Source organism: Esox lucius, chromosome 8 (genome assembly GCF_011004845.1).
Source record: "Esox lucius isolate fEsoLuc1 chromosome 8, fEsoLuc1.pri, whole genome shotgun sequence".
NCBI lineage: Eukaryota > Metazoa > Chordata > Actinopteri > Esociformes > Esocidae > Esox > Esox lucius.
Window position 1 is genome coordinate 10,927,409 of NC_047576.1, and position 213,200 is coordinate 11,140,608.

Here is a 213,200-nt window from a genome sequence, read left to right on the forward strand (position 1 = left end):
GGAAGGAATATGTAAGAGAATGTGTGTGTTTAGCTGGTCTTTCATCTGACAGCTTTCATCCAATGCTGATGACACAGTCACCAGTTTAGATGCACCTGCATACATTTTATCCAAAATAGGCTGAAAGCCAATATTAATGTTATAGTCAAATGGCTAGGATCACAGGAACTATGGCCAGTTACTGGATACTAAATCAAACTATAAAAATTATAATAGTGACTAAGTCATGATCATACCTTCATATGGGCTTGGATCATAGGCTTCAACATCTTTGTATGACATTTGGACCCTGTCTATTTCATCATGAAGCTCTTTTATTATAATACTGTAGGATTCTACCAAATAAGGATGATTTAGACGTTTTAACATTTGATTAAAAATATAATGTGTCTATGTAACATTATATTATTATATTTAAGTCTATCCAAAGGAAAGTTCCAACAAAATGACAACGAAATGTCTCTTACCGCTGGGTTCATTTCCTTCATCACTACCAAGGACTCCAGATGCTGGACTTAGGCATCTACTAGTGCCTGCATTTGAAATGTTGTCTCCAAGACCCTGGAAAAGCAGTTTTATATATAACATTGTTTTATAGCTAATATACGGTAATAAACAATGTTTTGATAAGACTCGAGGACAACAAACCTTGCAAGGACAGTACCCCCCGTGTGGGGAAAGTGTGAGTGAAGTCTCCGTTATCCATAATGTCAAAAGATCCTAAAACACTTAAAATGTAAATTTTTAGACAAATTATAGATGCTTTAGATTACATATTTACTGAATACATTTTACCAACAGCATTGGTCGTTTGAATGCAAAAAAGGTACATTTGCATTATTTTCTAAATATCTGTTGCTCTCCAAGGAAACCGTACGTATGATTCGATCATCTCATTCGAAAAACAACGCTCGTGGACGAGTTGCTATCTGGCAATTGTGGCAAATTCCAGATGGTCTGGACCATCTTTTATTTGAGGTGTGCTGGTCAAAATAAAAAAGGAATTATATAATTTTTACATATGAGTGTTTTGCAAAGATGTAAGCAATTTTTCTGTTATAATAATCTATACTAAGCGTTTGGCTAACCAGTGCGCAACGGCCGATGATGTCATTGGCTGAGGTGAGGTGGCTCAAATTCACCTTCAGACTCAAACATGCGTGACAGAGAGAGGGTATGGAAGGCCTAAAGGTTCAAATTGTCACACTGAACTGGCATGTTGCTGTTATGTCATGTAAAATGTGTCATTTAAAATGTCTAGTATGCGTTTACAAGCGCTAAAACACGCATGGCAGTTATTCATATTTCTATTTCGTCTTTCTACATGCATAGCGTGCCGCAAAACAAAGGTTCTTAACGCCGGACTGCAATCGTGTTTCGAACGGCTGTAATTTTGTCAATAAACAGGCGTATTAAACGTCAACTTGTGATATTTCCTATAAAAAGTCAGTAAGTAGCCTACTGCATTTATGTGGAGTAATGTGGAGTTTTCCCATACCTATTACATAATAACAATGTGTAGAATCCCTGTATGCTGGATTCACATATTCAAAAAAGTTCTGAAGCTTCATGGCAGAGACAGAACAGCATACACTGTTTGGTAATCTCATGTTTAAATTCGGACACTATCTTTTGCCCTATTAGCTAGTGTGCTCACCCTTTAGATGCATGGTATCTGATTCAAGCCTTGAACAAACTAGCATTGCTACAACTGGAATACTACCACTGCATACTGTACGTGTAACTCATGTCCATGTGTTTTATCTGGGTATTTTTCCAGTCTTTTCTTTGCCAGGCTTGACAAAAAGAGAAACTGGGATTCGGGTCTTTCTAAGTAAATTTTTACTTTTGACATAATACTAGAGACCAGAGGTTTTCAAAGTGTGATGGCGCACCTTCACAAGGAGGCGCCAGAGATCTTCAGGGGACTTGTGAAGGAAATTGCAGGAGTAGTCATTTTGGCTACTTCTTTATAACAAGTTTGTATATAGATCAAGCGACACATTTCTCAAATAATTAATAATGAATCATATTAGCACCTACAAAATACTTAAAACATTTTGACAGAGAAAGCAGGTTATTATTTGAGAATTCTTTAAATCCTTTGAAAAATTCTATAGATTGACTGAAATGCATTGACAATAGATTTATGAAAGAATGAGAGAGATTAAAATCCCTTTGATTATTGCAACAAAAAAAAGTATATTGGGTAGTATCAAAAATGTGGATTATATGTATTTAATGTAATATCAATTTCTTATCCGAGAACGTTACTGACAGAAAGACAAATGTGGTATTCATTTGCATTTTTCTTTATTAATTTCCCCCAACCTTTTGGTTGACATAAATGAAGAGAAGAGCATACAGTGGATTTTTTTCTGAGTGCTTTGACAATTGAATTGGGTTTACAAGACATTTTAATGTCACTGTTCTAAGCTAGCACAAAGCTTTAATGAGATGGCACTTTCAAGCAACATTCAAGCAAATACCAATGAGACATGTCCATTTAAAATGACAATCAAAACAAATAGCCACAATATGGGCAGGTAAAAAAGTGGGCACAAAAAGTTTTGGATGCATCACATTTTTTTAAGAACATTAAGGACCTATGATGTTATCGAAGGGTCTCATAATTTGGACTTAAAAAAACGAACGTGTTTGCATGAGGAATATAAACAGATTCCTACTGTTCAGCTGTAGTGTGTTACAGCTGTACTTTGTTTCAAAAGGTTGTAAACCTGTTTGAAAACCTGTTTATTAATGCACTTCATTGGTGGACAAGCATAATAATCAGCCCAGTTGATCTGTAGACTCATGTGGTGATGGCAACCAATCATGGTAACATTTTCCTGAGTGTTATGAAAAATGTTCGTTGTCCTCCATTCATCTGTATTTCTTCAGATACTGTCATAAAATAAATTATTTTTAGTACTATGCCTTAAATTTTGCTATTGTCACCAGTTTTTTAATTTTTAATTTTGCACTAAGCAGGTCAAATATGCTTATTTTGAAATGTAACATCTGAGTTTTATTCTAGCTGGATTTTAATTTATTTAGCCAAGGAGCAAACCCTTGCGGATTAAAACATATTTCGAGGGTTTCCTGGCAAGTGGGTCGGCAGGATGTAGGCATATTCAGTGTGTACATACAGCAGAAGAACACTTAAAAACCATCACAATGGGCAACTTTTTCATCTATCACAACTCTAAACTCAACAAGCGATACCTTCTCCTACAGTTGTTGAGCCTTTTACAACTCATTCTAAGACCAAGGAGACTTGTTCCTGCTTTAGTCCTCGCCATAGGAACTGTGAAAGACCGTAGCAGCTGGGAATGAACACTGCATGTTTGTGATGTAGGGTTATTAGAGGGTAGCAGAGAAAGTAGGCAATATACCCAACACTGCTTTGTACACAAGAGCTTATAGGAAAAGGCCACACAAATGTCAACCACAGCCCACAGCACAATGAAGATTTTTTTTCACAGCTAACTTTGAACAGTAGCACAAGAGACAAATGGAAGGAATTCACTGCTTGCAAACATCAGATATATAGACATGGAAGTACAAAGACAAACAACTTCGGAAGCATGGGCAAATACACAATTTAATGGACATACAACTGCTTTATTTTGTATTCGTTCTGTTTTCAAGAGTCCAAACACACACACACTCACACCACCTATTTATCCTATTGGATAAATAGACGAACATACAGATATACATAAATACATATTTTTGATATGCATATTAATTTTTATATCATGCCATGTCTGTTACGGACTCTCCCCAAGTGAGGGCACACAGCGATTTGGAAACACTTACACAAATACAGCTAAACCGTCCCAAGAACCCCTACTGATTTGCATGTACAGTAAAACTGACAACTCTTCAGTTACGGATGTCATAGAAAGAAACAGCAGTGATTTATACACCATAAATTGAGCTGCATCTTGTCAACACTTTGAAGGATATGGTACAGTAAATCACATTTAGATCGTAATCATTTCTTGCCAGCAGCAAAAAATTTAAATTAAATAAAAATAATATTCTCCAATTGAAATGGAAAATATATTTCTTATCTTTATATATGTATTTATAATTCTATATACACATTCTCAGGAGCACAACTACATTATAAAAAAAATACTTAAAAGTAATAAATACAAGAGCACTAAAATGGAAAAAAAAATCTAATAATGTCTTAATATCTCGATAAGGCAATTAAAAGCAACTTTAAGACTACTGTACAAAATGTTGCTGCTATGGTCTCTTGATGACACAAACAACAGCAATTGATTACAACTGGCCACCTCACATTATGATAGAACAATCAGTATTTTACAAGTTTACAAGACATTAACAGCTTCCCTCACGTACAGACATAAAACCACTAACTTAAAAGCAGCCAAGGGTAAAACAAAGAAAGAGCCATCAAACTATTTAAAACTTAAACCTGAACTAATAAACATTAATCCAAATCCCAGATTAGTATGACAAAGATGCTACTTTCCTGTCCGATGATGGTTCTGTTATTAAAATAAGTATGAATTAATTCTGAAAACAACGTGAGAATGAGTTACAGTATTTGGCCTGAGAACGCCTTATCCATTAGCCTTGGTACCCTCCAGCAGAGCTAACATTCAGTGCATACGTTTGACTGTAACATGTTGCAATTTCATGCTATTACGGCAGCTCAATGAATCATTACGCTTAGAAAATGACTCGTTCGTGTTTCTCTAAAAGCTGGGCAGTCCTGGAAGACCTTAATGAGGTGGATTTTTGAAATGATTGACAACGTCTCAGCATTAGTGTTGCAATGATGTGGTTTAGAGGTTACATGAGAGCTGTATTCTGAGGAATGTATGGGGGATATGGCAACACTGTCATATACATGACAAAAATAAACTACACAAAATCATCTCCTGAAAACGCTAAAATCTATAGGTTATTTATTAGTTCCTCCAATGATTAATTAATCATCACTTTGATATCAATGATTGCTTTGAAAAATAAAGTGAAAATCATGGCTGGAGCTACACGTGAAGCACACAACAAATATATCCCCAATATTAAAATATGGATGGAAAAAAGTGCATGAAACAAAAAGTAAAAAAGAAATAAAATTTAAAAAGCACACAATAATACGCAACGTAAAATAACTTAATATCCAAGAAACAGATTGTGAGCAACGGACCGCATCAGTCATCCGGAATGTGTGGGGAGTAGCAGAGATGTCTCAACGACCCGGTTGCTAGGGCCATTCTGGACAGCCTAGCCATCGAACTTCCTGCTCTTCCTCCAGTATGGTCGTATTTGGTTTGGGTGGAGTGAAAAGAGGGGAATGAATCACTGCGATTGTAGGGCGTCGAGGGGGTTTCCTCCCAGTATACACGTTTCTTTTTGTATTTGAATCAATGGTTTAAAACCCTGGTCTCTACTGGACTCGTGCTACCTGCCCCTCAGACACCTGTGGATCAGTCGAAGGCTTCCTCTCTATGGAAACCTTTTCCACTCAGTCGAGAAGAGGAATATTTACTGTTGCTGGAAGGAGAGGTAGGAGGGAAAAAAACAACAGAGAGAGTGAAAAAAGAGAGAGAAAGGAGAGAGAATTCAGAGTGTTAATCATCGGTACAAATCCATAGCAAGAGTGCCATATAAAATATATAAATTCCCCCACGGCGCTCTCCAACCAGGGTATAACTTATCAAAGCAAATTTTTGAGGGAGGGGGGACCACTGCCGTGGGCTTTGGCCAGGGATTAGCCAGCCGGCTACAGTTCTAAGCTTCTATCACTACTGCAGCTTTGGATTGTTAAAATACCCTGGCCAAAAATAGCTCAAAAAGTTAAATAGGGTTTCCTAGAAGATTAGTAAAATGGCACTTAATGACATTTGCCATGAACTCATACATTCCTTTAAAGAATTGTGAAAGCTCATCTGTCTACATTCTACCTTGTAGAAACATGCAAACCTGTAAGTAATTACACCTGCTCAACTTTCCAAAGTCAACAGTAGTTTTAGAAACTCAAAGTAATAAATGTCAAAACAAATGTATAAAATTCTAGAACATTCATGATGAGAGGCCCTAAAAATAGCCAGCAATATAATCTTCAGTGACGTAACAAACCCATTTGTTATGTAAAAATCCATTATTTTGTCTCAGCGGTCACTGCTAACTGGTGCAGAGTGGTTCAAAGATTACATAAAGCAATAATATCATACAATACGGATTCACAAAGAAATCACACCATAATGACTTTCAGTGAAAAAGTCTCATATGTATATGTATGTATTTCTTTGCCGTTCAGATATCCAACTGCTGTTTACTGTTAATGTCAAAGCATAGGTCTGTGTGGGTCCGCTGTCTCACAAGAAAAAATACATCAGCCTCTGTGGGTTTGTCTGGTGTGGGTTTGGTATTTGATGAGGATGTCATGAGGCGAAGGAGCGCGGGCAAATCGCTAAACCACATGTAACCAGGCAAGAGGACAGATGATGCGGAGGAACGGCGCGTTAAGAAACAGCGGCATGCGGTAAAGGTGGGGGTTCATGGTAAAAGGCGGGGGACACCAAACGGTTGTAAGTGGCACGGCCAGAATCAGCTGACATGACAGGATGGGCTGGCCACGCGCACACTTTTTAAAAAATGTATTTCTCACTACTTACTGTCTCGCTCTCCTCCCCTTCCCTGTCCGGCAAGGTCTGAGACTCTGTGCCGTAGTGTAGAGGGGAATACACCCAGGTCCTGTCCTCGAGGGGCTGCCGATGCACAACCGAGCCAGCAGAGGGCGCCAGATAGAGAGACAGATTGGGGCCATTGGACGCACCACACAGAGAAGCATAGCCAGGCAAGAGAGATAGACAAGACAGAAAAGGAAAGGACGAGACAAGGCAGTAAAGGAAAATTAGAAATGCAAAAAAGGAAGAAATGCAGGGACAGAAAGTGTGTTTGGAATACAGATTAGCATAAATGTATAAATGTGAAAATGAAAGACAAGCAGTGAGATCCCACTGGAATAGAGCATTGGGGTAAGACAACGGACATTAAAAATGTCCTTTTAATTTAAGAACTTTATCGTGAGCCCTTTTAAAACCTCAAATGCTATTTCTATTTGATAAGCTTCTCATGAATCTAAAAAAGCTAAAGCAAAGTAGACAAGGAAAAACAAAGGATGGAACAAGGATCAGTTTGCATCAGCCAGAAAACTGAATGGGAGTGGGCGGTTGGCGACAGTCGGTGTTTGGAAAAGCGAGGGTGTCAGCGCTGCCAACAGCCACAAGGACATGTTCACCCCGAGCATTTTACCCCATTTCTTTCTCCATAAAGGAAAACGTGTTCTGTGTGTGGCTTATCATGTGCCGTGAGTGTTCAGGCCCGGTCAGAGCCTCCGTGCTGCTCGGGCTCTGAGGGCGGGCCCGCGGTGTGACACCTTACGGTACTGTCCCTTCAAAAGACAGCAGCAGCACCCACCACGGACTCCTGTCAGGAGTGAGGTAGACGCAGCGCTGAGGTTTGACGTCACACACGCTCTCTCGCACGTTGCACGACCCCACACACACACACACACACACACACACACACACACACACACACACTCTCGTTGAACCAAGGCACGCACACTGGCACTAAAACTCTAACACACACCCACTGAACAGACACCATCCACTGAACAGACACCATCCACTGAAGTAGTCTACTCAGGTGGAGGGAGGGAGGGAGATGGGGAGGGAGAGAGAGAGGGAGAGTGAGAGAGGGAGAGTGAGGGTGGGAGGGAGGGAGAGAGAGAGAGAGAGAGAGAGAGAGAGAGATGGGGAGAATGGAAAAAAGACTGAGCGTGAGGTGGAAGACAGGGAGGGGTACCAAACCAGAGAAACAGATGGCCTCAAATGAGATGCTGAGAGCCTCCTCCTGTAATTCAGTCACCTCCTTCCTCCCCCCTTCCCTTCCCATTTCTCTATTCAGTCAACTCTATCCTTTCACACCCCATCTCTACCCATTTCTCTCTTCAGTCACCTCCTCCCTCACCCCATCGCTACCACCTTCTCTCTTCAGTCACCTCCTCCCTCTTTTCACACCCAATCGCTACCACCTTCTCTCTTCAGTCACCTCCTCCCTCACCCCATCTCTACCCCTTTCTCTCCACAGGAGCGTCTCATCCAGCCAGCCGTGGTTGATTTCACTGGATGAGGTAAATAATTAACGATAACAAAGACATGGTGTGAATGCAGAACGAAAGGATATGACACTTTTTTTTGAATTCAAATGAAACACACGACACAGTGAAGTAAGACGATCTTGTAGAACAGAGCATGTTCTAAGCATCAAGCCTACCTTGACCAAAACAATGATCATCACATAAAAACAGTCCACAATGGATCTCTACTCATCCTCATGTACATCCTATCAAACCTTAATAGGGTGAATTGAGGAATCACTACAGGGATAGTGCCAAGACTCAAAACAGACTGGGAGACCAAGCTACAACGACACTTCTCCATATCTTAATCAAATGCTTCCACTGACTAAACAACTGACTAGTAAGCATCTAGCTGATAGCAAAGGACATGTCCCATTGACTTACAATGCACCTAGCTGATTGCAGAGGACATGTCCCATTGACTTACAATGCATCTAGCTGATAGCCAAGGACATGTCCCATTGATTTACAATGCATCTAGCCGATAGCCAAGGACATGTCCCATTGACTTACAATGCATCTAGCCGATAGCCAAGGACATGTCCCATTGACTTACAATGCATCTAGCCGATAGCCAAGGACATGTCCCATTGACTTACAATGCATCTAGCCGATAGCCAAGGACATGTCCCATTGACTTACAATGCATCTAGCCGATAGCCAAGGACATGTCCCATTGACTTACAATGCATCTAGCCGATAGCCAAGGACATGTCCCATTGACTTACAATGCATCTAGCCGATAGCCAAGGACATGTCCCATTGACTTACAATGCATCTAGCCGATAGCCAAGGACATGTCCCATTGACTTACAATGCAGCTGGAGACTTTTCCTCTGCAGGACATGACTGATTCCCCCATCTGCAAACTGACAGCCCATCACCACAGAGAAGGGGGTGGGAGAAAGGACAGGGTGGTGACACAGAGAGGAAGAAATGAAATGTTAACTGTAGTTAGAGGGAGATCGTCTGTTTATTGACGGTGTTATGGTGAAGGGGGCGACTGGTGGTCCTCCCTGAGCCTGGGTCTCACCTTACACACATTAATCAGAGAGAGAGAGAGACTGCATGAAGCATAGGGGAATATGAGGGACACAGACAGAGACAGGGAGGACACCACCTGTAAGAGTCAACACCAGAGCGAGAGAGAGAGCGAGAGAGAGCGGAGAGCGTAAACGACAGATTGAGAAAGTGAGAGACTGAAAGAGAGAGTAAAAGGAGTGAAGAAATTAGTGAGCTGCGAGAAAGAGAGACAGTCTCTGCTGATGATAAATGAATAATTCATGCTGTAGACACTTAACAGGGGCTTGTGTAGCACTTCTGCCATCTTCCCGATGCCAACTCTGACCAGAACCATCTCCTTAGCCTGTTGTTAAAAGCCGTCTGAGTAATGTCTGCCATGCCCTGCTCTGTCTCTCAGGACTGATCAAATATCCCACACGTTGTTCTTACCAGTCAAATCAATAATCTGTTAAATGCCTTTTACTCTGCATTCCAAATACACACGAGACGACACTTTCACCAAGCCAATAACAAAGCCATTCAGGAGCGTGAAATTAGAATCCTATTAATATTCTAATTTCAAAGTGAACCTGGTCTGGCCAGATCCATGTCATGGGCTCACCGGGCTGGTTAAATGGCCATCAGTGACAGACTCAGCGATCATACAGGGGTGTCTACAAGACACTACAGGGCTCCAGCAGGGAAGCAGAGGCAGAGCAGGTGAGACATTCATCCGGTGACTGAATGTTCACAGGCAGACAGGCAGGCAGACAGGCAGGCAGGCAGGCAGATTAACTCAGGGCCACAGACATACTGAAGTCACAAGTAATTCCACCTGGCTGTTACAAGTCATCTCTTCATGTTTAAGAGGACAAGGGCAATGCTCTCCAAACCGGTAGCCAACACCCTCGACCAGGTCGGAGAAAGATGGTTAAAACAACAGTGAACAACTCTACAGAAATGTCCCTAACTGCTGATGTCACCCCCATAAGTACAGTCCTGACTGCCTGGGTCCACTTACTGTTGAACAGCTGACTTAAGTGACTTCAAGAAGGACAAAGCAGCAGAAGGGAAGCTTGGGTAACTGACTGTATTAACCCACTTGGAACCCACTCCCTCCTCTCCATCTCCCCCACACCCCCAACCCCCACCCACCTCTCCTCCCACTCCCCTCCCCCTCCCCTTCCCCACCATCTCCTCTTCCCCTCCACCCCCTCATCTCCCCTCCCCTCCATCTCCCCTCCACTGCCTTTTTGTAGTCCAACTGTTAGCACTGTGATGGGCTTGAAAACATCCAACACAGTCTCACACGCACCCACTCTACAGTGACCTAACAGCAATAGCAGACACTGTGACATGTCGGGTGGCTTTGACGAGGCACACAAAGAAAAAACAATATTTGCTGAATCCAAGACAAGATGGAGCGATCCGTCTCCAGTCTGCCATAGGCTTTTGTCTACATCCTTGTTAACGCAGGACTTCCACAGACTGATGCAGGCTCTTACTATTCAGCAGACATGACTGTTTCTAGAGCGGTGCAGGTGTATGTTCAGTTCAGTGAAACTCCATACATTTACCACACTGTAACAGAGTGGCCTGTGCAAACCCTGGTGTCTGGTTCCTAAAAGGGCTGTGTTTGTGTGTCCATGTTTTCATTTTCCCGCCGCGTGCCCTAAGGAATATGACCCGGGTGTGTGCCCCGTGTTTCAAGCCAATGAAAGCACCGCTTACAAAATAGATGTCTGTGATTGGCACGTCATCCTCGTCGTCCTGGGAGGCCTGGCTGGTGCATCCGGACCCCGACACCGTGCTGCCCCGGCGGTCCTGTACGGCCTCCACCACCTCCACCGTCACGGGACTACCGGGGGCCCCCAGGGCCAGAGCGGCAGGGGCCTCAGCAGGGGCCTTGGAGCCCGGGACAGCAGCTCCAGGGACCACGGGACCAGAGGCTTCGGCAGGGCCCTCAGGGGTCGGCGGAGAGGAGGAGGGTGGGGCCGCGGTAGAAGCAGCAGCGTCGGCTAACTCCGGTACCTCACTGAAAGAAGGGTGGGGTCGGTCACACAGCTGATAATTCACAGACCCAGATGGGATGGATATACGGTACACACACGCATACGCACACGCACGCACTTCCCACTAGGCCCGTCTAATGAAGTAGAACCGGCCCAGACAGGCAGACCTGGGACAGACTGATTATACTGGAGGAAACAGGCTCTGAGGGGAGACTTCTGGTACCAGATGGTAAGCTGACACCATTCAGAACAATCACCATTAGTACCCAATTAAGCTCATCTCACATTGCTTACTCAGCAATCCCTAACCAACCCACCGTCTGTCTCACCCTAACCAACCCACCGTCTGTCTCACCCTAACCAACCCACCGTCTGTCTCACCCTAACCAACCCACCGTCTGTCTCACCCTAACCAACCCACCGTCTGTCTCACCCTAACCAACCCACCGTCTGTCTCACCCTAACCAACCCACCGTCTGTCTCACCCTAACCAACCCACCGTCTGTCTCACCCTAACCAACCCACCGTCTGTCTCACCCTAACCAACCCACCGTCTGTCTCACCCTAACCAACCCACCGTCTGTCTCACCCTAACCAACCCACCGTCTGTCTCACCCTAACCAACCCACCGTCTGTCTCACCCTAACCAACCCACCGTCTGTCTCACCCTAACCAACCCACCGTCTGTCTCACCCTAACCAACCCACCGTCTGTCTCACCCTAACCAACCCACCGTCTGTCTCACCTTAACCAACCCACCGTCTGTCTCACCCTAACCAACCCACCGTCTGTCTCACCCTAACCAACCCACCGTCTGTCTCACCCTAACCAACCCACCGTCTGTCTCACCCTAACCAACCCACCGTCTGTCTCACCCTAACCACCCCGTCTGTCTCACCCTAACCACCCCGTCTGTCTCCCTGTACCACCCTGTCTGTCTCCCTGTACCACCCCGTCTGTCTCACTGTACCACCCCGTCTGTCTCCCTGTACCACCCTGTCTGTCTCCCTGTACCACACCGTCTGTCTCACCGTACCACCCTGTCTGTCTCGCTGTACCACCCCGTCTGTCTCTCTCTACTCCACTCTCAATTTAATTAGATGGCTGCTCCAGAAAACCTCCTGTAGGAGACATAATCTGTCCATAACCAGGCCCCTAACAGCATATCAACAGCCACCCCACTTACCAAAAGAGAACTAGATTAAGGGATACAGTGGTGAAGTGATATCACTGCCATCCTATCAGCCTAACGAAGGTCCTAGGTGAATATCCTATCCTGAGTGACACATTCTTCAAGTTATTTTTAGTGAAAGGGGAAGTTGTTATTGAGGTCAAAGCATTGATAATAGGTCTGTAACCTGGCAACCTAATCAGAAATGATACATCTAGAACAGTGACTCAGACTGTCTCAGGAAGTTGGATGTAAGTTATAAATGAAGCCTGTTGAAATGGTAAGACATGTAGATGTACAGCTGTGGTTTAAGTGTTAAGTGTGTGTCTGCCCTCGGAAAAACAGTCTGGTCTATGTAGGGTGGGGTTAGGCCGGGGACCTGGTCTATGTAGGGTGGGGTTAGGCCGGGGACCTGGTCTATGTAGGGTGGGGTTAGGCCGGGGACCTGGTCTATGTAGGGTGGGGTTAGGCCGGGGACCTGGTCTATGTAGGGTGGGGTTAGGCTGGGTACCTGGTCTATGTAGGGTGGGGTTAGGCCGGGGACCTGGTCTATGTAGGGTGGGGTTAGGCCGGGGACCTGGTCTATGTAGGGTGGGGTTAGGCCGGGTACCTGGTCTCTGGTGAGGGCTGTGGAGCTGTGAGGGTGGGTTCGCTGTCATGTCTCTTCACCTCCACTTCCACCATGATTGTCTGCTGCTCCTCCTCACGTACCCGCAACTCCTCCTGGGTTCTACACACACACACACACACACACACACAATTTACATCCATGTGCGCGGACACACAGAAACAGCAAATACAACTCAGGAAATGGGTTAATACCCCAGAATACAGAGAACCAATGGTTGACCTGACACACCTCAGCCTACTCATAGGTCAGTGCCAGAATGACTAGCTCTGTAAGAACACAAACTACCATGTCCCATATACAAGGGAAGAAAGTGAGCATTCATAAGGACCATGTAGACAGTGTTCATACCTTCCATCATGGCTGACAGACTGGGCGTGTCTCCTGCAGAGAAACACACAGACAGCCACTCTAAGTCAACCTGCAGTAAACCAGGGTAGTCAACTTCCAGGCTCCATCGTCTGGAAAGTTTTGTACAACCCCGTATCTGTTAATATGCCCCATGTGAAACATTAAATACACTTTATATTATGTATGCGCCGAAGTAACATGAGCCCATGCAGTAGTTAAATGTGGCCTGAATTAGGTGGCTTAAACTGCTGGAGCACAATGAAAACATTTTTACAAGGTCTGAAAAGGACTCCACACCGCTCCGTAGGTGTGACGTTGCGTCCAGAGCCGTACCTTCTCTCAGAGCTGTTGTTCTGATACCTGTAACGTGGGTGTTCGGCTCCAGCGTCAGAGGGAGACCTTTCTGGAATGGACAAGGAGGTGGTGGAGGACAGAGTGGTGGCGATGGAGGCTGTGGTCGCCTCCTCGAACGACGGAGGGGTGCAGGGCAGGAGGTCTGGCCGGCCTGAGAAACGGGAGATTTAAAAAAAAGACCATGCATATAATGCACGTGTGGCATGGGGTCTGAGCGTGCGTCTGCATGTGTCGTGCATGGATATATAACGCTAGGCGTGTCCACTTGGCCCCACCCTCGTCCTCCAGCGTGGGGAAGCTGCGTGCTCCTCTCAGGTCGTAGATGTTGTTGTCTCTCTCGGAGGGCAGTTGGCTGGCTGACCAGGCGGCCCCAGGCCCAGCATACTTTGGCACCATCAGACCCATTCGGCCCTTCTTACTGGGAGAAGACTTCAAGGCTGACACACACACACACACACAGACACACACACAGAAATACCACAACTAAGAAAACACTTCCTTCTTCTTATTGCCGGCTGGAAGGGTGTTTGAGCAGTTAATGTATTCCATCTTTCCACCTTGGTCTGCAATGAAACACTTACACAAACGCAGTGTGTAAAGACACTATATGATGGAACTCATCGGTCTGTTCTCACAATGTTTTATCTCCCATTTGAAAAATTCATACATCAGACGATTTGCAGTTCAGGTGAAAAATGACAACCATCCAAAAGACATCAAGTTCAAAGTCAACAGCAACTCTCAACCGACATGTTCAGGTCTTTGTTCCCTCAGGATGCCTGAGGCGGGGGAAGCACTGTGTCTGTCAGTCTGACTGCTAGTTTAGTCTGGTTTAGTCAGGCTTACTCACAGGAGCTCTTCTTGAACACAGTGTTGCTCATGAACTTGAAGAACCTGTCTGCATAGAAGCCTGGCCGGTGGACTGATACAGTGTCCTGGAGAGAGAGGCAGACAGAGAGAGAGAGGCAGACAGAGAGAGAGAGGCAGACAGAGAGAGAGAGAGGCAGACAGAGAGAGAGAGGCAGACAGAGAGAGAGAGGCAGACAGAGAGAGAGAGGCAGACAGAGAGAGAGAGGCAGACAGAGAGAGAGAGGCAGACGGAGAGAGACAGAGAAGGGGGACAAAACAACAGACTGCCTGATAAAGAATGAGAGTGAGAGAACACCACCACATGTTTATATTCAGCACATCGCCCCATACTGAGAACATACCCTGTATGTCCTAGTTTATTCATCTTCTCTCTAGTGGCCAGCCAGACCCACTGGCAGGCCCCAAAATAACTGTAAGTGGATTTTGGCACTGACAGATAAAATGTCCAATAAAGTAGCTATGTGAACAGGTGGTCCCTGGTCAAGCTCAGGGTTGTTGTCTACAGTATGAGCACATTATGGCTGTTATGATTTATAACAAAACAAACGCAGAAGTAGCTGTTTTTAGTATTTCTGCTATTATATTTCTGGTAATTACACAGTAATACCGTAATAATAAAGTAATATCCCACCTCCATCGATCAACACTGCCTGGCTGGAGGTTGTCAGGGCACTGCGAAACTGCTGAAACTTTTGTTTTTTGATGAAAGCCACACAGGCATAATAGTCGGTCTCATTTAGTGTAAAGGTCACTAAAGGTAGGTTTTCTCCTGTTGTTTGACATTTGACATTGCTTCCTTCACAAGCTGGGCTGTTTTTCAATGTCTGAGTTTGTTTCAACTGCTTAGGATTAAGGAAACGACGCCGGGTTGGCCAGCACTACCAGGAGAAACACTGGAAGAAATGAAAAGCATGGCTGCATTGCCATGCCGACACATGGCCCGCATAAGCCGACTGTCGCTTGCACATCATCAACTGTGTCTTTGCCTGATTGCCATAACATATCACGGGCTTAACAGACACGTGAAACACCTATCCAGGCATTCTAAGACGTGTCATTCCTAAGCCACACATTGGCAGAGGATGCAGCATCACTCTGTTACTAGAGTGTTCCTCACAGACACAAGGGACAGCTGGAGTGGCCCCGTTACCACGGTAACTTTAGAGATCTCTAGAATACTAATCATGCTCATTATTCTTATTTTCTATTGTGTAGTTACGGCAAACCATATTGAATGGTTTAAAAAAAAAAAAGGAAGAGAAAGGAAAGCAAAAGAGCAAGGCAACAAGAATGGCCCAGAGCTTGTCTAACTCTCGACTTGTTGAAAGAATTGAATGTGTTAGCGATGAGAACAACCTGTACGACCCTTCATACCTCATTAGGCTGCTTTGACAACACAGAGACGGGGACCCTAACCTTAACCCTAACCCTTCGCCTACAGCAGGATGACGAACTCCACACCACGCTGGTTAGACCGCGCCGCGGCGTCCCGGCGGGAGGGAGAACCAGGAGAAAGGGAGGTGTCACAGTTCTAAATGAGGAGCAGCCTGAAAGACATGTCTGATGAGAAGCGCGAGGTGCTTGAAGTCAGGGCCAGAGGATCTGTTAGTGACAGTGAGGCTCTTACTGGGTCCTTGAGTACACATTTACCGGACAGATCCATTAAGGACATCACATAGACCAGAACAATCTCTATTCATGCAGGGGGACAGAAAACCAAATGTTCACGTCCATTTTTTTCCTGCTTTCCCCAAGCCCTAAACCCAAGTGCAATTTTTATAATGGTCGTAGGGTGAAAACAGCCTTTTTCCTTTTTTGCTCCACATCACACATACACCACACTACACAAACGCTACACTGGTCCACAACAACAGCCCAAACAGACTGTACATCTCTGACTTCATCAATAAATGTATGAGATATAGAAACGACAGTAAACGAGGTCAGAGTGTAGAGCAATCAGCCCTCAGACAGGGGAAGTCGGATCTGGACAGACTGTGGCTGGCTGTTCAATAATTAACACCAAACAGCTGGTCAACCTCCACCTGCACACCTGTTAGTCTGGCAGTCAATCAACAGGACCGGTGTTTTTCCTCAACACGTGATCTGAGCAGGAAAGAACTCTGGGACCTGCTGACGGGATTTTACTCAGAGCCTTAAATCTATCCTTAAGAAAGTGATTGGCCATGAACATGATGCAATGTTTCTCAGCCCAGTCACAAGCCTCGGCAATACCCCGTGACAGGTAAACTCAGTATTACATAAGCCTGATGGGAAACCCAAGAGGAACTGATTTAACAGATGATTGTGTATATGGAGATGGTAGAGGCTGGAGTAGGGGACTCATGGTTGTACCAATAGAGCCTGGACTGGGGTACAATGGAAAATATGAAGAATATAGGATTAATATGTAGCTGAAACTCACCCCGTCATGAACCAAAGCCTTCCACGTGTGCTCCAGTTTCTTTATTAGCCTGGAGCCGAAAAAGAGATGCACAAACGTTTGGTAATTAAAAATGCATTACGGTCATGGAGGCAAAGACAAACAGCCGTAGCCAGCCAAGCAACAGGCTGTTGTATGCAGAGGGAGACCAGCCGGATCCGATCTTTACCCTAAGAAGCATGGGAGTGGTCTTGGGCACCAAGGTTGTTTTAACCAGACATAAATCACGCTCATGTCATCCGGTAAGACGCAGCTTTGCTACAGTGTTCCCTTAATGGCCACGGCCCTGTATGTTCTATATGACAAATGACTGCCTCTATGACCAGGACACGAATACTACCTATAAGACTGCAGGATGTCGATGATGCCGATGTAGAGGAGTAGACGCTCTCCCTTCCCATTGACTGCTGGGATGCCTCCCATCCTGGGAGACAAACAGGAAGAGGTTCAGTGAGACACACAATGCTGACACTGACCAGGGGAGACACACAAGGCTGACACTGACCAGGGGAGACACACAAGGCTGACACTGACCAGGGGAGACACACAAGGCTGACACTGACCAGGGGAGACTAGGCGAGACACACAAGGCTGACACTGACCAGGGGAGACTAGGGGAGACACACAAGGCTGACACTGACCAGGGGAGACTAGGGGAGACACACAAGGCTGACACTGACCAGGGGAGACTAGGGGAGACACACAAGGCTGACACTGACCAGGGGAGACACACAAGGCTGACACTGACCAGGGGAGACACACAAGGCTGACACTGACCAGGGGAGACTAGGGGAGACACACAAGGCTGACACTGACCAGGGGAGACTAGGGGAGACACATAAGGCTGACACTGACCAGGGGAGACTAGGGGAGACACACAAGGCTGACACTGACCAGGGGAGACTAGGGGAGACACACAAGGCTGACACTGACCAGGGGAGACTAGGGGAGACACACAAGGCTGACACTGACCAGGGGAGACACACAAGGCTGACACTGACCAGGGGAGACACACAAGGCTGACACTGACCAGGGGAGACACACAAGGCTGACACTGACCAGGGGAGACTAGGCGAGACACACAAGGCTGACACTGACCAGGGGAGACTAGGGGAGACACACAAGGCTGACACTGACCAGGGGAGACTAGGGGAGACACACAAGGCTGACACTGACCAGGGGAGACTAGGGGAGACACACAAGGCTGACACTGACCAGGGGAGACACACAAGGCTGACACTGACCAGGGGAGACACACAAGGCTGACACTGACCAGGGGAGACTAGGGGAGACACACAAGGCTGACACTGACCAGGGGAGACTAGGGGAGACACATAAGGCTGACACTGACCAGGGGAGACTAGGGGAGACACACAAGGCTGACACTGACCAGGGGAGACTAGGGGAGACACACAAGGCTGACACTGACCAGGGGAGACTAGGGGAGACACACAAGGCTGACACTGACCAGGGGAGACTAGGGGAGACCCAACAGCCTGGCAGGTGTCAGTCACTCACGTGTCGTCCGTGTCGATGGACTCTCCGCGGGCGGCTCCTCCCTGGATGGACTCCATGGCGGTGGAGTACAGTGCCTTCTGGGCCACGGGCCTCTTCTCATCCTTCTCAGCTCCTTCCATCTGCTGCTCCCGCTCTGCCTGGTCAATGTTATGGACACCCAGCAGCAGGCTGTAGTCCATAATCTTGAAGCTCTCCAGCACCTGGAAATATACAGCATTGAGTCCTGGTTCTAGCACTGAGCCCCGGTTCTAGCACTGAGCCCCGGTTCTAGCACTGAGCCCCGGTTCCAGCAATGGATCTACTGTATTCTATTACAGTTGGGTCATTAGAATTGTAACCTGTACTGCAGTACCATAGACAGCCTCTGCTTCACAGGGAGCATAACCGCACAACCCAAGAAGTATATTTCAGAAGTGTATTCATAAAATGTCAGTTTATTATATTAACAATATCCGTACATTTCTGCCTTTTTGAACCATGTTTTAATGACAAACCAACTATATGACCCAGTGGAATTGAATTCCTGATTGTTTTCCTCACCAGACAGTCTCTCTGCAGGGTCTTGACCAGAGCACTATACATATCCTGATCCAGCATCAGGCCATCCTGAAGGTCCTGCATGAAGTCCAGGTCTTTAAAGGTTGGCTTGGCCTTCTGCCTCTCCTTCTTGGAGGCACAGCGTTTGTACGTCGAGCCTTTCAGGTCGAACTTGAGGTGCATGCGGACAGCACGCGGTAGCACGTTGTTCATGACCACCATGCGGATGTTCTTACCGCCAGACTGGATGCAGTACAGGCCAAAGAACTTGGGCAGCAGGGTGCGAGGGTTCTGGTTGAGGTTCTGGACAAAGGCAAAAAGACTGTGATGAAGTCGGAGGTACAACTCAAGTGTTACAATGTCGCCTGCAGTTGACCAAAGTTACACAAATTCTGTCATTTCTGTATTTAACAGATAATCTGGCAATGGCAATCTAAGATAATTCTTTTAAAGCTTTCAGTTTTCTGAGTTTGAGGGCTGCCATTCTATTTCTTATCACGTCACTCGTTCAACCAGGAAATCTATACCAGAATCCGTTCATGCTGGAAGGAACGCACTTTCTTGGCCTTCCACCTCAGTTGATCTCACACCAACGGCAACACAAAAGGAGTCGCTAGAGCGTGATGAGAGAAGGTAGGCAAATACACCACGTGTATTTGGCCCACAGTCACTTATTTGAAGACAAAAATATTAAAACAATTAATGTCCGCCATACAATATGTTCGTAATACAAAACCTGTGACTATGGTTCAGTATTATCGCAGTGTGCTAACAGTAGGCTCAGGAGAGTCAAAGTTCAGGACATGCGTCCATCAAACATGCTCACTGAGAAAGTCAACAGGGGCTAACACACACAATCAGCTTGCAGGCAAGCAAACCCCAACCGAAGGAGTCGCTAGAGCCTATGCTGGAGAGAGATGGTATGTTCAGAGACCTTTTCTATGACATAAGAGTGGAAATGATTATGCGCAGAGAGAAGGCAGGGGGTGGAAGGGATGAGGGCAATAAATCCTGGCCTCGCTAATGAGCTCCATGACTCACGGAGTGCTCAAGGACACTCAATGCAAACACACACCCACCCACAGAATTACTCATGCCTGTTCATACGCACCCAAGTACACACAGGCTCCAAGTCTTAGCTGACATAACACAATTTACAGACGAATGGCCATACTCCCCCGCGGCACACAGACACCCAGCCAGAAAGACGTGTGTGTACAGAATTCATCTGCACGCACGCATGCACACGCACACATACGCATGCACGCACGCACACACGTCAGTGTAAATACAAATAGATTGGAACAGATTGGGGTAAAAGAGGGAGAGGATTTGATTTTGGGACTTTTTTGGGAGACCGAGAGGATTTGATTTTGGGGCACCGACTTTTCTACGGCTTATTACAGGCTTCTAATATGTCTCAGATGTTGAACTGAAATGTGATTATAGGGATCCTTTATGTGTTAAGACAAAACCCTTTTTCATCTTAGAACTATTTCATATTTAAAGGCTTGAGGAAGTGCCCATTACAGTGCTTAGGGAGGAGGGTTGTTCTTGAATTATGCAGTTAGAATTCTAAGGCTGTGATTTTTAATTTGTGATTAAGGCCATGCTTCATCACCGAACCTCCCAGGTGACTCAGGACAGGTCAAGATGTCTTTGCCGAAGCACATACAGCGCTGTTGAAGTTATACCACAGCACTTTGCTAAAACGACTAAGTACTCAAAAAATTTAAACTAGACATTATTCAACATTGGCATTCAGTAAATGTATACTTTTAGCATAATGTTTTACATATTTGTCATCTTGATTAATAATCTGATACATTTTAAAGCTGATGAGGTCACACGGGGGGCCAGGAATTATGATAGAGATCAGTGATTACCTGAAGTCCCTAAAATGGTCTGACACTCCCTTTTAAATATGCAAGTGGTGAACCCAAATCAATTAGATTAAACAAGCAATTCAAATTCCAAAAACATTGATCGTAACCTCCTGAATCTCATGAAAGATAAAGCAGCCAGCTCATCTACCCAAAGGCAACCTCTACTGGCATGAAGAGACAGAAAGAAACTAGGCACTAAACCTGGCAGAGACACAAAGCCAAAGGGATGGAGGGGGGTGTCAACAGCAGGCTGCCGCCCGGACTTCAGGCTCTCAGGCCACAGCCAGTAACCTTCAGAAAACAGACACACTGGGGCACGAGAGAGTGGGAGTGAACCCGGTGGCATAATGTCAGAGGACATGGTGCTGACAACAACAGAGAGAAAGAGAGGGGGGTGGGGGATTGGGACAGGGATACACACGGAGTGGTCAGTTTATCAGGTACACACATCCAACACGGGCCCGGACCCACTCCGCCTCCAGAGCAGCCTGAAGTCTTCAGCATATGGATTCGACAAGGCGTCGGAAGCATTTTCCGCAGGGATGTAGGTCCATAATGAAGTACCGTGATACTGCCAAATGCCTGTTCCATCCCAAGCCTGAGATGTTCTATTGGGTCGAGGCACGTCAACTGCCCGGGCCACCCCAGGGACACGTCGTCATGTTACGGGAATAATTCTGACCAATACGTGCTTTGCAAAACGACGTATTATCCTGCTGGAGGTATCAATGTGAACACTGTGGCTATGAATGTTTGCAGCTGGTCAGCAAATATGTTCAGATACCACCACCCTTAAAGTTAACATAAGGATGAATGGGTATGTGATGCTTCAATTGTCCAGTGTTGGTGATCGTGTTTCTTGTTTGTAGCTGGTAGGAGGGGAACCTGCAATAGCCCACGTGACAAGGAAAGATATGTTGTCCGTTTCCAGCAGAGTATTTGAGTGAATTTGAGTCTGTTTCCCGTCATACCTGTCAGGATTTATAATACATAATTAATAACACTAACTCTCAACTCCACTGAAATACTATAGTTCTATGATGCCACCCGTCTGCTTGCACGATTCTTGCCATTCTCCTTCGACCCATTTCATCAACCGGCTGTTTTCACCCACAGGACTACCAGTGACAGGATGTTTTTTGGTTTGTTCTGTTGTGCATGGAAAAGCCCAGGAGGCCAGGCGTTTCAAAGATTCAGGAACTAGCAGGCCGGGCACTGCTGACCGTGGCCTGTTCATTGTCATTAATGTCACTCTATCTGTCCTAAAACTCAATCAAACAGTAACTGAAGCTTTTAAAGTCTGTCTGCCAACTTTATATAGCAAGCCACGGCCAGGTAATTTGATTATATCGTATCATTGTGTTGAGAAATTCACATTATTCATTTTTGTGCTAATGTGTGTACCCATACCATGCAAGTTTTTAATTAACCTCTATATCTTGTTCTTCATCTTTTCTATTTTTTTTAAAAGAGAGCCAATTGGTTTTAGCATGTTGATTTCAATGACCAAACCCGTTTCCTCATGGTTGTCGTTTGTTTGTCTGTATGGAATCATGAGGATTCAAATAAATACAGTAAATGAGGAAAACGTAATGAAGAAAAAGGTTATTAGGCGATGTTATTTGACAAATCTTTCAGATTTTAGGGTGGTTTCCAGATGTCTCGTTCGGTGGGTGCATGAAATTCTGCACCCCAAGTATGTGGTCACTAAAACCTGAGTTCATGTAAGGGAACCAAACTACAATAAAAGATCTAATCTAAGTACAATGCATTTAGCTACCGTGACAGCATCGTCTTGTGAGATCCTAGGCAATGCCATAATGACTGAGTAGGCCATTGCCAAGGATCTCACAATACAACACTTTATTGAAAGAGATTAAGAGCAAATGAGAGCGTGACAGAGAATTGAGCTTGGCACAAGGAAATAGTGAAGGATGGGGGAGTGTGGAAAACAAGTCAGGGGAAAAGAGGGGGGAGTCATGGGACTCTGTTCCATCACCATGGGACTAGTTGAGTATCTAGAGCATCAGCAATTGTGGGTTTACAGTCTCAAAATGACCAAAAACAAAGAACTTTCTTCTGAAGCTCCTCACCCAGAGCAATGAAGGCGATTCTAAGTGAGAACTGAAGATCTCGTACAACGCTGTGTACCGCTCCCTTCATAGAACAGCACAAACTGGCTCTAACCAGAATAGAAAGAGGAGTGGGAGACCCTGGTGCACATCTGGACAAGAGGACATATACATTAGGACGCATTAACATCACGTCAAATTTTTATATTTCGCTAGACACAATTAAGCATTGTGTTAAACTGACTAAGGTTTCTTATGAACTTTACCTCCACCACAAATAGCATCTATAAAATGTATAGCTTTTGCCACTGGTCGTTTTAGCAGCTTATTAGCCTGTAAAAGGCTTACTAGTATCTATTAACTTACTGCTTGGAATAGTCATAAGAACTGAAGAGACTGAAGGTCAACTATACACTGCCAAAGCTATTTCATTTCATTGCACAAAAAAATTTGTTTTTATTTCATTTGGGAATGAAATTGAAACAATAACAACCAACATAGGAGACGGTAACTGACTTTCGTCAAGTGAAAAGACGAGAGAACAGTGGAAACCCCTACTCTTTTACTGCCCAAATAGTTTTAATCTAGCCTATGTTACCCAAAAAAGCATGCACGGATGCGTACTTCGAAAATCCACCAGAAATAGTCGCAATATAACCGTAAAGTTTTATCTTAGGCTTACTATAACGTAGCTACTGAAGGTTGTATCCAGGAAACTTTTTGTTTATCCAGAAGAAATCCTAATGCCTAATTTATTTTGACTGTGATGAGATCGACTGTTTGCAGGTCTGCGTCTCTAACCACTACGCAATTTAACAAGAGATAGTCACTCACTCAGTCAGTAAGAGACATTTGCTCTTCTTAGCCGGCTCCGTTTATGCGGTCCAGCAAAAATTAAGATTGACAAAAATGGGAGAAATTAAGTGGGACATTTGTACAGGGTAAAAGGGACCTTGAAGAAGGAAGCCTATCACTGCGCTTGACTGGAGCCAATTTCCTCCTACAACAAGACAATTACCTAAAGCACAGCTCCAAACTATGAAAGAACAATTTAGGGAAGAAACATTCAGCTGGTATTCTGTATATAATGTGGCCAGCACAGTCATTGGATTTCAACTCCATTGAGCTGTAGTGGGAGCAGCTTAACCGTATCAAGCCAATTCAACTTGTAGGGGGTATTGCAGGAAGAATCGGGTGACATTTCTTCAGATAACTACAATGACAAAGATCTGCAAGCCTGTAATTACTGAAAATGGAAGATTCGTTGACAAAAACAGTGACAATACTTCCAATTCATTTTGCTATATTTCTTATTCTAACTAATTTCATGTATTTTTTCCAAGGAAAACAAGGTCATTTCTAAGTGACCCTAAACTTTTGAACGGCAGTGCACTTCTTGGTATAAAAATAGTAAAACAAGGGACATTTTATCTTTGTGGGTACAGTTTGCCACATTTAGCTCTCCTGTGGCTTGGGGGTTTAAGGTTTATGTTTAAGCTTAGGTTAAGGTGTTACTTACAAGGACTGTAAAATGTAGAGTATGTGTCTCTGTCTCAGTTAGTCTCAGTCCACTACGGTGTCAGGCCACAGTGAATGTAACGCATGGCTGCCAATCACACAGGGCTCATTAACTTACACAGCTAACACCTAATAGAATCTAGGAACTGCAAAGCTCTGGATATAAACTAGCGGAAAAGGTCAGTGTAAAGGTCACTTCCTGTTCTCACGTACTAATGCTCCTGGGCGTTTTCCCTCAAACGAGGGTGTGTTTCCCAGTGTTGCTGTCGGAAAAACTCACTAGTGACGACTTCACATTTTTTAGGCTTTGAGGTTACATTTAGGGTTAGAATTTGAGTTACGTATGGAAAATCGGATGTGTGTTGAGACTATGGGGTCAAATCTCACCATGCAGTTGTGTCTGTTGTAGTTGGGGTCAAATCTCACCATGTAGTTGTGTCTGTTGTACATGGGGTCAAATCTCACCATGTGGTTGTGTCTGTTGTACGTGGGGTCAAATCTTACCATGTAGCTGTGTCTGATGTACGTGGGGTCAAATCTCACCATGTAGCTGTGTCTGATGTACGTGGGGTCAAATCTCACCATGTAGCTGTGTCTGATGTACGTGTGGTCAAATCTCACCATGTAGCTGTGTCTGATGTACGTGGGGTCAAATCTCACCATGCAGTTGTGTCTGTTGTAGTTGGGGTCAAATCTCACCATGTTGCTGTGTCTGTTGTACATGGGGTCAAATCTCACCATGTGGTTGTGTCTGTTGTACGTGGGGTCAAATCTCACCATGTAGCTGTGTCTGATGTACGTGGGGTCAAATCTCACCATGTAGCTGTGTCTGATGTACGTGTGGTCAAATCTCACCATGTAGCTGTGTCTGATGTACGTGTGGTCAAATCTCACCATGTAGCTGTGTCTGATGTACGTGTGGTCAAATCTCACCATGTAGCTGTGTCTGATGTACGTGGGGTCAAATCTCACCATGTAGTTGTGTCTGTTGTACGTGGGGTCAAATCTCGACATGTAGTTGTGTCTGTTGTACGTGGGGTCAAATCTAACCATGTAGTTGTGTCTTTTGTACGTGGGGTCAAATCTCTACATGTTGCTGTGTCTGTTGTACGTGGGGTGAAATCTCGACATGTAGTTGTGTCTGTGGTACGTGGGGTGAAATCTCACCATGTAGTATCCTGGGAGCAGCTTCTGCAGGAACTCTGCTTCCTTGTGCATGACGGTCTTGATGATGAACTCATCGTCTTTGGTCAGATAGAACACAGAGCCGCTGGCCCCGGGGTTGGACAGCTCAATCAGGGGCTCGTTACACAGGGAGTACTGGACACAGACACACAGGTAAGAGCAAGGGACAATGTCAGTTCTCGGGTTAGATACTGTATTCACCTTCCTTATAAGTGCAGTGAATCACATCTGTTTCAATACAATCCTTCACCGTCAAAAGGATTCTACAGCCCTTTTCATCATCATCCACCAGTCTGTCTTCTCAGTCATTTCCTTTCCCAGATGAAAAAGCCTTCATATCCACAGTGATGTTAATGAGATGTGTTAATCCAATCAAGATCAAAGGGCAACAGATGAAAACAACACCCTGCTGAATCAGAGGAGACAGATCGACGTACATCCCAATCAGAAGACAGGGGAATGATGGACGGATGACAGGAAGGGAGGATGAGTGTGAGAGAACAGTTGAGGGAGAGAACGAGAGAGCAGACAGACAGAGAGAGAGAGGAAGGGAGAGACAATGACAGAGGGAATGAGAGAACAGAGAAAGAGAACGTGAGCGCAGAACCCTGAGTGCAGAGAGCAGTAGCACTGGCCAAAGGCAGCGTGATGATTCAGAGAGGCAGGAACACAGCACACACCCAGGGCCAGGCAGTCAACCACGCACGCAAGCACGCACACGCACACACCTAATGCATGCAGGATCCAAAATAACCCAGGTCCATATGTTTATACATGAGACGGTCTGCTCCTTCGGCGCTTTCTGTAACAAACTGCTCGGGTCGGCTTGATATCTCACATCCCATCTCTGCTGTGCGTGTGCTTAACCGACAGGCGGAACAGGACCACTGGTGGATATTCTGTACACTACATTGTCTATTTAACTTGGAAAACCCGTGAAAAACCAGCCTGTGTACACAGACCCGTACTGCTGGAGACTATTACCATGAGGTTAAACACAGTAATAACACAAAGCATGTCGCATTGTGTCTGTGGGTTGATGTCAGTAAAGAATGTGCGTGGCGTGGCAGCAGACTAAAAACACACACGGTTGCATAATCATGTCGTCTAGAAGACACACACACACACACACACACACACACATCCAGTCAGCCAACATATAGATACAATGTGACAAGGGCCATGAGGGGTAACACTCTCTCCCTCTCGCACCCACACACAAAACAGCATAATTATGTCACTTATTTATTAGGATCCCCAATCAACTGTTTCTCATGGAGACACGGTTCATGTGTTCTGATGAACACTCTGAGTCCATCAGAATAGAACTCATGTAACCACTTAAGTCATGTAGTGGGAGGACCACAGAATAGTCATTGCATGACTCAAACCCTACATCAAGTTTATGGGTATTCTCACAATATTCTCACAACAATCACACCTATCAAGATGTTTTTTTGGACAAAATTATTTTACCTGCTTAAAAAACCAGAATGGAAACATGTTTTATTGTTCAGGTGTAGTGATAGGGCAAATTAGACAAAATGAATCTCCAAACTCCACCATACACAGCCTCCTTCTATCCATCTCTAGCTCTTTGGCTCTTCTATCCATCTCTAGCTATATGATTCTTCTATCCATCTCTAGCTCTATGGCTCTTCTACCCATCTCTCCTTGGTACAATAGTGCTTTCCCAATATCTTACTCTCCCAAACTCGTGTCCCCCCGGTCCCGTCCCCATCCCAATCCCCCTGCCCGCCCCCCCGGTCTCTCTAGATTGTCAAAACTAGAGTTTCCAGTGCCTGGACGTCTGTTTGCCTGGTCGGGGTGACGCCACTCCCAGTCAGGATTCTGCAGAGCTGGCTGTAGCAGCACACTGGACTGAGCTGGAGAGCGGGAAGCAGGCTTTGGGAGTGTGGGCTGAGACCAGTAGACAGATGGAAGACTGGACAGCCAGCCTTTCTCTCTCTACAGAAAACGGACAGCAGCTTTTGTCCTGAGTCAATGCTACTTCGGTTGGATCCGTGGTGCCCCGGTCACCCTAAAACCGTTCCAAACCATTCCACAGCATTACCGCCTCCCTGTTTATCCTGTTCACTACATGGTGACGTCATTCCATATGTCTGTGGTCCAGGGTCGAAAAGGGTCGAGTCCCTGCCCCTTACCAGGTAGTCATCGGGCCTGATCCCGAAGAGCTCCCTGAAGTAGCGGAAGGCCACGGGGGCGTAGGTCTTGAAGCGGAAGTCTGGGAAATGGTGGGCCGGGGTCAGGTTGCTGCCTTCACTAGGAACAGGAGACGGGCAGAAAAGCTTTTAGATATGGAACAACCACGAATGCAAGACATTTTTGTGTGTGAATACTAAATCCGATCTAGGCATGTCTGGCATGTCTCGTTTCAATGAGGTCCCAAGTAAGTGTGCCCCTCCTGATGAGGTTAGTTAGTTACCTGGGGAAAAATATGCTTTCCACTACATAGAAGTCCTGCATTAGAACATCTCTCTCAGGCTTGGAGCTCAGGTTGCCCACGGTGTAGCCAATGCCCAGCTGGATGGCACCTTTCAGGGCAGAGGAGGTGGTCTGGGGGAGGACAGCGAGAAACACGGTAAAACCCAGAGCCTGGTGAACTCGCATGAACACAAACACGGTATAATATCCTGGCTGCGTTGTTTCCGCTCTCTGAGGAAGACTGTCCTCTACACTGAAGAGTGAAACCTAAATTAGATTGGTTGTGAGACATAATGGGACTGCTCTGCTGTGTCTGTTCACATTAGGATAAGTGGAACACACAGACAGAGAGATGCATCCATTACTACTCCCAGTGCCATGTGCCAGAAGAGTTTTCGTGCCAGGGGCTCGGATTGCTCCGGAGCGGTTTGGGCTGATTTGCGGTATTAAAAGGAAGACACTGTAGCTTTAGACATTTCCAAACGGAAATGTTCCTCTGCTCCACGTTCGTGGGGTGAGGCCCACCCAGCGTTTAAACTGGAGCATGGAGTTTGGGTTGTCAGGCAGGACAGTGTCCCCTACTGCCTACCTTCTTATAGGTGGTCTCTCCAGATGCGTCCACTCCCCTGTGGCCCATCCTCTTGCCTTGGCCCGGTAGGCCGGAGACACCGGGCAGCTGTTAGGCAGGAAGATGGAGCACGGTGCTTAGCAGATTACAGTGTAATGTGTACGGGGGGATCAACACAAACGCAGCTACTGGCAGTCTGCACCTGGTCTTTTCAATGGGGAATAACACAGAGGAAAGAATGAAAGGCACACCGAATAACAATGGAGACACAGCGACAGTCTCCTGTTTCTAGCATTGATTCCTTTCGTCTTCCCTTTTGAAAACAAACAGGTGCACACTTTTGCCACAGGTGCTTAAGCTTAATGAATCTGTCACTAAACTTTGAGTGGACTGAGTGTCCCTTTAAACCCCTCCATCGAACCCCTCCCACAGGACAAAGTCTCCCACCGCCAGCCCTGAGCATACTGTAGCATAGAGGGTAGAACACAGATCACACACCCTGTGGATTGAAGTGCAGGGGATCAAGTGGAGGGGTGGGGTGGGGGGGGGGGTGCTGTGTGTGGAGGAACACAAAGTACGAAGCAGGGATTGATGGGTAGGCTCACACTGACGCTGGGGGGGGGGGGGGTGTCAGGGACAAAGTCACATTTCACAGTCACACAGGCTGAATGCAGGTCAGCAATAGAACATTACCTCTGTGATGTGAGCCTTTCTAGCAGAACAGTCTGAAACACAGAAACAAACGGTTAGTCCTCTGAGGGGCTCCATTACCTAACAGCATTAGTTTCGGTGGAAACAAAGAGAAATCCCACAGGGTACACATTTCACTGTTAATAACAGAGTCAAATAACAGTTGGGGGCAGATAGTTGGAGGAGACAGCACCGGCTACAAATGATTACTCCAGTCCCATTCATCCTGTTTCTACCACCCACTATCATTCCAGCATTTCATTAAGCCACGCGACATGTAGAAAGAGAAACATCCACAACAGGAATCAGCAATTAGTGATGTTCTCCCCAGCCTGAAATAGATGTTTAATTGTAGCTAATTTATCCACTCAGGATAATGAAGAGAGGAGAGCACAGATATCACAATACAACATACTGCTTACTCATTCAGAGTCACAGGTGTTAATATCAGATGACTGACAGAAAGACAGCCTGACTGACTGACATTCAAGTGACAGGGCTCACATCAACAGTGTTATAATTAGGTAGGTCTGTCAAAAATGACAACATACAGTAAATGTTCAATTATAATGAGCTATAAGATTGGTTATGGCTAGCGGATAACGCAAAGAGAAGCTTGCATGCTCTCTGAATCTGTGTTTTCTCCCTCAAGCTGCAGTGCAAAAGTCTCCCTGCCTCCCATCCCCTGGATGTCATTGTGACAAGGCTATACAAAAGCTGTTCACCACCTCTTCCTGGTCCCCTCCACAGACTCTGCATCCCCTTCTCTCTCTCCCCTCCCTCCCTCTCTCCCCTCCCTCCCTCCCTCCCCCTCTCCCCTCCCTCCCTCCCTCCCTCCCTCCCCCTCTCTCTCCCCTCCCTCCCACCCTCCCTCCCTCCTCTCCCCATCCCTCCCTCCCTCCCCCTCTCTCTCCCCTCCCTCCCTCCCTCCCTCCCTCCCACCCTCTGAGGTACCAGCAAGCCAAAACCTGCTGATGCTATCCTTCTACAGGCAAGCAGAAACACAGATTAAAAAGGAAAAAGACATGACATTAAAGCCTGTTAAATCTGAAAATAGACAGTCATTATTGGCGAGATGGTCGTCCTTGTTACTCGGCGAGCGTCACTGCTTTTCCTCTGTTTCCATGTCCTATATTAACAGCCCCATGTGAACCCATGTGAACAATAGAGCTGCTTCCCCTTGTATCACACGGTCTGTGATTTGACCACCTAAACCTGTTCACACAGCCAAAAACAGACAGCGATGATGGGTGAACACTCCCAATGGCCCCCATAAAGGTCCATCTTGAAAAGCAGTATCCTGGTTTTGCCGCTCTTCAATAGCTGGTTTCTGTTTAATTGCCCTCCATCTGAGGTGGGATTTTTCAGCTTATCAGGGCTGATATGGAGCTGGAGAGGATCTCAATGGGACCTGTCCTTCACTCCACAGTCCTCCTAACCTGGAGGTAAAGGGTTAATTTGTGTGTGACTGGTTCACCTGGTCTCTTCACTGCATGGTGTAGGCTGCAGACAGTATTTCACAGATGCTAACATGCTTAATGATTGTTAGAAATTAGATTCTTTCTTGTTTCAAACTGAACCTTTATTTGACCAAATGTGCTAATGTGCTTTGCTTGGTCATTCACAGATACATGCTTAGGTCATAGCTTAATAACATCAAGAACACTATGCAACTATAGAATCTTGGTTCTTTGTTCAGGTCTACAGTAATTAGGCCACAAGGTCTGACTTAGCATTCAGAAGTCGCAGAAAATCTCTTATTAAACCCTTTTTAAACATATTTTCATAACAAAGAAAAGAAAAATTCGAATTGGAGAAAGTGCTTAATTAACAGTTTGTCTAGATTAAATGTGGCAGTTGACCCTCTTTTATTCTCATCCTCAAAAACAAAATCTCAGATGCAACAGCACTCCTCCCTGAGTTCTGCTGTTCACCAATTGAGGTCAACTGGCTTTCTATGAGTATAAATGGAATCAACACACACATGCTGCCTTAGACTACAAAAAAACAACAACACAGACAATGTCCTGTGGTGGATCAAAGAAGAGGAGAGGGGACAGCCAAACCTGATGTAACACTGTGACCTTGCCTCATTGTTTTCAACTCCAATGCCTCACCATATAAACCCAACTGTGCTATTTTTAGATGCTGCTATTACTGAAACAACTGGATTGAGTGCATTTTCATCATACGTTCTGAGTGCTGATTATCTACGTGTTATTCTGACCTAGTTCAGATCAATGAGATGGGTCCCAAGAGGCGCTTAAAGACTGTTGGCTGGGTCTCACAGGTTGCAGAGTCTAGATTGATTGGGTTGATTTTCTATAGAACAACAGACAATCCTGCTTTGTTTAATAGGTATTTAAAGGGCACCTGCCATTACTTTTTGGCTCTGGAATCAATTAATGGAGAGAGCTCTAAAAAGAACTAAACACAAATACAGATACTCATCAGAAACTGCATTCACTCAGAACATAACAGCATAGAACTGTAATACACACAAAAACATCCTTATCTCACAAGCTCACATTCTGTTTAGGTACACATACAGTGGGGAGAACAAGTATTTGACACACTGCCGATTTTGCAGGTTTTCCTACTTACAAAGCATGTAAAGGTCTGTAATTTTTATCATAGGTACACTTCAACTGTGAGAGACGGAATCTAAAAAAATCCAGAAAATCACATTTGCATTTTATTTCATGACATAATTATTTGATCACCTACCAACCAGTAAGAATTCCGGCTCTCAAAGACTCATTACCTGTATTAACAGCATCTGTTTGAACTCGTTACCTGTATAAAAGACACCTGTCCACACACTCAATCAAACAGACTCCAACCTCTCCACAATGGCCAAGACCAGAGAGCTGTGTTGGGCCATCAGGGATAAAATTGTAGACCTGCATAAGGCTGGAATGGGCTACAGGACAATAGGCAAGCAGCTTGGTGAGAAGGTTCAAGATGACGGCAATCTCCCTCGGTCTGGGGCTCCATGCAAGATCTCACCTCGTGGGGCATCAATGATCATGAAGAAAGTGAGGGCTCAGCCCAGAACTACACGGCAGTACCTGGTCAATGATCTGAAGAGAGCTGGGACCACAGTCTCAAAGAAAACCATTAGTAACACACTACGCCGTCATGGATTAAAATCCTGCAGCGCACGCAGGGTCCCTCTGCTCAAGCCAGCTCATTTCCAGGCCTGTCTGAAGTTTGGGAGACTGTGGTCTGATGAGACAAAAATAGAGCTTTTTGGTCTAAACTCCACTAGCCGTGTTTGGAGGAAGAAGAAGGATGAGTACAACCCCAAGAACACCATCCCAACCGTGAAGCATGGAGGTGGAAACATCATTCTTTGGGGATGCTTTTCTGCAAAGGGGACAGGACGACTGCACCGTATTGAGGGGAGGATGGATGGGGTCATGTATCGCGAGATCTTGGCCAACCACCTCCTTCCCTCAGTAAGCGCGTTGAAGATGGGTCGTGGCTGGGACTTCCAGCATGACAACGACCCGAAACACACAGCCAGGGCAACTAAGAAGTGGCTCCGTAAGAAGCATCTCAAGGTCCTGGAGTGGCCTAGCCAGTCTCCAGACCTGAACCCAATAGAACATCTTTGGAGGGAGCTGAAAGTCTGTATTGCCCAGCGACAGCCCCGAAACCTGAAGGATCTGGAGAAGGTCTGTATGGACCAAAATCCCTGCTGCAGTGTGTGCAAACCTGGTCAAGAACTACAGGAAATGTATGATCTCTGTAATTGCAAACAAAGGTTTCTGTACCACATATTAAGTTCTGCTTTTCTGATGTATCAAATACTTATGTCATGCAATAAAATGCTAATTAATTACTTAAAAATCATACAAAATGTGATTTTCTGGATTTTTGTTTTAGATTCTGTCAGTCACAGTTGAAGAGTACCTATGATAAATTACAGACTTCTACATGCTTTGTAAGTGGAAAAACCTGCAAAATCAGCAGTGTATCAAATACTTGTTCTCCCCACTGTATACAGAATGTGAACGTGCGAGATTAGGATGGTTCATAAGAGGCAACTTTAATATTTTCTTATTTTACATTTTATTTGCTATTAAAGCCTTCGAATGCTGCACATACAGGTGTGGTTTCACATGTATAACCGGCTACCAATTTGTTGCTTGAGGAAAAGCCAGAATTGTGGCCCACTTTGCACAGATCACCAATCCCCCTCTTCTCCCCTCCTCATTTGTTTTTGGCTCTGGGCCCAAGTCAGGATGGAAAGTTGAAGCAGTGAGGTAACTGACACTCAGCTCCAGTGTGACCAAGATGTCACATTTCACCCATGCCTCCCCAACTAAGAGTTCTGACCGCACGCTTAATTATGGAACCATCAACTTTACTAATGCTAAGCGGCTTAAAGGCTTGCACATTCCTGGCATCTACAGAAACTGGCAGAGTATTACCCTGTATGCCCACACACCAACAGAAGGCATACCAGACTGATTCCATTTCAAACTAGAGAAAAACAAAAAAAAAAAATGCTTTTCATGAGATTGAACCCACAGAATGGTGCTTTGGAGGACAGGATTGTTGCCATATTTGCCATATATATCTAAAAGAATGATGACAGAATAATGTATAAAACTATGCATATGAATAATGTATAAAACTATGCATACGCCCCAAACTACGTTTTTTTTTTTATTTCATGAGGAATCACTCAGATCACTGTTGCATTCAAATGTTTTTCTTGTAGTTATCATAACCACTTATCTCCAATCCTAACCACTTACTGTATAGAGAGGAAATATGAAGTGCATTGCTGACGGTGCGTCCAAACAGAGACTCCAGGCTGGGAGTTAATAAAAAGCATCAGGTAATTCAGCTGGCTGGAACGGCCTACTGGGTGGCCTGAGCTGCTTCTCAGTAGTCTGCCAGTATTCTTGTCAGTTGAGCCTTCAGAAAACACTAGCATATATTTTAATGGCCACCAAACATGCTATAAAGAAAAGGGGCAAATTCCTTTTAAATTCACTCAAATCGGGGTGTTGCCCACTCAGGGATAAAACCTCTAAAGCAGTGGTGTGAAACATGTCAGGGCTCTGGACTGGGACTATTTTTGCTCAGCCTGAGCGGTTTCCTGGGAAATCAGGGGAGCTCAGAATGTTTCACACAGCGTGACCAAAACCGTCCAATATCTCCTTTCAATCTTGCTGGCTAGCATTAAATCAACCAGGGCATCACCAAGACCCACCCACTCTGGGTGGGGTACACAAATAATTGCTTTGTATTTTTTAAATGAAGAGCAATAACCGTAATGGGGACCGCCCAAGCGGCAGTAGAAGCAGCAAAGTAGATTTATAATTGTTTTTCCCAGAGAAAGTATTTTATTTAGAAAGTGGCAACATAGGCTGGCAACTGTACAATATATTACAAATACAAAAATAAAACAGGATAACAAACCAAAGATAGACTTATCAAAATACATAGAGCTTTGTCCCAGAGTTGCCTCTCAAGCAATGGAAGGAGTTAACCCACAATGCAATTGACCAATTTGGTCCTTATTAAAGTCTGATTGTAACTTCTCCAGAAACACAGACACAGGAAATGCATTGATACTAATTGTACTTTTCATGATACCCAATTATAGATACAACCATGTCTCAACACAGCAACTCCCAAAGGGGCGCAGGAAACTAGAATATCTAGACAACATTTTTCATTAGAGAAGGCTTTTGGATTCTACTGATATGGCTAGCAGGAAGTTAGCGGAATCAGTGGGGCTAACTACTTTAGACCATATTGAAGGTGTCTGACCAGCCTCAGGGAGTCACTAGAACACAATGAAACCAAGAAGTCTCAACAGACGATGCCTCCACTCGCTTGGGCACCGCTGGGCCGATATGCACCACCCTCTGGGACCAAGTGGTACAAGGCACAAACACTTGCTTTACCACCCAGCTTTGATATTTATCGGTGAGGGCCTCCCCACTTCAATAACAGTACTTTCAGTCTGAAGCATGCAGTGATTAACAGAGAAATTACATTTATATCAGTCAGTAACCTAGTGCACAGACACTGACTAAAACTAATAATAGAATATTTATAGTAACTTTGTTTTTTACTGTGCATAAAGGGCAATGACTGCCTGCTCCATATGGATTCTCTAGCTTACAATGTTAGGACTGATCCACTGAAACTGGGAAGCAAAAGTGCTCTTTAATCCCATTTTATTTCAAAACCATTACACAAGCTGAAACCAGCCATTGAGATGGAAAGGATTAAACAGTATCTTTATTAATGCCTTGACCAGTCTGCTGACTGTTGGGTCCTCAATGACATATTGACAGTCGACTCCAACACACTGACCCGTGTGAAAAGCCATGGCCAGAAATGCAACCGTAAGATACACATGAGCAATTAGAACCATCTCTTAAATCATGCATCTTTGTAGAAGACCTGCAGATGAACAATCAAGTGCTTGACCCGTGTGAAATGCAGCAGAGAAAAAGCCAGTCAGACTCCCACTCAGCTTCTCTCCTTCCACAATGCCCCCTGATGTTAAGTGAAGCTTAACCCTGTCTGTCTGCGGTCACTTAATGCAGCTGCCCTCTGACTCAATGCCCAGTCTGTTAGGCCTCCAAGAAGGAAGGTACAGGCACGATAAAGAAGATGGACCCAGGGAAGCTGTGTCATTCACCCAGCCAGAAACCTGCTTGGCTGGGACCGAGAATGTGGCCTGACAGACATGCACAAAGACATCAACAGAGAGCGAACAGCTTGTTTAAACACCCAATTGGGACATTATGGTACGGTGGATTGAATAAATGCTCACTTGCCTAAAGTAGGACTTACAAAAATATAATTAAACTGCGCTACAAAGTGGGATTGAAATAGATTACATTTTGATTTCATGTGAATGATCTACTAAACATGTGTACATACATAACTCAAAGTCCTCATGAGTAGAGTAAACCATGGAAAATCTGTGAGGACATCCTTCAATTGGTCGATCCCCAGAAAAGTATTTTCTGGCCTTGGGGTTCAAGTTAGAGTTTGTTCTAAGGTAAGAGAAAATAGTATTTTGAATGGAAATACATTTTAGTCCCCAAAAAAGTCCTCACAAGTGTGTGTCAATCCCTTAAGGAGTGTTGTGCTTCTGGATGTCCACTGGGAGAAGCGCAGCAGTAGCCTCCAGTGTTCTGGTCCTTAAACTGTTAAAACTGCTCATAGCAGGAAGAGAGGAAGGGAATTACACACACACACACACACACACACTCACTCATGCAATTTCTATTTGTTTTTATCACTAACTAGGACCTCAGATTGTAACGGAGTAGTTCATTCCTCTCTGATCCCCAAAAATGGTCGAGAGACGTTGTGAGCAACATCAGGCCTTTTAGGGCAAACAGAAGGGAGCATGCCAGTATACCATCATATGTAGTTACTGGCTAGGTTCTGTCTCGTCCGGTTTAAACTAGTCTGAATAATCATGGTGCCGGTTGCTGACTGCAGCACATCTTCCTATGATGAGATGTATTATGTTGTTTAACTGGAGTCGGTCTTACACAGGAGCCATATGGGGTCAACAGTGGCACTGTTCAACCTTCCCAAACCTCTGGAACATCTGAGCTTATCTGTAAGAGGCAAACCGTATATGGCACAGTGCTAGAGAAACAAGGATTAAAGAGCTAAAACATGTCCTTATTCTGTCAGAGACTAACAGGTGAAATGTGCTGCGGGGTCCAATAGATGTTAGCATTGAAAAGGAATAGAACTCTGCCTATATGTAAAGTTCACTTCTGCCAAACAAGAAAGACTACCATCCAATAAATAATATAGGTGGCTTTCGATAAATCACAAACAGAAGAAAGTACGTTTATTATTGTGTTTGGACAACAACCTAAAGTTCACTGGTTTGAATCCTACAGCCATTACAATAGGCCATGGAAAGGATTAAATAGTATCTTTATTAATGAGCCAGACACTCAACACAAATGGCTTCTGTAGTCGCTCTGGATAAGATTAATAAATGTAAATGATTTCCAGCTCCACTGTATAATGAATGGATTTCCTCACTGTTCAATACTATAAAAGATTCAGAACGCCTCCAGCATTGGATCTTTACTTTGTGTCAATGAAGCCCTAACTTTCAAGACCGCATTCATCCACTACAGTAACATAGAATATTTATTATAGTAAATCATTAAGCTGGGCTAACCTGTGTGACTAAGCCAGAATTGCGATGTAAATTACTAGAGCAGGTTAACTTACTGTATTGCTCATCTCTGAGGCCAGTTAAGAATCATAGCTAGTAGCCAAGCCCAGCACATGGTTGACATTACTAGTCACTGAGAAGTTGTATGATAATGTCTGGATTCTGACCCATTAAGATGAGAGACTGTAATGGCATCAATAATCTAGTGTGCCACGAGGCCCTTAGCAGATGGATTGATGTGCCGTTTGCACAGATGGCTCGTCTCAAACATGATAACTTGTGTGAACAACCTCAATACCTCTCATGCTTTAGGAAATTCTTGTCCCATTATGCCTATGCATATTTAGAGGCAGGTAAAGCAGTCAACATGAAAAAATACATCCATATACCTTTGTGTATGGACTTCAAATAAACTGAAACAGAGAAAACCGAGTCAAAAAAAAATCCACTGTTATGTAGACTCCTAAAGACTAAAGAACTTTGAAGTCCTACCGTCTTTGAAGATAACATACAGAGGCATTAGAGTTTCAGACAGAGGAGTTCTTAAAAACTGAGTGGGGAAAAAGGGAAAATAATGCGTCGGGCCTGCTGTTTTGACTGAGGATTTAGGAGGAACGAGCGAGCTTCAAACAGCTCTGGACCCTCGCAGACTTCAGTGCCAGAATAGACAATTATAACAACTCAGCAGTGTCCATGGCACATTGCAATTAGAGTGAGCGGTAACCTTGGGTTTGGAAGCCCCCCCGTGTTTACACAACAGGGCGGCGCGACACTAAAGTCATCAGTGTAACAAAGCACAACCCTCACCTGCGGACTGGCACGGCACACGCTGAGTGGATGATGACGACGACGGGCAAAACTGTCCCTGAACATCATTTGAATGGAAAACTACATTTACATGAAAACCTACAAGCAAGAATAGTAAAACAAATCGTAACACCAGGACGATCATTTCCATCTGTTTAAATTACCCATATATCCAAGTATATCCAAGCAAGATCATGCAATTTGACTATCAAATTAAACATTACACAGCACCAGAGGTGTCGGTAGGATCACAATACATTCTGGGCTTAGCCCACCCACCCGCCCCGCCCGGGACAGAAAGTACAGGCTTTTGAATGTTCATGCAGAACATTTCGATGTACACACTAGCGTTCTACTAGGGGGGTCAATTTGAGATCCGGGGCTATTCATAAAAGATCAGGGGCTATAGCCCTGGACGCCCAGGCCTAACGACACCACTGCACAGCACGTTTGGTTACAGTAAAATGTTACAGATACATTTTTTTTTGGCAAAAGCAGATCAGTTCTACACAAAGTCATGATGGCATGATTATTAAACAAACACGTATTTAAAGAAAACAATAGTAAAACAATGGTTAAGAAACTAAAGCAGATAAGTGGTATCAAATAAAAATGTGAATGAATGAAATAGATACATTTTGCTAAGACAACAACAGCCGTTTTGATAAAAAGGTGTGTCTTGAGATACATCTTTTTGGAGGACCTCAGATTTTCTGTTTGTCTGGACTTTGATTGCATTCCATGTCCTGCATTCTGAATTCATGTTCTTGGGGGATACCAGACAACAGGCCCCCAAAATGAAAAATCTAAATATTTTTTTTATATCACACCTAGGTGTTTAGCCTGGTGTTAGGAATGTACATTTCCAAAATGCTAAGATGTAGTGCATTTAGTTTTGCCTGTCTCTGTCAGACATGTAGTCATCAGTGTAGCAGTAATCCATCTAGGTAAAGTGTCAATAGGGTTAAGATAAATGTGGCTATACAGAGACACCATCCCTTTCAATAATGCTGCCCAGAGGTAACAGGTAGAGTGCATGAGTTATGGTCCCCCAGAGCAACGAAATGTTCTGTCAGTGAGACGAGTTCACACCCAGTTCAAAACTAAATCTGTCGAGGAAGACAGGAGTATCTATAGTAGAGGCAGCAATCAAAACCGGTAGGTAAAGACAGAGAGCTTTTTAGGATCAGTGTTCATTCTATATCATAGCACTAACCGAAAAGATCCAGAAAGATGGTCTGGCCAACAAAACTGTATAAAAAAAAATAAATACTAAGCACACACAGTAGCCCTTGATGGAGGAAGATGGATGAGTGTTGGACTGTACAATGCTCACACCATTGTGCTTCCATCAGCAGCGGTCTTCAGAAGAGAAGCCAGAGGAAGAGATGAGGACAGACAGATTTCCTTGACTCACAAGTCAGGAAGGGAGAAATATAGTATGGAAGCAGGGGTGTAGGCCAGGGTCAGCAGTGCAAGTGGGGGGGGGGGGGGGGCAAGGCTCTTATACCGACTGAACTCAACACGCTGAACTCCGCAGACGTTTACAGAAAATAGTTTCTCGTAATACATGAAAGGCGCAGTAATCCCTGGGCTGCATTTCTTACCACTACACTCAAACAATGACATCCTTACACAGGACACTCACTTGGGTGAACCAATCACAGATATGACGCAGATCCGGCTAGCTTGTAACTGCACTGACAACGCAATGTATTTATTAGGCTCGCTTCCAATAAGCATAATACGCGTTTCAAATTGCTACACTACTTCAATAATACATACATGGACATTGTGATCCAGCTCGGTCTTCTTACTGTAGATAATTTATTACTCAACATCTGGTGACACGCTGGCCAGCGTAACGCCGTCGACATGCGCCTGCCACAGAAATCCGTCTGCAAATCATAATGTTTTTGTGATGTTACTGTAACTACAACCAGCAATGCACAGAAGCAGATGACAAAGGAGGAATCTGAAAGCATTGCGTCAGTTATGGCGGAGGGGTTGTTAAATGTCACAATGTTAGCTAGCAGCTATAATACATAGCTGACCGTTCCATCTACTGCCATACAATCGCTATATAAATTGTTCATGCCACATTGGGATATTGGCTGACTTGGTCCTGCTAGACTCCCTAGATGTTGTCAGACCGGGTCCTGAATACTTGACCCCCTAGTAGGGCTTTTGCAATTATTACATAATTGCCTGGTCGTGATTATTTGAGCCAGATCGCAATTCTTTTCAGGACAACTTTTATTTACATTATTTTATGACATGAATGTTTTAGGCGCAGATAATTTACTGAAAATGTATTATTTAATAGACCGATGTGTTTCAGTTGCTTGTTTGTCGCATGAACTCAGACAAAAGAAAAAAAAACACCCAAGTGCGTGTAAAATATTAAAATAAATAAGTCAACTTTTGTCATTTCCATCCATATATCCTAATTAGAAAAACCGCATTAAAATGCAAGATTATAAATATCTGTTGTCCCATTGCATATTAATGTTGAAAATGTTGTTTTTTTTAGCTGAATTAACTGAGCGTTGAAACATGTTTTTCTATGTGAGGTAGGATATTTCAAATAAAAGACACCTGTCCACACACTCAATCAAACAGACTCCAACCTTTCCACAATGGCCAAGACCAGAGAGCTGTAAGGACATCAAGGATAAAATTGTAGACCTGCACAAGGCTGGGATGGGCTACAGGACAATAGGCAAGCAGCTTGGTGAGAAGGCAACAACTGTTGACGCAATTATTAGAAAATGGAAGAAGTTCAAGATGACGATTAATCTCCCTCGGTCTGGGGCTCCATGCAAGATCTCACCTTGTGGGGCATCAATGATCATGAGGAAGGTGAGGGATCAACCCAGAACTACACGGCAGGACCTGGTCAATGACCTGAAGAGAGCTGGGACCACAGTCTCAAAGAAAATCATTAGTAACACACTATGCCGTCATGGATTAAAATCCTGCAGCGCATGCAAGGTCCCCCTGCTCAAGCCAGTGCATGTCCAGGCCCGTCTGAAGTTTGGGAGACTGTGGTCTGATGAGACAAAAATAGACCTTTTTGGTCTAAACTCCACTCGCCGTATTTGGAGGAAGAAGAAGGATGAGTACAACCCCAAGAACACCATCCCAACCGTGAAGCTTTTCTGCAAAGGGGACAGGACGACTGCACCGTATTGAGAGGAGGATGGATGGGGCCATGTATCGCGAGATCTTGGCCAACCACCTCCTTCCCTAAGTAAGAGCATTGAAGATGGGTCGTGGCTGGGTCTTCCAGCATGACAACGACCCGAATCACACAGCCAGGGCAACTAAGAAGTGGCCTAGCCAGTCTCCAGACCTGAACCCAATAGAAAATCTTTGAAGGGAGCTGAATGTCTGTATTGCCCAGCGACAGCCCCGAAACCTGAAGGATCTGGAGAAGGTCTGTATGGAGGAGTGGCCCAAAATCCCTGCTGCAGTGTGTGCAAACCTGGTCAAGAACTACAGGAAACGTATGATCTCTGTAATTGCAAACAAAGGTTTCTGTACCAAATAATAAGTTCTGCTTTTCTGATGTATCAAATACTTATGTCATGCAATAAAATGCAAATTAATTACTTAAAAATCATACAATGTGATTTTCTGGTTTTTGTTTTAGATTCCATGACCCACAATTGAAGAGTACCTATGATAAAAATTACAGACTTCTACATGCTTTGTAAGTGGGAAAACCTGCAAAATCGGCAGTGTATCAAATACTTGTTCTCCCCACTGTAGTTCCAAAGCCAAACACAACTGCACCGCCCTGGGCGCATTTAGGTTTTAAGATAAATGAATGAGGTCAGCACAATAATTTCAAGGAGGCAAATTGCTGGATTTGCCCCAGAGAGTTGCCACTCAAGAGCGCAAACACAAATCTGAAGAACCATCTCCGGATCATCACGTGAATTTTTGGGGCTACAATATTATTGGGTTTACATTATAATAGCGGCATACAATTTACCATATAAACAATTAAATAATTAATTGCAATAATATGCGACAATCAATCGTCAACTAAAATGTCATAATCTTGACAGCCCTACCCCCTAGATATTGTCAGACCGTGTCCTGCATCCTTGAACCCATAGATACGGTCAGACTGGGGTCGGCATGCTTCCCCCCTTAGATCTTTGCAGACATTTACAGGGTGTAGCACGCTTGCATTCTGAGCCTTTGGCTTGGGGGCCCAGTGGAAATTCTTGCAGTGCCCTTTGATGATGTTGATACATCAGTGTGCTTTAATACGTACTTTCAATGTAGGGAGGTGGGGGAGGAGGGTACCAAGTACAGGAGATAGGCATGAATTAGATTCTGTAGAACGATCATTGATCTAAAGACAAAAATGACAGTTGCTTGAGTGTGAAGGCCTGAAAGAAACTAAATGCAGTGCTATTCAATAAGCCACAGTGACACCGTGTCCTCACTACACATACGTACCTTGATGATCTCACATACAACTCAACAACATGGCGTGGAAATATGCAATGGATTCAATTTTCACAGATCATTTAGATCATATCTTCATTCAACAGTAACAATCTGATTATGTTTGTTACGTTTTCAGTAAGTGATGATGATACAACGAATTGCCTTGGCGTAGTGGTGGCATTGCTTTAGTATTTTATTATCTCATCTGATCCAATCTGGGTTGACAGAAAGACCATTTTGAGAGCAGGGCACAGCCGATAGAGGATTGCTGAATACTGAGCTATACAGTAGCACCAACATCCACTCTATTACAGCTTATCAGCTATAACAGCTGAATCGCTGAGTCGGAAGCTCTACACCAGAAGCACAACAAATGTACTGGGCATGTGGGTGATGAGGGAAAGACTACTTGCTAAATAAAGACTAGACTGTGAAGTCAAGACTGCACACACAAGAGAACAGGAACGCAGGAAGAATGTGTTCTCACATAACTTCTATGAACTGGAAAACATCTGCAGGGAAAACTATATCAGATTAAATATGTCCAACAACATTCATTTGGGAAGCTTTAGGGAAAATGTCACCACCGCATCATTCATTTGACAAAGATGGAATTCAATTAGGCCCATGTCCTAAAAAGTGCTAAAGTTATAAAGTGCAGAAATAAAAAGTGACAGTCTGTACTTTGCCACATATTCATCTTCTAATGGCATTTTCAAACACCTAGCGTACAGCAAAAATAGCTAATTGACTTTATTCACCTAATACTTAAGGAGGGCACTGTAGAACAACTACACTCACTTTGGCAATAAGGCATTTCATAGCACTGAAGAAGGACTCAGATATGTACCTCAGTATTCGTTTTGGAATTGAAAAGTAAAAAGAGCAATAGGCTACAAATCAACTGGAGGTGTTTGGAGTTTTGTTTTGATACTCTACTACTATAAAGATAGGTATGGAGAGTGACCGGGACAGGCAATGTTACAACCATCGTTTTTGGCCAAAACACACCTTGAAATGTTCTCTGCAAAGCTAAATTGAGCTAATTTATATATTTAAATTTGGGTCTACATTCAACAGGTAATAGTGCATTTCGATAAAAGTATGTAATTGAAATAACATGTTAGGGTGATGCTATGAACTGATGCTATGACTTCTGCTGACTTTTTAAAAACATTACAAATTAGAACAAATGTCTTATATAGCCTATTTTTATCAAAATCCATAACAGAGGGTTTAAAGGAGGATATTCCCATGGGGACCTTTTGGATGGCGCATATCATTTTTGAAAGATATCTAGGTCAGTGAGATTTGTTTCACACATAATTAGCTAGAAGGAGCCGGGAATTAATTTGGGTGGAAATGGGTTTTGCAAGCTAAACGACACTCTAGTATCTCAGGACTTGAATTTAAGTTAAATGTACTGAAAATAAATGCAGTCATGTTTTTTTTCATTTTGCGAAGCCTCCATTTTATATCAACTGCTCTACAAGTCATTTTGTCTAGCCACTGTTTTTTATGTATGCCATTGGGTGTCTTTCAGTGATGTTCTTATCAGCAGATACACACTGACAGATGTAGAAGTTGTCAACATCTTTCCATAATGTAGAACATTACAACTGGAGAATTGGTAAGATATGTACAATTTGTAAAGAAAACATGACTGAGCAGGCAAAACAAGTCTTTTTTTCCTTATGGGATTCACTGTAGGTCATAGCAGAATGGCACAATCATAAAACATAACAAGGCAACAAAGAAAAAAAATTAACTGTTCAAAAGTCTGTATACCCTTAGTTCTTAATAATGTGTATTGCCCCCTTTAGCATCAATGACAGCGTGCAAACTTTTGTCTATGAGGCCCTGAATTCTTGCAGTTGGTATAGCTGCCCATTCGTCTTGGCAAAATGCCTCCAGGTCATGCAAAGTCTTTGGTCATCTTGCATGTGCCGAATGTTTGAGATTTTTCTGCTGTAACCACTGGAGGGTAAACTTGGCCTTGTGCTTAGGGTCATTGTCGTGCTGGAAAGTCCAAGAGTGTCCCATGCGCAGCTTTTGTGCAGAAAAATGCAAATTGTTTGCCAGTATTTTCTGATAACATGCGGCATTCATCTTGCCATCCATTTTCACAAGATTCCCCGTGAGCTCACACTCCCCAAAAACATTAGTGAGCCACCACCATGCCTCACAGTGGGGATGGTATTCTGTTCACTGTAGACCTTGTTGACCCCTCTCCAAACATAGTGCTTATGGTTGTGAACATAAAACTCTATTTTGGTCTCGTCACTCCAAATTACAGTGTGCCAGAGGCTGTGAGGCGTGTCAAGGTGTTGTCAGGCATATTGTAATCAGGCTTTTTTCTGGCAACTCGACCATGCCACTCATTTTTCGTCATTATGTGCTCCTTGAAACAACCACACCAGGTTTTTCCAGAGCAGCCTGCATTTCTCCTGAGGTTACCTGTGGGTTTTTCTTTGTATCCCGAACAATTCCTCTGGCAGTTTTGGCTGAAATCTTTCTTGGTCTACCTGACCTTGACTTGGTATCAAGAGATCCCTGAATTTCCCACTTCCTAATAAGTGATTGAACAGTACTGACTGGCATTTGCAAGACTTTGGATATCTTTTTATATCCTTTTCCATCTTTATTAAAGTTCCATTACCTTGTTTCGGAGGTCTTTTGAGTTTTTGCAGCCCATGGCTCAGCATCTAGCCTTCTCAGTGCATCCACGTGAGAGTTAACAAACTCATTGACTATTTATACACAGACACTAATTGCAATTTTAAAAGCCACAGGTGTGGAAAATTCACCTTTAATTGCCATTTTCACCAGTGTGTGTAACCTTGTGTGTCTGTAACAAGGTCAAACTTTCAAGGGTATGTAAACTTTTGAACATAGCCATTTGACAACTATGTGATAATAACCATGTGATAATAAATGGCTTCATATAATCACTATCCTTAAATAAAAGACAGGTTTTCTTTTGCACAATTTCTTATCTCAATGCCAAAATTTTACAATTTCTGCCAGGGTATTCAAACTTATGAGCACAACAGTATTTTAACTGAATCAGCAAGTCTCCTGCCAATATCCTGGTGAAACACGTTCAAATAATTTATATCAGGAACAAGTTGGCAAATAAGTAAGTTAACACTATTGATTTGTGAATTCCTCATTGCTAAACAGTGCCAGATGCTGTGGAAATTAACTACTTCTTTTGGCTAGGTTTAGTCGCTACAGTAACTATTAAGATCTGTGGCAAGCAATCTTTTACTGTAATACACATGCTCTTGTTAGATATGGCTACTGTAGTAAAAACAGCAAATTTACTACAACGTTAGAGGAAGTTATTTGTCTGCCAAGCCTTGCTTGATCGATAGGAATCTGTCTGCTTGTGTACTGTATATTTTACAGACACAAATGTTTTATCTGTCTTTAAACAACTTATTCAGTATCTTTCTGTTATTCTGGATACTAAAGATTTAGTAGATAAAAACATGGCTCATATTCTTTGGTGTTGCTTGTTACATTCAACCAAAATATAGACATGGTAATCTTGATCTAAATGTTCCATGATCTAACAGGTGACTACAGGATGCTGGCCTTTTTTCCCAATCTTCCTCTGTCCAGTGTCTGTGATCCTAATCTTTTCTTTTTATTGGCCAGTCTGAGACATGGCTCTTTCTTTGCAACTCTGCCTAGAAGGCCAGCATCCTGGAGTTGCCTCTTCACTGTTGCCGTTTGAGACTGACAGGTTGAGACTGACTGGTTGAGACTGTAGGTATGAAGCTGCCAGTTGTGGACCTGTGAGGCGTCTGTTTCACAAACTATGCAATCACACATGCAGTAATATTTGACTCCTGATTCATCAATAATCATATTTGATGTGTAAAATGATGTTACTTGAAGTATATACTTTTACACATGCAGAGACCCAAATAGCGCTATGCCTCCCATACTGCTATGCTTTTGTTTTAAGTTCAAAAGCACAGTGGTTGTGCCCTCAACAAAAGTCAATTCTGAGTCCATTGCGGAGTGGTTATCATTAATTTTCTCTTTTAAATATTCCAGAACTTTAGATTATTTAGCCAGCTTATTGGGTCACTGTGTAGACTTGCTGCCGCTTGGAGACTGGGAAATGTTTCAGGTAATACGTGTGACATTGTTGCGCTCATATTGAGGCCAAAACAAAGGTTGATGGATTTTACCAGGCGAATAAGTGAACTTAGTCGAAATATCTTTGCAGCTCTACATTAGTGCTCACAGCATAGTTATGTAATTAACTATGTAAACATGCAGTAGCATGAATTTGATGTTAAAAAAGACATTATCATTGGATAAAGTAATTTCTGCCAATGTGTGCCTGTGTTATTGTTTGTTGCCATGATAGAACAGGGATGAACATATAAGTAATATCCAGAACATGTTACCTGTGACACTACAATGGGCTGCATTGGGGTACATGTATTCTCAGAATATGAATATGTACCATATTCTCAGAACGCCATGCTGTTAGGCACTCATATATGAACAAATTAAGACAAAGGAAGTCGATAGTTCTGGATTCTACCACAAAATTTATTGTGTTGAGGATATGGTGTATTTTTATAGAACAAATGTATCATTGCTAACATTAGTATTTATTACATTAAGAAGATGAGTTATGGTGAAATTCCCCGTCAACTTTCATAAAGATCAAAGTGCTTTATTATATTATGGTAAAAAGGAAAACAGGCTACTTTAGTATTATGTGGTTTATACTCAGCCAAGCCATTTATTCAAAATGAAAATCCTTGTTTTGACCTAAGAGTAACAAAAATAGACTTTCATTTTTTCAGTCTCTCAAACATCCCTATTGATAAAGTTTTTAATTCACTTCTTTCCTGTAAGATTTCCTTAATTTCTACATCAACACACTAAGAGGTAATACAGTCCCCCCCAAGGGGCACTATAGACACACACACATTTATAATTTGCCAGTCCTGTGAGACATCAAGATCTCTATACATGCATTCCTGTCCTATCAGTAGATTCAGCGGGCCCTAAAAAACAGAACTTTAATTTTCATCCATTGATGAGCAGCAGTACTCAGTACCCCTGCATGTCCCTCAGACTGATTCATGTGAGTACTGTCCTTAAAAATGGCCATGTTTCTCTTCAAAGTTCGCACTTTTTAAAAAAGGGAGATGATGAAATTATGCCGCCTTGATGCACAGTTAAGAGGAACGGGAAATATAACATGACCGACAAGCTGGCTCAGCAGAACAGACACACACACTTGTTTTTTTATAGCCTACATGTAGGGACCTGAAAACCAGAAAGCCATCATCCCCATTCCTAAAGCTTTACCATAACCTAAATAACAAAACCTTTATACATGTACCTTAACCTAACCCTAAAATGTACCAATAGTGCCTAAATCTTAACCAAATTCTAGCAGAATGACTAAATGTTTTACCCTTATTGCATTATTCCTAGTGGGGACCTACATTTCAGGGTTTACTGTTTTTGTGAGTCCCCATATGTACACAACAATCGGGATCACAGTCACCTACAGGGTCCTGTCACAGCCACATACATCATTGAGGAAAGCCACTGCAACGATTTGAGGCCGGTAGATTCATGAGAAATGCAAGCGGGTGCTTGCAAACATGCAAAGTACCAATATATCTCCAAGGTGTACTTGGGAGAATGTATAGAATTGTTTGAGACATTACACCTTGCGTGGCTGATACATTACTGTACGAAACTAAACATTGTCAGTTAGTTATATCCGTGTAAAACTCGATCCGTAGGGATGAGTCAATCAGACGACCCGAACGGGGAGCGGAAAGGAATACTTTTCCTGGTAAAAACTCCTTGGAGGTTGCTTAATTTGGCACTACAGCCAGTTACTGCTCACTTTTTGGGATAGTAACCAAAAGGTGTACAGACAAAATGCACACACAACTAAATACATGCGTGCGTATTGCTACAATAAATACTGTATGTCATATGTATTTGCTTTAATTGCCATGCTGATCTTTGCAGTAGTAATAGTCTGACAGCTGTTTCAAATCTCCCAATACTTATCGTCCGCACCAGTTTAATACATACTGAAGGTCTAGTTAGAAAATCGGACCTGTACTTTTTCGAATACATTCATATTAATTTCTATAACAAATAATGGACATACTGTTCACTCAAGGGCCGCAGCAAGGGCAGTGGCATTTAATGCTAGCTAGCTAATATCTTAGTTAGCTAGCATTCTCAAGCTGCCTTTCCAAACTACATGCGACCCAAGCGGTCCATCTCGGTTTAGCACAAGCTGATAAATGTTCAAACGGAAGAATTTGACCAGTCACTTATTTTCACCCTGTAAAATGTCTATCATTGCTGCTAGATGTCATCTCAGTCAATGACATGACAGGCAGTCAAACCTGTGAGTTAGCTGAGTCAGTGTCAGTGTGGCTAGCTTGCTGCTGTAGATTGCTTTTCATCCCTTACAGTACAGTACATGGCTAATGTTACCTGGTTGAAAGAAGATCAACCACAGCCACCGATGGAACTGCATCCATGTAACTTCTAGCTACAATGTCCGATATAGCAATAATCAATACAAATACATAGTTACCCATGTCGCTATCCCTTCCGTAGCTAATTCCAATGACTGTGTCCGCATCCTCGGATGCTGTGGCCCCGGATAACGAGCTCGGTTCCCTGGCCTCAGACAGCCCAACTGCTCCCTCGGCTGCTGCTTCCATTCAGACTGCCGAAGATAGGGCGAGCCCTCCGAACGAAAGACCGACAGCGATGGCGCAATTCGTACACAATGCAATTTTGTTATTGTACGTCCTAAAATGGAATCACACGATGAAATCCTAACAAACGTTTTTTGTTTGATATCCGTTATGTTCAAGGACCAGTCATCAGTGCGGTGGTTATAGTGCGTCGGTAGCACAGCTCCTCTCGCTTTGACTGCACTTGCTGCTGTCGTTGGCTTGATGCTGTACAATTTGTCTCCCTCCGACTGACTCTTGAGGAACTACTGCCTAGCTGTATGTCACGCACTCCCTTCAAGGCACTGTGCAAGGCAAAATGTAATATGACTGCATCGTCTACTTTGGTCGATTCCTGCCTATTTTAAATAGGCAGGAATTAAATAGAAAGACGAAAAAAACAATACTAGGTTTAATTCTCCCAAAAGGGTGGCCAGCTTTAGTGTAACTCTTCCTTGACACCTGTCCATGACCTTTCAAAATTTATGATTAAAAGAGAAATTATCTTTCTGCAGAGTTGTCATAAAATTTGGTGTATTACAGGCCGACTAGACAGTTCATGAAGGAAATCTATCAGGCCCTGATAGATATTGTATTTCTGTGGAAAGGCCTCTTTTAATCTTCAATATCTTTTACTATTCCTGTTGTGGATGGGCGTGTGAAGCGATTCTAATCTCTATCCCAGCCCACCAATATAGTAACCTATAGTTATACTGTAGTTCAAATACTGGGGACATAAAAAGTCTACACATTCCTGTTAAAAAGCCAGGTTTTTGTGATGTAAAAGAATAAGAAAAAGATAAATAATGTCAGAACATTTTTCACTTTTAATGTGACCTATAATGTGAACAATTCAATTGAAAAACAAACTGACATTTTTGAGGGGGAAAAATACATACTTTTTATATCCACTGTACATGATATCAGTCTGGCTAAAATGTGTACTTTCTATAGTTCTTATTGCTTGGAGATCTTAGGTTTGTGGGACGTTGCCATTGTACCATAGCTAACTGCTGTATCCAGGGATGGGTTAAACCTAAGAAACTTTGTTAGCTGTGGTTTATTGGCCATATGCCACACCCCTCGTGGCTTATTATAACTTTATATAAACTGGGCGGTTCCAATCCTGAATGCTGATTGCCTGAAAGCTGTGGTTTATGAGAGCATATGAGAACTGTATTACAATATACAGTTCTAATATCATTGGAGATTTATAGTAGCAATTATGCACCTAAGAAGTTTGTAGTATATTGCCAGTACACCACACCTGACTGCTTTGCTTCCAGGCACTCTGTGCATCATGCTTAAGAACAGACCTTAGCTCAGCTGTGGAATATTAGCTATGTATCACACTTCCTTGTGCCTATGTAACAGCAGTTTAAACACATTTCTTGTACCATTTGTGGTTATGTCCAGTAGAGGGCAGTGTAACAACATTCACACAGAGAATATTCCAAATTCAATTTCAGGCACTACCACTCACATGAAGGAATGATCTCAGGTGGTAAATCAAAAATGCTTCTCCTGTACAGTTGATAAGCAAGTTGAATTTCTTGTTGCATCACATGGAACAACCTTGTCCACATCAACTCAGTGCAAAGCATCAGCAGAACATAGCCGCGGGAACAGTGGTTTTATTACGGTTCTGCGTGTGTAGTACGTGTTAGGAATTCAAAACAAGAAACACAAAGGCAATTTAGTTTAATTACCAAATACTTCTGTTTATTGTTATAAACTCTGGGTCATGGTCAGCACAGTGTCAGGGTTACACTCCAGTGTTCTGGCAGAGTATAAGGGATCCTTCCCCAAGGGGTTGCACGCCGTTTTCATCAGGTCTGTCCTGCCCGTTAGGTTTTCGGACAGACCGTCACTGGTCTGGGGACTTGGACACCCCTTACACCCATTGGCTCGTCAGAGAGAACAAAAGGGGAGTATCATGAGTGTGCTGGTCAGTCTCTCAGTCATCAAAGAATTACAGGTACTTGGGAAGATCCTTCTCTATCACCTGAAATGAAGGAAAGTAAATGAATATTTTAATTAACTGCATTCAAGCCTTTAATTCATTTTCAGTTATCTTTCTCTTTTTAAATGGATTTAATATAAATGCATGTTATGTGTTATGCAACATCCATGACAGTGGTTTGCAGGTGTCAGTTTGTTTCTGTGTGATTTTGCATTCATTGTTTGAGAGGCAGCTATAAAGGAAAGCATGTCATACATTCACATTGTCTATGTGCTTCATATAAGACTACTGCTTATGTTGAGGCCAACACCCTTGTCATCTTGAACCATACAAAACCTTAACTTTCCTCTTGCCTCCATGTGACAAAGCAAGACTCTGTTCAACTGGACTAAGTCATTCCATCACTAACATCAATTTCATGGAGTTGTGAACACATTTAAAAAAAGGTTTCCAAGAAGCTTCTATGAGTAATGGGTAATTTCCCAAATTCAGAAGGCAGAGTGATATATAGGGTGTTTCCAGGCCCGGAGTGGGGCTACTGCTGGGTGCTGCTTTGTCATAAATGCGTCAGTGAGCCCATCATAGGTGCTGAAATTAGACATAACGTGTGAGAGAGAAAGTCACAGACTTACACTGGGATCATCCATTGGGCCATATCTCTTCACAACCTGGCCCTCTCTGTTGATCAGGAACTATTAAGGCAGGGAAAAGGGAGAGTTTAACCAAAACTAATTCTGTAACTTTTAATATCCGTCTGTAAATGTCCAATGAAATATCTGTTTGTATGACTGACCCCAGAAAGACCTAATAATAAAATGTGTTAAAAGAGCCTGGCACGGAGTAGGCAAAAACATTCAATTTGGCCACTGCAATGAACAACCATTGCTTTCACCAGAGAACTCCTTGGCACAAAAATCTGGGTACACTCAGCTGATACTTCTAGTCAACATTCTGCTGATGTGATTATAACTGACAGCTAACAAATACATACCTTAGTGAAATTCCACTTGATGGAACTGACAGGGAGAAAACAAGAATTAGATCAAATAATAAATAATTAACCCAGTGATAATTATCAAACTCTTTCACTACGTTGAAGACGTCAAAGCTATTTTGAAATACTTCACTCAGCATTAGTTGGCAGTTTGTAAATAAATGCTAAAATGTATCCTAAAGGCTTACAATGGGTCATATACAGCCATAGAATGAGTCAAACTGAGTTCTTAGGTCATCCCGTTAGCTAGGATGTCTCCCTGGAATTGGATCAACTGCAACTTACTTTCCAAAGAGGCCTTTGCCATTGGGCTGCTCCTTCAACCATTTCCACAGCGGGTGTGCATCATCTCCATTCACATTAATCTTACTGAACATTGGGAATGCAGCATTGTAGGACTTTGCAAAATCTTTGATCTGAGCTTCAGTGCCAGGTTCCTAAAAATAACAAATCATGAACTATTATAATATGTTAGTCAAAATGCTTTAGGTGTAGACTTGAGACCTATAATTTAAAATCAGATGGGAAAGAGATATAGCTACCTGTCTCCCGAACTGGTTTGAGGGGAAGGCTAGTATGTGTAAACCTTTCTCAGCGTACTTAGCGTGCATCTGTGCAAACTGAGAGTAGTTTACTGGGGTTTTACCTCATTTAGAGGCAACGTTGACGATGATGACAACATCACCCCTACACGCACACAAAATAAGATCGGAGGTCGTTGGAAGTGTTGAATGATTGTGGTTATAATTATGATCATTTTGTATTGGAGTGCTGGGTAAATTCTTCCACCCACTCACCTGTATTTCTCCAGGGACACAACATTCCCATCAATATCCTTGGCAGAGAAGTCATAAATAGATGTGGCCTTCTGCCAGTCCTCGGTTGGATGGGACTAGAAGTGAGAATAGAAAATTAGAGGGGGGAGAGTAAATGTATGCACTGTTTGCTGCCATCTCATGAATACCTGGCTGGTGTGCATGAAGACACACACCCTCACGCTCACTGTTAAGACACAAAATGTCAGCAAACATCCCCAGCGCCCCATGATATTCAACATTCAAATGAAATGTCTTCGCCCTCAGCAATTCTACACACATCCTAATCTATTTGGAAAAGAAAAGCAGTGATTGACATTGATTACAAAGATATTTTTACCTTCCAACAATATACATAATATGTTCTTTCTACATATGATTAATCAAAAAGGAACATTTCAAAGAGTTGGCTTCACATGTCATATACCAGTTATTTACAAGACATCATAACAAAAAGCAAATTTTGATTCACAATTTCTCAATGTTCTTACCAATATCTGCAGCAAGACAGAGAAAAGGACAGTGGACCCTAGTAAATGCATCACTGCCTTTCAGTAAGGTCCACTGAAAAAGGCAGAAAGCTAATGTGACGGTATCCCGTGACTTGACCGACTGTCTTCAGAGTCACATACCTAGTGACTTCTCTGTAATCACCCAATACTAAGAATAATTAACTAGAAAGATAAAGATTCTTCTCTGATAGGATGCTTTTATGTTGACAGGCAAAGGATGATTACAAATGACACAATCAGTGATACGTATTACATAACACTCTATTGGCGATCTCTTCCATAAAGTTACATAAAGTGTAAATTCCAAAGGACAAAGGTAAACACATTCTGGGGAACTGGCCTTGTTATACACAAAAGGTTATAATAAAAACAAAACGTCAACAAGTATTAACCATTCCAACAGTAGTAACTTTACTAGTTTTTAACATGTCAAATATAGATTTTCTTACTAGACATAAGCCAACGACTTCAAGTATTTCAACACGGAATTACACAACACAAGGGTTCTTACATAAATGTCTCAGTTGGGCAACCAGAAACAAATCCAAAGGGATTTCTTTTTTCAGAATTGTTTTTAATGCATTATATTTCAATATCTTTAGCATCATATGGCATAGCATAGAAGTAACAGATGTGCATGGAGAATTATGATTTCACTTTCTAAGCCAGAAGATCTGAAAGTACATATCTTTCAGGTGATGTTCTCAAATATTTTCAATTCAGATCTGTGGTTGAAGGCAATACCACATATAACATGCCTGAAAGTGGTTAGGCAACAGCATTTACTCAGAAGATATTAATTCTGATAAGGTGCAGCCAGAGACAAATACGAACGCATTAAACCAGTGGTTTTCATCCTCTTTGTCTCCAAAGCCTCTGCATTCAAGAATATATTTCACCCCACCACCCCCATTACATTAGAGATTAAATCTTCCCTGTTTCCTTTCAACAAACCTATTACAGACGCAGATATTTTTATTGTGTTAATAAAAACTAAAATGCTTGTTGCCAGTTCCTTCTGCCTAAATTGCTTGATTGTACTTATTTTAAGAAATGTCTTCTATAAAGAAAAACATAGATTTAAACATTAGACCATAATTACAAAAGCTGCTCAGTCATTGTGATGACAGCTGCTGGCTCCTGGAAATAATATGATTAATGTGTGGAGAGATTTCCCTCAGTCCCTCTAAACTTGCCATTATTGTACATTTATACATCCCACTTATAACATACATTGGTCTTAATTGTTTCACTTGCAAATTTCTTGCCCTCTTCTATTTGCACTTCTGGTTAGATGCTAACTGCATTCCGTTGTCCTATACTTGCTCAATGACAATAAAGTTGAATCTAATCTAAAACTCACACAAGGAGACTTGTGAGACAAGCCACAGAGAGGCCAACAATCACTTTAAAAGGAGTTATAGAGTTCAGTGACTGGGAGTGGAGAACTGGTGCCACCCAACCATATCAAGGGCTCTGCATAACACTGACCTGGCAAAAAATATGTTCCCCAAAAAGTACTATCTAATGTCATGTCTGAAGTTTGCCAGAAAGCATGACAGTGGACGCAGTTCAAGACATATCTTGCTGGACAAAACTCAAAGTGCTGTGCAAACCTAACTCTGCCCATGCCTTTAGATAAACCATCCCTATAGTGAATTATGGTGGTGGCAGCATGGCTGTGGGAAGATGTTTTGACCAGGGGGTGCTGATATAAGTTGAGCATGTGGTGGTACTGAACACATATTGATTGGATGGGCAAGGCATGCCCATCAGCCGTAATGACGCAAGTCAAACACATTCGAGATGCAATGGGCCACCAGCCAACAGATTACATGAATGAAACTAAAGTCCCCCAAACAACCCTGTTTCCCAGAGCTATGGTTGGAAGCATCAAGCTGTGGGAAGGCATCTCATCAGGAGGGACTGATCATCTTAAAATTGAAGTTAGAATGGATTGAGCTAAGAAAAAATGCAAGATGATCCGGTCTGCAAATAATTTTAGCCTGGGAGAAAATGTAGCTTTTTATCAGAATGATCACCAAAGCATCATCAGAGTGGCTCAAGAACAAAAAGTTGAATGTCCTAGTGGTTATTCAAAATCATTGAGAATCTTAGGCACTATTTAAAAATGGTGGTCCAGAAACAGTGTCCTAGCAAGCACAACAATCTGCGGCAAATCTGCCATGAAGAATGGGAAAAAATCATTCAGAAACTGTGCAAAGCTTGTAAATCCATACTTCAAAAGCTGTTATTTCAGCGAAAGCTGGCTCTACTAAATATCAATGCGTCAGGGTTGAATATTTGCACAAACAATACATTTCCATATGAATATTTTACAACATTGAACTAAGTTTAATTTCAGTGTTTTTGAATAAAGAGAACAAAATGTCAGTATACCACTTTCAGTGATATGAACGAATTGGTCAGGGATTTGAATACTTTTGCAAGACACTGTATTTGAAGTGTGGGATGTGGATATGGATTGAAAATGTGGATGAATTATTTGGTAAAATAGTTATTTTTATCATTATTTTTCCTTGTCATCTCAAGGCCTCCTGGCACCTCTTTGAGCCCTTCTTCTGAAAACTGCTGCATTAAACCTATTCAAACTTTACCACTCATTGAAGTCTCCAGGGAAAAAAACGATGTACATAACTAACAATTGAGTTTGATGTTAGGCAAGTCCGGACCTCTTATACCAGATACACTACCATCTGTTCCCCACAGATACTAAATAAATACATAAACTGAAAATCATCCAAATGATAGAAGTGTTCATATTTTTCCTGACATGTAGACACAATACGATCTACCAACCTATATCAAATTAATATTGCATCACGTACGGCAGGCTACAATAATTACATTCTGAAACACACAAACGCAGTTAATATTCTCCAAAACACATGCAAACCAAGTTATGCCTCTTGCTATTTACATTTTCAGTAGTAGGATCAACAAACACCAAAATGGCTGGTTAACGTCCGTTATCCAGTGTAAGGAACAGTTGCACCGAAATAGTTGTTTTACAAAATTAGTCTCATTTACTTCCAATTCTGTAAATAACGGATGTAATTGTTAAACAATTAATATTATTATGACTTGATAATATATTTACTCTACATAGGCCATTCGTTCTGTAAAGCATACCATCGTCGTTAAATACAGTACCATCGCAAGAAGTCCACAGCTTGCCAATGTCCCAAAAACTACCAAGACAGGATTTATTCGCCACATTTTGTAACAATATCGTACGTACATTGCAGGCCTATTGTAAGCTCCGCCTGCAAAGTAAATTTAGAAATGTGAGGGGATTCAAAAACAGAGTTTTTGAAAGGAGGAGATTGGAATATCCCACCTCAGCAATGAAGCAACGTAGGCACCCGCCAGTAGACGTTCGATCAATCGTACTCAGGTTGTCAAGCTGCGTCAAGCGGTTGCTAAGGTAATCGTAATGCAACGCCTTATATAACCCACGGTAAAGAAATAAGAGTAATTGAAAAAAAAAACTATTTTAGATCACTGGAAAAATGTGTGCTTCTTGTTCACGTAATTCGTGTTTTTGAGCACCACGTTGACAATTGACAACGTGAAATGGTCGTTAATACTAATGTTTCCTATCTCCTCAAAAGTATCTTTGGGCACGTTCCTTTGCCTGAGGGTTAGTAACGCATAAAAACTTACAGCTTTACAAATGTTTTTTTTATATATACGTGCCCAAAGATACTTTTGAGGAGATAGGAAACATTAGTATTAACGACTATTTCACGTTTTCAAATATTATTATTATATATAATATATATAATATTATTATATATATTTTTTAATTTTTTAATTTTTTATTGTGAATGACTGAATGATCTAAAAAATAATGCTGAATTTGTATATATTATTGAAGTTGATTTGCAGATCTCCTCAAACACGGCCATTGTGTCAGATGACCCCCATTGATGACGTTGCACTAAAAAATGTATTGATGCAATGCAAGGTCTGATCATGTATTTAGAGTTGCGCGTAGCCTACTCAAAATAACGTATGTAGTTTGGGCACCGGTGTGTACCAGCGGACTCAAGCGTGTCAACATTTTACATGTATAGGTTTTTCTCCATTGAGTGTCCTCTTTCAGTTATTCGTTTTTCAACATGTAATAAAATATATACCAATTATATTTGAAGAGGGTAAATAAGAATTAAATAAATGTCAAAATTAGTAAAACATTTTCTTGAGTATAGAAAAAAAGCGTGTGACGCAATCATTGTGCGCGCATATATTAAAGACGTAATAACAGCAACGTGAGTTAGCGTTACCGGGAACTTTTATCTAAGCAGAAATTAACTTACTATTTGTAATATATCGTATACTGCGCTGATTGTTAAATACATTAAACTGACCCAAACGCTATGGATGACGACGAGGAAACGTATAGGCTATGGAAAATACGAAAAACCATTATGCAGGTGGGTTATAATGTAATGTTCCTGAGATTAGCTGTTTAATAGCTAACGTTATCTACTGTAACCAGTTAACGTTAGCTTTATCAACTTTAATGATTAGCTATAATCTAGCACCTAGTAACAAGACTAATCTTGTGACGGTAACTACTTGTGATCATGGTGAAACCCAAGTCACATACGTAAGGGAAGAAATTGGATTTTCCTTTGCTAGCTGTAATTTAATAGTAGTATCTAATTAACCAGGTTAGTCAATTGATATTGAATAACCATTTGTTTAACCCATTCTCATTGCCGACCTGCGTATGAAAGGAGTGTTGTTGCCGTATGATAGTTATATACTTCATGTTTCAATTGATTCACTACGATGGACAGTCACTTTCCATCCAATTTCTCATTTACATTGTACCGTTTGTCAGTTGTGTCATGACCGAGGCTACCTGGTTACCCAAGATGAGTTGGACCAAACACTGGATGAGTTTAAAAGTCAGTTTGGGGACAAACCCAGTGAGGGTCGCCCGCGACGGACTGATCTAACCGTGCTGGTAGCACACAACGATGACCCCACCGACCAGATGTTTGTTTTCTTTCCTGGTATGGTATAGACCAACGTGGGCATAGTAAACGTTATTTTTTAACACTAGTATAAACATGACAGACTGATGCTGACATTTTAAAATAGTCAGCATCAATTTGCAATTAGTTGTGTAATGTTGTTGCGTTTTTTCTTTTTCACCTATGCAGAGGAACCAAAAGTTGGTATCAAGACCATTAAGATGTACTGCCAGCGGATGCAGGAAGAGAACATCACACGTGCCTGCATTGTAGTTCAGATGGGAATGACACCCTCAGCTAAGCAGGTGAGCTATTTTGAAGGATTATATCTTGCTTTTCCAAGCTTGTATTATGTTTTATATTTAATTAAACCCGGTTTACATTTTCTTGTTTGTTTATGTAAAATGTTAGTCTCTAGTTGATATGGCCCCCAAATACATCCTGGAACAATTTCTACAGCAAGAGCTTCTAATAAACATAACTGAGCATGAGGTAAGTTTTGCTGCAATTATCATTCATTACAAATTTTTTGCTCTGTATATAGTACAGTTTAGAGGTTATCAAAATGTCATCTAATGGTCATGTATTTCTTGTTGCAGCTAGTTCCTGAACACATTGTCATGACAAAGGAGGAACTGTCTGAATTGTTGTTACGATAGTATCCTTTCACAGCTTAAAACCAATACCTGGAAGGTGTGCAGAACAAATATTTTATGCACTGTATGAAAATGTATATTCACCCCAAATTGCATTTTGTGTAATTAAATCTTTCAGATAATTAACAGAAAATGAATCTAATACCCTATTAAGTGATAGATCTACTTGTTTTTGGAATTCCTTCAACTGTTTCTCAGTAAACTGAAGGAGAGCCAACTGCCTAGGATCCAACAAGGAGATCCTGTGGCCCGGTACTTTGGGTTAAAAAGGGGCCAGGTACAAGATCAATCTCATTGATGAAATGCCTAACAATTTTATGAAATAACTTTGTCATGATTAACCAGGCTCTCTTTGCTGTGACAGGTGGTAAAAATCATAAGACCCAGTGAGACTGCTGGACGATACATCACCTACAGGCTGGTCCAGTGAAGAATTACATTTGGGAATTGAGTTCATGGTGTCTCTATTGCAGTGTTCAAGCTGTTTCCTAACCGGCATCTCTATACTGTGGATTACAATACAATTTCAGATACTACTATTTTTGTTTGCTATGTTGCTAAACCTTCAGCAACTATTGAGCCAGTACAATGTTGACTTATTATTCCACATTCTAGGATTGTCTCGTTGGAAGAACCCTTTCTTCCCTTTTGTTTAGTTTTGTAATGTAAAACAATAAATCTTAACATTTGAAACTATTCATTTTTATTAAATTGTAAGATTTCACATCACTGTTAGAATAATATAAAGGGGTTAACAAACTCAACTGGTAAAGTGGTAAGTCTTTACTTCTGGTGAGGTTAACCTTTTTTGTATATGTGCATGAAATGTACCTAAATTATTACATCATTGAAGTCCAAATAAAATGAATAGGCTACATTTTCATTCCTTTGTTTCGCAAATAATCCAACACTACAGATCTTTGTTAAATTTAATTTGTTCAAGTGTATTATAAATAAGCAAATGTTTGATCCTATATTGTTCACAAGCAATGACATCAAGCATGTAACTCAATTGTATTTGCATGTTTTGGTAAAGGGAATTCAGAAATGACAGTTTATTGAAAGGAAATACCTAATTTTCATGTCTCCACACAGATGTTCAATTGTGTTCAAATCTGAGCTTTGACTGGTCCACTCGAGGACATTCAGACTTGTTACAAAGCCACTTGTGGTGTTTTGGGTCGTTGTTGTGCTAAAACGGCTTGGTTTTTACTCTGACATGCTTCAGGAGGTTGAGTTACAAGCTTGGTTTTGTAATTTCATGCAAAAAATGTGGGACTAAATACATTTAAATACTGTGTTCACATACTTTTTCCTATAAAGAAATGTAATTTGGGATCAATTTGCTCAGTATTGAAAGTGCATTAATAAGGTCACTATGAAGATCTGAATAGATTTTAATTTTGAAAGAAAATGCAGCAGTGTTTGCTCTCCAGCCAGTGAAAACTACAAATAGAAATAAGAAAATGGCGCCATAAGTTCTGAACTAATAGCCTGAGCAAAGTTTATCATACTGCATTGAATTATTAGTGTAAAATGTCCACATACCTTCTTTTTCCTAAAACGAGTCCCCATGGTACACTACCATCTGCAGTGTGGGCAAGTCAGATAGAGCTGAGCTTTAGAAACCAAATGGGAAGGTTGTGGTCAATATGTACACATGCAAATCAGTGTCCATTTCCTGTAAACTGTACATGCCTTTGTTTCATAGAGTTTCAGTGTTATTTGTCACTTATGTTCTCTTTTCAGCACTGAATAATCAGTTATCACTATTTCAATTGAATGACTAAAGAGCTACATGAAGTAACAGAACATATATAATAGCATTCTCTTTATTGCTTATTACACAGAAAAAAACTCAAACTGAATTCAGCTGATACAAAAAAATCCATCCAACATAAGCCAAGACTAACTTTTAATAAAACCAATACAATTTAAAGACACTTTTTTGTCAAATATAGTGCTGAAACAAAACCAGCAGCACTTTAAATACCTGGAATAATTCAAAATGCATTGAACACAATCACACAGGTGACAGACATCTCAGTACTATACACATGTAAGCTTTTAAAAAGAGACTGCCAAATAGGCATGATTTAGGCACTGATATTATAAATTGTTAATTCACAGCTCAGTATAGTTAAAGGTGTGACAATACAAATATTGAGATAATCTTTAGTACTGTGGGACAAAAACTAAACACGTTACATGTTTGACTTGTAACAGTTTGTATTATTCCCCTAGTAACACAACATACAGCAGATTTGGAAGTACCAAAGACTGAAGTCTGATTTCGGTTTTAAGAAACGTCAATACTGGTATCGTCACAGCCCTCTTTAACAATAATGAGTGACAGCAGAAGACAGCCATAACTAAGCATGTATAATAGATGTGCCATGTAGTATTTTCAATATGATAGTCTAATACCAAAATTAAAACCAGGATCTGGACTGTTACCCCCCCCAAAGAAAATTATTACACCACTATTGAAGTACCGGGATACTTAAAAACACCAGCACATAAAATGTGATGCAATTCCAATAAAGCCTTTCCGTGCAGTTGACTGAGCAGGCTGTGGTTAGAGGAACTCTGGATCCCAGTCCCTATCCCTGGGAAGCAGACTGAGCTTTGCCCCACACAGCCGTGCCGTGGGCAGCCCTGCCATGCCTACAGCATGGTTGTTGGACTGATTGACATTGAGCTCAGCCAATGAGATGCTCAGCTCCTGCACAGACCCCTCCAGTTCCGGGGGCTCGCTGTCTGGGGGCGCAGGGGGGCTGTGGTCAGTGGCATTTGGACCGGGACTCTCCCTGTCCGGGTCCTGGTCAGGATCAGGGTAAGTGTGAGGAAGAGACTGGCTGGAGAGGTCCAGACTGTTCCTGCAGCTCAGCTGGTCATCCTCCGTGCTGACCTCACTCTCCTGTTTGACCAGGCTGTGTGGCCTTTGTGCGGAGCCCCTCCCAGTCTCCTCCAACTCTGAGTCAGAGTCGACCATCTGTTCACAGGACCCCAGGGAGCCTGGAGAACTACCTGGATTGAGAACGGTTAGAAAGAAGTAACAAGATTGCCATACTGTCCAGCTATAATATTATAATGCCTTGTCTAAATGGCAGCAGCAGATCCACCACAGAAATGGGAACTACTGCCAGTAATATAGATATCCTAACAAAGAACTCGTATCCAAGCGACAGTAGAGCATTTGACAAGTTTGTGTGGCATGCTGCATTTCTCTGGTTCAGTTGTTTCATCTAGAACCAATAATTGTCAAATTAAGGAAACCTAGTTCTTTGGGGCACTGGGTCACGCAAAAAAAACGTAGTCCTGCATTTCCTACTACAAGCCCAAATCAACCTAGTCTTCAAATAAAATGTATTTTTTTACAACATGAGTTAGCTGAAAAGGGTATTTTAACCCAGTGAAGTGTGCCCTAGTCCATCTAAACATGTCTTACCACAGCCCTCCTCCATCTTGTCCAGGTCTGTTCTACCCTGCTCCTCATTGGCTTGCTGCACTTCCTGATCAGCCACCATGACACTGCAACCCTTATCAACATCAACGCTGACATTCTTCACCAGCAGAGAGAGACAGAGACACAAACATGAGTTAAAATGGGGAAGTTGAGTTTGAACTTGATAAAACCCCAGTATTAACGGAGCTACTTCAGGTGCATGAAGTGAAAGCGTTCACATACAGGCAGAGTGGACGAGGAGGACGGGCGACTGCTGGTGCTGGAGGATTTAGACTGGAAGATGGCTGTGTAGAAGACAATCAGGGTCTCTATGATGCGCGCCTGGTGGGGGTAATCCACAAGGGAAGACAGGGACACTGTGGCCCCCGTGGGGCGGGGCCGCATCAGAGAGGGGCCAAACACAATGCCAAGGTTACTGGGACTCATCTTATTGTCCTGCTCCAGCTCTGCAATCCTGAGGAGACAAAGATTACTGTTCAGGTTCATGATACGTGAAAACAGGTTCTCTCAGGGATTTCAGATTCCATAAACATACTGCTTAACGATAGTCATGGCAAAACGGAATGATTAAGCAATGTCCTAAGTTCACCTGCGCAGGTGGCGTGTAATGTAGCGCAGTGTGGCTACGTTAGCCTTGGGCAGTTCTTTGAGCAGCTCCCGGAGTCTATCTACCACAACCAGCACAGCTGGGTCTGTTTCTGGGCCCAGGTCCACCAACTCTGGTCCCTTCCCTGTCCCTGCCTCCTCTCCCTCCGCCTGCAGGCTCTCCTTGGCTAGCCCCATCAGGTTATTGTACAGGCGGAACGGCATGATAGGCTCCGGAAGCTGGGGAGACCAGAGACAGACAGACATTCTTATTGGTGTTGATAGCCACCCTATTCAGAAAGAAACGCGGAATCAAATATGGAGGCTGAAAGAGCCGAAAGGCATGTACCTGTCGGAGGTAGAGCTTGAGGACGTTACTGATGTCATGGGGGGAACACTGAGAGAGCTCCACTAGCTCCTTCCCGTTCTCAAAGGCCTGGCACAGCTTCTCCACCCGAGTCTTCACTCCATTCACTCTGTAGATGCCCTGTCGGGACAGAGAGACACACATGGGAAGAGGGGAAAACGAAAATGCATTTCAAACAACAGTCGCTCCACACCTTTTCCTTCTATCCTTGTTCCCTCACCTTCATCTTCAAGGCTCGTCTCTCAATCTCTGAGATGCACTTAGTGATGATGAAGGGGATGCCATCAGAGCTACTGCTGGACACCAGGGCGAACTCTCTACCGAAAAGTTGAAGTCTACCCTGCAGCTTCTTATGGCCACACTGGATGGCCAACGTCTCCAAACAGCGCTTGTGACAGGCCAGGAAACACTGGTGAAGAGGATAGGGGGGCATAGCTCAAATGATTACAGGCCAGTAGAAGTCCTGAGAGAAAACAAGAAGCATGCACCAGAGGCAGCCGATTGTCTATTGCCTTCACAGTGAAAGGTTGTTGCGGGCATCTCTCACCTCCTCACACTCTGCTCCCTGGAAGTAGACGTAGCTGTCACACTCCCGACACTTGGATGGGGTGCGGAGTTTACGCAGGCGATGAGTCTGGGCGGCTTTGGAGAGCCCAATGTTCCGGAAAGGCCCAGTTGGAACCGCAATCTCGGGCTCCATGCCATTTATGTCTGCACAGGGCGATGAATGGGTTTCATTGAGACAAGCATGGTTTCTGAACGACTCAACTGACTCACACGAGGGTTGGATATCAGGTCTCACTTGGGGTTTCAAAAGAGGCCACGTTCCCATCCTTCTCATCGGGGTCCTCGTTTGAAGACATGGTCCCAGTGGAAGAGGTGCGCACCATTTTACTGACATCAGCTTAAACAGAAGACACAGAAAATTAGCCGTCCCAGCCGAAACACTGCAGGAGACGGAGAGAGCAAGCGTGTCTTACCTGAACTGGTGGTTGGAGATTCCAGGCCGCCTTCCCCTTCGACACTGTCTGCATCACTCACTGTGGAACCCCATGATTTGTGGCCTTGTCCTGGAACAGGGGAGATAACAGTTACTGTTCAAACAAAGCTTCACAGAGTTGTCTTGCACTGTAAAAAAAAAAGCACTGCCTCTAGGTTTTTGATGCTTTCTGGGATAGAAAGAAGAGCAGAGGAGAGTGCATAAAATTCATGAAGTACGCACTCTTTCTGGCGTACTCAGCGCTGCGCTCCTCTCTAGTCGTGGTCTCTCCCGTGCTGGGCTGACCTTCAGAGGGGCTCTGCTGGTCAGCATTGAAACTGTCGTGGCGGGGTCGATTTGGCTGCCTGAACCCACAGATACATCAGTCAACAAACAAACAATGTAACCTTATCTCCAACTTATCACTCAGACTTTAGCTGGATCAGTGCACACCACCACCACCATCATCATCACCCCAACCACCACCACCATCATCATCACCCCAACCACCACCACTACCACTACCATCATCACCCCAACCAACACCACCACCACCACCACCACCATCACCCCAACCACCACCACCACCCCAACCACCACCACCACCACCACCATCACCCCAACCAACACCACCACCACTACCATCATCATCACCCCAACCACCACCACCACCACTACCATCATCACCCCAACCAACACCACCACCACCACCACCATCACCCCAACCAACACCACCACCACCCTTCGGTGATGCTTGTAGTCACTCACTGGTTGGAGGCAGCACTGGCGGAGTAAGGCTCAAACTGGTAGGTGATCTCTGGTTCCCCAGTGAGCTGTAGGTCTCTGACGTGGGCTGCGTACTGCTGTCCCGGGTCATACAGCTTACTGCTCTCACACAGAGTCTGGTAATGGACAGGCAGCGCCACCGTCTGCATGTGCATTATCTGGTAGTAGGAGATGGTGGCCTGGAATAAAGGGGAGGAACAGTCAGAGGGAGGTCCCAGGTGGAGGCAAATGCTTTCCAAGTGTCCCAGAGGTGTGTGTGTGTGTTACTTACCGAGCGCAGGGTCTGGTCACTCTGTTTGATGACCTCCTGAAGCAGGCGGAGCACGTTGACCTTGACATGTTCTAGCTCCTGCTGTTGGGTGGTGGCGTCTGCCACACACGTTCTGTAGGTAGCCTCCGCCTCCTCCGCCTGGACAAAGTGACGATGAGGCAAGGCCGCGCACACAATCACAAAGAAAATGGGGAAGGAAGAAAAGGGGTTAAAAAGCGGCTTAAAAAAACCCATCTCAGCTGAAATAAAATAAAAGGCAACCGGCTTTTACATTGACTTGCAGTCAGAGACAGGTCTGTTATTCCACTCCAGAGAAACCAGGAGCAACGAGCAGAAGAGAGAAAACAGGACATTAGACACAGGGCTCAGCACCTTGTTGCGAGCTTCTTCCTCCACTCGTAGTTTCTTGCCCAGAGACTTTGTGGTGGAGCCTCCTCCCTCCTCCTCAGCCGCTCTGCAAGCGGCAGCTTTGGCCTTGTCATGCTCCTCGCAGCGAGCCATGTAGGCCTGCTTGGCCTTCCGGAGGTTCGCCTCACACTCCATCTGGATGAGAAAGCACCGCAAGTTGGCCGTCAGTTGTCAAAGTCATGAAAAACACTCAGAGTGAACAGTGTTTGTCGTAGTGTTTGATACACTGTATTTTCAAGTCTTAGCTGTAAAACAAGTTACTGTAAACATCATGGAAAATTATCCAAGCAGGAAAAATACTGCGCAAATGCATAGGACTGGCGGGAACTGACCAGTTTCCTTTTGGCTCTGTACCACTGCTCCTTGACCTCCTTGCGTTTTTTCTCGTGCTCGTGCTTCCGCTGAATCAGGGGCTGCAGAAAGGTCTGGGTGTGCAGGGTGGAGGCGGCCTGCTGAACCCCGTTGCTCTGCTCCAGGTCTTGCTCCAGAGCCAGGGAGTAGATGGAGTAGAAGGGCATGTGGGGCTGAGGGGAGAGGCAGGCTGTTTTTATGCACATATGGTTGGGCAGCACCAAGGTCCTTTATGGGCAAATGTATACACATTGAATCAACAGGATTTTTTTTTTTTGGTGCCAAATACAGGTGATTGAGAAGGTCCATGTGACCAGGACTTACATGAGTGATGTTGTGCTTGCTGGACTGGTACAGTCTTTGTAAGCCCTTGGCAAACTCCACTTCTGTATTGGGAAGGATAAGGGAGTCAACTATTTTTCATTCAGGGTACAAAACTGGACCGATATTTTCACTGTTAAAGGAGACTGCTGAATCCGTGTTCTGACCCAGTGAGGTTCTTTTCTCCACATAGGTCATCAAGTCCTTCATGTATTTAGAGATGGTCTTGGCGTAGGCCAGGGCAGAGTCAACTCCCCCTTCACTACGCTGCAGCATGATGTCCACCTCCTCAGCCCGGCCAAAGTCCTGAGGGTCACTCCTCATCTGAGCTCCCTCCAGGCCCTGGCCGGACACTCCATACAGGTTCTCCATAGACTGAAGAAACACACACAGTTCAGACCACTCAGCCCATGGCCACTTGCTATGTACAAACTATTTCTGGCACAACACAAAATCATTGGGGAAGCGCAACTGCATGATGGACGTTCCAGTGAAAACAATAGCATCTGACATTTGCTAAATTTACTGTGGGCTCTACGGAGCCCACAGTCTATGGCTCTACGTGGGCGCCGGCCTGGTGAATTCAGTGTGTCAGCTGCATGGGTGAATGAGTTGGAAGGAGCCTGTGTTATCTGGAGTCTCAGAGGCAGCCTGTGTTGCCCTAACAGAGAAACGGGAGTGATAGCGAGCGAGGGAGAAATGAGAGCAGGCAGAGATAAAGACACACTTGTGTCACTGCCAGGAAGCTGGCCGCGCTGCCCCACAAACATCCGCTCTGACGGTGTCACACCTCCTGTCACACACACACACACACACACCAAGAAAGCCAAATGAACACCCGCCCCCTTACACACTCACCCTGCTCTTCTCTGTTGGCACCAGGGACAGCAGGGTGCTACTGTCAACCTCCCCCATCAGCAGCTCTGAAACACTGGTAAGGACGGACGGAGGCCGTTAGACACACCATGATCATCACCAACAACGAGCACCAACACAACGGACACATGATGGACCATAGAGGCTCTGCGAGGTTCACATAACGCCTGGTTCCATACGCCTCTGGTGACCACGAGGGAATCAACAAGGGCATAAAGAGTCACACATTGCCAGGTTCCATGCAAGGCCCTCTGTGCATTTGCACTGCCATTTCACTTCCTCTTTGTGTCTTCGTTGAGTCAGTAGGAACCCACGGTGGAAACAAACACCCTGTTGTAATGGGAATCCACTTAAACTTCAAAACAGGACTGTGTCCAACATTATGCGGTGTTGGGGACTGCATTTTCTTTCCTGGACATGTTGAGATGTGATTATATCACAATTACAGTGATCATACCCAAGAAAATATCTGGGGATAGAAGCACCTATTCTTTGTCTGTAGATTATCATCTGGAGACAGAGCACCAATGTTGGTTTCATGTTCTAGGTTACGGAAGAGAAGAAAACCACCACTACGCTTCCTGTTTTTTGCTGAGCCTCATGCAAATGTGTCACTATTTGTCTGAGCACCACTTCTCCATCTCACATACACTACCTCCCCAGCTCTACATTTATTACACCTAACCCCTTACCCGACCTCTGACCTGAGGACGCAGTGTTACTGCATTACAAGTGCTAAAAAAGACACTGATTTTGGAGAACAATTACTCATCTCTGGCTTGTTTCAGGGCCCACTGAAGAGGTCAACACAGTACACAGAAAAACATAGCATATACTCACTTGCTACTAAACGCAACAGCAATTGTCTCAATGGCCTTCTCAAAGTCCATTTTGTCTGTGTCATTACTCGTCTCATAGTGAAATCCTGCAAACATAATAATGAACGTGTTCATTCTGGCCCTCCTCTGCCATTGTTAAAACCCATTTTTGTGCTGAAAACATTGATTGTTCAACCCTATTAAGTAGTAACAGGGTCAAAAGATTGGGCCTGCCAGTAGCCTCACCTTTCACCTTCGATATGAGTTTCCCTGCAGCAGTGAGGGTCTCCACGGTGTTGAGGAGGGGGTAGGTGCCAATGACCTGTCGAAGAACCCTCAGGACCTCGCCCAGACACTCATGGGCCAGAGGGCGACGGTTCTCCTGCTTGTCTACAGACAGACAGACAGTGTCAGTGATTCAAGGCGATTCTATGTTGTTAACAAAACACTGGCACCAAAAGAAAGGCAAGCATACTACACAGCCCAGAAATCAATGCGCTTGTTATGCTAATTTATCGCTCTTTTTCAAGTTTTTTTTATTGTTGGTACAGCGTGCAAAGTGTACATTAGTTGGCAAAACAGCAGTATTTGTAATACTATTATGTAGTTTTGCATTTTACATTTGTAATTTAGCCCGGTGGGATGAACAAATAATCAGACAACACCTCACTCAGAGATATAGGAAAGAAATAATGTCCATCTCATCCAAAAAGTAAGGAATCCAGCCATAGACGAGAAATTATCCAGTCAAAATCTACTTAAAAACATTTGATTACAACAACCAACCAATCCTCCTGGAAAGCAGTGAAATACAGAAAACAGTACTGCAATAAAACATACACCTGACGGGACCCAACACCCACTGAAACATTCCACCTGGAATTCGGCAAAACCGTTAGACATCTAGCACAAAGCACAAAGGCTGGGCAGAACTAGGAAAACGTCCCCTTCTACCACCCAGAAGGGGAATAACGGGCATGTAAACAGAGCACCAGGCCTAACCCAATGAAGTGTTATACAAGCTCAGAGCATCTCATGTAAACAGAGCACCAGGCCTAACCCAATGAAGTGTTATACAAGCTCAGAGCATCTCATGTAAACAGAGCACCAGGCCTAACCCAATGAAGTGTTATACAAGCTCAGAGCATCTCATGTAAACAGAGCACCAGGCCTAACCCAATGAAGTGTTATACAAGCTCAGAGCATCTCATGTAAACAGAGCACCATGCCTAACCCAATGAAGTGTTATACAAGCTCAGAGCATCTCATGTAAACAGAGCACCAGGCCTAACCCAATGAAGTGTTATACAAGCTCAGAGCATCTCATGTAAACAGAGCACCAGGCCTAACCCAATGAAGTGTTATACAAGCTCAGAGCATCTCATGTAAACAGAGCACCAGGCCTAACCCAATGAAGTGTTATACAAGCTCAGAGCATCTCATGTAAACAGAGCACCAGGCCTAACCCAATGAAGTGTTATACAAGCTCAGAGCATCTCATGTAAACAGAGCACCAGGCCTAACCCAATGAAGTGTTATACAAGCTCAGAGCATCTCATGTAAACAGAGCACCAGGCCTAACCCAATGAAGTGTTATACAAGCTCAGAGCATCTCATGTAAACAGAGCACCAGGCCTAACCCAATGAAGTGTTATACAAGCTCAGAGCATCTCATGTAAACAGAGCACCAGGCCTAACCCAATGAAGTGTTATACAAGCTCAGAGCATCTCATGTAAACAGAGCACCAGGCCTAACCCAATGAAGTGTTATACAAGCTCAGAGCATCTCATGTAAACAGAGCACCAGGCCTAACCCAATGAAGTGTTATACAAGCTCAGAGCATCTCATGTAAACAGAGCACCAGGCCTAACCCAATGAAGTGTTATACAAGCTCAGAGCATCTCATGTAAACAGAGCACCAGGCCTAACCCAATGAAGTGTTATACAAGCTCAGAGCATCTCATGTAAACAGAGCACCAAGCCTGACCCAATGAAGTGTTATACAAGCTCAGAGCATCTCATGTAAACAGAGCACCATGCCTAACCCAATGAAGTGTTATACAAGCTCAGAGCATCTCTGCCCATCGGGACCCAATAACAGCAATGATAAATGACCCAGGCCCAGGAGAATTTCTCAATTTTGAGTGATGCCAAGAGGAAAGAGCTTCTGCTCCCTGGGGCAGATTGAATGCCTGCAAGTCCACACAGATGGTGTCAGGTGAGTGAGCATGCCCTCACATGTTAAACTTCCTGGTTGAACAGGCGCTGTGGGAAAAAAGCTAAATTGCTTTATACGGATGTCCAGGAGGAAGGCTTGTCATGATCCTCAACCCTCCCGAAATACAGGGTTTCAACTTGCTAAGTAGCCTAAAACACTGCAACACAGGACATCTTGGGTGTTGCGACAATGATTTTGAATGTTGACCATAGCGCGCTGGCAGTACCCCGGGCTCTGGTAGAGAATAGAGCAAATGGGCTCCGAACCACACTAGGTGGGTGGTGGGGATGTGAGGCAGGGTTGCCTTACTGCATTGTTACTGGTTAAGCGTGTGGCGTGATAAGCAAAACGCCTTGACAGCAACTCCCAGTGGGCTGAAGAGAGTCTACGACTTGGCATGGCTATTTTCACAATCTGGGAATCACAAAATTGGGAGGGGGGAAAATCCTTGATGTGTTGTGGGAGTTGTTGGGATGAGACAGGGCCGCAGATACAATCTGCAAAAAAAGAAAGTGGGGCGGAGAAATGGGAGGGGCTAAAACGTGACTATAAAAACCCACAAACACAAGAGGTATTCCATCTCATTTTCTCCATGCATCATCCTGTAAAACATTGACTTTTTAGCAATTTAGCAGATACATATCTAAAGGCTTCTAACAATGAGCAATCCCAGCGATGTTTGTTTGTGGGGGCTGTGTCTAAGGCATAGAAATCCAAATTCTAACATTATTTAACATGAAATTCAGCATTATTTGAATAAAAATAATTCCATCATAATGCCAGGCAGCCAATGAGTGTCCTGTCAAATTCACCAATCAAATTGCCAGGATTAGAGAATCCAAGCCAGTTCTAGTCACTGATTTCTAGGCTCTGAGGTATGTCACAGCCTGGGTTGACAGGGAGTGATTTATGACCAATAGTAACACAGAGGAACAGTTAGATCTGCTTTGATGTGAGCAGTGACACGTCTGCAGCTCACTTCCTCGTCTAGCTCTCACAAACAGACATTTTGACTGGTACAGCTTCAATTCTTCCCATTTCCCCTTTGGCCCAGTCTCCTTTTCCTATGTCCAGCATACTGTCTGTCCCACTGAATAGTGGCAGGGAACCGGGGGGCACAGCAGATGTGTTTTGCTGTGTCTGCGAAGCGATCATATTTAATCAGAACAAATCAAATCAACACGTTTTGAAGTAGATTAAAACACTGGCACTTAAATTCAACTAAAAGTAGGAACGTAAAAAAAAAAAAGAAGACAATGGGTCGAAACAGGGAGACCGTTACTAGGCTGGTCTGACAGTAGTACGGTTACGGGTCGGACTGATGCTGTGGACCACGTTAGGAGGAAGTCAAAATGAGCTCCCTCCGTCAAAGATCATCCATCATGGCTTCCTGTTTGGATTTCTACACCAGTCACAGGGGGGGCTGGTTTACAGTAAGATAAGGTGAATACACCCCAACACAAAAATCATTTGCTTTAACAGCCTAAAAATGGTTTGGAATAAACTGAACTGAACCCTTTGCTCCAATAAAAAAAAAAAAAAAAAAATCTTAAATTTTAGTTTGTTTACCAACTCTCATAATGAAGACCGCTACCATTCCTGCCTGTGCCCTCGGCTGCCATAATGAGCCAGATTTGAAGAAGATTCATCGATAATTTTCAGTTTCAGGCCCAACTGAATTTGTTGTTGTTGCAGCAGGAAAACCACTATGCAGGCCTTTTTATTTCAGCACAGACTAAAGAGTCAGTGTGTCAGAAACTGCAGCAAAAAGTCATCTGGTTTCCTGCTCGAGTGTGGTCGCTGCAGCTCCTCTGCGTGAGTGAACAAGAGACCGAAAGAGGGGGTTCTGGGTAGTTTGAGCAAAGCCAGCCCCGCCCTGCCCCTCTACCCACACAGCATGTGTTGAGCAGGAGAAGTGAGGAGTCAAAAGCCAATTTAGTAAGACTAGCGAAGACATGTACAGACAACATTAAGAAACACAACAGTAGACAGTCACGATGCAGCCTAAACCACACCCAATAACAAACGCATGATTGACATGCCAACATTGAAACATCTCGACCCGGGATCTCTAAAGCTAAGTTGTTCCCATCTCCAAGCGAGTCTGTCTAACAGCCAAATTAATATCATGTCTCCGGAGACATAGCTTGTTTGTCGGTTCCATGCACTCAAAATATAACCACCATCTATAGTGTTCTGAGCGCTGGACAAGCCCTGTGGGTGACCTGGCCTGACTGTCACCTACCCGCGTCTATATTTAACCGGACAAAGGAGAAATTCATGAACCTATTCACTCACCTTCTCCCAACACGACGTCCTTCAGTTTCTCCACAGCATCAGCGAAACGGGCCACGTCCCTCAGCAGAGAGGGAATGTCCTCCACCTCAATGGCTGTGCTCTCTGGGCTGTCCAGCTGGGTGGTCGGGGTGACAGCGCCCTTACCTTGGCCCTTAGTGAACACCCAGGAGTGGATGGGGAACCCAGCAGCGCTGGCATGACGGCTAAGGGCGGTGGGCCTCTTCATGGGGACGCCTGGGGACGGGCAGCCCACCCCCACCAGTTTGCTATGCTGGGCACTGGGGGTGCTGGGACAGGACACAGAGGAGTCCAGCTGGACACCGGTGGTAGTTAGGAGGGTGGAGGTGGAGGAAGAGAGTGGTGTGTTGGTAGCATCGTAACGAGGCTGCTCCTGGAGAATGGACAGCTAGGTGACAGAAGAGGGGTGACGGGACATGAGACATCTGGTGACATTGTTTTTGTACCTTCCTACCAAAACATTAGGACAATGTGACAGACCTTTTGACAAGTGGTTTGACACACTGTTGTTGGTAACAAGATACATGGAGACTTTCACAAGATCCTGTGTTGTGTAATACTTCCTGACTCTGCTTATTGCCACACCCTACAACAACTCTCTGAGAAGAGATACTCAGGCTCTTTCAGCAACATTGATCTGGTTTGATGAGACATGATGAACAAGCACTGAAATCAAGCCAGCAGGTGTCTCAACATGTCCTTGTACCTCTATAACACAATAACAAATCTTGTAATACAATGACTAAATAAGTCAGTTCACATCAAAGTGTTACAAATCCCAGACGCAGTGGTGTCACATATGGGCCTAAAACACACACCGTAAAACAGTATCAATGATAGATGCATTTTGTGGCTAGGCTACCAACAGCAATACACCTTACCAATGGGAGGTGCTCTTACAACAACTACAGCTAAAGCGTGATATTATTTCAGAAACTCCTTTTATGGTACTGTGTTTGTTTGAATGTAGCATGCTGTATGAAAAAAAGTTTTGCGCAGAAACATTTTCTTTAATTGACTGATAAGTATCACCTCAGTAAAAACAGGCACACTCATTCCTTCTCACAAGAATGATTTATAAAGCTTAAAAGGTGGATACATTATTAAATTGGATGCGTTTGACCTACCTGTTTAAGCCAGACGTTGGGTTTATTGGGTAGTACATCCAATTTGTTCCTGGCTTTATCTTCCCCTTTCTTAACTCTCTGACTGGTGGAGTAGGGGTTGTAACTATTCTTGCCACCACGTTTCAGCATGGCCCCTGTCCCTATTGCTTTGACATAATCTATCTTCAGTCACTTTGAAACTGAATGACTGATTGCACTAGAGTGACTGACCAGGCTGTAGCTGCTTCGTAACCCAAAAACATTTCCAATGACTGCTTCCAAAATGAGTCATCCAGCAACAAAACATAATATCAATAGGCAGACGTGTCAATAGCCTATACTTCAAAGCTTGCTATGACACGAATTCCCATAAACATTCAACAAAATATTCCAGAAGTGCACAGCTACTTTAAATCTAAAATCAAATAAACACATTTCTACTGTCCATAAGTTACCTTAAAATGTTCATCTTTAGCATTTAAAAAACCCCACTAAACCTGTCATTGTAGGTGACGTCGGGTCTAAACAAGCTTGACCTCTTGTACAGACCCCATGTCCCCTTGCTCCATGGCGGCAGACAGCAGCGGAGTAGGAAATCGGTCTGAGTGACGGGAGGAAATCAGAGATGTCTTGCTACTTACTGATGATGAGCTCTGTGGCCCAGGGCTTCCTGCTCGGCTCTTCTTCGAGATGGAAGGGGTTTTGATCAATTCCCGTTTCTTTCGGGCGAACATCTTCAATGTGCCTTTGCCGTCCATCCCGACTTCTTTGAGTTTCACATACAGCCCCCCCACCCACCCCCCGACTCTCCACTTTTTTGTTGTTCTACCAATTACGGGCGCTGCTCTTCCATCCGTTCCAACCTTCAGCCACGTTTGTTGCTGCCTCGCTCCTTTCCTCTCGTCACACATTGAGCGCGCAAGCTCACTGACAGCTCACCACAAACAGTCAGTGCGCCCAGCCGCATCCGCTCATGGTTTTTTTTTTTTCAAGGGAAGAAAAGTGCATGTGATGTAACGCTTACTATTTGATTGGGGCAATTTAATTTTGTAATCAACTGTCTATAATATATACAACGCATTTCTATAGTAAACAATTAAAATATAATATACTTGGCCTAAGAGGTTGAACAGCTGTACATGAACAACGACTGAAAATGTCTGTTGGATGGCGGTATACTTTTGGCGGAGACCCGTGAGGGAACGATTTCTCCCCACTCATCACACTTACATAGTAACACCTGTGCTCTTCATGTGGTCAGATAATTTAGAACGCCCAATGCACCTATGAGCTATCACCCCCATCAGTTTTAATGCGTAAAACTACAATTTTCTATAAGGAAACATTCCCCTACGGCGCAGATACACACCGTTCATAAAGCCTAAACACGAAAGCATGGGCAATATTATCTGATTAATGGTTAACTGTCCAGGTAAGTATGAATTAGAACACACCGATTTTCAGAAACGATCTGGAAGCAATTAGGGTTAAATGCCTTGCTCAGGACAGACTTTTTCACGTTGTTAGTTCAATTATTTGACTTTGCAATATTATAATGCGGATGGCTTCATCCCGAATGCTGATTGGCTGAAAGTAGTGGTACAAGTCAGCAATAAGGAAAGAGGGGCTCTGGTATTTGACCAATATACCATGGCTTAAACTTGGAATGATCTGCAAGAGGACCTTAGGTTGAATTTGTGCTTTATATTGGTTTTAAAATGTTTTATTTTTCATGTTTTTGTTTGTTGTAATACAGGCCACCACTGTAAATGAGACCTCGGTCTCCTGGTTTTCCCTGTATAAATAAAACAAAAAGCATCCTGTTCTTGCGCGGGATGCATTGCGGAGCACCGGAATGTAGTTGTGCTAGATTGGCAGCAAGGGGGTAGATTTAGGGTGGGAAGATGGGGACATGTCCCCACCAGTGTTTAGAGACCATTCAAATGTCCCCCACCAATAATTCCGATGGATCTGAATGTAATTTTTCCTTTATTTTTTACTGCTCCATAATAATGTCATCTCTAGACCAGAGTTTCTCCTGATTGGCAGGAGAGCGGTAACTGCCGACGCGCTGGCCACCAAGGCAGTAATTGCTGTGTGTTAACTAGAGAGCGAGTCAATACTCTAGACTCGAAGAGGTTTATTGTCTGACTTTTTGGTAAGCTATAGGCCCTTCCCTATACGTTACATTCGTCGTTAACATTGAGTGAATAATAAACTATAAAATCTATGTGGTTTGTTAAATTTTTTTATTATTGCCTCGACCCACTGCTAGCATGCTATCTGGCAGACATATCACTTGTGCTGGAAGAAGACAATTCCGTAGTTGATGGTCGACTATAGCTGTAAACTTGGTGACTGGATGACGTTTTTTTAATACACTGTCGAATCAACTTCAGCCAAAGCTAACTGCATACATTGTGTTTTAGATTAACAGAATGGCTGCATAAAAATATTTTGATAAGGACATTTTTCACAAAAAGCTAAAGCGTAATAGCCACTGCACCGTACAACTGTAGAATTGTCACAAACGCTCCTAAACCACACTGCAGTGTGCCATGTCCATACGGTTAAACAGGATCTCACTGATCTCAAAGGGCCCTGCCAACAATTTGTGCCAGCCAATGACAGACGTAGACAGGTGTTTGGGTCTTTCATATAGCAGGAAGTCGAAGGTTGCACTTTCCAGCAAGTGGAAGCAAATGTAACGTGCAGTCAAGTTAATGATAACAGGAATAATGTTCAGATAACAAAAGCACTTAATGTAAATCCTGAGAGGTCTTTTTGCTCTATATAAACTAGTTTACCCACTCCCACACTAATAGGTTAGCCTTTGCTTTGAGTTCATGCAGTGGTGACATTTTCTCAGTACATGGGCCCTTTACCCCTAGATTAACAGTACCAGTTTAGTTTATTCTGCATTTTAGACTGAATGTTCCCCTTCAGTAAAACTGCTTTGCATTAATAAAAAATAAATAAAAACAAGGACTCGATTTTAGCTTTTGTTGGTTTAAGGATTTAATGAAGAGGCTGTTAAATTGTTTCATTATTAAGAAACAGTTTGGAATATTTAAACAGAAAATGACATGGTGCAGATCTTGACAGGATGAAAAACAATGGGAAGGGCATTTTTTTGCCTGTAATCTTTAATGAACCAAAAAGGTTATCTTTACAAATTAATAATAGATGAAGCAGGAAAGAACATTGAGCCTTCATACATTTTACCCAAGGGTTTCGAATGACATTGACCTTAATGACCTTAATATCAAAGTTGTTGCTGTTGTTGGTAAAATCAACAGTTGCTAAAAAATAGCATTTATTAAAAAAGGCACACACATTTGTTGTACTGCAAGATGTGTAATAGGTATGAGCTCTGGTCTCCTAAAGCCAGTGCCAGAGGAACTCCCATGACTTAAGGCAGCCCTGAGAGTGGGTGTCCAACCTTGCTCTCCAAAGAAAATGTTAGTCCAAAAGAAGAAAAACAAGTGATGCTAGAAGTCCAAAGTTGAGAGCATTTCACTTCTATTTAGGAGGCAATGGGTTTGTTCAGTATTTTAGCCTGCAGTAGACGGCTTCTGACTGACTGATCTACATAAACCCTGCATCATAAATAACTACTAATTATTATTGGTGGATCAGTTTGTCAAAATTCACCCATGATACACGGCGATGTCTGCTCAACAGGGGTTGGAATCACATGCTCCAACATCCTTGTTTTGTAGTCCTGTGTGCAAACTAAAGTTCGGTAGCTGGACCCCACTCAATGTCCTCAGTCTCATCGTTGTCGTCAGAGCTATCACTGCCTCGGATTTGGGAGCGTCTCGTCTGAACAGCCTGGTGGTGAGCCAACCTATCAAGAGATATAAGGTGTAGACTTTACTCACTTTACCTGATTTCAGTTACCATCAGTTCCAACTCGCTATTTGGACAAGAACTGGTGTATTTCCTGACTTCACAGTGGCCAATAATGGTTTATATCAAAATTTTGATGCAACTAAAATAGTCACAGAAATAATTTACAGGAGTTAACTTACACAATAAACGATGGGGAAGCTTTCTTCTCTTCTGGTTCTGCCATACGGGTCTGAAAAATGTAGAGGTCATAGGTCACTGGAGAGTTGCAAAGTAACAGGGTATTTTAGCATTTTGAGGTAAACAAAAAGTGTACGGAGGAACTGTATTGTGATATGAAGCAATAAGTCCCTTCAGTACCTGTTGGAGTTTCTTCTCTATGACTGACAGTGTGACGGCTGGGGGACTCTCCGGCAGCAGCTTGGGGTTGGGGGCAATGAAGTTGGGGGGTGTGTCTGATGGGGAATTTGTAACAGCCCGATCAATGGCGTCAAAGTCTGAATCCGAAAAGCTATGAGTGGACGGGGTGTCGTCGTCCGCAACGACAACATGAGCGGTGCCGTCGGACGGAAGACGGACTGATCTGGGCACGGGCACAGACATCAGGGGCGGGACCTCTTTCAGAGGCTCAGGGGATGGGTCCGGGCTGTGGTACTCAGAAGCAGGCTCAGAGGACCTGGCTAGCGCGGTGGGCCTGGAAACCCGAGGTTGTTTGCCGGAGTCAAACTGCTCCTCTAGGTCCTCGTTGTCGGTGTAGATCTCTCCGTCTGTGAAGGCCTCTCCATCGGTGTCCTCCAGGTCGCTGGCACCGCTCAGGTAGTCTGAATGGTTTCGGTCCAATGCATCCAGCTCTTCCTCTCCTCCTCCCTCAAACTAAATCACACAAAGACATTTATTTACTCAGTTCTTAACGGGTAGTCAATTTGGAGGAAATTCCTGGGTTGAATGTGCAGGAATCTGCCTGTCTTACCGTGCCTTCTGAGACCCAGACAGGTTTCGCCTGTTGGTGTCTGATCTTGTCTTTCAGAGATTCATACCACACATTAGAGCTGGGCTGGAGGTCAATACGAGCTGAGAAAAATGGGAGAGATGGGTGTCAGGTGAGAGTCAAACTCTATAACCACTGAAACCCCTGAAGAACAAGAAAAACTAGGCAAGCCTAGTCCGGCCGAGCCACGAGTAAAAGTGATTGTGGTTACCAAGGAAGGTGTTTGATGAGCAGCTCTTTAAAGGGGCAATATCATCTGTTGTGAAAAGTGGCCACTACTCTGTTCCTGTGCTTATCAGAAACCTAATGTATGGAACACCATTTTATCTATCAAAAATGTACATTTAACACGTTAAATTAGAAACAGACTACTGTAGATGGCTGGCTAATAACTATGCAGTACCTTTAATGATTGTCAACTAGTTATTTTCGATTATGATTTGCCTTCAGGCAACAATATTCACTTGTTCTGTTAACACAGTTGAAGTTAAAACAGTCCACATCCCCCACCCACCCCAGTTCTCATCAATGGCACTGAGGTGGAACATCATCTCCGGGGACCTCTCCTGGACCCTCAACACCTCAACCCTGGTCAAAAAGGCACAGCAGCACCTGTACTTTTTGAGGAGGCTGAAGGAGGCCCTTCTGTCTTCCCAGATACTTATGATCTTCTACCGTTGCACAATTGAAGAGAATTCTGACGAACCGTGCCCCAGTGTGGTTTGCCGTGTGTTCCGTGTCCGACCGGAAGGCCCTACAATACATCAGAGACCCTTCACACCCATGCCACAAACTGTGCCCTCCTACCATCAGGCAGGCGGTACAGCTCTCTTCATTCCCACACCAGCAGGCTCAGGAACAGTTTCTTTCCATCTACTGTAACCCTGCTGAACTGTGGCCCATCAATAAACATACCCACCCACCCACCGCTTATTACTTCCTCTCAGGGACCTTGTTGCACTACTGGACACTGACACTGCCTTGCAAAGTTCTGAGTTGTTACATGCACGTGTCAACCTCAGGAACCTCATAGCCGCTATCCCTGCATTTCAGTTGCACATGCCACCTTGCACCATCAATTTGCCTGCACAGCACATTTAGAATTGTCATTGTACCTTTTTTTTGCGGTCCGAACTGACATTTGTAGTTGCATTTGCCTCATCGCACAACAATTCCTTTCTCACTTGTACATAGTACATATACTTAATAAATGTACATTTTCTGCCCTCTCCAATTGGCACTTCTGGTTAGATGCTAACTGCATTTTGTTGTACTGTACTCGTACTGTTCAGAACGCGTCTCTAACCACTACGCTATTTAACAACGGGTCGCCGGTTATTCACTCGCCCAGAGACGTTCACTCTTCCTGGCCTGGCTCCGCTTACACGGTCCGGCAACAACTGTGTGTGTCCCGATAACAAAGGCGCACATTTACCTGCGAACAGATGGCTGCAGTGCTTCCTCATCTTTAGGGCCTGTGCATAGAGGCGTCTGGAGCTCTTGTTGGAGTTGGGGCACAACTTCTGCCTCATGGCCTTGACATCCTTCCTGCTGTGTGGGTCCAAGAACAGCACCATGGGGTGGTACTGGATGTAGTTCAGACGTTCCACTGCAGTTGGAGTTATGTCCAGTAGAGGATGCTTGTTCTGGAACAGAGGAGTTAAGATGCATAGTAAGGCTGTGCTCTACAATTGTTTTCCTGTATTTAAACATGCAGTCAATGCATGTTTGACTCACCTTCTCTGCAATACTTCGTACGGTGTCCAGCTTGATGACTGTGGAAGCGCTGTCTGTTCCACTACTACTACGAGGAACCATCTCTGCCACCTCGTATTCATCAGGCATCTCTTTGACCAGCTTCTCCATAGCCACGTCGTTGAGAGGACCCAGGATGACAATCGGACGTTTGAAATTAGCTGAAGAAACACAGGAGTTAAAGATGTATATGTTGTTTCACAATAAAAGGTATAATAGCACACAAAGGCGTTTTCCCAATTATGTTGCATGAAATTCTCCGTGTATCATGGGTGAAATTCTCCCAACCTTCTCTGAGCAGAACCCTCTCATAGGCTGGGAATTTGCCCTGGATTGTAAGCTGCAGCAGGTCGTCACGAGTCCTGCGGACATTCTTCTTGGCCCCTCGGAGTCCCCGTAGTTTCCAGAACTCTGCTCTGGGCCCGGATACCTGGCGATCCCCACCTCCTCCACTGGCTCTTTGAGCCTGCTCGATGCTGGCCAGAGTCTCTGCCCTGAGGTGGAAAGTGGCGTTTTGGTTAAGTCATTTCTACCCCTAATACTGTGTCCGTGTATATGGACAGAAATGGCTGGACGTTGCTCATGTGCCATCATCTGAAACGAGGTGTTAATACCTAAAAATCTGACCAATCTTTAGAGGAATGAATAAAACTGATCAATGAACCAAGGTTTAACTGACTTGGACTGGTTGGGGATGGTGCCCTTATCCAGTTCATGCAGGTCGTTGCCCATGCGTACCGCCAGCCACTTTCCCAGCTTGCCCTTGTGCATGGTGTCCACCACCCTGAACACCTCGCCTCTGGTGAAGGACAAGCCGTGTTGCTCCTCTGCTTCGTTGTCAAAGTGGGTCCGGATATAAAATGAGTCTCCCAAGTTGGACTTCAGGATCTTCTTGTAAACTGAGAAAATTGAAGCAATGAATGTTGTGAGAGGTCGGTTACAACTGAAGACATACTGCAACGTGTAGACATTTCTGAGCCACTGCTTTGGTCTCTCAGGCAGAACTCACTGTCCATCTTGTTCTGAGTGAGGATCTCCACCTGCTCTCCAGTCTTGATGTTCATCAGAAACAAAGCAGCTTCTTCACGGATTAAATGACTAAAGTCCACCCCATTCACCTACAATGGACAGAAGCAGATTAGTAAGACATGCATTCAAAACACTGTAGATCAAACCACAGAGAATAAAATAATCAACTACATCAGGGATGTACCAGTCTAGTTCTTCTAGAGCAGAACATTTACAACATGAGATCACTGTTAGTGTTGGGCTAGAACAAAAGCCTGTTGTCTTTAATGAGTCTTACCTGCATGATCTGGTCCCCCTCCTTCATGCCCTGCAGCTGAGCAGGGCTGTTGGGCTGAACCCCACCCACAAAGATGCCTACGTCATTGCCTCCAACCAGTCTCAGGCCAACGCTCTTGTCCTTTACAAAAGATACTGTGTTCATATCAGAGCTGTACCTGAAACGAGAGTAAATGCATGTTAAATCAAGAAGAGATGCTACATAAACTTGTGTGTAGCTGATGTGTGGTTCAGGGTTGATCAAAGGCCTGTACACACAGCACTTCAGATAGAGGTTTGTGCGTTTTGTACAGCAGAATAACTTTGCAGTTTTCTAGTGACACAAATCCATGAGATGGTAGAACAAGGCAATAGGATCAGAGTCCAGAAACCTTCTACTGGGCCATATGTAGAAAATTCCAGTAAGTCTGGTAATAGTAAAAACACAGTGTCTTAATCAATGTGTATTGGAGTGGAATGAGCGTTATGGCTCCATAAACAGAAAAACATCCCACATTGACAGCAAAACAATTCTATCATCGTCAACAGAACCTGTTTCAAAAGAAAGCGCCACATAAGTTACAAGATGAACAACATTGTCAGTAAGCTAATACGCCTTTTGGGTCGGGTGTCTGGCTAAAGAACTACAGGTGTTGCACCTTACTGCGCAGCCAGAGTTTCTTGTTGCTAGTGTGATTAGAAAATTGCATTTACATATTATGCAAATGTGACTTAACTGACATTTTCAGCACAAAAATTGGTGTAGTCGAAATAGGCTCTTAGTTATCAGATAGAACAGAAAGTCAACTGATTCAGGACCTGGTAAGGTAACAGGTAAATACCCCTGGGCTATAGGATCCCTAATAAATAACTGGTATGGTGGTCTGCATTTTGAATGGGTTGTACGCTGTTACTATTATGAAGGTTGCTGTACGTGGATACTAGTCAAGCCACTTACCCCAGGCTAGGTGCGGGAATGGAGTCTGGGGGAAGGGAGTAAATGGGCTCCTCGGACTTGGCTGAAATGGAAAGAAGAGGTGAGAATCTGGACTGACTAAAACAATGCGGACATGCTACCTGACACTTCAGTCGAAGACTCAAGGGACTGGGTACGTACAGTAGACTGGGGGGTTGCTCTTCATGGAAATCCCAGAACGGACAGCGCCATTGGCTTTGCGTGGAAAACTAAAGGAAAGGAGACACTATTTACTTAAGTTCCCAGACTAATATCTCAAAACAAAGGATGAGCGAGGTCAAAATTGATGGATTTGTTGTGTGGGGAAAATGGGCATGATGTGATCCCATTAACATGGTTTTTACCTGTGGTTGCTGTCTACATCTGTACTCCCAGACCTCCTGGGAGGTGAAGGGTTTCGGCCCGACTCAGAGGAATCTGAACAAGACCAAGACAGAGGATGAGGGTACAGACAGGGCATAGGATTTCCAACCGTAAATGTCATCGGACCAGAGGGAGTCCATCTTTCATATTGGGGACACTGACCTGAGTGCGGTCTGGAAGGGGTTCTGTTTAGTCGAGGGAGCTCCTGACTCACTACTAGAGGAGGAGAGGACCTTAATTCAGGCAGCACTCTTTGAGGAGGGAGGGAAAAAGAAAGGGAAAGATGTAAATTACTATATTATTTTCATTGTAGTCTTTTAGCAGACGCTACTTAGATTAGTGAGAGCATACATTTACATACTTTTTTATACTGGTCCCCTGTGGGAAATCAAACCCACAACATAAAAGCATAAACACAAAGGTCTAGAAGTTCTCACAGGTATAGTAACCCACTGATGAAGTGGGAAAGTTAGGACATTTGATGGCCCTCTCAAATATAAAGGTGACATTTAGAATGAGGGTTAAGAAAAATGCTGAATGGGAAATACGTTTTTGTCCCCAGAAACCCCTCAGGTATATTAACCCAGAAGTATTTCGGGGTCAGCTGTACCGGTCTCTGTTTTTGGATCCTCGGGAGCTGGAAGCGTCACTCTCTACAGAGTCCCGTCGAGGGACTGATGCATAACTTGCCTCGGATTCTGACTCTGAGGGACCTGTGGACATGGACACACACTGTAATATTAAACAGATTTTACACCTTATTTAGTTGGTGCACATTTTTTTTTTTTTTTTAAACCATGTGACAAAGTGCAGCTTTATAGCAAATTACTTGCAATTCCAGACATTTAGCTATTGCTTAAAGACCTACACTTGCCCACCGGGGGCACCTCCTAGAGAGCCCCTAACCTAAAAACATATCCAGCCCTGCCCACACACCTTTAGGGGGTTTGCTCATGGTGACGCTGGCAGACTTCCACTTGGGGGACTCCACCTGGGGCCCCAAGTCTACCAAGGGAGTGGCTCTGGAATAGAAGAGAGGGAGGTTGGGAGTGAGGGAGGAGGAAGATAACAGAACTCAGTTACGTGTGGAGGGGGACCCGCGTTGAACATAGATCATGATGAGAGGATGAGAAGAGAGACTGATATTCACCTCATGGCCTCTGGGGGAGCTGTCTCACATTGCAAGACCCTACCGTCTGATCACAGGTCATTAGCATGTGGACAAGTGGGTAGTTACTTTAGCATTGTTGTTGCTTTAGATTGGATTCAAATGTCCTGTTTCTTGCCTGGATGCTAACCTGTCCACCTCAAAGTTTAAATGTGTTTAGATGTTGATTTGTAATCAGTTAAGAGGCCGTCTATATAGATTTGATCATGTTGCTGATTGTTTTTCAAAGACCACATTCAGCCACATACATGAGAGGGACATGCTCAGTGGAATTTACTTTTATTGCATTGGTAAACAAAACCTCACAGTTGGCACAATTACAACAGTAATTACTGGGATACATTATAATATGTAATTAATTACCAGTAGTGGAGTAGAATAATCATAAAAAACTAACAGTAAATATATAATAGCACAAAACAAAAATGGCTAGTGGAAGATGGAGGAAGGTGGCATGCATCGGCTGCCCAGTCCGGTGGCTCCTGCTGTGGCTTGGGGAGGTAGGATGGTAGGGGTGGGGTGGGACTCATCTGTACCTGTATCTGTTCCGAGAGTCCTGGCTGTGAGGGGTGCCCTGTCTTTGGGGAAGCCCGGCGCTGCTGTCTGACTCTGAGTCAGAGTCTGGGAAGAGATGGACAGAGGAATTATCACACTAGGTCACTGGTTCAGCCTCCTTACATGAAGTTACCATGAAATGTTCCAGAAAGTTCAGTTCCAGGACATCTGCGCTGGTCGTTGATGCTGTGTGTGTGTGTTTGGGGGGGGGGGGGTACTAACCTGGGGGTGGGATTCTGACCGGAGAGGCGACCGATCGGGGGGGGTCCGGACGAATGACGATGGGGGAGGATCGCAGCGTCCCAGAGTGGGGTAGGTCCGGGAGCACTTTGTATCTGGAGCGGTCCTCTGTGACCCGTGGACCATCTCTCCTGCCAAGCGGTGGGGAGGCACTTCGGTCCGAGTCGGACTCAGAAACCGCTACGGACGGACAGAACCGGCAGCGTGTTATCGTCAGCGCCATGATCCACACAGAGGTGTCATCGGACGATGACTTCGTCCTCTAGTTGTGTGTGTTTACCTTTGCGAGGTCTCAAGGTGGAGACGGTGGATGAGGGACGCGGGGCGGCCCAGTCCAGGGCTGATGGGGAGGCTTTGGGGTTGGGCAGGATCGACATCCCTGAAAGAGGTCTGCGTCGAGCAAGAAACAAGCCTTGATGAGACGCACAAACAAAATATTGTAACAGGCGTATCTGCTTTATGTTAAACCCTACCTGTATTTGTTGCTGTGGTCTGGGTTGTTCTTGTTAAAAGCAGGCGGTGAGGGACTACGGTCTGACTCGGACTCAGAGGGCGCTGGAGAAAAACCACACGGCTCAGGTCAAACAGGGTGGGCAAACCAGCTTTTATTATGAAGGAGACCGTTCTGGTCTGGACTCACCTCTGCGAGAAGGATAGGCTTTAGCAGGCCGTGACAGTGTCGACCTCACTGGGGACGAGTCCCGTGACTTGGAAACTAAGGGAGGAGGTTCAGCTCTCCTGCAATGGGGGAGAGAAAGCCTTGCTCAAAAGGACACCTGACACTCGTAGTGGATTAAATCGTTTTCTATCAATGAAACAAAAGTAGAACAGTAACCAGAGGAGTGAATAAAGTCAAAGTACTGTCCGAGTGTTTCGTCAGTAGTTGGCTGTGTTTACCAGGTGTGGAAAGTTCCTAAATTAACTCCTTTCCCTGGTCATTTAAGTGTTAATGAGGAACTTCACCAGGTGAAGGAACACAGCCAGGTGCTTCCACACCTCTGACAGTAAAGATGCATCATGTGCAGTTACCTGCGCGTGCGTCGTTCCCTGGTGGCAGAGCGGGACATTCGGTCTCTGTTAGTGGGTAAGTCTGTGTCCAGGTCGGAAATGTCTGAAAAGAACGTTGGAAAGACACAGGACTCACATGTTGGAGCCGTTTCTGACAGCACATTCACAACGTTCATCAACCACCCATCTCCCCCTGCCCCCCCCCCCCCCCCCATTTCTCTCTATAGTATAAGCCTTCCTCCCTCCCTGCTCATACCATCCAATTCGGAGCTGCTGTTGCTGTGGTGGTCCTCTTCACTGTCCTCCACTTCGGGGATGTTGACCAGGAACCTGCGGTCGTCTCTCAGCACCATCATAGTCAGCTTGCCCCGGGATTTCTCCACCAGGTGTTTGGTCTCTAAGAGGGACAGGTTCTCTGTGGTCATCCCATTGATCTAGGCAAGAAATGGAGACATCACACACTGACGTCAATGAAGCCAGACACCATATCATCAGCAGCATTGGCCACCCTGAATATTTGGCTTACAGTAAGGAATCATGTCTACAAAAAAGTAGAATCCGTGACAGCCTGCTTTTATTTCACCTTGAGAATGAGGTCTCCCTCTTGCAGGGTGCCCTCCTTGGAGGCTAGACCCGTGTCAGTCATGTGTTTGATGAAGATCTGGCTCCCCAACTTCAGGCCGTACTCTGAAGCGAGGAAAGGAATGTGAATGCAGGGCCTCCGTTGTATTGATTTCAGGTAACATTTCAGACGTGCCACCTGGGTTTGGGAACGCCTTTCGCTATGCCCCCGCTTTATCGAACATAACCCCGTTTCTGCTCACCGTCTGTGAGTTTCTTCTTCAGGAGGGTGGTTTTGATTGGCTTGTCCGGGAAGTCCTGGCGTGGCAGCCGTTTGTACCCAGAACTGAACGGGAGGGCGTTAGAGGTCCCGTTGCGGTCCAAGGTGTTGCTGCTGGCAGCGCGGTAGCGGTCAGCCTGGTCGCTGCCGTCAGAGTAACGCCGGGTCCTCTGTCGCGGTTCCTGGTCCAGCAGGTTGGACTGGGAGGAGGCCCGCGTCGGCCTGGTGGTGGCCGGGATCTGGATCTTACGAGGACGCTTCACTGTCTGAGGAGATAGAGAAGTCAGTAACACTGCAGGTCTGTGTTTATGTTTGTAATATCCTACTGTTGCAAGTTACAACAGACATGTCGGTCACACAACATGCGGATGTTCGTTCAAATAGTGTTTCTTTTATTTCTTTTAGTTTCTTTTTAGAAGACAAAACCAAGACACTTAAGTTACATGGATACAAAATAAAATAAAAAATAAATGCACAACAGGAGGGATCCTCTGCAATGTATGAAAGTATTCAATAAAAGGACGCCATTTCCATAAAAAACATCACTGGAGCCCCTGAGGGAACACTTCATTTACTCAAAACCTAAAATAAACAATGTCACATAGCCATTGTAAAATAGTAGGGGGACGACAGATTCCCAGTTCAGGAGAATACTGTGTCGAGTCAGTACGGAAGTAAAAGCCACAATGTCTGTTTGGCTGGGGTCTAATGAGTACAGGTCCTCCGGAACACCAAAAACAGCTATCCTGGGGCATGGTTGCAGGTTAACGTTTAGCATTTCCGACAGAATTTGGAAAATGGATTGCCAATAGTTCTTAAGGGGAAATACATAGTATTTCCCAGAGCGGGAAAACCAGAAGAGAGTCCGTTGTCTTGGTATGTCGTAATACACTTCCTTGCCCAGAGACAGAAAGCGGTGTCTTTTAGGGACGGGGGGGGGGCATGGTTCTCATTAATAGGGCCCATAAACGATGTAGACAAACATTTGAAATGACGCTGAAACTGATACCAGATCTGAAGTGTGGAAAGTACCAAAGGATTGCCAGCAAAGAACAGCAGAGCAAAGCAGGAAGAGATGTAAAAATGCAGGACCGTGCCTCAAGGTGGCACCATGGGTTATCTGGAGCATGCGACCAGAACGGCAACTCTAGGTACCTTACCGCCCCAGATAAATAAAGTAACAGCCTGATTAAAAAATGACTTTGGTAAAAACAATGGGATAGAATGAAAAAGGAATTTGTGCAAACATCTCATTTTAACTGCATTAATCCTCCCTATATGAGATGGTGGTAAACTACCCCATCTCAAAGTCAAACTTCATTTCCATAAGGGGAGAAAAGTTTGCAGAAAACAGGGCAGGTAGTGAATGTGTTACTTTCACTCTGAGCAGCAAATTTGGAAAGCCAAGTCAGTCAGACTAAGCTGCAGCGCTGCTGGATTGATTGGGAAACACTTGCTCTTCTGGAGATTCAGCTTGTAACCCGAAAAGGAGCCAGAGTCCTCCAGAATTGAGAGGATGGGAGGTAAGCAGGTTGCAGGGTTCCTGACATGGAGTAACAAATCATCAGCGTAATGACAACCCCTGTTCAACCCCAAAGAGGAAGATGCGCACAGAGCTATCGAAAGGGCAAATAAACCGGAGAGAGGGCAACCCTGTCTGGTCCCACAGTCAAGGGCAAAATGATCAGAACGGGTGTCATTAGTACAGACACCGGCCTGGGGAGGCCTGTACAAGAGACGGACCCATGGGCCAAATTTGTCCCCAAATCCAAACTTCTTAAAAACAGTAAAAAGGTATTCCCATTTAATTCTGCTGAATGCCTTCAACGCATCTAGACAGATTACCACAGGAAATTTTGAGAACTGTTTGGAATATATAATACTGAAAAAGTTGTGTCGATCCATAATAAAGCCAGTCTGTTCCTCTGATATGATTCCAGGTAGGACCTCCTCCAGACGCGTCGCCATCACTTTAGCCAACACCTTCACGTCAACATTGTGGAGGCTCAGGGGCCTAAATGAAGAGCAGGAAGTAGGATCTTTCCCCTTCTTAAGAAGAAGCGCAAGTAACGCCTGCGTAAGAGACTGTGGTGACTCACTGTACACAGACAATAGCAATGGTGCAGGGGTGTTTATTTTTGTTGATCGGATGTGAGTAAACAGAAAACTGAAGGGAGAGGTATCTACTGGGCCAGGGAAACTTCAGTAAAAGGTTATACAAAGAAAACAACCTGGGATTGGAGTTGCTCAGAAACTATTAAAATATGTCATGAAGAACTCATTTACAGAGGTTTCTGTCAGTACTCACTATGTTAGCAATCTTGCCACATGACTTGAGGTTCTGGATGGTGAAAGTAGAGTAGACATTCTCCATGGACACTCCGTTGACCATGACAATCTGATCTCTGACACTATTGTGGAGGGAGAGGTCGAACAACAAGCCAGTTAACAACTCCTCAGGATTAGCCCTGTTGTTTTGCGTGTACGTCAATAAATAAAAAAAACGTTTTCGCTTGTATGTAAACGGACAGCTTTTTTTTTTTTTATCAGTTATAAATGAATTACATAACAAATGTGGAGAGTGTGAAGGGGTCTGAATACTCTGAAGGCTAGACATCCATGTGTCCACCTGACAGTCTATGTAACCTTCAGTAAAAGCCTCAGTCATTTTGGGTACAAGTGATGGGTACAGGGCAGGTGACTTACAACAGTCTGCCCATAGCAGGTCCATTCCGAACCACATCTGAAACTATGACGGCCGTGTCCCCGGAGTCCGGGTTGGGCTTTTCTCTGCCCCCGGATATGGCAAAGCCAAACCCCATCTTGGAATCCTGCGACAGCGAGGGAGAGAGGGTGACAGAGAGACATGTCGAGTGTGTGAGAGAGAGCGAGACACGGGGGAAAAAGTGGAGTAGGGAGTTAGATGTTTGCGATAAGGCAGAGAGCGAGCGAACACATTCCTTCAGCACTGAAGAGTCATCTGACCTGAGCCAACAGTTACAGGGATCAGGGCGTGTCCTAGTTACTCTAAATTACTGCAGTTATGGCCGGTTTCAGTAGGCTATTTGTTTTAGCGTACCATGAGTGAATCAAATACCGGATGTACATTCCGTCGTGTTTCACGTTCAGACCAAAGTACAACAAATAGAGATACACTTACTTTGTTCAGTGTGATGGTATGCTGCTCCCATATCGTTAATTCCTCCATCTTTGGTTTCTGGGAAACAACAGAAAACCCATTACAACAACATTTCAAACCAGTAGCAGAGCACAGCCACTCTCCATATTGTCATCAATGGACCTGAATGAATGAACATGAGCAACCAAACAAAAGCCCTAAAGCATCACAAGCAGTGGTTTCCTGACCTCACATTGAGAGCTGCCACCGAAAGGCCAGTATTGTTGGTGAGACACCAGAAAGTCAGCAGTGGCGTGCTCTCACCTGTCCCATTCCATTCCTGTCTGACAGGTATGGGGGAGGGGCCACCAGCAGGGCAGCACAGAAGGACACTATAACGGCCATGCTGTGTCACATGACACCAGCTCATTGGTTAATGAGAGTGCAACGTTACAGAAGGCTCCGGGTAGAAACGCTGTACTTCATGGTTCTATAGTCATGCGTAATTCAGTACCGTCTGATTCTACAAAATGTATTTCTGTCTGCAATGCTGCGTGCCTCGACAACTTAAACACACCTCCGGATACACACGAAGGACAGTCGTTAACCAACGATGCTAACACCAGCTCATTACCGTACTTAACATTCGCCACATATCACCATCCCAAACCAAAACCCCCACAACATTCAGGTCATATATCAGTGTCCTACTCCTAAAATAGTACAATGTTTATGACAAAGTGGGTCATAAGGACAGGACGTGTACACAGTGACACACATTTACCATCCTGGCTCATGACAACAGGAGACAGGGTCCAGCCAGGCTACCGAAATGAAATGTAAACAAAAAGCAACTTTTACAACCAGTCCAGAAATTCTGTGTATGAAGAAACTGTCTGTCTGAATCAGTTCATTTAGTAACTACCACAAATACAAACATAGTAAATGTAAGCCCACAATCTTTGGTCATTAAAAAAAATAAATAATCATAATTATCAGCTGGGGTTCCATGATGTTAGGTTTTGTCACAGCGAGAACACCTGTTCTTCACAAAGGATCATTATTTCACAAAGTTCTGTCAAATCTCTTCAGCGGGGGTCGGGAATACTACCAGATGGAACTGCCATCGGACTACCTTTATCCTACACTCCCTGATTGAGTTGAGGGCATAATTCCAACAATTCCATACAATTCCAACAATTAGTTAAGTGATTTAGACAAATTGTAGGTATTTGTTGATTATTTCCCTTTAATTACACCAAAATGCACTGCATCTAATCCAGCAGGGACACAGCAAACTAAGAGGTCAGGAAAGGTCAAAGTGAAAGGTGGTCTTTTTTACAGCCTCAGAGTACAGCTGAATTATTGTGTTTGAATCCTAATTGCATACCAAGAGGAGTAACATTTTATGGCTTGAAGCCATTTTAAAACCTATCTGGGTTTTTAAAGATATGGCAACTAATGGCAAACACACTAAGCTTGAAAGTAGACCGAACCTTTTCAGATTTTTTTATTTTTTAAGTTAAGAAATTAGATTTGATTGTCATAATATTTAGTACTTTGTAATTTGGTTTGACAACATTGTGGGCCATATTACAATATAACAATTACTAATTTCATTTAACTATTAGGAGGTGGTTAGCGCTTTAACGCAACAAGTAATTGTTGAAATACATATTTCATGCAAAACAATGGATTAGTGCTTGATGATGGAATTACAGATACAGCTGCATAATTCACTTTACAGTCTTTGTATTCATTTTATGACTCCCATATGGCACATACTACACAAGTTCAATCTTGCAATCAGGAAATACTGCCAGAAATACTGATTTGGAATGACTGCATTGCAATGTCACTTTCTCTGTTTGTATTTCTTATCATTCAACTTGACTGGCATGAAGTAAAAGAACTTGCTTTATCAAAAGTACTCCGACCATGCCCAAAGAAAAAAAAGAAAATGCTAATTACATGACAACATTAAAAGGCACCACCATTTTCAAAGATCCTCATGTACATTTCTGGCTTTCATTAAAGCAGTTAGTCCTTTGTACTCACCACTTCTTCACTGAACCTCACTTCCATAACCCTGTGGGAGTTTGGCCTAGGAACACAAATCTGTGGCCTCCTGTCTTGTAATCCAAAACACCTCGCTCTCTACTCCATGTCATATCCCATGTAGACGGAGCAACAAGTTTGAAGATCGGTGTTTCCAATCTTTTATTTTCCGCCACCCCTTTCAAAATTACACTTAGCTGGCTGTACTTTTGGAAGGTGACTGGGGTAATCATTAATAGCTTATGGGCCCTGACCACTGAATCTCTGTAGGTGAAAAACACCTTGTAGAAACAAACCTGCCTGGATCAAGGGGAGGCTCCTCCCTCCTGCCTCTTAAACCAGACACAGACCTTTCTATTGCCCCTTGTTGCCATGGATTTAAGGCAGAGCCACATTAGCAACTTGAAACTCCATATAAAGCTCCATGTGGAATAGGTGAAACACCTAGAGAGGTCTAGATGGAAAACACAAAGTCAGATGCTACAGTGCATTACACACTTCCATCCTGTCTTTAGAGGCCTAGATAAAAACTATCACACTCATTTTAAGATGCAGAAAATCATACTTTTTAAACTAAATCAACATTGATTCACATCAACTGATTCAATTTCCACACCATATTTAGGAAATCAAACATTTCAGCAGGCCAGTCAATCCAGAAATCTGCAATTTCACAGCCAAAGATTTCACTAACACAGAAGGTTAGTTAAAAAGAGGAAACACAATGGGACCGTGAGCTGCCACTTACCACTGTCCCTGAATAGGTGACAAGTTTCAGCGCCTGTGTTAGATTCATACTGTAGCAAAACAGCTCGTCCAGTTTGGTTCCAACGACAACAAGCTGCTGACAGACTATCACTACTGGAAGGCTAAATCCGACACAATGGAGCTGGCTGTTCTACCCCACATCCCAGCAGGATACAGTCACTGATATCCCCTGTCCTCACACTGTCCAGGTAATGATGGAGACCAAATAACTAGTCTCTTCTCATTCCGATCAAATCATGTCCAGTTGGTGAAATAATCCTATGCACTCAGAGGATAAATATTCCAATTCTGACCAGAGAAGTCAGGCACTATTTTCCCATGGCTCCCCAGGTTATGTGGCTGGATTAGTCATTCCTGGTACTATGGTAACCAGAAGGAATGAGTACACTGAACTGTTAATAATTTATAGGGTATTTACTTCACCAAATGCCATGGCAAAAGTCTTTCTATATAGGTCACTGCCCCCTTTTTGCAGTTAGGGAGAATTGTAAGGTGATGGTGATTGAGTGTTAAGGATCTACCTAATGAAAATGTAGTGATTACAGGCCTCTGGATGGATTCTCTATTTTTTGGTTCTACCTGCCCTACACTACCTTCTTCTAATTTTCCTGTTTGCTCAAAGAGGGAGGAGTTAGAGATTAGTCATTTCAGTGGAAGACTTCAGAGAACCATGGTGGCCATGGAGGCTACATTCCGATCTGCATTGTACTGGTATTGTGATAATGGAGTGTTAAAGATGTAAAAAGAGAACAGCCTCGCTGTTATACCTCGCTTACTGCAATTACAGGCCTTAAACCCTTTTGAAAAAAGAATGCCCTTTTAGTTTTGTTTGACAGGAGAGATAATTATAGAAAGGTAGGCCGATATAAAAAAAGGGTACAGAAAATGGGAACAGAATCCCCTGGCTTGGGCGTCAAACTCCTTCACCTAAAACATTAATGGACCCAAGGGAAATAGAGATGAAAATACAGTCGAGGTTTCTCAGAGGGTTGTAACAAAAGCAAAAAAACTCAAGGCGTGCCCTGATGGAAGATATAAAATAAATAATAATCAACCGGAACAAACACAATAGGGTAACACCAGTGAACTGCTGGTGTAACTGTCCAGTTTCAACCCAAGGCCTATATGTCCAGTTAACTGTCCAGTTTCTCGATTGGCCATAACCTATTACAATGCAATAAAAAAACATTAATTCAGCTTTGTTTAAATGCAACCTTTCTGTGTTGGAATAGTTTGCGTGTATACCTGCCACGAAAATATGAATGTATGTAAATGACTAAAAAGAAAGATAAACTGTTTGAGATCAGATTCTTGAATTGTTTTTTTATTCTTCCATTGGCCTTTTATGAGAATGTCAATTTAAGTTAAGAGTTCATAAGCTATGGCACCTATTTACTAAATGATGCCTATATATCCACCATAATGTATAGCAGGAATTATTTAGAGAACATCATTATCTATTATGTTTTGCATTGTTGGACAGGATAGTGGTACAAGGTAGATAACAAGGTTTTTTTTTGTTGCTGAAAGGGCAGTAGGCCTGATTCAAAACCACACTGCAGCAGTACATGTGCACCAGAGCTTAAACGCTGGACAACCCAAGGCCAAACATTTTAACCTATTTTATAAGTTGAAATAAAATACTGACACTATGAATATACTCACTATGATCACAGTCAACAAAATAAATTACAAAAATAAGTCGAAACTCGATTGAATGTGTGGTTTGTTTAAGAACTGAGCAACACACTAACAAGATCCTTTAGATGAAAAGCAAGAGGATTCAATGTAATGTAAATGGTGGTTTGCAGAGCCACAACCCACACTGTAATTATGGTGAGCCAGGTCTCAGATGAACTGCTCTAAAGAGAGCTTACCACTACACTGTTTACAGAGTGTACATTGTACAACCCTACAAAACACGAACAACAAAAGGCTTAAAATCTTCATTTCCGCATTAACTCTTATTGTTTTATGTATTATCTTCCTATCATTGATACAAAAGAAAAAGAAATACTCTCTTCTGGGGAAACTGATATTTTAGCTATTAAACTGATATTTTTAACTATTATTTCCATTTTGTAAGTTTCCCACCAATGTCATATACCATACAAAATCAACCTGTCACAGATTTTTGTACAGTAGAACATGTTGAAGGGGCACTGTGTAAAATCTGGCAACTAATGTCTACAAGACGGAATTCAAACAATAACGTCTCATCCTCCTCTTCCCAGACCAAATGAGACCGGAATAGCATTAGCTTTAAGGGAATATCTCAGGCACTCAGAAAAATGTGGCTGATTTATTTCCTTCTAAACAGTCACTTTAACTGCAGATGTCTTCAGGTTATCACACATGTATTTATGCTAGTAGTAGAGCAGAAATCTTGCATATGGCCCCTCTACAGGGGATAGAGGCAGGGGGTGGGGGTACAAGTGATAGGGGTACAGTGACAGGTGCACACCAGTAGTAGCAGGTGGAGATCAAGCGCAGCGGCACAGCTGAGCTCTGTCAAGTGCCAGACAGACAAACAAGCTTATGCTAAAATCAATGTAGTCAATGGGACAGTCTTAAATTGCTGACATTGTCCTGCAATTCTTCAGAAGATGCGCCCATGTGGAAAAAGCAGAATGGCTAGACGGGGTCCTATCGGAAGGCTTTTCGCCATCTTCAGTTCTCCAGAATCCGTTGAAAGATTGGTGTGTAGCAATCGTGAATTTCTGACCTAAATGTGTAATGTTGCACATTACATCTGCGGAATCATAGTCCCCCCCCCTCCATTTTTAGTATATGTGCTGCTTAAGCGAGCACCGGCGGAGTCAGTTCATTATAGGAAATGCACCACAGACACGTCATAGTTTTTGTAAGACAGCGTGCCATGCGCTATCAAGAATATTCACTGCCACCTTCAGTCGTGTGTTTCAGGCCACACCTTGCATCATTGTTTTCTTTATTGGAGCTACAACCGGACTGTCAAATAGTTTTCGACTGACTTGTAAAATAAAATTCCATTAACACTGATCACAACTCAAGTCGAGATCAGACGATAATCGAAACCAGTATTGAAACTATTTAAATAAGCTGTTACACTATTCTGTTTACATATTTCTCTGAATTTAAAACAAAATGATGAACATGAACATGACTAGATTCAATAAGACCATTCCTGATAAGTCAGTTGCTAAAAAGGCAACATTAGATTCAGTTAATACTTGTCAATAAAACATCGACATTTTCCAAGCATGCATTAGAATAAAAAACAGCCAAGGAATGAGAAGACGCAGCACTTCGGGAATGCACTGTCGAAACTCTGGCGAAACTCCTCTACAGGCAGAAACCTGTGTGGCAGAACCAGTAGGGCGAGGAGAGGGGCATGCAACTGACAGCCTAACTTTCAAACACACAATACTCTCCTCGACCTCTAACCTAGAACCCAAAAACAAAATCCGGCCCCCAAATACTATTTTCATTAGACTCATCAGAGGCGTTACTAGGATCACAATACATTCGGGGCTTAGCCCACCCACCCAGGACAGAAAGTACAGCGTTTTGAATGTACATCCGGAAAATGTCGATGTACACATTAGCGGGCTACACGTTTACATTGTCATACTACGCGAGCGGATTTATAGACGAATAGATCAGGGAATATTTTTGTATAATATTTATTTTTTGGTCAATTTGAGATCCGGAGCTGTTCATAAAACATCCGGGTCTATAGCCACGGACGCCCAGGCCTAACGACGCCACTGAGACTCAGTACAAACAACAATTAATCAGATGGACACTGCAGCACTGTCCGCTTTTCACTATACTGCAGCGAGTCCTTCTAATCAGAGCAGTTGATCTATTTCGTCAAGGAAATGTCAGTTGTGTTGTTGTAGTCTGATTTAATTAACAACCAAAACAATCAACAATATCATTGGGATCCCAAAATGCCTTTACAGCTGGTAGTACAACTTTCTCAGCCGTGTCATATAAAAGCCAAACGAAACGAAAAACTTCGACATGTACAACGAAATATCAACCAACAGCACAAATGCACTAGGATACATTTGCTAGATGTTTTGTCTATTGTCACAATTTTCTGTGGTAAAACTAAGATAGTGTTCCATCCTGCATTCCCATGAACATGGAAACAGGAATAAAAAATAAACAAGAAAAATCTAATTTACCCAGTTTGTTGAAAAATAAGATTCTTTGGAAAGATGCGTTTTATTCCTACCTGTAAAACTTTCCAGCAATGCGTCCAACTCAAAATAACAGATCGTGATCTAGACACTTACAAGCGATTTGCATTCACCTGCTACTTAATGGTGGAAGTAGGCACCTAAACAGCATTCAGAGGTGTTCCCCTTTTTGCAGTGCATACAGGTGAGTTTCATACCGTCATCACGCAAGTTGCGTAACTTTCAGGAAGTAGAGCGCCTCCTATTAATTTGTATGATGCGCAAACAAGCGCAACTATGTTTCCGAAACGTAATTCGTGGTTTGTATCGCTTTACAGCTAGTGTAGGCCATAAAGCTGATGTAAGGGTCAGTATCAATGACTGTTTTGATGTAGACTTGGTCACCTTTGTTCCCTTTCACTCATAACCTCCAACTGTTTTCAAGCCAAGTAAAAATACAGTAGCGTAACTTGGGGAAAAACTATTTTCTGACTCGAATAGCAATGTTTGGTCAGATTTTTATATGAACATACTGACTATAGTCAGAGAAATACATGGAGAAAAAAACGATTTAGCAGAATGATTCTATTTTATTGCAACTTAATCAAATGCCAAAATATACCCACTATCGGGGCAAAATGCTCCTCCCTATGGGATGAAATGCCCCCTGGGTTTTATTACCCCGAATAAAGATTGATTCCATATTTAGGTGTCAGAATCCTTCTATCAATGTAAGCAATACCATTGAAAATAATTCAATCTTGATAGCAGTATTTCAGTTAACAAAACCAATTTTAACGGTGATACTGCACATTCCAATACCCAAAGACAAAAAGCTATGCATAACATTCATTACAATTTCAAATAACTTGACTATTTTTAAATGTTTTGTTGACTGTGCAAAAGTTAAAAACATTAAATCAATAACATTTTGAAATAAATTCAATATCAATGCCAATTAATAGGCCTATTAGATATGCTCAATAAAATAGCTAGTAAACTAAAAACAACATATTAGGCTATATCTTGAAACTTTTTGTATTACAGCAAATTTTTTAAATAAATGTAGTTATATTTTGCCAATATATTCTAATAATAATACATTATACTGGGACCCAAAGAGGCTTTACATCAGATACAAAACAAACAACATACGAGGAGAGCGAATGGACAGTACACAAATGTAAAGACAAGGACTCGTAGATAACACTGGACAAAAGTCAAGGGCAGGGGCTAGGGGTAGGTGCTAGGGAGAGGGGAGGGGCTAGGGGTAGGGAGAGGGGAGGGGCTAAGGGTAGGGAGAGGGGAAGGGCTAGGGGCTAGTGGTAGGGCTAGGGGCTAGGGAGAGGGGCTAGGGGGAGGTGCTAGGGGTAGGGAGAGACTAGGGGTAGGGAGAGGGGAGGGGCTAGTGGTAGGGCTAGGGGTAGGCTTGTTTGAACAGATGAGGCTTGAAGTGGTAGATGAAGATGGTAACTGATTCAGAGCCACGGATTGATTGTGGAAGAGAGTTCCAAAGCCTTGGAGCAGTCCTAGAGAAAGCCCGGTCTTCAAAGCGCCGTAGCTCAGACCGTGGGATGATGTGACCAGCTGTGGCAGAGCAGAGTGACCGAGAGGGTTGGTAACGGGCAATAAATCAGAGCGGTAGGGTGGAGCAAGCTGATGGAGGGCTTTATAGGTGATCAGAGGAATGTTATAATCAACGCGCTGAGGGATGGGAAGCCAGTGGAGTTCCCGGAGGGTAGGGGTGATGTGCTGCCAAGACTTGTGGGTGAGAAGTCTGGCTGCTGTGTTTTGGACCACATGTAGCTTATGGAGAGAAGAGTTGATGCCAGAAAGAAGAGTGTCACAGTAATCTAGGTAGGAGATGAATGCATGTATTAAGGTTTCAGCAGCGGTACGGGAGAGGGAGGCCTTTAGATAAGGCAATATTGCAGAGGTGAAAATAATTAGGATTTGACTGGATTTGTGTGTGTTGTTCATAGCTGAGGGAGGAGTCCATGACGCCTAGGTTTCACGCATGGGGAGGAGGACAGACAACTGTGTCGTCAACGGTGAGAGTGAAGGCGCCAGTTTTGGTGAGCGTGGATTTAGTGCCTATGAGTGCCTGAATGATGGCCATTGAGGGAGATGTAGTGGGTTTGTTTGGTGAGGTATGAGTGTAGCCAGAAGAGTGGTTCCATCAACACCCACAGAGCCTTGAGCCTGGTGAGGAGGATTACATGAACGTGTCAGACGCAGCACTCAGGTCAAGGAGGATACTCAGGTTCTCAGGGGTAAAATATCCCCCGGGGCATTTAGCCCAAAACATGATCACAAAAAAACAGGATTGCTATAAAAAACACAAGTAGATTACTAAGCCTTCCCATTGACATTTCAAAAATCATTTTAGAGGTCTAACTTCATCATAAAAAATAAGTTACATTTATTTTATTTAAAAATCATTTTTGTGGAATTAGTTGCTCAGTTTAGATTTTTCAACCGCATTTTCTAGATTAACAAGAATAGTGGCAACCAAGGAGGAGGGGGGGGTTGCTTGGCGTTTAACCCCAAGCCACCCTACTTTATCAATGAACATTGCTTTTGTGAAAACTGTGAATACGAATATTTACAAGGAATATTGACGTTAATCCAAATAGAATCTGCTCTAAACTCAGTCACAAACTATGACGAAGCCTTAGTTTGTCTATGTTTACCAACTGATGGCCTTCATCGCAGCATACCGAAGAGAGGTTCGCCACAATCTGTCCACTTAATATAGCCCCCAGACAAAATGACTTTTTGCACTATATAGTCAGATACCATTTTCGCAATCTTCAAGTTTTTATTTGTTGTTTGTTTACAAAGTTAAGATTGCAATATGATATATTCCTTCCTTTTGTTATGAGTAGAAAACCTTTTTAAAGAATTAGTCGAAAGGCACAATTTTTTACAATATATACATTTCGATCTAAATTATAAATATATAGAAAAACAAAAGCACAACCCAGAATAAAAGTGCAGAACACAGTTTTTACACAAAAAATAGCCTTTGTTTAAAAATACATACAATCAGTAGCATGTTTTTTGTTTCGTTTTTGTTAGCAATAAATTATTTGAATGTGATGCTTTTATATGCAAAAGGTGAAGAAACAAGGATGGGTGGCGAGGCTCTCCAACGCTGTTCCTGGAGCACTAACATCCTGTTGGCTTTCATGCCAGCCTTGATCTAGCATTCTTTATTCTAATAATTAGCTGGTTGATAAAATGAATCAGGATACTTCTAACCGGGATTGGGGCAAAAACCTGCAGGTGACGGACTCTCCAGAACCAGTGTTGGAAAAACCTTTGTTAACAGTATAGAAAAAATGCAATCCATCAAAAGGTCAGGAACACAACACGCTTGCAACTCTCAATCATAACAGACAACAACAGTAACTTGATTATGCCATTCTTAGTGCAAATTTAGAAAAAATGAAAAAGACCTATCTAAAAGACAATATAAACGGACGCCTTTAACAATTGCAGATCATTTTGTTTTCATTGTCAGTTTCCCCAGGATTATAATGCATATTACTCCTTTATGTGAGTGTTATATCAGGCAGTTCGTTGGCATCGGCATGGGACAAACTGTTCATTGTGAAAATGTTTGGATCTATTGGAATGTGCCTGATGAGGGAATACATGTTTAGAACTATATAAAACAGACTAGGGCTATTAGACGGGTATAATCTGTAATCTCACACGAGACCACGGGCCTGAGCAATTGGATGTATGGGGTTAGTTTGAATCTGTCAGTCTGGAACGATCTGCCCCAGTAATTGCACATAAGAGTATATATCCAGGTACTAATCTGCTCAAAATCTGTGTCAGCATAGAAAATGGATTAAACAAAAACAGTAAAAACTGTCCAGACAGATAAACAATAAATGTTCCTTAAAAGAAACAGTGTTTGATCTTTGCCCTAAGATGGCATAAACACTTTAAAATCACCAACAATTCACAACACTGACCCAAAAAACATACCCATCACATTAAGTCTCCAACATAAAAAATACAGCAAGAGTTGCAGCACAGAATGAAGAAATAAAATAGCACTCAAATGTGTATTGGTTAGTTTCACAACTGTTTTAAGGGAAAACTAATACATTTTTCTTTACTTCCCACCAATACATCTCTTCCTGAGATTGATATAATAGGTCAGATAAAGCCAGTAACTATAGGGTGGAATACTTTGGTATCTCTCTGCAAACTAAAGCCCTGGCAGAAGCTGTAAAAACTGGAACAATTCTACTGAAGTCACAAGCAGAACTGGATCAAAGAACTGAAAAGAAAGAAACCATCAACCCTGTACAGCAGTACAGAACAGTGCAATATTATTTGGTGGCAGGTTATAATATACTTATTTTTTGTTTTTATAGTAATCTTGAAAACTAGAAATGTCCCTGACTAAACTTTGAATAAAGTATGATCAGGATAACAACCTAAAACTAAATATCCCTTAAATATAAATAACAATTATCATAATTACAAGGATGACAAAAACATCAAGAGCACATTGCGTTTATCCCATTACAATGTTTATACAAAGTTCCTAAGTATTTCAGCTGTCTTAAACTACATACTACTAGTAGAACAGAAATAAAGAGGATCCAATTCTTACCATGCACAGGTACATCTATAACCTTCGGCTGTGGAGAGTAAACAGTACTTGGACTTTTAAAACCTTTGCTATTCAAAATGTCTTGTTTATTGCTTTTGATTGGTTTAACTTACCCAAGCATTTCATGAACCAATTACAGTGCATTCATTTCACAAAAACAGCCAGATCGTAACTCACAGGTTTTGAAATAGAACATACAATGTATATGCATAATATGGGCTAAAAGAAATATATCAGTATTGGTCATAAAGTTCAACAAAACATGACAACAAATGCACTCGAGACTTTCCTGAGAACATCAAATCAAACCAGGAGTCACATCGTTGGATGAATGGTAGACACATAAGTAGCTAATTTTGACACTATTTGAAACCCCTTTAAACTCTCATCCAACCCCCTGCTCTCTGTCGATCACACAGCCTGGGGAAAGCATGGTTCACACAGAACAGCACTATCTGCTTTTGGGCTGACGGGACAGCTGTAATATCCACACACACAGACGCACATACTGGCTTTCCCCGGCAGCCACCGCCGGCACAGACCCAACAGAGAGAGAAAGGGGGTGGGAAAGAAGTTAAATACAAATATAATAAATTAACATACCAATGCTTTGAGTATAAAATCTATACATTAGGCCTATATGGGTTTCCAAAGACTGCATTTAAGTAGTTTTCCAAAGGCACTGTTACAATGGCAGACTTTTCTTTATAACCACTTTCTTTTCCCAAGCAAGACACGTGAGGGAGTGATGGTAGAAATAGCAGGGAGAGGGAAACACAGGCGGGGAAAGGGGCTGAAACGGAAACATTCCACCCCTATGAACAGATCTGCTTGGTGGAGATTCTTCCAGTTGGATGTTTTTCAGTGGCGCCCTTGGTTTTAACAAACCAGGCTTTGCAAGATTGGCTAATTCCAGTCAATGCTATTGCGATGAAGCGAGTCACAGGACAACACAGAAGTTCCCACAGAACAGATGTGCAATGAAACGCAACAAAACCAGTAGGGAGAGCTGTGGTTCTAGAAAAACATTTCCACATTCAGCTTTTCTCAATAAACAGACAACTCCAACAGGGCTTGACCATTTTCAAAGCAACATTTTTGATATTATAGGAACATAATCAAACCATCTTGGAGTTGCGTATCTTCATTGATTCAAGCCTTGCTCTAGAAACGATGTGTTTGAACTCCTCTGCTATCGCGCTCACTCTCAACAAAGGGACCAGGGCCAGTTCCACCTGGGTTAGACGTTCACCATCTCCGAACGGGACCTAACATTTGGTCTGGCAAACGAGACCCAGGTCTGTGGCTCCAGAGCCTGGTGAGGGTTTAGGAGGAAAGAGCAGCACAGGCAGTGATGTGACTAGGCCCTGAGGGGAGGAGGGGTGCAATCACAGCAGCTAGAGGACAGCCAGTCAGCCATGGTTGTCAGGCAGAGTCTCATTCAGGGTGCCGGTAATGAATAACTGGCGGTCTGAGCTGTGGGTCGGAGCTTGTCCGCAGCATGTTATCCAGCACCTCGCGCACATTGATGCCGTGGCCATTGGCCAGAGGGAGGGGCTGCTGTTCTGAGGGCGCCAGTGCCGGGGAGAAGTGAGAGGAGGCGGAGGTAGAGGGGGAGGAGAGGAGGCCGGACGAGCCTTGGGCCACTGTGTTGGAGATCGAGGAGGAGGGGTTAGAAGGTGTCTGGCTGGACAGGGGGTAAGGCATTGGGTCTGGGTGCTCCAGCAGCTTCAGGATGTCATAGTAGTCCTGGTTGTTGTTTAGAGCCTGATTTGGCTGATGCAGGAGCGGCAGTTGCATTTGCGGTGATGACTGCAGCTGCTGATGCTTCATCAGCGGATGTAGAGGCTGCGGCATGTGCTGAAGGTGTGCCGTGTTCTGGGCGGTGAGTAACAGAGACTCCAGGTTAAAGTCCTCTGCAAAACCTCCCATAGGGCCCCCCGTCAGGCTGTCCAGACCCAGCCCTCCCTCCGTGCTGTCTGGGGAGGGAGAAGGGCTTACAGTCAGGTCCAGGACCTCCTCCCCGACCCGGGAGGGCTTGGTAGAGTTCGGGGCAAGCGGCAGGGGGAAGTGGTGGTGTGGGAAGTGATGCGGGAAGAGGCTGGCCATGCTGGGTAGCTGGGGTTTCAGCTGTAGTGGAAACTTGCCCTGGGCCAGGCTGTGGTTCAGGGTACTGAGACCCAGGCTTGGTGTTCGAGGCTGCGGCTGGCTGTACAGTTTGTTCTGAAGCTGCAGTTTGAACTGCCGGTCATCAGCGAGCCGCTGCTCCTGGGCGCGCAGCTCCTTCTCTTTGCGCCTCCTCTTTACTTCTTCATCCATTTTGAGCAGCTCCTCCCGTACACGGGCCACACAGTTCTCTGGGATCTTGATACCTAGTAAAGGAAGTCAGTTAAGTTAGCGTAACTTTACATAATATTTCTTTAATTTATAACATTTTATATAGATATATATATTTTTTTACAGGTTTTAAGGTTTGGGTTTTAGAGGTTTGAGGAAATGGGAAGGGATTCTGAAGTCTTTGCCTCCAGGTTGGTTCCACCAGTGGGGTTCCAAGACAGAGAAGAGCTTTGACGGGCTGAGGGGGAGTGGACTTCCTGTATGGGTGGGAAAACCAAGGGACCCCAGATGGCAGGAACCGAGAGCAGGGTGACATGGGAGAACTTAGAGAGGTTGAACACCTGGCGGACTGCAGCATTCTGGGTAAGATGGGGAGGTTTGGCGCCAAGGGCAAGACAACCAAAAGTCAGCTGCAAAACTGTGTGACAAAACTGTGTGGTGGGGGGCAATTATAGGAGAAACCCGGTGGCCACATGATGGAGCCAAATTCCAGAACCGAGCCCTGGGGAACACCGGGAGTAAGAACCAGGGCAGCAGACAGATCCTTCTTCACGTCTCTCTGTAGGAGCAGCCAGCCCGGAGAGGGCGGATCAGAAGAGATAAAAGACCCATCTTGGGCAGTGCAGAAAGGACAATGGTTACACAGAAACGAGTGCAATCAGAGATGAGTTCTGACAGAAGTGGATGGGGTAGAGGGGGCGGATTACTGGGTGACCGGACATCACTAGCTGCAGGATTCATTTGGCTCAGATGGATGCAGCCAGGGCTGTATATACTTTATCAGGTCACACAAATTAACATTTAGTCACATGTATGCCTAAATTAGGACCAAAGTATTCACACAACATAACGCTGCTGGCTACTACAACAGAAACAGACCCTCTGTCCATTCCGCCTCCCAGATCCTCAGTGTCATATTGGCGTTCGGTACTCACCAACTTGCTTGTTGCTGTTTTTGGTTTTCAGCCGTACGATCTGCAGGATACTGGAGCTGGTGATGTCAGCAACCACGTCGGCCACCCGCTTCCAGACGCGCAGCAGAGCGCCACACAGCATGTGGTACTGCCGCAGACGCATGCCCTGCAGACACTCCTGGCCCTCCTCAATCTTCTTACACTTCCCATTCCAGTTGGCATGGCAACACTTCCCGAAGGAGAAGTTAAACTGACTCTCCCAGCTGTCCTTGGCTTCGTCTGAGGATACCTATGATGGGTACAAAATCTTCTGTTAAATAACCCCGCGATCACTGCTTTTCATAACAGACCTTTTAACATAGATGACACGGGGGTGGGCAGTGTCACAATAGTTGGAGAACGCCTTCAGACACCAGGGTTATCACTGACAAGTAAATAACCAGACGCTGTCCTTGTGGAAAAAACATACTTCAGTAAACGTAGTTTGGTCCAGAAATATTTGGACACTGACACTATATTAATAGTTTTGGCTCTGTACGCCCCCACAATGGATTTGAATTGAAACAACCGAGATGCAAGTGCTGATTTTCAGCTTTAATTCAAGGGGTTGAATAAAAATATCATTACGTTTAGGAAATACTATTTTCATACATAGTGCCCTTATTTCAGGGGCTCAAATATAATTGGACAAATAAACACAATAATAAATAAAATTTTAATTTTCAATACTTTGCCAACAACCCTTTGCAAACCAGTAACTGCTTGAACGATCATCCACCACTTGTCTTCCATGGACGTCCAGGCCTTTTTGTGTTGTGGAGCTCACCAGTGCTTTCTGTTTTCTCAGAATGTACCAAACTGTTGCTTTGGCCACTCCTAATGTTCCTGCTCTCTCTGGTGTTTTTTATTTTCTTTGCAGCCTAAGGATGGCCTGTTTCACTTGCATTGAGAGCTCCTTTGGCATGTTGTGGGTTCACAGCAACAACTTCCAAATACAAATGCCACACCTACAACTCCAGACCTTTTACCTGCTTAATTTAAGAAATAATAGCCTACACCTGTCAATGAAACAGCTTTTGAGTCAATTGTCCAATTACTTATGGTCCCTTGAAATAGAGAAGGCTACATATTAAAGAGCTGTAAATCATCCTAAACCAATGCTCCAACTTGGATGTGAATACCCTCAAATTAAGGTTGAGAGAATATACATTAAGCCCATATTCTTTATTTAACTGTAACTTGAATATATTTTGGTAAACAGCCAAAACAACAAAACCTGTGTCAGTGTCCAACATATAACTACATTTTATAATTGTTATTAAATAATTATTAAATAATTATTTAACTACTATTAAGTGAATTGTTCTGTGCAGTAGCAGTCAATTGAATTCATGTTGGAATAGTTTATACTAAATTATTTTAAGCTTTTATCTGCACACCGTTAATTGGTCTGTTCTGAACATATTAAATATGACCTAAAATACATCACACTGAAGAAACATCAGTGGAAATGAGTTACAATCCTAGAGTCTTGTACTCCTTTAAAATGTTTATAGTGCAATTAAAGGAACAAAGTCATATACCACAATATATACTGCTACCAGTCAGCATTTCAAATTTACAGTGACATGATCTTTAGGCCATATCAACTAGCGCCAAGCAAGGACAATGTCCGGATCACTATTCTGTTTATTAAACTAGAGGGCAGCACACACCACAGAAAAACCACAACAGAAACATTTCATGCCAAAGGAAGACAACTCATGTCCCTGCTGTTCCTTCCACCAAACAGATTCCTGTCAGACTGAGTTCTACCTTGCGGTAGCGCTGCTGTAGGTTGTCCAGGCTTTCGGGGTGGGCCTGCTTGCCGATATTGGGCTTGTAGACGATGAGGTTCCTTCCTCGACCCTGTTCCGCCAGAAGCACACACGGGTGGTTTCCCCTCAACTAAGGAAAACAGATGGAAAGGAATTCAAAGGTCTGTAGAATACTTGTAACGCGGGCAGTACTGAACCACATCTGACTACTGAACTACATCTGTACGCTCATTTAAACCACAAATAATTTGAATCAAGAACAAAGCAGTGGAACTAGGACACTGGCCGTATTGAAGTGTTTGCTTCAAGGGACTTCTGGGGATTTAACAGTCATTTCATTGTTGAAGTAGGGTATGATTAAGACAACATCATGGAGCCAGAGGCTGTGTACTACGCCCTCTAGCCACAGCAATTAATACTAAAGAAAATCCTACTTCTGTTCCTGCTTCAGGTTCACAATGCGCACACTTTCATTCTATTCCCTTGATGTGAGATGAAAGAGACCCTTCAGAGAACAGAGCATAAAACAGGCAACGGGATCTATCTGAACTGTAATTCACCTCTGGGAAAGCGCTAGGTTACCTCGACCAGGACCCAGGGAGTATTACAGGCCTCACACTTTCAGCAGGGTCCCCAAAAACTGGATGTTCCGGTTTCCAGGGGAAATAGAAAAAGAACCTGGGACACAACCTCCTTCTGAACGTTAACGAAGTGACACAGTCTTGACTCCTTCGCATTTACTGGATTAGCTGAACACTTCAGGATAAAACCTCAAAGTTTCTTTTTATCCCCTGGCCAAGACTGGGGGAAAAAATAAAAGCTGCTCGTTTTTCACCAGCTGTGTCGGGTTCCAGACTTCCTGGGAGTGTATCAGCAAACATGCTGGGAACATTAGCCAAACTCACCTTGTGGGAGAGGTAGAAGCCCTCATCAAGACCTTTTAGGTTCTGGGCCTTTTCAAAGGCCTCCTTCCAGGGCATCCCTCTATCCACGCTGATCTGTTTGGGTCAGACAAAGGTTAAAAGGTCACGACGCAGCAGGCGCCCAGAGTGTGTATGATTTAACATTCAATACACATTAACTAGGAAAGCCCCCATGGGCACGTAGGCCAGCCAGGAGGTTGGTATGACTAAGTCCATGCCTTGCTAAACCGGTCATAGCTGCAGTGGATTTAAATGTCAACTCCAAATTTGCATGCAGCAATGGCAAGGCGGGGAGCAGGAGATGGCAGTAATTATAATGTTACTTAACACTTTAAATCACAGCCGCATATATGCAAGAGTCAGAACTGTATAACCAGGGGGTGAATTAGTCTGTTCCGTACAGGACAGAATATCACCTCTGGCTTTGTTGCTGGAAAAATTTTATCACAGGAAAAGGCTGGAAAGTAGTTTTTTTGTATTACTAGGTTTAGTCTTTTTTTAATTGGACATTTTGTTTCATACCATAGAACAGAATGAAACAGAGGATCTCTTTAGTGACAAAGATCAACATGCACATTGATTAGACAGGGGAAGTGAAATCTCTACAGTTGCATGTCATACTTATATTTGCACATGATTATATTGATATTTGCTTGATAACACTTGTCCACATTACATGCACCAAAGCTCTGGGACTTGTCAACTCATATTTCTCTGTCTTCTTTAAAAAGCTTGCTAAAACATTCAGCATTTTCCACGACTATTCAAAATGATTTTTCACATGCATTCTCGCGTCCCACGGCAGCATACATACACCGTAGTGAAAAAGATTTAAATCACAACAAAACTGCGGTATTGACTCTCAAAATACACAGGCTAAGAAGACTGTAGTACACATCGCACCGTAACCTACGCTATGTGCCATTATGTTCCCCAATTGGGGAGTACCTGGCAATTCCCAGACATACAATCTTTGTACATTTGGAATTTGGTGCCACTAACAGATATAATGTACCAGTGTCCCATGGGCAGGACGCCTACCTTGTAGAGAACAACCTGTCCATCCTGGGGGTTTCCTACAGTCATGAAGGTCTCCTGTTTCTCCTCATAGATCTCATCATTACCTGGGGCCAGATCTGACAAGATGGGACACACAGTTCTAGTCAAGAGATATCTATCATCTCCAGGTGTACATAGATTCAGTATTATGGAGTAGCCAGTGTTTTTCCTGGCTCCAAAATAGTCAAAAGTGGTAGCCCAACCCCCGCTACCCGGCACTCCATGTCATATACTTTATATAATATGTGGCCACACACTTGAGATGCTAATACACACTACATCGCTGGAGGTGTATTACATGTCTACACTACATGTCCTCCCTAATAGCAGAACACAAGTAATATATCTATTCTTAACACATTAACATGTTACATTATTTGATCTTAATTTACATATGTAGGTTTTAACCCTAATGTGTGTTTTGTTCCTCCGCCTGTCCAGGACTTGTAGACAATTTATTGGATTTAAGTACATCCAGTCTGTAGTTTCTGCCTGGCTGTTTTCCTGAGCCTCCAAACACTTTGGCTCCACAATGCATCTAGCATATAGAGAATGTCATTCCCTCTTCATTATGCGTTGGCCACCCGAAAACATTTTGCATTTGAGCATCAAAACTATATTTAATAGAAAATCAATTATAAAAATATTATAATATGAAAATCACTCAAGCTTTACAATTAACCACAGTCAGTATTCTTGCTGTCTATTTTGGTTGTTATTCTATGTTCTTGTTAATTTGACTTGCATAAACACATCAGAGCTGTTTATATTACAGCCTTGTCGCATTGTTTTTTCATCCCATCTTTGCCTTGACGCCACATCATTTATCTCCCTCTCTCGATTTTCAGCTGTACTTGGCTGTGGACACCGATCCAGTGTCTTGACGTTCATACATTTATATGTTAGTGACTTAAATATGTTGATTGTATATTATTTCACTGTATATTGCATATATAATGTTGTTGGGGACAGTAGCCTACATACCCTAATCTAATCGTCTTTTCACCAGTCATCTTTGTCTGTCTTGCGAACTCTAGGCCTAGTGATAAATATCTGATTCTACGAGACGTCATCTGAAACGTTAACCGTTAAGTGGATTGGATGTAGTTTATGGGTACATTTTTCCTGAAATATTTTTGACATGCTCGGGTGTAAAGGTAAACTAGGATCCACTTGTTTTCCCAAATTTTCACATCTCCGTGACGTCAGGACTGGTCAGGTCCAGTAGGAGGTGGTGAGAGATTTTTGAATGGTTTGCCGCCATTCATTTCTACATGCAGGAAAATCCCTGAGTAGCATTCAGATACTAAACTATGCAGCAGTTGATTTTGCATGGAGAGTTGCACATCTTTAAAACCTATGGGATCGCTATAGGATCAGTCGTGTTTTGTGTGTGAGTTTTGAAGTCCATACCAAGGATGCCCATGTCGTATTTGCCCTCCTTCTTGTCTTTCTCGATAAGGTAGTCGAAGTTGTCCGTGAAGTACTGGAAGAGAGAGTTCTGTTTGTGCACCTCCAGGCCGAGGATCCTGTTGAGGAACTTGGTGATGCTGCAGTCTTTCTCAGTACTGAGACCAAAGCGTGGCTCTTTGCAGAAGATGCCCACGTCCATCATGCCCTTCTTCATGTCTGAAACAGCCAATGACAGTTACTTTAACGCGGCTTGGGACAGGACGTGAACAGCAACAGGATACCCTACGCACGCGTCACGCGACCTACCTCTGAAGAACAGGGCGTCACCTCCGGGGTAGCCTTTGGGAGGGGGCACCTTGCTCTCGATGTGACCCAGGATGGCTTTGGTGATCTTGTCCAAAGCCTTCGTACCATACTGCAAAGAGACACGACAGGGTCAGGGGAAAGCACAGGTAATACCAGCAGAAACATGACGACAGACGTAAAGGTTCTAGTCAACACTCACCTTGTTTTCAAAGTTGTATTTGCTCAAGTCACGGGACTCCGTGGCTCTTCTGTCACCGTGCGTCAGTGCACCCTGGACACAGGAACACACAACATTTACCAACTCATAGAACACAAAACTGACATGACAACCAAAACAAAGATGGACAGATAGTGATTTAAAGGTCCACTTGAAGTCAGCCGGTGTTTTAGCTAGTGCCACTGCCCACATAAAGGAATGATCTGAGATAATGGGTCGGCCTCAGACAAACGGTTGTTTCCGACATATCAGACCACTTATCAGTCGGCAGCCAAAAACAAATGTATTCAGCGGACTGGAGAGAGCTGGAGCCCTGGGCATGATGTGACCTATTCGGAGACTAGATTACGGCACAGGGCTGGCAGAGGCACCACACACTTTCTGGAACTCCCCCCCCTCCCTCCACTCCCCGCCATCCAGAGAGACAAGGCAAACAAATGGATGGAGTGAAGATATTACAAAGGAATATGGAAAACAGCCTCGCTGCAGTCATTTAACTACCAGACATGTCTAACAATAACAAGGCCTCCCTGGGTTCAAAATGTTGTGTGAAAGGGCGTTCATGTGACCTCCAGCGACCTAGTGGTTTCTGGGTCATTGCGGCAGAGCAGCAGGGGACGGTACAGAAGTGTCCTAGCACCGTGACTGTGGGGAGATGTGTGTTTAAGTCATGAGCTCCGGTAAAACTCCACATGGAGCGACGGGTCCCTTAGAACAGATCCAGCTGTAGTAGATGTGGCGGCTGCAGCAGCTGTACGTACCAGGCTCTCCAGTCTCTTGGCCACGATAGAGGCGAAGCGTCTCTCCCCGGCCAGCTCAGAGATAAGGAAGATGTACTCCGGAGCAGTCACCTGGTTGGAACGATGGGTTCGACCTGCACAATCAAACACAGAGGGAGAAAGAGAGTCAGAATGGACAGAACCATGTGGAATTTGTAGCGCACAACACTCAAACATGTTTTTCATGTAAGCAGAAAATCCATATTTGCCATTAGCATTCTCTGATGTTTTTCTATGGAACATCCCTTCCCTGAAAATACTACACCACAGCTACACCCTTCTTTCCATTTCCACGTTCTGCCTCAGATCTTTACGCAGAACTTCCAGGGAACTTGACTGGGTGCATGTGACGTTGAGTGTAAGCCGTGTCTGTTAATCAGGTCCTCACATGCCAACCCACAAAGTCAATTCAGCTCCCCAAGGGAGCAAGGCTCACTAGAAGGAATAACCAAGGCAGTTAATTACTGCTAACAATTCGTTCAAGCCCACAATGTCTGTCTGCGTGTGTGTGTGTGAGTGTGCATGCATTGCTGTGTGTCTGTGTCCAAAATGATATCAGAACAGACCGCACTAGGGATTAACACTAATTATGTTCTTCTGATTTCGTCTTGCACCTTCCTCACTGCACCCCAGTGTTATTAGAGATTTTTTAACTGTCTTTCCTTCCCTCCAAATTTCGTGAGACCCAATGTGTGATTAGTGTCCTGGCTTGTCGCAGTAACTCCCACTGTGCTTGGGAGAGTCGATCAGGACGCTACCTCCTAAGCACATCCTGCCTGGCTTTTCTGCTTTCATTCACACCACTCTCTCAACCAGGACTTTTCCAATTCACACCACCCTATACCAAATCCTTGGGCATGGTCAGTATGCCGTGATCAGAATTCTAACTTCTGGGAAGGCCCAAGCTACACGGTGCCAGCGACCATTACCTCCAAAAGAACTTAGACAGAGACATTGATAGTATAAAGGTAACTAACTCTAGTTATTACAATATCTTGCATCAAATGATCAACTGGGCAAGACAATTTAAGGATACCCAAGAAATTACTTTATCAGGCTAGAGTACACGACCTTTGTAAAGGAACACATTTAACAATAGACAGAGTCACCTCCACAGAGAAGATGCCAACTATGACCCCTGGCCTTTAATCCCTGGCCCTCTCCAAACTCACCAAACTGCTGGATGGCTCGGTCTGCACTCCAGGGTAGCTCAAGGGTCATGTGGACCCTACGACACTGGTTTTTAACCCGCTTGTCAGCTTGCAGAGAGATGCCCGAGCTAGCCGCCTCAGAAATAATGGCCACCAACTGGGAAGGGAGAGATGGAGGAGAGACAGATTAGATAAATTGAGAGGGATAGAGGAGAGGTCGCTTATTATGACCTGATAAAGGTGGAGAGGTCGCTTATTATGACCTGATAAAGGTGGAGAGGTCGCTTATTATGACCTGATAAAGGTGGAGAGGTCGCTTCAAGCAAGCATTCAACTAGTGTTCAAGAGTCTGACCTTCTCTCCGCTCATGAAGCGGTCTTTTTCCTTGAGGTTGATGTGGTCGATAGTATGGCTCTGTTCGGCACGCGACTCGTAGCGCACGCTCCCGTCCAGCCGCCTCACCACACGACCCTTGCGGCCCGTCATCTAGGGCAGAGGTCGGAGGTTGTCAATATACAACTAAGTCCCTATAAGTATCTGGTATTCATCTCACCCTTTTACTGATGGAGGCCACACTTGAACCTTCCTTTTTTTCCTTCTAAGAAATGGGGTACCAACCTCTGAGACCTTCTCTGGACCACCAAACTTGTCAATGAGTTCATCGAGCGTGTTCAGCGGTAGTTCCTTCCCCAGATCGGCGATCTTGTTCAGGAGGCTCTGCTTCATCTCCTCTATCCTGGCTGTAGAGAGGCCAAAGAAGCCCAGACAGACAGGCACGTTAGCGGGTGTAACCTGAGTCCGATGCGGTCATAGAGCCTCCGGGGAGATGCCCCCTAAACGTCTGCCTGCCAAGAGACTCTTGTCTGAAGCTGTGTCCGTGTGAGAGGCTACAGCAGACCACACGCCACACCAACACACACCCTTTCCTACGGATCACTGCTGAAGTGGCACGAGGGCGTCTGCTACCGTCACTGTACCTGTGTGGCAGCTGGTGTGCTGGACGAAGATCACATCATCGCTGTTGTCCAGCAGGGAGTCAGGCGAGGAGTTGGAGTCAGTGTCCATGCCTTCCGTGTCCGTGCTGCTGTCGTCGCTGATGTTGATCACGCCCCCAGCTTCCACCATGGTGTGCTTTGGGAACTTGGACTGGCGACCCCTAGGCTTACCTAAAGAGCAAAAGCACAACAAAACATTACCATCTTCAGGCTGGGGCTCAGTGGAATGAACAGTACATGACAAGAACTGGACGGGAGACTATTTCCAATTATTTTTTTTAAATAACGTTTTGAATAATATCATTGTCTTGACCACACACAATACAAGAGAAATGCTAACTAAAACCAAAGAGAAGTGCTGAGGTAACAGCATTATAAGCTACGTACGTTTTCTCTTGTTTCCTGTCACTTTCTCTCTCCTCTGCTTCTCGGAGGGAAAGTGTTTCTGTACAAGAGCTTTGAACACACCCCTGAGGAAAAAAGACCAGACAGGACATATGGTTATCCTCTAACACTATGAAAGGATGATGGGATGCCAGGATAGTTGTAAAAGATTAAAAACATGTTAGTGACAAGCTCTGACTGGCCTCTTCATATACATTTCATGCCTCCCAGGGACAGATGAGACCGACAGTCAGACAGCGAGATGGACAGAGACAGACATTCCCGGCCTAACACCTGTGTATGCTCTCTGTAGAATTTGACTTCAGGAACATAGCTAGGATCATCTTTTCCTCCTTAAATCCATAAACAGGTAAACCTGATTAACTGAATCGGGATTTGTATCCAGGAGCAGATATATCTGAAGTTACAGGGATGCAAGGGGAAAAAACTAAGTAAACGATTCCAACTAACCCCTCAAGCTGCAACAGGAGAGTGACAAATGGAATTCTTTATAACCAGGAAAAGGTAATTTACCCAGCAACAAACCAATGATTCATGTGAAAAGCCACAGGCGCGTCAGGCAGGAAAGCCCCTGTTACAGTATATGGAAGATGTGGTGTTGTGTGCGAGGGTTGAGTCAAGGCTGAGCCAAAAATCGATTTCTTTAAATACTGTACTTATCCAAGGCTTCACAAAAGCCACACACACACACACACACACACACACACACACACACACACACACACACACACACACACACACACACACACACACACACACTCTCTTACTCTGCTGCAGACACAAATCTGTCCAAGTGTCCATCGTTCTCATCCAGGACCTCTCTGGTCCGAGCCTCTCCTGTGGACTGCAGACCAATCACGATGCACTAGTGACGAAACAAGACAAGAGGCTCACACTTTCAGGCCAGCGACGGGACACATCCATAACATGTTGTCTCTGTGGTGTTCATGTTGCATTGTTAGGTGCCTCATGTCATGGAAATGCATCTAATTCAACACAACAACCGTATCATGCTAACAATGCTTGACTTTGTACTCTCAACCACGTTGAAGAAAGCTTGCGTAAAAAAAAAACGAATTTGATTAACATAACTGCTGGTCTGTCTCACCTTGCCAGCTTCCAGCTCCTTCTTGGCCAGCTCCACCAGGCAGCGGACCTTGGCGGCGATGCAGAGGTATTTGAAAAAGCGCTGATGAGATGACCAGAACTGACCCCACAGGGACTTCCTGCTGACCAGACCCAGCTCGTCTGCCGCACGCATGAACACAGCTAGAGCCTCTGCCCACTGAGGACAACACATGCAGTTTATCTTAGCAGCGCTCACACAACAGGATATACTATCAAGATGCAGTCAGGTACTCACAGACCGCAAATTACACATTCTATTTCTATACCTCCCATTTTGGACAGCATGTGTAATGTGGTTTTTATATGCAAAATCTATAGTTAGGATCACCATCATGCCCACAAAAAAATGACAAACATCTGATATCTGAATAAAAACAAAAGACATAGCTAGGTAAAAGGAAATTAATCATGTTTAACTGATGTTTTTGTAGATTAACTGAATTACTCTTAATGCCCTTAAAATGAGCTTTTCAGCAGCATTTTATAAAAGTGATTTTTATAATCTGACCAAATTTAAATTACCTTTCAAATCTGGCCCCGGTTAGAAGTTACACAAATCACACTAAGCATGCAGTACAAAATCTACACACATCACACAAACACACACTCAACATCACCACAGACATGTGAATTCACTAGCAATCTCACACAGGAAATAAATAAAAAGGCAGTATACTCTCACCAGTTTGGCAGCTTTGTTGTAGACCAGTTTGAAGTCATCATCCAGGCCGATCTCCTCGATGCGGAAGGACACCCCTGAGAAGCTGAGCTGCCGGGCAATGTACATCCCACTGACTTTCATGTCCATGGCAACAATCTCCATGGCGCCCACACCCCTGTCAATCAAAACCCAATTCCCCAGACAGCCTGTCAGCGATGCTGTACTCCACACAGCCACAGTGGGATTTGAATAACGACCCAGGTGATACAATGAGGTGTGTGAAATGAGGCCGGACCTTTTCTCAATGGCGTGAAGGAAGTCATCGAAGGTCTTGAAGGGGGTGCCGTCGCCCCAGATCCCCAGGCGGCTCATATAGATCATGTTCTTTGGCTCAGATGCACCTGGAGGGAGGAGAACAAGTGAGAGGAGGAACACAGACAGACAGCAGAGTGGCGAGACAAACAGTTAAGGGAGCCGAGCAAGAAAGTCAAAGACAAAATGAAAGAAATACAGGTGGAGAGAAACATGTCGGAGATCAGTGAACAGGACAAACACTTGTACAGGGGGGAGAGAGAAGTAGAGGGTGAAAGCTCCAGCTGAAGGGTGAGACAGGCCCACCTGTGGCGCTGGCATACACCACCCTGGCCAGTGGCAGCTTGTTCTGCAGGTCCAGCACAGCCTTCCCCATCTTGGTGGACGTGGCATTTTTGGCCTTGTGGCACTCGTCAAACACAATCTAGGAACACGGTCAAGGGCATTCAGAAGCCACAGTGTGAACTGTCAACCAGGCCAGAGACTATGCCACAAATGACAGCTGAGGTCTAATTATATTTAACCAATAAACAAAGTATGCCACTTCCTATTTTATATTTTAGGGTTCGGAGTGAGTAACTCATAGTTAAAAGACGCTGTACTTTCCTTCATTCAAGGACGGCCAGCTACATAATAACTTTCAAAACTTCCCTCCAGGGACTGACTGGTCATTAAGTGCCATGGTAAAGTATATAGAGGATACAACTCCGTCAAAGCCGGGCTTGCACCAGTCCAGGATCTGCTTGAGTCTGGTGCGGTGCTGGCCCCCTGCCTGGCTCTCCCCGATCAATGCAGAGTAGGTCGCAAATAGTACTCCTTCTGAGGTAGCAGTGTCTCCATACTTTATCTACATGAAAAACACCAGCACAGCACACAGGTTATGAAATGTCAAAACATTAGCGCTATGTGAGGGCTACAAACTCTGGTTTCTCCTTTTCTCAAACACTCACCTTGTTTAAGGCATGCACAGGAATAGTAGGAGCATCTATGTCTTTGAGATCTCGCTCTGCATCATATTTCAGATCATTAGATACACTAAACCTGGGGGGGGGGGGTGGAAGAGGAGAATAAGTGCATCAGTACTGGTTTGATTCAGACATTGTAGATGATTGTAGATGCGACGACAGGCCTTCAATTAAAGCAAGATGGTAAGGCTGGGTCATTTACTGTGTGACGTGATAGAGGGATAAATGTAGTGTCTTACCATAATGCTTTCTTCCTTCCCTTTAGGTTGTTCTCCAGGATGATACCGGCCACGGTACGACCCTTCCCCACTCCGGCCCCATCTCCAATCAGGAAGCCTGCTCTCTGGTTGTTCTGCAGGATCACCTCATGTTGCTGGAAACCAACCAAGGGCACCGTGGTCACTGTACATACACTATCATGTTCCAACACTAACAAGTCACATTCAAATGGTTTTCCAAGAACAAACAGGAACTTCTTTCCGCCCAGAATAGATGAGTGAGGTCAGAGGTCAGAGCGGTGGAGAAATGATTTACCTGGCAGGCGTATATGATGGCCTCTAACTGCAGGGCAGAAAGCAGGCCTTGTTTAATGGTGGACTCAGGAATGGACAGATGATAAGTGATGTCTGGGGGAGGGACGCTGGACAGCGTGTTGGTCTCCACCACAATGTCTGGATGGTTGATCCCTATGGTGGCTGAGGAGGGAACAAACACTGTTTAAAATTGAACAGAGAAATATACAGGCAAAAGGAGTATTTCGTTGGTTATCGTATTTCACGTACGAGCTATCTGCAAGTACCAACATCATGCCGGAAAAGAAATGGCACTAGTGTAAAATTCTAATTGTCCTAAAGGAATCCAGTAAATCAGGACCCAGAAAAATAGGCCAGTCAGAACTACATGTTGTCTATTGATAGCAGGAAGCAGGGCAGCGTACATTTGGATGGTTTATAGTCAGCATAGGTGTCCACATGTCCCAGCTCCTCTGTCTCCTCCTCCTCCTCCTCAACCTCCTCTTCTGCTGGAGCCTGGTTTCTCTGAGCCTGTAGCAAGAGGATATGGGTAATGTAGTTCATGTCCTGTTTTAATGCATTGTCTCTTTCAGTAAATCTATGTGGATAGAACAGGACAAGTGAAAGCAAATGCACCTCTTTTCCTTTGAGATAGAGTGCAGATGTGGAAGATGAGATGTCAGTAAACTAAATGCAAACTAAGGTCAAATTAAAACTCCTAATTAACCTACAATTACTTGTCCTTAGGTTAAGTTAATTAATAAGGTTAATTTTAAGGTCAATGGGAGCCTGATTGAAAGTAAGCTCATAAGCAACCTGTAGTGTTTCTTCGAGGTGCTCAGAAGAGTGATGTCTCGCAAGCTTCAAGGGCCCGTTTTGATAGATATGTCCCCAAAACTGACTAAACTTGACTAAAAATATGTACACAATATTTCAAAATCAGTTTTTGGCACATATGTAAAACGAACTAGTCAGTTTTGGCTCCATCTTCACTCGTGTCTGTCAAAACGTGGCCCATATTCACTTGACTAATTTAGGTCTGATTAGAGTGGGAGGGTTGAGGCTACCTGGAATGGGACCAATGGTGGTGTGTTGATAATGGCAGAGATATCCTCCAGACTGCTCAAACCATGAAACCTGTTGGTACTCAGCTGAAAGGACAACAAACAAAAAGCAAACAGAAACCTCAAACCAAACGAAAAGACGACATTTACAGGCTTCAGCTGGTGACACGACAGAATTTTTGACAGTTACTGAGAGTATAAAACAAGTGTAAAACATATTGACAGATAAGATAACGGAAAAAATGACAAAAACAATAGGAAAAACAAACAACTGAAATGTTTCCATTTCTGAGTCATACTACTAGATCAGTACTCTCTGAAAAGCGATTTCTGGTGCTCTATAATTTCCACAGGGTGGAGCTTGCGGCCAGGATCAAATGAATCCAGACAAACACGGAATTCAATGAAACAAAAAACGAAACGAAACTAATATAGTTCTGTAATATTAATAAGGACCACCTCATTTTGCCTACTCTAGAACATGCACGCATTGTATTGTTCATTTTGTTGTCACTCGCACCTTAACATTAACAGCAGAGTTTGAGTTAATCATTTAGTTGCGGTATGTGCAGAGGGTGATATTCCACCAAAAAAAAAGCTAAAAAATGCCAGCGCACTGATGGCACATTAAAACGCTGCCAGTAACCAAGAGCTGGCTCCGCCAGGGATAGCTGCGTAGTGGTGCGCCGGTTGACTCATATCATGACCTCCAGTTTCCGTGGTATATCCACGGCACAGGCGGTTTTGGGGTCAGAAAATATTGGTTGGATAAAGGGCAGGTTTGGTTGTGGGTGCGTTTTAAGCAAACTGAATGTTACCGCAGCATTTTGCAATATTTGCAGGTTAACGAGGTCAGGTGGGGGCTTCAGAATTTCACTTCATCCATATGGTCTGGTGGTTTCAGACGGCTTATTTCTAATTACTGGCCTGCGTGGGTGGAAAAAAACAGCTGACCTGCACAAAACTACCGTCTAGGGGTTTTATACGCAGGTGTGATATAAAAAACAAAAACAAATTACAAAATAATAAAATGGATATCATGGAAATCAGAAAAAAAATGCTATAGCAATTAACCCAAAGGTAGAAATGATTTCATAGGGCCCTATAAATCCAACACAGATTTGGCTTTCGGGTGATTTCCAACATAGGAGGCTAGATGAGTGTGGAAAGCCTCCAGTGGTGTTTTAAGAATGATCATGCATGTGTTCAATAGCGTAGGGATGCTGGTGTAGCGGGGAGAAGTGTGTGGATCCAGATTGCAGTGGAATGTTTGGGGGCGCCTGTTTGGACGGAAAAATGGCCCGTTGCGGTGCGTGATGAAAAAGAAAACAATTTGGGACTTCAGCACAACCCTGGGAGTGAGACCTGAAAACCTAACAGTTTGGTTTGTTGTGCGTGTATTTTTATGATCCTCATTAGCTGTTGCCAAGCCAACAGCCACCCTGTCCAGTGTCAATACATAAAAACACAACATACAAAGTACATAATACAGATTTACTGTGTGTGTGTGTGTGTGTGTGTGTGCGTGCCCACACCTCCTGCTGGCTCTGTGCTGGTGTGTTTATGTCCCATAGTGTGGGCACGTGGGCCAGGTTGTCTGCAGGGACGAAGGCCTGGGCATCGGCATACTCTGACAGAGAGTCGGCCGGAGAGGAGAACAGGGAGTTGTTGGAGAGGTCATCAATGCAGGACAGGTCCTAGACACAGGAAGAACAACACGTTAAAATGACAAGCCTCCTTTCTGCACTCCATCACCTGATCCTCAGACATCCAACACACCCCTTACCGCAGAGCACAGAGCACAGCATGAACACACGGATGTCAGACTGGGTGTCGCAGGCACAAATGACTTCCAACACCACCCCTCCCTCCCTCCCTCCCTCCCTCCCTCCCTCCCTCCCTCCCTCCACTTGCCCAGTTCCTTGTCATGTTCAGTAACTAACCTCCCACCGGCACCCCCTGGGGCTTATAAACATGGACCCGGGGAGGGTTGTGGCAGAGAGACACTGTGTGCCATGTCTCGGAGACACTGTGTGCGCGTAGTATCGGCTCAGTGCGCTGGTCCATTCACGTGTGTATGTGGGTGTGTTTATGCACTGTTAGTGGATGAGTGAGTTAGCGGTTAGTGCGTGTATAGTGCCATGTGTCGGGCAGGTCGCTCAGCTTCCACACCCCCACACGGCTCTTCAGTGGAAACACCCAGAGGCCTATGAATCAAGTCAGCCCAGTTATTGCATAAGAAGTGCTGGATAGCTCCAACAGCACATGACCCAGAAGCCCAACACAGATCTACACACTGACTACCACGCATCCCTACAGCAGGACACGGTGGAGCACAGGCCCAAAGCTGAGGAGAATCCTCCCGTCGCGAAGACACGGACAGCAACAGGACTAGGTTTCACCGGCGAGGAGGAGGACTAAGAAGCAGGATATGATAGCAGCTGCAGGGGAAGTCCAAGGCAGCTAGAAGCTGGCCAACTGCCCCTTACCTGTGCCAGTGGGTCTTTGTGTGTTTACACAAACAGTGTGAGAGCAGGATGTGCTGTGTGCACGTGTGTGCCTAGGGGGTGCTAAAAAGCTCCACATGAGAGCTTTCAAAAAATAAAATGAAGGTGGCTTCAGTCAGATGATCAGTGTTTAGCGGAAGCTCTGTGATTACACTGCTGCTTGAGTCTGTGTGTTGTGTTAGCACTGCTAGGACAAGATCAGACCTGAGCTCTGAAGGTAGCCTCTTGAAGTTGTGTACCCTGTGGACAGCTAAGTGCAACGTGTGACAGAGGACAGGGGAAGAGAGGCTCAGACGATCCCTGGAAACTCCCTTCTCCCCCAGCGCTCCTTTCTCCTCACGCCACTAACATTCCAAGACATTTGGCTGTTCCGGCAAATGACTGACTAGTAAACAAGGAGGAAGAAAATGGAACCAGAGGCAGCTCAAGAGACCTACCACTCGCCCTCCCCCAACACTGCTCAGCAGTTCCTACAGTGGCAAAGAGCAAGAAATTTTTTATTTCAGCCGTGAACATCACTAAAAACTAGGCAACAACACATGACATCTGGAAAACAACCCCATCCTACCATATCATACCTTTTCTCAGGGACACGGCAATAACACTGCCACAGACAATAAGACCAGCTTGAAATGTAGACTCAGCTAAATGATGCAGATACAGAAACAGCACAGTAGGTCACTTTCAACAAGAGCAATGAACCTCAACGCCCAGCTCCGCCCCTGCCCTGGTCCCGTAGTGGTGTGAACCCATGGCATGCACAGATCACGTGTGACAGTATTACAGTATTAATATATGCAGTGTTGCTCGGGGGAACATCTTTTAGCAGGGCCTACATCTAAGTAACACACTCCACCTCACTACTACACTAATTGATTGGCCAACTCATACTGTCATGTTTTCATAATCCCTCTCCACACCGCTGCTGCCAACTTGTTCCGACAGGATGGAGGAGCTCCACATCCGAGGAAAGATGAGACCACAGCCTTTTCCCGCAAAGACAGGAGAATAGCTCAGATTGAGGAGAATAAACAGATACTACCCCCACACCAAAATACCAAACATCATGAAAGAGTAGGTTCCTCTCAAAGCACCAAACAATTAGACTCGCAATCGCCACTAATCTCCCGCACCAAGAGAACAAGAGAAGCCGTGCAGACTGGAATGTATTTTTCGAAATAAATGTGAGGCAAGCAAGCTTGACTGGTAAAGCACTATTTGTTCCTGCGGCAGTATGGCCACTGCTGTGCTAAGATTGTGTTCTGTGAGGCAGAGATAAGGCCCGAATTCCAACTGCACTGATGGTAATCTGGCCTTACACAGGCACAGTCTGCCTGCCTTCTAATCCTACTTCCCTCTTTGCTTCAGAAGGCAAAACATGGACAACGCAGAATGGAAGAGAGACAAAGAGATGTAGAGAGATGGGGAGAATGTTTTTAAACAGGAGACCTGGAGTGTGACTGTAATGGAAAGATAATTATAGCTGTTTTGGGGGGAGAACATATTCACATTTCTAAGTCTTCGTTAAATGTATTTTATTTGAGTTGTTTAGTAGACACTCTCAACCTTTAGTCTGAGCATTGACCTTAAGATTCCTATGTGGGTAAACCAATCCACCCAGTAACAGTAAGTACATCTTACTCAAAGAAGATATCAGTCAGGTAAATGCTATGGGGAAAAGGAGCAAGCTCATGAAATAATTTATAAAAAGTCTGTGTGTGTGTGTGGTGAGCGGAAGGTCATTTCCAAGTTTGTCTGTCAGTCTTCATGTCATCACATAAAGCCAGTCCTTGAAATGTTCCTGTTCAGTTTCTCCTGTTTTAGTGTTGAACCCAGCATTCCCGCCCCCCCCCCATTCCCACCATCCAGAACAAGAGGATAAAAAAAAAAAAAAAAAAGATTCATGCCCATATATAGGCCTCCTTCTCACAATCCTTCATTGAAATGAAAAAAAAACTTCAACCTCTGTGACTACTTACACAAACCTGCACACGCGCTTATTTGAGTCCTCTGATGAAAATGTTCATTCACACAGGATTCAAACAAAAGTCATGCAAACCCAATAATCGAGACAGCACCTTCTCCACCATGCAAGGCTGCCCATGGCCACTACATTGAGCATCTATATAAAGCTAATTGGAAAGATATGATTAGTTGTAGTGGCAGTTTCCACTTCTATGCAACAGGTTTGCCACACAATACAAACAATAACGAACAATGAAAGGTGAATAAAAAATAAAACGATTTATCTGACTCGTGTAGCTATAGGATTGGAATTCAGGCTGAAGAATGGCCATATAAAAAGACTAATCACATATTTAACTGCCTCTGTTGCCATGATACTAGAGACAACGTCACATAATTTCTTCCTCTCAAGTGCTCCTCACTTGAATCTGACTATACTATGTAACAATTTGATGGATGTCTTCACAAGAAGTCGCAGCATCAACTCAAACTAAAACTGAAAACCACCAAGCATGTGACCAAAAATATTGAAATGAAATTTTCTCTACTCCAATAGGCTGTAGAGAAGCCCTGTGTGACCACATGGATGGTGAAACAAATATTCCATGTAACAATGCAAAAAATCTATCTGAAATGTCCCTGGTTCTAAACCCCCTCCTGACGAGATTAAGGTTTTGCCGTTCTGTCCCTGAGCAAGACTGTTCTCCGTAACTTCCCCTCCTCCAGCCATAAACATTACACAATTTATTTTGTGCTATAAATATATATATATATTTTTTTTTATCAACTTACCTGCCTAAGCAACATTAAAACAAACAATTAAAAATGGCTGGAGGTGTGTCTACATCACCAAACTTTAGAGAGGTTCAGTTAACTTGACTCCATTAGGCCTATTTCTTCTAGGTCACAAAGCTCTAATAACAATGCACCACCCGAAGTATTTTAAAATCAATCAAAAAAAATTCTAGTTACTTGTCACTGCCTTTAAATGTAAATCTTTTTTTCTTTTTTTTAAAACTTTTGTTGTCTTACCCATATTACTAGCATAACCATAGATCAGAATCAGATTCATAGGGGAATGTATTTAGATCTTCCTGACAGCTGGTGTAATCAGCAGCATGTGGTGCCAAGCTAATTTTTCATTGACAAACATGCAAGCACTCATGTTAATAGATTTATTACATACAATTGTGCTCAAAGGTTGGCATACCCTTGGAGAATGTTATACATGTACCATTTGTAAAGGAAACATGAGTGAGCAGGCAAAACACCAGTCTTATTTCTTATGGGATTCACATTCAACTGTTGGTCATAACAGAATGTTTTGTTTTATGATTGTGCCAAAGAAAAAAAATGAACTGACCCCTGCTCAAAAGTCTGCATACACATAGTTCTTAATACTGTGTATTGCCCCCATTAGCATCAACGACATCTTGCAGTCTTTTGTAAAAGTTGTCTATGAGGCCCCAAATTCTTGCAGGTGGTATAGCTGCCCATTCATCTTGGCAAAATGCCTCCAGGTTATACAAAGCCTTTGGTCGTCTTGCATGAACCGAACGTTTGAGATCTCCCCAGAGCGGAGTCATTGTCATGCTGGAAAGTCTGAGAGTGTCCCATGCGCAGCTTTCGTGCAGAATAATGCAAATTGTCTACCAGTATTTTCTGATAACATGCTGCATTCATCTTGACATAAATTTTCACAAGATTCTCTGTGCCTTTCAAGCTCACATACCCCCAAAACATCAGTGAGCCACCACCATCCTTCACAGTGGGGATGGTATTCTGTTCACTATAGGCCTTGTTGACCCATCTCCAAACATACAGTAGCGCTTATGGAAAAGCTATATTTTGGTCTCATCACTCCAAATTACAGTGTGCCAGATGCTGTGAGGCGTGTCAAGGTGTTTTCGGGCATATTGTAACTGGGCTTTTTGTGGCATTGGCGCAGTAAAGGCTTCTTTCTGGCAACTCAACCATGAAGCTCATTTTGGTTCAAGTATCGTCTTAATGTGCTCCTTGAAACAAACACACCATGTTTTCCAGAGAAGCCTGCATTTCTCCTGAGGTTATCTGTAGGTTTTTCTTTGGGTCCCGAACAATTCTTCAGGCAGTTTTGGCTGAAATCTTTCATGGTCTACCAGACCTTGGCTTGGTAGCAACAGATCCCCGAATTTTCCACTTCTAAATAAGTGATTGACCAATACTGACTGGCATTTGCTTTGGATATCTTTTTATATCCTTTTCCATCTTTATAAAGTTCCATTACCTTGTTACGCAGGTCATTTGACAGTTCTTTTCTGCTCCCCATGGCTCAGTACATAGCCTGCTCAGTGCATCCACGTGAGAGCTAACAAAATCATTGACTATTTATACACAGACACTAATTGCAATTTAAAAAGCCACAGGTGTGGGAAATTCACCTTTAATTGCCATTTTCACCAGTTTTGCCACAATGCGCCACATTCCAGAATATATTTTAATAGTATAACATTAAAGATAACATACAAAAATCAACTGCATTGAATATACATTTTAATTCTGCAGAGCAGCCGAGTAACCATTCAATCTCAACCACATTCCTGGGGAAATACATTTACATCTTCTTGAAGCATACAGAGTTGTTTAAAAGTCAATAAACTACAGTGCTGTTTTAAATGAGTAAGCACATTTTTATAAAAACACAAAATATAGCCTTGACATGGCTGTGAACTCTCGCAGAGAGAGCTGCTCTTGACCACTGAGCTACACAACAGCTTGGGTTGGTCAGCAAACTTTCTATATTCAACTATGCAGGCACGTGTTAATGGACTTCTTAGGTCTGTGCATGTGCCAATCAATGTAATTTAGAAAATGTTCCCAACACTAAGACATCATTCACACACAAATATGTAGCGTAGTGGCAGAGAAATTGCCTCTGACGTGATGTGAACGAATCAACAGACACATTGTCTTGTGATGACATTGCTTTTAAGAAATCAATTAAAACTGTCCTTGATATTCACATGTGTTTACTGGCTTAACAAGGCTATGTTGTGCATATTTATCAAGCCAACACTCCTGGCCAGTGACATAAGATTACATCAATTTTCCTTGTCATGCAAAATAAGCAGTATAAATAACACACACAAAAAAGATCTCCCTAACAAAATTTCCAGGGGGAACATGGTCGTGGAGTCTACAAGAACACATCTTACACATGAAATAGCCCTATGCGACATGTGTGTACGTCACTAGACGCCAGCTAAGGTATTCAGGGAGGGGAGAAGCCTGTCAGAGCAGACAGAAAATAACCCTGACAGTGGAACTACACAGCAGGTCGGTTGTGAGGCCGACCCACGTTGGACTATGTTGAGCACCAGTAGAACGCATGCTAATCCCTCTGATCAGCTCTATGCCACGTCTGTCTTTACAGAACGCCTGTAAACCTGACCCGTAGTGTGTTTCCCCGGGCTCCGCACAAACTAAAGTCAGTTTGAGCATTTGTCGTCTAACAGGAAAGACGAGCCGTTTACTTGGTGGTATGGGTGAGCTCACCATAGGTCTATCTATCACTGAATCTAGTCGTTGGGCTCCTCCTCCCATCCCTCAGCCAGAGGGAATAAGAAGAGACATCCTGAAAGCCGAACCACCTCTTTCTTCCTCATCAAGGGAACCCCCCCAAACTTTATCAGGCCAGGAAGGAAAGTCACATTTCATCCAGGACGTCTCAAAAACCTCAGCTCAACTCATATTGTGGCATTTCTTTGTGGCTGTTGTTGCTCTACCCCAAATGTGCTGAATATAGCGTCTTTAGCAGAACAAGACACATGACAAATATGAAAATGTTCACCATTCTCTTTCCCTTTCCTTTCTCTTTCCCAAAATGTGTTCCTAACAGAAACAACCTTGAATGTGATTATGTTGCCCAACTGGATCCCGCTAATCCACGCTTGGTTTCGCCCACCTTTCCTTGGTTGGGTACTCAACTACTCTAGCCTCCGATCGAAAGAGAGATTCTGGACAACCCAGGTTTCATTGTAAACTGCTCCATGCAACATAGGTGTTTGAAACACTTCCCATTGTTTGGGTGGAAACAATTTACCCACCCAAATGTCAACCTTTTTCAGGGCGGGAAAGCATAGCTGACTTTAGATCATTGTCTTGGATATAGGTTAGCAAATTGACATTAAATTACCAGAGGGGCTTTGTCATAAATTCCTTAACATTACAGCATGGGACAAATGGCAGCAATTTTGATCAGAAAATATTTGTAATCTAAATCAATTGACACAATTCATACATTTTGTTCCCTACAATAGCTATGAATGCCATTATAAGATACAATATCAGTACAAACTGAAAAGGTTCAAAGCCTAGGACAATTTCCTGTTATCTGAAACAGGATCACTCACTGAAGTAGCATGCGGCTTTAAACTGTCAATACACCAACACATGAACGAAAAAATCGAATTTCTCTCGCCTCAGAGTAGCAACCACAAATGTCTTAAAATAAAAATAATAATATAACGGAACAGTCCCTCACATCAATAACATTGTCAACAAGCTTGACTTGCAAGCTACTTAAAAGGTACAGGATGGCTCATCTCAGCTGTATCAGCAAGACAATGTGAACAGCTCATTTTTGACGATGACCGGTAGCTAACGTTAGTAGAAGCAGCTAGTGTTACAAGTAGGTGGCTATATGCCCCAGCTGGTTAGCCTAGTTGGCTAGGATTACACATTGCCAATAAAAACTTGGGCCTTTACTTTCAGACAAATATGTTCAAATCAAGGAGAGCTAGTTACTTAATCCACTAACCACTGACTATAGGAGGGAAACAGAGGAACGTAGATGAAAACAGATAGGGTTAGATTAAATAAAAAAAATACCAGAGTCATCATGACTGCAACAGAGTTGGAAGACGTCATTTAGAATAATAATACCTAGAATGCATCCCCCTTATTTGGGACACAGGTATACTTTGCATACGCAGTGGAGCAAATTATTTTTAATTGCATTAACAAACGACAGACTGTGTGCTAATGGTAGTTCCCCTAAACAACAGTTTTGCCCCATCATTAGGTTCATGCTTATTCCACAATTCCTATTTGTCTATGGGTCAGGGAACGCTGCGCAGCAAGCAGGAGGAAACCCACCTGTATATAGTGTGTCATCTGGTCCTTGTATGAAACCATGTCCCCTGCTGTCACAATAGGGTAATGAATGAACTCTGGATTGTGTTCTCCCAGACAGTATGGCATTACATACATCCCTCACACACATTGCCTGTTTCCTGCTCCATCGTATACTGCCCAGCCCAGGGGCACACAGAGGCCTTCATGCCCTGCTCAGGCACAGGAAAGAAAGGAAGCTGGCCTTTCTAAATGTTTCTAAAATGTTCAATAATAAAATGACTAGTCAGAAAGGCTATAGGTTTATGATAAATAATAATGTAACGGTCTAGTAGCATGTCGGTTTGGGCTGCCAGAGAGATTTGAAGCATCTCTCAGGTGGAGTTCTTCATTGGAAGTGGAGGGGCAGTGGGACCCAAAATTCCCTATACTTTAAAGGAATAATCAAAACCATCAGCATTAGGTACCCAGTAGGTTAAAACTTACAAAAATCAAAACAGAAATGTAAAGTACAGAACCAATCGGAAAACAATGTACAGAGCTGATCTAACGTATAGAGCTGATCGGAAAACGTAATGTATAGAGGCGATACACCAGAGAATCACGCTGTCTACAAATTATATTTCAAGCCGAATGTTTTGTATCTTGAATTAAAAAGTTCCTTCCCCCCTCCAGCAAGAAGCTATCAGCTAACGGAGCCTGCTTCAATAAGAAATCTGAATGAGCCCAGGCAACGGTTCAGGAAATGACAACAAAGCCAGTCTTGCATCAGGGAAGGGGGTTAGACCCATAAGACGGGTGCTACACTGGCGATCTCTTGGCCTGTATCTATGGGGTTTGCCAGGACCGACAGCACACAATGAGGCATCGCTCTCTAATGCAACGCCGCCTTTTTTATCTTTTACTTCGTTTGATTCTGCACCAACGTGAAAGAGCTTAGCAGATGAAAGCAGAAGCAAATAAAACACTGGTAAAGGCTACTAGAAGTAGAATGAGACTGCTTTCTTCCACCTTATGGAAGATTAGTTCATAAAATGGATAAGACACACAGAGGAAGCAACTTCAGAGCATTGCGAAGCAACCATTGACTTCAAAAAAAGCGAGGCTGCGCCCTGAAGCTTACCGTAAACCAGCACAATGAGTCAGGAACCAGAAGAAATCAGTACATGGACTGTTTCCAGACAGACAAGCTACTTTAGGACACATTGTGAATGGAAATAGGAATAGACTGCCACTAACACACCTGCCTAAAAGGATAGGCCAATCAAAGCCAAGGGCCTATGTCACATAAATACTACTCATTTCCTTAAAATATCAAAACATATATTAACCCTAGACTGGCATTAACTAACAGAACTTGGTTTGCCCCCTCCTATTGTTAATTTTTCTGCTCACTCCTATATTAAGTAGCGGGACGGTCCCAACTGTCTATCTTTAGATAAACACACAAACTGGATGAAACAAATCCACAAACTGAGCCTATAATGTTGAAGATTACCCTGAAAATTGGCATTCCGAAGAAGAGTTGTGGTAATGGTTTATGATGTCAGATATCTCAACTCACAAGAATTACTTGGAAGACATCATTGCAACCAAAGATTGCATCATACACAACCACACATATTACATATTTATTGAATAATATCGACACTAAACAGGCCAAAACGAATGACAATATAAAACATAAGGCTAACTGAAATGTCAATCAACAAATCTTAAGTTATAAATATGTGCCGGTTTTAACTGGGAATGGAATTTCCTGAAGAATAATAGAGCCTTCTGAAATACAACGCTAGACACCAGCACTCCAAAACCATCAGACCATAAACATGGTTAACCTTCCAGTCTTTTGTGAGCCAGTGGGCCAGCTGAGGTCAGTCAATAGGCCAGGTTGCCCAGTTCCAACATAAACTCCCAGGACAAGAGGACACCACTTATAGTGATCCCAGTGCCAAAGAGTCTCCCTCCATTCTCCCTCTGTGTCACTTCCAGTAAGATGCATGTCTTGCCGTCACTCCGGGCCTAAAATAGTTCTGTGCTGACTCCCTGGCATTTGCCATGGTACAGACAGCCGCACACACAAGCCCCACCCCACCTCTGGAACAAAGTCAAATTATTATTGGGGGCATCATAGTCAACTTTAACAAGTAGAGTAAAAAAAAGAAAATATATATATATATATATATTTTCTTAAAACAACTCGTTGTCGGTGCACTACGAACATGAATGAACAAACTGTATGACAGAGAACACAGCATTGAGCACTGATTAAGATAAATATTACCGGAAAACAGGCATTGTGAGGAAACCACTGAATTGTCGATAATATCACTTAGCACTGCACTGGCTTGGAGCCATGTCATGTGATTAGACGGATGACCATGAAACACATCAATTACAGATTAATTCAAAACCTAAGCCTTTTAAACAATGCAAGTCTGTATCCTCTCCTAAACAGAATAGTGAGAGATAGAGATTTGCCTATCTATGAGAGAAAGAAAATAAGAGATTAAGAGTGCGTAGTTTAGACAATGCCACTGTTGACACCTCAACACAGCATTTACTTGGGTAAGCATTATTCTGATTCTCCAAAAGAACCGCTTGGTTTGGCTGATTTAGATTGTAGCGAGTCATTTAGTTGAAAATTGTGTAAGCGCTCTTGGATTTTAACATCAACAACATATTTAAATCAAAGGGCTCAAAAATGTAAGTGGTTCTTAAATCTGGCACAACTCGTCTTTCGTGGCTCTGTTTATTGCTGGTCATGCAATGCTATTAAATTCCAGGACTTACTGGAAGGCAGTGGTAACAATAATACTCAAAAATCATTTTACATAACTCTATATTGAATATTAAGCAGTTTCGTGACTAATAATATGAGACCTTTTTTTGCACCACAAATTTTTTTACATGAACGTGCAATGTGGTAGTAGCCCCATACGTTATGAAATGGCAACACATTAAGCAAATTCTACAGAGTAGGACAGACGTGGGAATAATGCAAGACAGGCAGAAAAAAGGAGAGGCCTGGTTGTAAGGAGACTTACCGATAAGGTGACAGAAGTAATCTTTTATAGTAACCCATTCAAAGAAGCAAACAAAGAATAAACAACCACTCTAAATAAAGTATTGGCGCCCCACATAACACAAACAACTATCCCATAAACTCTGCTTTAACTAACCTCTACACATCAGTCTGTTTAAACCAACAAATACATATAAAGCAAAAAAAAAAAAAAAAAGAGCCAGCTTGCAAACATATCTAAATTATTGTTCACCCCAGAAAGCAAGCACTTTGCGTTACACACTTCTAACGAAAAGAAGTAAAGGACAGCGGTACCTTGGGAAGTGGCCGTCCCAACTGTGAATAGAGTTTAGTCCAAAACGGCAGGATAGAAGACATGAGTCCAAAAGCTCTGGGGTGAAGAAAAATACACAGACACCCAGTTCACCTTTCCCTTAGAGAAACGGATCCTTCCATGAGCTGGAGCAGTGGAAAGAACTCAGAACGATAGGGTTTCTCAATAGAAAGCAGCCCAACCTGAGCCTTTAAGAGCACAGTGACACACATATGGACAATACACACCACAGGTAGAAACAAACTGCCTTACGAAACACATCCACTTCCTGCTAACGCTGGACTGACAGGTATTTACATAGAGGTTTAGTCATATTGATTGTGGTCTAGTTCCTCAATGCTCTAAGGTGCAGAATGGAGAGCAGAGGGGAGGGGAAGAGGGGAGGAGCTTTCAGGAAATGATGCTTTTGTTGGTAAGTGACTAGAGTTACTGGCAGTCAAGCCCATTTTACTGTACATGGTGTAACTCAACCGCATTAGTAGTGTAAAAAGTGCTGCTGGGTCCTCTTCTGTGGACCTTTTGTCACTGCTTATGGCAGTGTCTATTGGTATTGGATCAGTATTAATTCTAATTTTAGATTGACTGGCTGGTTTGTTTTCAGAACCTAACTTGTCTGTCTGACAGTCAAAATGAAAATTATCTGAACTATTAATGATTGAGTTTTACAGAGCTGAGATGCCAAACTAATTAAAGGGTTAATGGAATCAGTTTGGCGATGCAGTTTCAGTTTGGTAATACAATTTCCCACATTCTAGAATATTAATAAAGACAACAAAACTATAAAATAACACACAGACTCATGTAGCAACCAAAAAGATTAAAATGTTTCATATTGTAGATTCTTCAAATGAGCCAACCTTTGCATTGATGACAGCTTCACAAATACTTTGCATTCTCTCAACCAGGTTCACAAGGTAGTCACCTGGAATTCACTTAAATTAATGTGTGTGCATTGTAAAAAGTTAATGTGGAATTACTTTCCTTCTTAATGCATTTGCGCCAATTAGTTGTGTTGTGACAAGGAAGGATTGGTATACAGAAGACATCATTCTGTCTGTACTGTAGCAGTCTATATTACGGCAAGAACAGTTTAAATAAGTGACTACCTCATGAATCTGGTTGAATTCTGGGTGACTACCTCATGAACTGGTTGAGGGTACCCCAAGAGTGTGCAAAGCTGTCATAAAGGCAAAGGTTGGCTACTTTGAATAATATAAAATATAAATGCAATTGGATTTCACACTTCTTTAGTACTACTTGATTCTGTGTGTACATTGAGTTTCCACAATGTGGAACGGATATAGAATGAGTAGGTGTGTGCAAACATTTGACTTGTACTGTAGATGGACTTAACTCAAAGCTGCAGAAGCACCTATTACACTGACAGACATATAGCCACATGGTTCATACTACTGGAAAGGTTTTGATTTCTTGTCCTGTAACAGTTCTGTCCATAGAGACCAACCGCAAAGACACAAACAATGAGTATCTGACATATTTTCAAGTCGTCATAACTTACAGTATAGACCCAGATGTGGAAAAAAAAAAGGAAATGCTATTCACAGTGCATGCCACCTTAAAAATACTATTCATGACAGGGAACATCTAAACATATTTCATTATAACCAGCCTCTCTGCTTACAGGAAACAAGGCTGTTAACTTGAATGATAAAACAGATTAAGGGAAGAAGAAAGGTGGCCTTTTGCATCACTCAAAAATGTTTATGTAGAATTGTGATTCGAACCATGGTTTACTATGTGACAGACTGCGTCTTTATCCACTACGCTATTTAAACAGCAAGTCTGGGTGCATGTTTTACATGTGTACAGATGTGGTTTCTGTTTACTTCTTGCATTGTCAAACCAATTAGTCAAATGTCCATGGTTCTTGAAACACTACATTCAACCTGTTAAATTAGAGAGGGACTACTGTAGATGGCTAGCTAATAGCTATATAGTACCTATAATGTAAACAATGACTCCAATCACTCCAAGGTTGGTTCATTTCTTTAGAAAACAATGACAGTTGAATAGCTAACCACTACGTTATGGGAACAATGCTATGTACATCGAAATTGAGAGCAATATGTTTGCGGTCAGTACAGTTCGTCCATTGCAATATAACCATGAACAGTTTTACTTTAGGCTTACTATAATGTAGCGACTGAAGTTTGTTGCCATCAAAGTTTTATTCCAGCTATAGGCCTAGAGTACCTATAATGAAAACATTGACTCGACTCCATGGCTGGTTGGTTTCTTTAGAAAACAATGACAGTTGAATAACCAACCACTACGCTATGTAAATCAAGACCAATATCCTAGTCGGTGCGGTTTGTCCATCGCAAAATAACCGTCAACAGTTTTCCTGCAGGCTTACTGTAATGTAGCTACTGAAGCAAGACACCGAAACATTTAATAACCATGCTGATGTGTACGTGGGACAATTTCTTGGTGCCTCTCGCAAGCTTGAAAGAGAAGTCTTCGCTAGCAGTTGCAGTGTTAACTCAAACTAACCTTGAAAAACCATCAAGTATTTGAACAAAATGAATCCTGATTTTTAAGTAATCTACAAAAAAAAAAAACATTTCACATTTTTGAGCAGAAAAATGCATAAGTTGGCCATTTGGACATTGCACATGTCAATATCGCAATTTCAATAATAATTGAATTGATCGTGCAGCCATAGAGAAGGGTGCTTCAATTAATTCATTGTAATCGGCAGTGTAAATTGGCACTATTATGCAGTGGATATAAAGATTAAAATGGCCGATTTTTGTGATGTAAAAGACAAAGATAAATCATGTCAGAACTTTTTCCACTTTTAATGTGACCTATAATGTGAACAATTCAATTGAAAAACAAGCTGAAATCTTCAAGGGAGAAAATTACAAAAAAACTTACAATAACCTGGTTGCATAAGTGCACACCCTCTTATAACTGGTTAATTCTGAGCACAGCCACATCCCCAATCACATTCAAACTCATGTTAAAAAGAAGTCATTACACACCTGCCATCATTTAAAGTGACTCTGATTAATCACAAATAAAGTTCAGCTGTTCTAGTAGGATTTTCCTGACATTTTCTTAGTTGCATCTCAGAGCAAAAGCCATGGTCTGCAGAGAGCTTCCAAAACATCAGAAGGATCTAATTGTTAAAATATATCAGACAGGAGAAGGGTACAAAATAATTTCCAAAGCATTAGATATACCATGGAACACAGTGAAAACAAAATATGGCACAATGGAGACATTACCAAGAACTAGACGTCCCTCCTTAATCTTTGTTGTTAAGAACTAAATCCATACTTATGGGGGGGAAAAGCAACATCAAGTAGCTACAAGGATGTGACTGCAAAGTATTATTTGGGACTCAGGCCTTTCTGCACAGAAATATGAACTGGTAAATGTGTGTGGTTCATAAGGTTTAGTTGCTACTTCGGCAAGACATTTTGCATTAAAAATATGCTGTGACGTTCTGTACATTACAGTTGTAACATTAGCTAGCATAACTTAGCGCTAATTAGGTTTGTCAAATACATTTGGCGTCTATACCTCAAATTACTGTTTTGAGTACAGTAGTGACCGTGTTCCCCAGTTAAAGGGATTACCTGGATTGGTACTAAAAACATTGTTTTCAGAGACTAAATTACATTCCAAAAATGTTGGGATGCAGTCTAAAATGCGAAGAAAAAAATTATGCAATGACGTGCAAATAATTTAAACCCTATATTCAAGAGAAAATAGCACAAAGACAACATACCAAAAAAAATATGCCCACTATGTCAGCAATGTTTTTAAAAAGCTGGGACAGGGGCAACAAGACTGGAAAAGTTGTGTAATGCTAATAAAAAAAAAACCTGGTGGAACATCTAACAACAAATGAGGTCAATTGGCAACAGGTAAGTAACAGGACTGGGTATAAAAAGCTTTTCAGAAGTCAAGATGGGGTGGGGTTCACCACTCCGCAAGACTGCGCAGGCAAATAGTGCAACAATTTAAGAATAAACAGAAGAAACCAAAGCAAAAACCAACATTGGGTCGTTGCATCCAAATACGCAAGTTAAAAGTCCATCATGCAATGAAACCATATATAAACAAGATCCAGAAATGCTGCCGCTTTCACTGTGCCCGAGCTCATTTAAGATGGACTGAGGCGAAAGGCGAAACTGTCCTGTGGTCTGACAAATCAAGGGTTCTTGCACCACTTTTAAAGTCAAATTCAATGCTTTTAAGACCTATATAAAAAATATAATTAACTTTAATAAGGTAATTTATTGAGTCCTACTTTAGCACACATCTTTGTAATGGTGTATAATCCCTATACACATCGCATTGCCATCAGAAGATCAGACGAAGAACGTTATTTTTTAATTCTTTTTAATTGAAGTAAAAAGAATTTAAACAAGGTTGTTTACTGTCCTCATACACATGTTATTGTTGCCATTAATTTATTAGCTATTAAAATGTGACCCAACAATGATAACATCGGGATTAGGGGAAAAATTGTCTTGTCAATGACTAGTTCTCTGAAGTCTGCAATCTGGACCCGTGCAGTGTCATTGACGATTTATATCATCTGTTGAGTAAAAATAAATTATAAAAATATAAACATCACAGAAGTGACGTGCAAATAATTTCACATCTTTGTAATGGTGTATAATCCCTATACACATCGCATTGCCATCAGAAGATCAGACGAAGAACGTTATTTTTTAATAATGGTGAGTAAAATATCTTCATGTTCTTCCACAATGATTAAGTTGCTCCTTCACAGTATTGTCTTTATTAGGGGTGAATTGGAACATACAAAAACCTATAACGTACATTTCCACTTCAATGATCCGTTGTTTGCCGTCCATCATTCAACTTTTACCATAGCAAGGTTGGTGTGTCGGCTGACAAAAAACATCAGTCCAAAAAATAAGCTGACAAATGAAATGCCCGAAGCACAAAGAGCTGAAACAAACATGTCCTGCAAATCTGCAATTTTCCCCTACATAACAGGTCAATATGAGTTAGTTATGAGTTTTTAATTAAAACATCCAATCAACCCCCAAAAATCTATCAATCTTATTTCAATTCACAAGAAAGAATGAACGTGCATTTCAGCAGTCAAGAATTGAACCTCAGCGTTTTATGACTCTTAGACAGTCCCACTGGACGTGGCGCCAAGCGCAATTGACATTAATTTCAAAGGGGGCATTCTAAATGGTTTGACAGCTGAAGGCAATGCTGAACGCTCCATGGGTGTAGGCAGTGTCCAAAATGCTCACCTACCAAGGGGACTGGTAGATGAAGAAAAAAATAATAATAATTACCGGCCAAAATAATAAATTGCCTTTTTGTGTCACATAGAACAACTCACATCATCAGAGCCTCAGCATCATAATGTTGCCAGCCTCTTCAAACACTATCTCCAAACTTCCATTTCTCAAAAACTTTAGACCCTCCCTATTTAAAAAATATTTTTAAAAAAATTCTTGAAATTCTACAAATCCTCCAAGGATGTGTTTGTAATTTTAAAGCTAATTTCCTGAAATTCTAAAAAGAAATGTCCCATGAAGCTGAGAACAATGACACAGCAAAATATTGCATTCACATTCAGCATTTTAGATGCAGCAATAATCTATGTTCGGTGCAGTCAATTATTCTTTTACTAGAAAGTTAAAGCGTTATTGCATTGACTAGCTGTTTGTGGGGTTTTTGTGACAGTGTACAATTTAGAAGAAACCATGTCTGTTTATAACAGCAGATCTTTAAAATTCTTTTAAAAAAAAACTGCTTGATTGGTATGCCTAGAATGCATATATAAATGCCTGGATTCATTTTATTTGGGGAAATCTCATACCAGTTTATTACAATTATGTAAAGCAAGTCCCATGTTTAGAAAGAAGGCATTTCAGAAGGCATTGAAGTAAAAAGAATTTAAACAAGGTTGTTTACTGTCCTCATACACATGTTATTGTTGCCATTAATTTATTAGCTATTAAAATGTGACCCAACAATGATAACATCGGGATTAGGGGAAAAATTGTCTTGTCAATGACTAGTTCTCTGAAGTCTGCAATCTGGACCCGTGCAGTGTCATTGACGATTTATATCATCTGTTGAGTAAAAATAAATTATAAAAATATAAACATCACAGAAGTGATATCAGTTTATTTAAGAAAACAGGGGTGAAAACATCAGTATTGTCAGACATTTGGTATTCATAGACATCGGCCTTCTTAAACTCTCTATCGGACCCAAAAATCAAATTTCAGTTGGGCTCTAATGTAGAGCGTGGTTTATTTGTTGTTCCCTATTCACTCTAGACTGTGGCTTAGTGGTGAGACTCTGGTTAGTAAAAATGCTGCCCTACTATTCTTATTCCAGTAAGCAGGGCAGTATTTTCCTATTTTCCCTCAATTACATTACACAGCACAGCACAGTGTGAGTTGTCCCTGGAAGCCCGCTGTGATAGGGTTGAATAATTTCCAGAAATTCCTTTTAAAAAAACCAAATTTGACCATTTTGAAAAAAAGTGCTATTGAATTTAAAGAAAAACACACACAACATAATACAAGATCTAGCAGAGATTCAGCAACATGAACCAGGCTGCAATTAATTAATTGCTTACAAATCTAGCATCCCTGTGAATGGCATAAATGGCAGTATTTTGCATAAAATCTGACACTAATTTCATTATTTGATATTGTTTAGTATAAGTCTAACAACCTTTATTTATAAAACCCCATTCTGTTATTAGTGTTTCTTGTGCATGTCCCCAAGAAAATGTGAGATATGGCTTCAAGTAGGCCTGATCATCAAATGGAATTGTTGTTCTGAGAGAACATTTAAATGTTGCCACAGAGGGTGAAAGTCATAACCATGTGTAGGCAACAGTTAAGTGTAGTTGATCTAATGACAGCCTAGTTACAAAGTGTCAGATGTAGATTTTACTATTGAGGAAAAATCTAAACAGCTGGATAGTTGAAAAAATCTGGATTTATATAAGAAAGGCAATGAGAAATCTTTAGGCTACTAGAGCACATATGCTACACTAACAAATTAACCAGGATTAGGTATGAACAAATGATTCTATATGCATGGTAATGTTTCCAAAGTAGCCTAACTTGGTTCTATTTGTGGTTTTAATCATTGTAGTACAGAAACGTATTATTTTGTATGCCTCCAAGACAACATCCTACTAAAGATGCATAAATGCTTACATTTAATTTGCCCGAACGTAATCGCATCAACTTGCCCTGCCTTACGAATCTCCTCATTGGTACTTAAGACCAGCATATTTCCTGTTCTTCCTGTAAACAACGCAAACATGAGTGCTGATGATTTAGGAAGTTGAGAAATACACAAATATATGCTCCAGCCTCAAAAAACTACAAGGATCCAAAACATTTCTGGAGAGATACTGCAGATACTGGGAAAGCAACAGAATAACAACAGTATTTACAGCATGTATAGCCTACTATGGGATAAAAGGACGGCTGCCTCATATATTCAAACAGGTATTTTTGATAGCTGGCTTTTAGCTAAAAGCTCTATAGCTTTTTGTTTCAATGTAATAAATTCCAGACCTACTGCTGGTAACAATATTCATACTGTATAACACGCATTTATGTATGACTTACCCATGTAAATAATCCTGAATGAAGCAGAAATCAATCAGTTTTCAATGTGTAAGATGGTGCAAAAAGGCACAAAACCCATCGTCCTCTCCACAAAATATAATTATTGGTTTGATATTTAAAATGATTGCATCTGTTGGGGACAGGAGAAAAGGTGCTTGCATGCAATGGCGCACACAGTTGCTCGCACGCGTCCAGTGGGAAATGCATGTCAGTCTCTTTTTCATTGGCAAGTCAGTGCCACTCAATAGTCTGACTGGCATACTTCCTCCTCCTAGGTCAAAGGCCTACTTAGCGTTGCAAGGCCATAAATCCTCAAACAGCGTAGGAAATCAGAAAACATACACTACCATTAAAAAGTTTGGGTTCACTTACAAATGTCATTGTTTTCCTTGAAATCATACATTAAATTATGTTGAATAGGAAATACAGCAAAATGAATAGGAAATATAGGCATTATAATAAAGTTTGGAAATAATGATTTTTAATTGTCCTTCAAACTTAGCTTTCGTCAAAGATTCCTCTGCTTGCAGCAAGTACAGCCTTGAATATTGTTGGCATTCTAGTTGTCAATTTTTAGAGGTAATCTGAAGAGATTTCAGCCAATGCATCCCGAAGCAACTCCCGCAAGTTGGATTGACCTAATGGGCACTTCTTATATACCATATGGTCAAGCTGCTCACACAACAGCTCAAATTTGAGATCTGGTGATTATGCAGGCCACTCCATTATAGACTGCTTCTTCCCAAAATAGTTCTTGCATAGTTTGGAGCTATGCTTTGGGTCATTGTCCTTTTGTAGGAGGAAAATGGCTCTAATCAAATGCTGTCCACTGGGAATGGCGTTGCAAAATGGAGTGATAGGCTTCCTTCTTAAAGATCCCTTTTACCTTTTTACAAATCTTCACCAAAAATGGGCGTGTCAGTCCAAACTTAAAAACTGCGGAAATTTTGGCCTAAGAGTATTTCACAAAGCTACTAAATCTTTGAAAAGTTACGAGTAGTCAAGAAGACTCCTAAGTCACTAAGACCAAATCACACACAATCATAAAAGGGCTGCTGCCGGAAATTAATCAGGGCTACATTTTAGAAACATTAAATTATAGTGAGCTTTTAAAAAGGTATCACCTTAATCGTGAGGGTATTATGATCATAGTAGAGCTAGTCATTGATGCAGTCACCGACAAAAACAACCTAATAACACAGGATATCAAGGCTGTGATAACGCTACATGACTTGGCCACAGGGAAAATGCAGCTATGCAGCGCAGACGAACTACGTCTATCTCAGTCATCTGTCAGTAGAATATTACATCAAAAAATTAATGCGCTCACCAGACCCCATATCGTCCGACAAATGATTTGGTTACGATAGAGATACGATAGCTGTAGTGCCTGGAATTTGTCAGTTGAGATATTGAAAAGACATGTACTGTGAGTCACAGGGATTTAAACAGTTATAGAAGGAATATGAAGTATTTTACCTCACATAGCCATTTTTATAATACACTGGACATGTGGTTGGATAATCCATTCAGTTTGAAGTTCAGGAGATTGTCTTGACCAGGACCACACCCCTAAATGCATTGAAGTAACTGCCATGTGATTGGTTGATTAGATAATTGCATTCATGAGAAATTGAACAGGTGTTCCTAATAATCCGTTAGGTGAGTGTAATAGGACTAGTAATGATGAATGATGGGTTTTCTAAAGCGGTACGCATCTCCTGTCACAATATTCTGCTAAAATAAAGAAGTATGAATGAGGTAGAAATAATTAGTGGTTTTGTGAGGGAAAAAGCTCATTCTAAACTCTGAACAAAAAGAGGTGGCGTGGCAGTCTAAACCCCAGATGTACCAAAGGATTTTCACCTAACGAACGATAGGAAGGCACACAAAAACTACAGAACAGCATTGAAGCGGAGAAATTGTAATGGCTTTATTGACTCGATGTTATGAATAGAGCACAGTTCTTTCAAAACAGTTTGATTATTTTCTGATATGTTGCAACCTAGGCCAGAACTAAAAACTTCCAGGAAATGTGTTCTATCCAGTTGAAAGTAAAAGCAAAACCATGCTACGCCCACCTTTCGCAAGCCTGTGATTCGAACTTTTTTGAAAACTAACATTCAATAGAAATCTTGCCGCTGAGAGTCAGAGGCAACTTTTTTAATAGGTGAGTTTCCAGACCTCCAAGGAAGCCAGACAAGATTGGAGGTGTGGCCTCACAAGACTACATTTTAACAAACCTTCCTCAACAGATCTACTGAAGCCGCAGTAAGTTGTGTTCAGTAGTTCAGTCATTTACTCTTTTATATTTAAGTAAATTACTGCAACAGGACCCACATACGGCCGAACAAAACTGATCAGTGATACAGGTCCTGTTAAATGCTTCAAAGCTAATATGAAGTCCAGCCACAGTAAGAATTTGCCTTGTAAAAGCATGTTTGTTCCAAAAAGAAGCCTATGATTCACCACAAACATGACATACTAGAGGCTGCTCATTGGGCCAGTAAACGAAAGGTCGCGGAGTCTAATCCCCAAGCTGATAAGGTGAAAAGTCTCTGTTGTTCTGTCCATTAGCACAACATTTAAACCTAATTGCTAAAGGTTGTTGCTTAGGTAAAATAACAGGGGAAAACTATGCTTTGAAGGGCAATTTCTCAGTCATAATACAATGACGAATCCTCACCATTTGGACCCATGCCTGAGCAAGGCACTAGATTAGATTGATCTGTTGAAGGAATTAATTATTTACACTGGCGTTACAATGGCGTTACATCCCTTTTCAACACAAACACTTCACCAGGCCTACCACAGCACAGCCTGATCTGGGCTCTAGGGTATTGTTTGCCTTCAAGGGAGGTAAATTGTAATTGGTGCTTTGATTTTTCCAAAAACTGAGCAAAAGATCACAGTTGGATGCAGGGCTCAACATTAACATTTGTTGCCACTGACCTTCCAGAAGTTGTCATTTATCGGTGTTACAACATATAACCAAATACTTTTGTTAATTAACATGTTAAATCCATTATGAAATGCATTCTGGACACATATAATAAAAAATATATATAATTCTTTCATCACATTTCTAATTATGAAAATGAATAAACATTTCACTTTTAAACAAAAACCTAACTCATTCAACCCTAGGGAAAAAGGCGACCAGATGGTCCGTCTTAGTTACTAGGTATGTGGTTGTTTTAAGTCCTTCAATCACCCAATGGGCATCTGCATTTAAATTCCTTATCAGTACGACCAAGGGCCCTGAAAACGGATTGTCAGCCACCAGCTTGGCTGTCATGCAGACCAGGCGCTATTGGCAAGGCTGGTCAGGGACATTTTTGCAAATGTTGTCAGTGCCTTTGTAAAAAGACCCACATTTGTCCGCTCTAGTTGGATTAACAACAGAGTTCCATCGAAGTTGAAACAGGTAAATAATTTTTTGCCCTGACGCAAAAATGTTCCCTTTCGTATGAGCTCGTAGTTATCCTTTGCTGCCTTTTTCAGTTGAGTGACTCATGCAAGTTTTTAAATGTTCATTGAGAAACAATACCAGACAGCCACACGTCAAATCGCAGCTCAATTCTTGACTGGCCAACAGCGTGCGAAAGGAGCTGCAAGGTAGTTATTTTGCATGTGCCAGATTACAAAACAACTGGAGGATGTCCGGTTTATAATGCAATAATTTTATTCAATCGCAATTTATTTTGCAGTGGCCTGCTCGGGACAGTGACTTGCTAGATTCATTAGTCTGACTTGACTTTGTACTGGCCCAAGGCCATTGGGCCATTGTTATTGTCGAGCCCTGCGATATAATTGCAGCCAGAATATCCAGTCATTGTGTGTTATAGAAATGACTCAGCAAATGCCTCATGTAGCCTGACGATTTATCTGCCTTTGAACCATCAGATCGTCCTCTTCAAAATCACATTGCTAGGCATCTCAAGCTCTGCACTGTCTTGGTTTGCATCCTAACAGGCAGGACACAAGTATTTGATACACTGCCGATTTTGGAGGTTTTCCTACTTACAAAGCATGTAGAGGTCTGTAATTTTTATCATAGGTACACTTCAACTGTGCGAGATGGAATCTAAAACACAAATCCAGAAAATCATATTGTATGATTTTTAAATAATGAATTAGCATTTTATTGCATGACAAGGATTTTATCACCTATCAACCAGTAAGAGGAGGAATGGGAGTGTGGTCTGATGAGACAAAAATAGAGCTTTTTGGTCTAAACTCCACTCGCTGTGTTTGGAGAAAGAAAAAGGATGAGTACAACCCCAAGAACACCATCCCAACCGTGAAGCATGGAGGTGGAAACATCATTCTTTGGGGATGCTTTTCTGCAAAGGGGACAGGACGACTGCACCGTATGGGGCCATGTATCGCGAGATCTTGGCTAACAACATCCTTCCCTCCGTAAGAGCATTGAAGATGGGTCGTGGCTGGGTCTTCCAGCATGACAACAACCCGAAACACACAGCCAGGGCAACTAAGGAGTGGCTCCGTAAGAAGCATCTCAAGGTCCTGGAGTGGCCTAGCCAGTCTCCAGACCTGAACCTAAAAGAACCTGTTCAAGAACTACAGGAAACGTATGATCTCTGTAATTGCAAACAAAGGTTTCTGTACCAAATATTAAGTTCAGTTTTTCTGATGTATCAAATATTATGTCATGTTAATTATTTAAAAATCATACAATGTGATTTTCTGGATTTTTGTTTTAGATTCCGTCACTCACAGTTGAAGAGTACCTATGATAAACATTACAGACTTCTACATACTTTGTAAGTAGGAAAACCTGTAAAATCGGCAGTGTTTCAAATACTTGTTCTCCCCACTGTACTTTCTATTCATTTTTATACAGTCAACTTTACTGCTCTCTATACACTGCACGAAAAGAAAAAGCATTTGACCGGTCTCAAATGTAAAATGGTCAAGCGCCACAACAGGCAAAAAGGTCTTGCAACACAGCCTGACCACATTGCTCACGTTGAGTAACGAAGGTCCAAGGCAGTCCACAGACTGTCCCATTACAGCGACCCTCAGAGCCAATCAGTTTCTGACTGCGTACCAGAAGGGGCCTTGTCACCAGACATTTTAATGATGCAGCACTCAGGGTAGCTGCTGTCAGAGGAGCAACTATTTCCTACATTCATGAGCTCAATGGAAATATAACCCATTCTCCATAGCAACCAGGGTCAGGCTCTTTGTGTATAACTAGTGCAGCCTTCAGTGATGCACTTAATGACATCATTCATAGATTACTTACAGGTCAAATGATATTCCTGAGAGGACAACAGACTGAAGAAGGCCGTGTTTAGTTATCTCCAGCCTCCAGGGGAACATCCTGTGCACACAGCAATGCAGTGCATCACTCAACAATATAAGGATATCCTGATAGAGCTCAACGCTAGAGGAACAACATACTAGCACTATTGGATGCCATTGCTATCAAAGGCCAGAAATCTGACTTCTTTTCACTTCGGGGGCGACGTTAAAAAAATAAAAGATTTGGACTCAAAATACTAGACTGCATAACTTCGTCACTAAAACAAGCACACAGCTCTCTACCAGTCTATTGTAGCCTAATAGTTAAAAAAGGAAGATGCTTGTGCAATGAATTGTGGCAGTCAGGCAGGAGCACAAGAGGACAATTAGGTCCCCCCAATATCATGTTTAAAGCACTGAGTGGGCATTGAGGAAGGAGGCAGAGAGATGTTGATCCTGGTTGAGTGGTTAAGGATTAGTCATGACCCCGTGACTTACATTTTGTCTGCCTGCCTCACGCTGAGCACCCTTTTCTGGGGCCGGCAGGAACAGCTGAGAAAGCAAGACAAGCACACACACAGCTGTATTCAGACAGCGCCACTGCTTTACATGCCAGGGCGCTACTGGATCTGTTAAGAGGTGAGGACCTTCAAGTTTGATTTAAATAGCTACACACAGAGCTCAAAACAGTCTGATCGCACAGGAAGTCTTACTAGCAATTCGAACTACACCAGAAACCACACGCATTTCTCATTAAAAATACAAATTTGGGGATTGTTTAGCCAAAACAAGGGCCTGAAAATAGCAAAGTAAGTATCTGCCAATATATGCCCCATGTTATCAAAAGCTACTGCTTTCAAACTTAGTATTTCATAGCCACCTCAGGGAAGATATTAATTGTAGTTCCATATAATTCACATATAAACATACAGAATAACACACCCAGGCCAAAATGAGAGGTTTTTAAAAAAAAAAATAACGTTACTCACAAAAGTCCCAGGCTGCATTCTAAATAAATGTGTTGCAGGTTGCACTCAATATTATACTGTAAATTAAAATCTGGCAAGACCATCTAAATATCAATGACAGTGCTTCTGCATCTTTCAGAGTATGCACTTAAAACTGGATTCTAATTAAGTCCTCAATCTAAATGAAGAACAATGCAACATGGAAATCTCGGGAAATCCCACAAAACTCGCCTTAATCCAGATGATGCAATTTTGTTCTTATACGACAGACAAGTTACTATCTGTTCTCTTAAAATCCTCATCATAAGTGTCATGGTATTATAATTTCGAGCAAATCGTCTATGTGAGAGAAAACCTGCCTTTCGGGTGGGATGGACGGGCGGACATGCAACTCAGTCTACAACTGGCTGATGTGGAGAGAAACGTGCAACCCAGTCATTGCGCAACAATTCAAAATGCAACTGTGGGGGGGAAAAAACACAGCTTTGATGGCCTTCATCCAAGAGGAAAGATACCAGTCGAGCAGAGAAAATAGCGGTCATGAGTCCATTAAAAAAAACCAAGCACGTCAAAAGACTTAATCACAGTTTATTTCCCCTCTATTCATTTAAAAAGGCAGCAGTGCATTCCCTGAAAAATATCAAACAGGGAAACATTTACTGGAAGTAATGGGTGTTACACTCAGACATAATGCAAAAGATTACTTTTATTCTAAAAGACCCAAAATAATTGTTTTAACATATTTCAGGCTGGATGTATAATATGTTTGTATGTGCTTCATTTATAAATAAAATCCCTATGATACCTTGGTTAGCCATGAAATTTGAAGTTTGAAAACAGTTTTCCTCTGACTAAATAAATGTCTATTTTGGCAAATTGAGCACATTTATGGTCAAATGGCATTGCCTCTAACATCATCCAATTTTAGTACTAGTTAGAGCAGAATTATTAGCTGCAAGCAAAACAACTGTACTTCATCTTCTGATGAAAACAAATCATCTTTTTCTTCTGCAAATAAAAACGATTCCACATCCTTTTACCCTGTAGAAGACACAATTCAGAATATAGGTTCTCAAACTATGGTACGGGTACCACCGTTGGTATGCTGCGCTCCCTATAATGGATATATATTCACCAAAATATTTTCTGAGGTGCTACGCGGTGCGGAAGGTTTAAGAACCGCTGACTTAGAATAAAATAAAGAATAAAATAAAGAATAAAATAAAGAATAAAATCAAATGTGCAGCACACTAGCTCTAAACGGAGTACAAAGTTATGTGAAGTGCGTGCTGCACTCGTCTGAGTTCACAGCACACAGTTGGGCAGTGCCAGGGAGCTGCAGGGCATTGGTTTGTGTGCGCACTCGGCAGGCACCACGCTGGGGTCAAAGGCTCTCCATTAAGAACATGGGATGCCCCCAGCCCAGCCGCAGCAAAACACCCATTACTCACCAGCCCTATAACACAGGACAGTACGGGCCTGAGTGGCATACCGACTGGCCTCTTTAGAAACACATTACCACTCGTCTTTACACACAGATACTGGGGTCCAACGAGGAGATGCCCCTGCGCTTGACTCCATACAAATAAGACCAGATGAGAAGTCACTAGCATGTGCTGTTAGGGGAACTCATTTTTTATGAGGGGATGTGGAACTGCCTGGGCTGACACAAAACGCATTAAAATGGAGAATGGAAATGAAGAGAGTAAATATAGCCCAGTGTTAAGTGATGGGGAACAGGTTTACAAATTGAGTTGTTATATTTGTCCATACAAATCACATTGTATTGTTTTAACAACATAAACAAAAAAAAATTACAAGTTGACTGTCCCCGGACTAAAACAAAACAGGTTGCAAACTGGTTTTAAGTAGTTTTTTTGTAGCTGATCAAACCATTCAGCAACATTCAATGTTTGTAAAGTGTTCATTTCCAATACATATGGCATTGTCATATCACAACATAAAATATCTGGTAATTCCCAGCAATGCCAGTTATGACACAAAAATATAAACTGGTAGGGGAAATATCTGTCATTTAAAAGTCAAAGTAAGAAACTTTCTAATCGTGACTGTTGGTTCATACGCTCCACAGCAAATATGAGGAATACCTCCATGCAAAAACAATCAATCACCAAAAAAGAACCACATTTTAAGAATTCCTAAAAAGTACAATGAAAGCCGCAATATTCCTAACTGACAGAAGAGACGCTGATTCCCAAACCCTAAAGCCCTGCCACATTACAGTGCAGTAACAACAAGCCTTCACAAGAAAAAGAACAGGTAGCTTCTTTACTCTGTCTAGACGGTGTCAGACGCAAAGCTATAATCACTGTTTTTGCCAGCAGGAATAACCAACCATGCAACATTCAAGACAGGATGAAAGGAACTGCGGCTCCGCCTTTTGTTAGACAGAGAAATATGGAAAGACAGTCTGAAAAATAAAGGGAGAAAGATATAGAGCAAATAAAGAGAGAAAGAAATGGATGGCAGAGAAAGGTGGAAAGATTGCTCAAGTGTGTCTTACCTGAGGGAAGTCTCCATTCCTGCTGAAGTTCAGGGAGGAGAAATCATCGTGGTAACCTGGATGGCTAAACATATCCATGTGCATATCTGGCATTGTGGCATTCAAGTGGTATTGCCTGAAAAAAAACAAGAGGCGTGGTGGCTTAAACAAATTTTATGTGAGAAGGAGAGCACCGACATGGACAGCAATGGGTGGAAACATGTCAGTTTCTCTGTACAAGCCAAAGTTCATATGAAATGGTTTTTTTCTTTTAATAACAATTACAGCGCAAGATTTTGGAAGGAGCTGGTTGAATAAACAAAAAAAAATCTGTAACTGACCCAAAAAAGGCATAACAACGATGTGTGATAAAGCCATTAATAAAACCAACCTTCTAATAAACTGGAAAAACAACACAAAGCTATTCAACAAATGAATAATATTAACACGGATTAACAACCGATACTGAAGACTTGAGCTTCGATCCGCAGTTTAGAACAGACACTAACAACCAAATAAACTTGATGACAAGTGAAAATTAAAAAAGCCTTTGCGTCATAGCTGAACCACCTGTGGGAACCACCTGAAGTCCGATGTCGCCACAGATAACAACCAACCATAAACAATGTGTGTGTGGGCGTGTTGGGAAGGGAACTGAAAAAATGTGAACAAAATTAAAACACGATTCCTACCTGTAATTTGGTTCCATGGAGGCCACTGATTTCTACACTGACCATACTGATGTCTTCCTCTGAGTCAACCTCACACAAACAACTGGACAACACAGAAAAGCTAGAGAGATGACTAGTAACGCAAACCAACACAGCCTCCCCTCGGTGGCACAGCTTTGCCGTGTCTTTCCTCTCTAGCAGTTCACTAAGCTCTGACAGAGTTCATGTGACTCCCCTCTGCACTTCACAGAACGGAGATGTGCACAGCTCTTTCACTATCGCTTCCTGGAATCACTACCCAGTTCATAGGAAAAACAGCGTTGACAATCCTAGGGAACGGCATTCTCAGGAACCTCTGCTGCCATTCTGATGTTCTCCCTTTGTTATTGAGTAGCCGGAATACAGAGAAATACAAAAACAATGGCACCAATGTTCAAATCCAGCGTGAAATGACCAGTAGTAGCAACATTCCAATAACACAAAGCCATTGGGCACTGTGAAAAGGAAAATCTGAGACAGTGAGCATTTCCTGGAATATCCAGATACATACTGGAAGTATTAAGAAATGGTACCGAATGTCCCATCTTTCTTCCCATAATATGGAAAGCATCGTTGCAAAGATATTGATGATGAAAAGGATCCATGAAATTATATAGCCCATTATATAAATATACTAAAATATGCATATGTTGTAGATTGAAAAAATTATTTTGCAATTATAATTTCCACATAGGTCTAGTAGTTGCTTTATCAGGACAAACTTGGAGAAATTAATCAAGTGTTTACCGGTCACTACTCTGGATGTGTGCACCCAGGTATGCACAACAATGCTGAACATTGCATCAAGGCACATAATGTTTTGATTCTTCACAAGCACATAAGACAGCATATTATCTGATAGATAATCTATTGAAGTTAAAGGCAGCCTAATCAATGACATATTACACATTGAGATACACTGGCCTGGGCTGACGTAAAGACTTATGTAATGGACTGATTCAAGCATGTTCTACAATACATTAGCCAGGCCGGCCAGACAGGAAGTAATGTGTTTTCTAGTAAATGCTTTATTGATTGCTGAATATCACCTGATGCATAACTGTAAAACCCAGTTAAGATAGCAAACTTAGAGCTTTAGTAATGTGGACAGTAGGACATAAAAGTGGATGAGAATATCTATCTCGGTGGCGTAGGTTGGTCTGGCAGTCTAAGCCACCTGTTACTGTTGTGGCATTGGATCAAGTCCGTACCTCAGCTCTTTCAGCAGAAAACATTGAATAAAGCATAGAAACACTTGAAAAAGGTATCTATATAATAAGCAATATCAAGTGTACCTAGAATACTGTTAATATGGCTATGGAGCTGATCTTTTCTGGGAACAAAAGATCAACGCAGTTTCTACTCTAATGGTAGAGAACAGGGTACTCTGGAAAACGCCGCATGTTTAAAATAGCGGAGTCAATCTCTAAAAGGTAACAATGATAACAACCCTACAGAAGAACCAAATATCGTAGCGTAGCACATAAGTCCTGTAAGACAAACTACCAGTTGAATTCTTCAGGTTTCCCTGGGGAAATATCATGCAGCATCATTCTGCACATTATTTTATCTCAGTCCATTTACATGAATATGCATTTTACAGTGTGGTTTAGAAGTACCCCACAGTGTTTTGAAAATAAAAACCACAACGTTTCGTCTTCTGTCAATCCATGGAAAGCTTTAATTTTAAAGATAAATCTTCCAGTCATTTACAACCCAACCACCCAATAGGATCACGGCACTGCTGCTACCTCAGATTATAAAGCTGTGACAATTTCCCAGCCGGGCAATAATCAGTATGTCTGCCAACAAAGGTTTTGTTCAGTTTAAATTCAGGATAGGTAGCAATTAGTCATGGAATTAACGGAATTTAAATTAAATGGGCCCACAACTCCCTAATGCAGACTGCTGCATTAGTCCGAAAGCACTGCCAAAAATTCAGATACATTAGACAAGACGAATTAAGATAAGAAAATGTGCCTTTTAATTTATCCACGCACAGACAAGGGCAGCTGTAAGACTACATCCTAGACATGCACCGCTTTTAAAGCAGCATCTTGACGTTAACAGAAGCTGGTGGGTGGTGTGTTATTCACAACACTGATGCATGAGCTACATTGACAGCAATATTGCGCGACAAAACCACATCATGATACAAGTGCTTTTGTGGAAAGCGACCCCTGAAAAAGCGACCCCTGTAGCATCTCAACCACAATCACAGACACTATATTTCCATATTTAGTTAGAAAGCATGTCAATGACGTCTACAAATACTCACACAGAAAACAGCCACTGTCCAATGCTAAGCAGTCAGTGTGTGTGTGTGTGTGTGTGTGTGTGTCCGTATGCACACAAGGCAAGCACTGGAGACAGATTTGTGTCGTCATCTCACTGCAGGATTCAGCAGTGTAGCAGCAATGCCGTTTAAGCCACAGTAAAACAAAAATAAATTTGAGTAAAACACAGCTAGATAAACGCTCTGGCCTCAAAAGATGAAAATTATTGCGGTTTGCCAAGCTTAATATTGTAGACTACATTCCCCGTTTTGGGCCACATATTCTTTAGGTCTGACCAAGAAATTCATGCTTACATTCTAAACAATGTTTAACAGATTTGCTACACTCATGCTTGTTGGACTTCTGGCTTGCTAGTGGCTACTATGACAAATGCATTGACTGCAAGTAGAAGGCGGCTATAAATTACAGTATCAAATATATTTGGCCTACTTATTATATTTTCACTAGCCTACTTAATTAAAACCATATCCCATTAAATAATACATGTTCTGACACCAAGACTACTTCACTTGATTTATTGGTAGTGGTGGCTAAAGCTAGATTAAGTTTATAAAGGCTGTTTAAGACAAAAGTGAATCATACATTTTTGTATTTGTCTTTCAAGGGGAGGAACCATGTAACAGCAAGTTGAAGAAAAAAAAAAACTCTCCTTTAAAACTACTACCAGTGAACTGAACTATGACTAAACGTGAAAACCACAGGCTGCCTGCTAACGTCATCTGAGGCACGATTTCATTACAAAAAATCTCACGAACAGCACGGAGTTAGCAAAATACATCACTGGTTAAATCAAGATTGGGTAGGGATTAACAGTTAAGGCTACGATGTGTCTGTCTTTCTTCACCATGTGCTACTGGTGGGAAACTACAGAAGCACTGATGTCATTAACCTACAGGCAACTATTCAGACCAACCAAGGCCTTTAAGAGGCAGAGTACAGGATCTTCTGTGCAGGGTTGAGGGGAGCAGCATGTGCCACGCACCTCAGTTGACTGGGAGGCCAGGTAACAGAGGATGGAGCTCAACACCATCCAGCCAACCCACAGGAAATTAGGGAGATTTATAATCACACCTGAAGGCCACCCACGTTAGACATGCACATACAACATAAGAAAATCTTCTTAATACCAGACTTGGAATTTATTGACAGCCCTGTTGATTATTTTGTTTGATTTAGTCCGGCATCCCAGGGGTAAAGATATCGCTGCATACAGAGGACCAAGTCCAACACACTGACCACCAGCTAGAGCCATTATTAAACACACCAAGAGATAACAGAATGAGACGTGTCATCTGAACGCACGTCAGGTATGATGAGTAATTAGTTACTTACTGGTTTCCAGATTGCATAGGGCAGTGTGTGCTGTAGCCTCCGGGCTGCTGTGAGAATGCTCCCCAGGAAACAGAAGGAAACATAGAACTCTGCAAGAGTAAATGAAATGATCATCAGTTCAGCCATGCCTACCAGCACTCAAACACAGCACTGGATATCGCAAGGTCATGAAACGCTTGGTATTTATGAAGTCAAATCACTTGGTCAGGAACCATATAGGAAATGCTCTCTGCATTCATAAAGATACACCTCTGTGACAATCTGAAAGATCTGCTTAAGGTGTACTCATATGCCCCATATTACATTTGTGCTTTTAGTAACGCTTCTATTTTCACCAGTGCATTTCTGAGTGACACTGAGAAAACCACCAGGGTTATTACGCAAACCATTTACCAAGTCTTTGTTCTTCTGGCTTTGGGGCACGGTATAGTACCAGCATCTCCTAAAGGAAGACACAGATGACAGCTGGACATGTATCAGCCTGACATGGACCCTTATCAGACCCATCATCCTTCCACATGACTTGTCACCACAAAGATGTCATGGCCCCAGCGCAATTCAAAAAGCACTTATTTTGCCTAACTCCTCACACTCAGAATTCTACTGTTTATCTATCACCATCAATACACAGTAAAAGACAAGAGAAAACATTTAAAAACAAAATAATATAGGGGAGAGCGGCAAAAAGCAACTTCTCTGCTAGAGTTTGCTAGAAAATGTGGGAGACTCAAGTGTAAGAGGATTCTTCAGTCTGATCAGACAAACAATGAGCCGTTTTGAGGTTCAACGTTAGACGCAAGCCTAACACAGCATATCCTCCCGGAGAACGCCATCCGTACTGTGAAGCATGGTTGTGGCAGCATCATGCAATGGGAATGCTTCTCAGCAGAAGGGACTCGGAGACTGGTCAGGACTGATGGAAAGATGATCTGATAAAAATACAGGGAGGACATTGAGGAAACTCCATTCATAGCGCACAGGACCTCCGATTGGGTTCAAGATTCCTTTTTCAGCACAACAACAACTGAAAGCACACAGCCAAGACAACACTGGAGTGGTTTGGGACAAGTTTGTGAATGTCCTTGAGTGGCCAATTCAAAGTCAGGACCTCATTCCAATTGAGTTCCCCATACAACTTGGAGATTGTGTAATTTGGTAAAGAAGAATGGGGAAAAACTGCTGAGTCCAGATGTGCAAAGTAAATCCAAATAGAATCATGTTTGTAATTGCTGCCAAACGTGCCTCGACTAAATATTTCCTTAAGGGGTTGAAAACTTAAGAACTCAATTGTTTTCTGTTTTGTTTTCAGAATTAATAGATAGAAGATAGAAGAGGTGAGGATGGACAAGGGAAGAACTGAACCAGAATTGCAGTGATGAATCAGTCTGAATAGTCCTTGACTTTTGCCTTCTTGGTTACTGCATTCATGTTGTCCCCCCCGCTGATGCGTCAATAGATTAATGCAGGATCTTCATTGTTTATATTCAAGGTTAGGGTTAAGTTCAATAGTCCTGAAGTAACTTACTAAACTAGGGGAGATTAGTTGCTGATCGGTTTTACTAGTTAAACTTGGACAGGTAACGGAGTTGAACACATTAAATAAAGGTTCAGTGAGTGTGTTAAACAAAATGTCCCCATAAGTATAGTAAAACCTGAAAAACATGCCTCGTGGTAATAAATGTTAGGGCCCCATGACGGGAAAGTCAATTTCTGGCTCAGGGTTTAGGGTCAAACTTACAATAAATTTTAGAGTTAGAATTGTGGGTTCTGTAAGGTCCAGGCATTGTTGGTTAAGTTAGGGTTAATGTTAGGCATTAGATCTAGGTAGAGTTTAGGCATAAATGTTACTTTGAGGGTAAGGTTAGATTAGGGTTAGGTTAAGATTATGGCAAGGGAGCATGCAATTTTGTTTTTCTGGGCCCCATGAGGATAAAAAAAAAAAAACTTGTGTGTGTGTATGTGTGTTGTGTGTAAAAGAGTGAGTGACATGCCTCCATATTGGAAGAGGCCACTTCGAACATGCTGCTGTCGAGCTGAGGCCCCTCTGGGTGAAGGTAGTTCTCCCCGTCCATGGCCGGTGAGGGTGACGGGAGGATGGGCATCAGGCTGCAGGTTGACACATGACCCTGTGACCGTCACGCATGTACACTGGATGTGTCCTACAGAGCTCCTACCAACTACCGGTAGCGCACTCCATCACCTGTGGAAAGACATAAGGATTCAATCCAAGCAATTTACTCACTCCCAATATTGCACTCATGGTTGTGCAAAAATCGGTCTGGCGGTTTTAAAGCAGTAGCCTAAACATTTTCATAAAACGAAATAATGGTTCCGAAGCTGCAAAACATCCAGTATATCCAGTCGCCTCAAAAATTATTCGTAACCATGGTTAATAAGATAAACAATAACAGCTGTATAAAAGAAACAAAAAGCAACAAGTAAAGGGCTATTGGAATTTCTCCAACAATACTTTTTTAATGAAAGCTAAAATTACTTGTAAGAACAGATGAAAGGATCTGGAAAGACTGTATGGAGGAAAGGGACATACACATACAGGTGCTTGGTTGGCGCTGAGACATTTGAGCAATTAGCACCTCTGACAGACAAGTCAAACATTTTCCAGTCACTGCATTCACACAGGCCGTTCTCAGCAGTGAACGCCATTTAGAAGTTGTGGCCACATGCAACAAATACAAAAGTCCCCTTCCCTTGACTTTTACGAGCCATTTCTTCTCCTGTTTTCTGACTAGGGTTAACTGCCTTGCTCAAGAGCAAAATAGATTGTTCAGATTGCCATGTATGAACCCGATGCCAGCTTGAGGATTTGATCTAGCAACCTTTCAGTTAGGGGTCAAACATCTTAACTAATAGGCTAACCTGTCATCTCCAGTTGAAATAAAGGGTTTCTCAAGTGTGAGGTCTTCTTGGCACAAGGCGAAATTAAGGTAATGCTGTACCTGCTCATGTGTAATTAGAAATGCATTGAATTGACAGAATCCACTTGCTATTTGTGGTCTGAGGGCACATTCAAAGCAATTACATGATTATCTTTTATTATTGACACAGTGAGTGCATGACCACCTCTGTCGCCTATGCTACTGAAAGCCGGATATTGCATAGACATCCTTTATAGTCCTATATGGTTATTATATTCTCTAAGCAATTTCCGGTCAACAGAAAAAAACATGGATTTTAAAGGTGATCAAATACAACAATAAACAGAGAATCGCAAACAATTGCAAGATAGACTCAGGAAGTACGGTTGTTGGAAATCACACAAATACATTGCAAAGAGCCGAAGAACAGCTCTTAGCCGTGGTATAATGGCCATATACCACATCCCCTCCTGCCTTTTTGTTGACATATACCATTGCTATCAGCCAATCAGCAACCAGCTAATGATTAATAAAATGCCCTACACATTATAAAACAAGTGAAGTAAATACAATTACTTGAAGAGTGAAAATATAGCCAGTTTCCAAGATGAAAATGAAGAGAGACCCTAGATTATAAAGAACTGCATACAGTACTGGGGGGGAGATCACTATAGAAAAAAATATATATACAATGAAACTATAACATAAATTGTCAATTACAAAAAATAAAATCTACATACTTTTTCAAAAAAAAAATCCTATATTCCAAGCAGAGCTGTTGTTAACAGTCTGATGGCATGATAATCCTATTTTATTATGTTCCATATTATTTTTTACAATAAAATAAGTATGCCATGTTGACTGTGGGACCTGTGGCAGGGAGAATACACTATGACTGTGATGTCAACAAAATAAAAAATATTACTTTTGGTAAAACATCTCCCAGAATTGTTGAAATGGAATCAATATGATATATTTTTTTTTTTTTGTAGAATAAACATTTTAAAATGTTGTTCTGTTTTTGGAAATAATGTCTTAGCAAGCATTTCATAATCATACAACCTAAGTGCTAAATAAACAGGTTGATGCCATTACTGTGACGCATACCTTGTCTACAAATGACATGCAGTAAATACAACTTAAAAGTATGTCATGACCTTTCTAAACAAATATAAGTACAACATTTTTTGTGATTCTTAATGCTATACAACATTGGATTAGTAAACAAAATGATTCTGGTCAAACCAGTGCAAACCACCTTTATTTACAACTTCAACAGTATTTACACCTTGCAGGTATGGTTGTAAAACCCAAAACGGCATACGCATATATACAGCATCTATATCTATCCAAGCACCTGGAAAGTGGGTAGGTGGTAGGTGACATGAACTGAGAAAGGAGCAGAGAGAAAACTAGAGTAGGTGGTGGTCTTGTTCTCACATTCTTGCGGCGAGATTACAGAAAGAGAGAGTCATTTTCTGAACAAAAGAGTATTCCAGTGGAAGGGAAGACTGTAAGAGGTCACCCATGTTTGTTGCTATTACGACTTAGTTGCCAATTAAATTTCAGTCCTTCCATTACGCAGTTTTTGACATTTCATTGCCTGTGTAAAGGCGTTACAAGCTTAAATAATCCAAATCTAAATGGAAGTGTTGCTTTTACTTGTTAAAGGTCTTTGACACAGGGTTTTGTGCTTTATTTCTAATGCCATTTAAAAGGATGTTTCAGTATTTAACATGCAAGACCTCATCTTGCACTTAGTGTTGAAGGATCATGGCTTGTGTATGCATGAACAAAGTGACATTGACTGTCAATGTCGAGCTGAAATAACCCATCTTTACATGACGTGTGCATAAGGCCATCTCTGAACACACAACATGAACCTGAAAGCAGATGGACTGAAAAGGGGATCCTATCGGACACTATACAGGAGTCCCAAACACAGTGGCCAGTCAGCGGATAAACACACAAACTGTGAGGTTTACGTTTTTGTTATTTAGAAAAGTCCCACACTCCCAAACGTTGCCAAAACATAGACTGGTGATACCTGAGTATCTAATATAGATTTAATTTGACACTGAAACTGAAAAGCGCTTATTCATTTTGTGCGTGTTCCTTGTGTTCCAATTTCATGGAAAATACCATGCATAACGGTATGGTCAGGAGTCCACAGGAGCGGGTCCCAGAGGGTCTTTCAGACCCACCGAATCTCCCCCGTGATGCATGGTATATCAAGAGGCTTTCCACTCCACCATGACTGACTGGCTGGCTGTATAACGTCTATCACACTCCCTTCAGAAAGGGACATGTGGTTGTCAGAGGGCACATTCAACAGACACCAGGAGAAAACAATACACAAAACAAAGCCCTGCCAGCCAGGCAACATTGCTTCTTCTATACCTTCGAGCTAGTGTGAGTGCCTGCTGTTTCTTTAACACATTTCCTTCCCCACCTCACTCACAAATCTCCTAAAACTTTTTACCGCCCTACTCTCCCTCAACACAAAGACAGCTCTGTCCATCTGCACCAGGGGCTATAGCCTTCCCCTAGGTCTCATATCCTAATGTTGTTCAAAGGATACAGACAGGCAGACAGGGAGCTCCCCAGGGTGTTGGGCTGCACTGACAATTTTTGGTTTTCCAAACCACGTGACTGGACCAGGTACAACCACACATGGAGTAGTCACAAACCATCTTAGACAGACCCTGAACTCCTACAATAGGGCTGAAACAATTTACCACCGTCACAAGCAGGCGATGACTTCACCAGTATCAGAAAAATAAACTGCGGCGGTGTTAAGTATCCCTTTATCCACCTCGTTCACTTAAACTTTCCCTCTCCTTTGCTTCTACTGATTTCCACTGCCATCTCTGGAGCACCAGAATATATTCCCAGCATCCCTTGGCCCATTCCCGCTCCTCCCGCCCTCCCTCCAGCGGATACGACCATCCCCCATATCACTGTGCCATGTCTCCTAGCAACCGAGAGGTGTCCATCTTTCGCGGCCCAATGTCTCGGAGGACAATCGATAGAGATCATTATTGGGCTACCAACTGTCCTCTTCCTGTAAGGCCCATTATGATTACTGAAAGAGAAGAAAACTCCCCGACACTGGAAGACGGAGAGGCGTGGCTAAACAATAGAGGGCTTCATTCCCCTCAGCAAGGAGACACAAGGAAACCATTACCTAGTTCTAAGATTAAAAGGTACTAGACAAAATTGGGATTTATAAATGCATTGCAAAAAGGGTGGGGGATTCTAGAGTGGTGAGTGGGACCCAATTTGTGGAAATAGTAACACTGTAATGCTATAATGGTGACACCGTAATTCTACACTTGTGGCAGGGAACTGCCAGGGACATCAGGGTACGATTTACAACACTGAGGTGTGGATACAGTATGTAAACCTGTTGCAGTTTCATGATTCTCACCATTCTCTATGTATTGGGATTTGATGTGCCAAACACATTGCTCAGCATTTGAGAGCCACAACAAAATGTCGCTGAAGTAAAACAGCTGAAAACAAAATGGCTCACTACTTAAAAAGATGGTAAACAAGCTATGATGGATTACTGCCAAAAGAGTATTGTTGTGTTATAATTTGTTGTGTCATTATTTTCAGGGCTTTGCTGAGCTTTTATACAGGCTGATAAATGTAGGAGCAGAGAGAGAAAGCCATGACATTTTGTTATACAAGTTATACAACTATGGCACATTGTCAAAATACGTCTGAATATTCCATTTGCGTGCAACTGAGCATTTTACTCAATGCATCGTCAATGACAGCTGATGAAGCTGTGGTCTAAAGGACATTAATGAGGCTTGGAAGAACAATACCATCTGTAAAGAACATAAATAATTGGTGGCTAAATATTTTGTCGTCATTATGACATCACCAAGTTGACTTTGACAGATAACGAAATATTGGTTGAACAGCAAACCATTTAGGGACATTTACAGGTGAAACGGGTGCACTTTAAAGCCCTGTTTTAGTGTCAAGCAGTTAAAGACTTGGTGTACAGAGAGGCCAGAGAGAGGGGTTCATTTCAGGACACAGCCAGGTTTGACTCTACAGTGTAATCTGTTAATTGTTTGTAAGGCGGGTGCCCCCCTCCCCAGACACCCTTCTGGGTGGTCTAAAGTGATATAAATCAATGGGGTGAGGTGTGGATTTAAAAACCATACCTGAGATGAAAGACCTCACAAGCTCAACCACAGGACTAAAGCTATCAAAATGGGGAAGGAAAAATAATTCCCAAATATTACATCACAGTTCACACTTGAGACAGTTCACATTGAATAATAAGCGCCTGTAAACATCACATTTTGTTGCAACATCGTATTTCCTATGGCAGTTTCCCCACAGTGTTGTGAGTGCCGGCAAACCAGGAAGACAGGGGTTAAGGCCAGTCTTTCCTATCAAGTCTCGGCCTGCCAGCTGAAGCACATGGGAGTCACCAAGGAACGTGTGACTGTTAAATCACGTTTAAGCAATCACGAGGACCACTTCTATGAAAATATAAAGGAACAACAGCCTGTTCTGAGGCTTCTTTATAATCTAGGGTCATTCAGTTTAGTGTTTTCCATTTTAATGGGCTCTGGTTAGGATTTGAAGGGGTAAACGAACCCTGGATCTGGCCTGTGCCCATGGGCAAAAAAGCAGCCCACAGTGGTATGGGGAGCATGCCTCAGTGTATCTGGCATCTCTACCACACTGCTGGCAGGCCTCCACCTCCACACGTTAAAACACCTGTCTTTCCTCACACCTAAGATAAGGCTTTAAATCTTGCTTAAGGCATAGTAGAAATCCCTTAACATACAGACGCCCTTCATCTTCATTAACAAGGCTAACAAGACCAGGGCATGCAAGGTGACACACGTGGAGGATAAAAATCTATTTTTATATCCACATTATATTGGAAAATAATATTTAGAAACGATGACAGCAAGTATTGGCTTGTAAACCACACACCTGTCCCGGTTGCCGAGTTCCAATCTCAGACCTGAAATTGAGGACACTTCTTCCAACCTAGGTCAAAGTCTTCCAATTCCTGACTACCAGTGTCCGCTCACACTGCAAACATGACTACAGAGCCATGCTAGGCAAAATTAAACCAGTGGGTTGGTGGTTATGATGGCCTGACATGCTTGAGTCATTAGCCAACTAATGAAAAATTCATAAAATGGACAAGTTATTTCCCTGGGAAACACAGCAGTCATTCAAAATAGTCAGCATTATTAATCATCACTTTTTTTTTTTCAACACACCATTTTCCACGGAGCGGCACAGAGGCCCAGAGACATAGTGTAGAAGTTTCAGAGACAGGAGGCAAGGAAAAATAATAATAAATAATAATAATATACACTCACCTAAATGATTTTAAGGAACACCATACTAATACTGTGTTTGACCCCCTTTCGCCTTCAGAATTGCCTTAATTTTACGTGGCATTGATTCAACAAGGTGCTGAAAGCATTCTTTAGAAATGTTGGCCCATATTGATAGGATAGCATCTTGCAGTTGATGGAGATTTGTGGGATGCACATCCAGGGCACGAAGCTCCCGTTCCACCACATCCCAAAGATGCTCTATTGGGTTGAGATCTGGTGACTGTGGGGGCTATTTCAGTACAGTGAACTCATTGTCATGTTCAAGAAACCAATTTGAAATGATTCGAGCTTTGTGACATGGTGCATTATCCTGCTGGAAGTAGCCATCAGAGGATTGGTACATGGTGGTCATAAAGGGATGGACATGGTTAGAAACAATGCTCAGGTAGGCCGTGGCACTTAAACGATGCCCAATTGGCACTAAGGGGCCTAAAGTGTGCCAAGAAAACATCCCCCACAACATTACACCACCACCACCAGCCTGCACAATGGTAACAAGGCATGATGGATCCATGTTCTCATTCTGTTTACACCAAATTCTGACTCAACAGAAATCGAGACTCATCAGACCAGGCAACATTCTACCAGTCTTCAACTGTCCAATTTTGGTGAGCTTGTGCAAATTGTAGCCTCTTTCCTATTTGTAGTGGAGATGAGTGGTACCCGGTGGGGTCTTCTGCTGTTGTAGCCCACCCGCCTCAAGGTTGTGCGTGTTGTGGCTTCACAAATGCTTTGCTGCATACCTCGGTTGTAACGACTGGTTATTTCAGTCATTCAGTTTGGAGTTCAGGAGATTGTCTTGAACAGGACCACAACCCCTAAATGCATTGACGCAACTGCTATGTGATTGGTTGATTAGATAATTGCATTAATGAGAAATTGAACAGGTGTTCCTAATAATCCTTTAGGTGAGTGTGTGTGTGTGTGTGTGTGTGTAACACACACACACACACACAGTATACATAGATCAAATGACAGTAACCAAATCCACAGCACAATCAAAAGGGATGGAAATTGTTAGTCAAGAGCCTGCGTTGTTAGTGTGAAACCATTCAAATATAAATCAGGATGCACACTAAGTTGTTCTGTCATACATACAGATTTTTGGAAGTACCATCAGAATGAGTCTGACACAAAATATTAAGAAAGGCTGGATGACTTGGTCACATACAACAGACCCAAACAATCCCTACTGGCCTGGATACTTGCTTATAAAAGTATACATATTACACGTCAAACGGTTAAACGCCTACTCATTGAAGGGTATTTCTTACTTTCCATTTTCCAAATTGTAGAATAATAGCGAAGACATGTAAACTATAAATTAACACATGGAATCATGCAGTAACCAAAAAAAGTGTCCAAAAAATCCAAATTAATTTGATATTGCAGATTCTTCAAAGCAGCCATACTTTGCCTTCATGAAGCACTTTGCATTCTCTCAACCAGCATCATGGGGTAGTCTTTGGGAATGCATTTTAACCGGTGTGCCTTGCTAAAAGTACATATTTGGATTTTGTTCCTTCTTAAAGTGTTAGGGTGCATACACGGAGGGTGACAATTTGTAGTTAATATTACAGCAAGAACAGCTCAAATAAGCTCAGAGAATCTATCATTCAGGGCTCGACAATAACGATGGCCCCTGGGCAGTAAAAAGTCAGGACTAATAAAACTAGCAAGTCACTGTCCCGACGGACCACTGCATAAAATACTGAAACTGAAAAAGAGTACAATTGCATTATACACTCGACATCCTCCAGGTATCTCGTAATCCCACAAATAAATACTTTGCAGCTCTTCGGCGGTGCTGTTTGCCAGTCAAGAGTTGAGCAGTGATGTGACGCGTGGCTGTCTGGTATTGTTTTTTAATATAACATTTAAAAACTGTGAAGGATAACTACAAGCTCAAAAGAAAGCAAACGTTTTTAGCTCAGTGGAAAGAAATACGACTCATCTTTTGTAGGTTTGCAGCAAGAGCGGACAAATGTGGGTCTTTTTACAAAGGCGCTGACAACTTTCACAAACAGTCCCTGACCAGCCATGCCAATAGCACACAGCACCTGGTCTGCATGACAGCTAAGTGGGTGGCTGACAATCCGTCTTCAGGGCCCTTGGTCATACTGATCAGGAATTTAAACGCAGATGCCCATTGGGCGAAAGCACAACTTATAACACCATCATACCTAGTAACTAAGACGGACCGGCCATTTGCCCTGTTCGGGATGAATGAGTTAGAGTTTTGTTTGAATGTGAAATATGTCTTGACTGTTTTTGTTGACTGTTATCTTTTTATTATTACCAATGTGATGAAAGAAAAGATTATATGTCCAGAATGCTCCTCAAAAAGAATTAAACATGTTAATTAAAATTATTTAGTTACTCGTTGTAACACTTATAAATTACAAAAAGCATTCCAGGTTACTACCTCATGAAGCTGGTGGAGAGAATGCCAAGATTGTGCAAATCTATCATCAAAGCAAAGGGTGGATACTTTGAATAATCTAAAACAAATGTAATTTGATTTAAGACTTTTTTGGTTACTACACGAATCCCTAGATTTCATGGTTTTGATGTCTTACAATGTCCTACAAAGTGGAAAACAGTAAAAAAAAATAAAAAAAAATTAAAAAGCTGTGTAATATAAGTATGCAATATAAGGATATACACTCTGCCTCGGTCACCAAACTTCTACATTTATCTTTATATAATAATATAAAAATAATAACAATACTTGCATGCAAAGCAATGAAATTTGATAAGTAGGTTGTGAGTCTCAGTCTAAATTTATATTATCGCAGAATAATGGCAAGTATAGTATAGCTAGACAAAAACTTTTCTAACTAAAAGCTTGAGTAGCTAGAAAATTGTGGAAATTGTGAGATCAACACGCCGGGCAAGTGTTCACTGGCCCCAAGCCAGCAGGCTAGCGTTAATGTTGGACTCTGCAAATATACAGTGACATGCATCAACAGCCTGTCTATCTGCATTAAGGAGTGTAGGGATTGTCACTTTAGAGAAATCACATTAAGTCACTTCAACGTGAAACCCACAGGAAGGCCAATTGGCAATTTGAGAGCCGAATATCATTACTGTGACTGTCCCCAGTGGCATTAGACATGCACTGTATGGAACTTACCAACAGAGTGTTGAGGAATATTACAGTGAGACAGAATTAGTCTTCTCTTGTGGTGGAGAGACCAGGGGAACGGAAAACCTCCAAATATTGACCAATGACGCTAGAGCCCCACAATCCATCAGTTCAACATAAATAGATCAAAGCTAGAGAACATCAAAGAGCAAAATGATCCACTCGGCTCGACCCATCCTTCCTTAGGCTGCATTACAAACGGCCTGGGCACCTTATTCCAGCCTGTAATAGGGCATGATAAACGTCTTGGCTGGAGGGCCACACAGGGATTCTGAAATTCAACATATTTACTCAGATTTGTTAGCCAAAATCCATTTCCAGGCCAGAAAGGGGCAGTCATTAATATAAATGTCAGGCTGGATTAAGAGCGACCCCTCGTCGTGCACCCGGACTCTCTGATGTTGTGGATGTTACACCAGTGCTTTACCCCCAAAAAGGCAAAAAAAACAAGGTTAACCTATCCCCCATGTGTGTGAGTGAGCCAGTCGGTGAGCAAGCAAGCATGGTGTGTGGCAAAACGGGATGCCCAGAAGGAGGCACGCGTTCACACACATAGTCGGCAGACCGGTGTGTTGGCAGAGATGATTGACCCAGTTCTAAGTGAAGGTGTGTGGTGGGCCAGAGCCAGGTCAGCTGACTGCTTTATCAGCAGACACCCCCAACCCCCCTCATATACTGTACATGATCATCAATGACTCAGTGCCAAAACAAGCCAGCACCAGTCACTTTCAGTGCAAACATCTGCTCTGAGCTGATTGGACAGGAAGGGAACCCCCAAAAAGGGGGAGTGAGACGCAGACTGACAGTAAGGGTGCATCATGAGATATGATCTGATAAACCTGCAAATGTAGCTAGCTCCACCTTATTCACAGATTGGAGAGTGTGTAACAGGCTTTTGGACTCCTGGGTGGGAAACTGGGTACAACACCTCTCTTTACACTAGGGGTTGACTGATTATGAGCCTTCCCAATAATTGCGATATGCATACTTTTTACAATAATCGGAGTCGTTCATTTGTCTGATACAACCGCTGATAAAATACTTCATTTAAATGCGCTTCGCTGGCAGCCGCATATCTCAATGATTTTTGCTTGTATGGAGTCAATGTCCCGCCCGCAGAATTATCAGATGGGTTATACATCACAAGTAAATAGCCAGTCAACACTGTCATATTTGTGAGAGAGACATGTGAAGGAAGAACGCAGAGGGATACATGGCTGAGACGAGAGGTAAGAATGCTGATGTTGCTATAAACATCACAACAATCTAAACTGCCATTGCAACAAACATTACCCTCATAATGATATTTTTCTGTGATGACTATACCCAGCTAAATTTTTGTGGACTATGTCACTCAGACAGAAAAGCCTGAACTAATGCTTTGGTGTACAGTAGCCTAATAGCAGAAAAAAAGACTTAATATTTTTCCAAACCCCCGTTTAATAGGGAAAACATGATAAATCAGCCACATCTGATATGCAAAAAGCCCCTGCCAAATGCTCTTTGTTGCAGTAAAAGATAGCTAACGCTAACATTTGAGTTTACTTATGCAGTGATTTTTTTGTTTAAAAACATCACAGCAAATGCAACTATATAACTAACATTCATATGGTAACAATATAAAACAGAATACACGCCCATATTTGTTTTTAATGTTTTTACATGAGGGTAGCTAGGTTACGCAAAAGTAACGTCAACTTTGCTAATGTTCAAGATTTCACCTCAGTGTAAGGAAATTCTGTTGCCTATCATTTTCACTTTACTGGCTACCTAGCAAACTACATGAACACACAAGTAGCAAATGTTGAGTCTTGAATTAATTTGCTAATGTTATTTGAATGCGATAGCTAGCCTAACTTCAACAAGTTTGTTTACTGTTAATTTGGTCAGCTGACTAGCAAAAAACTTGACAGAACGTTAATTCTTGCACATCACAACAATTTGGACAGTAAAAAAAATCCTTTTTAAAGGAAATATAAAAATATATATAAAATTGCTATCGGTATCGGGCATGAAAAAAACATTATCGGTCGACCCCTACTTTACACCCCAACTGCCACCCTCAGATGATAAATGGTGGTTCTCTTTGATGAACTTCAGTCATCTCATAATCACTTCAGGATATGTTCTGAATAGGATGGTGTTAAATACCATCAGGGCCATTCTGATCTAGGCCAGAGGGAACCGGACTACTTGTCAGGCAGAATACTTAATGGCTGGTCTCACTAGCAGGATTCAAGGATAGCATCCAGCGTCAAAACAAAGCAGGGTTGATAAGCCTGCAAAAGAACAGCCAAACCGTTTTTAACCGTGCTCCTAAGCTTAAAAACTGATGCTTAAAAACTAAATTCACGGACACAAAGTATATTTTGACTAGGGGTGTAACGGTATGAGATTCTCATGGTATGATAGCCGTTTCTAAAAATATTACGGTATCACAGTATTATGGTGTAGGCCCCTTGCTAATAGTATTAGCAATACAATTGTTAATGTATTAAGCATTTGATTACACACCATTAATTAAAACAATGTGTTAAACTGAGAATCAATTACTATAACCAAAGTGGCTGCAGAGAAAGTTATTGAATTACAATTGAGAAAAAAAAACATGTTAAGACCCTAATTATGACGAACAAGATTATTAATTAGCAGTTATTGGTGTTTTTTCCCCACTACTGCCCAATTCTTGTAGACCTAAAGCTCCTCGTAAGCATTGTTTATTTTTTTTAAGTGCAAACAAAACGTATTCTAAATAGTATTAAATGTATTGCACTGTACTCAAGCAAATTAACACATGAACATACACTTGGCCTTTCGCAATGTTGCCTATGCGTTTAACTCCATTCGCTGCAGGTGTGACAGACAGCGTGTAACGTTAAACTACCCATTAACCTAATGAGTCATTACAAAACTTGGAAAATGTACTGTATCTGGCTGTTATTTATGAAAAGGGAGTCAATAATTTATGATTAATCTGATTGATTAATTAACCTTTATTTGTGGTATAATTTTGATACTGAAGACTGACACTAAACCTCATATCAGTATTGAATTCAAGATTCTGTTAACACCACTTTATCCTTCACATCCTCTTCTCACTAAACACACACCCATTACTAAGTTAAGATCAACATGTCTGACAGTGTCTACTTGCTTTCAAGATAGAACCTGTCCACTGTTGGAATAAAAAAAAAAGGGACTGATGGGGTTTCTGTTCCATTCTCTCTGGAGCCACACCGGCCAGTGCCGTCGTCAACCAGAGACCGGCCAGTGCCGTCGTCAACCAGAGACCGGCCAGTGCCGTCGTCAACCAGAGACCGGCCAGTGCCGTCGTCAACCAGAGACCGGCCAGTGCCGTCGTCAACCAGAGACCGGCCAGTGCCGTCGTCAACCAGAGACCGGCCAGTGCCGTCGTCAACCAGAGACCGGCCAGTGCCGTCGTCAACCAGAGACCGGCCAGTGCCGTCGTCAACCAGAGACCGGCCAGTGCCGTCGTCAACCAGAGACCGGCCAGTGCCGTCGTCAACCAGAGACCGGCCAGTGATGGATGAGTGGGGGAGCTTGGATTGTGTGGAAGAGGAAAGCAAAAAGAAACGGCAGAGACACTACAAGTGGCCTAGTAACTCTGGACGATCCCATCCCTTCTCAGGCACACACAAATGGTATAATGCCCCTAAGAATTTTTCCCAAATATCTGATATATATCTGAAAGGTAACAAAGCCTGGTGTCATATTCCCTCCAACCAACCATTTGATGCTTGCAGTAATGCATTAAAGTCTGGCCAATCCCTCAGTCGAAATGTCCACCATCATCTCGTCTTATGACATGCTTAAATCCTGAACATTCTACGGTTGTCTGACATCAAAGCGTAACAGAAATGCTTTCAATAAGTTTCCATGCAACAGTCGCAACAACAGGGACAGTCACATTTTCTGCCCTCCAATTTCAACTGACAATTAAGGCCCGGCCTCATCCCAGCAACTCTAGAGTGTGAGAAAGAGCTCAAGATTGACAAATTTGTCCTCTGACACACATTTCGCAAAGCCACTGCTTCATATGACACTGCTCGCACAACCAGGAAGCACTCCCCATTCTTGTTGGAGAGCAAGTTCTCTTGTCAACACTGTAGATTGAGCCTGCAAGTGCCTGACCTACCACAAGGTGTTGCTAGAGTGCCTCACCGAGGCAGCCCCATCAGCCGTTCCACCCATCAACCCCAGACAGTGCGGAGCCAATTTGCACCACCCTCGGCGTGACATGGTTGGCTACCAGGACCTGAACTGCAATGACGCAGCTGAAATCCTTAGGTCTAAACATAGCCAAAACTGAACAACAAAAGTTACTATATAGTCCCTTCAAAAATATGAAACATACCTAGCCTAATCTCTCATTACAGAATTGTAAATTACATTTCAATATACATTTTAATTTTAAAACACAATGAAATTATGAAAAGGTAACACATTACCTTCAAACCTCACACATTAATATTTGGTAGGTCTTTTGGGGTAATTATGTACAAGCATTGTTTTAAATAGCACCAAAATATTCTCAGAGGGACTGAGATCAGGATTTTAACTCAAGCATTGTAGGTGTTTCCAATGTATTTTCTTGAGCCACACCAATATTGCTTAGGCCTTGGGATCATTGACCTGCATTGAGTTTTGGCCAAAAAGCTGTAGCTCTGTCCACACTGCCTGTTCCCGCATTGCAGCTCGGTCACGCTCATGCTTTCCTGCAAACTCCAAATATGCTTCTTGAGTAACAGCTTCTTTCTTGCCACCCTTTCATGCAGGCTAGTGTTAAGCAGAGCACCTGATATAGTTAACTGGTGCAACATGACTCAACTCTAAGCCACAGAACTCTCTAGCTCCATCAAAGTGATTGTTGGCTGAGGATTCTCACGTCTCTTTCTTGTTTGAGTGCCTAGTTACAAGAAAGGCTTTTTTCAGCAGTGGTTGGGTGTGGTGATGCAGCTTCTACATCCTCATTATTAATCAAATTGTTCTTACGGGGATATCCAAATACTTCATCTCTGACATTGGTAGAACGCCCTTTTGTATACATTTTCCTTCAGATTCAGAGCATAGCCAAAGAACCTGCAACACTGGGGGCTTATGCAGAAAATGCGATAGCAACTTCAATTGTTCACAGGTGGAGGCCTAAGGGAAAGGCAACTGTCAATTATCTGTGAATTATTATCACAATGTCAAAACGTGACGATTTCTAGTGCTGTGAAACAAATCACAATATCAGCTACATTATAACTGATTAGTACAGTTGGTAAACTTATATGTGCAAATACGGGCTTTATCGTTTTGTTCACCATGGAACACTGTTTGGGTCAAAGGGTTGTGTTGGCGCTCGGTCCATTTAAAGCTGCAGAAGGTAGGAGTTTTTCCAGTAAAAAAACGATTACAGCATTTCGCAATTACTCACCGGTCAGAAAGCGGTTCCGCACAAATGCCCAACACTTTCTCTTAAAACACTAACATTTTAATCAATACAAATCAACAGAAGGACAATTAACAGTAGACCATTAATTTAGTGTTGTCAACATTAATTTCTGTTTTCATTTCTAGTGAGACATCCAAAACAAATTGAAGAAAAAGGGCAAGATGAAAACAGTGAAAAACCCCTAAAGTTTTCAGCAAATGATGAACAGTACTTAAGTCACTTTCTTGAGGAACAGAAGGAAATGCAGTAAAATGTTTGATCAGCATCTGGCAGAGTCCTCTGGCAACAAAGAACATGCTTAAAAAATTACATGACAATCCACCAAAGCAAATTGAATTCTAAGGGAGGACACAGAAAACAAATTATTTGTTATGTTTCATTGTATTCACATTTCTGTGTTCACTCCAATCGGAACGTTTTTCTACACACGAACACGGACTGCTCAGATAAAAGGTTTTAAACACTTTTTCTCAGGGGGATTAAGAGTTTTGCACAATACTGTATGAATTTTGTATGTTGATGTAGACAAATGGATTAGTTCTAACTAAGTATGCCCAGAAGACTGACCAACCGAGTGAGCGAGCGACCGACAGACAGAGCGAGAGACAGAGATGCCCTAAATCTAATCCAATCGTGGCAGCAGGCTTAACCCACCCAATTCTTTACTAACAGAAAAACTAGCCAATTGAGTTAAGCCATTTAGAGGCCACAGCATTTCCCACTGTTTCTGAAAGAGAGGTGTCGGCACCTGAAATTATCAATTTTTGTAAAAAAGAAAACACTATCATTCTCCATATTTGTTACGATACTACATATCATAGCAGGAAAGGATTTACCTGTAATTTAAAACAGCTTGTATTTAAAACATTTTTTAAAAAGCTGAGATGTTTCAAAGAAATGGCACACTGGCAACAACACTGCAATGTCGATGGACATGTGATAGATGCAGTCCTACTCACTACCTTTTTAATTAAATCACTTAACATTTTATGCACATTAATATTTCATAACCATACAGTTCTATCTGCAGTCACATCTGCCAAAAAAAAAATTTCGAATGTCTCAGGACTTATATTAAATGGCTGTTGGGCACGCAAATATAGGTTTCTTTTAAATAATGATTACATTTTTATCAACCTTTTTAGATTTATATTTACCCTAAAAAGGGTGCAGGAGCCAAGAGAAACTACAATACACAACTCAGTTATTTAAACAGCAATTAATGTAATTTACCACTGGCAGAAAAATATACACAAGTGATCAGGGCAGATGAGCATGTTTAATGGTCAGATCCCCTTTAAATAGCATCAAACCAAATATGGAGTTGATTTCAGTTGGTTTGGAGATTATTATGATCTTAAACATCTGCAAAAACACAAATTACTTCATGGATTGTCAACCAGCTATGACTAATTTTAGCTGATGTTTGTAATGAACACAGAATCATGGATTACAGTTTAATTTGGCACTTAGCCCACTTTCAGTTTGAGGAACAAACAATTGTTCCTCTATTTTAAAAGTTGAAATTCTTCTTGTAAGGGCCCTTTTTCAGTTCTCAAAGAAGAATATGCTCCAAAACAGTTCTGAGATCTGTTCATACATTGACACTAAATCGCTCAATGTCATTTGTGCAGAAAGAACCTTCTAGTATCAAGGTCTCAGTATGTTACAGTTCCTTGGTGGGACCTCTCCAAGATTGTTCTTAATTCAAAATAAAGTCAGCATTGTCAAAGCTGTGACAAACAGGCTTAAATGACAGCCCTTCTACATAGGTGAGCCCAATGCGAGATGGAAGTTCGAGATAATCCACCCAAGCCAAACACATGAGCTCATCTCCTGAGAATGTTAATTCCAATTGACCCTGAAGAGCCCAGCCTTAGAAAGAAGAGTCAGAGATCTTAGTGCCTAGTTCAAAGTCAGAACGACGACATCACTTATGTCACATACGGAATCGTGCACTAACCCAGTCCCAGGTTTTTACGTAGCCAGGCGACCAACGGGAGGTGAGAGGGGGGCAATCAAGCAGCCCTTACTTACATGGTGAACAACTTTCCCAGCCTCTGCTAGCATGATCTTCAAAGTACTGAAATGACATGAAAATGCTTAGCCAATACCAATACTTTGTCACTTCTTATCCTGTATACCCAGGCAAATTCAATCATATTTTTAATAACAGGATGGGTTATGTGCATGGAGCAATTTTCTGGAATAAAGCAATATAAAAGATTAACAACAGACAAAGAAGTCCTACATTGGTTAAGACCTTGTTACCCAGAACACAATGAGTGTATTTAAATGTTTCTACAAATATCAGAGGCTAGCTTTTAATTTAAAACAAACCATTAAGTGTTCTATTGCCTAAACTTTTGTAACCTATACAGGACTGCACATTCTCTTGTAGCTCACATAAAAATAATGAAATATCCAGTATATGCTCACCTTTCAAAACAAACATTTTTTAATAGCCTCAGCAAGCACTTCATTTAATCTTGGCAATCTTCGCAAACCATTTGCACATTTGGCAAATTTTACTGAATGCAAATGCAATATTATGACCCGTTGTCATAAAGCAGCAAAAGATAATTTGTAGTCCATTGCCAGTAACTTCTAGTAAAAGACACAGCCACTCTGTTTTTAACCTTACCTCATGGAGTAATTCTGATAGGAAAATGCATATCCTAAATACCTCTGAATGTTTAGTTATTTAATTAATGCTGAAGGTGTGTAAAATGCATAAATACACTAAACGTTTGTATGTCCACCCTTGCTGTCTTGCCAGGTGGGCTCTCATCGCCACTGGGATGCCCTCCCTCTAATGCCATTCGGGGGCAGAGTCTCTGGCTTGTTGTCTCTCGATTGTGCACTTGTGCAATTGGGCTGTACTCTGCTGGCAATACTCAGCCCTCATTCGGGGTGGTTGCAATTGGTGGGGGGTCCCTTTGGTTGATACTTGACAGTGTGGGTGGATTGATTTCCTGCTTGTTGGGCCCTGTCCGGGGCCTCCCCCGGATAGGGCCACAGTGTCACTGGACCCCCCTGTCTCAGCCCCAAGGTCTTATGCTGCTATATTATTGTGCTGGGGGAGTAGGGTCAGTTCTCCTTCTCCACTATAAATCATTGTAGATCTAAGGAAATTTTCCAAATTTTCCCTGTCACCTGCCTGGTTTTAAATTTAGGAGGACATGATGTCTTGGCCCACACCTGTGGAGTACCAGGCTTGAAAGACTCATTGCTGTCCCTGTCCATAGTCCTCCTGGTTGTGTTGCAGATTTAAGCTGCCACTCTGCTGACCCCCCCCCCCCCCCTCCCCCGTGTTGTCCCTGTCCTTGTCCATCTGGTCACGCTTCTAACCTTTAAAAATAATATTACAACATCTGAATATATTAGCTCAGATAAAAACAGATTATTAATCGCAGGGTATTCAACCATTTATTATACAAAAATAACTATTTATTATTTATAAAGTGGTACAATGAATGACCATTAAGTTGGAAAAAATATAGATAGTTCACAGGGTGATATGGCCTAAAAACAATCTAGGCCTATTTCTGTAGGCTTTCACAGGAACGTTGATAACAAGCAAAACTGCAAAGCATGTTTTGTCATTCATTAATGCAAATCCTACTCATGGTATGAAAACATCTTAAGATACCTCATAAGAACTAGATGAGGTTGGATGTGTTAAATAAGAAATATGAAAATGTCCCAAACCCCAATCTAAGCAACCCCTGGACAATGACACATTATTCATCTTAATCCATCATTTCTGTTGTTAATATTTCCCTATTTCCTTCCTGGATCATTCCCATGTTGAAATTGCAATGTTTGCTTTTCAAAAGGATGTTGACACACTACTCAGCTTTCCACTGCTTACTAATAGGCACAGCACTGAATGAGCTCGCTTTAATTTCAATCATCTTCCGAATGGCTCTAGTGGCAGAGACACATAGGACATGGCCAACTATAAAAGGCTCTGTGTCTTGACTCTTTGACTGTGCAGTAGGAACAGTGTCCCCTTTTTTCCTCCTGAAGCCATGGCTCTGCCAGATCAGGTTCATCTTTAATACATGAACCATTACCTAATGAAGGCCATATTCCAGGAAGGGCAAGAACAGTCAAACCCATTACCCATCCCTGCGCCCCCTACTTCTACCACAACCACCCTCTCTGCTGCTCCTCCTCATTTTCAACTCTTGCACCGAACAGCCCAGAGGCCATAAACAAGATTTATCACTAGCTCCGGCTGGATGGGAGAGCAGTGGTAGTACAGCACAAAAATTCAATGGCAGGACAGAGGAGAGAAAGCTGCGAGCTGACTGCGAGAGTGTGGAGAGCGGGTCTGGCTGCGTTTGGATGCATTAAATCACAGCAACGCGTGCCTTGCTCCATATCCCTGTTGATGGTCCAATCTGTGCTCAACAACAGAGCCTTGTGCCCTACACAGAACGGTAGAACGGGTGGAGCTCTAGTACACTCCCTCAAATCGGGGGGAGGGGAGAGCAGGAGTACAGCACCCCCACACTGGAGCACAGTGACTGGGTAAAAGCTATGGCTAAACTCACTCGGCTGGGTAGCAAGGAATAAACAAGTATTGGGAATTTGGTTGTAACATTTTTCAAATGGATTATACAGGACATCCCCTTCAGAAGACAACCTAAATTTTAGCTGATAACCTAAGATAATTTTTCTTTTGACACAGGATGTGACAAAAAAAAAGTACAGTGGAGTTCTTTTTTTATTTTATTTACCCTGACTTGATGTAAACACAGGTTGTCACGAAGAGAAAAGGCATCTACAGATGTAGCTCTGGGGTAAACTGCAGCCAAAGACAAGAGAAGGGGAGCTTGTGGTTTTCACTCAGTAGGCCAGTTCCTGCCTGTCAATCCAATAGTTAAAAAGCCTGTCTGCTGACATAAAGATCCAGTAGTTGTTAGGAAGTAGAGTGAATGGAAGGAGTGAATGACACCAAGACCAGTGACCAAGTTGCTAGATAAGCAAGAAGTTCAGCAACACAGCATAGCATTTACCTCGCAATCAGCATCCTCATTTGGGGAAATTACTTAAGTGGAAAAATAGCCCAAGCGATGTGTTAGCATTAGGTTAGCATTCTTCACAACTAGTGCAGTGACCGGGGCAATTGTACTCTGCTGGGAAGAAATTGTGTAAGTGGCAACAGATTTGCAAGAGAATGGACATTTCTTCATGGGCAATTGTCATTACTTTTGGCTTTAACAAATCCCCAAAAAGAGTATGTAAAGTAAAATAAAATGTAAAAAATGATTGCAGACAGAAGAGCTAACCTTTCTACTTCTAAGCATATACAGTTCCACTGAAGTACACACATACTCAGACAAGGAGGACTAAAGCTTAAGGGCTAAATGCCTGCTCACAGCTGTCAGTGATCTACAATCCAGGCATGCTACAATGACACATGCATCTAGCCTGCTGTCCCCTATTTCCCTCTACAACAAACACAGAGCTTCAGTACAATGCCTGTGTCAACTTTTCCTTTCTTCACAAGTACTGACAAGTCTGGGAGTGGGACTGCAGTGCAGTGTGACTGGAGACAGTACACCTAACCAGTGCCCATGTCTCTGAACCTCCGAAATTCACATGGATATGTCAATCTTTCAGAAAAACGAGAAGTGTTGCCTTGCCTTTGACTTAATTGTGTATCTCACAACTACACAAAATTGCGTTTAGACTTGTATATAGCTCATTTAATGACGTTCTAAAATGTCAATGGAGCATCACTAACCGCTACTCACTTGCCATATTAAGCAGTGTCATTCAAACAGAATGTATTAAAATTTAACTATGTAAATGAAATATTCAAATACCAATCCAAAGTGTAAATTCACGTCATGCATTGGTCGCACCATCCACATGTATTAATTAGAGACAATTTTATTGCAGAAGTACTTTGCAAGCAAATTATGTCAATACAAAGTCGGGAAATAGCTAGCTAACAATAGCTAATTAACTAAGTACAAAGACAACCAAAGCTAACTAGCTGTACCAGTAATGTCCAAGGTGCTAGCTAAGCTACCAAATACCACAAAGCGTAGTCAGCTAGCTGGCTAGAAATAACGTTAACAAACCGAAGATTGAGAACTTTGCAAACATGAGCGTCATCTAGAAGTTCTATTATAAACTAAACACATTTACATTTGATAGCAACATGTTTAGTAGTCGTGGCCAACTACAAAATAAACACAACGTATACAGTGACCAGTGTTAGCTTGCCAGCTATACAAATCGGGGCTATCAAAGTGCGACGACTGTTAGCTACCAAGCTAGCTAGCATGTTAGCTGAAAATTATTTCAAGTAGCTTGACAAGGAGGCTTGAGCTGCTCTGCCGATGTGTCGTTCGGTCCGTGTTTTTAGATTCATGAAAAGCTTAAATTCAACTTACCACGAATGTGTAACTTATTCTGAATCCCAGCTCCGTTCACAAATAGGTTTTAATCGAATTATTCGTTTAAATTAACCGAAACAAGGAATTTGATCCAACTTATTCTTTTCAGTTGTTTTCTTCACTTCCTGGTAGACGCTGCCATTTTGAATTGAAAGCAGATATTTCCGCTGCTGTCGTCACAGTAGACTGACTGAGATAGTGGCCTGTTGAGCTGAGGCTTGTAGTGAGTTAGTCTACTTTACCTTTAATAAAGTAAAGGTCAAAGTAAGTACAGGGACGCAACTAGTCACATTGATACAAGTTGTTGGAAGATAAACGCAATTGTTCTATTAAAATACTACTGTCAATTACCCTAAGTTGTTTGAAAAGGCCTAGATGTAAAACAAACATCAGTGACTATGTCAGCTGCTTGTTAAATTTTGAAATCAATCTTAAAAAGTATTTCAATTTATTATCATGCTTACAGAATTCCAAATGATGTATAGTAAAACTGAAAGTAAATTTCACATGCGTTTTCATTTTGACTGGACCCAGGAATAAGCAGATCATCTTGTCTTCGCATGCATGGCCCAAACGTTAATTTATGAGTAGGTTGGGTGGCTGTTATAGTCACCAAAGATGGCTCTAACAGCCTCTTTAATAGGCAACAGACACATCAGAGAAGTACAAGAGTTTTTGAGTTCTGTGTTACACTTTACACATGATAAAACTTCATTAACAAATTACAGACATAAAAGAACAGAACAAGTCAATTAGGTGTTGAATAATGTTGCACAATATATCCTATACTTTGAACAGATTTAATTGTAAATGCAGCATTGATAAAGAAATATAAACCATATTTAATAATAATACATTTAGATAGATTGTTCCTATATTAGTGAACAGAGGGGCTGTGTTCATGTAGTTTTCCATTCTGGCATCCATCCTTCTGTGCTGAGTTATTGAACGATGCAGCTGGAAGAGATCCATTTGTTTACAGTAAAGTCAGGCACTGACTTCCTGGTATATCAGTCCCAATTTTCCCTAGACAGGGGAACTTCCTTCAGACACATTGACGAGAGACAGATGTAGTGCCGTCCGCAAAGGTGTATCACCTTTTACTTTAGTATTTGCCTCTGGATCAGCAATTCCTGTAGCTCAGGAGTATAGGAGACACCTTTTTTTCTTATCTTTTTTTATAAATTAAATTTCATCCAACTCTGTTAAAAAACTGTTGGAATAGGGGAATATTGTGGCTGAAATGTATTCATTTTACTATACATAAAAATGTGATCTCTTCTGGGAGTAGTTGTAGTGTTTAATGATGTCAGCAAATCATCTCAACATCGCAAGTGACTAGGTATTAAGTAGTTATAGATGGGAAAATACAGAATGATGGGCATACGCATGGGAATACCGAAATCACAACTTTAATGTCTCATAGAATCTACAAAAAATATAGACATTAAACCCACAATAGGCGGATGTATCACTACTGGTGTATTGTAGAAATATTAGAAGTATAATGTCTGTTAGAACCCGGTTTCCAAAAAGGTTTGGACGCTCTGTAAAATGTAAAGAAAAACAGAATGCAATGATGTGCAAAGCATTTAAACCCTATATTCAAATAATACAAAGACAACATATAACATTTGGAAATGTCATTGATTCTTGAAAAATATATGCCCAAAACACTAGAAAAGTTGTGTAATGCAAAAAAAAACCTGGTTGAACATCTCACAACAAATTAAGTCTATTGGCAACAGGTCAGTAACATGACTGGGTATAAAAAGAGCATCCCAGGGAAGATGAGTCTTTCAGAAGTAAAGATTGAGAGGGAACAGCATAGGCAAATAGTGCAAGAATTTATGAATAACGTTTCTCAATGTAAAATTCCAAAGAGTTTGGGGATTTCATCATCTATGGTACATAATATCATTAAAGTATTCTAAGAATCCAAAGAATTCTCTGTATGTAGGAGACAAGACTGAAAACCAAAATTGGATGGTTGTGATCTTCGGGCCCTCAGGCAGCACTGCATTAAAAACAGATACGATTCTGTAGTCAACATCCCAGTATGGGCTCAGGAACACTTCCAAAAAGCATTGTCTGTGAACACAGTATGTCGTTGCATGCACAAATGCAAGTTTAAACTCTTCCATGCAAAGAAGAAACCATATATAAACAAGATCCAGAAACGCCACCACCTTCCCTGGGTCCGAGCTTATTTAAGATGGACTGAGGTGAAATGGAAAACTTGTTTTCTGATTAATAAAAATTTGAAATAATTTTTTGGAATTATGGACGCCAAAGGGAAAAGGGACCACCCAGCATCTTATCAGTGTACAGTTCAAAAGCCAGCATCCGTGATGGTATGGGGGTGCATTAGTACACATGATATGGGTGACATGCACATCTGTGAAGGCACCTTTAATGCTGAACAATATATACAGGTTTTGGAGCAACATATGCTGCCATTCAGGCAAAGTCTTTTTCAGGGAAGGCCTTGCTTATTTCAGCAAGACAATGGCTCTATAGTAAAAGAGTCCGGGTGCTAAACTGGCCTGTCTGCAGTCCAGGACTGTCACCCATTGAAAATATCTGGTGCATTATGATTATGAGTATTGTTAGAAGAGGTGATGCAACACAGTGGTAAACATGCCCCTGTCCCAACTATTTTGAAACGTGTTGCTGGCATCAAATTTAAAATGGGCATGTATTTTTCCAAAGACAATAAAATTGTTTGAACATTTGGTATGTTGTCTTTGCACTATTTTCAATTTAATTTAGGGATAAATTATTTGCACATCATTGCATTCTGTTTTTATTTGCATTTTACACAGCGTCCCAACTTTTTTGGACACAGTTTTTTTAATATGATTTGTAATTTAGAATAAAAATAATTGGCTGAATATTTAAAGTAAAATGAGTACTATTACTATTACTGAGTGTGGTTGTCCCAACTACTTATCTAAAAAATAATTAAGTTGTCCTGGGTAAGATTGTCTGCAATATTACACAGATGTAAAATGTTATTCTTGTCATTCTTGTTCTATCCGTTATTATTTTCCATTACTGTAGGATAGATCACTGACCATTATGAATGTTTAACTCTCAGTTATAGTTTAGACAATGTATACATTAAAATATGGAAGGTTTCTTTATCAAACTATTTCATAACACATTGGTAGTAATTTCAAATGTCTTTAAGAGGTCAGAGGAAGACATATACAAGTCCAGGCACTACATACCAAGCAGTTATGACCACCTTATATATAAATCAAAAATACATTTTCCAGTTGAATGTTGAAACATTTTCTGAAATAGTGTTAAATGGGCCTACTGCCAATATAAGTACTGCCAACATTTTTGGACACTGGGAAATCTCTGTATATTTTGTGGGTCTTTCATTTTGAGAGGAAGAAAACACTCCAGGACTATTCACAATATTTTGACGCAGACATTGTCATCTACCTAACTTATAATAATTTAGCAGATAAAATCCAGTTGGGCAGGCACGTATACTGTAATTTAGAATTTGGCGCACTCTACTGAAACAAATGCGCAAGCACATGTAATGACGTAGGCCCGTTAGGATGCTAACAATAAATAATCCGCAACAACTCCACGTACAGTTTGGATATGTTATGAACTCAATATTGTATTGTATAGCCAAATGTTCTTCATTCAAAGACTGTAAACCAATATATTCTGTTCGATTATGTTAAACTAAAAAGAGTAGTCTATAGGACTAGGTACAGTAGTATGCGCAGTAACTAATAACCATAGCAGACCTAAACCCAGATTGCCTAACTCACAGACACACACAGTATACAAGGACTTTGGTAAAAATACCACATATAATGCGATTTATTTAAATCTCTGTCAAACCCGAATTGCACAACTTGTCACAAAAGCTCCTTTGTCTTTAGGTCATTATTTCCCTGTAAATATGGAGTGTCTGCCTCCGACTATAATTTCATTAATCCACGGGCCAAAGGAGTGGTCTCACGGTAAGAATTGCTGGCTGCTTTGTGTAGGTCTTATTGTTTGTAATTTTGCGTACAACGTATGTATATTTAGTGAGGAATTTTAATTGTAGTGTATGGTCTGGATATGTTTAGCAAAATAGTTTAATTACACGTACTTTTTTCAGACACAACTAGTTATTAAACACGATATTCATGTACAGTTGTTTTTCCACTTCTGTTTTTCTTTACAGTGGTCGGTGCTAGTAATTTTCCAGGGACCCTAAAGTTGAAGATATGGAGAGATTGGTTTTCTTGTTTTCACTGACTGCCCTTGCGGTCCTTCACTGCATGAACACGACTCCTGAGTTCCAAGAGTGAGTCAACAATTTAATATCTTATTGCCCGTTCATAGGCTTGGGAAATTTAAATATCATATTTTGTAAGGCGCGTTTTGGAACTGATGACAAAAAATATGTGTTATTACCTAAATTAATTTTCACAAGTTTTTGTGTAGGCTATGTGTAAATAAAATCATATTTGCCGACAATAGGCCTGTAACATAATTATTTAAATACAGTCTCCATACCCAACACTTCAAGACTTCGCTCAGTACTTTCTGCTACCGCTTGAGAGCACTAACAGCTCATGTGACTGATTTTGCAATCGTAAGGTTATGGGAGGTGTGAATTTATCAGTTGTGAACTCGGAGAAGGGACAGTCCGAGCTTTTGGCGGTTGTTTCTTTTATCTACTTTTCTGTAGTCATACGAACCTCTGGACTCCATGTGTCTGTGGCTATTTTGAGGAAAGTTAGACAGAATTCGGTACCCACTGCTAACTTTACATACACTGTATTGACGATAATGCTCTGTCTCTTGTGCCTTAGCGAAGTAACTGCTTTCAGTTATTGCACTACGGCTTGTTTTATTTGCGAAAACGTCAGATAGAAACTTTCTTTATAATTCCACGCAGACACATACAAATGGAATGACGTAGTGGGATTTGTCATTGGTCCCCAAAATGTTTTAAATTTTAGCCCCAGTCATACACAGCTGATTCGCCTTATCAAGTAATTATCAGGTCCTCATTGACTTGAATTGGGTATGCTTGTCCAGGGCAACAACATAAGCTAACTGTGTGCTGTTGGGGTACTCGAGGACCGGAGTGGGGAACCACTGGGCTGGACAGACTCGTTGCCAAAATCCTTTATGAGAAACACTGTTGGTACAGCGTCCATTAGTTAAAACAAATTAGACTGTTCTCGAAGCATATGATAGCTATTTTATAAATATGTGATAGCTAATTTATAAATATTTATATTTATATATTTTAACAATATTTTGTCTTTACAACTTTGAGTATATCCTCAGGAAATTACAACAGCGGTCAACTTGTGGGAAAAATGGGAGCTTAGGAAAATAGATTTCTCAATAATAGGTCCTCAATAATTGGCTCTCAGTTTGATGGCTGCTCTAGTGCATTTTTCCCATTCATAGTGGAATGTTGAATAAAATGGAAACAGTGCTGTACTGTTTAAATGGGTACGTTTTTGGGTTGCTCTGCTGCCCATCAGGTAGCCCAGTGTTTTCCTGCTCACACATTGCATGAATCAGTCAATGGTTGGATGGCACATTATTCTCTTTCATCAACTCTACGTAGGCCATTGTGCACAACATATATGAGCAGGGCTGGTTCTAGGCATGAGCGTCATCAGAATTCACTCGGACCTGCATATGAGTCTGGGTTACCGGGCTCCCATTTGAAGGACCCTATAATAAAGGGTTAAGTACTTATGTTTTTAATTTTGTGAATCAAAATACTGTGAGGTCTGGCATCATATGAAGCAACATTTCTGACATTTGATCATATAATATATATAAACACTTATGCCCTGTCTAGCCAGAGCCCGCCACTTCATACTACCAGCTAATAGCCTAAAAAATTCATTATAAGGTTTTAATGAAAACGAATCTGGTCAGCAGCTTCTCAGCAACTCATCAGCCAAGGAACACATTCCATGTCACTCACTGCTTGCCACACCCAACAAACTGAGCAAATGTACCTCATAGTATGTTATATAACGTACCCAAACGTTTTTAGGGAATTATTTCTCAGCACCAATGATTCTGCAACGTAACAAATGTTTAATCATACCAAATGTTGAACGGATTCCTGATCTAAATAAATCCTTGACAAATCTTTAATCATGTGGAAAGAAGTAATACCCTGGTCTGTGTGAATTCCAATTGCCTGAAGATTAGCCAATTCAGGCTTTCATCGTGTAAAACCCATGTGATGATGAAATTCAGATTATATGGTAATGGATAAAAAATAATTATTAAAAGGGAGGTCAAAAGAGGCTTGGGAAATCAGACAGACCATATAAGGACATGTCTTTGACAACAACAGCAATTGCCAGTTTCCTCGGGATTAATACCAAATTAAAATATTTATATTTCTATCCTTAGTCTATGTTTAGATAAGCAGTCTGCTATAGCAGACATAAGTACAGTGAAGTTACATAAGGATAATGTTCATCCTAGCCATTCTTTGATTCCTCAGTGGATATTTCTAATTTCAAGCTGACATTTCTGGAACTTATTGAGTGTGGACTCTGACAATCAATACAGGCTGTGTGAGGAGTTTGATAAATTGCTTCTGACATACAATACGCCTTCTGTTCTGTTGCTTTGCAAAAAAACAATATTGTGTGCATAAATCTTCCAACGCTGATGCATTGAGATGCAGCCAGCGAGCTTCCCTTTGGCCTTGCCGCATTTGTTTGTCTGCCATGACTACGTTATACATTTGGAAGGGAAATAATTTTGTCGACATGGAGATGTTTGCATGGAGACATCTATCTTTCCAAAACACAGCAACTGTTAACTCGCAGTGGCAGACTTGTTGGTGGGTTGTGACCTCCCATGCCCCAGCTGATTGCCACCTACACCTAAGACTAGGATTTATTGAGTCAATTTGATGATGATTGATTGAGTCAATTTGATTGACTCATTTGATGATGAGTCAATTTGCTGGGAAACCATAGGAGAACCACATGAAACAAACGTTAAATGTTCATATTTTGCTGATGTCATCCACTGTGTCCACATTATTTATTGCATACTTTTTGTAGTTATTGTACTGTAAACATTGTTACCTAGTATGAGATCTAGATTTTACATTTTACTCGGACGCAGAGGTTACCTCCCCATTCTTACAAGTGCCAAGGGAAATTTAATGACCACAAAAAGTCAGGACTTTCGCTGTATGTCCCACCCGATAGACTGCACCCTAAGCTGGCCAATGTCCCCTTTATTTGTGAATTGAGATTTGGTCTCTAGACCAGAAGTAGGATTGCCCAGTACTCGTCCCCTGTTACCATTTCCTGTAGCATATGAGTCTGCCATCCAGAGACTGATCCTGGGACTAACCTTCAGATTTAGATGCAAGCCAGCAGTGGGATGAATGGTGCTATGCTCCTGGGAACCACCACCCCAATGGCATTAGGGATCAACAAGTCAATGTTTTCTTTTAAGAGAACACCACAGGATAAAGCATCATAACAACATAACATATCATTTTGACTTCTAAACATCTGGAGATCAAACCAGCAAGTCAGCCTTTTATCTTCACTAATCAATCTAAGCTTTGGCACTATCGGTCCAGTTTGTCCCCATCTAGCGGTTGACATTAGCACATATCCTGTAATTCTCGTAGGAGAACACCAGAATGCTAGCTGCATATCTCCAAGGCTTTAGGGTCAGAAGAACCCTAATCGAGTGTGCAGCGACCTCCCCAGTCCGCAGGCTTTCGCCACAGTAGCAGCCATGTCTGAAAATAAAACAGAATGAAGCAGACCATCAAAGAGAGTTTGATCTTCAAAAGTACAGTTTACACTTCGCTCTATGCACTTTGAATAAAATCACACTTGTTGCCAAGTTAACTCTGTTTCCTTTTTCTTCTTCCTACTTGCAGACCTGTGGTGATACTACAGATTGGTATTGCAGTGTTGGTTGCTGTGTGGTTCTTTTACTTCATCATCACTAGACGTAACCCACCCAAAGACATCCTGTTTTATGGTATGGACCAATATTTTAACATGATGTTGATAATTGTTGTTGATGATGATAGTGTTTATACATGGAATATAGGTGTCTGTTAGTTTGACATGGTTCATTATTGGCTTAACAAAGCGCCAATACATTTAAACACAGATCCCTTCTGTGTAAAATAATTTTTATCAATGATATAGTCATGGCGTATGTAGTCACGTTCCAACCTCACTTAACAGATTTCTAGAACTTTCTTATCTTCCTGTGAGTCATGTGAATTGTTTTCATTGTTTCATTCTCTTATCCATAAAGCTGCTTATACGGATCAAGATCTGCTTATACGGAGCAAAGCTGAAACCTAGACTGGTATTTATGTGTCATGGGTGATGACACATGGCATGTTAGTCTCGTTCTTATGACACCACAGTTGTAGGAGAGCCGTAACCGGAAGCCAAGCGCACGTGGTCTCACTACATCCCAGTAAAGAACATGCCTCACGTACACTAATTAATTACTTATAATATCCAACATCATCAATGCATTATTAAAAAAACAACAACACAACGCGTGGACTGAGACATCGGCCTTAAAGCTGACATATCAAGGCGTGTCATGCCGGGCACCTTTAATCTGCTTCAGGTTCTTGCTTTAACGCCTGTATCTGCGAGGTGTCCTGTTGCTCTACCAGGGCATCCCTCTTCAGCAGGTGTTTCTGAGGGAGGGCGAATCAGTCCAAGGCTGGCTTCCTGCTGTGACAGAGAAGGATAATCCCTGCTATCTTACCTGTTAGACGACTTAGATAAACCAGACCCCCACAGAGGATTAAAAGGCCACGGGTATCTGGAGAGAGACAGAGAGAGCGTGTGTGTATCTGCTGGTTTATCAGGGGGACAGCAACAGCAAATCAGGGAGATAGGAAGGCAAGCAGGATGTCTGTCTGAGCCGTTACACACAGTTGACTTACAAGGGTGTTTGACGATACACGAGACAGACAATCCTCCTAACACAGCTAATACATCAGATGTGAACCCTATTCCTGGAAATGGAAGTCCATGGGACTTTCTGTATGCCTGTAAAGTCCATGGGACTCTCTGTATGCCTGTAAAGTCCATGGGACTCTCTGTATGCCTGTAAATGTGCATGGCCTAGCTGGAAGTGCCCGTATGTCCACAAGCCCAATGTTAAGTTGTGCTTATAAGTTTGAGTAACCTGGAAGAAATTGTGACATTTTGGCATTAATTTAGAAAATATGACTGATCATGCAAAAAAAAAGATTCCTTTTGTTTATGGATAGTGATCATATGAAGCCATTTATTATCACATAGTTGTTTGGCTCCTTTTTAAATCATAATGATAACATAAATCACCCAAATGGCCCTGATCAAAAGTTTACATACCCTTGAATGTTTGGCCTACCACCTTCAAGGAATTCGGGGCCTCATAGACAACAATTACAAAAGACTGCGCGCTGTCATTGATGCTAAAGGGTGCCATACACAGGTATTGATGGTTGGCGTCTGACCATCTCCTTTAGAGAGACTTTAGGAGGATCAAGCAAATAGAAACAATGTTGTCTGTTGGTAACATGTCACCAGCCACTTTGACCAAGCTTCTTCACCTCTGCTATCTCCTGTCCATTTTCTCCCCTGCCAGTCACCTGGGGTTCCAGGCTCCAACTCAGAGGGAGGACAGAAGTGCCCTCTAAATCCTGCTCTGCTCTTAACCTTGGGAAAACCCAACATGCCAATATACATTTTCCTTCATCTAGCCTCCAGCAGTCGGACATCATTACTTTCCCCCACAGCCAAGGAAATCAATAGCTGATTGGTCCGAGGGAAATAATTTAAACACAGCAAGAAAAAGAGGGCTTGAAACAAAATGAGTTGAGGTGGTTAGTAGGGTGACTGTTTTAGCTTTTCATAAATCCAGGGCTGTTTGAGATGTCTTTGGATGCGGTAATAGTGTTCATATAATTAATGATTTGAAGAGTTGGACAAAGCAGCTTGGGTAATAATTACTCATAGAAACAAGTGTTACCTTCGTCTTAAGTCATAATTAAAATGATAAGAATGAATATTTAGATACAGATTTAAAAATGTAGCTCAATATTGCATCTAATTGAACAATGGCCTAAAATATACTACTCCGCACAATGAAAACTCTTTTGTCTTTTGTCTTTTGTGTTACATCCCCATTGAATTTTTGTGTTGTCTTTACAGTGTTTGCTGAATTTTCCTTCACTTGTGTCATTGACCTTGTAAGTGCTTTAGAACATGATGGATTTCTTTCTGGGTTCATGGATTTCTACCAGAAAACGGTTAGTCTAAAAATTCTAAACATCTGATGACCTAACACTGTGCTTATACGAAAAGTTGTTCAGACTGTGCTGTGTAATTGCCTTCAGATTAATGCCGTACTTGTGTGTTACAGGGAGAGCCCTATCTAGGCACAGCCTACGGCATCATGATGTGCTACTGGGATGGAATAGTACACTTCATCATGTACCTCATGATGATACAATGTTTATGGAACAGGTGCGTGACGTTAACTGTGTCACCTTGGTCTTTCAATGGTAATCTGAAAACCACACACACTGTTACTAGAATTCTGATCAATTCCAACAACACCTGGTTGAATAAATGGAACAAGAAAGCAGTTATTGTGTTGAATGTTATGGTCTAATTCTTGATGATTTAAAAAGAAAAGAAATACGTACAAATAATGACATACAGTATATTGTACACACCAAATATGTTAAATGTAAAATATTTTATACTAATACATTTGCTCAGAGAATGCCCAGTGGTAAAAAAAAAATATGTTTGGACTGTAAAGTCAGATTAACACTCTGAAACAGTACTATTTTCTTGTATATGAGCTATTTAAAAGGCATTTTTTTTTATCTTGGAATATCTTAGGATGGTACTTTTGTACAGCATGATGTCATAGTATGATATGATTATAGACAGATGTCTGTTCATCTTGGGCTCTGGACCATACTATTGGCCAGTCAGTACTGTGTACTCAAACGTCTTCCATGTGTTCACACTGAGCATTGTAAGGAGGCAAAGGGAAATATAATTATACAATTATATTTTGGAGTTATATAAAAAACTGTGATTTAACAAAAGTATTATTTAAAATGCTATAGAATGACTGCATTTACACAGTATGTCATTTATCATTTCCCCAAAACATTTATGGGTGAAAATGATTGATTCAAGGCACTTGCTTTTTCTAAAATGTTTTATGAGACTGAAGAACACACTGAGATGGATCTTATGTCCTTTATCCATACAGATTTTTTAAACATACTTTATGTGCTTATCAAAACAAGATGTTTCAATAGATTCTAAGTCCGGAGACTTGATGGAAATACTGATTTTATGTTTAAATAACAATTTATTTGTGGTGTTTAATGTGTTTATGAAAAATTATTCGGGAAATATACTGTACCTTTTACATACTATAAAATATGCTGGTGGAGCTTTGATATCAGAGTTTTGCTTCCACTGGTCCTGTGGTCCTTATTCAGGTACATGGCATCATTAACTTTACTAAGCGAGTAGAAAATTGTTTAAAATTGCATGAAATTAAGGTTAACACTGCAAAGAAAATCCACTGTGAAGATATGGGCTACTAAAAGGTTTTGCAAACCAAATCTTTCCCACAATGTGCTAGACTTTTCTTGACTAGTCTACAGTGATGAAATCATTGGTAAAATAGTATTACTTCATAATTGTCACAGACCTGAATGGGTGCATAGACTTTACATTGTATGCTGAATTTTCCTTTGCTTGAGATGGATAGTGAAGTTTACTTGGATGCACAGTAACATCTCAATAACCATTTTATAGTAACATTACTTCCACCATTTTATAGTAACTTCATTGGATGACATTAAATTATAATGGTGTAGAAGAAAATAGACTACTTCAAAATGGAAATTGCCTTAATGGTGCATACATGTCCAATATCCAGTTGCTTTTTAATATCTATATGGGTGAAGTAGCATCATTTAACAATTTTCTTTATCCCTCGCAGCAAGTCTTACCGCACTCTTGGTCTCTTCTGGGCTGGATCCTTGTTTGCAAACATGAGTGTGTTTGTGACAGGAATTGTTGTAGGTGAGTGTCTCATTCCCCCTTCCCATATGCCCCAATACAGAATGAATCATTGGTACATCTGTACAGCCCTGTTGCATCAGTGTCATAGTGTAAGCTGCCAGAACAATACACCTGCCAAAACTAGGCTCAAAGCATCTGTTCTCTATGTTTCAAATCGCATAGGGAAGTGTCAGAGGATCAAACTAACCCAGAGTATGTGCTCACATCATTTTGTATTTTAGCTGTGTTCAATGATGCCCTATATTCAGGTTAATTACCAGGTGTTGATATTGAGAAAAGCTATCTATTTATCATGTAAAAATCCTGGAAATGGGTGTCTTTAAAATTGTGAGAATTAGTATGTGTCACGTTGAAGGATGACTCAGGCGCAGGATGACGCAGGCACAGGGAGAACGAAGGACATTTAATAAAAAAAAAAAAAACATGACAAAACCGAAACAAAAAGACAGAAACAAACAGAACCACGTAACGTCTGGGGTAACCAATACAAAGGCCGACAGGAAGCAGGAACTTAAATAGGGTGCGTGATGTGGGAAAGCAGGTGCGGGGGAATAACCAAAGAAAACAGGTGAGGGAGAGAGGGCGTTGGATTCACTGGCACGGCTGGCTGCCATGCCAGCAAGTGACAGTAGCTCAACTCTACTTCAGATTTACCCGGTTTGTCCTAATTGTTCTAGGGGATGAAATGCTATTTATGTTTCCCTACCTGGTAGGTAAATTTGGCTCAGATATCCGTCCAGCCTTCTGGCTCAACATGCCCTTCCTAATTCTTCCTATATGGGGAGCAATCAAGCTGTTCAACAAGCCCAAGAGTGGACCCACCCTCGGGGGATACAAGGTAAGACGGGTCTACCGGTTGACCTGAGGGAACGTGTGGGGCCTGGATTCTTTCCTGGCCTTATGATCAGACCAGGCCTTGTGGTTGTCTTGGTCGAGGAAAACCTGTGGCTCTTATAATCCTATATATTCTTCAAATATCTTGTCAGTATGGTGTATTTATTGCTGTTTGTCTAAAGAAGCTTGTTCTACCCACAGGCCCACTACGATCAGAGTTTTAGTCTCATCTGGAGACCTACAGACCTTCTCCTGGTGCTGCTGCTGCTGGGGGCCATGGCCTTCACACTGTTCAGAGGCTTGGTGAGACTGCAGGGCCTGAATACACATTAGATATATACGCTCAGAAAGGATTGGCCAAGTGCGTCAATTTTGTCATGTGGTCGGTGTCATGTGCTACTGTCTTGGCAAAATGTTTTGAATATTTGCACAAATACTTGGTCTTACATTCTTTTTAAATGTGATTTTATTCAGTATTCATACCTGTACTGTCATGTTCCCCTGTTACCAGACATGGTTTCGACTCTACATTACAACAACTGAACAAGTGTTTTTGCCTGGATGATCATTTTGTAACCTTCCTTATTTCTGTGTATTCAGGTAGCTCTTGACTCCCCTCTAGAGGCTTGTTCCACATACCTCCGCCAGTACGAACCCTATATTAAGGATCCAGTGGGCTACCCAAAGGTTATGGTGGGTACTTCAGCCACAGAGCCGGAGGCATTCCCTAACAGTCTATTTGTAGTAAACAACATAATACTAGCCACCTCTTAAATATGTCTGTTGGAGTTGCCTTGAGGCCCACCCTGTTGCTTGTCTCTCTGTCTGCCTTACAAAGGAGAGCCATTTTTCATCAATAAGCCACATTGAGTGGTTTTTTCTATGATTTGTCAGGCAAGAGACCGTGGTTGTGACTGGTCCAGTCTGAACACCAGAGGTTTCTCCATGTGTTGGGGGTTGTTGGTTTGGTTTGGCTAGGGTTCTTAGCCTAGTCAATAGGTTATCAAAAGACCTTGTTGTGGCTGAAGTCCAGGCACAGTGGAGAAGCATTGATCGGCCAGGGACCTCAATGCTGAAAATGTGATAAGGTAATCCTTCTTCCCCTGGGCCCCCTCATGACTGATCAGTGTTTTGTTTCTGCGGATATCCGCATGTACGTGTGTGTTCTAGCTAGCGCGCGTGCGTGTGTGTGTGTGAGTGGCGGGGGGGCCGTGGCGTTACTCTGTTCCTGCGGTGCCTGTCGACCTTTTCAGTCACTAATGCTGATAAACCGCAGCAGCCAGGTGACCTGGTGCAGCACACGATTACTCTCCTTCAAGGAATGAAGGACAACATGTGATTGGCTTTCAGCCTCTGGGCTCAGTTCATTAGGATTCATCAGCACCACAGCCCTAGGACAAAAGCCACTGTTCAAAGCTATAATTTGATGGCATTACTTAAGGATCTACCTGACTCTTATGCTTCAAATGAGTGCAAATGACAGTCAATGTAATGACCTCTGTATTTGTACGCTACAATCTCATCCCCAGTGGGTGTTGTGTGAGTGTGTGTGTGGGTCAGCATTGGTGTGTGATTGTGTGTGTGTGTGTGTGTTGCCTACCCAGGTAGCAGCAGGACAATCTGTATTCTGTGTGAGTGACTGGACTACATAAAGATTTACTATATTAACTGTCGATTGGAGTGTCAGGGCTGTGCCATGCGGCGAACCCGCAAGAGTCACACACAGTTCTCTGACACACTTGTACTGTTGCAATCCCTTTTTGTAGATGCTACACTTCATGTTCTACCTGCTGCCAATGCTGGGTGCCTTCGTCTATGGGCTCATAGTGCCTGGCTGCACGTGGATGCCTGACTGGACTGTGTTTGTTGCTGGAGGCGTTGCCCAGGTGAGATGGATGTGTGTTAATAATGTCAACTACAGTTCTCCCAATACAATGCACAACACACTATGAAACATGCTGTTACCAGACCCGCAGTCTTAGCTTACCGTTCCAGTCGGAGGGCCTGGTACTGGGCCCTTAGTGACTAGGCCCTGTACGCTCAATACATACAATTATCCCAGAACTCCTAAATCATCCCACTATTGCCGGTTCTCATTAAACAATTATCATATTCTTATATTAAACCTTAATAACTCTTCATAATAACATCCATCTACCAGGCCCGTCCTATGGATGCTTGTTTCCTGTAATCAGAAGGCTGGAGTTTGGTCTTTATGTGGGACTAATGGAGGATGCCATCAAACAAGACTTTGATCAAAGGCCACCCGTGTATAGCCCTTACTATCCTCCCCAACATGGGGAAAGGCTTGCCTCTGGGCTCCAGCATTTCTAATCAAAAGACCGGGATAGCTGCATCTCTTGTCCAGAGCAGTGCAGCATGTTTTCTTTCTGTGGCCTAGTTGTGGGGTGTCTACCGTACATTGTTGGCTGCAGATACTAATGACTGTTTCAGAGGCTCAAAGGAGAGCAACACATTCAGTTCAAATCTGTATGAACAAGGCTGTTGTTAACGAAAACCAATGAAAAATCAAATGAGAGGTCCTCTGTGAATAAATATATTGGCAAGCAATGAGAAGACACAAGAATGTTGTTACTTACAGACAGGGATTCAACATAAATATTTGTTTAACTGGGAGGTGAGTATATTAGTAGTATTTGCCTCACAGTGAACTATCTTCCTATAAAGATTTGTTGAGGGGCGCGACTAAATAGTCAACACATTTGGCCTCCTGTTTAGCATAACAAACGTCCATGTCTGGTCCTCTGTTTCCCCGTATAGTGCCAGTGGGCCCACACTGGGGCTTCCATCCACCCACGCACAGTGACCCCGTTCCGGATCCCAGATGAGGCCTTCTTGGCTGTACTGACAGCCAACCTCCTGTATGCAGTGATACCTTTGCTCATTGCCTGGCGGTGCACCAGCAGCATCAACTTCTTCCTGACCGTCAGTAAGCTGCCTGGCATGGAGGGCATGCCCTGGGTTCCTGATGCCGACACCCTGGTCGAGAAAAAGCGCAACTGAAGTTTACACACCAATCAAGTGACGAATAAAGATATGCCAATAACTTTACAGAATTCTGCAACATATGTAACACATACAATGGGGGATGAAGGGGTATGTAATCAAGTAAAAGTGTATCATACAAAACATCTAGTCAACTTAGATCGGGCCCCTGTTATTAAATGACCCAGCTGAATGAGAACTTCCCCGTCACCTTTAATTTATACAAACAGGTGTGTTGGCTACCAAACCAGTTTCTCCGCTTTCAACAGAAACTAATGTGGCAGCCAGGTAATGGTCCCTCCAGTGAAGCCGTGCTTAGATGCATTCCATTGCGATGAGAACAAATTCAAGCAGGGAGAGAGAAGAAAGGGAAGGGCTTTCGTTTTCCATAAGAGTGAGAGCATGCATCTGAGTGGTGTTCATTTATCAGCTGCCACTTACCATCAGCGGAGGCTGATTGGCACGCCCGTCAGGGGTCTTGTTGTGGATGTACATTTCATTCAACATGAGTCGTCATCACTCAGCCCTGGTGGAACACAGATCATTACAGGGCTGTCTTTCTCCCTGCCTGCCTGCCCTTTGGAAGTAGTGCTGGCTCCACTTGTTCAGCCTAATAGGTACACCCGGGGAAACCAGGCAGCTGTTTGCTAGCCCGAGCCCGGATCTGCATGTGTGGTGCATTACGCGCTGCTCTATCACGCTGGTCTGTCGCAGTGAAAGCAGACCAGGTCCTGGGAAACCTTCTTTGCACGTTCACATGTAATCTATCAGACAGATATAGTTTTGAGCACATTTGGATCAATGTTGTGTCTTGCCATAAAGGTCTGTGATTTACAAAATGCAACTGGTTTCTGCGGGGACAAGTGAATGTGCAATGAGACACTGGTATTTTACTGTTTAACCTCAGCTCTTAAAGCCGCTATACTAAATAAGCAGTTTCTGATTTGGCACAAGGGGATCAATGTATCATTTGTGCGGGTTGACATGTTTACTGTTTTTTGTTATAACCATGACAATATTTTTTACTTGTCATGACTGAGGCAATATACCTCTGTGACATGGTTAGCCCTTACCTCTCTTCTCTTCCTAAGTAATGTCATCATTTTCTGTCTTTGTGCAGGTGGCCCAGTACATGTTGTCCCTCCCACTGTTCAGCTGATATTCAATTTCTTTAATAAAGCCCGCACTGTTGTATTTTGACACACAAGAGAAAAAGACTGGACTTTTAATATCACAGTAAACTTAGTATACTACTATTCTTCCCATTGTATATTTGGCTTTTGTTTCAAAGGACATTTATCACTGCCAACATATCCAAAAATGTATGTAATCATATTTAAATCAGCTTACTTTATTGATTGTAATACACCAGTGAACAATAGAAAAAGCTGTCCATTCTTCCAAGAAAGTAAATACTCCCTATTTGGAAGCCTAAGAAATCATAGTAGATATCTTTGGTTTTACATTAGATGTTTAACAATTTAGAATAAATGTCCTTTCCAAAGAAAGGCAGTGCATCATTATTATTCAACACAGTTATAATGTGTTATTTAACAAGCCTAAAAACAAACTCTTCACCTCTGTCTCTTGGCCTCTCATTCACAATTACCCTGTGTGCAGGACAAACTGACTTGCACACACACACACACATACACACACACACATGCTAATCCAATTAATTATCCCTCAGCAGCTTTTACGTGCTGATGTGAGGCAATGAAGGACTGCTTGCACTTGCACTCCGTGTGACAGACCTAAATCAAAACCAGTGCTTTCACTACAGCTACATCCTTATGGGAGTGAAGGAGCCACTGGGAATATGTGCAGATGTCTGCTCAGCTGTGTGGCCCCAGGAGAGTTGTGGTTTATATATTAACTCCATAGTAGAAAGAGCAGTACCCTGCAGGTACATAACAACTCACCACTGACAGACATGAGGCTATATCAGGGCCAGTGTCACGAGGGGGGGCATTTTCTGACTCCCCAGTTCATGTTTTTAATTCTCTATAGAAAAATGGCCAAAAACAGATTAGCCCCCATCGCCATTATTTTCTGCCCCCTCGGTCACTTCATCGTGACGCTGGGCCTGGGCTGTATCAAATAGATGTGAGGATGAAATTATAAATGATGCAGACTGTGCTATGCTCTCAACTGAGACCTGTCAGCAATTACATTTTACATGTGCATTGAGTTAACTTAAACAGGCAATCTAAAAAGCAATCCCAAGTCAACATTTGGCATGATTCTGATCTCAGGAATGTGGTGCGCTGCGCACTTATCAATGCTTGTTTCTAGTACAAAATGGCACTATTTAAATAGCGTCATTATTATGCTGCTAAGAAATCTTCTATTGAAACACGATCAAATAGGTCCTACTACAACACTTGGAGAACGTGGATAACAATCCGCTACTTCTCGCGTGTTATGTGAGCGCTCTACCAGTGGAGCTAATTCCTCGATGCAGATTCCATGGAGGTTCAGGCCGTCCTATAATGTGTACGTAGTTAGCAGTGACTTCCAACTAGCGCATTTGTCAGTGGCTGGTTGCTTTAGCTCTAAATTACAGTGGTGCTCATACATTTGCATACCATGGCAGAAATTGTGAAACTGTGAAATTTTGGCATTGATTTTGAAAAAGTATTTTATTTAAGGATAGTGATCATATGAAGCCATTCATTATCACATAGTTGTTTGGCTCCTTTTTAAATTATAATGATAACAGAAATCACCAGAATGGCCATGATCAGAAGTATACATACCCTGGAATGTTTGGCCTTGTTACAGACACACAAGGTGACACACACAGGTGAAAATGGCCTTTAAACGCAAATTACACCCACCTGTGGCTTTTTAAATTGCAATTAGTGTCTGTGTATAAATAGTCAATGAGTTTGTTAGCTCTCACGTGGATGCACTGAGCAGGCTAGATACGGAGCCATGGGGTGCAGAAAAGAACTGTCAAAAGTCCTGCGTAACAAGGTATTGGAACTTTATAAAGATGGAAAAGGATATAATAAAAAGATATCCAAAGCCTTGCAAACGCTAGTCAGTACTGTTCAATCATTTATTAAGAAGTGGAAAATTCAGGGATCTCTTGATACCAAGCCAAGGTCAGGTAGACCAAGTAAGATTTCAGCCAAAACTGCCAGAAGAATTGTTCAGGATACAAAGAAAAACCCACAGGTAACCTCAGGAGGAATACAGGCTGCTCTGGAAAAAGACGGTGTGGTTGTTTCAAGGAGCACAATATGATGATATTTGAACAAAAATGAGCTGCATGGTCAAGTTGCCAGAAAGAAACATTTACTCCGCCAATGCCACAAAAAGCCCAGTTACAATATGCCTGACAACACCTTGACACACCTGACAGCTTCTGGCACACTGTAATTTAGAGTGACGAGACCAAAATAGAGCTTTATGTTCACAACCATAAGCGCTACAGTGTGTTTGGAGAGGTGTCAACAAGACCTATAGTGAACAGAATACCATCCCCACTGTGAAGCGTGGTGGTGACTCACTGATGTTTTGGGGGTGTGTGAGCTCTAAAAGCATGGGGAATCTTGTGAAAATGGATGGCAAGATGAATGGAGCATATTATCAGAAAATACTGGCAGACAATTTAACTTATTCTGCACAAAAGCTGCACATGGGACACTCTTGGACTTTCCAGCATGACAATGACCCTAAGCACAAGGCCAGGTTGATTACAGTGGGTTGATCCAGTGGTTACAGCAGAAAAAGGTGATGGTTCTGGAGTGGAAATCAGTCTCCTGACCTTAATATCATCCAGCCACTCTGAGATCTCAAACGTGCGGTTCATGCAAGACGACCAAAGACTTTACATGACCTAGAGGCATTTTGCCAAGACATATAGGCAGTTATACCATCTGCATGAATTCGGAGCCTCATAGAAAACTATTACAAAGGTTTGCACGCTGTGATTGATGCTAAAGGGAGCAATACACAGTATTAAGAACTAAGGGTATGCAGACTTTGGAACAGGGGTCAGTACATTTCTTTCTTAGTTGCCATGTTTTGTTTTATGATTGTGCCATTCTGTTATGACCTACAGTTGAATGTGAATCCCATAAGAAATATGTGTTTTGCCTGCTCACTTATGTTTTCTTTACAAATTGTACATATATTGCCAATTCTCCAAGGGTATGCAAACTTTTGAGCACAACTGTAAATAACTACAGTCCAAACTATAAAATATTAGATAGTTTTCATGTATTTTGTTGCTACGCTAATACATTCGTATTAGGCTACATTTAGGCTACAATGAATATTAGCTGTGGATAACTTACTTCCAGACAGATATCTTATGATGAGTTGACAGATGTGTCAGCCTTTTATGGCAGGAGAAGCTGTTATAGAAACACTCTCCTCTGCCTAAACTCTGTTGCAACAATTACGTTAAGCCTACTGTGCAGAAGTATTATCACATTTTAAACCTAAACACCAGCACAGTCTCAAAGCCATAATGCCACTTCAATAGTAAATGTAATAATAAAGACGTTTTATAGTTTACTGATGGACAGGCTACGTTATAGAAATAGGACTGAATTGCTCTGGCGCCTTCTAGTAGTGATTTACGCTGTGGTGAAAATGAGTGAATACGTGCGGGACCGTCCAATTAATCGAGTCCTGACCAGTATCAGCAGTTCCCCTGCATTGCCCAAATAAAACGGAATCGTATAGAAAGAGTGTAATGCCAGCTGCAGGAGAGAGAGGATGACTCAAGTACTGCACCACACCACTAACAGTCCTGCTGGAGCATACGACATACGGCATATCTAACTCCAGACATATACAGTTTTCTTTAAGAGATAATGGTAAGTATTTGTGTTGCGGGATGGGTTGTCGCAGCATGCAGTCTTTTTACTGCATGGAATTACAGTAACCTTGAATATGTTGTAGCCTGCACGAGCCTACTGCTGAGTAGCCTACAGCGCAGCATGCGGACGAGACAGTAGTGGCGCAGGCGGGGTTATTTCTGGTTCGCTGCATATAACTATATACCAGACAACTAAAACGTTTAATATTGCATAGATGGTTGTCAAATAACTTAATATTATGCAGAAACGCACTTTTATTACACGAAGGCTATCATTTACTTATTATTCCGCAGGAACATTGCTTTTTTACGAGGGCTATCACTGTTTACTCTAACATTCAAGCGTATAGGTCATCATAGAGCAGCAAACTAGCCCAATTTTCTTTGACGTTTAAGCATGCCAGCGAGGTAAAATTAGTTTGATAGTGGACTTTCAGTAGTTAGCCAAAAAAAAACATTACTATGAAAATTGCGCATTTTGAATCAGGAGAGGATGCAAAACAACCCAAACATTATAATTTGTTAAAATGTGCCATGGCTCGGAAAATTATATATTCTGAATCAGTTTAGTATGGACTACAATCCACACCTTTAATTTATACGAAATTTCTAAATTTGAACTAAGTTTGGAAATTCGATAGTATCTACAAATAGTATCCGTGACTATGAAAATTATATATTATGAATCGGGCCGAGATTTCTAATATTACAAATTCAATAGGTTCTACCAAATGTGTAGCATGAATATAAAAATAAAAATGACTACAAGCCACTACTTTAATCTGGAAATGCAATATCTCCTACAAAAAGTGTGCCATGTCAAATGGTATGTTCGAAAACAATCCACATCTTTTAAAAAAAAAAATTATGTCAATATTCAAAACAAATCTATATGTATTTGGAAATTCAATAGCTTTTACTGAAAGTGTCCCATTATTGTAGGACATATTATTAAGAAGGGTTTAAAACAAATAAACGGTGCAAAATAATATTGTTACTTTTTCAAATTTGGATTATTTCTCTCAAATTACCAATAAATTAAATACAGAACTTTTCTTTACAACACTGAAAATATGACAGCTATTTTCACCTTTGACCTTTTAATGTTTGTTGACTTTTTGCAGATGATTAGTCAGCTAAACAACTTGATGACATTGGGCTAGAATGTGACCAATATCATCCATCATTTTTATAAGTGTCAGCCTCTATGCTGACACTTATTATGTATCCTGAACAATTCTTCTGGCAGTTTTGGCTGAAATCTTACTTGGTCTACCTGACCTTGGCTTGGTATCAAGAGATCCCTGAATTTTCCACTTCTTAATAAATGATTGAACAGTACTGACTAGCGTTTGCAAGGCTTTGGATATCTTTTTATTATATCCTTTTCCATCTTTATAAAGTTCCAATACCTTGTTACGCAGGACTTTTGACAGTTCTTTTCTGCACCCCATGGCTCCGTATCTAGCCTGCTCAGTGCATCCACGTGAGAGCTAACATACTCATTGACTATTTATACACAGACACTAATTGCAATTTAAAAAGCCACAGGTGGGTGTAATTTGCGTTTAAAGGCCATTTTCACCTGTGTGTGTCACCTTGTGTGTCTGTAACAAGGCCAAACATTCCAGGGTATGTATACTTCTGATCATGGCCATTCTGGTGATTTCTGTTATCATTATAATTTAAAAAGGAGCCAAACAACTATGTGGTTGGATGTAACATAGCACTGCGGCACATAGCACTGAAATCTTTAGGGCCATGTAGGTCTATTGACCTAACATCCAGTACATTTGGAAAGTATAAGGACCCCTTCACTTTTTCCAAATGTTGTTGAGTTACAGCCTTATTCCTCGCCAGGTCGAGTATATAAAGTATATGAACAATATATAAACTGTATATAAACTGCTTGTAATCATTCTACACATGTCACTACATTCCTGGTCCAATTGTTGGTACCACAGCTATCTTCGCGGATGGCCAGGCAACTAATGACGTCTGTGTTGTCTATCTGAATCTCCCGTTCTCTTACGTACCCTGAGGCCACTACACAGTCGTCACCCCAAATCAGTGAAGGCCAGCAACATATGTATCCTTAATTCTACACTAATATACAGGTCTGGAAAAAACGAAGAGACCATCATCACATAGGAGCACCTTGGAGGGCACTTAAACACATTTCCTCACAAATAGGAGCGTCCTAGAGGGCACTGCATCACAATTTCTCCAGAGTCAGACAAAATGTACAGCTCCGGAAAAAATTAAGAGACCACTGCGCCTTTTTCTTTCCTTTCCCAAAAAGTTGAAAAGGAAGTTTTTGAGTGAGGAAGAGAAGCTTTCAATTTGCAGTGGTCTCTTAATTTTAACCCTTCTGCTCCTCACTCAGAACCTTCCTTTTTAACTTTTTTGTAAAGGAAAGAAAAAGGTGCAGTGGTCTCTTAATGTTTTCCGGAGCTGTATGTATATTAGTTTGACATGGTTATAACAGGGAAGTTCAAGTTAGAAACTCTTCAGTCTCACTCTCAAAAACCGAGGCAGCCAGCAGCTCGGTAGGAACCGGTGCGTCGTTCCAAACTGGAGAGACAAAGCTTGCACCAGTGACGTGTGAAAGCCTAGCCTGGCCTCCAACCCTCTGCTCAGAACCATGTAAGCTGACAAAGCTAAACAAACCAAGCCTGGCAGTGAAACCCATGATGGACTACAAACGCCACAGGATTGTAGTTCAGCCATTCAGATTCAGAATACCTAATTTCATAGTCATGGCACACTCTTTAGTGGATCTATTTAATTTAAATTTGACAGATTGTACTCACTCTGACCCGATTCAGAATGTATCATTTTCATAGTCATGGAATGCTTGACTTCATAGCTATTGAGAAGAGAAAATAAATGTCCTCCGAATGTCCATAATAAAACTAACTCTACCTCTCAACATTTTATACAATCACATGAAGCTGGTAGAGCACCGCGGTTTCAATTGTGGGTCGAATGTTTTAGTTGGACAACTGACAAATATGCAAAAACAGAGGAGCTCACAATAGTGAAAGAATGCTTTTCTCAGCACTATGCAAACCGATTCTGCGCTTCACTACCTTACCACTCACATACTGTGCTACATTTGGTCTTCATATGTCCCATTTATCAAACCCTGGGAAATCATTTCTGATTAACTTTATGAAGGAAGTTCTCCAGCTGTAGTGCGGAGTGATGTTAGAGGCTCCATTACCTTGAAATGTCTAACTTCCATGTAATGATTTATAGACTAGCCATTAAGGCCGAAGAATGCCTTGTAGGACCATTGGGCAACACATCACCCTGTTTCATCACTCCCTCCCTTCCTGTCCGCCCCTTCTTGTCGCTCTCACCCTGTCCCTCCCTTCCTGTCTCTCCCCTGTGCCTCCCTTCTTGTGCCCCTCTCTCTCTCCCTTCCTGTCCCTCCCTACCTGTCCCTCTCGCTCCCTCACTGTTTCCCTCTTCCTCTCTGCCTCTCACTTCCTTCTTGTCCCTCCTCCCATCATGGCTTCCCACTTCCTCCCTACCTCCCAATCCCCTCCTGTCCCTCTCTCTCTGTCCCTCTCTGTCCCTCTCTCTCTGTCCCTCCCTGTCCCTCTCTCTCTGTCCCTCCCTGTCCCTCTCTCCCTGTCCCTCCCTGTCCCTCTCTCTCTGTCCCTCCCTGTCCCTCTCTCCCTGTCCCTCCCTGTCCCTCTCTCTCTGTCCCTCCCTGTCCCTCCCTGTCCCTCCCTGTCCCTCTCTCTCTGTCCCTCCCTGTCCCTCTCTCCCTGTCCCTCTCTCCCTGTCCCTCCCTGTCCCTCTCTCCCTGTCCCTCCCTGTCCCTCTCTCTCTGTCCCTCCCTGTCTCCTTTTGCAGCTCGTCGTACACCCCCTGTCCTTGGGGACAGTAACTTGTTTGGTTCTAGCCTTTGCCCTCTTTGCGACCTCCCTTCCAACCAATGTTGAGAAAGGAAGGAGGAAAGTTGTTCATGTACTCGGTAAGATCCCTCCGTCTTCTATCCCACACATTTTACAGGACATTTACAGGACTGCAATTCAATAGTTTTTTCACATTGAGGGGGAGTCAAAAAGAGCTGTTGTCTGTTTCAAAAGTGAGTTGACAAATATTATATATCCTCCAGGATTATTGGCAGACAACTTTAGAGAATTTAAATTCTTTACAATTAGGTAGGGGTACATTTTCCCTAGCTAATTGTTGAAAAATTGTATCTACTTAATTGCCAAGCAGAGTTAGTTGATTTGAACTCTGAGAAAAATCTCAAAGCTGTGAAGAAAACCCATTGGAAACTTTCTGATGCTGTATTGGCAACCAGTTACGGTGCACATGCCTGAGATTCCAACCTGGAAGGTTAGATTCCATTTTGCACATGCTTGCTACGCTGTCCATGATTTACATTTCAGTGTTGTTCTGAGCCCAGCTTAATAACAACCAGCTATAATTTTTGATTGTAAGTGTTATGAAGTCTTCATAATAAGCAAAGTCTTAGAATGAGAATCAGTGTTAGTTGTTGCTCAGTTACCCTGAGAGAAGCGGACTCATACAAAGCCAGGCTGACCTTTGTAATGTCATTCTAACAAGTAGTCACCTACTCTTTGCTCCTGTCCACTAGCAACAACTCATCTTAAACAACTGGGGAAGTGTCAGTATAGTTCCACCTACATGTCGTATTGATTCCCAGGCTTAATTGTGGACTGAACAAGGCTAGAAAGGTGGAGTCGGTGCAACATTCTGGAATGAAGGTCAACCCAGGTTGTGTCACAGAACAAGTCTGGGATCTGGTCTTATTATGAAACACAGGTGTCTAAGATCACGTCACCCCTTTAGCCCTCACTGTTGAAAGGATTGTGGAGTTTCCCTTTCCACATACGGTACTAATAAATCATATACACTTCCATCATACTGACTGTATAACTTAAGTGTGGATGGTTTCTATAATAGTAATAATGGCCTTATATACAGCTCTGGAAAAAATTAAGAGACCACTGCACCTTTTTCTTTCCTTTTCAAAAAAGTTGAAAAGGAAGCTTTTGAGTGAGGAACAGAAGGGCTAAAATTAAGAGACCACTGCAAATTGAACACTTCTGTTCCTCACCTAAAACTTTCCTTTTCAACTTTTTTGGAAAGGAAAGAAGGTCTCTTAATTCTTCCCGGAGCTATATATATATATATATATATATATATATACTGTATATCACACTGTGTTAATGAGTTTTTTTCCTCCAGAGGATGACACGGGGGCAGTAATTGTTCAGACTGCCCCTGGTAAAGTGGTCACCCACCGTGGAGGCTCCATCACCCTGCCCTGCCGCTACCACCACGAACCAGAGGGCTCCGACCCTAACCGCATCCGAATTAAGTGGACCAAGGTGACAGACGCACTGGTGTTTGAGGACGTGTTTGTGGCCCTGGGCCTCCAGCAGAGGGTGTTCGGGTCGTACCAGGGCCGTGTATCCCTGGAGCAGAATGGACCGGGGGATGCATCAGTCATTATCCACAACATCACCCTGGAGGACTATGGCCGCTATGAGTGTGAGGTCACCAATGACATGGAGGATGACACAGGGTTCGTCAACCTGGATCTAGAAGGTCAAGGATTAAATTGAAGTTTGCTTGTTACAACCAAACTTCTGTTCACTTTTTTTTTGCAATGCCCCCAACCAGTTTCCTTGTCTTTCCTTGAATGTGTGTGAAAATCGATGGAGAGTGTGTGTGGTTCAGTGTTCGTGGGGGGAGTGTGTGGTTCAGTGGTCATGGGGGGAGTGGGTGGTTAAGTGTGTCTATGAAGAATGTGTGTGCCTGTGTGGCCATGGAGAGTGTGTGTGGTTAAATGTGTGCTTGGAGAGTGTGTGTGGTTAAATGTGTGCTTGGAGAGTGTGTGTGGTTAAATGTGTGCTTGGAGAGTGTGTGTGGTTAAATGTGTGCTTGGAGAGTGTGTGTGGTTAAATGTGTGCTTGGAGAGTGTGTGTGGCTCTGTGTCCATGGGGAGAGTGAGTGATTAAATGTATCCATGGAGAAAGTGTGTAGTTAAATATGTCCATGGAGAGAGTGTGTGGTTAAATATGTCCATGGTGTGTGTGGTCAAATGTGTCCTTGGAGAGTGTGTGTGGTTGAATGTGTCCATGGAGAGTGTGTGTGGCTCTATGTCCATGGAGAGTGTGTGGTTAAATGTGTCCATGAAGAGTGTGAGTGGTTCAATGTCCATGGGGAGAGTATGTGGTTAAATGTGTCCATGGAGAGCGTGTGTGATTGAATGTGTCCTTGGAGAGTGTATGTGATTGAATGTGTCCTTGGAGAGCGCGTGTGGTTAAATGTGTCCAAGGAGAGAGTGTGTAGTTAAATGTGTCCAAGGAGAGAGTGTGTGGTTGAGTTTCCATTGAGAGTGTGTGTGGTTGAGTTTCCATGGAGAGAGTAATGAGTATGTGGTAAAATGTGACCATGGTGAGTGTATGGTTGAGTCTCCACGGAGAGAGTGTGGTTGAGTATCGATGGATAGAGTGTGTGGTTGAGCGTATCCATGGAGAGTGTGTGTGACTGAGTGTGCGAACAGTGTGTAGATAAGCCATGAAGAGTGTAATAGGGCTCTGAGGTGCAGATGAGGGGAGGAAGCAGGGAAAGAGGCAGTTAGTTTAACAGTCTGATGGCCTTGGGGCAGACGTGTCTTTCTGTCTAGGTAGTGCTGCTCCTGCAGGCGTTTTAGTTGCTAAGTATTTCTTCACTGAATAGCTTCCTTATAGTTCAGTATCTCCTTCCCCAGGTGTGGTTTTCCCCTACTACCCCCGGGTGGGGCGCTACAAGCTCAACTATCAACAGGCTGAGGATGTGTGTAAGGAGCAGGACGCCATCCTGGCCTCCCATGCCCAGCTCCACAAAGCCTGGCTGGAGGGACTGGACTGGTGCAACGCAGGCTGGCTGGAAGACGGATCCGTTCAGTACCCCATCTCCCATCCTCGTGACCAGTGTGGCCGCAAGGACACCCCTGCGGGGGTCCGCAATTACGGCTACAGGCACAAAGAGGATGAGCGCTATGACGCCTTCTGTTTCACGTCCAACCTCAATGGTACGTGTCTGTGTGTGAGTGTGTCTGTATCTGTGCCTGTGAATGAATCTGTGTGTCGGTTTTCTTTCTTTGAACAGAGGTGATGTAGTGGTGTGTCTCACAGGTAGGTTAGGGTGAAGCCCTCAAATTTATTTTTGCCTCATTGCCTCTGCCTCTTCAGTGATTTCAGATCTGTACAGAAACGATGCAGGGCGTATTGATATGCAGCCAGCGGGGGAGCAGTGCCTGCCTCTGATCTTTGCCTGTGATCCCAGAGGCCCAAGGCCATTGGATTTTGTGTTGATTCTGCCCTCTTAAAAGGGCCAAAGGGTCTTCTGGCTACGCTTTTATCTTTTCTCCTTTGATTTCCATCAACAGTTGCTCACAGCAGCGGCAGGGAGAAAAGTCTACTGTTTCTAGGGATCAGACTTATTAGGGTGCCAGAGGAAAGTAAAAGGCAAAGTTTTTGGGGCATTGCTGCTACAGTGCCAGTCTACTGTACTTTTCGTGACAGAATGATTAATCTGTTACCTTGGAATATAAAATATTCAATTTGGAGAAACATGTTTCATGGGTACAGCGATAGATTGTGACAATGTCGTGAAGAAATAACATTTTGTGCATTGCGGAAAAACATTTATTTGATTTTTCTACTTCTTGGAAGGAATAAAATGAAGAATGTTATTTTCTTAAACATTACATAATGTTAAAGTACCTATGTCAACAATAGCAACTATCCGCACTAGAGCAGCAGGAAATAAAAGTCCAACGTTAGCCTGGTACTTTATAGTGAAGACGCCAAAGTATTGTCAAGATGCCAAAGTATTGTCATTGCCTCCCATGGGGGGTTAATTGAAGTCAAGTCTGTCCAGAGATGTTGGCTATATTCAGAAGCAATTATGGGAGACACCGTTGCACTGACCAGCTGAAACACATTTATACATTAACCCTTGGGGAGATGTGAGGCAATATTCAGGCAACAGCCATATACTGGAAACAAACAGAAAATGTATAGTCCAATGATGCTGGCATCAGTTTTGTGGTAGGAACCCATTTGGTTAGCTAACTTGTTCATTCCTTTCTGTAAAAACTGAACTTGATGGCTTCCTTTCAGCGCTCAACACTTTCTGTAATTATTATCCCGTAACTGACTTCTTAAAGGCAATGAGAAGTCTTCATGGGGAAAGATGAAAGTAGGAGTGATTTTTGGTGCAGGTACTGTCCACTACCACTACTTTAGATTTTGAGCAGCAGTTGGATGTTTGGTTGATTTGCGATTCGGAACACATCCTCTGGGCCGAGGTATCAGACTGGTATTAAGGCTGTGAAAACATCTCTCCTCACAGAGAGTCTGTTGCTGTCTCATCAATATGGATATAGATTTCTATCAAAATGGCATAAACTTCTAAGTAGCCAGTCTCAAACACATAATGTAACTGTTTCACAAACCTTTGTCAAAATCCCCAAAACAAATTATGAATTTGAACAAATACAAAGGATGATAAGCTAATAAATGTAAAATGACTTTTAATGTAAAAAAATTTTTTATGAATGTTTTCAGAGATTTCTGACTTGCATTACATTCAATCTGTAAAATGCGGGGGATAAATGCTGTAACATTCATACAAAAAATATTCAACATAAAAAACGGTCTTACATTTATTTGCTAATCATCATTTGTTTTTGTTAATGATTCATTATTTGTTTTTGGATTTTAACGTGTTTGTGAAACTGTATGCATATATTTCTTGACAGTGATTTTTATTTGACAGTTGCATTATGTATTTGTGACTCGCTGTATATACTTGTGACTCGCTACTTACTTGTGAATCTTTCTCCATACATCAAGCTCTCCCCCTATGTTTTTCTCTCACAGCCCTGAACATTTCTCACATTGTAGTTCTACCTCTGTCTCGTCCTCTTTCTCACCCTCTGTCCAACCCCTTTCATAACCTTTGATCACTATGTCTCTCCCTCTAAAATACACACACTCTCCTCCATTCCCCTCTTATCCAGGTAAGGTGTATTTCCTGAAGCGGTTTAAGAAGGTGAACTATGCCGAGGCGGTAAAGGCCTGCGTGCGTGACGGCTCAGTGGTGGCCAAGGTGGGTCAACTCTATGCTGCCTGGAAAATCCAGCTGCTGGACCGCTGTGAGGCTGGCTGGCTGGAAGATGGGAGCATACGCTACCCTATTGTCAACCCACGCACACGCTGTGGAGGGCCTCAACCCGGTGTCCGCCACCTGGGCTTTCCTGACTTGAAGTTCCGCATCTACGGTGTCTATTGTTTCCGCAGCAATGAAGAGAATGTCAATGGTGTGGTTGGGAAGCCGACACGGCGCCCAGGGAAGAACAGCAAGGATATCCAGATGAACACTACTACTACCAAAACCCTATAGAGGGAGAGAGGATTGCTAAAATCCCTGCTGCCACAACATGGCTATATTCATTACTTTAACTATATCCATTACTTTAACAACATGGCTGACAGGACATTGTTCAATTAGAGACATAATGTTTATCTCTATCAGTTCCATATTTGGTGTGTCAGTAATGTTGAGAATATTACCACTGTGTCGCAGATTGGCTTAGCTAGTCACTGCAGCTGATCATAGGCTTTCAGGCACATTAGGATTAGAAAGTGTTTTATTAACGTTACTCTCTGCTAGAGTCTGAAGAAGCCACAGGCTAGATGGGGCCTCAGACTTCACAGTGTGTTTGGGTTCTCCATGTGGCTTCATTCTCTGAAGGAAAGGTCCTTTGCGATAGGCACTCAACTTCAAGCATTGCCAGTTGGAGTTGGCCGCAGACACGGACAGACAGAATGAGAGACACAACGACAGACAACTACAGCTACTATTCATTATGTCTGTCTGAGTGTAAAGATTGCTGCACATTGAGACAGACTCTCAGAGGATGATGACGAGCTTTAGGGCAGACTCCTCATGCTGGATCTATCTATTTTTGTTGCTAGGGGCCAGCATGATGCCTAAGTTTTGCCTTTCGGGTTTTACTGCACCCCAGTCGCCTGCATTTAGCCAGATGTCATGTTCTGGTAGAGACATGTTAAGGAATGAATAGTTTTCCCTAAGTCAGTAAATAAGTGCTCGCAATCATACCAGAGCTTAGTATAGTAAAGAATATTGCTGTTGCGATAAGGTCACTTTATGACCACATGCTTAGTAAGCATGTTTAACTGGGAGCTGATTTTAGTAACTGGGACTGAACCAACTTAACTATGCTAAAGATGCTTCAATTGCTGCTTGATTACCTCATGTATTGATTGATTGCACTATTTGTTGAATTGTGAAATAGCACAGTTTTAGCTGTATTGGTTGTTATCTTGATGTGGACCCCAGGAAGAGTGGCTTCCGCAAATGACAGCAGCTAACGGGAATCCTAACAAAAATATTAAAATATAATCTATGGACGCATCCATTTTTAGGGCTGTATTTTTGTGCTACGATACACAAGCAACAAATGAGATCTTGAAAATGTTGTTGATTAAAACGTTTTCATTCTGTGAGATTGTCTATGCATATTTATCATCTCCGTCTCTTGTCTAGAAGTGTTTGATTCTGAGTAACAGTGTGAGGACAGGCATTAGTGGAAAAACACTTGGTGCAATGCCAACACAGAAATTACAATGTAATTTCCATAGCAACAGTCTAAATGAGCTCAAATCAAGTTCAAGGCAAACCAACAACATCAAATAATCATTCTGCTAAGTGATAAATTTGAGCGAATTAAATTGGGATACGGATGAACTGTAGCTACATTCTACACAGTTTGAAGTAAAAGTATGTTTGTTTAGACATTTTAAAGACACATTCAAATGCCATGAAAACATTATGAGAGGACATCAGGAAAAAAAACATGCAGATTAAAAAGTAGATTGAGCGCATTTTGGTCTCAAAGTCCTGCTCAAAAAAGCAATAGGATTTAGGCCTAACGTTTTGACCGTGATTTGTGACGCCACAAAGGTTGCTTTTTTACTTTTTCAAGCCTTTTTCCACTATATATTGTGCTCTATATCCACATCTCATGTGCAATTCCGATCTCTCCCTTAGTGTTTATTATAAGGTTCCATACCAGGAATTTGGAGTCCACTGGCAAAGAAATTGATTAAGTGTAGTTTGGCCCAGGGGCATGAAGGTGACCAGAAAGGCTTGTTACTGTCCACCCTTGCTGTCTTGCCAGGTGGGCTCTCATCGCCACTGGGATACCCTCCCTCAAATGCCATTCGGGGGCGGAGTCACTGGCTGGCTGTTGTCTCTCTGTTGTGCACTTGTACAATTGGACTGTACTCTGATGGCAATACTCAGCCCTCATTAAGGGTGGTTGCAGTGGGTGGGGGTCCCTTTGGTTGATGCTTGGCAATGTGGGTGGATTGATTTCCTGCTTGTTGGGCCCTGTCTGGGGCCTCCCCCGGATTGGGCCACAGTGTCACTGGACCCCCCTGTCTCAGCCCCAAGGTCTTATGCTGCTATATTATTGTGCTGTGGGAGTATGGTCAGTTCTCCTTCTCCACTATAAATCCCTGTAGATCTAAGGAAAACATTTTTGAAATGTCTCTGTCTCCTGCCGTTTTAAACTTAGGAGGACATGAGGTCTTGGCCCACACCTGAGGAGTACCAGCCTTGAAAGACCCGTTGCTGTCCCTGCCCAAAGTCCTCCTGGTTGTGTTGCAGATCAAGAAGATACCTGACGATTTCAGCTGCCACTGTGCTGACACCTCCCCCTCCCCCGTGTTGTCTCTGTCCTTGTCCATCTGGTCATGCTTCTGACCTGGACTAAGTTTAAATAGACTCTGGACTCACCTGCATTTATTAGTTATTACAATTAGTACTCTTAATATGTTCACCCGGCACAGCCAGAAGAGGACTGGTCACCTCTCTGAGCCTGGGTCCTCTCTAGGTTTCTTCCTAAATTCCGACCTTCTTAGGGAGTTTTTCCTAGCCACTGAAATTCGACACTACTGTTGTTTGCTCCTTGGGGTTTAAGGCCAGGTGTTTTGTAAAAACACTTTGTGACAACTGCTGATGTAAAAAGGGCTTTATAAATACATTTGATTGATTTTTTATTGTTTGAAATTAAATGAATTAACAAAGGCTATGAGCCCTGAGTCATCATGACATTTAAAATTCATGTTATTAATAAATGATCTATTCATCATAACAATGAGGCACGCTCGACTGATCTAGTGTTGGTTCTCGGAACGCTTGATTTCAGATATGATTAAGTGATTATTAATATCTACTGTATCTAAATCTTACAATTCACTTTAAGACAAATTAGGCCATCTCCTTTATGATTTTAAGCAAAGGAAAGACTTCTGCCTCTGCCAGCAATGGGTTATAACGTCTGGGGGGAAAAGGATGCTGTGTTTGGTGTAGAATATGAATAAGAACGTTAGAAGATGCTACAGTATGTAAACTAGGAAGATTCTTGGCTTTAATGTCATTGTAGTGGGGACCAAGTTCATATATATTGTCCTTAGACTTGAGAGAGCAGAGGGAAGGAGGAGAGCATTACAGAAAACCTTGACATGGTGGATCTTTAACAGACGAAATGTCTATTTTCATTTAACCATGAATATTTTTTCCCTTGGGTTTAAATGAAATTAGGTCACCCTGTAAGAATAAGTAGGTCCCCAGAGTAAATACAAGAGAATCTGACAAAGTAGGCTTCCATCTGTGTCTTTGACAGGGGTGAGGTCTTCATAACGTTAGACTGTGCTAAGAGAGAAACAAGGTAAAGAAGAGAGGAAGACAGAGGTAGAGTAGATGCTGGTATCTCTCACTGCAGAGTAGACACTGGTATCAGTCACTTCACACTGGTATCCTTCACTGCAGAATATACACTGGCATCAGTCAATGTAGGCACTGGTATCCCTCACTGTAAACGCTGGTATCAGTCAATGTAGACACTGGCATCCCTCACTGTAGGGTAAATTCTGGTATCAGTCACTGTCGACACTAATATCCCTCACTGTAAAGTAGAAGCTTGCATCTCTCACTGGTATCACTCATTGGCACACTTTAAAGGAGCATCATCACCTTTCAAGACACATGAGATGAAATGTATTGAAAATGTATTTGATTCTACAGGTCATACTATGAAGGGGCAGGTTTCCGGGTTTTCTAGGATACATTTTACATTTTGTTTCAGGACTGTGGCTTAATTTGAATAACCACAGAAACAGAGACACATATGGACAACATTGACACATAAAAACATAAAAAATAATTTAAATAATACCCCATTTTGCCCATCTTCTCAAATGCTTTATGCATTCTATGCACGCTTTTGGAATTTGCAGAGTAGATGCTGGGACACATAACACATTAGAAAGAGTTGGTTAGATACGACTAATTGGCTAAATGTGAAAAAAAGAAAAGAAAAAAGTTTCCCTGGAGCGTCTGCCTTTAAATCTGTAGCTCTGCTGAGGTAATTTAAAGTGTTAACCATCTAATAGGACAATGTTTGAATATGAATTCACTTTGGCCTCGCCATAGACCTCCAGATGAAAGAATACCGTGCCTGTTTGCTTAACTCACCCACTGAGCCGGCTGTGTAAGTCCTGCTGTTGTGTTGCGACTGGAAGCTGTCACAGGCACAGATCAAGAGTGAGCATGCTGCTTTTGCTCGCTGGACTGTTTAAAGAATCCCAGACTGGGTCGGCAAAGAGAAGCAGGAGGTTAATGAAACAATTCAATACTTTTTTTCGGCAGGAATGAGGAACTGTTTGTTTTGTGTTTGTGTCTTTTTGTCTGTCAGTCAGTCTGTTTGTCTGACAGAGGAAAGGAGGGGAGAGAAAAGGAGGGCAAGGGGGAGAGAGAGGGAGAAAGAGTGAGGGGGTTATGGAAAGGAGAGAGAGAGGGAGAAAGTGTTGAGAGACTAGGGGGAGAGAGATGAGGGGGAGAGGGGAGAGAGAAAGAAGATACTGAGGGCGGGAGCCAAAATGGGAAAGAGAATGGGTGAGGGATGTAGATTGAGGGGAACCCAGACTAACTCAAGGCTAGCAGGCCATAAATAGGGATCAGAAGGGGAAATTGGCTGCTGTGGAAGCTATTCTGTTGCTGTTGGAAAACTGGGAATTGAGTAGGCCCAGGGATGTATGATACTGACCCAATCTCTCTCCATGCATGCTCTAAACTCACTACGCCTACCGCAGTCTCAGAAAGACAATCTATTTTGTAGCTCGGAGTTCAACAGAACACTACACAAGAGTTACACAGATGATAATAAATTGGACTTTTGCTAGCTTTATAGTCTGGGTATATCACAGTACCGGTCTTCCGATACAGTCTACAACTGTATAGACTGTCTAGTGATTTACAGTATGGCGGTCGACTTGATATTACAATATAACACTCAAAGTCTGCTACTAACAAAGCACACCCAACCCCAGATATATGGCGCAGTGCAGAAAAGTATTGTATGGCATTAAATAAATCATGGTGTGTTGCCCATTGCCTGTATAGCTCGCCTTGCCAAAGTGTGAAAATCGTGTTGCAGAGCGAAGCGGTAAGCTGCTTAATGAATCAGATTTCCGGATCATCAGTCGTAGACACACAGAAATACAGCTGGGGAAACAGCCGCCCGAGAGCGCGAGCCTGGCCAATGAATACTGGCTCAGGATCACGTTTCTCCGGCTTTGCGTCGCACACTGCTTGAAAAGCTATTAGCAGCTGGTGCTTTGCCATCTGCAAAGACATCATTATCGTTGTAAATGCAGTTGCACTGGTGAAGCTCAGGAGACTGGCCTATTCATCAAAGTAGCTGTGGGAAAGATAAATGGACTTAAGATGGACATTAACCTTTTGGTTTGGCTAAGCTGTAGGGCTCACCAGTTGTTGGGGTAAGCTATTGTATTGCTTACTTACTATACTATTACTTATTGTGAAAAGAAAATGTCTTTGTTGACTGTTTAGGATGCTAAACTTTATGTTATTAGCAAGATACTTTGGATTATATCCAAGGTCCCCCACTGATTGTCATTGTCAAATGGTCAACGGTGGGCAGACACAAAAACCAGATCAGCTTGCGTGATTAGGGGAGGATCTTCATTGTAACACCTCTGATCTCGGACCCAAGTCCCTTTCAAATAGCACAAGTGAGGACAAAATATTGATCTACACAAATTAACCTCAGAAATGACTTTTAAAACTATGATATGTATATGAGCCTTAGCGTAATGAAATGCTTCGACTGATCCAAACCCGGAGCAGTTGTGTGGAGGGAGAGCTGGAGGTCACATTCAGTAAAATCCTCAGCAGCCTTCCTAATGACTGAAGGTTGTCCTTGGAACTCAAACAGCCTACCAGACAAAACACATTATTTAGTGTGTCTTAGAAGTCTTTGAAATCCCTTTTTCAGTGACCCAATCAAAACCCAGAGGCAGGACTGGCGGTGGAGATCCACATGTTGTCAAGGCACCAGTGGTAAGGAGTGATGCAGCACTCTAGGGAAGATGAAGAAGTGTATAGCAAACATGTCTGACATTGACGGATTTCCCAGTTAATACTGTAAATGTTAATATGCTCTGCCATTTTGAGAATGTTTCAGCGAATTGGGAATTTGTGTTATCTTTAAAAGGAAGCAAGACATTAATGTGCTTAATGGCACATGCAACACATGCACAAACAAACGATTCTGAAGCCTTAAATCCGAAAGAGCAAGCACCAAGAAGGAATTGCTGCAACTGGCACAGTACCTAGACGTCCAACCCCAGGTTTGGGCAGTCCTCCCTAGAGAAAACCCCATACACTTTGTTTCTTGGTACCAAACATTTCTGGTTATCTATAAACTAATCTTAGGCAACACGCAGAACTCAGTTTTCAGCCAGCAATTAAGTCTGTTTTAGGTCTGTCTCATCCTAACATCGTTAGTGCCATCATGGACAACAAAACTCTCTCAACTGTCTGTACATTTTAGACTTCGACAGCACCAAACACAGGTTGGCCTCTACATCTAAGTAACAAAATTAAATTACTTTCCCTTTCCCAGAATGTCCTTATATAAATACCTAAATCATATTTTTTTTTACTTTCAATGTTTTCTTTTCTTTGTAATCAGGATGTATTCAGGATGGACCACCAGCAAAGAGCAACTCTATGAGAATTACATCATTTTCACCCAAATGTCAGATAGAACATTAAACC

General features: G+C 42.4%; 8 protein-coding genes across 26 annotated transcripts; 3 read left to right on the forward strand and 5 right to left on the reverse strand.

Annotated features, from left to right (window-relative positions):
• Positions 1-3,586: 3,586 nt before the first annotated feature.
• Positions 3,587-49,916, reverse strand: pip5k1ca (phosphatidylinositol-4-phosphate 5-kinase, type I, gamma a). 5 transcript variants are annotated; one of them, XM_034293775.1, is made up of 19 exons: positions 49,526-49,916; positions 29,451-29,482; positions 28,779-28,865; positions 28,191-28,321; positions 27,910-28,027; positions 25,727-25,879; positions 19,087-19,386; positions 18,547-18,746; positions 17,369-17,452; positions 17,011-17,059; positions 14,566-14,650; positions 13,991-14,152; positions 13,722-13,866; positions 13,362-13,394; positions 12,993-13,112; positions 10,931-11,234; positions 9,012-9,066; positions 6,666-6,758; positions 3,587-5,541 (listed from the first exon to the last, which is right to left on the reverse strand). In XM_034293775.1, the coding sequence occupies exons 1-19, from the start codon at positions 49,653-49,655 to the stop codon at positions 5,513-5,515; spliced, it is 2,310 nt and encodes a 769-aa protein (XP_034149666.1). In that variant the 5' UTR covers positions 49,656-49,916; the 3' UTR covers positions 3,587-5,512. The 5 variants fall into 5 exon arrangements, with proteins under 5 accessions (XP_034149666.1, XP_034149665.1, XP_028977539.1 ...); XM_034293774.1 differs by having other exon boundaries at positions 13,695-13,866; XM_029121706.2 differs by lacking the exon at positions 9,012-9,066 and having other exon boundaries at positions 13,695-13,866.
• Positions 49,917-51,365: 1,449 nt separating this feature from the next.
• gpx4a (glutathione peroxidase 4a) lies at positions 51,366-61,234 on the reverse strand. Of its 4 annotated transcripts, none has more exons than XM_010871561.4 (7): positions 61,168-61,234; positions 53,425-53,519; positions 53,170-53,314; positions 52,913-53,064; positions 52,625-52,649; positions 52,266-52,325; positions 51,366-51,675 (listed from the first exon to the last, which is right to left on the reverse strand). In XM_010871561.4, the coding sequence occupies exons 1-7, from the start codon at positions 61,192-61,194 to the stop codon at positions 51,643-51,645; spliced, it is 537 nt and encodes a 178-aa protein (XP_010869863.2). In that variant the 5' UTR covers positions 61,195-61,234; the 3' UTR covers positions 51,366-51,642. The 4 variants fall into 4 exon arrangements, with proteins under 4 accessions (XP_010869863.2, XP_012990427.1, XP_012990426.1 ...); XM_013134973.3 differs by lacking the exon at positions 61,168-61,234 and adding an exon at positions 57,129-57,260; XM_013134972.3 differs by lacking the exon at positions 61,168-61,234 and adding an exon at positions 57,108-57,255.
• Positions 58,221-60,494, forward strand: polr2eb (polymerase (RNA) II (DNA directed) polypeptide E, b). Its single transcript, NM_001303752.1, is given in 7 exon segments — positions 58,221-58,414; positions 58,828-59,002; positions 59,153-59,268; positions 59,375-59,455; positions 59,563-59,621; positions 59,818-59,896; positions 59,984-60,494. Coding segments are annotated over 7 exon segments (633 nt in total). The 5' UTR covers positions 58,221-58,357; the 3' UTR covers positions 60,050-60,494.
• Positions 61,235-61,506: 272 nt separating the features above from the next.
• arhgap45b (Rho GTPase activating protein 45b) lies at positions 61,507-75,695 on the reverse strand. Of its 2 annotated transcripts, none has more exons than XM_010871562.4 (21): positions 75,133-75,695; positions 73,368-73,773; positions 69,097-69,240; positions 68,873-68,957; positions 68,015-68,087; positions 67,324-67,531; positions 67,160-67,221; positions 66,817-67,008; positions 66,449-66,619; positions 66,077-66,214; positions 65,788-65,984; positions 65,263-65,384; positions 65,021-65,110; positions 64,843-64,944; positions 64,588-64,751; positions 64,261-64,449; positions 64,023-64,160; positions 63,678-63,913; positions 63,311-63,542; positions 63,071-63,185; positions 61,507-62,649 (listed from the first exon to the last, which is right to left on the reverse strand). In XM_010871562.4, exons 1-21 carry the CDS (start codon positions 75,400-75,402, stop codon positions 62,198-62,200), a joined length of 3,786 nt encoding a protein of 1,261 aa, XP_010869864.2. In that variant the 5' UTR covers positions 75,403-75,695; the 3' UTR covers positions 61,507-62,197. The 2 variants fall into 2 exon arrangements, with proteins under 2 accessions (XP_010869864.2, XP_010869865.2); XM_010871563.4 differs by lacking the exon at positions 75,133-75,695 and adding an exon at positions 74,513-74,868.
• Positions 75,696-77,495: 1,800 nt separating this feature from the next.
• On the reverse strand, positions 77,496-97,820 carry tjp3 (tight junction protein 3). 7 transcript variants are annotated; one of them, XM_013135064.3, is made up of 29 exons: positions 97,691-97,820; positions 90,682-90,738; positions 90,228-90,352; positions 89,830-89,932; positions 87,505-87,787; positions 87,264-87,367; positions 86,937-87,114; positions 86,702-86,783; positions 86,313-86,410; positions 86,146-86,227; positions 85,953-86,065; positions 85,655-85,852; positions 85,414-85,498; positions 84,646-84,731; positions 84,320-84,422; positions 83,872-83,960; positions 83,691-83,763; positions 83,488-83,555; positions 83,329-83,389; positions 82,393-82,549; positions 82,096-82,204; positions 81,766-81,985; positions 81,375-81,580; positions 81,069-81,247; positions 80,767-80,977; positions 79,314-79,414; positions 78,704-79,216; positions 78,526-78,575; positions 77,496-78,341 (listed from the first exon to the last, which is right to left on the reverse strand). In XM_013135064.3, the coding sequence occupies exons 2-29, from the start codon at positions 90,727-90,729 to the stop codon at positions 78,227-78,229; spliced, it is 3,840 nt and encodes a 1,279-aa protein (XP_012990518.2). In that variant the 5' UTR covers positions 90,730-90,738; positions 97,691-97,820; the 3' UTR covers positions 77,496-78,226. The 7 variants fall into 7 exon arrangements, with proteins under 7 accessions (XP_012990518.2, XP_012990520.2, XP_012990516.2 ...); XM_013135066.3 differs by lacking the exon at positions 97,691-97,820 and adding an exon at positions 97,641-97,663; XM_013135062.3 differs by lacking the exon at positions 97,691-97,820 and adding an exon at positions 93,446-93,767.
• A 2,616-nt stretch (positions 97,821-100,436) lies between these two features.
• On the reverse strand, positions 100,437-176,338 carry si:ch73-63e15.2 (strawberry notch homolog 2). 5 transcript variants are annotated; one of them, XM_020049182.2, is made up of 31 exons: positions 176,175-176,338; positions 154,878-155,086; positions 153,280-153,328; positions 152,887-152,975; positions 148,569-148,683; positions 120,767-120,928; positions 119,235-119,318; positions 118,593-118,698; positions 118,190-118,350; positions 117,895-118,028; positions 117,641-117,731; positions 117,394-117,537; positions 116,997-117,114; positions 116,674-116,779; positions 116,400-116,553; positions 115,698-115,874; positions 115,357-115,454; positions 114,572-114,654; positions 114,167-114,355; positions 113,808-113,929; positions 113,544-113,675; positions 113,211-113,346; positions 112,021-112,133; positions 111,242-111,313; positions 111,043-111,151; positions 110,737-110,952; positions 109,306-109,400; positions 108,247-108,339; positions 107,340-107,471; positions 105,546-105,813; positions 100,437-104,645 (listed from the first exon to the last, which is right to left on the reverse strand). In XM_020049182.2, the coding sequence occupies exons 4-31, from the start codon at positions 152,967-152,969 to the stop codon at positions 103,711-103,713; spliced, it is 4,428 nt and encodes a 1,475-aa protein (XP_019904741.1). In that variant the 5' UTR covers positions 152,970-152,975; positions 153,280-153,328; positions 154,878-155,086; positions 176,175-176,338; the 3' UTR covers positions 100,437-103,710. The 5 variants fall into 5 exon arrangements, with proteins under 5 accessions (XP_019904741.1, XP_010869868.1, XP_010869867.1 ...); XM_010871566.3 differs by lacking the exon at positions 153,280-153,328 and adding an exon at positions 171,796-171,841; XM_010871565.3 differs by lacking the exon at positions 153,280-153,328.
• A 3,738-nt stretch (positions 176,339-180,076) lies between these two features.
• tm6sf2 (transmembrane 6 superfamily member 2) lies at positions 180,077-193,352 on the forward strand. The gene is made up of 11 exons (XM_010871571.3): positions 180,077-180,172; positions 180,382-180,504; positions 184,105-184,208; positions 186,401-186,498; positions 186,612-186,715; positions 188,226-188,308; positions 189,022-189,146; positions 189,344-189,445; positions 189,743-189,835; positions 190,909-191,028; positions 191,924-193,352. The coding sequence occupies exons 2-11, from the start codon at positions 180,425-180,427 to the stop codon at positions 192,164-192,166; spliced, it is 1,152 nt and encodes a 383-aa protein (XP_010869873.1). The 5' UTR covers positions 180,077-180,172; positions 180,382-180,424; the 3' UTR covers positions 192,167-193,352.
• Positions 193,353-196,816: 3,464 nt separating this feature from the next.
• hapln4 (hyaluronan and proteoglycan link protein 4) lies at positions 196,817-207,559 on the forward strand. Its single transcript, XM_010871572.4, has 5 exons — positions 196,817-196,983; positions 200,853-200,973; positions 202,221-202,583; positions 203,752-204,054; positions 206,050-207,559. Exons 1-5 carry the CDS (start codon positions 196,981-196,983, stop codon positions 206,430-206,432), a joined length of 1,173 nt encoding a protein of 390 aa, XP_010869874.1. The 5' UTR covers positions 196,817-196,980; the 3' UTR covers positions 206,433-207,559.
• Positions 207,560-213,200: the final 5,641 nt, after the last annotated feature.

Bases quoted from the DNA above. Each gene is read 5' to 3' on its own strand.
- arhgap45b (XM_010871562.4), bottom strand. From the start codon at position 75,402: ATGTGTGACGAGAGGAAAGGAGCGAGGCAGCAACAAACGTGGCTGAAG. The intron at 68,958-69,096 runs GTGAGGCTACTG...TTATGTTTGCAG, and splicing joins ACTCATATCGAAGGTGAAAG to GATTTCACTATGAGACGAGT. The intron at 65,385-65,787 runs GTGAGTGACTAC...CTGTGGGTTCAG, and splicing joins GCCAGTGCTGCCTCCAACCA to GCAGCCAAATCGACCCCGCC.
- tm6sf2 (XM_010871571.3), top strand. From the start codon at position 180,425: ATGGAGAGATTGGTTTTCTTGTTTTCACTGACTGCCCTTGCGGTCCTT. The intron at 186,716-188,225 runs GTGCGTGACGTT...TATCCCTCGCAG, and splicing joins ATACAATGTTTATGGAACAG to CAAGTCTTACCGCACTCTTG. The intron at 191,029-191,923 runs GTGAGATGGATG...TTCCCCGTATAG, and splicing joins TTGCTGGAGGCGTTGCCCAG to TGCCAGTGGGCCCACACTGG.
- tjp3 (XM_013135062.3), bottom strand. From the start codon at position 93,493: ATGAATCTAACACAGGCGCTGAAACTTGTCACCTATTCAGGGACAGTG. The intron at 84,732-85,413 runs GTACAGATGAGT...CTTCTATTCCAG, and splicing joins GACTCTCGGAACAGATACAG to AGCCACTCCCTTGGTAGACT. The intron at 79,415-80,766 runs GTAAATGTGCGC...CATTTTTCTCAG, and splicing joins CTGCAGCCATCTGTTCGCAG to CTCGTATTGACCTCCAGCCC.
- pip5k1ca (XM_034293774.1), bottom strand. From the start codon at position 49,655: ATGGAAGCAGCAGCCGAGGGAGCAGTTGGGCTGTCTGAGGCCAGGGAA. The intron at 19,387-25,726 runs GTGAGATTTCAC...GCCTTTGTCCAG, and splicing joins TGCTCCCAGGATACTACATG to AACCTCAACCAGAACCCTCG. The intron at 9,067-10,930 runs GTAAGCGGTGCT...ATGGGCTGTCAG, and splicing joins CAATCACAGACATCTATTTT to TTTGCAGATGGGGGAATCAG.
- si:ch73-63e15.2 (XM_010871565.3), bottom strand. From the start codon at position 154,988: ATGCCCATCCTCCCGTCACCCTCACCGGCCATGGACGGGGAGAACTAC. The intron at 114,356-114,571 runs GTACGTAGCTTA...TTTGCTCTTTAG, and splicing joins GACAGGAAACAAGAGAAAAC to GTAAGCCTAGGGGTCGCCAG. The intron at 105,814-107,339 runs GTAGAACTCAGT...TACCCATCATAG, and splicing joins TACAGCAGCGCTACCGCAAG to GTATCCTCAGACGAAGCCAA.
- hapln4 (XM_010871572.4), top strand. The intron at 200,974-202,220 runs GTAAGATCCCTC...TTTTTCCTCCAG, and splicing joins GAAAGTTGTTCATGTACTCG to AGGATGACACGGGGGCAGTA. The intron at 204,055-206,049 runs GTACGTGTCTGT...CCTCTTATCCAG, and splicing joins TTTCACGTCCAACCTCAATG to GTAAGGTGTATTTCCTGAAG.